Raw genomic sequence first — 284,782 nt, forward strand, 5'->3', positions numbered from 1 at the left:
ACTTGCATCTGAAGAAGTGAGGTTCTTACCCACGAAAGCTTATGCTCCCAGTACTTCTGATAGTCTCAAAGGTGCCACAGGACCCTCTGTTGCTTTACCCAGAGAAGCTTAAACATAGGCCAGGGACTATGTGTTTATACAACATCTAGAAAAATGAGACCCATAAGTGCTACTGCAACATAATTGTTCAGTATTAAATAATACACAGCCTACTTTTATATGAAAGAATAGTTCAGTGACACAAAACCTCAGGGAAATAAAAATGAAGGTGGGGACAAAATGGTGAGTCAAAGTTTGTAAAGAATACAGAAAAAACAAACTTAAAAAAATATGATGAACGAAATTTAAAGGAAAGGAAACATACAAGTGAGGGAAATCAAGCTTGCCTCAGTTTACTACAATACTTACTTAGCGCATGATACATAGGTTTATGCTTCCCCTGAAGTCTGATTACACTCACGGCTGCAAGTTTTCCGGGTGGTTGCATCTTCCCATCTATGAGATACCAGGCTCTGGCAAAAGTAGCCCATTGCTAAAGGAGATTGACAAAGTTGTAGTTAATGTAGTAAAATAAATACACTCAGCCTAAATAACTCCACAATACCACAATCATGTTAGGTATTTACAAGAAAATACATTAGGTATTTTAGAGATTAACTATCATGATTTTAACCAATATATAAATTATATTTTAGGAAAAAAAACTTTAATCACTTTTTCTAAATCCCGTACAAACATTAATGTTCAATTATATTTCCTTAAGATTTTAAGAAAGGGTGGGGGAAACTGTAAAGTGCTGTATAAATTATCTTCAATCGTGATAATGCTATGAGGAAATAACTAGAGGTCTTTTCCACTTTCTGGTATTGTTTTCAAAATCTAGCTGTCCTTTTATAAATTATTGCTAACTAACAAGATAAGAAGAGTTATAGGCCATTGTAATTCTGACTGCTTTATTTTCATCGGGGGGGGACACATTTCTAAATGGAAGAATTACAGCTCTGACCCTGCAAGCGCTTCATTAGTGAAGCACAGGATTAGCAGGAATAGTACTGTTGACTTCCATAGGTAACACCCTAAACCTGCAAACATTTACACACTTATTTAACTTTACTTAATCCTGCAGCCACTTAGGCACCATCTACTACAAACATTTATGCAGAAGCTTAATTTTACTACTGCCCCAAGAGAGGTGCCGATCGTTGGCAGAATCCCGGCCTATGCGTTTGCAAGATTAAAGCCTATGTTTGTTCCTTCCTTTCTGTACCTGCCATGTTACTTGCTGCCCCACCTGGGCACGATGAGCTCTACTCGTCTCTCCAGGGAGGGTAAATACAGCCACGCGTGGAAGCTTTACCCGCAGGGAAAACGGCTAGGGAAATGCGGCCCTTCCTTTCCGTTCTCTGCAGCCGCCTGCCTGCCACTCTCCACAGGGAGAAGGGGGCAAACTCCTCCCCGGGAAGCGGGGCACTTACACCAGGAAACGCCCCGGCCTGGAGGACGCAGCCGGCTCTCGCACCGTAGGCCAGGGACAACACATCTCCAGGGGAGAGGGCCCCAGACCCCGCTGTGGAGAGGGGGCGCCAGGCCGAGGACACACAGCCAGTGAGGGGTAGAGCCCGCCCGCGCCCCCCGAGAGAGGAGCCGCCTCGGCGGCCTGCCCGTGGGGCTCCCGCGTCCCCTCAGCCGGCGAGGAGCTCTGCCCGGGGGCGCGGAGGGGCCACTCACCTGGGCCGCTTTGGTGTAGCTGGCCATGGCGGACTGGCGGCGCGCCGGGAGAGCGGGTTCCCTGCCGGACTCGGTCCCGGCTCCCGGCGGCAGGAAGCGGAAGCGGGGGCGGTGGAGGCGGGAGAAACCGGCGGCTGCTGAGCATCCCCGGGAGGAGGCGCCCGGCCGCGGCCATGGACCGGTACCTGCTGTTCGTGAGCTGGGAGGAGCGGAGAGCCCCGCGGCCCGGCGGCGCTGAGCGCGTAGCAGGTGCGGGCGAGCGGGGATCGGGGGTGGCCGGAGAGCCCTGGGGCGAGGAGCTCGCGTACCGCGGGGTCATGCGCCGCCCGGAGCGGCTCCTCCAGACACAGCCCGAGCGGCGTCTCTCGCCGAGGGGCCCCGAGTGGGTGAGCCGGCTGGGGGCCGCAGGAGTGGGGGGAGATCTGGGTACAACCAGCTGTAATTGTGGCGGGTGCCTAGGACCCCAGGCTCTGTGCTGGGTGACGCGTCCCTGAGAGGGGCCGTGTTAGTCTGTATCCGCAAAAAGAACAGGAGTACTTGTGGCACCTTAGAGACTAACAAATTTATTTGAGCATAAGCTTTCGTGGACTACAGCCCACTTCTTCTGATGCATAGAATGGAACATATATTGAGGAGATATATATACACACACATACAGAGTGTGAGAACAGGTGGGAGTTGTCTTACCAACTCTGAGAGACAACGCCCATCTGTTCATGCTCTCTGTACATATATATCTCCTCAATATATGTTCCATTCTATGCATCCGAAGAAGTGGGATGTAGCTCACGAAAGCTTATGCTCAAATAAATTTGTTAGTCTCTAAGGTGCCACATCTACTTCCAGTGTTGTTCGCAGTTCACTGTGGTGGGCAAGACTTGTAGTTGTGGATCTAGAGTTTTGTGTGTTTTCCCTGCAGTGCACATTGTGGTGGGACTAGTCCCAGGTTTCAGGCCGGCTGAGCGGAGCAGTGGGCCCACAAGTGCATTCTCCACGCTGCCTTACGCTCCAGGCCACTCAGGGAGCTCTGAACAGATTGGTTTGAGCCATCATCATTCCTTCCTCACTCTGCTATCTGCCAGGAGAGGTTAGGAACAATCCCAGCGTGCAGCCGGCCGGCAAGGGAGAGGAGAATGTTTCGTAGAGGATAAAAGAGACCTGCAAAATTGTGGTGTGAGATGTTTACATCGTGTGGTCATGTTTGCAGTGCACCATCACACCAGTGTATAGGGACACAGTTGTGATGGTGATATGCCACACCACATCTCAGAAGATGGCCCTTTATTACTTTTAAAAGAACGACAAGTACTTGTGGCACCTTAGAGACTAACAAATTTATCTGAGCATAAGCTTGCATGGGCTAAAACCCACTTCATCAGATGCATACAGTGGAAAATACAGCAGGAAGATATATATACACAGAGGACATGAAAAAATGGGTGTTGCCATACCAACTATAGCAAGAGTAATCAGTTAGGGTGGGCTATTATCAGCAGGAAAAAAAATCTTTTGTAGTGATAATCAGGATGGCCCATTTCCAACAGTTGACAAGAAGGTGTGAGTAACAGTAGGGGGGAAAATTAGCATGGGGAAATAGGTTTTACTTTGTGTAATGACCCATCCACTCCCAGTCTTTATTCAAGCCTAATTTAATGGTGTCCAGTTTGTAAATTAATTCCAATTCTGCAGTTTCTCGTTGGAGTCTGTTTTTGAAAGTTTTTTGTTGGATTATTGTGACTTGGAGGTCTGTAATTGAGTGACCAGGGAGGTTGAAGTGTTCTCCGACTGGTTTTTGAATGTTATAATTCTTGACATCTGATTTGTGTCCATTTATTCTTTTGCATAGAGACTGTCCGTTTTGGCTAATGTACATGGCAGAGGGGTATTGCTGGCACATGATGGCATATATCACATTGGTAGATGTGCAGGTGAACAAGCCTCTGATAGTGTCCACTATCCACTATAGTGTCCATTTTTTTTCATGTCCTCTGTGTATATATATCTTCCTACTGTATTTTCTACTGCATGCATCCGAATAAATTTGTTAGTCTCTAAGGTGCCATGACTACTCCTCGTTTTTTGCTGATACAGACTAACATGGCTACCACTCTGAAACCTTTATTACTTTGTAGCTTTTTGTGGTTTTGTTTTTTCATTTGTAGATTAATTCATAGATTCTAAGGCCAGAAGGGAGCATTGTAATCATCTAGTCCAGGGCTGGGCAAACTTTTTGGGCCACATTGGGGTTCCGAAACTGTGTGGAGGGCTGCGTAGGGAAGGCTGTACCTCCCCAAATAGCTTGGTCCCCGCTCCCTATATGCCCCCTCCCACTTCCTGTCCCCTGACTGCCCCCCTCAGAACCCTTGACCCATCCGACCCCCCTTGCTCCTTGTCCCCTGACCGCCCCCTCCTGGGACCCTCCACTCCTAACCGCCGCCCCCCCTGGGAGCCCCTCCCATCCAAACCCCCGGCCCTGACCACCACCCCCCTCCCGAATCTCCGCCCCATCCAACTGCTCCCTGTCCCCTGACTGCCCCCCTGGACTCTCTGCCCCTTATCCACCCCCAGCTTCCCGCCCCCTTACCATGCCACTCAGAGCAGCAGGACTGACAGCCGCACTGCCCGGCTGGAGCCAGCCACGCCGCTGCACTGCCTGGCAGGAGCTCACAGCCCCGCCGCCCAGAGCGCTGGCTACGTGAGGCTGCGGGGGAAAGGAGACAGCATGGGAGGGGTTGGGGGCTAGCCTCCCCAGCTGGAGCTCAAGAGTCAGGCAGGATGATCCCGCGGGCCACATCATAGATTGCCCACCTCTGATCTAGTCTGACCTCCTGTATAACACAGTCCATAGAACTTCTCCAAAATAATTTTTAGAGCAGATCTTTTAGAAAAACATCCAGTCTTGATTTAAAAATTGTCAGTAAGGGAGAATCCACCCAGACTCTGGGTAAATTGTGGCAAATAGAACTTTCTTATAGGTAGGGAAGTGCAAGCTCCTGTGATATTGCTCTTGTGAGTTCTCTTCCTGGCTGGATGTGTCACAACATCTGTCAGGCCTCAAAACAGGCTCTTCTTTGCATATCCTTTACAGGCACCCTCTGCTAAACAGACACTTGAGACTAACTGGATCTGCTGGCCTAACTAGCAAGTTTTCTGGCATTTGCAAGAAAGGAAGGAATTGTTTTTGTGTTTTCTATTAATAGAAACATGTTTTTTGCAGGTATAACTGCTGCAAATGTTTATAACTTTCTGAAAGAAAATTGTAGAACCTTTATAAATGAGGATGTAAGCACGTTCCCAGGTAAATATAGTGGCAAATAGCAATATAAGGCAAATGTAATTGTGGTTATTGTTGTTTAACCAGGGCTTGAAAAATCATGTGCCCAGGGCAAATAGGAAAGTTTGATGAATGAATGTCATCGCTCTCTGCAGAATCTGTGCTTTCATTTTTTAAAAAATCCACAATTAAAGCCATTATATATGTGAAGAAAATCTTCCAAATGTGAAACAAGTATAACCAATGCAGATTTAGCCAGAAAAAGCTCCTGACAGCCACAAGGTCTGCTATAGCTTGTGGCTTTCCCAAGCGACAACAGGTGTTTTCATTGCTCTTCAGAACAGGGCAGTAGTGAAACTGTCAAAAATTGAGTCACTTTCAATTTGCTGTTGCTTGGGAAACTGGTGAAGTCTTCCCTCGACTCCCCTTGTGCAGGAAGTAGCCAGGTGATTGGGGGTAATGTAAAATAGTAGACCCCTCCACCAATCTTTGCAGCCAGGAGGAGGAATTGTTTCAGGTATGAGGTGGAACAGCACGAATGCTTTTTCTCTCTTCTAGCAGTTGATTTAGGGGATTTCATGTGTTTTAGAAACCTGTGGGCAGGAAGCTGGAATGAAAGATAGGACCTTTAAACAATGTGCTGGGATAGCTCTCTGTCAGGAACCCCAGCATTTTTCCCGCCTTGCCCAGCAGCTTAGTGGAGGGAAGGGGGAGGGGGCTGCTTCAAATTTGAGCATTGCCAAGACAATCACATTTCCTTCTCCTACCTTTTTTCCATATTTTTCTCTGGCTAATAGGCTTAGTTCTCTAGATATTAAGTGTTTGTAGAATTTCCAACCCTTATGGATGAGTGTGGGCAGGAGAAAGAGAGTGGAAGGACTGATGGGATAAGTTGAAAAGGAGAAGTAAGGTACGTAGTGAGATTTTTGTAGTGAGACACTATGTAGGGAAAATGAGAGAGACAGACACAAAAAGTGGGTGGATGGAGAAAAGAGGAAATGGATACAGAGGACAACTCAAGAAAAGATCATGATTTATCATAGGAAAGAAAGAAGAAAGCAACTGGAGTGAAGTTAGGAAGGGAAAGAGGGGATAACACATGCAAGAGAGATGTAGTAAGTTCCAAAGAGCTTGTCAAACTGTCTAGCTGTCAATATTTTTGCTAAATAGTATTCAAGCAAATTCCAGTGAAACATGTTGAATAATATAGTCAGATTATTTTTCTGCTTTTTCAGTAAAACCTAGCAGTAAGTTGCATCATAAAGTATTAAATAGAACATTGACAATATTATAATTAAATACAGTACACACTATGTGTTTTATTCCTTCATTTGTAAAGGTAAGTCTTGTCTGTGTGTGAAACAGTACTTTCTTGGAAGTCAGAGACTGTGGAATCAACTTCCACATGAAATAAGGACCATTGCAAACCTCACACCTTCTGCTTTAAGGCAAGGCTCATCTCTTTGATTTTGTTGTCTTTAACATAAATACATACACGTACACTTAAAAAATAGCAAGCCCTACCACAACAAGGCATTCCACTAAACACGCTTTTCCCACAGGGAAATGATAGAGAAGAAACAAAATGTGACAGATTTTATTCACATTTCTTAATCTACTACTGGAAGATGCTCGAATACTATATTGATGAGCGAGTTATAAGAATCTATATAGAATCCAAGGTATGTGGTTTTGGGTAGTAGGCAATGTGGTCTCTCAGGTATTTTTTATTTTGACTCATAAGTGTCAGGTAAAAAATGGTTGTCCAAAAACTATATTAATCTACAGGGTTGTGGCTTGTTCCCAGCAGCCAGGGTGCTGTGGTTTAGTGGCAGTAAAGTCAAATAGCAAGAATAGCAGACTGAGTTTTCTCCAGGTTTGCCACTCACTCATGGCAACACCTTGTTCAGGTCAGACCCATTGTACCTTAGCTAAGGACTGACCCTCTGAGGTGATGAGCTCCTTATCTCCCATGATCGGGCCCTTCATTATTATACTTGTGGTCTCAGGTTTATTATTATAAATAATATTCTCTGTGCTGTAGTTCATTTTAATGGATGTAATACCTGTAAAGCTTGCAGAGATATTCAGACCCTCTAGTAATGAACGTTTGTAAAGTGCTTTGAAATCCTCTGACGAACATATACAAATTTCTAAAGTGCCTGTTCTGGTATTTTTTGATAATACCTGAAATTCACTATTTAGTTTCAGAGTATTATATTACTGATTTACTTAATCAATAATCAACCTATTAATCTCTGATAGCTGTTGTATTTATGTGTGACTTACATAGCACAATTGTGACCTTACTGAGTACCATGGCTATAGCTTTATGTGTAGGTCAGGAATGACTGGATTTCAAAACAACTAAACAAAGTAATTTGTGAATTTTCAGGCAAAAAAGTGAATTAATTACTTTACAAAATATAATTAACTGATCTGGATATGCTCTGTTTGTTTATGGCCAGCCCATTACCTCCAGTGGGCAGCTGATTATGAGGAGGGACCCAGCTTTTAAGTTAAGCAGTTTGAGAGAGTTATCAAACCACTGAGCTGGCAATGTTTACAGCTTTAGGGAAGTCACTGCAATGCACTGTATTGCTGATTTAGAGAAAACATTAATCTCTCATTCTATCAACCATCTGAGCAGGCTGATGAGTGTTGTGATTCAGCTGAGGTATGTGCATAAATTGTGGGAGGGAATAATTGTGAAGAATCAAACCTGAGAAATTTTCTTACGTTATCCTTGGTACAGTTAGAGGCTCACAAATGACTTAATGCCTGTGGCTTTAGTTGTGATGCTAAAAGAAAACTAATGCTTAAGCAACAGTGGCATATTAAAATGTACATGTTAAGCATGTTTTGCTACAAAACTAAGATGCAAATATGACATTCCAATGCTGGTAACTTTTACCATCTGCAGATTCACCACCATTCAGTTTAGTCTGGCATGATTTGCAATTTTTATGCATGCCTTACCTATGCTACAATACAGCCATATCGGGGGAACTGATTACAAGGCAGTTGCCCTTGTTATTACTGGTAATTGGTTTCAACCAGTCTGAAATGGAATCAATTTGTAGTGCAGACTGGACCTTCAACATAGCTGTAGGCTAAAGCCCCAGTATTCTGCACATATACTACAAATTAGGACAATGTTTGTTAGCTTATTGGGGGTAACCATGTTATAATCAGGTTACCTGATATGGTTGTATTTGTAACATAGACAGATCCTCAGATGACCAAAATAGAACCTGCAGTGATAGAGGGCAAATTATAGCCAAAAGAAAGCATCTTCATTTAAAAAAAAAAAAAGCTATATTTGCCTGAAAAGTTATATACGATTGGGTTACTTACTTTACTGCTTGAGTTAGCAATTTAAGGTCACAAGTAAAAAATCTTAATTCAGAATCTTTGTAAGAAGGAAATGAAATTGAAATAGGAAGAATGGACTGTGTGGATTGCTTCTGATGTTTAAAAAAATGTTTTATTCCTCTTTAGCATGTTCTGTGGCTGGCGTTCCAGGTATGAGGAAATGGTATTTTGCAAATCAAGTTATATATGATTTCTATCAGGTAAGAAGAAAAACAGTTCTGTAACTCTTCTGCTGACTGCAAATTTTGATTAACATAAATCAGCACTTTGACTAATAAATTCCTTTTGGTTTATTAGTTTTGTAGTTCTGACTGGGAGGAGATCAACTTTGACCTGAAGAAAGATGAAAATGAAAACTCTCTCCAAACCAGTATAGAAGAATGCCTGGGTGCTATTCAGACTTTTGAGGAGGAAGATAGCAGCAGCAGAGAGTCACTGTCACTGATTGAGTATGCTTATTACATTTTTATTGAAACATGTAGTGATACAGAACAAGGGAACCAAGAGAACTAATTAGTTCTTTTGATGATAGTTTGTGTCCATTTTAATTAATCAGTAACCCCCCCAAAACCTTTAAATCCAAAATTCAGTGTGGTTTTACATGACTCTTTACTTTAAAATATCTTAGTTATTTTGTTATTCCATAAAAGTTAAGAGTCATGTAAAGCCACACTGAATTTTTTATTTAAAGGTTTTTCATTAGTTCTAACTGCTGATGTAATTAAGATGCCAAGACAGGCATGAAACATGTCCCCTTTTTGTTCTACATCAAGATGTTTGAACCCGTCAGTTAAATATAAATATAAGGGATTGATTTTTGTTCTGTGCTTTATAAGAACTTTGACATAATTTCAAAGTATCACAAAGATGTTTATTTATGCTTGCTAATCTATCATTTTACTTCAAGCTGTTCAGTGACTAGAATACCTAATACTCTGCCCGTCTTGAATGATGTTTGTATGCACAGTTAAAATTTATATTATATTCTTATATTTTATTTCCTTGAAAGGGTCCATTGTAGTGACATGCTCCAGGATTTTCAAAGGAGCCTGAGGCAGTTGGGTGCTCAAAACTCAGTGAAATGAGTGTCTAATATAGCTGGTCAAAAAAAATTTAGAAACGTTTTCCACTGGAGAATGCAGATTGGTCAGAATCAAAACCATTTCATGGGAATGTGCTGATTTTGACAATTTTGTTTGTTTTGACTTTATTGTTTTGATTAATTTTGGTTTTTATAATAATTATAACATATTACATTTAATACTAGATATTGGTTTGATGTTATTGAATCATTTTGTTGATTCCAAATTGAAATTTTTGGAAATTTTGTTCCAAGGGAAATTTTGAATTTTGTCTTTTTGTTCCAATTCTGAACAAAAACAAATATTGAAATGTCAGAATTTCTGACAGAACAGAAATTCCTGCTTCCAGTTAGTGCTCATGTCTAACTATCTTAGGTCCCTTTGATAATCCCAGGTGTAGCATATAAACTGTTAGAATTCTGTTCAGTCTTTATCTTAAAATGATAGAGTGAAAAGAGGTTAAAGTAAGTTTATGGAGAGAAAGGAGAGCAAACAAATAAGTAAAACAAGTTTAAATGCATGTTGAAAACTGAAAAACCTATAAGAACAGCCATACTGGGTCAGACCAAAGGTCCATCTAGTCCAGCATCCTGTCTTCTGATAGTGGCCAATGTCAGGTGCCCCAGAGGGAATGAACAGAACAGAATCATCAAGTGATCCATCCCCTGTCGCCCATTCCCAGCTTCTGGCAAACAGAGGCTAGGGACACCATCCCTGCCTATCCTGGCTAATAGCGATTGATGGACCTATCCTCCATGAATTTATCTAGTTCTTTTTTGAACCCGGTTATAGTCTTGGCCTTCACAACATCCTCTGGATAGGAGTTCCACAGGTTGACTGTGCGTTGTGTGAAAAAAGTACTTCCTTTTGCTTGTTTTAAACCTGCTGCCTAGTAATTTCATTTGGTGACCCCTAGCTCTTGTGTTATGAGAAGGAGTAAATAACACTTCCTTATTTACTTTCTCCACATCAGTCCCAGTCTTATTAATCTCTTCTCAAACGGCAGCAGTTCCAGACCCCTTATCATTTTTGTTGCCCTTTTCTGAACCTTTTCCAATTCCAATATATTTTTTTGAGATGGGGTGACCACATTTGCATTCAGTATTCAAGATGTGGGCGTACCATGGATTTATACAGAGGCAATATGATATTTTCTGTCTTATGATCTATCCCTTTCTTAATGATTCTTAACATTCTGTTCACTTTTTTGACTGCCACAGCTCATTGAGTGGATGTTTTCAGAGAACTATCCACAATGACTGCAAGATCTTTCTTGAATGGTATCAGCTAATTTAGATTGCATCATTTTATATGTATAGTTGGGATTATGTTTTCCAATGTGCATTACTTTGCATTTATCAACATTAAATTTCATATGCCATTTTGTTGCCCAGTCACCCAGTTTTGAGAGGTCCTTTTGTAGCTCTTCGCTGTCTGCCTGGGACTTAACTATCTTGAGTAGTTTTGTATCATCTGCAAATTTTGTCACCTCACTGTTTACCCCTTTTCACAGGTCGTTTATGAATATGTTAAATAGGACTGGGCCCAGTACAGACTCCTGGAGGACACCACTATTTACTTCTCTCCATTCTGCAAACTGACCATTTATTCCTGCCTTTTGTTTCCTATCTTTTAACCAGTTACCAATCCATGAGACAACCTTCCCTCTTATCACATGACAGGTTACTTTGCTTAAGAGCCTTTGGTGAGGGACCTTGTCAAAGGCTTTCTGAAAATCTAAGTACACTATATCCACTGGATCCCCCTTGTCCACATGCTTGTTGACCTCCTCAAAGAATTCTAGTAGACTGGTGAGGCATGATTTCCCTTTACAAAAACCACGTTGACTATTCCCCAACAACTTATGTTCATCTATGTATCTGACAATTTTGTTTTTTTACTGTAGTTTCAACCAGTTTGCCTGGTAATGAAGTCAGACTTACTGGCCTGTAATTTCTGGGGTCACCTCTGGAGCCCTCTTTAAAAAGTGGTGTCACATTAGCTATCTTCCAGTCATTTGGTACAGACCCTGATTTAAGTGATAGGTCACAGACTACAGTTAGTTGTCCTGCAATTTCACATTTGAGTTCCTTCAGAACTCTTGGGTGAATACCATCAGGTCCTGGTGACTTATTACTGTTTAGTTTATTAATTTGTTCCAAAACCTCCTCTAATGACACCTCAATCTGGGACAGTTCCTCAAATTTGTCACCTAAAAAGAGTGGCTCAGGTTTGGGAATCTCCATGTCTCGTGGGGAGCCAAGCAGGATCTCTTCCATGACAACAAGGGTTACACCGTTCCCCTCACAACATCTTAGTGGAGATACAAAAGAGAAGGAGATGGTTAATCCAACAATAATAACTAGGGCCCTACCAAATTCACGGTATATTTGGGTCAATTTCACGGTCATAGGATTTTAAAAATTGTAAAATTTCATGATTTCAGCTATTTAAATCTGAAATTTCATGGTGTTGTAATTGTAGGGGTCCTGATCCAAAACAGAGTTGTCGGGGGGTCGTGGTACTGCTACCCTTACTTCTGCATTGCTGCTTGTGGTAGTGCTGCCTTCAGAGCTGGACAGGTGGAGTGAGGTTGCTGCTGTCTGGGAGCCCAGTTTTGAAGGCAGAGCTGCCGCCAGCAGTAGCGCAGAAGTGGTATGGTACTGTCACCCTTACTTCTGCGCTGCTGCCAGCAGAGCTGGGTCCTCAGTCAGCAGCCGCCACTCTCTGGCCACCCAGCTCTGAAGGAAGCAGTTCAGAAGTAAGGGTGGCATGGTATGGTATTGCCTCCATTATTTCTGGGCTGCTGCTGGCAGGGCGCTGCCTTTAGAGCTGGGCATCTGGCCAACAGCTGCTGCTCTCCGGCTGCCCAGCTCTGAAGGCAGCACAGAAGTAAGTGTGGCAATACTGCGACCCCCACCCCCCAAAATAACCTTGTGACCCCACTGGAACTCCTTTTTGGGTCAGGACCCCCAATTTGAGAAACGCTGGTCTCCCCCGTGAAATCTGGTCTTTTCTGTATTTTTACCCTATCCTATACAGATTTCACGGTCCATGACGCATTTTTCATGGCCATGAGTTTGGTAGGGCCCTAATAATAACTAAAAATCCAAAGAGCAAAACAGCTATTTAACAAAATATGAACTCATGAAAGTAATCACAAGAAAAACAGTAATAGGAACACAAGCTTCTTGCCTCCTCTAGGATAATCCCTCCAAACAGAGATGCTCACTCTTGCAAAAATCAGGACGGTTGGTCTAAAGTTGATTAATTGTAACACAACATTTGCTCAGGCGACTTGAATTCAGAGAAGAGCTTATGAAAAAATTCCCAAACACTTCTATTCTAAAGAACAAATAACAAATCTTGATAGTGAGGAAATGGCAGTATAGAGCCCAGGTTGTAAACATATAGAGTAGTTGGTGTTCTAGAGATATTAGGGTTTTTTTTTAACCTTAGAGGGAATCAGTTGATTACACTTTTCTTCTGGCTGTTTGAAATCTTAGATACTTAAATTCCTAGAGTTTTTAAGTTTAAAATCTAGGCTTTTATGTAGTAGGTATAAATGGTGTATGTTCTTATGCTGTCCCTTTTACCAAGATAAGGCACGCCTTGCATGTTTCTTCTGGAAAATAAGATTATACATGTAAATATAGTAGATGCTATTGTAATAGATAAATGTGCTGAGAATGAAACTACTCGTATTAAATGTAAGTAGTAAAATACATAGAATGGATAGTTATCCATTACTGTTAATATGTTGATAGCTATAGTACTACACAGCAGAAGATTGTAAAGAGCTGTAAATGAAGCTGAAGATTTTACCTTTGGTTACTCGCTTTGAGAGGCATCATAGACTAGTGGACAGATCACAGAGCTGGGAGCCAGATATTCTTGAATTCTAAACTCAGTTCTACCACTGACTCTGTGGCCTTAGGTTAAGTGATTTCTCCATCTGCCTTTGTTTCCCTGCAAGTAAAATGGAAATGTCAGTGATTCCTTGCCGGGTTTATATGGTTGCTTAGTGCTTTGAAGATGTAGTGTACTTTCATAAAATGCTAAATATCATTACTGGTAATTTAGTTCTGGATAATTTTGTATATAAACTTTTTCAATCTGGTAACCCTCTTTAATTTCAGTGTCTATGAAGAATCTGCAGAGAGTCTACATCAGTTATCGGACAAGCTCCCTGCTCCTGGTAACTTCACAGGCTTGTGTTTATCTTGAAGGTCCCTGTTCTGAGGAGCTTGCAGTCTAAGGACAGACAGTTAGAAGTTAAGGGAAGGGGAGCAACAACTCAGGAATTTTGAAATGTCAGCTAGTTTCAGTCTAGGTGGCATTGCAGAAGTGGGTACTTGAGTGACTTAAACATGGACAGGGTATTTGCTTTGTGAATAAGCTCAGAGAGGCTGGACCATGCATGTGGTGTAGAAGAAGTGATGGAGGTAACTGACTGTGAGAAAGCAGATGGAGTTGAGAACATTGACAGAGAGGGGGTGGAGGGTAGGTAACATGAAACCCACTGTGCAAGTGTGAGTAGGGAGGGGGTATTATAGAGAGTTTTGAAGCTTAAATTTGATTCACTAGCTGATGGGTGGTTTGGGATGTCAGTGGAGAGATCCAAAGGAGAGTGATGTTCAGATTGACAGTGATGTTCAGATTGACAGTCAAGGAAAATGACTGGACTGAAGTGAGCAATGTGTGTTTTTTGGGAGGCAAGAGTAGAAGATGTTGCAGTGGTTAAAGCAGAATATAGAGGGCCTGAATGGTGGATTTCACTGTGGGGGATGGAAAGAAAATACACACCTTGGAGATGTTGAGGAGGCTGAAACAAGACACGTCTGGTTGCGTGGGGCAAGGAGAAGGAGTCAAAACTAACCTGTATATCATTGACTCGAGTCACAGGGCTGGAGTTGTTGATGGTGATAGAGAAGGGAGGGAAGTAGAGAACATTTGGGAGAGAAGATAATGCATTTTGGTTTTTCTGTGGCGCATAAGCTGATGACGACATCCAAGAGGGGATGCTAAAGAGACAGGCTGAAATTCCAATAGCAGTGTTTCAAATCTTGTTCCTACATTTCTTGATTCTGCCCCTTTAACATACCCGATCACAATCAACAGTAAAGCATATTTTCTTAGAATGTTTTATAAATTTGGCTTACTCTTTAAAGTGAGATGAATGCTTGGCTCTACAATGTCATAGTATCACATTAATTTACATCATATGTGTTTTATTTACAGGAAGAGCCATGGTTGATGTAATACTACAGTCTGCTGAAAGAGATGCCCCCAAGTTAAAAGACTGCTTACCTGCTATTGGTGCCCTGAAACATCTGAGAGAATGGCATTCTGCAAAAATCACTATAGCAACAAATGACAATAAAGGGTAAGATTTTTTTTTTTTAATTGTTCAAGCAGTTGCATTATTTGTTTTGCATCAACATATACTACTGTTTTTAAATAAAGCTCATGAAATGTCTTAGTTCTTGACAGGTATTCTTTAGGAAAGTATGGATTTCTCTCTTAGAGAAGAGGAGGAGCTATCCAGACAATTCTATTGTTGTAAATACATGCTTTCAAAAAAGGGGCCGACAGAAATACAGCATTTAAAATGCCTCTAATTTCTAGGGCACAGTATATAAATATATTTGATCTCATTTTACTTAACTTTGCCTCATATATCTAGTTTTCCCTGATATTCTGGCTTCATTTTACATAACATTGTATAAAGTTAATATATTAGAACACACCATTATTATTGATTAACTTTGAATCTGGGTTTGTATTTTTTATAAAATGGGTATCAAGATGCTGTTTTTGTCTTTTGAAGTAAAGACTATTGACTTGAATATTTTTAATTACACACAAGTTTGCTGATTGCTTATTACCCTCTCACCTAGTCAGCTCAGTGTAAAATATAGAATGACTTTGGATATGTTTTATTTTTAACCACAAGTCATTCAGCTGTTTTTTTCCCCATGAAAAGAATTGGGAACTAGAGTAGGGGTGCCTAAGCTTTGTGTCCAATAAGTAGGCTGTCCTCCATTGTCTTGCTGTCATTTGCCTTAACCATGTGCTTTCTTTCAAATCCAAGCCTGGAATTTGGGACAGAGGGTTAATCCCATAATATGTTACAGTGCTCGAGACCTGGTCAACAAAATTGTGATAAAACAAGGAAACTAAATGCGTAGTCCTGAAATAAACGCCTATAGCTAGAGAAAATATTTACTTGTCATAAGACACCTGCTAATACCCACAGAGGGAGATGAAAAACTATTATGATCAATTTATCATGATGGAAAATTCCTTCCTGATTTCAAGTATGGCAATCAACACTTCCCTGTGCAACCTGCTTCGGATCAAGTAGGCTTAGCTCCATGCTGTGCTGCATATCCCTTATGCATAATGAGGCAACCTAGTCCTGCTTTTACAAGATGTAAACCCACAAACAATGAACAAGGGTAGGGAGATCCTCTAGTTGGCAAGAGAAGCCAATGTCTTCCCTTTCTATCCATGCCTCCTTATTCCCCTTAGTACACAGAGATGGCCAATAGTAGGACGTGCAGACCACAAGACTGTTAATTACAAGCCGACTCATTTTGCCAAGCCAGCCATTGCTCGATACATGTCAATGCACCCTACTGTCATCTTTGTGGAGCATGGAAACACCTTCCCTTGCAGAAGGGGGAGCCAGCATTTCTGTAAGAATTTGTACTTTTCAGAGTACAAAGTTATACATATTTGTCTGCGTTTACATATTTTCAGAAGTCTGTTTAGTGCTAAGATTTAGTAGATACATTGGATTAAACCACATAGCATGTTAATCTGTAAAACTAGGTGAAATGAGATTCGTTATTTTTTCTTTACATTTACAGTAGCTGGCAAAAAATTGCAGACTACCTATCAGCAGATGTTGTGGCTTCAGATAATCTAATAAATATTATTGATTCAAAAGAGCTGTGGAGAGGAGAGATTCAGATATGGGAAAGAAAGGTAAATTAATTTTTTTCTAGTTTTGGTTAACTTTGTTTAGGTTCACTGTGTACACATGGTACATGAAATTGTTATGGGATACGTACTGTATTATAAATGCTTAAACTTCATGCTGTCATCTGAATTTTTTAACAATCTAATTATATAGGAACAAGTTTTAATAATTAACACACTTTTTTTCTAAACAGAGACAGTACAGGCTGATTTCCCCCCGCCCCTAACTGTGGAGTTTCATGGTTTAGGGGCCTAACTTTTTACCCTCTTTACCTTGGGGGTGTGTGTGTGTGTGTTTAAGCCAAATCTTTTGTTGTTCATGACCAACCATTATCCTCTTTTTCTGTGCTATTTTGTAGTACTCAGATGAAAACCCACATCTAGCACTTGTGCAAAAACAGCAACCATTCAACTGTAGAAGACCCTGCTTTTGTTTGCAATGTCTTAATCTTGAGTACATTATCTGGTTACCCAACCCTAATATTATTCCTACTTAGTTGTTTGTTGAAATCTGTTGGGCCGTATCCTTTTAAAGTAATTGTATATCTAATTGACTGAAGAAAAATGGGTTTATTAAAATAATGCTTTGCTTTATGTAAACGTTATTTCATTCTTCATCTGCCAGTTGCACCAAATGCTTGATATGCAAGAACATGAGAATTTTTCTAACCTAATTCATCTCATTAACATCAGGCTTTATATCTGCCTTTTTTTTAATATTCTGTCTATTTTCTTTAGTTTGGATTTGAAGTTAGGTTTCCAAAATTTTGTATAAAGAGTGTCTCGGCCAAGCCATTCAGCACATCGCATTTAAATACTTGCTTCGCTGCCAAGAAAACAGCACAGTCAAAGACTACTAATATTTTGCCAGAGGTAAGGCCTGTGTTTGATCTTTCTTTGAACTACAATAGTTCACTTTTTTTACTTTCCTGAGAAAATTTAATAATGAGGGAAGTGGTAGTCAGGATTCAAAAACAAATATAAAAGTACTGACTCTGTAACGTACAGCTCTTACGGCCTATCTTGTTCATATTTTATCTGGATAGTATCAGTGATATTTGATCTAATTACATGTCTAAAATGTGATACTACGTTCTCAAAGTAGAAATGAAAAATGGTTCTGATTTCTTAGCTTTAAAAAAATGTAATGTTAAATACTGCTGTAGCATGTTGAAGCATATATTCATTTATTTAGTACAAATACACTTTATTATTAAACACTTTTTTTCTGAAAATTGCTTGTACCATTTTTACCCAGTGGAAATTGGTCATCTTTTAAAGTTTAAAAATCAAAATCCATAGTTATTGGTGGAAAATACTTAATATAAAAACCCCTTTAATGTAACTATATATATGAATGTTAATAGTTTTTTACAGTTAAAGCTTCTAATATATTTTGTCATTAATTGTACGGTCTTGAATGATTTTTATTTGTAGTATCTGAGGGAAGATGGGGTCAGAAGCATCCCTGCACATATTATTTCATATGCATATGTGTATTCTAAGGAATCTATTGGAAGAATCGTTTTAGGCACCTTCCATAAGTTTGCCCTTTTAAGATGTTTAATTATATTTTAATTTGACTATATTGCAAAACCTTCCTCTCTTTCTCACTCCCATTTCCCTGCTTCAAATGTGTTCCTAAATAAGGACCCAGTACAGCAAAACACTTAAAGCAAGTGATTGTCCCATTGAAATAATATCCAAAATATAAAAGTTACAAATTCTGAATTTAATTTCTTTTCAGGTTTTTCATTATTATGGTCCTGTGTTAGAATTCATGCGGCTGGTGGTGCTCTCAGATCTGCCATCCTATTTTGTATCCGGTCTTGAATTTGAGCTGTATCCTTTTGTTTCAAAGCTCATCATCTCCCCCCCCGGCCTCCTCCCAGTGTTTGCAAATGGGTGGAAGAGAACGGGGGCTGTGGTGGGTTACCTTAATTTGCTAAACTTATGATGTATATTTAGTTATGTCAAAGGTGCCTAGATTATATAGACAGGCACCTTTTTAGCGCTTCTGTAAAACTAACTAAATAAAATAAAGATGCATATTAATATTATTAAACTATTTTTCTGATTATACCACCAATTACATCAAGTACTGCCTAGTATATAGGCTGATGTGAGACTATGGTAATGTTTATCTTTCTGTAGCATAGTGACACTTCTCTTGTTATAGAAATCTGTGATTTAAAAAAAAAAAAAACTTTTAAAATATATCTCTGGGTGCATGAAGGTTTTAACATATTTGCAATTTCCTGAGAATGTTTAATAAGATCTAATTATGAATAGGTGATATTAGAACTGGAATGTCTAATGAAAATTTTTCCCCATCTGGAGGATTTCAGATAAAATAAACTATATTCAAGTGATTCAGAGTTAAAATTGAAGCTAAAGCAGATGCAGAATATCTTCATATTTGAAACGCTTTCCTTAAAGACAAAATTTTCATCTAATTTAACACATTTTTTTGCAAGCAGCATAAAATGTATATAAACTTTTCCTGATCAAGTGTATATTTTAGAGCATGAGTTTGAACTACTTATTGAACCTTGCAGCCCCCATGGTGTGCACCTAATGTTTGTAATTCAATAACTAGGAGGAGGAAAGGAATCTTAAATACTAAATGCATTCTCATGTGCTAACAAGAATTTTGTTTAAGGAGATCATGGACTAAATTTACTGTAGTTATAAAGAGAGGGCTTAAAATAACACCAGCGTAGTCAGAGATTAAATGTATACATCTTTGGAAGTGTTTTACTTATTATTAAGACACTATTGATGCAATATATTTAATGCAATGACTAGATGAGGCATGTAAACCAATATATTCTCCATCTTATGCTGCACAGTATTTAAATTCACCTTGTACTGGCAGCTGGTCATTTAAGGGGAGACCCTTCAGGGTAGAAGAGCTTCTTATCGTGCTTCGTTTTATTTTCGCAATTGTCAAACCACATATTGTCCAGTGTCTCTATTCAGCAATTAAATTTAAGAAAGATCACTTTAAAAGAAAATGCTCTGGTGTTAAATTTAATATACTGAATTCCTCTTATCTTTAATTCTAAATCTGGACCGTTTTTCTTAAACCATCTTTTAAAAATAAGCACGTTTCTTGGCTGGTTGCAAGAGGGACTTCCCTACACTTATTAGAGTTATATGGCCAATCAGGAAAAAAAAGGCACTGATGTATGAATGTAGTTCCCCCATCAGCAAGACTTGAATAGTGCTAATTAGTCTGAGCACTTGTGACAATTTTTTTAAACTTAGTTCTCCAAAGCTTGGTAATTCTCTGTCTAATATTCTCTCAGGAAGTTTTAATACTCAGTCCATTAAAGTACTTCTCAATGCATTTACTGATCATACCAGTCTATTAAAGTAGTCCCACATCCATTTAGATCAGTGGTTCTCAAACTAGGGTCGCCGCTTGTTCAGGGAAAGCCCTTGGCGGGCCGGGCCAGTTTGTTTACCTGCCGCGTCCGCAGGTTCGGCCGATCGCGGCTCCCACTGGCCACGGTTCGCTGCTCCAGGCCAATGGGGGCTGCAGGAAGCAGCGCGGGCTGAGGGATGTGCTGGCAGCCCTTCCTGCAGCCCCCATTGACCTGGAGCGGCAAACCGCTGCCAGTGGGAGCCGTGATCGGCCGAACCTGCGGACGCGGCAGGTAAACAAACCGGTCCGGCCCGCCAGGGGTTTTCCCTGAAGAAGCAGCAACCCTCATTTGAGAACCACTGATTTAGACTGTACTATATATAAAAAAAGAGTGTGAGATTCCTCCCATTCCCAAGCTTTTCAGAATACAGAATTACAAGTATATTAATTTAAAGAGATTTGTCTGTTACATTGGAACTGACATTTGTAGCAGTTCTGCTGTGAACTGGAGGCAGTATTGTAGCTCTAAGGGTATGTCTGCACTGCAAAAAAACAAAATAAAACCCCAAACAAAAAGTAACTATGGCAATGAGTCTCAGAGCCCAAGTCAACTGACTTAGGTTTGCACTGTGAGGCTAAAAATAGCAGTGTAGACATTTGGACTCGGGCTGGAACCTGGTGAGAGGGAGTGGATCCTAGAATCTGCGCTGTAGCCCAAGTACAAAGCTCTGTAGCACGAGCCCGAATCAGTTGATCCAGGCTCTGAGACTTACTGCCACGGGTCTTTTTTTGCAGTGTAGGCATACCCTTTAGTGTGCTGGGTTAATAGACCATAATACTTTATATAGATTGTGCATAGGAATATTTACATAATTTAAAAGACATTTACCTAACAGAGAAGCAAGCCTCCATCCATAGTAGTAATTATCCCTACATGTAAAAAGGAAAAAGATCATGGATTAGTTTGTGATGCAAATAGCATGGTCAGAGGTAAGCAAAAAGCCCTGTCTTTACAGCCTGATAAAATAAAGTAGGCTCACAGCCTTATGAAGTTTGTCATGCTTAGTTTTGTAAGTGGAGGTATAAAGTGCACTTGAAGAAACACACTGTCTTTGATCTAATGCCATGATAAAATTAAACAAATAATCTTAGCACTCATAGTTGGGCTGACAGGTTGAAACAAAGAGGGCCATGCTGCTATTTGTAGGATGAAGAGGAGAAGTGGGTATTTTGCTAGGCACTCCTATTTTGTTATACTGACACTCCACTAATGTTGAGCTTTCTGTGTGAAGAAAAGCCTTAAGTGGTTTTAGTGTATAAAACTTATTTCAGTGTGTAGAGACACTTTTTTACACAAAATGTGTATAAGTTAAAGGGAATGGATAGCTAAGGAGCCCTTTATCTTTTAGCACACAAGTTAAAATATCATTCAGACCAGCACTTTCTTCAGTTGATACCGTCAGTCTGATTCTTATGCTGCCAATCAAATGCCTTTCAGAACTAAGAGGTGATGGTTTTTATTGTACAGAAGGATATTCCATGTTCCGTTAAATCAATACACTTAAAAACCGAGAAATTGAGGAAGAGGAAGAGAATGTGGTATTTGAAGAAATATAATTGGGCTTCTCATTAAAGCCCCCAATAAAGTACAAATATCACTGTAGTCAGAACACAAATACCCATCTTAAACTGAACCCATTCATTATAATGAACAGCTTTCTGTAAAGGACCCACCAGGAATCATTCACTCACATACTTTGAGCATACCAGAAAGGAAGAACATAAAAATACAAATCTAATCTGTTATCAAGGTCTGCAGGATATATCATTATACAGTTTAACCACTTTTCTTTAAGACCTCATGAGTAGAGGCCTGTCGATACCTCAAAGGATTAGATCCTAAATGATTATCTCAAAACTATCACCTGCTATTTTGGTGGTTGAGTGCAGAGTGAAAGATGGATCTCGGATTTTGTTCCAAAGAGCAACAACAAAAAAGTAAAGAGAGAAACACAAGAAGGCAACTCACCACCAGGTGGTATGAGTGCTGCTGGTGCCTGGAGTGCCTCAGTTATGACAGTGTATCTGTTGCTTTGTAGAAGTTATCAATCAAATCTACATTCAGTGGGAAGTTATAAGAAATTCAGGCTTCAGCAGTAGCATCTGATACCAGCTGATTAAAATCTTACTATATATTCCTGAAATAAGTCATTAACTATCATAATAGTAAGAGATTCAATAAAGTATATAAAATTTTTTCTCCTACATGGTTACCTAAAAGCTTTCAATAAATATGCTGTATATCATAACATATATTTACAAAATGCCTGGGTTAGTGTATTACCCCATCTGATACAGAGAATTTTATTCATTATAATGCTTTGACAATAATGAGGGCTGGTGGTTTAGTTTGTATTTAGGTGGATTGAAATGTTTCTTTATGCAAAATATGATCATACCATGATTTATAAAATAGCAACAGGTAAAACTATTTGAAGATGTGGCTCCTTAAACCTTTCTATACAGGAACTTGGCAAGAAACAATATCAATGAAAAGTCTACACTGTTTTTGGACCAGATTTCTTCTCTCTGTGAAAAGGTATAATTTTTATCAACTTTGCAGCAATTTTTTTTCAAAATTATTTGTGCATAATCTATTTCAGTGTACTTTTAATTTAACACCTAATCTCTGTAGAGCCTCCTCCAAAATTTTCTTCTAGGGCCTTTAGATATGTGTGTTTTATAGTTTCCAAGAACAGAACTCAAATGCCCAGGGCCGGCTCCAGGCACCAGGCAACCAAGCACATGCTTGGGGCGGCACCTGGTAAGGGGCGGCGGGGGGAGCGCGGCGCTCGGCGGGGGGAGCGCGGCGCGGCGCTCAGCGGGGGGGGCGGGCTCCGGCGGCGCGGCGCTCGGTGGGGGGGCGGCGCTGTGGGGGCGGCGGGGGCTCGGGGGGCGGCACTTTTTTTTGCTGCTTGGGGCAGCAAAAAAGTTAGAGCCGGCCCTGCAAATGCCTGTTAAAGTGTGAACTTCAGCTAAGTTTTGACCTTGGCATATCTTGATACTCTGAATCCCACTCATCCTCACTCCAATAGTTCTTGTCTGCTCATTTTCATAATTCAGTTTAACCCTTTAACAAAAATTACTGACCCCACCCTCTTCTGTTCCCACAAATCTTTTTTTAAGTCCCTTTACAACAAGAGTCCCCCCTTTTTCCCCCTGCCTACCTTCATAAACGCAAACAGCAGAGTACTCTGAGTAATTTTTTATGTTCTGCAGGACAGTACATTGCACAGATGCTATACTGTTGGGCCAGCCATATCTTCAGTGTATTTGCTGTATTCATAGATTTTTAAGACCAGAAGGGACCATTAGATCATCTATTCTGACCTCCTTTACGTCACAGGCCATTACATTTCACTAGTTACCTATATGTGGAGCACAGTTCATACAAGCTGATGTAGTGCTTCTAGTGTAGACCTGCCCAAAGTCACTGATTTCCTCGCAGTGTTGGACATTCTTGCCTCCTAGGGAAATAGGAATAAAAACTGGTGATAGCCTTATCCCTCCATTTCTCATGCTGAATGTTGAGGAAATTTCTAACCATCAGCAGTGCATTCTAAATGCTGTTGGACAAGCCACTGTATTATCTTACCACTTATTTCTCTAAATGCAGAAAACGAGATGGCATAGTGCATCATTTATTTTGCAGTCCTAGGCTGACGGAGATGTTTTTATTTTTTTGCAGATCGTGATTGCAAGAAAAGCCGATATATTTCTATATTATCATTTTTGAAAAATTGAGAACATTCTATAATTTTCATAGGACAGGACTTTTTAACTCTTTGCTCAGATATAATAGTTCTTGCTTTTTCTTGGTACCATAGCTCTGAATAATTATGCAGTAATGTTCATTTGAAAATGCTGTTTGCCTGAATTTTTAAGGCAATATAGGTATGTTTACACAGTGTTTCTGATGTTTATAACTCATCTACAGTAATCAGAACATTGGCTGCAGTGAGCAAATTGATATGATTATAGAAAGTTACTCATGTTATAGTATAGAGTTGTGATTCCATTATAAAACCATATTTTTAAGGGTGTACAGTATAGGTGTTGAAAACTGGCTCTGGTTGTTCAGCTTGATATTTAGGATTTCTGCTAAGGAATGTATTTTCCTTAAACCTCTTCTTCATTTCCTACGAATAAACAGCTTAGTTATTTTAAAAATATTCCTGTTCCAAAAAACAAACAAACCACAAGGTTTTTGTGCATTGGTATAACTCAGACAATTATGATGTGTAAAAATGGTATTTAGCAGACATGTCAATTATGTATAGTAACTTTTTTTACTCCTAATTAAAAAATAAAAAAGCTTTTAGAACATTTTATGCATACTTATTATGATAAACTAGAGATGCTCTGACAATTGTGTGTATCTGTACTAGTAGATTGAAACTCTTCTATAAGTTTTGTATTCAGTCTACTAGATACAGTACAATGCATATTTGAAAGTACATCAGAAACTTGCTGAAAAATGTATTTTTCCTGATACCACAGCCTGAATGCTCAAGTAAATAAGTATAGTTACTTCTTTTGTTCTCCTTATTACTAATATTTATTGTCCTGAGAGATAAATATTGGCAGAAGCAACAACCAATGTCTGAATTTATTTGGGAAACAGAAAATATAAAAAAAGATATGTCTTCTCTTGAGAGTGCAGAGTAGCCTACTGTGGCTCTTTATTGGAGTACACAGTTAATTTCAGATTTTATTATTATATGAAGATATTGTTAGCCTTACCGGATTTAGGTTGAATTGTGATTTGCAATTATATTGTGAATTAAATCTCTGTATCGGCATGAAACAGAAAATACAATATATGTGAATCCAGCAATACTTCATCTCTTAACTTTCCCTTGATTTTAAAAAGCAAACTTTTCACTGTTGGGAATGCTGCTTCTGCTTAACTCAACTCAGCATGATACCAATAGAGACAAGTCCTGTTTGACAGTGAACAAAAAAAGGAAGGAGTGTCTTTAATAGAAATGTACTTTAATCAGCCTCTAATCAACAGCTAAAGAAGAGGAAACCTCTAGTAGGTATAATCTAGTCAGATCATGCTACAGGGTTTCAGCCAGTCACCAACATAGATTAGGAGGGAATCCACCCCATCCTCCCACCCACCCTGTATTCTGGGAGAGTTTTTTAAATCTCCTTCCTCTGAAGCATCAGGGATGACCCCAGCTGGAGATGGTACACTGGGTGGGATGGGCCAGGGCTCTGAGGTGTTGCTGAGTATTTGAGCATTCCCCCTCTCAGGTGCTAGGCTGGCCAGTTCTTGCTCAGGGTCTAACTGATTGATTGCCAGAACTGGGTTCGGGAAGGAATTTTTCCCCACGTCAGATTGGTTGTGAACTTGGGTTTTTTTTGCCTTCCTCTGTAGCATGTGGGTGCAAGTCACTTGCCAGGATTATCTAGGTATATCTCACATAATCATATCCCTGCCATTGTGGGGGCATCAGGATTGGTTTACCTTAGTGCCCTCTATTCTCTGCCTGTGGCACATAATAGCCTGGTCTCATTTATTTTGGTCTCATTTCCATTGTTGGGCTTATTGTGTGAGTGGTGGTGGCCTGTGATGTACAGAGAAGTCAGACTAGATGTTCTAGAGGTCCTTCCTGGCTTTGAACTCTATGACTATAGGAGTAATATTGAGTGCACTGTTTTTGATCTTTCTATAGGTAGGCGCCTTATTTGTTTTGCCTTGCAATGTAAACAACATGTTGATTCCCTCTCCTGGCCAGCTGAGTACAAAAAAATGGAAGGAACATATGGCCAAAAAACCGAAGGTCATAACCAGTAAGTAATTTATGTGTAGGGTGTTGTGTTTATGTGTGCATCGGGAGTATATAATATAAGTAGGCTTGGCAGAATTTGATTTTTATTTTATTTCAACAGATAATATCAATGTTTATTTCTAAGCATTTTTTTTTTTCTGTTTTTTTTTTTTTTTTTTTTTAAATTTTCATAGTTGCAGGAAATTGGGGTGGGAGGGTCAGACAATAATTCTTATTGACAGTAGATATTGAGATTCAAAAAATTAAAGCTTTATAACCATTAAAACACAAATTGTCAACATTGCATATCAAAATATACAAAGTAAATATTCTTAAATTAAACTCTAGTAAGTCTCAAGCAGAATTTTTCTTTCTTTGCCTATCTAAATTTTGATATCGATTTGAAATAGTTTTTGTGTAGTATGGTGAAAATGACATTTACCAATAAAAATCTAATTCTTTCAAGCCTAAATATAAAGTTATTAGCACGAATATAGAATAGTTGCATTACTTCAAAATGGAGCTGCGCTGGGGCTAGCAACAGTGACAGAATCTCCATAATATACAAAAGGCCTTAGTTATTATAAGTTTAATTGTGCAATATGCAGAGCAGAGAAAAATTAAAAATAACCTGTGCAAGAAGTTATATGGTGGGTCCAGCCAGCTCTGGGATCAGGGGAATGTAAATGTGGCTTAAAGGTCCTGTTGTGTGCCAGTCTTCAGGTTCAGCTGAGGATCCAGCTCCTAATGTCTCTTTCCTTTTTATTTTAAAAAGATGAAAGCCTCATTTTACAAATTAATTCAAGGTAATCGGTTTATGTTAACAGTGATATGATACACTGTAGTTAGCTAACAATGATAATAGCTGCAGAAGTTGTCAGGAATCATTGGTCAGTATAACTGAACAAGTTACTTATGCCCCAAGATTTTGACTGTACTCTCTAGAAATTTGTAATTAGATTATCATGAACTCTTTCCAATCCACTCTCTCCATTGTGCTATACATTGTACAAACACATATGGAAACATGGTCTCTTTCCTGAAGAGTTTACAGCCTAAGAAGACAAGTGACATAGGTTTATAGGAAGAGGCATATGATCAGATAATTCAGTATGCACATATATTTGTAGTCCTCAAAATATATGATAAATGAAGTGTCAACTATGCTCATCTGGCCTCTGCCTGTTATGTCAGAGGTGTATCTTGAGGAAGAGATTGAAGGAGGAAAGGATAGTGACCTTACAGATCTGTTAATGGAAGACATCCATCTATATGGGGCAAGCATGGAATAGGCAAGGTGACATTTGCATGAGAAGCAGCCACATCTGCCTATTTGTCATCATTGGCAAAGAGGAGGATATATGGGGTTAAATGACAGGGGAGAGAGGAGCAGGGTTGTGAAGGGCCTTCAAAGCGAGGGCAGGAAGCTTAATGCTGTGAAACGTGGGTTGGACTGGGTGGGGGAAGGGAGGGGGAGAGGAAGGGCAGATGTGATGTGATTATAGAGAAGATTAGCCATTGGGTTTTCATTGATTGGAGTGACAGCACGGATGAAACCACGTGAGCACAGAAGAACATTCTCATATTGAAGGCTGGTATACCTAGTCTCCCAGGTCTAGTGGAAGTACATTGTATACCACTTTCTCCAAAGCCTAGCTAGCCTGTTTATAGTAAATTGAATAGGTGCTGGTCCACAATTTCTTAATTATGTGAGAGAGGTACAATGCTTCATCAGGATTAAAATATAAAAAGAAGTGAAAACACCCTTTCTTGACATCTCGAAATGAGAACGTGTCTTAGATGAAGAGAATACTGGAAGGGGGGGGACCTAAAGAGAATACATAGCAAGAATGGATGTCTTGAATTTAATCCTTGTACAGCTATAGATACCAATCTGATTTTTCTCCCTTTTTTAAATTAAAACTGTTATAGAAAACATTACAATATTTTATACAATATTAATACAGATTATTTGTTGAACTTTCAGTGCTTAAATCTGTCTAAAATATTATTTGTTGAGACAGTGTTATATATGCCTCAATCCAAGAGGGATAACAAAGCTTGAAGGTGATATTAAGTGTTTTGATCTTTGAAGCTTAATACAGTATTCTGAAGTGCTCAGTCTCTGAGCTTCTTGTGTTTGCAGACATCTGTCAATTTAATAGTTTGTATAAAACATGGAAAAAATAGTTTCTTCAAAGTTATTACTGTCAGGTTCAGTAATAGATTTTATTCTAGTACAATCCGTATGATCCATGCTTTTGTTAGGAAATAGAATGGAGTATTTTTCATATGCTTCACAGCAGACATTTCTTGCTATCCTTATACTTTTAATAGAGATTTTAAATTTTAAATCTATTTGGATAAATACCCCCTTTCTGAGTAGTATCTGCCTCATAATAAAAAGCATTTACAGAAATTTACATAGTTAATGAATAATTCTATTTTCTCTCTTTTTTGGGGAGGAAGAGAGTGGTGAGGGTGGCTAACACTTCATAACACATTTCTAAAAAATTAGGATTGTTTCAATCCAAATATTCCAAGAAGGGTTTCCCACTCGCAAAGATTCCATCCACCACCACCCTCTTTACAAATGTAGCAGACAGTGTACAGTTTTGCTCCTCTTTTAGGATAGAACTGTAACTTTTTTGCCTCATAAGGTAAGATTTAAGGTATTTATCTTCTCATTTAATAACTGAAATTGTAGGGAGCACTTCTCATCCAAAGATCTCAAATGTATTTTACCAACTACATGCAGACATTGCCTTCTACATATGGCAGCAGCATTTAAATAACACACAACTATATTATCCAGTAGTTCAAGACAGAAAGTAAAAAACAACAAAAAACTGCAACCTTATCCTGTTGAAATTAAAGTGATATGTCAGGCAGAATACGATAACCCAGTCAGATGTTGTCAAGGATACCAGAATTAACCTTGGTAATATTGTAAAAAGTGCCTAGGAATACCTCATATTTATCTCTTGTCCATAAGCATTGTACTAGGATACAGGTTGAAAATTAATGTGAAAGAATCAGTGGCACATCTGGATTTGGTATTTGCACCTGATGCATTTAGAATATTTTAGAGGTCTCCCATCAAAATACCGAGCACGTTTGATGCTGCTGGCTAATGTGATCTGATTCAGTCTCAGCTGGCAAGGCTAGAGGCTATGCAAGTAACACCGTGTTAGAATCTAGAAAATATTATGCAAGAGTACTTGTGGCACCTTAGAGACTAACAAATTTCTTTGAGCATAAGCTTTCATGGGTTACGAAAGCTTATGCTCAAAGAAATTTGTTAGTCTCTAAGGTGCCACAAGTACTCCTGTTATTTTTGCAGCTACAGACTAACACGGTTGCTACTCTGAAACCTGAAAATATTTTGCTTATTTTAAAGACTTTTTTCCCCTCAGAATGGTTCATGATTATCTGTTGGTGTTTGCTTAGTTCCAGAAGTTGAGCTGAAAGGAGAGTCTTGCCAGTATTATTTCTTGGTACAAAGCAATGGCTTTGGAGGATGTAAAGCAACTTTGATTCATTCAGCCAATCAGATCAATGGCACAGCCACTCTTGCTTTAATAAATGGAAAGCTACAGACAAGCACAGAAGAAACACAGTCAAGTAAGGCTTAAACTCTGTTTTTTAAGCGTGTCTGAGGGGTTGGTGGTGGTGACTGACAATATGTGCAATTTATTTACAGTAATAAGGTGGGAAAAACTAAGGGGAATAGTTACATTTGATAACAAATATTTTTGTTTCAGCAATATACTTTTTATTCAGACTTGTAAAAAATTATTTAACATTGATGGAAAAGTGCAGAAGAACTAATAACTTTAAACTAAATCTTTAAGTTCAAGTTAAAATGCATGTGATTTCAAAATATTCTATATGAGATGCACAGCCCATCATTTTTGATACCTTCATTGCCACATGGAGCAAAGAGAGTGCTTTATTGTACAACTCCAGTTAAAATGAATACTTAAATCAGACTTGCAAAATTGTTATGAAAATTGACCAGCCTAGCCCAAATTCTAGTTGCCTACCCTTGAGGTGGTGATGATAAAAAACAACAAAAGTAACTATTTAATTCGCTTGTCTGAAATTTTTTTTATTTTCCCTAGGCAAATGGACAAGTCCAATTTTGCAAGGCTGACTTAGATGACATTCAGATAGAAGAAGTTTGTTCCCTTGTAATTGGAGGAAATCGAAGTAGAATAGAACTGACTGCCTGGTCATAATAGTTTATCCTAGTCAGATGAAAAAGCTGGTGGGAGAAAATCCTAAAGTCCTTCCCAATATATTATAGAAATTGGGAACAATGGGTTATTTTCAAACATCAAATGCAGTAGCCTGTTTACCTCCTATGCATGTTAATTATATTAACTGCAATAACATATCAACATATTAAAAGTCCGACTTTAATGCATAACAGCATGGAAATTCAAAGCTAAGGATTAGGCAGATATTTCATCCAGACAATGCTTATTTATTACAGCATGTAATATGGAAAAAGATTGCCAAGTATGTGGAGACCTCCTTGATAGTTATGCACAATAAAGTGACTTCTGGGTGGATTTTCAGCCTTTGATATTAATTTCCTTGCTTTAACAGGATTCAGCCAAATACTAAATTCTAGCTGTGGCTTTCTTAATATGAAATGTGTAGTAATGCGTGTAGATAGCTCCTTTAAGAAATAAACATGAGCTGGTGATTTCCTAAGTCATATGAGACATACCTAAGAATGGCTTTCTCATAATCCATACAGGCTTTTGTACTGGTGACTTCATCAGTTCTCTTCCACGTTTCTATGGAGAGCAGATACTACACAGAGAAAAGAAACTGGCTTATGTCCAAGCATTTGCCTTGAAGGAATGTCTCAGTAAGTAATGGAGAGAATATCGAATTAAATCACCACTGGATCTCAAATCGATATTCAACAAATATATCTTCATTTTGAATTGGATGTGACAGTGCTTACTTTATAAAGTCCAGGGAAGATAGTCTATGAAGAAAGAATAGAAACATTTAATATTGTTTGCAGTTAGGAAACAATTAGTAATATATCTGTGATGACTTGTTGCTATGTTTTTTTTTAAACCTTAGAGATGAAAGAGCTCTGATTTTTATTTTGGTGTGTTAGAGTCTATATTTCGTGAATATGTTGTGGAGAGCAACCAGGTTTTATTGTTGAAAAGATGATTTCAGAAAGAGACTATTGTGGTGATTCAGTACTCTGCTACTTTGTAGTTGTTTTTGTTAATCTCCAGCAGTGTATCTTTCTCTCTTCCTCTCTCTCTTTTATTTTTTAATGGTGGAGGCTGAATATCTATTAGAGATTCATGTTTATTGTAAGTGGGTGTATCATTGTAAACCGGACTGAAAGGTTTTTCTCTTTAAGTGACTCAAATTTGGGTGGGTAAGGAACATTTTGTTTGTCCCTTGATATTTAATCTAGTTAAATTGATCGAGCTGATTTAATTAAATGAAAATGTATCTTGGAGAGACTGCAGCTTTAATAGCCTGATCATAATGTAAATGGTTTGCAGTTAACAGGAAGTCACTAGATTGAAGGTAACGTTCGTCATAAAAAGCACTTGTGAAAATGGTCTCTAAACTTCAGCCTTCCCAATGTTCCACATGTGCTCATGGAATACATTAGTAACATGTCCCTAAAGTATACAATATTGCATGCCTTGTCAACTAAATTCTCTCCCAACCAGGGTTCAATCTTTCCTAAATGTTTAGCAACTTGAACAGTAATTTTTTCCCCCTTTTTCTTATTGTTTTGCAGAGAGGCGGGAATCAGGCGAGCAACCTTCAACTGTTTCTGCTGATGAGCTCAAAACCCTGTTCACACTTACTAGGGAACGTTTTTTAGAGTTGTATGACACCAGCCTTCCAAAAACTATTCTGCACAAAGCAATCAACAAAACTAGCCCCTACACAATAACTAGTGGTAGGCATCTGTATTAGAAAATTCACCACTGTTTTATTGTTTTGTTTTTTGAAAAAGCATCTGCAAACAAGACTTTTTATTCACTTATTGCAGTTACATTAAAATGAATGTTAAAGGAATTAATCCAGAGAGAGAGAAAAGTGGGAAATCCATAATATTTGCATTTGTGCATTCATATAGCAATTGTTCTCACCAATGGACTGTTGACATCTTTTTGGGTATTGCTGACAATGATATTATGATTTCTGTATGATACTGAAAGCTCTTCATTGAATGAATGTACATCTTATCATGTTCTTAAGATATTCTTGTCCAGCTTCACTACAAAACTGTTCATATGTGAGAAGTAGTACCTTTTTTTTTTAATATCACCTTTGTTGTTTTTTTCACACTTTCATTGAAGAACTATGGTGATATTCTATCCAAGTAGCCTTTTTTATATTTTTACCCCATTAATTCATCTGTTTAATTCCCACGGAAGAATAAGTGCATACATCTGGGATTCGTGGGCATAGCACTAGAATAGCAAGATTATTCTACGGAAGACCCAGCACCTACCATATCATATCACAATTTTAATAAAAAGCTTTCCCAGGTTCACAGCTGCTGTTTACCTGTGGCATACCTAACACATATCTCTTCAGTCAGAAAATTGTTTGCTAGAGGCAGTTATTTAGGCCCACAGCAGTATATGCTGAATACAGTACATCGTCTTCTTGAGTGATGATTTTAACACATGCCGATAGGGACTGTGAAATTTTTTTGTATGTGTGGAGACTTCTCTAGAAGCAACCACTAAACACACCACACACAAATGTGCAGGATTTCCTAGTCAGTATAAAACTGAACAAGATGTTTCCTTTTTGAATTATTTATCGAGTAATGTTGCCAGCATCATATATTTAGGTAATACCTTCTTTGTAGACATTATTTGTTCTGTCTTTGCTCGACATTAATTTTAATCTGATATAATTCATTGGAGTCACAGATAACTCCAGTATGATTGCCATGTGATAGCCAAACGCTATATTACCATGTCTGCACCACAACCTTTCCTCATTACAACTCAATGTGTATTGCTACAGCATGATTATAAAAATATCACAGTGTCAGGATATTGCACCAGGATTATTTTGGGACTGAATTTACTACTGTGTGCTCTCTTTCTTCCTTTCTTGACCACTGGGAAGAATCTTCATGACTGGTTCATTTCCTCAGTACTCTTCCTGCTGCCCCAGATGTGCCTGGCAATGTGGAGTGTGCTACTGTGAATGGCTCTGTATTTCCCTCCAAAAAGCAGAGCACATGAATATATATTCAGTTAGAGCCACGTATTCCATGAAAGCCTCTTTTGGTGCCTTAAAGACTTGCCATGAGGCTCTAGAGCCACAGTTTGAGTATCCTCCTATTAGTAGTAATAAACCTGGCTCTTTTGTTTGAAAATAAATGGCATCCCATTTATTTTCAATCAGCTGACAGTAATAGCTTCGTATTAATCTAACTCTGTTTTTTTTTTTCCCTCTCAGAATCTGAATTAATAGGACCCAATCCTTTGGAGTGGCCAGAAAGAAATGTTCTTCAGAACTTGGAAAATTTTGAAAAAATTAAACAAAAAATGAGGTAATGATAAATACTGTGTATTTTCTAAACAGATGACATTAAAGATCATTCTACAAGATCTGTGAATGTTCACAGGGGTTTTGTAAATCTCGTAAAATATGTTTAAAGGTCCTACAGAAATGAGGAGAGAAGGGAAATTTATGTAAGGTTGAAACTGGGTCCCTGGTCCTCTGCCATTTTGAAAAGGTATTGCAGAGGTGTTTCAGTATTTATGAGTGAGCATTGTTATGCAGCCTTTTGATAGAGCACAGTTCTAAGTTTGTGACGTTCCAGTAGGCACAATTGAGTGGGTAAAAGATAAAGGCCATAGCCACACTAAGAGCTGGTGCATAAAGGGGTCAAATTTGCGCAACCAGTGGCAAAAGCTGTAATGTAAACACAGCGGAGCAGTTTTTGCCACTATGTCCCAATATAGACGCACCATTAATCTTTTCGTGTTGCTTCATTTAAAGCCAGGGTCATAACATTTTAAAAGCATAAGACAATTAACAGAGGTTTGAAAAATTTTCATTATTTAGACTCGGGTTGAAATGCTGCTCCTTTGGGTCTTTTACAGCCTTATGTGATTAGGTATTTAACTTATCCTTATAATTTGTTTCATTTCACCCTAACTCCCAATTGCTTTTTCTCGGTCTTTGTTCTATTGTGGATCTTTAACATTTTACTGGATAAGCTTACAATCAATTTTCCAAATGAATTATCATGGGTTGCTTTTTTCTTTCAATTTACAAAGTCCCAGGGTGGCATGGCCTACATCAGAATGTTGGGAGGAATGTCTCACTTGCAGCCTCAGCGTAGATCTATGCTTTCTTGTGCCTTTTCAAAACACTGTCCTTGCCTCTCAAAACAGATAAGATTATCTTTCTGCTAACCATAGCTTTTGACAGGTATCTCAAGGACCCTTCTATCTCTTAGATTCAGTGAATGTCACACAAGTCCTAGGTGAAATAAATTTATTTTATCCTATTCCCCATTGGTGAGTTTTACTCTTCCTAAAGCAGCACGGCGAAGGTTCTCAGTATTAGAAGAGGAGACAGTTTGCTGTCCTTGAATTAGGTGCATTGAAAGAATTATGAGGGGAAGGTTGTACAATACTTTCCTTTTAGTTCTTACCTTTAACTATGCTATAAATCTCTCTTTCATGAGAATTAAATTAATTTTCAAATATATAAAATTTGCCCACAGGCTTGAGAATCTGAATGTCTGCTTTCCATCCCAGTATTAAAATGATCAGCTAAGCTGTAAAACCTTGATGATAATTTATATTGGGAAGACTGGTAGAGCCTTGACATTGAAACCATTTTATTATGAGCTTTTCAATAAATATTTTGAAATGCTAGTTCCAGTAGTATTACACTGGAGATAAACCATTTTTAATTGCTCTAAACTAACGACTCTTGGCAGGACAGATTTACTTTATTGTTTTTTTTCCCCAGAGTTTCTATGTTGGCGCATTCCTCTGAGCAATTACTGGGCCATAAAGATGGTCAGAGGGAATCACTGACATTGCTGGATGCTAAAGAGCTACTGAAATATTTCACTCCAGAAGGGTTACCTATTGGGGATCTTCAGCCATTACAAATTCAAAAGAGGTAAGGTCTCAGAATGCACAAAACCTCAGGGCCAAATTCAGTACTGATGTAAGCAGGCACAACTAACGACTCTATTGCTGGGAATGAATTTGGCCCTCAGAATCGCCTGCTCGGTTTTGCTGCTCACAGTTGTGTAAATGATCATTTATATTGTTGGTGATGTTGGAGAATAGGCTTTGAATATGTCAGAGCTGTCCCAAATAAGCACCAATGATTAACCTAAGTAGCTTTTCCATTGCAGTTGAAAGTATGAGGGGTTTTAAATCTTATCCCCTGCAGGTGGGTCAGAGCCACACGTTTTCTAGCATCTGACAGAGAGCACTTGGTGGATAGGAATAGGGAGATTGTACCATTTGTAGGGGACAGCATGATAGTGTGGGCGGAGGAGAGAAAAGGGGAAGCAAGGTGAAAAGCTTGTGGAGACTATAATGATGAGAACCATACAAGATAATACTTAGCTCTTATATAGCACCCTTCTTACATAGACTCCAAAACACTTTACGAAGGAAAAGGGAAAAATCCTGCCCAGTTTACAGATGGGGAAACAAAGGCAAGAGAGGTGAAGTGACCTGCCTACGGTCACACAGCAGGCCAGTGGCAAAGTCAGGATTATAACCCAAATCTCCTGAATCCTAGGCAGCCCCTGATCACTGGAGCCTGCTGCCTCATGGACAGAGATGGGGCAGGAGGCACATGAAGGGGGCACATGAAAGCAAAGATGTCATGGGGCAAGATTATAAAGGGTCTAGTATGGGTGGATCATCAAATTTGATGCAGAACAAATGACAAGACAAGGGTGGGAGGCAACTGGGTATTGGTGAAGAAGAGCCAAAGTGGTGATTGGAAATCAGTGTTTGATAAAAATCAAGTCCAGAGTGAGGGAGACAATGAGTGGAGAGGTCAGATCAAAATTGGAGCCTGATAATTAAACCTATTTTCTCCATGGAACATGTTGTTGTACATTAAATGGAGTTACTTTGTGTTCCCATCCCGCACTCCCCTTTAAACACAATTTTAAACACAATTCAGCTCACAAAAGGATACTGATGACCGTTTGCATCATTATCACTGCAGAATTGTCAGAAGAATGTACCAGCTCAAGTACAAAAATCTACGTGTCCTCTCTGTACCATAGTGATTGATGGTAAAGAAAAACATATTTACTCGTGTCCAAAAAAATTACTTTCCCCAAAAGAATGGGCAAGTAGAATTTTGCAAGACTGATTTAAATGGCACTTCACTTATTTCAAGTGCATTGCAAACATTAATTCTCTCTGAGAGAGTTCCACAGATCCTCAGTGTGAGTTGTCACCTGTCTGTAGCTATAGGGGGCAGAATCATTTTGAAATGCTGATTGGAGGGCTGATGAGGGAGTAGTCCCCACCTTCCGAAGACCCCATTAGTTTTATTCTGCTTCCTGTAGCTACTGGCAGAGCTGTAAAATCCAGCATCTAATGTGTGAGAGAGAACTTTTGTTAATTAGTCATTTGGACAGCATTTGGTCTGATTTGGACATATTGGATACCCTAAAAAAAGGGTGGGGGGCTTGAAGAGGCATTTTGTCTCCTCTCTGGAGGGTATGATAGCTATGCCATCTGGCAAATATATAGCACTGCTTGGCTCACTAAGGGATCCAGTGACAGGCCAAATCATGTTAGCAGCTTTTTAAATATTTCAGGTCAGTTATTTTGGGGAGCCATTTGATCAAATGGTGGTGCAGTCCTCAGATAAAGCAAAACCGTCCTTATAGAACATTTCTAATTCCAAATCTGGGAAAAGGAATAGCTATCTGTCTTACAGGCCTAAGTATCCTTTTTTAGCTACAGCAAAAGCAGATGGAACAAGTCTAAATCCAGAAAGTGAATCATAGAATCATAGAAGATTAGGGTTGGAAGAGGCCTCAGGAGGTCATCTAGTCCAACCCCCTGCTCAAAGCAGGACTAACCCCCAACTAAATCATCCCAGCCAGGGCTTTGTCAAGCCGGACCTTAAAAACCTCTAAGGAAGGAGATTCCACCACCTCCCTAGGTAACCCATTCCAGTGCTTCACCACCCTCCTAGTGAAAAAGATTTTCCTAATATCCAACTTAAACCTCCCCCACTGCAACTTGAGACCATTGCTCCTTGTTCTGTCATCTGGTACCACTGAGAACAGCCGAGCTCCATCCTCTTTGGAACCCCCTTTCAGGTAGTTGAAAGCAGCTATCAAATCCCCCCTCATTGAAGAGCCCAGTCTTCCCACAATGCAAATTCCAACACTAGAAAGCAGTGAGGAGCGGTCCAATGAGCAAAAACTGGGGGGAGACTATTAAAATGTGAGGACCAATAACCTTTCTCAACGTCAGACAGATGGTCCTGGAGGTAGTGCTACAAAGTACATTATAGAATTTTAAAAGTTTCCAAATCATCATTTTTTCCCTTCTCCACTATCCTCATATCTGCAAACGAGGTGGAATATGCAGAAGGTCATAGATCATGCTTTGCAAATCAGTGTGACCGAGAGTGTTCCTGAGGCAGAGGTGTTCTCTGGCCATTGTTCAGTCTTGTTTCTGATACACAAGAGATCCAGAGAGGACATTGGACTTAAAACACCTGAACAGGTTCATAAGGAGGACCAGATTCAAGATGGAGATCTTGAAGTTGATAGTGACCGTGATCTGCCCAGGGAGATCACCTAACATCAGTCGGATGGCCTGCCTTCATGTGCCAGTTCACCAGGTGCATAGAATTCTGTAATTTGCTTATGGGACCAGTTGTTTTCAATTCAAAGTGCTGTCTTTCAGACTGTCATCTGTTCCTCGAGTTTTCACAAAGTCCTTTTTTTTTTTTTTTTTTTTTGGTGACTGTTCTCAGCCAGAAGGGGATACATATGTACCTTTTTTGGATGACATTCTAGTCAGAGCCCATCCAAGAACAGATCTACTTGAGTAACTCAGACCACAATCCAAATGTTGCTGTAGCACAGATGTATAGTAAATTTTGTAAAATCATCTTCTCATCTCAACACCCTACTTCATCTTAAGGTGTTGATAGACACAGAGGCCCACAAAATTTTTCTGTCCACTGAAAGATAGGACAAGATCAGATCAGTGACTGCTCTTGAGGATATCCGTAAGCATTTGAGTGTGGAGAGGTTGCAGGGAGGGATTGACATAGCAGAGAGAGATCTGTCATAACAACAGACATGAATCTGGAAGGATTGGAAGCATTCTTAAAGAAGTCAGTGACTCAAGGGACATGATGTTTCTTGCAGCAAAAGAAAAAGCATAACATTTTGAGTATTGATGGCAATAAAGCATGCTCTTCAACAGGTGGGCCCTGCATTGCTGAAAAGTCATAACCTTATGATGATGGATAAATAAGTCAGTGGTGGCATCTGTAAACAATCAAGGGGATTGAGATGAAGGGATCTAGAGAAGGAAGCAGCATTATTAATACAGTGAACGGAGGCTCCCCTATTAATAGGGTCTTGCGTATCAAGGGCACTAGCAATACAAAGACGAAAGGCTGAATAGAAGGAAAATCTGTCAGGGAGAATGGAGTCTTCACAGTGAAGCCTTCTGATTGATTAATGACATTTTCCAAATTCTGATTCTGGATCTTTTTGCATACGAGGCAAACTAAAAAGCTCTCCAGTACTTTTCAAGGAGGAGAAAGCCAGAAGCCCTAAGCATAGATACCCGGCTGCTGAAGTGCTAAAGGAGATTACTTTATGCTTTTCCTCCAGTGCCCATCATCACCACAAGAAGGAAGAAGCAGAAGTGATCTTAGTGGCTCCTTATTGGCCCAGACGGCCTTTGTTTCGCAGCCTGATGAACATGTTAGTGCAGCCACCATTTTTCCTGAATCTGGGGCCAGGTTTGTTATCCCAGGGACCAGTTCTTCTTCATCAAGATCCAAGCAGATTACATCTAGCGGTTTGGCATTTGAAAATAAATTTCTGAAACAAAAGGGTTACTCTTATGGATCTTGTCTGAATTCTGTTGGCAAAGGATTTGGTCTAAAATCAAAGCTTGGTGCAGAGGGAAACACATTCAGTATCATGTAGCCAAAGTGTCTTATGTTGTGGAATTTTTACAAGATGGTTCTGATTTCAGGCTGATATCTTGAACGTGCATGTTTCTGCACTGTCAGCAATTTTGAGTGTATCCAGAAAGTCTTCCTGTTCCTATCATACCGACATTTGTCACTTAATTAGAGCGGTTCAGCTATTGCGTCCTCTAAGGTGCATACGGCTCTGAGTTGGAATTTGAAAATTGTGCTCAATGCCTTACCACAGGTGTTTGTTTGTTTTTTGTTTTTGTTTTTTTTAACCTATAAAATCAGTTTCATTGTACTATCTATCAAAACAACCTTTTGGGTCACTATCACCTCAGCAACAAGGGTATTCGAGTTGGGAGCTTTTTCAACTGATCCATTCTGCTGCATCTTCCACAGTGATAAAATGGTTTTGGAAATGGTTTGCACCTTTATTCCACAAGTGAATTTGATTGTTCATTGAGCACAAGAGATGATTTTCCTTTTTGTCCACCTCCTCCTTGCCCAAAGGAGAAAGTATTGCATTTGTTGGATGTAAGGCGAGCCTTAAAGATTTATCTGAAGAGAGTTGAGAGCTTAAGAAAAAACAGTATCCGAGGGGTAGCCGTGTTAGTCTGAATCTGTAAAAAGCAACAGAGGGTCCTGTGGCACCTTTAAGACTAACAGAAGTATTGGGAGCATAAGCTTTCGTGGGTAAGAACCTCACTTCTTCAGATGCAAGTAATGGAAATTTCCAGAGACAGGTATAAATCAGTATGGAGATAACGAGGTTAGTTCAATCAGGGAGGGTGAGGTGCTCTGCTAGCAGTTGAGGTGTGAACAGCAAGGGAGGGGAAACTGCTTCTGTAGTTGGATAGCCATTCACAGTCTTTGTTTAATCCTGATCTGATGGTGTCAAATTTGCAAATGAACTGGAGCTCAGCAGTTTCTCTTTGGAGTCTGGTCCTGAAGTTTTTTTGCTGTAAGATGGCTACCTTTACATCTGCTATTGTGTGGCCAGGGAGGTTGAAGTGTTCTCCTACAGGTTTTTGTATATTGCCATTCCTGATATTTGACTTGTGTCCATTTATCCTCTTGCGTAGTGACTGTCCAGTTTGGCCAATGTACATAGCAGAGGGGCATTGCTGGCGCATAATGTCATATATAACATTGGTGGACGTGCAGGTGAATGAGCCGGTGATGTTGTAGCTGATCTGGTTAGGTCCTGTGATGGTGTTGCTGGTGTAGATATGTGGGCAGAGTTGGCATCGAGGTTTGTTGCATGGGTTGGTTCCTGAGTTAGAGTTGTTATGGTGCGGTGCATGGTTGCTGGTGAGAATATGCAACTGCTAGCAGAGCACCTCACCCTCCCTGATTGAACTAACCTCGTTATCTCCATACTGATTTATACCTGCCTCTGGAAATTTCCATTACTTGCATCTGAAGAAGTGAGGTTCTTACCCACAAAAGCTTATGCTCCCAATACTTCTGTTAGTCTTAAAGGTGCCACAGGACCCTCTGTTGCTTTTTAAGAAAAACAGGTTTGCTGATCTTGTTTCATCCAAGGAAAAGAGCTGCTAAGACCTATAAATCATCAGTCTCATGGTGGATACAGTGGTGCATTGCTGAGGAATATAGAGCAAAAAGCCGCAATCTTCCAGTGAGCACAAGAATTCACACAGTACAAACGGTGTGGGTGGCGTCACAATCTGAGAAAGGGCAGGCTATCCTTGCATACATTTACCAAGTTTTACAAGATAAATACTTGGTCTTAAGCCGATTTAGCCTTTGGCAGTTGGGTCCTGCATGCTGTAGTGATTCCTTAGAGTAAGGAAATACTTTTTCTCAGTGATGGTATTTTGTTGCCTCCCTATGAATTTTGTCACTGCTGAGAAAATCCCGCCCTGAGGATCTATTGACCTCACCTTGAGAGAGATGGGGAGAATTGTGGCTGCTTGTCTGAAATTTTTCCCTTCTTTGGATGGATAGTCCACAGATCCAGTCCTCCCTGAAAATTCATTAAGGGAGATCTGCTATCTTTATGGCTAATTTTAACTACTGCAGAGAACTTTTTCTTGTTTTGTTTCTTGTCAAGTTTTTTTGTTTGTTTGTTTTTGTTTTTGGCAAGGTGCTGATGTAAGATGAGAAATTTGTTCTTTGATAGTCCAGAGTCGAGAGGGGCTAACTTTGAAAGCATCTAGAAACTGAGAGGGTCTTCAGAAGCTGTCCAGTGAGCTTTAATTCTTTCCCTTACAGCTACAGACAAATGATGACCCCCTCTGAGGGTTATCAGGTACATAGAAGAACTCAATATGATGGGGAAGAGTCACCACAGCTTTAGTAAAGGGCAATCATGCTTTACCGATCTATTAGAACTCTGACAGCATGATCAAGTATGGAAAAGGGTGATCCACTGGATATAGTGTACAGGGACTTTCAAAAAACATTTCACAAGGTTCCTTACCAAAGGCTCTTAAGTAAAATAAGCAATCATGGGACAAGAGGGAAGGTTCTCTCATAGATCAGTAACTGGTTAAAAGACAGGAAACAAAGGGTGGGAATAAATGGTGAATTTTCACAACGGATGGGTCCCCCAAGGATCTGAACTGGGACCTGTGTTGTTCAATATATTCATAAATGAACTGGAAAAAGTGATGAATAGTAGGGTAGCAAAATTTACAGATGATACAAAATTACTCAAGATAGCTAAGTCCACCGCTGACTGTGAAGAGTTACAAAGGGATCTCACTAAACTGGGCGACTGGATGACAAGATTGCAGATGAAATTTGATGCTGACAAGTGCAAAGTAATGCACATTGGAAAAAAGAATCCCAACTTACATACAGAATGGTGGGGTCTAAATTAGCTGTTACCACTCAGGAAAGATCTTGGAGTCATCATGGATAGTTCTCTGAAAACTTCTGCTTAATGTGCAGCAATAGTCAAAAAAGCTAACAGTATGTTAGGAATCATTAGGAAAGCGATAAATAATAAGACAGAAAATATCATAATGCCACTCTATAAATGCATGATGTGCCCACACCTTGAATACTGCATGCAGTTCTGCTCTCCCCAGCACAAAAAAGATGTATTGGAATGGGAAAAGGTGCAAAGATGGCAACGAAAATGATTAGGATGAGGAGAGATTAAAAAGACTGGGACTGTTCAGTTTAGAAAATGGATGACTAAGGGGATGGGGGGATAGGATGGAGGTCTAAAAATCATGAATTGTGTGGAGAAAGTGAATATGGAAGTCTCATTTAGCCTTTCATGTAACACAAGAACTAGAGGGTCACTCAAAGAAATTAATAGTCTTTTCCTTTATATAGCTTGGGCCTTTGATCTTGTCCTCATGTAACAGGTGACCAGCAGACAATGGCTCACTCCTCAGGGCATAGCTTCCAAAGGCTGGGTTTTTGCATAATCGGAGGTAGGGAATTTGCATTTGCTTCTCACTAGATATTTCTCAGGAAAACCACCTAACACATTTTTATTCCAGGAGTCTATTCTTGTCTTGCACATTGTTCAGTATAGTCTTTTGAATCCCCATCTGTCACATCTTCCCCCCCGCCACCCCCTTGAGAGGTTACATTCAATCCTGGCCCATAATAATATGTAACTCATTTATTTAACACAATGGACCCCAAATGGGGGGGGGGGGTCAGTAAGGTCTCCCAAGGATATGGCAGGAAATTGTCATAGCTGTTGCCATGTATAACATAGTAAAATTATTTATGAAAGCAGTGTGTTCTGTAGCATTGGGTAAACTGCTGGAAAAGCAGTTTTAGAACTGCTATATTCAGGAAACTAATTTAAAGATGTGCTGATTGCACACAAGTGGTAGACCATTTAAAACGAAGCCTAGCCATAACAATAAGAGACTTTTACAAAGTTTTTAGTTAATCAATGCAGATGTCTCCAGGATCTTGGCTAAATTACAAATAAAACTGCGTCATTCCAATTAAGTGTGTGAGAGAGAAGTGAATAATTTGTTCATTACAAGAGTTCTTTTAATCGCCAATTTTGAAAAACCTCCAGAGTTGCTTTATAGCCATGGAATATTTTGATTCGCTTGAATGGCTTGCTTTGAATCACAGTTCAATAAACCCTGAATTTGAAGGCATTTTGCTCCAACTCACTCGTGATATAATAAGTTGTAGAATCCAAGGGTTGTGATGAAACTTTACGTCTTGAAGTGCTTTTACTGTAACTAGAAAATCTTAGACCATTACAAGATAATTTGTGTAACTGGGAAGTGCAAAACAAATGCAAGAGGTCTAAGATACTAGAGCAGGACTGGCAAAGCTTTCTGCCCAGTGGGATGAAAGATCTGATAATGGCATATACTGAATATCCCCATCCCATTCAGTCTCAAAGAGAGAGAGAGAGAGAGTGGAGGCACAGCAGTGAAGATTTTCCAAAACACCCTCCCACCTCATCCCCAATTTGTTTAAAATGTGAAACATGCAAGATTGACTGAGAACCTCTGTCCACACATGCCAGTGTGCTTGAGTCTTGATCTGGGTGAGCAGTGACATGGGCTTTTCTGCTGAGATGATCAACAAAGGTGGCAATTGTAAATGTTGTTTGAAGTTTTGGGTACTGGGGGCTGAATTGATCCACTGAAGTGAATAGAAGTCTGGTGACTCTGAGGAGTTGGATCAGGCTATTGCCTGCTAAGAGCTGCACTGAATGGCTTTGTTTCTCATTCACTGATGACCAGCCATATGATGGTAATGAGTTTTTGCCACTACCAATAAGGACTGAATTTGACTAGCTGACCAGGCAGTTCTGTGCTCTTGCTTTACCAAGACTATCAAGTCTCCACCATGCAGCACATTCTAGCTTTTTTTAAAAAAAAAAAAAAACTAATAGGTTAATAAGTACATATTTAACATGGGGGTATTTTTAGCTTAGATTTTTCTTCCTCTTTAGTTTTCTCATGTCTTCTTTTTCTCTTGTTCTTCCCTTTTTCCCCCTCCTTCTTTTCTTTCTCCTCTATTTTGTCATCAATACCTTATTTGTAAAATGGAGATAAAGGAACAACGAAAACAACTTTTCATTTTGAAAATGGCAAAACTTTTTTGACTCGTGACAACCATCACAACTGACCCTTTCCGTAAACTGTTTTGGTTTTGACAAATTGGTATTTTTCCAACAAAAGAACAGTTAATTGGAAAATTACTGACCAGTTCTAGCTCTAATCACTAAACTTCTCTCTCTCATGGAGCACAGTGCTGCAAAACCTTATGCAGGAAATGCAAGTGGCAGGAATGGTTTGAAATTTATCCAGTCCTCCTATTATAGCTAGCACTTACAAAATGCTGCTCATCCATAGGTCTGAGTGTATGCAAAGTAGGTAAGTGTCATCTCAGATGATGAATTGATTTAGGGAGAGGTTGTGAGTTGCTCACGGTCACCGAGAGCAGTTAGTGGATGAGCCAAGAATAGAACCCATATTTCCTGTCTCCCTGTCCTGTGCCCTGTCCACAGGGGCCTATTGCCTCCATGAACTTCTCCAGTATTTGCATTCTTTCCTGTATTAGGAGAAAATGAGACAGATGGGAGGTATGAAGTGGATTGGTGTGGGCAACCATAGGTGTGCAAATAGTAGAACTCAAAAAAAGAATGTAACTGGAATCTACTTATTAATCCTTTTGTGTGTGTGTGTGTGTGTGTGTGTGTGTATGTATGTATTAAAAAAAACAAGATCTTCTCCCATCTAGGTTTAAATTAAAAAATTATTTTCTGTGTTTCTTATTGAATTGCATTGCAGTATACACAGCATCAATCATGAAAGGCTTTTTTCCACCTATATGTATTTTGTGTGTTTATAGGGCTTGCTGACTTTCCAACTGAGGAAATCTTTTCCTCCTCAGATACCCTCTGGCTTTGGGACTCTGTGCTAGGCAGATGAACTGGCTCAAAAGTGGATTTATAGTGGTGTATGGTGCAAAAAACTGCAAAGTAATTCCTATCTTCTAAGCTTTGCTTCCTCTCAAGATTCCTGATTGATTATTGCAGTGGGATGTCCTTTGGGACATGAATATAGAATTCTGATGCCAGTTTGCAGTGAAAACGTATTCACAGGTTGTGTGTCCTTGTTGGATATTTTATTCCTGCTATGGGGCTAGATGATGAAGTTCAGGGCATAATTTAATATTGAAAGAATTTCTATTTACAAGCTTAAAAAAACCCCCAAACCTTGAACGTTTAATATGAAGGAAAGTAATGATAAACAACATACGCTTCTGTACAAACATGCAGGAAAGACTGTAAGGGCTACTGAGAGACAAGACAATGAAACTCAATGACAGATGAAGTTGGTGTTACTGAATACTTAATGCACTTCATTAAAATGTCACAGATTGGGGAGGAAGCAACTTCTTGCCTCTGGAATAAGTAACTTACGTAGTTCACTGTAAGGCCATCTATAAACTAAATAGTACTCTCAAGTTGAGAGCATAAAAACATAAAGCTCAGAAACATACTTGGGTGATACTGAATATAATCCATGGAGATGATCCAACTGCTATGAAGTGTATATGTCGAGATGAGAAGTAAAATCGTCAGACATTTGAACATAAGTTAAAGATTTAAGACCCAATTTGAACTATTTTATTCAACTCTATCACCTAATTACTGGAATTATTTGCTCGGATTGAAAGTAACCATGAAGAAGTGATAGTGAGTTCATAGAGGCATGGGAGATATTGAAAAGAAGAGACATTTATAGGAGCGTTTGCACTGACAAAAGAGAAGATCAGGAAGAAATTATTTATGTATAATGGCTAATTACCTTTACCACTTTTAAAAAAAGTAGATTCAGCATATGAAAGTAGGTGAAAGAACTACAGTATGGCCAGGGCAGCCTTTATTTCCAGTACATAACTTCCTTTTCTTTTAAGATAATGTAGGGATGAATCTTTGTCATAGCTGTCTGTTTCTTATTACAGACAAACTATGATCATTCTGAAGCATTATTGATTTCTATAGTGCATTTGCAATAGATATGATAAATTAACATATAAATGCAGTTTTCAAAAAATCACTAGCCTACAGGGGTAGGCAACCTATGGCATGCTTCCCGAAGGCGGCACGCGAGCTGATTTTCAGTGGCACTCACACTGCCCGGGTCCTGGCCACCGGTCCGGGGGGCTCTGCATTTTAATTTAATTTTAAATGAAGCTTCTTAAACATTTTAAAAACCTTATTTACTTTATGTACAACAATAGTTTAGTTCTATATTATAGACTTATAGACCTAAAAACGTTAAAATGTATTACTGGCACGTGAAACCTTAAATTAGAGTGAATAAATGAAGACTCAGCACACCACTTCTGAAAGGTTGCCGACTCCTGAACTAGTATATATCTGGCATTTAGCTTTTTAAAAATTACTTTGAAAGCCCATTTGCAGTCATTTAAGACTTGCAGACTATTTCAGTTAAACATTTTACCTGTTTTATACGTGGCAACTACAGGAATTGTTTACACAGCAAAATAATATTAGGATAGTATGCAGGACCACATTTTCAAAAAAAGCTCATTTAGGTACTTGACAGAAGTTGCCAAATTTTCAAAATTGTCCCGAAGACTTTCCATATTTGCTTTTCCATGTAATCAGTTGCTCTATTATTTTCCAGTTTAAATTTGGATTAATCTTGCTGTATGTATTGAAGAAGAAGTATGCAAGAACAGGAATGATGCACATATTTTACATTTTTGTTATGCAGTATATAACGCTTTGCCTTTTTATATGAATCATAATTGTCCTGGACAAGACCATCGAAACCTCCATTGAGTTCAGTGGGAGTCATGCCCCCATAAGGACAACAGGAGTCTACTTTTTATTTACATTTGGCACTCTTCAGTCTGTATATTTCCCCCACTGCTATTAAAATACAATTTAATTTGTTTGCTTTTGTTAATTTAAAAAAAAAGGGGGGGGGGGGAGGGAGTAGCAGATGTAACCATGTTAGTGCATCACTAGTCATCACTAAACATGATCATGGCACAGGAGCTCCAGCAATCCATGCTACTAGTAGGTAGAAAGAGTACCCCATGGAGCTGTTGCTGATTAAACTCTCATGAAATGCAAACACAAAGAAGCAGCAGAGGTCCTCTGTGGTAAACAGAGTATTTATTTTAACCACATTAGCATAAAAGAGCACTTTGAAACTCCCTTTAAAAATAAATAGGATTCTTGTTCTTTTAGGTTTTGCTTGCTCTTTTACTGATAGGTTTCCAAAAAAGAAATAGCCTGTAAAAACCACAAACTACTTCATTAAAATTTAACAGAGATGTTTTCCTATAAACTTTAATAATTCCATCATACTTTTTTATTTTAAACTCCCTGCTTTTGAATTTAAAGTGTAGCACTGTTTCCCTCTAGAAGATGTGGAGATGAAGGGTACCTGCACAGAACAGCACCATACAAAAGTAATGTCATACAGATATGTTGCCTCTACATCTGCTCTTCACTGGTCCATGGCTGCATCCTACTCTCTTCCTGTTCACTAGCCTGCTCTATTTCTCCCAGTCACCTCCCCGGTAAACCTCTTCCCCTTGTTCCCTGATGGTCTTCCCCTCCTAATTCTCTTTGCTATCTTGGCACATTACAGGAGAGTACTGTGCATGCATAGAGTCGGCTCTGTGATACCTGGGCATTGTGATTCTAGTCACTTGCTGTTAGAATATACAAATAGTTTAGATCTAAACATCTACCAAAACTCTCATATTAATGTAGATTTATGTACCTCTCTTAGGAGGAATAAACATTTGTTCAGTCTGTTGAATTTAATAACTACATCCCTCTATATTGTGTGAATAAAACTATAAATAGTTATAGAAAATTGTGTTGCCTGTAAAGCAGCTCTTAAGATTAAAAGTAATTAATCTCACGAGGCGTGTGCAGGTTTCATGTCATCTAGAAAGCTCTCTCCACTGTGATGACTTGATGATCTGTATCCTGATTATATATACAGAATCAGGTGTTTCTACAATGTTTAAAGCCTTCACTGTTTTAATATTTATTTTACCATAGCACTCAAAGGATCCAATCAGGAATGGGATCATTGTGCTGAACAGTGTACAAATACATAGGAACAAGTGGGCTGTGCCTTAAAGAGCTTACAATCTAAAATTTCCATGCAGTTTTGTTATATTAAATTGTGAAACAGTTTGTAATGTAGAGGTTAGCTATTGGTTAAAATATTCTCTGAACTATTTTTCTTCTCAAAAAAAAAAAAAAAAATTACTAAGCTATCTTGGATATAAACTTGGTATCTTAACATTCATGTATAGTCCTGTTTATTTTATAATGACCTCTGTTATGACAGTAGCATGCTCTACTTGGAATACTAATTCACTGAAACATATTACAAATGTTTGTCATATAGCATTATAACTGACTGCATAGAAAAGATTGTACTATAGTAAACATACACTAATTGGGTATCTAATTATGTTCTTGTGTACACAAGTATCAGATCCTAGAATGTTCATAGGGTTGATAGTTTGTACCATGAACTAAATTTTTCAGATCATGTAAATGTTTGACATTCCCACTTGTGTGTTCTGCTGTGCAGAACAGATACATAAAAAGCTAGACAGTGCTTCTTGGAAAGTGATTTAAAATTTCACATTGATTATGGTTATCAGGCTTTCTTCCAGTCTGCCTCAGCTTGCAAGGATTTAATTTTAATGTTTTGAGAGATGGGCTATCCCACCGTACTCTTGCATACTAGAGGAGAGGGATTTAAACACACAGGAGCAGAGTAGAGTAAATATTAGAGGAACCCATATTTTAAGTATCACATCCATTTCCTCCAGAATAGGCTCCCTTTCCCCCATTCATTATCCTGCCTGCCCCAGGTTTATGCTCTTTTACTGTCCTCACAACCCCATTTCCTCTGTGGTTCGGGGGAAATCCTGGGGTTTATTGAGAGTAGATGCCAAGTCTCACAGACAGAAGACTATCTCCTAACTGGGATCCACTGGACAAAGAACTCACTGTAACCCAGTCACTTCTCCCAATGCTAACCATATTCAACGGGGCTAGGGAGAAAGAGAGGGAACCATGGCTCTGGTTTGCATTCCACCTCATTCTTACCTGCTGCCTTCGCCTACCAGGAGTCTGACCTCTTGATAAGGACTTCTAGTAGCTGTCCAGCTGCTCACACAAGCTAGAAGGTTTTGTATCTGGTCTCTCCAGAACAATCAGTAACTTCATGCTGCTCTCTGGAATGTTCCATGTATGTCAGCTATGGCATCTCTGATGTACACTGTGGTTTCTTTGTTGCGTGCTTTTAGCTCATGGATTCTTTCAGCTTGTGCTTCCAGCCGATGCCCTAATTCAGCTTCATCTGTTCTTCTCATTATTCCTTTGGCAAGGAAGAGGGACTTAGGCACATGCCCTATGGGAGTCTAAGGCTAGGTCTACACTACGGGGGTGGGGGGAGGGTCGATCTAAGATACGCAACTTCAGCTACGTGAATAGTGTAGCTGAAGTTGCGTATTTTAGGTCGACTTACCTGGCTGTGAGGACGGCGACGAGCTGACTCAGCTACCGCCTCTCGCTGCGGTGGAGTTCCTGAGTCAACGGCAGAGCGATCGGGGATCGATTTTATCATGTCTACACTAGAAGCGATAAATCGATCGATCGCTACCCACCGATCCGGTGGGTAGTGAAGACGTACCCTTAGAACAGTTGCCGTTGAAACATCATCTCTGGATCTTGCTAAGGACAGGGCTCTGTGGAAAACAATTGCTGGACTGATAGCTGTGATTGTCCCTCCCTTGCTAGATTTATATTTTTGGCCATGTCAGCAAATATTTTGATTCCAATTGTCTTGACTGGGCTGAAGAAGTTACGTGTCCCATCAGAATCAATTGCACCACTCAGAAATCTCTGCTTGTTCTTCACCAACGTCTACTGTTTTCAGTAGAGACTCTTGTACCCCTGAGGTTACCTGCAGTCCAGTAGATATATGGATAAGCACCTCTGGATGTGATTCAGAGTCAAATGGGTTTGTCATATTGTTGATGACATGATTGGTAAGAACTGTAACATTCATCCCTCTTCATTGCAGAGGCAAGGATTTGCTTGTGGATTTTGTCTTCAGTACTTGTTGTTAGTCCACTTCTTTCTTTCATAGCTTTGGATATTCACTCAGGAGATGTTTTATGAGGGTCCTCTGAAAAGGGTAATCTGAAGAAGGAACTTAAGTCATCCATATGATTTGTGGATGTTGCTCCAGTGAGTGAGCCTGATGAACAGCTTTCGAATGAACAAGTGGTTTTGTATCATGCCACTTCAGTCCTTCGGTCAGAAATAGCCATAACGAAAGCCTCAGAATATTATCCAAAGCCGGGTGATTGTAGTATCCAGAGGTCAGCTACTTCTGTGCTCCAGTTGGTGCACGAGTTTGTCCTTTGGTTAACAAGTAAAAAGAAATATAATTCAGACAGCAATAGTGTCATCCTGCAGAAGACATTCAAAGAAGGTGCCTCTCAATTGCAGAATGCGTAGTATTTAACAGTTCCAAAATTATCACACCGTTGCACATAAGCCTTGCTGCAGATCTACACCATGAGTTTGGGGCTCACAGTTAAGTTAATAATAGTACACCATTATGGATTCTACATCAGTTATGATGAGCTGAAACATGACTGACTAGTTTTTACCATTTGCGTTAATTTCAGCACAGTTAATATGGTGGTGATTGGTCAAAGCTACAAAATGACAACATATTAAAAGATATTTTATTTATGGTTTTGCGTGGTCAAAAATTTTTTCAGAAATGCTGAAGCTATTTAGTGTGAGGCAAAAATGGGGAATATCAACTATATTGCTATATATATTCACGTTGCTATATACGAACGTGAAATGTTTTCACATTGCATATTCTTAATTGATGAAGTATCTCACAAGTCATTATAATAGTTTTCTGGATTTTCAATTTAAATTTGCAGATCAGCAGATCAGTTTCATACTTGAAGGGTGTGTATTGGTAGAAGTAGATTGCCTGTCCATAGTACTGCATTAGAAGATAGATATAAATGTACATGAATTCCTAATGTTATATATGCCATCATGTGCCAGCAATACCCCTCTGCCATGTACATTGGCCAAACCGGACAGTCCCTCCGCAAAAGAATAAATGGACACAAATCGGACATCAAGAATGGTAACATACATAAGCCAGTAAGTGAACACCTCAATCTCCCGGGTCATTCTATTACAGATTTAAAAGTCACTATCATTGAACAAAAAAACTTCAGAAACAGACTTCAGAGAGAAACAGCAGAACTAACATTCATTTGCAAATTTAACACCATTAATCTGGGCTTGAATAAGGGACTGGGAATGGCTGGCTCATTACAGAAGCAGCTTTTCCTCTCCTGGAATTGACACCTCCTCATCTATTATTGGGAGTGGACCTCATCCACCCTGATTGAATTGGCCCTGTCAACACTGGTTCTCCACTTGCGAAGTAACTCCCTGCTCTCCATGTGTCAGTATATAATGCCTGCATCTGTAACTTTCACTCTATGCATCTGAAGAAGGGAGGTTTTTACCCACGAAAGCTTATGCCCAAATAAATCTGTTAGTCTTTAAGGTGCCACCAGACTCCTTGTTGTTTTTATGAATTCCTAATGTAATTCTTTTCCACTTGTAAGCTTTTGTACGTACAACGTAGCATCTAGTCTTCTCGGAAGGTTTTAATTTGTAGTTGTCTGTGCATGCAGTACTAACTTTTGAAATAGGTTTTTAATTTAGTGACTCTTACGCACAGGTCAGTTACCATGTTAGAGATCGCAATACACAGCTTCATATTGGGCTTCATTCAAAGTGCTCACTAAACCAAATGGCAAGTTTGATACTAACATATAGATCTAATTTAAAATACATACTCTTTTCTTTTAGTGAAAATGCTTTTCTTCTGACGCCAGAGCTTACTCCACGGAAGCTGGGAGGTCTGTCTTTTGAAAAAGCAGCTGGGTGCCATTATCATGGGCTTGAGTAAGTTTCCTTGCATTGCTTGATGTAATTATTTTCTCAACATTGTCAACTAGCATAAAACCCAAGTTATAGGTGGGACCCACTTTATGCAACCTGGAAACTATTTATAAAGAAGTAGATCTACAAATATGTTTGGGATGTTTACTAAATGGTTTTAGTCCTGAGCATAACATGTTTTTTGTTTCCTCTCAAGCCCACCCCAAAAAAACCAAAAACCCACAACCTTTTCTGTTTTCTTTACCCTCCCTTTCTGGACTGGTATCAACTGTTATACTCCTGTCTCCTTGATGGTAATGAAGAATGTGACTTTGGCCTTGTCTATATACACACAAGTTGTACTGCTTTAACTTTGCTGCATCTATATTCAGGCCTGTAGCTTCTGAGAGAGATGCTTCATTTACATAATTAAATGTCTAAATTAAAATATGGTTTTACTTCAAATCAAATTATAAACATTTTCAGCTGAATAGTCATGAGATATGTTTATAACAGTATTTTTAATGTAAATGAAAATTGTGGTGAAGATTGCTGTGCGTATCTATAGAATATTCCAGGAATGTCAGTGTGTGTGTGTCACTCCAAAGTCTAGCATGTCCTTTGAATCAGTATGAAATGATAGGAACAGCTGCAAGCATGGTAGAATGCTCTTCTTGTTCAGAACATCACCAGGTTGAATTATCACGGTCTGTTACTGTCCAGTTTTAAGTTCTCAGCCATGTTGACTTTACAGATTACACCCGTGTGGTGTACATCTACAGTAAGGATCTATGCCATGCCAAGCGTTCTAGGCAGTTTGGTTGAATTAGCTATGATAACACATCACCCTTCCTCTACAGATTATTTGCATGCAAAAATTTCACCCACAAGTCAACACAACCACCCACACAACAAAAGAAACCGCACACACAATAACTCCAAACACACACAGCCCTGCACCTCAGCACAAAACCACATTTTTATTTATTTATTTATTTATTACACGTGACTTTATACGTCTCTTAGGAGGAATAAACATTCTAAAATACAGAAAAGGACCGAACAATAAACCATCAGTTTTGCATCCTAATCTGATGACCAAATTTCAGTGTTTTAGCACTACAGATTTATGTAGTATAATTTTATCACCCCTGATGGCGCTTTATGGATCCTCAAGTGCTCTTCCTGAAGGTGTGGGTGAGGGGAAGAGAAGGAATAACATGGACCTAGTCAATAGAGTGATGGACTCCCTAGAAATACCTGACATAGAGTAGATAGAAATACTCTTTCATAAGAGTCTGAAAGCTCACTTAAAATACTGTGGTTTGGAGGAGATGAGTAAAAAGGGTTGGAGGAAAGGGACTGAAGTATATTGCTCAGGTTGTGTTGCCAGTTTTGCTTGAATGTGATTTTTCTTGCCCTTAATCTTAATCCTTGCACTCTGAAAAAGAGTACCTGATGTGGGTGAACACCACTGGGTTTTGGGTTCTCAAAAAAGATCTGATGTCTTGGGGCTGTTGAAACCACACAGATGGTTTCTCTGAGATCTATACTATATAGATTCGTATACAATCCTTGTATCTGAAAGTCACATAGCTTAATGCATTACTAGAATGCAAATGTCTTTCATGTAGCAGAAAGCTTTCAATAAAATATAAAGCAAAGAAATTGATAACTTTCAATATTTAACAAGAGCCTGATTATATTTCTAAGAGAAACACAATCTATTGTCAGCATCCCAGTATGTGCTAAAGGGAGAAACAAGACTTCCATAAAGCCAAATCCTGCATTCAATAATTCAAGTAAACTTTCTGTTGCCTTCAATGGAAATTTTACTCGAGAGAGAACCGAGTAAGGATAGTGGGATTTGGCCCATATTAAATATGTAACCCAACTTCATCTTGTTGACTTGAATGTAGCAGAATCCACGAGAGAGTCTATCATGCAATCTAGTTTATTAGGTCATTCACAGAAGTTGTCAAGGGCAACCTAGCGATTCAAGTAAAGAGGCACTGCAGACATTTCTATAGTTGAAGTTAAGCATGGTTATTCAGTTTTTTTAATGGGAAAAAATTCCCCAACTCTGTTACAGTGGTCACTGGTTTTGTGGTTCTGTTATGTTTTTTATTTCAATTTTAGATACTGTCTGGATAACAGAAAAGCTTTAGAGAGAGATGTGAAATTTGCTGAACTTCAGACTCGTCTTATTCGCTATGAAACACAGACTACCTGTACTAAAGAGTGCTGTCCTGTACCATGTGTCTTGAGCCCTCTTCCGTCTCCTGCAGTTTTGTCAGAGCCTGGAAGTGTCCCCGATGGGGAATCTTTACAAAGTGAACTCAGAACAGAATCATCGAGGCTAAAACGCAGATCAAAAGACTTGGATTGCTTTTATCCCAACAAGAGGTAATGCACTAAATAAAATTTAAAAAATTAAGATTTTTTTAAAGGATCTATCTATTTAAATGTTTACTCCCTCTTCTGTCAGTTTGATATTTCTCAAGTATGATCTATGATCGACTGCATTAGATGCATCAAAACCACAAACCTAAGGCATTTTAATTTAAGAAATTGAGGGCTGTATCCTGCAAGGTGCTGAGTGTCTCTTGAGAGGTGCCAAAATGTGCTTAGTAGCACTCAAATCGTTATTTGTTTTGCAATAGCGCTGTGAGGCCTCAGCGCATTGTGCTGGGGACTGTACAAACCTAGAATAATACAGTCCACAGCCCATATCGCTCACAGTTTAAGTAAAGAAGACCCACTGAAGTTCCAGTTCACTCAGCCCTGACCCTCTCCTTATTCAAATCCTTTTAAAAACCCAGTTTTTCAGAATCCCCCACAAGAAGCATTTTTATATCAGTTGCATCAATGTAAAACCATTTCAGCGAGTGCATATGCCACAGCTGAGCAATTGTGATCTTATTACTGTAATTCTTCCCATCCTGTCCCCCCAATTGTTAGTTACGCTCTTGTTGCTGCACACCTGCTCTTCAAACAGGGATTGCGTCAAGTGGGGATTTTAATATACTTCCTCAGCAAAGACCCTGCTAGATTCTGGTGTTCTGTATAAATAGTAAGAAGGGGAATTGTGGTTGTTCTCCATTTCACTGGCTTGAGCCCTTACCTTAGGAGTTTCAAGCATTCTCTTCTTGACCCTGTCTTGGTCTAGATTCATGAGACTAAAGCACTGGACTTGGTGACTTGGCAAGCCTATTCTTCTTCATTTTTACTGGGGTAACTGGGAGAGGATCCACATGGGAGAATATGTCAAACAAGGACATTTTTTCAATTGGGATGGGGGCAGAGGGAAGAAATTCCGGCAGTTTTCATGTCCACCTTTAATTTGATTGCATCTCCTCTGTCCCTTCAGTTAACCACTGTGATTTGTTCCAAACTATGGTTTTTCTGTAGCATCTGCTATACAAAAGACCCCTTCACTCTGTTCTGGTTTAACTGTCGGAGAACAAATCATTAGTAGGTAAGGGAAGAGAGTCTTCCTCACTTATTAGGAAGGAAATTCTATTAATAGTTTGTCACTGCTCACCATTTTCAGCCTCCAATTGTTTGAGAGTACTGTATGTCTTCAATATTTTAAGCAGTTATAGTAGTCTTTTATAGTTGAGACAAAACCAGCAAGACCATAAACATTTATCTTATTTTTTTTTCTTTTTTTTTTTTTCCTCCAGATTAATAAAAACTGAAAGCACAGATTCTCTCATGTCTCAGACAAGCGGAAGTAGTGTGGGTCACCATTCAGTAGGTGTCATAAGACAACAGCCAGGCAGATCAGCCAGGCAGATGTCTCTAACATCTGCATCTGTTAAGCAGCCTAGTGGTCAGGCCAACAAAGTAACTGCAGAGGCTGGCCCAGCAAGTCAGAGATGTATGCAAGAGTCAGAAACTTCAAAGCCAATTAAGGAATCAAGATCTCAGAAACATATACGGGTAAATATATATTTGTCTTCCCCCTCCAGATGCCTCCCCCCCTAAAAGATAAGATTCCCCATTTGTAGCCTCATTCAGCATTCTTTCAAAATGTGGGACAAATCCCCAAATCTTTAATACTTAGGTCTGCTCAAGGGAAATTTGTAGAAATCAAGAGAAGTTTTGTATAAGTAAGGAGTACAGGACTGTCGGAAAAGAACTTAGTGCACACAGTAGAGTGCCCAAGAAAAAAAAAAAGGACAAACAGCAATAGATAATGTGAAAAAGGGGAAATTGAAATGAATATAAATTAGAAGTTATGAAATATAGAAAATTGATAAGGGAAGCCAGATATCAGGGAAGGATCCGTGGTTGGCAGAGCTAAAAACAATAAGATAATTTTGGGGCAGGGGAATATCCGGAACAAAAATCCTAGCAGTGATATAGGCCAATTACTAGAAGGAGATGGTGTTATTGTTAAAGATGGAGAAAAGGAAGAAGTGTTCAGTAAATATTTCTCTTCTGTATTTGGAAAGAAGCAGGATGGTGTGCTTGTATCTAGAGCCATCTGGAAATGGAAATCCATTCCTGTGAAAAAATTGGACTCTTTGGGGGGGGGGGAAACATTTTTTTTTTCATCCCAAATGGCAATGAAAAGTTAAAAACATGGAATTTTTCATAGAAAGGGATTTCCAGGAAAATTCCATTTTGGAAAAACCAAAATGTAGCCTTTTGGCTTTCTGCCTGCAGAAAATGAAATTGACAAGCCTTCCCAGCTGACTGCCGAAATGTGAGCACCCCAGTTTTCCATCACTTCCTACACCCCCTAGTTGCCAGAGAGATAACTAGGCTGCCAAGGATGTGGGGCGCTCAGCCTCCTTGCCTCCCCCAAATCTGTTTGCCAGGAGGGCAGCTGGGCAGGCAAAGTACTGAGGTGCTGAAAGAGTGCTAATGTATCAGTATTCAAAATCAGCCATGGATGACCTGGATAACTATAGGCTGGTCATCAATCCAAGGCAAGTAAATGGAAAACCTGATATGGGATTCAATACATAAAAAATAAAGGATGGGGTTATTATTAATGCCAGACAGCATGGTTTTATGGAAAATAGGTCTTGCTGGACAAACCAGATTTCATTCTTTGATGAAATTGCAAGGTTAGTTGATAAAGGTAATAGTGGTATAGATGTAATATATAGTTGGATTTCTGTAAGGTGTTTGACTTACTACCGCTCAACATTCTAATTGAAAAATGAGACTATACAATATGAATAGAGTCCACATTAAATGCATTAAGAACAGGCTAACTGACAGAGCTCACAGTAGTCGTCAGTGGGGAACCCTCATCAAATGGGGGTGTCTGTCTCCAGTGGGTTTCACAGGGATTGGTCTAAGTCTCAACATTACTCAGCTTTTGCATTAATGACTTGAAACTATATATAAAATCAATGCTGTTAAAATTTGCTTAGTAAACTGGGCCCATTCAATCAAAATGTGTTTTAATGGGGGGAGGGATAGCTCAGTGGTTTGAGCATTGGCCTGCTAAGCCGAGGGTTGTGAGTTCAATCCTTGAGGGGGCCATTTAGGGATCTGGGGCAAAAATCTGTCTGGATATTGGTCCTGCTTTGAGCAGGGGGTTGGACTAGATGACCTCCTGAGGTCCCTTCCAACCCTGATACTCTGTGATTCTATGAATACAACCAAATGTCCAGTTCTGCATCTACAAACAAGGAATGCAGGCCTGTGGAGTGGGGGACCATATCCTATAAATCAATGACTCTGAAAAGGATCGAAGTGTCCTAGTGGACAGGCAACTCATCATTGAACTCCCAGTGTGATGTGTGATGTTGTGGCAAAAGAGCTAATGCTGTCCTTGGATGTACGAACAGGGGAGTAGCAAGTAGGAGCAGGAAGGGGATTTGATCTCGGCATTGGTGAGATAGATACTAGAATACTGCGTAGAGGTCTGGTGTCCCCCATTTTAAAAAGTGTGTTGAAAAATTGGGGAAGAAGCCAAAAAGAGCCAAGAAAAAAATTATTTGAGAGCTGGAGAAAATGACTTACAATGAGAAACTTAGGTCAATCTGTTTAGCTTGTCAAAAAGCAGACTGAAAGGCGACCTGATTACAACATGTAAGTATTGTCATGGAGAGAAAATACTGGCTACTAAAGGGCTTTTTAATCTGGTAGAGAAAGGCAGAACCAGAACCAGTGGATGGATTCAATGGAACCAGTCCGATTCAAATTAGAAATAAGGCACAAATGTTCAACAGTGAGGGTGATCAGTTATTGGAACAAACTAACAGGGGAAGTGGTGGATTCTCCGTATCTTGTTGTCAAGACTGGATGCCTTTCTCAAAGATATGCTTAGCCAAACACAAGTTATTGAGCTCCATACGGGGGGTAACTGTGTGAAATTAAATGGCCTGTGATGTACAGGAGGTGAGACTAGAAGATTTAATAGTGTCTTTGGGCCTTAAACCCTATGAATCTGTGAAAAATATGAAAATGAGGATTTTCCATTACCCTCATGGATATGTGAAGCAGGAAAATACAATATATATCACTTTATTTTAAATAATGCCTAGCAGCTATACAGAGTGTTCCATCTTAAAGCACTATGTAAATGTTAACTAATCCTCAGCACTCCGGTGAAGTAGGTATTCTCTTCATTTTCCAGATGAAGGAAATGGAAACTCTGTTAAATAACTTTGCCCTAAGCTGCAAAATGGGAGAGTCAAGGCTAGAACTGAGGATTTCCTGTCTTCCAGTCCCATACTCAGTTCAAGTCACAAAGCTGCCTCTCTAAAATTAATCTTTGGGGCAGAAGGGGAAGAAGTTCTGTATGGGTTTATTCTTTAAAAGTGGGCTATTGGAAAGCTTGTCATGGTGATAATTGATCCTAATTCCTAAGTGTGCCTGTGTTGTCTCCAAGATGCTGACGGAAGTGGTTGCTAAAACACTTAAGAAACACGGCATTGCAGAGAACCACAAATGCTTTGCATCATGCAGCCAGCGTCTGTTTGAGATATCCAAGTTCTATTTAAAGGTACTTTTTCCCACCTCTTGCTCTCACAATTGTACGTAGTTACTCCACCAAAACTATATCCAGGATTAACACATTTAAAGGGATATGATGTTCGAGATTGACAGCGCCAAATATATTATACCTTTAAAAAATGTATTTTTCGCTCTATTTGCATACTGTTTGCTGAAAGCTTATAAAAGGGAAATTGCTCTGCACAGCCATGTGATGGAGGATCCAGAGCTAAGTTTGTCTGCTGTTGGACACATGAACCCATGTTTTGTGCTTCCAAGATGCAGGGCAAACAAAATTATAAAACTGAACAAGAATCCGATCACCCCGAATGTAACTGGTAAATCTGAGTCCATGAGGTCCAGTCTTGACAGTGTCACTATTTCCTAGTGACTGTGTTAAGAAAATAAAATGCTAGCAGTCAACAAGTGTAAATAAACAGAGTGTAGGGAAAAGCTTTGCACTCTTAGATCTGGCCAAAGTTTCATTACTGATACAGTCTGCTATTTTGCTATTAGATAAAATAGCAGAATTCAGAACTAAGGGGCCATTTTCATATTTAGTTGGTGTCTACTTTTCAGGCATATGGTTTACTGGGAAGCTGTTGTGGAAGAAATTGTGAATTTCAGTAGCAAACTTAGAGCATAGGTTCACTTCACTGCAAGGATATTTCTAAGGTCTGTTTTTCAAACACTTTTAATCTTTTAGTTTGTTAAATTGAATTGCATGTGAGGTGCTTATTTAAATGTGTTACTTCACAACCCCTGGAGCTACTGACCATCTGTGACCACCTGTTTCTATTCTACACAAGAAATGTTAGCAAGGCTTGCTCTTCATAATTCATCTTCCCTCTCCAACAAGACAAGTGTATTGGGCCAAACGTTGACCTGTTCTAAGATATGGAAATTGCAGTGATGTAAGTTAGGCCCAGTTTCCCAGTGTGTAATTGGGTGCATGTGGTAAAGTAGAATAACTTGCACTCAGATTACGTTGTATAGGAGTAACGTATCCTGAGGAGTCAGAACAATGAGATAGAGCAAGAAAAACAACCAAGAAGATGATGATGGAGAGATTGGGGGGCAGAGGAGCAACTGCTTTATCTTACATTCTTCTGTTAGTTTTGTTGCTATATGGCCCCTCAACCCCTTCTGTCACCTCTATGTATACATTGCACATGCTTTGAACACCTGTTTGGGCATTTAGTGGATGCAGATTACCCTACTTTACTGTTTGTACCCACTTGCATCTATTTTCTGACCAATTTACACCAATCTGATGTGTAAATGCACTGCTATTTATATCTGTTGAACATGCCCTTACCTTCAAAAGTAGTCTTATCAATGTCTTATATTGTGCTGCAGTTATTTTGTACTTTATATTTGGATTCCCTCAATGTATAACAGAGCCAATCATCAGTCTGGAGACAAGTAAAGATGCTACTTTATCATCAGAAGCCCTCTCCTGACTTGCCTTGCAGTAATCTCTCTCTAACTCTTTATGTATTTTTCTTTCCCTTTTTAGAATCCAATCTAAACACTGATTGCAGAGGTTTCAAAAACTTTCCCTCACTTATATAAAGCTTTAGGAGACCATTATGTTTCTCTTGTGACAATGAAGAGCACATTCATTGTTCTGGACAAAGCCCATTGATTACAAGGTGAAGAGGGAGATGTCAATAAACTTCATGCTGAGTCTGTAATCTTCACTTCTTGCTGTAATGTCCTTCCTTTCTCAACTGTTCCAAAGCTACTGGCTGAAAAGGAGGAGAATTTGTGCAAGTGGTTGGAACTATAGACTCCATGACATTGCTCAGCAAAGTGCCTGAACTTTCTACAGCTTTCTGTAGAACTTCACGGCAATCCAACACTTTTCACCAGGCAGTCTTGTGTTTTCAGTTACCCTCAGTTTTCAGAAGTGATTGGGGTAAAATTTTTAAAAGTGCCTAAGTGACTTTGAAAGTCTGTGTGGTTTAGGCTCCTAGGTTACATAGGCACTTCTGAAAATGTTACCCTAGAGGTTTAGGGAACTAAGTAGTAAGAGGCAAATTCTCTCTTTAGCCAACAGCCTGCATGAGTGGGCTGTAGACGATGGATGAAGGGGGTATAGGATGCTCTCCTTCCCAAACAGGACACTGAAGGGAGGAGTAACTGCTGGACCTATGTAGTTGCAAATCTGGTGGCCTTACCCCTTAAAAAACCTATTTGAATGCAGAGAGCTCTCTGCATTCAAATAGGTTTTTTAAGGGGTAAGGAACTAAATGGTGCAGCCCCACACCTCAAATGTGCTTGGGTCTGCTGAATTCTTCCCCACACTGTGCAATAGAACCACACTAGTACTATGGTATTATGTTTTCCACTGGGGGTGAGGCAATATTTTCCCCTTAAAGGTTGCAGGAAATATACATGCTTAGTTCTCTTTTCCCCTTCTACTACATTCCTACCTGCTTGCTCTACATGCCATTAGCAGTGGGAGGGGCCAGACTCCAAAATAGAAAATCTGTTTCCCGATGTGGTGGTTTTCCTTTTTGGGACTGATCTCTCTCTCAGTTTCACCTACCCTGGTCACATATATTTTGGAACGCTGCCCTTTGTTACAAGAGTGCAGTAAATGTCCATGGTTATACACCTCTACCCCGATACAACGCTGTCCTTGGGAGCAAAAAAATCTTACCGTGTTATAGGTGAAACCGTGTTATATCGAACTTGCTTTGATCCGCTGGAGTGCGCAGCCCCGCCCCCCTGGAGCACTGCTTTACCGCATTATATCCGAATTCATGTTATATCGGGCCGCATTATATCGGGGTAAATGTTCAGTCAGGAGCTATAAAATTTTTGAACAGCATTTCTGTAGCTTTGAAAGTGTTCAGGGGGCAGGAAGGGCATGGCTAAACCCCAAAACTTGAGTTACAAATTTGGATGGCCCCTGGTAACTACAGGGAGAGGCACAACCCATTGTTAATGGATTAGGAGAGAGGGTAGTCTCAGAAAAGAAATAAGTAATTAATGTTTCCAATTAGGGAGCTCTATGAGATCCTGAATCAGGGAAAGTCCCTACAGGTAACTTTAATGTTAGCATCAGCTCCAGAGGAGGTATGTATATGTATGTTCAAGTCTGTCTGGCAGTAATTCTATAAAATGATGTGTTCTCTGTTTAGGATCTGAAAACTTCCAGAGGACTGTTTGATGAAATGAAGAAAACAGCAAACAACAATGCTAAACAGGTAACCTATTCCTGGATGTTCTGGAAATGTGTTCCTCATACGCTGCTGTGTGAAATCTACTGCTGTTGCTTCTTGGAATGTGGGTTGGTACATGGCTTTAATGGGTGAACAGAGGAGACCATCTGTTGTGTTCTCTATGTTCTCCAGTTTGTATTGTGAGAGTTTATTGAGGTTAGTTTCCCTCAGTGCAAAATTCCAGTTGCAGATGTTGACTTGCTATCGAAATTGTTCTAATAAGGGTGGCCCTTGTCAGAGAGAGAGATTTGAAATAAGGAAAAAGACTCAAAACTTTTTCACATTAGTGAGAAAAATGTGTACATGATCTTCTGTTTCACAGAGGAGTCTCTGCACTAATGGATCATTAGGGAGACCATTATGTTGTAAAAGGAAATACAATTGTTCTAAAGGAAGAATTATAGAAATGGTAGATCCAAGCTCTGGGAATACCTATAAATAGAAACTTGAGGCAATGCTGACTGGGCTCATTTGGGTGTCAGGAAGATTAATGTGAATTTTAATATGGGGAACATACTGGGAGAAAATACTCCTGTCCAGAAATTTATCAGTGCATTGAGTCTTATCCTGGATACCTCATTAGAGAAACTTGGTTATGGTGATGAGCACTGTGGAATTTTGCCATTTTTGTTCTCTATACTGTAAAATAAAATGTAAGGATTTGCTTGGTTCATTCCCATAGCAAACCCTTGGTGGAAGAGGGGCTAACTGAACAGAAAACTGCAAGAACTCACCATGGAGTTTCTCCATGATTATTCTACGAGCGCAGTGTTTGCCCCATCCTATCCTCCTGTAGAATAAATCCACCCCTAAACACACAGATTGTAAAGGATAGGTGGTAAGCCAGGGATATTCATTCATAGTACCCCTGCACCTCCATACCAGCTCTAACCTCTAGCAGTAGTCTACACACTAATGCTCCCAAACTCATCTGTGAGGAAAGGAGGAGGTATTCTCTTCATTTTCCCAAACTGGGAAATAGACCTCATTGTAAGTCAATGATGGAACCAAGCATTAGAGTTCAGGATTTTCTGTCTGCTAGACCATGCTGCCTCTCCTGCTCTGCAACAACAACTTATAGGGCCTTTTAGTGTGCCAGAATCTCTCTGATGGAAAAGCATTGACTTATGCTTGGCCACCCAGTTTGCGGAATAGCAACCGTTATAGATGTAGGTCCAGCAGTGAAACAAAACATTTGTTCTTCAGTTTATAAAGCAGGAAATTGTTCAAAAGGAAAACACTGGGTATTAGAATTGAGGCTGTACTTTGTTACCAGTGCATGGAGAGATTGAACTACAGTATGTCAACTTTTGAGGCTAAAAAAGTGGCCTTTTTAAATGCAAGAAATTATTTAGGAGTGAAAAATCCAAACAGTTGTATGTTAATGACTTCTCCTTGGTGAAAACATTGCCTATTAAAACTTCTGTCACCGTAAACTTTTTGGTTATACTTGCTCAATCAATAATATTGCAGAAGTTTGGTTTTTGTTCTTGAAATTAAACCAACTTTGAAAATCTGATTTCTCCTTTATTTGTATAGGTGATTGAATGGGTTTTGGAAAAGACTAACAAGTAGTGATGATGAATCATTACATATGAATGGAGTTTACACCCTCATCTCCAACTTCATAGAGAAAGCAAAGTGCATTACAACAAAAGTATAAAGCCAGGTAACAGGAACAAAACAGAACTTAAAAAACTTGGTTCATATACTTAATTCCCAAATCCAATACTGTGTTGTGGCCTTTAGATATTTTATATTGAGTTTTTATTAAAAAAATCTGTAATGAACATTGCATTTTATACTATATGCCTATTTATAGATTTAATTATCTAAAAGACTATGACTTAGATTTTCAGAAACATTTTTATATGTGTTGTACAGATTTTATTTTAGATGTAATAAAAAAATACAAATTTGATTGTAGTAACAAGACTATTTTATTTCTTCTCTTTTCCCAGTCTTTAAGAAAAGACAGTTGTTCCATACACAACTACTTTTTTGTTCTTCAAATAAGTTAACTGGAAAGGTTTACAAGGCAATAAAACTCCTCTCACATTTGATAACTTAACTAGCCATAATTCCTTACTGTTCTGCAGATTAATATAATTACGGTTAGGGTTGAAGGCACAGTAACCTCTCCAATCTTAGCGTAAAACATAAAGGATGTTGGTTTTGAATGAACGCAAAATCAAACGTGCCATTTACAGTTTTTTATGGTTTTGATCTTTTTTTTTTTTTTTTTTTGAAAGCTGACAAAGCTTTCCATAAAATTTACCCTGCAAAGCCAGCAATAAAAAAAAACAAAGAACCTTCAGTAAAATGGCTTGTAAAAACTTAATCCAAAACAAGGGTGCTTGTACTATGTCTTTTCATCTCATGGGTTTCCAATATCAATTCTCATTTCATATGTTTCTCTTGTAACAATTTGATATTTTAAACATATTCCTAGAATCCCTTTGAGGAGATGCATTTTCACGTTGTGAAAAAACGAATCCTACAGTACCATTGATCTAAAGAGAGCTGTGAAATTGAGAGCAGTGGCTTCCAAAACAGAACAAGAACCATTTGATCTGAAAATGAAGGAGACTGACCAGTGCTGCTTTAAAGGGGCACTGTCCGATTTACAAATAATGTAAAAGAAAAGAAAATCTTTACCTATGTTACGAACACCTTAAATTAAAAGTGTGTCATATCAGTATAGTTATTCCTGTAGGGAAGGGGAATCAGTGATACCAGTCCTAGGTATCTTTACACTGATATAACTGCATCCACAGTAGGGGGTGTGTCACTTTGAACTATTTAGGAATTAAAAACACTCCCCTAATGGAAATAGTTGTATTGGTACAAAACCTGTAGAGCAGGTTTTCCGGCAAAAAGCTATACTGGTATAGGCACGTCCAAACCGTATAGTATACCCACAGTAGGGTGTTTGTACTGCCTTAACTATATTGGTATAAAAGCAGCACAATTTCTCAGGCTACATCTACACTACGGGGGGGGGTCGATTTAAGATACGCAAATTCAGCTACGCGAATAGCGTAGCTGAATTCGACGTATCGCAGCCGACTTACCCCGCTGTAGGGACGGCGGCAAAATTGACCTCTGCGGCTTCCTGTCGACGGCGCTTACTCCCACCTCCGCTGGTGGAGTAAGAGCGTTGATTCGGGGATCGATTTGTCGCGTCCCAACGGGACGCGATAAATCGATCCCCGAGAGATCGATTTCTACCCGCCGATTCAGGCGGGTAGTGTAGACCCAGCCTCTGTGTAGACAAGCTCTAAGGAGTTGGTATCCAACTGGCATTTAGGTGTTTAATTCCCATAGGCTCCTTTTTGAAAACCCAGGCCTAAATCATTTAAAGTAGATGGCAAACTCTGAGCTGGGGGTGAGGGGGAGTGCCTGCTACAATGGGTCTTTAGGTGCCTGCTACAATGGGTCTTTAGGTGCTACCATGATGTACACAGTAATAATAATGGTAATTCTACTTTTCAGTATAGACAACAGAAATAAACTAGTCAATTTCACCTTTGTTACATCTTCAGTTAATTTCACTGTCTGATGTTAGCACAATGCTACAATGTTGAGTTTCAAACACTGTTTTAAAAAATTTCATTTTTTTTTTTTTTAAACATTACATGGAAATATTTCTACTGTTTCCAACTTTTATAAAATTTCTATTGTTAGCTGAAACGAAATCGTAGGCCAAATTTAACCTGACATTCTCTCTTCATATACCCATTAGTTTTTTAGCAAAGATTTTGGTGGAAACAGGATGTTAACCTACCATACAAAGGTAGGCCCTAACTTATACTTGTATAGAATCATAGAATGTCAGGGTTGGAAGGGACCTCAGGGGGTCATCTAGTCCAACCCCCTGCTCAAAGCAGGACCAATCCCCAGGCAGATTTTTGCCCCAGCTCCCTAAATGGCCCCCTCAAGGATTGAACTCACAACCCTAGGTTTAGCAGGCCAATGCTCAAACCACTGAGCTAGTAGTGTTGTAATGAAATAAAACTATAAAAATAACATTTGGGTTAGTGGCCTGAAAGGTTTTAGTGATTCTTAGTCTGAACTGGGAATGCTAAAGTCTTAAAATTTATCAGTGTGTCTGTTCATTTAAATTAAAAAATGCAGGTACGAAACTGCTCAGTTATATTTGTTACCATATGGCTTATTTATTCAACTACCCTATTCACATTTGTTATTTTTCTGTTTTTACTCTGTTATGATGTCAACTAAAGACAGAAATTAAGTTTCTATATATAATTTAATGAGACATGCTTAAATTAATATTCCAATTTTAAGAGTATAAGTGCTTTGTGCTACTGTGATCTATCAAGCTAGTTATTTCTTTATATTTTAAAGAACCCTTGAATGCATATATGCATGTTTTTTAATGTTTGATGAATGTATAAAGATTTTGCATCTGGAAGTTTTATTATGTTAAATTTAAATTCGTAACCTGAATTTGAAAACTTAACACTGCACTTACTCTTGAACAAACCTTAATTTTATAATGTAGCTTTTGGAAGCTGCATTTCCTACTTAATACTGGTAGTTTTCTTGCCTATGTTGTTTATAGATGAAAATGTAAATCCATTTTGTACGCAGTAAATTAGAAAATTGGATTAATGATGCAGAAGGTAACCTGCAGGTAGTGGGGCCAAATTTCTACACTTTGTAAAATGGCTGAGGCTTGCTAACATGAGCAAGCAAAACCTTATTCATGAAACTGATTCCTAACCTTATTCTGAATGAAACAAATGCAGTACTTGGCTACAGGAGGGCTTGTATAAATTAGGTGAAATTGTCACTGTTCGCTCTGCATGTGGTGTGTCCGTAGTCAGTACAGTACTGGAACTGGCCACTCATTTATAACTCTCAGCAAGTGAAACTCATTGGTTAGAGACATACTGTGCTAACAATCACCACGGTATCCAAGCAGTCTGAAATGAAGGGGTGGTGGGCCAGAGAGTATACTCGTCCCATTTAGCCGCACCATTAAACTATTACTCCGGCTGTAACAACATTACGCATTTATATACAGTAGTGCCTTCCATACTTTAAAAACTCACATGCATATGGCCTCAAAATGCATCTGTGCAACAAATTAGGATATCCCCAGTTTTTGACTTTGGAAGCTAAGACCGCTAGATCATCCTTTTTCTAAACAGACCTGATCCTGTCCCATTTAAGCCAATGGGAGGAGTGGTTCATATTTAACTAGGGGTCTTATGCCTACCTTGGAGCAGTGTATTTATAACTTTCATTGCTTGCTTCCCTATTTGTGTAAGTCAGGATGTGGTACACCTCTTATTCTACCAATGTGCAGTTACTTCCCATCCTATCTCTTCATGCTGCACGGCTATGAGGGGGGAACAATGGTGTGAGTGTGACTGCACAGAGTGAAGAGTTTACTTCCTACAGTGCTTGAGTACCTGGAACACAGTTTTCCCACTTAAATATGATTTAACCCCATGCAAAAATTGCCACAGAGGCAGGAAGTATTCAGTTCTGACCTGGCAGTCATTTTTCAGTTACCGTAATTATATTTATTGTACCTAAACACAGGATTTGTAACTGTACTAAACCAGTTATGGCTTTTCAGTTTTTGATGTGGAAAAACGGCGTAATCCTTGTTATTTTATAAGTCTCTATCATGCCACACGGTTCAATTTTGTTATCTTAAGATTTTGCACTGGGTAATCACTTGGTGCACTGTAAAAAGTCAGTCTTGCTGATATTTTTTAGCAGTTAACTTAGACATTATCATGGATAATGCTGTTGACCATAAATTTCCCTCTGAATTCAAGAACTTCCATATTGAATACAATTTTCCAGTTACCTTTTATGTGACTATTTTTCCCCCCCCCTGGCAAAATACTGCCTCATAGCTAGTTCATCACTCTGGCATTTATATGAAAGCACAGCTTATCTGTTCATTATTTTTCTGACTTGTAAGCAAAAAGATGGTAATATTGTGGGGCATGTACATCTTTAAAGGCTGATTCTTCTTTCAGTGAAGTCAATGGCAAAGTTTCAATTGATTTTTTTTTTCTTTAAAGGTAGCAAGATTGAGCCATTGAAATGCCATCAGAATGGATATCATTTTAAAATACAGCACAAGGGGTCTGATCCTGTAGTCCGAATCAGGCAAAACTTTATTTAAAGCCAACTGGGCCCAGAAAAATGACAAGTCAAGTCATGTGAAAACAAACAACTCCATGTCCTCCAAGAAATAGGAATACTTGCTTTCATATGGAGAGGCCGAGCAGTAGTTTAATTATTTAGCAAAGATTTTAACTAATGTTGTGTGGTAGTGATTTACCTGGCAATGCATAAAAAGGCTTTTTATTATTTTACAGTGAACGCTTAAGAAAAATACTAGTTACTTTTAAGTACAAAGAATCCATCTACGTTCAAAAGGCCTTTTGAAGTGAGCAGCTTCTGCTGATTCATCCTGTTACAGTGGAATTGACTTTCATTTCTTTCTGTGGGATTGCAGGGAGGGAACTATTAGCTATTGGCATGATCTTGACATTCTTCCTTTATATACATACTGTATTTTCCAAGGATCAGAAAGTCTCATAAAAGAATGAGATGTTTCCTTAACAGATCAGATCAGTTTTATTTTCTGTGATTGTAGGGAGCCAGGGTGACTGCCCTCTGAACCTGAGGGTAAAAGGCCGCTCTCTCAGCCTGAGTGGGCGGGGCCAGGCCAAGCTTGCTCCACCCCCCCGGAAGGGGAGGGGTGGAACAGGAAGTCTAAAGGGCGGGGCCCTTAGCTCAGTCAGGGCAGCACCAGGGAGGGAGGCAGATGCAGTCCGCGGGCTGCTCTCTTCAGACCCTGCTGCCACGCCAGGGGAGGCCCTGGACCAGTGGGAACCTCACCTGGAGGAAGGACTGGGGCTGCCAGGACTGCCCGCTGCCAAGTACCCAGAGGGACTAGAGGAGCCGGAGGGGGAGCTGGAGCTGCCAGCAGCCGAGGACCGGGAGGAGCTGGAGGAGCCTGAGCCTGAGGGGGAGCTGGAGCTGCCAACAGCGGACTACCCCGACGCACTGGCGGAACCAGAGGGATTCGGACGAGCAATCGGGTAGGAAGTAGCCCAGGGACAGAGTCTATGTAGCGGGACGACCCCGCTGACCCAGTGGCGGGACCCTTGTTCTGCCACTGTCCAGGGCCCTGGGCTGGAACGCAGTGGTGTAGGGTGGGCCTGCGTTCCCCTACCCGGCCGACCCATGCCGGGACCTTTGCCAGCGCTCCCCTGCCTGAGGGGCGCGCTACTGACCTTTGCCGGCGCTCCCCTGCCTGGGGGACGCGCTATTGACGTTTGCTGGCGCTCCCCTGCCTGAGGGGCGCGCTACTGACCTTTGCCGGCGCTCCCCTGCCTGGGGGGCGCGCTATTGACGTTTGCTGGCACTCCCCTGTCTGAGGGGCGCGCTACTGACCTTTGCCGGCGCTCCCCGGCCTGAGGGGCGCGCTACTGACCTTTGCCGGCGCTCCCCTGCCTGAGGGGCGCGCTACAGACACTGGCTGGTGTCCTTCCTGCCGCTAATTCCCCAGTGGCAGAGGCATGACCCAGGCTGGCCAGTGATGTCGTAGCTCCCCACCGCCCCCTAGCGGGTAGGTGGACCGACACCAATCACAGTGATATACAATATAGATGGTAGTACTTTTCTGATCTCTTCTGTATAGATGCTCTGTTCTTGCTAATATTAGTGATATTTCTATACAGGTTTTACAATTACAAGAATGTTCTATTTAGAGTTAAAATATTATTTGTGAATAATGAACTTTAATAACAGTCCCCTCCTTCTCCATAAGTGTCTGCCTGGGAAGCCTGTTCTAAACTAGACTGAACACTTCCTCTCTGAAACCGCAATATAGTTAGTTAAATGACCAGGGTATATAGACAAGCTACATTGTTTTTCTATTTAAGGCATTATTTACACATTTGAATGGTGAGAGGAAACCAAATCCTCTTTCCCCAGCTACTTGTTTTGATGAAGTGTTCAAATGCAGTGATTTGTGCACTCTCACTACACTACTGCTACCACCAGACAGACAACACACTTCGGAAACTGTGTTGGGGAAAACTAAATGAATTTAGTGCTTGTGAAATGTGCTGGAAAGATCTCTCAGACACAGTAGGTTTCCCCTCCCAGTTGCATACCTGCCTTCATGACCCCCAGCTAGTAGAGTTGCCTTTTCCTTTTTGTCCTTGGTGATGAGACAGACTGCCAACAGACGTGCACATTAGGATGTGGTTATTTGTCCACTAGGAACTGGACTGAGACACTTCACAGGCCACCAAACACACTGCTGACACTATTAATAATGGTGCATTTTCTTTCCCATTTAAAAATCATTCCTAAAGAACATTGGCCTCACTATAAATATAATACACTTTTAAATCAGCTGAAGATGTGTTTTTCCATATATTTGTTTTAGTAATTATTTATGAATTAAGTGTAGTGTTCCCTGAAACCAGAAATGGTGTAAATACAGAATTCTCAATAGCCTATTGTACAAATTAAGCTCACCTCACAAAAATCGAATAAATGACTTTTATTAAATATATTCTTTTCCTCTAAAATATAAACTATACTCTTATAAATGTGGAGTAGGCCCATATTTTGTCAATCCCATCCAAATATGAATCACTCCAAAATCTGTAAATGATGAAGATATAACATTTGTAATTACCATAATTTTTAATTTGTCTATAAATATATAATATGAACTTTCTTTGCAAACTATTTAGTTATTCACTTATACTTCATATAGAACTGAGCACCTTAGATTACGTACTGTGTAATTTAATTATTGATACTAATATGATTTCTGATTATTTACATTGAACATACATGTTTATATAACATTCCAGTGACTTTACGTGTTAAAGGAATAAGGACATAGTGCAGTATAAGTTACATATGTATTGACTCTTATCCACAGTACACAAGCTGCAGCTTGACTTTCTGAAATTTCTATAGGAACAGGGGTCCAAATGCATAAACATTTAGTACTTGAAGAAAAAACACTTTGCATTATGTGATCTAGAAGGTTTCAGGGGCGATGCCGCCTCTGTTAAATTCACAAACCTTGGCATTTACTTTTTGATACATTTTTGCATAGGCTTTTACTGAAATAGATTCTATGATCAAAGGCCCAACCCTATACTAGCCTCCCTGAAAGAGGTAACCCTAAAATCATGCATACCTAAACCAGAAGAGATCAAAGATCTGCCACAGATAACTGCATGAAAGGAAAATACTGGCAAATTATTTAACATTTATTTGGGGGGGGGGATAAAATAAGTTTTAATTCCTTATTGTAAGTGCCATTAAGGTAGAAATGAAAGTTACTAGATAGGCAAATCACTTTCACCATTTTTGTGAAGATAACTATATTTGTGTATTGTTCAAAAATTACCCTCTTGGGTATAACGTTTTGCAAGTACAATACAGTGTTTGTGAATTCAGCCCAGCATCTCTTTAAAATTTTAAAATGAGTATTTTTCTATTACTAATTAACATATGTATGAAAACCACCATAAATTAAAGCTTTATGTATGTGGAAACAGATTTGACTTATTTACTGTGCTCAAGACCTCAACTGAAAAACAATTACAATGGAATCACTGTTTTATTATTTAGTATGTGTGATTTGTTTTCTTTGCCAGTTGAGGGACATTTAAATTAAAACTTACTTTACTTGTAAAGTTTAAAAAGAAATTCAAATCATTGTAATGCTACAGCTGAACTTCTGCAAGCAATCACATTCATGACTTCTGCTTCTTTCTAAGAGCCTGGAGTTCAAAATGTGGCTTTAGTGTCAACATATTATGAATATCTATTTCAAAGAGTTAGTTCTGTTTGCAGCTTAAAAGTGATATAAATTCAACTTGATCAACAGTTTTTCATTCCACTCCTACTAAATTCTCAGGCCACTTTTTGAATCTCAAATACATTTTTAAACGAATTATTACAGAGCCACGCATGTTTCTTAATGAAATCTATTTCAATTTAACTGATTTAGCAGCAGGACACACTACTAGGTCACAATGTTAAGTGAGGCACTGTAACTTGTCTTGCGGGTAAAATTTTCAAAAGCAACTAGGTGCCCCTGACCTTCAGTGGGACTTAGGCTCTTAAAGTTAGGTTAGTTCTTTTAAAAAGTTTACCCTGTGTGCTCATAAGTTAAGGACACTTGAAGAGGCCCCTTTGTGCTCTCTTGTTGAATAGCCTGTTAACCACAAAAGTCCTATAATTACTTTGGTGCCCCCTACAGGAATGTGCACATATGCTCATTACATATGGACCATTTGAAAATGCCCCTCAATGCTCTGATTTGGGTGCTGGGCTGTTCACTAAGGACCTCTTCGCTGCTTTAGAGCAGAGGTTCTCAAGTGGGGGTATGCCAAAATGAACCAGAGAGCAGGGCTGACATCAGACTCGTTGGAGCCCAGGGCAGAAAGCTGAAGCCCCAGCAACTTCGCTTCATGGGACCCCTTGTGGCGTGGGGCGCCAGGCAATTGCCCTGTTTGCTACGCCCTAATGCCAGCCCAGGCTTTTAATCTACTGGATATGAGAAAAATAGTTTGGGGGGCACAGGTGGGCTGGGGAGTTGTTATAGCATGGTGGGGGGGATGGTGTCGGACAGAAAAAGGTTGAGAACCCCTGCTTTAGAGCACCCTGCCAGAGTATATGCACATACACACAACCTACCCGCTGGGGTATTAAAGCGGGTGCCTCTCATGGCTCCTTATGGAACAGCAAGTCATTTAAATAGCACAAACTGGGATGAAAGTCATATTTTACTGATTTTTTTTTTTTTTAAATCTTCGTAAAGCCGCCACTTCATATAGTATTAAAGAGAAAAAAATCAAGCCTTATTCTGAATCACAACTGATAAGTGCCCAGTCTTGCGTCCGCTTAGCCCTTACTTACTCTATATAAACAAATACTTTGAAATAGGCACGATTTATGATTTCGAAATGTCTACCCATACAGTACAATACTCATTTCCACTGCACAGTATGTGGCTTTAAATTAACATTGTAAAATTCCATTTTTGCCATTAACAACATAACTCATTGTAAATGTCTCCTGCAACTGACAGTGATTTAAAGGACTATTCTGAGTCTGAAATCTGTTGGTCTTTTTCTGTGTGTGCCTCCTTTGTAGCTGATCAAAATGAAGGCTGGGCCTTGGAGAATCACCCGAGCTGAAGTCCCTGCATTGAACTCCAATCTTTTGTAGATTGCTAGCAGCTACAGGTGTCTTCTATTGATTGTACTTCAGATTACCATGGCAGCTTCATTTTTCTTTTAGGAAACAGATGTAATTTACGCCACCAAACCAAGTCTTGTAATCTTAGCTGAAAGGAATGAATGAATGATGAACACAATTGGCTTTGGACAAGAATGAAGGTCCAGTTGCTGAAATTGGAAACGAGATGGAGTTAGTGGTTGTTCAGGTCACAAAGCACTGATAAAACTAGCAGTCATTTGTAGATTATTTATTTGATTTATTACCTGCTAATATTTTTAAATCAATCAGATAAAAGAAACAGCACTTTATCATATCCATCACACTGCATCTTATTTTTCTACAGCTTGTCTTGTTGCAAGTACTTGGGTCATTAAGAGTAATCAATGACCCTGGCACTATGCAAAAAAATCCTACAGCTTCAGAGTTTGCTTTCTGATGGGTCTAGAAACTGAACATTATAGGTTCCTGTAGGGCTGGCTTAGCTGATGTGAGCAGGCCCAACTTAAGATAAGACATGCCTGAACAAGTAATTGCTGAAACTACTAACTATTGTGAATACATTTATAGTAAATAAGGGAAACAAAAACTAACTATTGTGGATATGTTTAGAATAAATAAGGTATACAGAAAAACCTTGACCTGATAAGCTTGCTTTAGAGAGACTAGATGGGTGAGGTAATACCTTTTATTGGACCAACTCCTGTTGGAGAGAGACAAGTTTTCCAGCTTACACAGAGTTCTTCTTCAGGTTCTGGGAATCACCTGAAGAAGAGGTCTGTAAGTTTGAAATCTTCTCTCTCTCACCAACAGAAGTTGGTCCAATAAAGGTATTACCTCACCCACCTTCTCTCTCTAATATCCTGGGCCCAACACTGCATACAAGCTTGCCTTACACAATCTGCAAAGCAATTAGTCTTTACATGCAAGAAGTATAGATGTTAGGGGTTAGGAAAGATGTGTGACGTGGTTTGTGGTGTGTGACATGAATTGGAATTGTGGTTGCCACCAGTTGTTGGGCCAGGCCAGCACAGTCAAAGAGCTGTTACATATCTAACACAATAATCTGAGTGACATGCTGGAGTCGAACTGAGTTTTTTGGATCCCAGAGAACTGGATGAAGTGTCCTCCCAGAACTGGATATGGAGTTCTGGATAAGCCGTGTAGAAAGCTCTCACAGGGAATCCCAATAGTTCTGTTCAAAGGATGGAAGTAGTTTAACCCCTGAAGTTTTCCAACAGGTTCAAGTTTCAGCTGTTAAAGGGAGCCTCACCCAGGAGAGGGGAAGGTTAGGGGGCACAGTTTGGATTGTGAAAGAGAGGCTGAGTGCCTGAGGTTTGCAGGCTGTAACAATTCAAGCAGTCAGTCTGTGTTCAGAGAACAATGAGGAGTCATTGTGGCACCTTAGAGACTAACCAATTTATTTGGGCATAAGCTTTTGTGGGCTAGAACCCACTTCATCAGAACACTGTCTGAGATTGGTTAATGCACTGACCCATGGCCTCCCAGACTCCGTTTGAGGTAGCAGTTGGAAAGGGCATACTTTTGCATAGCTTTAGCAAACTGAGTAAAATTGACTCCCCACGGCCCATCCAAAAACGCCTTTCAACATTAAGATGACGACATAGCCTGAAATTTTTTTTTGAATAATTGCCTTAATTCTACTTTCTTTTGTTTAATGTGTTCTGCTTTGCAAGTGCAAAAAATAAAATCTGTATGCGTCTGAGCCTGACAGCAGAGCAACAGCAGAAACGGTGCAAGGTGTTTACAGGCTTTTCTGAGTGAAGTACCTGACTACATTTGCAGAACATTTCAACTGTCTCCCCCATGCTTCTGTCTGAACTTCCTGATGTAGGCGGGCACACAAAACCTATTCTGAGTGATAGAGCAATACAAAATTCTGAACTGAGTTTAGAAGCCATAAGAATGGTGGGATCGAGTGAATAATTTAGCTCAGAGATTAGGATGCATCAGCATCTCAGTGAAAATTAAACAAGAAGCTGCCTGTCGTAGACAAGCTGTCTTAAGAATAATTTCCAAATATTTAGTGTACAATTTGACTTCAGTTTTATACTAACACCAACATGCTCTAGGCAGCTGCCTTTTCAGGTCCAAAAGTAGGTGGCTACAATGGATTTCACTATATACCTCTACCCCGATATAATGCTGTTCTCAGGAGCCAAAAAATCTTTCTGCGTTATATCGAACTTGCGCAGCTGCCCCTCCCCCCCCCCGAGCACTGCTTTACCACGTTATATCCAAATTTGTGTTATATCGGGTCGCGTTATATCGGGGTAGAGGTGTATATAGAATATAATTTCTAAATGTCACATGGATCTATGTCACTTTCCATTAAGGGTCTGTTCTTACTCTTTTTGATGCTAATAGGAGAACTCTCAACTGCAATATGAGTAGGCTGGGTCTCTGAAATACTTGTTCACTGTACGTTGTCGTCATTGTTATCCTAGCAGCTATAGATGGACCAGTCAGGCTGCACCATCTTTTAACTAGCCAACGGGGTAAATAAAGATGGCAACTGGCTGTTCTGGAGGGCCAGTGCCTCAACAACTGCTAGTCAAGCCAGTTTCCAGAAGGAAAATAGATTCTTCACTTTACTTCCTGCAACAGCAGATGGAATGTTTTGTATCCCATTGATCACACTATAGCAACTATTGCTGTTCTGTTTTTGACATTAGACCTCATTCTACATAGAATAAACCTGTAAACTCATGAACAGTACAATGCAAGGTGTCATCACTATGTAGTAGGCAATAGCAGGACAGTCGATTCTTCCATTATAGAATCCTGCCATTAATAGCGGCCTAGCTCCACACAAGGATTTAGGCACCTAACTGCCACTCTAGGTGCTGAAGTCCAAAATTTAGATCCTCAAACCCCTCACTTAGCTGTTCCCTAACACTGTAGGTGCCTAAACTCTCTAGGCACCTACATTTCCACCAATAAAGTCTCCTAAGCCCCTAAATATTTGCCGTTGAGCATGTACACAATCACCTCAGTCCTGATGCCCAGGCACCTAGCTCATGCCTACGACCCCGCAGGATCTTCAAATGAGGTCTTCCCCCAACTAACTCACTGCGGGACGTGCTCCAGTAGGCAGGCTCAGAGGCTAACTAACTGATCGGCCCCAGACAAAGCAATGGTGGTGGGGATACTGCTGTCTATATGAAACCTTTAGCCCAGTGGTTAGGCTGCTCCCCCAGGAGTCCTGGGATCATTTGTTCCCTCTATCTGATTTGGAGAAAGAATATGAACTTGGATTGCCCAGCTCTCAGCAGAGTGCCCTAACCACTGGGCTATGGGATATTTGAGGTAGGATTGTCTCAGTCTCTCCTGTTGAAACTGTCCCAATTTGTATATGGAACAGGGATTGAAACTTGGGTCTTCTCCATCCTGGGGATTGTTCTAACAACTGGGCTCCTGGCAGGGGTGGGGATAGAGGGGGGGTTCTCTTGCGGGTTTTTTTGTGAGAAAGAGCTGACCTGGCTTAGGTTCCCAATGTCAGAAGAGAGTTCATGAACCCTGCCTAAGTCCTTTTAAGGGGTGGGGTTTAGGCTTAGGTCCCACCCCTCTCCAGTATTTCCTGGTGGCTTGCTGAGGTGACTCCCTGCTCAGCCTGCTGACTTTTGTGAATCCCATTCCTAGGCACCTAACTCTCCACATGCCTTACATATAGAGCCTGGGTACCTAACTCAGGGTTGTGGATTCCATAGGCAGAAGGGTGGCTAAGGGTTAGGTGCTACAGTGCTGAGACGAAGTTCTTTTTGTGGATCTAGCCCCCAGCCTCTACCCTTGAAACAAGTCTATGTTTTGTTCTGCACTTGAAGCGGATATGGTTCTTTGCTTCTGATGTTAGGATTTCATAAAGCCAGGAATAGTGGTACTATATTTTAAATGGCCATTTATTTCCACTCTTTGTTCTACATTAAAATAATGGGAACAGTGTGTTTCCACAGAAAATGACTTTCTAAGCCATTCTCTCCCACTGTTGCAGGTCGATGGCATTAAAGTGCAACATTATGGCCTGATCCTATTACGTGCTGAGTACCTTCAACGTACAGTAACTTAACTGGGAGTAGCAAGCACTTAGCATTTTGCAGGACTGGACACATAGGACAGAATTTTCAAAAGATCTTAGCACCCGCAATTGTGGCAGATCTTCAGAAGTGCTTAAAGCCCATTTGTGCACCAAAAGAAATGGCCAGGTTTTCAAAAGTGCACAACAGATTGGTGTCTGAGTTCTTTTGAAAATCTGGCCCTAAGTGTCACTGTAGGTGCGAGCATGTTTGAAAATCAGTCCTTTGGTTAACAAGTGTTTGCATTTTTCATAAGTGTTTACAGATTGATGCATACAAATGCAAAAACTCTGGAGTGTCTGACCACCATGGAACTCCATTTGTCCCTAAATACAGGAAATCATTCTTCCTTCCTTGCATGGTTTTACCATTTTATCCCTACCCCATTTTTATTTTATTGACTCTTTCTAAGGACCGATCATACCCATGTAATCTTGATAAAAGGCCTTGCCAATTTCCTTATAAATTTTAGTAGATATCAGTCATTATTATTTTAGGAGTTCAACAGTGCATGGAACAATTTACGTTTTGATTACCAGAAATTATGGCACCCAAGAATTGTTTCTACGTGTATATTTAATCTATGTTAGCTAGGTTTGTAAGTGCCTGCCCCAAACCATGAACTCAAGGACAGTCAGCTCCATTGAGCACACTGTCATGCTAATCATGCAAAGAATAATTGCTTGAAATAGTTGCATGCACAAATGGTAACCTGCATTCCCATAGCTAAATGCAGTACTTACAAATTCTCCATCTTTGCCTCCGAAGTCTAAATAAAGCATCCTAATGCCATCATCTGAAGACATTTTTAGTTTTTCATAGGGACACTGTGCAATTGTTTTGGACAAGGCACCATCTTGTGGTTCAATTGTGAGAGAGAATCCATGTTCATAATGGATGGTCAAACGGCACTCCTGGTTTTTGTAGGTGCAAGCTGAACACGAAAAACAAAATTTAGATTATGAGACCTCTGCCCTTAAAAAGCTTGTATTTGTAAAATACCATTCACGTCTTTGGCGACTTATTATCCACTTTACTTACAACATTAACAAGGAAAATATCTTTTAAAGGAAACAGAGTCACCCTGTCTACTTCCACATTTTGACCTGCTTTAAACCTCTTCCAAATTCTATTTAAAATAAAAAGAAACCAACATTCTTTTATAGACAGAAACTCAAGCCACTTTTCTGAAACAAATAGAGTTAAAGTAGTGTGGGTATGAGATTGGAGAGGAGTAGCTAAAGAACTAGACGGTGTGGATTTGAATGTCAGGGTGAGAAAAGTGTACTTTATGTGGCTTTATTCTGTATTTCAGAGTCACTAGTCCTTAGCCATCTTCACTGGCTTTCACTGAGTTTCCTTGAACATATATAGTGGTGTGTGTGTTATGCATAATAGACATATACACACACACACACACACACACACACACACACATATATTCTGTACCAACTCCCATGGAAATTCTAGTAGGTTTCACTAGAGTCCTTTCACAGGATTCTCTTGGTTTCTGCTGGTCTGTGATTTCTACAAGAGGGTGAGTTGCCCTTGCTCTGTTCCAGATTTTGATTGAAAGTTAGCTGGTTCCAGTTGGCAAACAGAATTTCCATTAGGCATATGTAAAGCCCTTCCTCATCCTTTGCTCTTGCTCAGGGATAGAGAGCAGGTGAAATTAGTTGTTCCTTCTGGGCTGTTTACTGCTGTTCCTGTGCTCAGCAGGGCAAGTTACCTCCACAATGCAACTCATTGACTGCTTACAGGTATACTTACCTGAATGATTGATTCCTTGCTCAAGAGGAGTGGACATCTGCATAGTGCAGTCTGTACCTTCATCTGCCTGAAGTTCTACCTGGAAATAAGCCCCTCATGGACCTGAAGGATACTATACCTTCCCCTTACCTCCAATATGAGATCAGTTGCTCCATACTTTGTACCTAACTATTCAAAGATATCTACATGTTCTAGTTTGAAGCTCTCTCTTCAATCCTCTCCATAAGTGTTTCAAATGTTTGTTTTATGCAGTGCAGATAGAACCCCCAATTGTGTCTGGGCTTGGTGGGAAGAGGTGGTGTGGCCATGGTTTGGGCACTGACGGTCCCCTCACTTTTAGGAAGCTTTTGCTTCTCCTGGTCTGAGTAACTAATTTGGTTCATCCTCCTTTCTCCCAGGAGGCTCCCTCTCTGCACTAGGACACTTCCGAATGCATTGCCCCCTGAGCAGCTGATCTGGCTTCATGGGCACCTCCTCAGGACACTACTCCTTACAGAGGCACAGTGGATCAACTGACATGAATGTTCTTGTCAGGACGGAGCTAGGCAGATAAGCGTTGGGTGTGGATGGAAGAAAGCCAGCTGAGTGGATGATGTAAACTGAGCGGTGTTACTTGTAAGCAGTTAAGATAACTGCCTGTCATTGGCCACAAAATCAGAGCTGTGTGGACATGCCCTAAAATTAGAACAGTTGTTTACACCACTTAGCATTAAAAAGGGTTATTTTTAAAGGCTGGCCTGAAGAGCTGTGAAGAAGGACTATGAAAAGCAGCACTCTGAGAACTGACTGATACCTGGTGAAACTTCACATTTGATATAGACCATCAGTAAATTAATCAACTCCCTGTTCTGCACCTCCAGCCTGTGAAAGACTACTGAAATTCTTTCTGCCTTACAACACCCAAACAGGATTCAAATATATAGAGTTAAATTAATTTGTTGGGTGTTATAGGGAGTAAAAAAAAAAAAGTAATTCCCCTGGACCTAATTTGCCTCACCCTTCAGTGTTTGTGTGCATCTCTGAATGCCAATGTACAAAAGAAAATCTCATTAACCTTAAGATTCAGGTAGCACCTCTGCTTCCAAAACAGACATTCAAAGAGCCAGCCTCGCTTTTCAAGCACAAAATGAGCATCAAAAGTTAAAAGCTGCAAAGGGAATCACTGAAGAATTTCAACAAAGATGAAGACTCTTTTGAGTACTAATTAGTTCCCTGGTAATTGAAAAAAGCCCCTGATAATTGTAACCAGCATCTATTGCGGCAGGAATTCTGCAGCATGGCTGACTTAACCTTTACGTTAGCTCGGGGACTGAGTACCAGATGAGACTTAGACCTTCAGGTAGAATTGATGGAGCACCCAATTTTAACAGCATTGATGAAAGGAAAGAGTGGGTGGCAAAGAGATCACAAAACAAGGATTTTACAGGTTTTGGGGATGGGTCTTGAACAGCAAGAACTGCACCCCTTTGAACAAGTAAGAAGGCAAACCAACAAATAGGAGCGACAGGGTGAAGGGGGCTCAGCCAGGCATTCGAGATCAGTAGGCCAAAATATGGGCTTGTCCACATGGGGAAGTTAATCTGAAATAAGGTACGATGTGAATTTGAAGCCCTGTTGCTATTCTGGAATAACTCCACTTGTGGACACACTTATTCCAGAATGAGAGCATCGAGACAGGGAGATAATCCAGAATAGCTATGCCATTTTCCCCATGGAGACAAGCCTTAAGAAGAGAGACTGCCGTGCTCAGTCACTCAATCTTGACTGCATCTTAGAAGGAAGGTAGATTGTCTGAAAGGGGGAGGTGGTTTGCACCCATTGTTATTAGACTGGCCCCCATTTATTATTTAAAAAAACGCAGGTCAAGGTGGGTAAATGGCCTATATCTATTTGTGATTTTTGGACCTGTATGGCTCTGACCTTACCCACTCTTCTTTGCAGACAGGTCCCCCAACCAGATCACCAGTAACCTTTACTCCTTCCCCCCGATGTCTCCTCTTACTCCAGGAGGATGTTCTTTCCAGGGGTCACAGAGCTGAGGCCTTTGAAATACAAGCATAGCAGGAGCCCCTCCTTTCTCATCATGACAATCACTTCCCAAAGGCTTGAGGTCCCCATCTCTGACTCTAGCACTTCATGCATTATTGGCTGCTAGACTCGTATCAGAATGAGGAAGAAAAGAGCAAAATGGAAGTCAGAATGACAAGACAAGGGGCCTGAAAACACACAATTTGCCACAGTTACTATAGAAGTTAAGAGCTGGCTGCAAAAGCAGCAATGAACTTTTCATAGAAACATTTTGTCTACGTTCTGAAGTTTCAATCAGCTCCAGTGGAAATAACTTGGAGAGACCAATAAACTTCTCCAAGCATTGATCCCAGACTAATGATCACAGATCCAGCGTTTTGATTCTCGTACTGAGAAATAGCCTAAGGACAAATGCCAAAGTGACTCAACATAAAGAAGAACTTCCAAGTGTTACTCACAGGTTGTGATTTCCGTGATGAGCTCAGCTGAATTGTGGCAGCCCTGCACTATGTTCCTTGTCCACAGTGAGAGGTCTCGGCTAGTCTCTGTCCTGAAGAGATGGGTTTCAATCCCTTGCCTTGTACCAGTGCGTGTTGCAAAAGATAAATCCACCCCAGATTGTGGGGATCCTTTACCTGGACCTGAATGGACCAACCTGAAATTGGATTTAAAAACAAAATAAAATGTTTGCATTGCTTGACGCTGCTCAAACTTTCACGTTGCACAGCTCTACGCAATGGAGTGAATTTAGTGCTGGTGAAAGGTTCGAGAGTAACAGCCTTGCAGACTGAAGGCTTCTGTTTATCCACACAACAGGTACAGAATGGGCAGAAGCAGGGCAAGAGGCCTTAACACTGACCTGCATATGGGAGAGAGTGTGACTTAGTTTCCAAGCCCACTCAGAGCTTGACGTCCCTATTGAGGCTGCCAACAAGAGTGGCAAATAGTGCTAGTGAGGGTGGCTTTTGTGATGTGGACACATCTTCCAGGAACTGGACACAACACAACCAAGCAGCCCCAAAATCTTGGGACTGGGGTTATATATGATCCTAGTTCTCTCTCATTTGGGCTAGGAATGATACTTGCTGAGCCTGATTTTCAAAACATTGAAAGCACAGGGCAGCGAGCACCAAATCTGCCTCACAATTAAAGCAACTGCACATACAAAGGAGCAACAGGATGTCTAAACGGATGACAAGGTGTCTAAATATTCATCTGGGTGTACAAAACATTCAATTTGCATCAGGGATTGTGGCAATTGTGCGTAAAAATTAGCTACACAATTATGCACCTGACTCTGGCCTTAATGCTTAAGCCCTAAACTGTATGCTTTGCTTCAGAGATATGAGTGCTAATTCAGATAACATTATATAGAGAGAAACCTCTTCTTTCCAGTGGCAAAATGTATTTCTGATAAAACCTACAAATCTGCAACCAGGGCCGGCTCCAGGCACCAGCCCACCAAGCATGTGCTTGGGGCGGTACGGCGGGGCCACGGCCGGGCTCGCCGCCCTCCCCCCGGCACTCCGGCCAGTCGGGGAGAGCAGAGAGCCACGGCGGGCTCGCCGCCCTCCCCCCGGCGCTCTGGCCACCGGGGAGAGCCCTGGCTGGGCGCCCTCCCCCCAGCGCTCCGGCCAGTCGGGGATTTCGGGCCCACGGCTGGGCTCAGCGCCCTCCACTGCCACGTGGGGGGGCGGGGGGGGTTGCCTAGGGCGGCAAAAAAGCCAGAGCCGGCCCTGTCTGCAGCCTACCTTCACAATAAATGATGTTAGCTAACAAGGTAACAGGCTCCTATAAAATATCTAAGGGCAGACACCAAGTACTATTTTGTATATATTTTTCCTTAAACAACTAAAGCACAGATAATTTCAAATGCACCAGCTAACTGTAACCTTGAACTTTTCTCTTATATTTTGTGGAACATAAAGAAAATTGAAGCTACTTTTACTCCAGTATGACCAGCTGATTTTCAGAGTGGCAAAGAAAGGTTTGTTCACCTAGCCCGGAAGCTACATTTTAGAAAAAGTCATTTTAAGATAAAATGTACATCCAAATATCTCTTTTCTCCTTGAGATGATCCATATTTTAAGGGGCGTGCAGGAAGTTAGGGAAGTAATTCAAGGACATTGCAACAATTCAATTGTAATGATGAATGCAGAGAAACATTTCACCATGTAAAGGTTAAACACTAAATCTTGGAGAGACTGAGAAAGTGAAACCACAAGAAAACAAGACTATAAATGTCTTTTTTTTTTTAATCTCACCATATGTAAATGATCAATGTTGTACACAGAGACAATATATAACAAACGGCCACTGCTCCAATATTTGCAATGTAAGATAATCCCTAAATTTAAATATTAATTCCCAACTAACAATTTCTTTTGCACACCTTAAAGAAAGTTTCCTTGTGCCTGACATCACAGAACGGTACTGTTTAATGAAGAAAGTGTATTATAAAATAAAAAGGAAGTAAAGCAACAGGAGTTTGGCATTTGAGAATCAGATGCCTCCATTCTGAAACACTGTACCTTGGAGAGTACTGTACACAAAAGCTCATCTGAATAGATAAAATCACAAAGGCAAAGACATTATGCCTAGAGCAGGGAGATTTTTGAAAGACATAATGGGCCGAATCCTCAGTTGGTATAAATAATGGAGGTAGGCCAATTTATACTAGCTGAAGATCTGGCCCACTCCTCCCTAAGTGCGATTTCTTTGCTGCTGGGATATAAAGTTTTCTAGGTTTGTCCATCTTTGACTTGATGGAAACTTTCCACACATTCGTAGCTTCTGATCAATTTCCTTGATTTAAAAAAAAGACAAAACAAGACAAACCATGAGAAATTAAAGCAGGGCCAGGTTACTGTGTGCAGATCTGCCTCTGACCATGTGGCTGGGGAAATGTGCCTCTTCCACAGAGCTGTATGTCATCACAGTACCCCACTTTCATCCTGCAAGGCAGGCCTGGCTTGAGACATTAACTTCCACAGCCCCCTTCTAGCTTTAGCACCCTCCCATCTTTTGCGGGGGATCCTGAGGACAGCTGCTAGCACACCTCCCTTGCAGCCATGCGACTCGATGGAGGAAGAGGCAGAATCAGAGTTTGAGTGGAGGCCTTCTGAGTCCCCTGTTTGTTCTGCAGGGCTCTCTTCCCCACTCCTAGTGGGACAATATGGTGAAAACTGCAAGGGCCATCTGGCCCTTGACTATCAGCGTGGAGGACTGGGAGTCAGTACTGCTGGGTATATTCCTGGCTCTGCTTCTAACTTTCTTGGGCAAATGACAGCATGCCTGGGTGACAACATGGGTGAGGTAATATCTTTAGTGGGACCAACTTCTGTTGGTGAGAGAGACAAGCTTACACAGAGCTCTTCACAACAACACTGGATACAGCATGCCTGGGCCTCAGTTCCCCAATCTGAACAATGGGTATAATAATCACTTTCACACTGCCCCGATGACCAGCCATTTTTGGGGTTTGAGAGTCATAGATAGAGGGTGTTTTGCAATATCAAACTGTTGTTATAAAACAATAAGTCACAGAGCACAGACTTAACATTATTTCCCATGAGAAATTGTACCCTAGGAAACTATTTCAAAGTTCTCTGTCACATCCTTTCTGCTGTGGACAGAGTTCATTAACTGCTCTAATAAGTACTTCCCAGCACTTGTCACACACTGTGCCATTCAATTTGGAAACCACATACTCCGAGATAGTAAGTGCCTAAAACTAGTTCACTTCTACAGGAAAATGGCATCATATGTTATTGATAACATCAATAATACAGCAGGACTAACATTACTGGTTCTACAGTATATTGACGACACGAGCAGCATGTTGGACCTACATAGTACCATAACGTCACATCCAGTATTAACCGTATTTATTCCCTGCTTTCTCATCCACACCACTATCTTCTGACTTACTCTGAATACTAGAATTTCAGGTACATTATTTAAAATTCTACTCATCATGGCATCAACTGTACATCCAGTTAGAGATCAGGCTTTGCAAAGTCCTGCAGCGAGACATGAACTAGACAGGTACTGAGCAGGGAGTTAATATTATGGGATATCATTACTTTGGTCTTTAAGTCTGAGACAAAGGACTCCCTAGTCTCCTTTTGGCCAATACTATTGCTGTTTATATGAAATATTGGAAACATCAGGCTACTGAAAAACCCGACAGCCATTGAAGAAAGCAAGCTAAACCAGTTCTTTTTGCTAAACCAAAGAGCATGTTATTTAGCTGCTCAAACTGGCTGATTGACACAAAAATCAGTTCTTGGTTTGAGGAGATATCCAAAACCACTTCGAGAGCTTGCCAACAGTCCTAATAACATTACAGAACCTCAGAATATTTACTAGCATGCATCTTTCGCTATTCAGATTAAAAAGAGGTCACCTGAAGGTTATTCAATGGTGGACACTGTACAAAGAACTCCAGAGATAGACTGGAAGCTGGTCATTAGTATAACTTTCAACTTTCAGCCAATGCAGTCATCGGAAGGACAGACTTTCCAAGGTATGAGATCCACACAGTGGTTCTCAACCAAGGGTCCAAGGCCCCCCTGGGGAGCCACAAGCAGGTTTCAGGGGGTCTGCCAAGCAGGGCAGCATTAGACTCGCTGGGGCCCAGGGCAGAAAGCCAAAGCCCCGCTGCATGGGAGTCAAAGCCTAAGCAATGTAGCTTTGAGGGGGGTCCTGTGGTGTGGGGCCTGGGCAACTGCCCTGCTTGCTATCCCTTAATGCTGGCCTTGGCTTTAATATGCAGAAAAACAGTTACTGTGGCTCAGGTGGGCCAGGGAGTTTTTATAGCATGTTGGGGGGTCTCAGAAAAAATACGGTTGAGAACCCCTGCGATACAGTATATGTCTAAGAAGCACGGAGAGCTTCTAGCAAAAATAACATGCATCAGATGAAGTGAATTTTAGCCCACGAAAGCTTATGCCCAAATAAATTTGTTAGTCTCTAAGGTGCCACAAGGACTCTTCCTTATTTTTGCTGATACAGACTAACACAGCTACCACTCTGAAACCTGAGAGCTTCTAGAGCTTTTTCACCAGAACTCAGAGCAGCCACCAGAGGGCATACGAATGTTGGTAACTGTAAACCAGTCTGCTCAGGATTAAGTTGATATGGGGTGTATTAGGAATAGATAGTTACTGTAAAATGCCCCTCTTTACATTCCGTAGAGAGCTGTAAACACAGATTAGTTTTTCAGTTTATCTGATTGCTCCCTCTTCTATTTTTAGTCTGTCTACCTTCTCCATTTTTCAATGCTTTACGTATGCACAGTATCATGAGATGAGGAGTACAAACCAAGGTGTTGGTGCTGGGTGGGACTCTGTGGTCTGCATTTTACTTTAATGATATGAAAAGAATCCCAGGCATGTGTTGCAGCACAGAAAAATCTTCACAAATGACAGTGAAATTCTCATTGACACCCTGGGGAGAATTTTCAAAGCAGATATTCAATGCTCAGCTTAGATTTATGTCAGTAGGCATCGATGTAAGTTCTTCATCAAGTGCAGTCATCAAGCAGCTCAGTGGAGCAGAAAGCTTTGAAAACATTACTCCTTTTCTATACAGGATACTCCCCAGTCTGACTTCCCCCATGAGACCTGCTCTTGAACAGTATCCCCTTTGGAAATCTGTCCCTCCCGGCTCAGTTACTCATCCTAGCTTTGTCCCTAATGTAACCTCACTGGAAGACTCAAGATAAGACCGTACTAAACTTTCAGACCCTCCTAAAGGGAGATAGCAATACAAGTTTGAAAGTGTCCTCCACCTTTGGGGTTGGTTGAATGTTTTTCTAGTCATGTTGCAGAAATAGTGTTTGTGGACCTGGGGAGTACTCACAACAGCTTGCTGCTCAGATAATAGCGAGGGGAATGTTAGAAATACCTAGATAAATTAAACATATCACATAGTAATTGTGACAAAGAGTCCTGTGGCACCTTATAGACTAACAGAAGTATTGGAGCATAAGCTTTTCGCATGTGTTTGACGAAGTGGGTATTCACCCACGAAAGCGTATGCTCCAATAATCTGTTAGTCTATAAGGTGCCACAGGACTCTTAATCGCTTTTTACAGATCCGGACTAACCCGGCTACCCCCCTGATACTTGACACAGTAATTGTGATTATCAAATGTCTAAGCTTTGCTTTGACATTAATTAACAACAGAAGCTATTTGTTGATTTGTGTTCCGAAGCATCAAGAATGTTTCCAGACAAAGGCATTAACTATTAACCGAGTTAACATCATTTCGGCCACAGGATGTAGCTTTGCATTAGCTTTTTGGCATCATAATGTGTAGATATTCAATATTACATCAGAATTTGGAACTTAGCATTTTTTTCATGTCTACTATGATATATGATGCAGTTTTATTGTAGGGTGGTGGTGTTTTTTTTTAACTTCTACAGCACTTTACACACATTTAACATTGAATTTTTTAAGCTGCGCACACACTCCTGTGATGTGGGTAAGTATTGTTATCCCTGTTGGACAAATGAGAGCACACTGAAAGACACATATGGCAAAAATGTCTCAGACTCAGCACCAAAATGCAGGAGCCCTAACTCCCAATCGCCTCTTGTAGTCCTAGAGTACAGCGCCTCCCAGTGTATCATTTAAACTTATCTCTATTATATATGAACCATATTCCACACAAAGCTGGAAGTACAGACTGATCTTTAGGTCTTATATGGATGCCTAACATTTATATGTTGAAATATTGGGGGGGAATCAAACATAAAAAAAAAAAAGACAGATCCATGTAAACCTCTGATGACAAACTGACAAGCAAACAAGGACAGGTTGAAATTCTGCTACTACAGTGCAGTAGAAATACTGCACCCCTTATCCTACCTCCAACTTCCTCTGCTCATTGCCTAAGGTAGATTGACCAGGACTCTATACAATAATAGTATCTGTTACTGAACTTTTTCAGTGTTCAGCAGCATTTCAAATATGCTTTAGCTTAGCAAAAATGTTTTCCCAAGGACTCATAAAAAAGCTGAAAGATGGGAACAGCCAAGATTACAACATGCTGTCTGCAAACTTTCCAGGTGAAAAGTTATAAATTGCACCAGTCAGTGCACAGAAGGGTATTAGAGAATGTGCCAGTGGGCAAGTTAATCACTAACAAATGTCTGAAAGTAGCAGTCAACATCAATAGTAAACTGCAGGCTTTAAAAAAAACAACAACAAAAAATTAGGAGCCCCACTGGGCTTTGAACAAAATACAAAAATAACAGGATGTTTAAAAAAAGACACCACAGGTAGTAGTAGACAGGATTAATTGGTTCAAAAAGACATAGGGACATCCAAACAGTGAGAACCCACCTACCCACAAACAGATCAGCAAAATGTGTGCTTCCAGGTATAATTGGCTCACATTCAGGGCTTCAGAAAGTGAAATCGCATGGGCTCTGAAGGATTTTTTGCCCAGTTTCATTATGTGTCATTGCACAAGTGTCTAGGTGCATTGTGTCATTGATTTTCCCAGTGTTCATTTTCTTAAGCATCAGAAATAGGACACTACTGTAGGCAGGATACTGAAGATGGACTACAATGGTCTCATCAGGAATGTCAGTCCCGGTATTCCTCTTTAAATACCCATTTGCACCTCCTTACTACCAGCTTACATAGAGTTTATGTACTAAAGGTTTCTCATAAGCCTAAAACAGGGGTCCCCAACGCAGTGCCCACAGGTGCCATGGCGCCCACCGGGGCATGCACGTGCGCCCGCCTACTGGCCGCCGGAAAAGCAGCCACCGAAATGCCACAGAGAAGCGGCAACATCAAGAAGCACTACCGCTGAAATGCCACCGAATTTTGATGACGCTACTTCCTGGCGGCATTTAGGTGGCGACGCCTCTTGGCATTGCTGCTTCACGAATTTCGGCGGCATTTCGGCAGCGACGCCTCTTGACATTGCCACTTCACGGCGGCATTTTGGCGGCTGCTTGTCCGGCGGCCACTGTCCTCGGCAGGTAGTCGTCTGGTGCCTGCCCCATGGAAAAAGTTGGGGACCACTGGCCTAGAAGCTGCTGCTTCTGTACTGAGAATTCCCCACTATCCCTGTGTCAACATCACCACGTTAAGTCGACCTAAGTTACGCTACTCCAGCTACATGAATAACGTAGCTGGAGTCGACGTAGCTTAGATTAATTTACTGTGGTGTCTACACCAGACTAGGTCGACAGGAAATGCTCTCCCGTCAACTTACTTACTCCTCTCATTCCTGGTGGAGTACCAGAGTCGACCGAAGAGCACTCTGCCATCGATTTAGCAGATCTTCATTAGACCCACTAATTTGACCCTGGTGCATCGATCGCAGCAGCGTGGATCCCACGGTGAATGTGGACATAGCCTATGTCCCAGCACAGTCAGGAGTCACTTTCATTTGTCACTGGCAGACAGGCAATATTGTATCCAATGTAAACGGGGAGAGGGATAGAATTACAACACATACACACACTCTTTAAAAGACCTGAGCTAATGTTTTCCAAAGTGCCCATGTGACTTAGGGCCCTAAATCCCATTTTCAATAGAGACTTAGTGCATGTCTACACATACAGCGGTGCAGCTGCAGTGCATCTGGTGAAGACGCTCTGTGTCGACAGGACAGAGCTCTTCCATCAGCATAATAAAGCCACCCCTGCGAGAAGTGGTAGCTATGTAGGCCGGAGAAGCTGTACACACCAGCATTTACGTTGGTGTAACTGATGTTGCTCAGGGGAGTGGTTTATCCACACCCTTGAGTGACATAAGTTATACCAACATAGGCTATAGTGTAGACGTAGCAAGAGGCTCCAGGCTACCTCTCCCATTAATATAAGTGGGATGTAGGTGCCTAAATACCTTTGAAGATCTGGGCCCTTGGAGCCTACCGGTTTGTGTACTTTGACCACAGCAAGGTGGGGTGGGAATCTACCCCACACTAGCCCGCTGTGGTCTGCATGCATCCTGCTAACATTCCTTAATGCAGTGGCTCTCAAACTTTTGTACTAGTGACCCCTTGGCTCCTTACAGTAGCCGTATCTAGTCCTCTTTGAAGTGGCACTAGATCAAAATGTGTTAATGAACTGTTAACATGTGTCAGTAGAGTGCACATAAACAGTTAACCCCAGCAGACTAGGGCAGGGTAGATTCACACCCCAACTTGCTGCAGTCTAATAGTTCACGCTGACAAGCCCTAAGTCTCAGTGAAAGTGTTTGGAACCAAAGCTCCTATGGGCCTAAGTCAATACTGAAAATGGGACTTCGGTTCATTTGAAAATTTTACCCAGTCCAAGTTGTTTAAAAAAGGCTTAAAACATTATTCCAAGTGCACTTACTGTTCAAGCATTTAGGACATGGGTTCTCAAACTGGGGGTCGGGACCCCCTCAGAGGGTCACGAGGTTATTACATGGGGGGTCTCGAGCTGTCAGCTTCCACCCCAAGTCCCGCTTTGCCTTCAGCATTTATAATGGTGTTAAATATATTAAAAAGTGTTTTTAATTTATAAGGAGGGTCGCACTCAGAGGCTTGCTATGTGAAAGGGGTCAGCAGTACAAAACTTTGAGAACCACTGGCTTAGGGTCCAATCCAACTCCCCACTTAAATCAGTGGAAAGATTCCCGTCGACTTCACTAGGGGATGGATGTAGCCACTGAAGAGCTTTAGTTTGTTTGTTTTGGGGCCAAAGAGGGTGCAAAAAAGGCCAACTTCTCCCTCAAAAGCCTGAAGGTTAGAAGAAAAATAAGAGATGGGTGGGGAAGTACTAAAGAAATATGGCAAATACCATCTTGTCATTTAATCTGTCTTTAGGGGTGAAATCAGTGTTGTGTGTGAGGTACTGATTTGAGGGTCCAGGAGACTAACGTGCTCCTTTTATTCCCTGAGCAGGCATGGCATGGGCAGCAGCAGCGAATGTGTCCCTTCGCTGTCCTGCCAACATGCCTCCACACGCCTGTGGTTAATCTTACTCCCTAGCTAGGGGGACTGTTCTCGCTGCCTCTCTTGATTTAGCTGAACAATGTGGTCTGTGTAACAACTCACAGCACATAACGTTGCAAAGCAGCAATACTTATACAACCGTGTCTCCAGTCTCTGATCCCGGGACAAGGATTTCTCATTCTGTGTATCCTGCACAACGTGCTACAGTAATACCTACATGCTGGTACAATATGTATCCCCCAGACAAAGGAGAGGGAGAGAGAGAGAGAGAGAGAGACTTTCTATCTACTATGTGTCTTGTATTGCTTCAGTTTTTTAAAACCCATCTGGGGCACAAGTCATTATTAGTGTTATTTCACTTAATGCAAGCACCTTTATCCCCCATTGTTTATGTTTTCCGAAAGTTCTATCAAGGAACATGGGCACAGATTAATTTCCTCTCCCGCCCCCATTTAAAGCTTCCTCGGGTTAGCATTTGCCCCTTCCAGGACTCAGCCCCCACCGGATCACAACATTCTGCTACTTCCTCAGCACAGAAGGATATTGCAATGGGACGAGATGATAAATCATCCTGGCATTGGCCCAGCTACCCCGATACAATGTTACAGCCTTGGGATGCACTACCACCTGCTGCTGCAATGTCGCGGAGTATACACGGTATCAGAGCCTGGTGACAGAATGTCAGCAAGTCCTGCAGTTCTGACACACCCTTCTGCTGCAACATCCTACCTAGGTTTAAATAGGGATTCTTGAATGTGAGCCGTTGTCCTCTTATTGGGTTTGCTGGAGGCACACTGTAAGCTTGTCAGCGTGTTGTAAAGCACAGTGTGATCACCTTACTTTATACCAACACTGTGTGAACAGGAATGAATAAGTTACTTCTCTTTGATTATGTTTGAAAATTCCCAAGAGTCTAGATACTTTGGGGTGAAATAACTTCTAGTATCCTTGGCCTTTTGATAAAGTTTTGATTTATTTTTCATTGAATTATTCAACAACAAAATCTTAGATCATTAGGCAACAAAACTCAGTTGAGTAAACCAAACGAGTGAGAGGTAAAAGGAACTAGTGAGCTTGCCGCGAGTGATACCACTTGTGGCTACTTGGCACCAGTCCCACTGAATGAAATGGCACTGAGAAATCATCTGACTCGGAGTCAGACCAGGGAAATGAGAGCAGCAACTCCTTCTCAAGCCCCGAGACTGTTCTAGCAGACAAATATGATTAGAATTAGTGTCAAAAGCCATAGATGACTCTCAGTGGAAGGAACAAATGTGGGCAGATCTCTCCATAGTGCAGGATCCTGCACACATGCTGGTAAATAAAAATGAAGTCAGTGTGTCTGACAGCTGTACGTCTGACGGTGTCAGCTCAGGATTTAACTGCACTATACTAACCCTAGCCAGTATTTCTCTCTGGGGTCTATTGGGAGTCAGATCCATGAGAGAAGCAGGAAGTCCATCACACAGTTGGAAAATACTTTAACTGGACTCTGTAGGAAAAACATGATGGTATGATGTGTGCACTTCCTGTGCTCTACCCGCTTGCGTGGCAATGATTTCTCATATGATGCCCATGAGTGAAAATGTTTTTGGGGTGGCACTGCACTTTAGTTTTGTCTAAAGTAAATATACTGTAGATCACTTGAAGGACACTAGTTTGGTTAAGAAATATGCTGTTGTCAGGGGTGAAAGTAAAATTGAGCTCTTATCGGTACTGGGCTAGCTTTCCTCCCCCCCCCCACCCCCGGAAGGGGCGGGGCCTCAGGGGAAGGGGCGGGGCTATGATCAGCATCCCCCCCAGTCAACCCATCTGCACTGCCTGGCCTGCACTGCGGTAGTAGCAGCGGCAGCTGGAGCCCCGGGCCCTTTTAAATCGTGACCCCAGGGCAGCTACTTCTTTTGCGGTCCCCCTTCCCCCGCCCAGCCGCCGACGCTGCCACGGCTGCGCTTTAACGTCGCTGCCCCTTTTGCGCCCCCCCAACTGTGACCCTGCCAGGTCGTCACTGCCCCTTTTGCGCCCCCCATTGCCCGACGTTAAAGCGCTGCCGCAGCAGCACTTTAAAATCAGCGGTACAGGCCGGTCCTGGCAGCTACTTTTTACCGGTGCGCCGTACCAGCCCATACCGGGTCCTTTACAGCCAGAGGTGAAAGTGTCTTTGTTTTTCCATTGGCTTTCTTTCTCCATGTTACGGACACAGACACACAGAGAATGGGTGAGGAGACCACACGCCTCTCTGGGTCTAAGCGTCAGTTTCTCTGGGCAAAACACATCTGACTCACATTATTTTTGATCTGTCAGGTGAGTTCCTTGATTCATTATTAAAAAAGAATGGAAAATGGTACTACAGCATTATTTGCAAAGCATTTTCACTCGAACAGGTGAGTCTGGAAACATTTCAATACATTCCAATGGATTATCTTGATGTACGTACTCATGGGACAAAAAATTAGTGATTTTGGGTGACTCAACTTGACACATATCAAAGGGGCTTGATTTTCAGAGGACGGATGCTCAGCAGTTTCAGAAAATCAGGTCCTGTTAAACTGCCTCACATTGGGCACCCAAAATCACTAGTCACCATAGTAAAGTCTTGCCCAGTATGTCTATCTCAGTAATGGCCATATACAAGCATTTTGTTAAATCAATATTTAAGCATGTCATCCAATCAGTGTTATTCATTTGTTTGACTTTAGTAGCTACGGGGAGCATTTTGGCACTTCAACACACTCCACCAGTTAAAGAATTTCAGTATCTATCCATCTCTTTTGGATAGAGCTTGGGCATTACTAGAGATGGACAGGTATGGTCTCTGGTGTTGAAATACTATGGTGATGGGAACCCTAGACATACCTTAGATAGAAAGATAGATTAGATAATGAGAACAAAGAGTTCGCTGAATTAGGAAAAGCTGTAAATAAGCCACTTAGAACAGGAACGCAAACAATGCTGGAAGTAAAACATTCCAAAAATGTGCATGACTCCTGGTGATAGGTGAGCTTCCAAAAAGCTCAGCTGTGGAAACATTACTGGGTGTCATAGTTCCAACCCTGAGTAGTAATGGACTACATTGACTTCCTGGTAGGTTTAGCATGGATAAGCATTCAGAAGTGCAGATGCTTATTTCAAGCCCTTGGGTCTGCAAATTTGATTGGAAATCTCATGGGAACAGGCTCTGTCATGAGATTTCCAGAATTTCTGTTTCAAATCTTGGCCCACAGTATTGTGGGAATAATCTTTCTTGTGATATTTTGGAAATTCCAGTCTTGGACAGAATTTGGAAGTGGGGCAGAGGAGGACACATAAACTGAGTATTTCAAGACCTCAACAAAAAGTTTGGTTCTAAAAACATGACATTTCAAGCATGATGTACATGACAATCTCTTTTCTTACCACTCCTAATAACTACTAGATGGCCTGCAATAAAATATAAAGCTACCTGGTGGCTAGCAGAGGGTAAGTATGGAGAGGGCTGAACCAAGCTTCTTTCATTCGTGGCATGCTGTCATATATTAAAAGGTCTTTCTCGGTCAGTACAACCAGTGCTGGCTTCCAGTGCTTCTCATTCTCTCCTGGCACCTGGAACAGAACACAGTTTCAATGAAACAATGAGTGAGGAAAAGAAGAGGGACAGGCTAGCAGCCTGCAACTACAGAGCCTGCCAATGTGAGCAAGTAGGATTTGGGCTGAAAAGATTAATGAAGAAACAAGTTTTACTACTACAGGTCTCTGGAACGATTCTGCCTCCTGAATAATATCCTAAATTTATGACTAGAAGCAGCAAAAATGGATTAAAGCATAAGGAGATCGATGAACATCTGTCATTATCATTAGTACTAAAACTTCCAAACCTGCTGTATCCTTTGCTCACTATGGGCTGTTACATATGTGAAATAAGCAGAGGAAAACATAGACAGAGCTGGCTCTGTTATTTATATTTGATCTTTAAGAACTCAAGAGGTCTGTTGTCCTTGAATAGGCAACTAGAATGAATACAAAGTATCCTGTGAGAAACAACTCTAAAATAGTGACATGGGGTGGTGGGGGAGAGGGAAAACCTGATGATCTCTTTCTAATTTCTATGATTAATGATTGTTGGCATGATCCTGCACTCAACTTATCACTGGGCAGAAATCATGGCTCTGTTGAAATCAATGGCAAAAAACCCATTGACTTCAATGGAGCTAGAATTTCACCTCTGGTGTTTTACTTACTGCCATGCACTCATTGTACTAGTATGTTACTTCTCAGATTATACTCCTGGGAGAATTCTGCGCCACTGGAATGGGTTACCTAAGGAGGCTGCAGAATCAGCGTCATTAGAGGTTTTTAAGAACAGGTTAGACAAACACCTGTCATGGATGGTCTAGGTCAGGGGTCGGCAACCTTTCAGAAGTGGTATGCCAAGTCTTCATTTATTCACTCTGATTTAAGGGTTCGCGTGCCAGGTTTCACCTTCTAACATTTTTAGAAGGTCTCTTTCTATAAGTCTATAGTATATAACTAAACTATTGTTGTATGTAAAGTAAATTAGGTTTTTAAAATGTTTAAGAAGCTTCATTTAAAATTAAATTAAAATGCAGAGCCCCCCGGACCAGTGGCCAGGACCTGGGCAGCATGAGTGCCACTGAAAATCAGCTTGCATGCTGCCTTTGGCACGTGTGCCATAGGTTGCCTACCCCTGGTCTAGGTTTACTTCATCCTGCCTCAGTGCAGGGGGTCAAGACTAGATGACCTCTTAAAGGTCCCTTCTAGCCCTACATATCTATCATTCTTCCTGAAGCAACATGAACAAAAACATGTTTTGGTTTTACATTGAGAAAAAGATCTCTCAAAAACAGTGAATTTGATTTCATGTTATGTTCAAACTGGACAAAAAGAGTGACTATCACTAAGGCTGCAAGTTTGTCACCTCTGCAGCAGGCAGCCGGTGCGCCTGGCCTGGGGGCAGCTCAGGCAGCCCCTGCACGAGTCGCACCAGCCACCGTGCCCCTCGTGCAGCAGGAGTTTGGGGGTGGGAGGCGGTTGGGTTATGGGATGGGGTGAGGCGGGCTCTGGGTGGCTCTTACCTCAGGGGCTCCCCGGAAGCAGCAACATCCCCCTCACTCAGTGAAGGCAGCGTGCAAAGCTGCCTAGCCATGCCTCTGCCTAGGAGCTGAGCGAGGGGGATGTTGTCACTCCCAGGGAGACGTGGCGCCAGGCAGGGAGCCTGCCGGTCATGCCAACTCCTCCCCTCCCCCCACCAGCACCATGGGGGGTCTTGGGCTGTACACTGCTGCACGCTCCACCACCCTCCCAGCACCAGGGAGGGTCCTGGGCCATACGCCCCAGGCCCCCTCTACCCTCTGCAGCACCTGCGGTGCTCCCACCTGAGCACCTGCGGTGCCCCCGGCTGCCCCTCCCCCCAAGATTTAGTCAGGGGTATATAGTAGAAGTCCTAGTCAGGTCATGGGCCATGAAATTTTGTTTAGTGCCTGTGACCTGTCCATAACTTTTACTAAAAATACCTGTGACTAAAACGTAGCCTTTACTACCCACCCAAAAGTGGCACTAAATCCATCTCCTTCCTTCCTAAAAAGATGTCATGCTCCAACTTTCCACTTAATATTTTCCCTCTTTTCTGCTGCCAACAGCGAGGACAATTATGGCATAGCTACCTGTTGCCAATTCTCTTCAAAACACAGCTACATGTCTTAAAAGATCTCCCCCTGAAATTCACAGCTTGTAATGTAGGGTCACGTATGTGTACCTCTCCTTGATGGTGTCTGATGTGGTGTTAGTAATTGTTGTCCTTTGTGGCTCCCACTCCCACAAAAAGCCACTAAAAAGAACCAATATTACTATTGCTAATGGAAATTCTCCTTTAGCCCAAGTGGTAGTGATCTGTGATTTTGGAGCAGGTTTTGAGTTTTACTTCAGCAGCCAATGAGTTCTGTGTCCCCTGATGACTGTTCTCTCTCTATTTGTGCAGTCCTGGCTTCAAAACATTTTCACAAGCATCAGTTTAAACTAACAGAATCAGAACCAGGTATGGGCTTGAACCAGAACATTGATCTGAAACACCTCAAAATGAGAGGAAGTTCAGATGTGGTTCTACAGTTTGTATATGATGGATATGAATTGAAACATCTGAAACCAAACCACTTGAATGGTAGAAAAATCCAGAGCTGAAACCAAATTTTGAAACTTGGGAACATCTCTATAGCCCCATTAAAGAACCATGTTTTATTGTACTAGGTTACATAATTAAATCTACTAGCGTTAAAATATGGGGGTGAGTCTCATTTCCACTATTATTCTTTATTATTTGTATTACCTTAGTGCGTAGGACTTGTAGTCATGGACCAGGACCCCACTTGCCAGGCACTGTACAAACACATGGGCTGTAACAATGGAGAGGACATGCAAAGACCAGCCCAGGATAGGGATGGTGGAGCCATGTTTGTGCCCTCACTGACATTTGACAGAATGGGAAGGGGAATCAGATTCAGAACCAAGTTTAAACCTGGGTATTCTTATAGACTAAACAGGACCCAATTAAACAACCTCAAGCTTTAGGGAAGTTCAGGTCTACTTCTAAGATGGTTTCCAACCAGAACACCAGGCCCCAAATCTCTTGAACTCTGCATAAGTTTGTATCTCCAACTCAAGTGTGGCTTAGTCCCACTCTAAAATACCAGAGGTATTTCCCATGCGAATTAAGTCTTTCAATAATCACACTCCTTTGTAAGTAGGTAGCTGGTTTCTCCATAGTTATTAATGCCTTTATTTTAATTACAAGGAAAAAAAACAGCCTAAACCGATTAAAGGTTCATCAATTTGTTTTGATGAGCATCCATATATTTATTTACAATTTTTCTTACTGCAACATCTCATTTTCATGTGGTTCCCGGGGGAGAGCAGCACACAATTAATCCATCAAACAGTCAAGCAAGAACACAAAACCCAAAGTATTAATAGACAAGTGCTAATCACAAATATGCCAGTCACCAAAAAGATATCAAGCAACTAATAACACAGATACCACAGTTATCAAGGAAAAATTAAGGGGGACCTTAATCTTGTCATTTCCTAACTTTTGAGTGCTGGACTTACCATGGGAGTGTTCTTTAAATGTCGGTTTTTGGATTTATATTTTCTAGGTTTAAAAAAGGAAAACTAGAAAATATAAATTCCATCATGTGGTCATCAGCAGTTTGAAGGTAGGTCCTTCAGATCCATAGCACAGATTGCTACTACTTGAGTTAAGACGCAAGAGCAGTAATAGTCTGTTATTTTCTGTATGGACCAGCCACTAGAGCAGGACATGAAACACTTGACAGCAATGCAATGTTGGGAGTAAGCATTCCTGGCTGGGAATGAGTCTTGTTGTTAGAGAGACAGCCACACACAGATTTGGCTCATTCATTCTAACAGGCAAATTGGCTATGGAGGATTTGGGGCTCAACCACAATGGAGAAAGGGTTGTATTCCCCCAGCTCTGCCCGAAGTGAATCTGTGCAATCTCTCTCTTACCCAATCAGTAAAATGGGGGATTATACTTGCCAGGCCTCTGAGTTGATCATTAATAAGGGTTGTGAAGTGCACGTAAGTATTTAAGACCTGAGTCTAGAACTCGTAGTCTCTTCCTGGCTCCCAGCTCAGCACTTCTTTCCATACACCAAAGTGGTGGCTTCTGATGCTTTTTATGAGGAGAGGCTGAGGGAACTGGGATTGTTTAGTCTCCAGAAGAGAAGAATGAGGGGGGATTTGATAGCAGCCTTCAACTACCTGAAGGGGGGTTCCAAAGAGGATGGAGCTCGGCTGTTCTCAGTGGTGGCAGATGACAGAACAAGGAGCAATGGTCTCAAGTTGCAGTGGGGGAGGTCCAGGTTGGATATTAGGAAAAACTATTTCACTAGGAGGGTGGTGAAACACTGGAATGCGTTACCTAGGGAGGTGGTGGAGTCTCCTTCCTTGGAGGTTTTTAAGACCCGGCTTGACAAAGCCCTGGCTGGGATGATTTAGTTGGGAATGGGTCCTGCTTTGAGCAGGGGGGTGGACTAGATGACCTCTTGAGGTCCCTTCCAACCCTGATATTCTATGATTCTATGATTTTCTCTTCCTGGAGCTGAAGTTCTGTGGGGCCAGGAAGCATGTTAAGTGAAGATGGAATCTTCAGAGCTTTTAGCAGCAAGTCTCTAAAAAGCGATCAGTATTTGCAAATGGCAACTTTTAGCCAAAATTTGGATGGATTTTTATGGGGTTAGCAAAAGATGCTCTCCAATTCCAAAGTGACGCCCCCACACACACCTTGCCAAACATCAAATTCCTGCTCCCAATCATGGACGTGCTAGAATTCCTAAAAAACAAAAGAAGGTTGTGAAACGTTTTTAATATTGACAAAGTCACCTATTCTCCCCTAGCCTTGCTCCTGGAAGTGACTGAGTTGTTTTTGCTGCAATTTAAAAACACAAAAAAAAACAGGACAAGCATGGAAAATTTCAGCTCAAATGGTTAAAGTTTGGCAAAGTTGGGGTTTATAATGGAAGTGTTACACAACTTTAACTGCAGGCTTTGCTACCAACTCCATCTACAATTATTATTTGTTGGATATTAATATGTAAACACCAAAGAACAATTAAATCTAAAAAAAGAAATTGACTTCTTGAGTTGGCAAAATAACAGACAGCAATATAGTGAGTTGTAGTGTACTGTCTCCATTTTACAGATGATGAAATAGAGTCACGGAAAGGTTATGCAACTTGCCCATGGTTACATAGGAAGCCAGTGACAGAGGCAGGAATAGCACCAATGTCTCCTGACTCTCGGTCCCCATTGAACCTGCTGGTCAAAAAATGGGAAAAGAGAGGAAAAAAAGAAAAATCTGTACAAATGTCCGTTTTTGCAATTTTCTTTCCCTCCATCAAAACACTGACAAATTATTTAATTGAAAAAAAATCAAACCTTTGAAAATTTCAACCAGCTCTATTGTTTCATTGGTACAGAATGCTGGCATGTTTGCTGATATGTTCCTATACTATTCAAATTACTTATGATTGAAAAAGGTTAACTCAAAGTTGTTCCAATAGAAGATATTACTTCACCCACCTTGTCTTTCTAATATGCTGGGACCAGCTGGGACTACAGCTGCAACAATATTATGACAATTATATGTGCATAAACTGATGTGTGTTTTGGTTATTACTATTGTTAGGTATTGTACTTTGTACAGTCCAGCCTCCCCTAAACTATAGGATATAATAATGATTCTGCCTGTAAACAGAGAACAGGCTGTGGAGTTTTCCTGGGGGAGCGACTTCCAAAAGCAGAACATGTTGATAGGACTCGGCCCTGCTTGGTCCAGGTTAATTTCCCATATCCAGTTGCTCAAAATGTGCCCTTTAGCCCAGTGTTGTCTGTTAGCTTAGTAAAAGATCTGATCAACTTCAAAATTACTGTAAATATCTGACATGCCTTAAAGATAGCATTAAAGACACCCCCAAGTATAAATTTCAGTATTATTTTAGATATGTAAAGTGATGTTTTGTGATAATATTTTGGGTGCTGGTTCTTAGTCAGTGGCCTTTTAAAAATTCAGGCACTCACAGTGTAATCCCTTCTCTCCCATTACTATTAACAGGCATCATATTCACATATAATCCAAAGTGCCTTCATCTTTCAAACACGTAAAACCACCATCCGATCAAGCATTTAAGCTGGAGACCTTCTTCAAAGCCAAAACATTGTATTAGATTAAAGATGAATGTTTCTAGATAAGAGCTATATAAATACTTTTCAAATTACATTTGGGTTCAAAAATCTTCATCCCATGTCAATAATATGGAGTGCAGTTCTTCCAAACCAGTTAACATGGTTCCCTTCTGCACGTGGCTATTAAAGTAGCCCCCAAAGTAAGTTAGTACCTAGTTGCTCAGCCTCCTGAATATGACGCCTGTTAATAGTAATGGGAGTGAAGGGATTACCTTCTTTGAGTGCCTGAATTTTTAAAAGGCCACTAAGAACCAGCACCCAAAATATTATCACAAAACATCACTTTACATATCTAAAATAATACTGAAATCTATACTTGGAAGTGTCTTTAATGCTGTCTTTAATGCCGCCTACCTAAATTCACCACTTGCATAAGCAGCTATAATTCCATTGAAGTCAATGGAGTTGTACCTGTTTGTACCTGTAGTAAATATGGCCCCTGAAATTAGAAAGACAATGATGTGGTCTACCAAGTAAAGGGTCTTTGACCACTCTAGACAATCTGCACTATTTCTAGGTTTAATGTACAAGCAAACTTGAAAAAGAAGAGAATACTCTAACAAGAAGAAATGCCCAGAACAAGTATTCTTTGTGCTGTTAGCAACCCAGCTTATTGACCTACCTCATCCAGCAGTGCAGTTAAAATCCTGGTTTTACAGAGACTGCCTGTAAACACTTTTCAGTTTTGTCTTTACAAAACTAGGTAACAATTCCATGGTACGTGGAGCACTTTCTAATTTTCCTGTGTCTAGTACAGGGAATTCCTCGGCCCAGGACTGGAACACAGGAAATCAGTGTTCAAGTCTCACTCTGCCACAAACTTCCTGGGTAATCTCTTTGTGCCTCATTTCTCTATCCGTAAAATAGGGATAACAAGATTTCTTCCCCTCCCCCCCACCCCTTTTCTTTGGCCTGTCAATTTAGACTGTAAATTCTTTGGGGCAGGGGCTGTCACTTACTCTGTGTGTGTATAATGCCTAGTACAATGTCTCCCTGATCTCACTTGGGGCCCCTAGGTGCTGCTGTGCTGTTTTACAAATAATGCTGCATTTAGTGATGGCAGCTGAAATACTTGTATGGGTGACCACTGTGCATCGTCAACAATCTACAGCCAATCCATGATTACAGTGTCATAGAGTTAGCATTCTGACTTCACCAGGGCAGGCACTTGGAGAGGAAATGTGAGGTGAACATGGGAGAAAAACCTTGTTTAAACTTAGAGAGCATCCTATTAATTTATCATTGAGAATAGCACATGAAAATAAAACAGATTTAGGATACAGCAGAACAAGTTTGAGCCTTCCCTACCCTTGGATGCATTTGCAATGGCTGGCCACAATGTCAGTTCTTCTACCACCCTGAACATCAGGACATTGCCTGGCTAGCACCATTGCCAGTGCTAGTCTCCTCAGAGAGGTGCAGAGGCATTGGCCACCCACTACCAACTCGCAACATCTAGCAGAATTGGCTCCATGCAGCAAGAAGAGCAAGTGCCTGCTGTGGTGATGCCTCCACACCATCCCTCCCCTTTTTGAGGGCTGTGGTTTAATGCCATGACTTAGCCCTGCAAACACTTAAGCACACGTGCAATTTTATTGACCTTAATAATCCAATTAATCCAGTCTTCCCAAAGGCTACTCACATGCATAGGCACCATTCTTTGAAAGATCAGGGCCTAAAAGTGCAATCCCTCTGATACACGACAAACATAAACCAATTTATATTTCAAAGGAAAGCCGGGTCTTTTTTCCCCCTTCTTGGGGGAAAAAAAAATCTCCCTTGAAAGACATCCTAGTTTTATGACAGCTTGTATATTTTTACTTATATCCTTTGAGCCATAGAGTCAGCTGGTATAAATGGACGTAGCTCCACTGAGTTCAACAGACCCATTTATTCCAGCTGAGGATCTGGCCCCTGGTTCTTTCATCTGCCTTAGGTTTCTTTTTTATAAGTTTTTATTGTAAACTTCAGGTATTTGTCCATTTCAGACTTTCAGGAATGGAGGAAAGAGTACTTTCAATTTGTGAGTCCCACAGATAATTAAATTAGAGTCCTGGGTCTATTTTGGAGAGCTAGTTTATATTTTCATTAACTCAAAAGAGCCATTTCAATTACATTCCCTGTTTAGTAAACAAATTATCTAGCAGACTTCATTTCAGGAAGCATCTAAATATGGCCTTTAAGAGAACTGTTCTGTTATGGTGGTTTATGCTTCGCAAAAAGTGGTTAAAAACCTCAGATACTGTGGTGTTGCATTATCAGGAACCCAAAGTACAACAACAACAAAAGAACTTTTGAAAACTAGATCCTTACTATGTTTCCTCCCCCCCCCGTCCCCAAATGCTCTTCTGTGTTAAAGAAAAAATAAATAGCTTTGACACACGCTGGGGTACGTTTGCCTGTGTATTTTTCCCCCTTTTCTTTGTCTTTGATGAATTGGTTATGTCCACATTCATAATAAATTTGATTCATTTACAGAAAGCTGCTTGTTAATTTCTGAAAACAATGACTGACTGAACAGTATTTCACTGGCCGAAGCAAAACAGTCTCAACACAGAAATATATCAAGCAAGGTTTATGATGCCAAGTGATGTTCGTATTCATAGGAGCTCATTTGATTCAAGATAATTTTCAGTGCAAGGGTGGGTGGAACAGACAGCCACAGGCAAGGGATGTCAACACCTCCCACGCAACATGAAGATGCAATGTGTTTTACTTCTGAACTTTGTAGTTTTAAACAGGAAATAATATGAAGATTGTTTAAAGAGAAAACGTGTCTGTTTTCATTCCTCTCTCTCTGATCCCAATGAACAACATAATAAAGGCTTGCACCTTTATCAGATTTGGATTTTAGTCAATGTATACAAAATTCCCCAAAGGACATAATATTTCATCCTGCGACTATCTAACAATAACAAGTAGGACTGTCAATTAATCGCAGTTAACTCACGCGATTAACTCAAAAAATTAATCACGATTAATCGCACTGTTAAACAATAGAATAGCAATTGAAATTTATTAAATATTTTGGATGTTTTTCTACCTTTTCATATACACCTCTACCTTGATATAACTCTGTCCTCAGGCGCCAAAAAATCTTACCGTATTATAGGTGAAACTGCGTTATATCGAACTTGCTTCGATCCACCGGAGTGCGCAGCCCTGCCCCCCCAGAGCACTGCTTTACCGCGTTCTATCCAAATTCGCGTTATATTGGGGTAGAGGTGTATATTGTATTCTGTGTTGTAATTGAAATAATATATATATTATTTTTATCACAAATATTTGCACTGTAAAAATGATAAACAAAAGAAAGTATTTTTCAATTCACCTCATACAAGTACTGCAGTGCAATCTCTTTGTCGTGAAAGTACAATTTACAAATGTAGATTTTTTTTTGTTACATATCTGCACTCAAAAACAAAACAATGTAAAACTTCAGACCTACAAATCCACTCAGTCTTACTTCTCATTTAGCCAATTGCTAAGACAAATAAGTTTGTTTACATTTACAGGAGATAATGCTGCCCGCTTCTTATTTACAATGTCCAAGAAAACATCTTTTTTTTTTTTTTTTTAAATAAATGGTATTCTATTATTGTTTAATAGTGCAATTAATTGCACTATTAATCACGATTATTTTTTTAACCGATTGACAGCCCCAGATCAAATATGTTGAAATGAAATGTTTTGACCTTTCTGAATCATAATTTTTTGAACTTTCCATCTCTCAAAAAATATTGACATTAACAAATTTTGGTTTATTGTGATTTTCCATGGGGCAGAAATTCTAATATTTGAACAGCTCTAGGAATTTAACACAAAACAGGAACTGATGATGGATTATCACACATATGCCCTCCCTCTCTTTAAGCAATCTTTCCTCTGTTCCAGTGAGTCACGCAATAAATATTGCACTCTGGATTTTATAGTCAAAAAGTGATGCAAAGAAAAGGTGATTACATATGCTCAGCTGTGGTTCTGAGAGTGTGAACTGTGAGATGAAGACAGCAGGGATGGGAGCCTATGCAAATGTTCCAAGTGTCACAAATATCAGCAGTGTTTGCATCCAGGCAGATACCTCAGATTTGGTTCCTTATAAGAGGGCATGGAGTACATGCAGGACTGGAGCACAGGAAAAGTGGTACGAGGCAACTGTCATTGCCACAGGTGACTATAGATGGGACGGGTATCACAGGCGGCAAGTTATATGGGCCCATGGTGCCCGTGCTCCACCAGTATTTAGGAACATGGGCCTGGCTCTCCAATGTTTGGACTTAGGAGGACACGGGGTCCAGGGCAGCCTGGGAGGCTAGCGGGGGGCCTGGTGCCAGCAGCAGCAGCGAGCGACCCAGACCCGGCCACAGCCCGCCCCGCTCTGCCTGGCAGGCTCCCGGCGTCACTCGGGGGAGGGGGCGGAAGCCAGAAAGAGGCGGGGAGGGGTCTTGGGGGAAGGGGTGGTATGGGGACGAGGATGGGGCGGAGCAGGGGTGGAAAGAGGCGGAGTGGGGGCAGGACATCTGCCATCCACAAGAGCTAGTACCTCTACTGCCGCTGTTACTCAAACCTGGGACTGGCTGTGGATTAGTTCAAACTCCCAGTTCAATTTTCAGCAGCCTCAAGGATGCTTAAATCAGTGGTGTGCAAACTTTTCCAGACATGCCCCCGATTACCATTCACAGGATTTGTCGCCCCCCTCCCCGCCATTACTTGTAATTTGAAACTGGGGTTTTTTTTGGCATTACTTGTAATCCGAAACTGTTTTTTATGCCGGAAGGTGGAGGGGAAACACAAAGATGAGACTGTTCATTCGGTTTAGTGTTAGTGCGTCTGACTCACTCAAAAGGTCCTGAGCTCTCAACTAGTATTATATGTATTGCCGGTTTATGTCTTTTAATATAAATTATGAATCATTAAATGAGTTTTAAAATTCATGAGAATCAAAATTAATTTTAAAGGGATAGTAGGTGTACTATGGTTATGAAACTTACTAAATTGTTGAAAATAAGGCAGGCTGTGCTTTTATTTGTATGTTTGTTTTTAAAACGGGTGAAAGACTGAAGTTTCTTGAACCTCTTGAAACCTCCTCCCTGCCCCACCGGGGGAGTGCACCCCCCGAGTTTGCACACCACTGCTCTAAATTGCCCCTGGCTGCCCAGGCCACCTCAGGGGACCATTCCAGCAGCTGGAGATGTGTTCCAGCCACAACCCTTATCCCAGTGGCCAGGAAAGGGGTAGTGCAGAGCTGCTATGTGGCTGGCCCTAAGCAACTCAGGGATTCCTCCTATGCTAAGGAAATCATCAGGAGCACCAATAAGCTGGCTTTATAGTCCCTTTGTGCCTGCCAGAGCAGCATAAAGAGGCTGTAGTTGGGCTGAGGCTCGTTAATGTACGATTTGTTCCTGATAGCAATTGTTTCTTCATATTAGAGCAATTAAAAGGACATCTACTGTGCTTTAAAAAAATAAGGAAGTCTCTGATGCTTTCTGGTTAACAAGATCTCTTTCTTTAACGCAGCTTTTCCAAACCACAAGACTAATGTCTGAAGTTTAAAAGTGGTAAGACTACAAGATGCTGTAAGTAGCTATCGTCCAACCTCAAACAAATGCCCTGCAGTGCTGGATATCTTCTGTAGTGCTTCTGCTTTTCATTTTCTCTCTTCCTTAGAAACTGGGGGGGGGGAGAAAACCCCAACCATCAACAGCAGTGGCAGAGAGGAGTGGCCTGACTATTAAAGTACAAAAGAAGAGACAAAGGGTGAGAAATGGGCTCACTCATGAAGGCCAGAAGATGACCAGCCAACCCTGGAAACAGAAGGCTGATCCAGGGACAGTGAAAAGGCCAGTTGCATTTCAATTCTGACCTTCAAGGCCAGTGTGTCTGTAAACAATTCTGTGCTGGCAGAGGGCACAAACTACAGTAGTGTTTACATTTCTAATATAATATATTTATTCATTAACATCAGGCTTGCTTAGGCTAGCAAAATTTGCACTCAATCTGTTACACTGGCGCAACCTTTTAAGGCATATTCAGACCAGGGTATATCACACCAGTGGAAGCCCTTTCTCACAGTAGTGCAATACATCACCACTGGGGTTTGTACCAGTGTAGCTACATCGATGAAAAAGAATCCCAGTATAAACAGGGCCTTATAGTATGTCTACACTGCAGCTGAAGCTGTAATTGCAGCTCGCAGATGCTGCTGCATCTTCACTGCTATTTTTAACCAGACTAGCTAGATTAAAGCTAGCGTTAAGTGTGCCTATCCAAGCTGCGATCACATCTCCGACTGTGATGTAGACCTACCCTCAGAGCTGCTTAGCTGCATAGTCCATCATCATCTACATTCCACTCTGTCAGCTCCCCTCCTCAACTACCTCTTCCCAAAAATTCTAACATACACACACGGGGGGAGGGATAGCTCAGTGGTTTGAGCATTGGCCTGCTAAACCGAGGGTTGAGAGTTCAATTCTTGAGGGGGCCATCTGGGGCAAAATTGGTACTTGGTCCTGCTAGTGAAGGCAGGGGGTTGGACTTGATGACCTTTCAAGGTCCCTTCCAGTTCTAGGAGATAAGATATCTCCATTAATTAACTTAATTAATTAATATTAATTAACAGAGCTGGGACATCTCCACCCTCATCTTGCACATCGGGGACCTTGACCCACGACCATGTTTATCCATTGCATGTTCATGGCTTTTGATGATTACACTGGTCTACAATTTTCGAGAAGTCGTCTGCTTCAGAGATAAATTGTGCTATTTATTATGTATTTTGATGTGCTGAATTCAAATATGACAATTAAAACAACTGATTGGCTACTGTTTCTAAGATATTTAAGTTTTTACATTTTATGTCTATGTATATTGTGTAGGTAGTAGAGTTTTAATCATAAATTGTAAACCTAGGTCTTTTCATGTGTTAATGGTTGCTTTACATGATAATATTTCACCTGTCCTGTTTATGTAACACTTTAAAAATCAGCAAAAGGGTTATATAAATAAAATTTATTATGAAACAAAAGGCAAAAAACTATTATGTACATAGTTTAGTCCTATTCAGTGTCTACTCGGCGCTTCTTGTATTCATTAAATGGAGCATCTCTTGTCACTGTCCAGCAATAGTCTGCAAGCACTGATGGGCTCCATTTGCCCTGATAGCGTTTCTCCATTGTTGCAATGTCCTGGTGAAATCGCTCGCCGTGCTCGTCGCTCACTGCTCCGCAGTTCGGTGGAAAAAAATCTAGATGAGAGTGCAAAAAATGTATCTTTAGTGACATGTTGCAACCAAAGCTTTTGTATGCCTTGAGGAGGTTTTCCACCAACAACCTGTAGTTGTCTGCCTTGTTATTTCCGAGAAAATTTATTGCCACTAACTGGAAGGCTTTCCATGCCGTCTTTTCCTTGCCACGCAGTGCACGGTCAAATGCATCATCTCGAAGAAGTTCACGAATCTGAGGACCAACAAAGACACCTTCCTTTATCTTAGCTTCACTTAACCTTGAAAATTTTCCACAGAGGTACTTGAAAGCTGCTTGTGTTTTGTCAATGGCCTTGACAAAGTTCTTCATCAGATCCAGTTTGATGTGTAAGGGTGGCAACAAAATCTTCCTTGATTCAATAAGTGGTGGATGCTGAACACTTTTCCTCCCAGGCTCCAATGACTGTCGGAGTGGCCAATCTTTCTTGATGTAGTGGGAATCTTTTGCACGACTATCCCATTCGCAGAGAAAACAGCAGTACTTTGTGTATCCAGTCTGCAGACCAAGCAAGAGAGCAACAACCTTCAAATCGCCACAAAGCTGCCACTGATGTTGGTCATAGTTTATGCACCTCAAAAGTTGTTTCATGTCGTCATAGGTTTCCTTCATGTGGACTGCATGACCAACTGGAATTGATGGCAAAACATTGCCATTAAGCAGTAAAACAGCTTTAAGACTTGTCTTCGATGAATCAATGAACAGTCTCCACTCATCTGGATCGTGAACGATGTTGAGGGCTGCCATCACACCATCGATGTTGTTGCAGGCTATAAGATCACCTTCCATGAAGAAGAATGGGACAAGATCCTTTTGACAGTCACGGAATATGGAAACCCTAACATCACCTGCCAGGAGATTCCACTGCTGTAGTCTGGAGCCCAACAGCTCTGCCTTACTCTTGGGTAGTTCCAAATCCCTGACAAGGTCATTCAGTTCACCTTGTGTTATGAGGTGTGGTTCAGAGGAAGAGGATGGGAGAAAATGTGGGTCCTGTAACATTGATGGTTCAGGACCAGAAGTTTCATCCTCTTCCTCCTCTGACTCAAGTGAGAATGATTCTGGTGCATCAGGAACCAGCAGTCCTTCTCTGTGGGGTACTGGGCATATAGCTGATGGAATGTTTGGATAATGCACAGTCCACTTTTTCTTCTTTGACACACCTTTCCCAACTGGAGGCACTGTGCAGAAGTAACAATTGCTGATATGATCTGTTGGCTCTCTCCAAATCCTTGGCACTGCAAAAGGCATAGATTTCCTTTTCCTGTTCAACCACTGGCAAAGATTTGTTGCACAAGTGTTGCAGCATATGTGTGGGGACCACCTCTTGTCCTGATCTCCAATTTTGCAGCCAAAATAAAGGTGATAGGCTTTCTTAACCATAGTGGTTATACTGCGCTTTTGTGATGTAAAAGTCACTTCACCACAAACATAGCAGAAGTTATCTGCACTGTTCACACAAGTACGAAGCATCTCTGCTCACTTTGGCTAAACAGAAATGTGTCCCTTTGCGAAATCAAACACTGACAAATAAGAGAGCACGACACTGTGTGATTTCTAGAGCTGATATAGGGCAATTTGTTCAGCAGAGTGATGTAAGCTTCGTTATGATTGCTTCATCCATGACTTCTAGGAATAACATGATGCAATTCATATCATGTATGACGCAATACCAGCTTCAGATTGCACCATTCATTGTTTTGCCTAAAAAGCAAGTACTGTCCAAACCCAGTCATAGATTTATTCATAGATCCAGTCAAAGATGTATTTTAGTCATTTCTGGTTTAAATTGAGATCCCTTCCCTTTATAACTCACTTATCCTCCGCCATTCCCAAGTCAAGGGTCGTATATACTGACCCAATAGCATATCTTGAAAACCAGAGCCAATCAACAATTTTAAGCATCATTTTCGTTCTCAGTGATCCAGAATTAGTAAAGTTTGAGTACATTTATTTCAGAAGCATTTTGGCTGTAGAGCAGTGTTACTACAGGGTTGGGATGGGTTTTGTAAATGATGTCGTATAGAGTTCTGTATGGACGTTTTATCTGTGTAAGTGAACAAGTTATGGTATCAGATTGCACATGATGCCTGCAAGATACGGTTTTCTGCAATGTTTAGGAAAACTCTTGTGAATAGGTGACATATTGTTAGGAATTGTTGTAAATTTGCTATTCATTTTTATGTCGCTATTAGAGAATTAAAATCTGCAATGGTATACTTCTTTTAGGGCAAATGTAAGGCTGAATGTTGGTTACCCAGCAGAAAGCTAGATCCATTTCAGCTCCATCTCTCTCCCCCAATCCCACCACCAAACCCTGCACTATCTAGCCTATCTCCTGGGATCACCAGGTGTATGCGCAGAGTACAGCTCACAAATCCAGGGATGCGCTCCAGCATACTAAACACTATCCTCTGAAGTTTTATTGTGCCAAATTTGGAGACTAAATGCAATCACAAAATGTGAAACAAGGGGATTTGAGATCTGCTTTAACTGCAAATCTCAATGCAACTTTGACCTAAGGAGTTGTTTCCTAAACCTGCAGAATTACAGCAACTGATAGAGCTCATGCTGTGCTTTTTATCCACAGGTCTCAAAGTGCCTTTGAAAGAAAGCCAAGTATCATTAGCCCCATTTTGCAGATAGGGATACCAAGGCATATAGAAGTTCACATAGCAAGTCAGTGACAAGTGAGCAAGAGAACTCAAATTTCCTGGCTTCCAGTCCGGTGCCTTATTACTTGCACCACATTGCCCCAGGAGCGCTCAAAATCTGCTAGATACTAGGCATATTTACAGGAAGGCAAAGTGCTTCTCTTGAAGCACTTACAAATTGACCCAGTTAAACTTTTTTTTTTTTTTTTTACCTAGAATTAGTATGGTGCTGTGACATACGTTTATAGCGTAAAAGTGAAGAGCCAAATATCCCTCAGGAAAAACTGCTTTACTTTACAGTGAGAAGGGCAAAACTGTCTCCAGTAATAAGTGAAAGTTTCATTCCAAGTATGACATTTTTCACAAAGCCATCATTGATACTTTTTTTTTTTTTTTTAAGAGCAATTTCTTTGCGTAAAAGAAAAGCCATATTTGGGCAAACGGACAAAATCGTTTTGACACACATACTTTTCATGAGAGCTTGCCAAAGGTCATCTGTATAAATAGCACACTGAAGACTTTACTGTAAAGGATGATTGAAGAACAAAGCATATGACACAAATACATATGCCTATGGAATAGATGATGATTTTGCAAGGCACACATCAATGGTTTCACACCACAAGAAGCAAGAACCCTCACCTTTGTGTAATTAAGCACTGCAAAAAGAACATGCACTACTTTTTTTAAAATATATTGTTTTGTTATTTTGCATGAGTACATGTTGTGAAAGGTGCTGGGGTGACAGCCCTAGAAACTGAAGCTTTTTCTACAAAAAAACAACACCTTTGTTAACTTATAGCTAAGGTTTCTCTAGTGATTAATAAAACTCTTATACAACTACACAAAAGCAAATTCCAATTAAAAGCCTTAAATAGTAAAAAATACAGAAACAACAGTTAAGATACTTTATGTAAACACTGCTTTACCCCTAGAGTTCATACATTTCGTTAATTTATCTCTTTTAGGGGATTTTATTGCCACCTATCACTGCAGTATCTGAGCACCTTCCATGTACAATTAATATCAATTGTGAAGTCCCTAGTGGACTTTATGTAGTCTGCCACTACTGCCTTTTTGAAGTAAATATTCTTCTTGGGGTAGGGTTTTTGTTTATGATTTTTTTTTGATTGTTTAGGTTGATTTGTTTGGTGGTAATTTATTTTTCTTAAGGTAGGTTGAGGATTTGGGGTAGAAAGAGGTGTGCATGTTGTGAGTATTATTCCTATGGTAGAAAGGTCTTTTAGAAGAGGAAGATTTTGCAGCATTTCCCAAAGATGGACAGACTCTGGATTTGTCTTCCGGAAGTTCATTCCATAGCCTGATCCCCTCGACCACAAATGCTTTGTCCCCAACTCTCAAGTGCCTCCTCTTGGGCTCTGTGATCTGCATTGTCCACTCCGTTGCAGTAGATTGAACTTTGATCTTTAATGTAGCTGGGGCTTAATCCTTTAATTGTTCAAACATTATGATCGAAGCCTTAAACTGGCACTGGAAGTTGGCTGGGAGCTGGTGACAGGAGGTCTAAGCCATGGAATAGGTAAGGCAGCCACAGTCTGTACAAACTGGAGCCTGAGCATCATCCTCACATCCAGCTTCAGATACAGTGAGTTACAATAATCCAGCCTGGAGGTGACCAGCGTATGGATCACTGTGGGCAGGTCCTAATTTGAGAGAAAGGCATCATGTTTTCTAGCCAGCCGTTGGTTTTCAACCCCATGCTACAGAGGAAGACAAAACCAAAGGTCACTGCCAGTATGACCTGAAGAAAAATTCCTTCTCGACCCCGCATATGGCAATCAGTTGGACACTAAGTATGAAAGTAAGACCCACCAGCCATGCACCTGAGAAAAAGAATTCTTAATACCACCTCAGAGCTCCATCCCCTCCTGTCCTGTGTCCCATTTCCAGTTATGGCCCTCTCTGATACTTCAGAGGAAGGAGACAAAAAAGAATATGTTGAGGAGAAACATCCCTTTCCTGACATCTACAGGTAGTTCTCCCTTTCCAACCAGCATCATGTCAGTCTTGCCACAGTTCTCTGTAGGCCAGCTGCTCTTCACCCAGGAGCTAATAGCCTATAGGCATTCTGGTGTTTTAGTAGTGATGGTGGTTGGTTCAGCGGAGAATGAGATATATAGTCCTGATACGTAAAATTTCACCTTACTCATTTCATTAACAACCTTAACTCTGACCTACAACGCACAAACTCTTTCAGTATATACATAATTCATTGTACACAATGGATGCCATATGTTATTAGGTAAGTGTGTGTTGCATGTCAGAGATAAGGCCATTGCTGATATAAGTAAGAGGCAGAGTGGAGCCACAGTAACCCTAAGGGGAGCTGAAGAAGGGATTGTGCTTCAAACTCTCCAGTGCCTAAGGGGGCTGCAGAAACTGGTTGCTTCCTCTCCCTGTGCACACACTTTTCTGGAGCATGGTGTAGTGGGATGGGTGGTGGGGTCATAGCCTTTGGGGACACATGGAATGAACAGGGATTGCAATCATTTGTGGCTCTTATGTAGGGAGTACAAAGGGTGGGGATGGAGGGAGGGCTCGGTCTCATTAAACTCAATATTAAAATTCCCAGTGACTGAAATGGGAATAGAATTAGAAATCATTACATTACAAATCACAACCACTGGAAGAAACACAGTAGGAACGGGTTGTTTCTTTGCCATTGTTATTACAATGTCTCAAAGACTGCAGTCTGGAACACACTGATTTGAGTAATTTCAGCTTAGCATCCAATGAACAGTAATCCAATTAAAAACACCAAACAACCCACAGTGAATTCACGATAATTCTGGTGTACACAAATTAATTACTTGCAGAGTGCTAATAAAATCTTTGCACCTGTGATGGGACATATCAGGGCTTTGTGGCCACTGCTAGAGGCCCCACTGCTCTGCTACGCTCCACTCCAGGAAGCAGCAAGATGGGAGAACAAGAGCAGCAAAGGTAGGTCCTCCAGTCCAGCATAGAGAGGCCTCACTAAAGCAGCCACCTTGGAAGCTCAAGAGACCCATTGGCATGGGTTAGAGGGGCTTGTCACAGCCAATAGAGCCCAGCAGGCTCAGATGGAAAGGAGCTGCAGGACCATAGAGTTCAGTTTCTGGCTGGGACCAGAGGGGCTAGGAAGGGTTTGCCTCTCTGGCCAAAGGAACTTGAGGGAGAATCAGAGTTTATTTTCTGGCTGTATTTTGCTAAGCTGGGTTTGCACTGAGGGAGAGGACCTAAGAACTGTAACCCTGAGATAAGGGTGAAACTAAAGGGGCCAGGTAGGAATAGGCGCAGGGAAGAAACAGCAACATATTGCATTGAGCAGTACGGGGCTGCCATTTAAAGAGTCCATAGGTTGGAACCCCGAGTAGTAGATGGCCTTGGGGTCCCTACCAGCGACAGGTAAAGTAGCATAAACCACAAAAGGGGATATACCTTATTTGGGATCCCAAGAAAGGGCTGAATTTAAAGGAGCCAGAGCTGGAGCCAAAGACCGTAGGCAAGGGCAAATAGACGGTTTAGTTATTGGACTTTTTAAAACCCCGGAAGGGGTTCATTTGGCCTTTGTGACTTGGCTGGATGCCCAAACCATTTAAGATCTACCCAGGTCAATCATTAGCCCGCAGAGGGCACCAGGGGTGAGAAAAGGACTGTGATACCACACACAGCTGTTTGGAAGCACTCAAGAGGTGAGTCCCCCTCATAATACCATACTACACCAACAGGTCTTTTGAGTAGGACACACACTTCACAGAAACATAGAAACATTCTAGAGCTAAGATTTTTTTAAAATCGGAGTCTAAAGTTATACTCCTAAATAAGTGGCCTAATTCTGAAAAATCCTGAGCACCCAATGATTCCCATCAACTTCAATGAAAGCTGTTAGGTGCCCAGCACATTGGAAACTAAAACCATTTATTTTGATGGCCACATCTAGAATTTAGGATTTAGAAGCTTAACTTTAGTCTCCTAGTCTCACATCATTGCTACGTGTATAGAGTCCTTGGTTACCTGGTTGCAGTTAATGAGCTCTTCTCCACACAATTAAACTGGCAAAGCTAAGTCCCTAGAGGACTTCATAGAGACTCCTGTGTCTTTTCCTTCCCCGGTGACAGGAGCTCTTGTTGGGATAGGTTTTATTTTGATTTTTTTTTCCTGGAGGGTGAGGACGGCCTTTTGGGGCTAGAAATAAGTGTGTCTGTCCACACTTAGAAATAAGTGTGTCTGGCAATCTCCTCTTTCCTGTGGTATAAAATTCCCATTTCTAGGCATGCAGGGTCATACAATATCAGATCTTAAACCTGTCAGTTGTTCAGAACTGAGTACTGCCGATGCTGGGCCTGGGGCCACTGTAATTTTGGGGAGCTACGAGGGTGAGGATTCCACATTTGATGAGAAAGAAGGAAACATCCTTGTAGCAAGATTTTTTTTTTAAAAGATGCAGCTGTTATAAGCAGCTCAGAGGTTTGGAATGTTAGAAGAATTATGTCCCACAGGGAAATGGGTTAGGGGCTAGAGTGCAGAAGGTGCATGATAAATGCCTGTTATCACCGAGTTCTGTAATTTATGATGTGGAGATCATCACCATACATATGGTATATCCACACACAACCATCCTCTTGTAAAAAATGCTACAGGATCTTTAATGACTAATCAGTACTGCCAACCTTAAGCAGTCAAAAATCACAAGCCAGTCCCAGAAACCCATGAGACTGGCTATGAATGTATGATTTTTCTGAAAAAAAATCCCAATAATATTAGGGTTCTTTTTTGTTAGTCTTTTGAGCCTTTAGGCTGCATTTGCTTTACATTTTCAACCTTTTTTCTGCAACCACAAAAGCGAGAATTTTACCTTATTTTTCCCTTTTACTTTTTTTTTTTTAAATGCAAGCAGAGATTTTCACGCACTCTTGATTTCCAGAACAGTGGCAATTAGAAGTACACCAAAAATCATGAGACTTGTGATAAACTCACCAGAGTTGGCAAAACTGGACTATAAATTAGGGTCTCCATTTTTACACCTCATTCAAATGAGATAATATATCTAACATCATTGTTGGGCACCTGTTGAGTATGCATTCAGTTAGAAGTATACCATCTACTGAATTAACATTGCTCCTTTCTGGAGAACCTTGGCTCTTTGTGGGGCATCACTGACCAGGCCTGATGCTGCTTAGCTTATTAGATATGACAAGTTCACAGCCCAAAGGGCTATGGCACCAATCTTTTAACTAATCAATTATCTGTGATAAAACATCCCACCTCAAGAGCTTGCTACATTTAACAGGAACTATGAATATTCAACATAGGTGAATTAGCAGTATGATTATAACGAATCTTCTACTTGGTAGTTATCTATGCTGAGTTTTAAATTAGCCACACATGGTACTAATGGATTTAGTGCAATGCTATGTTATTTCATAAAGATTATTAAACTATAGACCATTAGGAATGTCAATCTTCAGACTTAAGTTCTATGAATATCAACAAATTACATAGTAAGAGCAATGCAATTTTGAAAGTTGATGCTTTTAAGCTATATTTTTAACACTTTCACTATGTGACCATAGCATTTAATTTCCAGAAAGGACATTCCTACTGAGCACCAATCATCTCTCTGGAAGAAATGTTTTAGAGGAATAAAATAAAGAACTTGTCTAAGCAGATGACATGGAGCTAAGGTTTCACACATATTTTTAAGAGTCACCACTGATGTATATAATTTAGTAACCTTAACAGTTTCCTGGTAATGATATCATCTCTTCTGTTTCTCTTTGCAAATTCACCACATCTCTAAACAAAAATGTGTGAGATACATATCTTTTAATCAAGTTGGTTTCATCAATAGAGGAAACTTTCCTATTGTGAGTTAATAAATCATAGTACATAGCAAATGCCAGGTACATTCAGAAAGAATCAGCTTCAGTATTCACAGGATTCCCTAACAGTTAAAACAAACATAGATCAAAGGTCACCTTTCAAGCCACATAAAAGTGAAAGACAACGTAGAGCTATGTGTAGAGAATCATCATAAATTCTGAATTCTTTATTCAAATAAAGCTCCTATTGAAGTAAAAGGAAACTCTGAGTAAAGACTGCAGGAATTGGTCTGTAGATAATAAAACCATAAAAGGCCATTTGTGCTATCCAGTGTGATCATCCCCATTGAATACAGTGCATGGTCTCGGAAAATGTAGTTCCAATGATGTCTTATTTAGCCTGTTCTTGGCTGTTCGTTGTGATGGTACCACAACTACCTCTCTTGATTAGTTTGTGTCACTGTTTTCAATTGCTCAGATCTTTCTCCTAATACATAACAAACTTTCTTTCCTTCACACAGAACCATTGCTCTATATCCTCCTATCTTCCGAGACTAAGAATTATTCCTTTCATCCGATTATACTCTTACTATGAAGGTAAATAGGAGTTCCCTCTTTTATAGACTTTATGGGACTGAGTCTCTTCTCACATAAAATGCTGTAAATCAAGAAGAACTCCACTGAATTACACCATTGTAGAACTATGTGAAAAGAGAATCAGAAACTACACGTACCACTTCCTCATATATCTTGTTCTCCAATTATGTGTTAATTTGTTGTCCTCAGTGTAGTCTCCAGTTTTTTTATATAGTCCTTTTTAAACTTTAAACCGACTGCATGCCACATTCCCAGCGTAGTCACAAAGCAGTTTTTTTAAATGTGATTTCTCCTATTGGCTTTTAGTTTTCCTAACCATGTGGAAAGTATTAAGTATTTGACAAAAAAAAGAAGCTATCGGTGTTCTTTTTGCAATTAATTAACACAATTCTATTACTAATTGTGTGAATGAGCTGAAAATCAGGTTCCCGGTCTGGCATACATGTATTCAAAACTAAACATAACTACAGATAAGTTGCCTGAGACAAGTGACCAAGGAAAAGAGAACAGCTGTGTAGAGACTTTAAGTACAGTACAACCTCAGAGTTACGAACACCTCAGAAATGGAGGTTGTTTATAACTCTGAACAAAATGTTATAATTACTCTTTCAAATGGTTCCAAATGAGGAGTGTGGTTGACTGATCAGTTCGTAACTCTGGTGTTCGTAACTCTGAGGTTCTACTGTAGTAGCAGCCAATGGAAAGATGGATGGTCCATAGGACCAGAGGGGCCTCACCCTCTCATCTCACAAGCAGACCTTATCAATTGATCTTTGATTGAACTTGGATGAAAGTGGATTTAACCCTAACTCAAAGGTCTGTACCAAGGGGAGTCAGAAATGGGAGTGAGGGGAAGAATCAAAGTGTATAGCGTTTTACACTGGCTTAATTCCACTGACCTCAGAGGAGTTACTCCTGATTGAAGTTAAAATCAAGCCAGACATCCCTAGTTATCTGCTACACCAGTTTAGGATAGAACAGCAGCCTGACTGTCACCTCTGAGACAGGTAGGCACTTTCTTGCCTTTTCTTTTTTGTAACTATCTGTACAGTAACCGGGGCTAAAATCAATCCATCAGCCCACTTTTCAGATCCACCTTGCGTGTCCAAGTTATTCAGGTTTACAGGTGCATAACAATTATCAGATAGTGCTTGGTTCCTTGCAAATATTTTTCAGAATTGTTCATTCTTTTGGATATTATCCTAAAGCCACATCCTATTTCTGCTGCCTATTCTGGTACATGTTCAGGCAGTTGTCAAAAGCCATTTGAACAGAGTAAGGAATAATTTTTATTCAATGCTTTTCTTGACTAATGGAAAGAGATGTACATGACCTCAGAGTGCAAACAGCCCTTGTTTCCTATCCTAAATAAAAAAAAAAAATGCAGAAAAACTAAGACTCCTTTCTTGGAGATCTCCTTGTAAAAGCGAAAAATTAACCTCAAAGTTATAGAAGGTTCAGTTGGGGCTGGTTTGGGTCTTTCAAACGAGGGACTTTATAAGAACTATCCATGCACCTGTTTTGACTCAACATTCTCATCTCTGTGCTGACTGAGGAACCAGGTTGGAGCAAACAGCCTCTTCACCTCAGCTTCACTTCACACATGACCATCATAAGCTCTTTCCTCCACTGCCCTCTCCTCCACCCTCCTCTCTTCGATGCTCCCTCTTCTTTCCCTTTTCATTCCATTTAGCTTATCTCCTCCTGAGTTCCACTTAAACCTCACCCCTCCAAAAATTCCCCATAGAACTAACATGACATTTGCCACCATCACATTAATCTCCCTGCTTTTGTGTTATACTCCTTTCCCCTTCCTTTTATCTATGTAGATTGTAAGCTCTTTGGAGCAAACATTGTCTACTACTCTGTATTTATACAGCACCTAGCACGATGGGGCCCTGTTCTCGGTTGGTTCCTAGGCACTGCCATAATAAGCATGATTATTAAATAATCATGGTTTAGTTGGATTTTTATACCCCAAATAGTAAAACACCACAGAAGAAAACAAACTCTTACTCAGCTACTCAGGCAGCTTCTCTTGCCCCCACCCCATCTAACCAGAAAGGCCGACTATCTCAAGAGAAGCAGTCCTCTGAGAAGATTTCCCACTTCATCCATCCAGCTGCATATGTCCCGTCCCTCTCAAAGCTGATCTTCCTTTGTGACATTTCTGCCACCCAGGTACTAACTGCTCCAGTCTTCTCCTGTTGCCTGTGCCTTGAGCTCCTGCCCTACACCCACACGTAGAGGATGGATCATTTGATGATTGCCTGTTCTGTTCATTCCCTCTGAAGCACCTGGCATTGGCCACTGTTGGAAGACAGGATACTGGACTCAATGGACGTTTGTTCTGACCCAGTGTGGCCATTCTTACGTTCTAAAAATGCTTCCCTTACTGAAAGCAGTCCAAAATGCCTTTTACATGTGGTGGGGGAAAGAAGCACAAAGGGTGGGTGAAGTGAAGTGAGATCACAGGATATATATTTATTTACATAAATAAGTGCACAAGCTTTTCCTTCCATAAGCTTTCTGCTCAACATTTCATTTTTTTTAATTAGATTCCCCCCCACAAATGTCATTGATGTTACTAATATAAACCAAACAAGAAGGTATATCAAAAATGTACATCAGCATTCTAAAATGTACAATTATTTTTAGTAAGAGATCAGTAAACAGACACTTGCTTGGTACAACTTGTTCAGCAGGAACCTATAAATAAGGGAAAAAACCCACAATACGCAATATGTTCACACAGCTTCAGGAATGTTCAAGTGTGGCCAAAGTGCATAGCTGTTGGAGCCTGGTGATTAAAAAAAACAGGTGTTTCCTGCCAGTAGCCTAGGTTACCATATGAGAACCCAAGATATACAGTCATCTAAATAGCATCTGAGAAAAGATTTGGAAATGTCTATTTGCTTTCAGAGGTAATGCCATAGACACTGGGAGCAGCAGGCCCCAGCACTTAATGGAAGGAACGTTTTAAAAAAGTGTATGCACACATATGAATATTTATTCATCCTCCTATTAAAAACTTCTTGTTCTCTGGCTGTACATACTTAATTGTGAGGTCAAAGAATATACAATGCTTTCCTGACCAAATTCTCAAAAGCAAAATGTAAATTTGTGTTGCATGCGAACTCAATTTTTTCAATTTTCCCTCAGAGGTCATGTTTTCTAGACCTTTAATCATTTTTGTTGCTCTTCTCTGGACTTTTTCCCAGTTTGTCCACATCTTTCCCGAAATGTGGTGCTCAGAATTGGACACAGTACTCCAATTGAGGCCTAATCAGCACTGAGTAGAGCAGAAGAATTACTTCTTGTGTCTTGCTTACAACACTCCTGCTAATACATCCCAGAATGATGTTTGCTTTTTTTGCAATAGTGTTACACTGTTGACTCATATTTAGCTTGTGATCCACTATGACCCCCAGATCCCTTTCCGCAGTACTCCTTCCTAGGCAGTCATTTCCCATTTTGTATGTGTGCAACTGATTGTTCCTTCCTTTGCATTTGTCCTTATTGAATTTCATCCTATTTACTTCAGACCATTTCTCCAGTTTGTCCAGATCATTTTGAATTTTAATTCTTTCCTTCAAAGCACTTGCAATCCCTCCCAGCTTGGTATCGTCCGCAAACTTTATAAGTATACTCTCTATGCCATTATCTAAATCACTGATGAAGATATTGAACAGAACCGGACCCAGAACTGATCCCTGCGGGACCCCACTCGATATGCCTTTCCAGACTATGAAGCACTGATAACTACTCCCTGGGAATGGTTTTCCAACTAGTTATGCACCCACCTTATAGTAGCACAATATAAGTTGTAGTCCCCTAGTTTGTTTATGGGACGGTCATGCGAGACATTGTCAAAAGCCTTACTAAAGTACAGATATACCACATCTACCACTTCCCCACTATCCACAAGGCTTGTTACCCTATCAAGCTATCAGATTGGTTTGACAAATCCATGCTGACTATTACTTACTTTATTATCTTTTAGGTGTCTGCAAATTAATTGTTTAATTATTTGTTCCATCTGAGCAGCTTTATCTCGAGTTCACATGCAGCAAGCCACAGAAAACTACTAACCCTAGCAGTGACCAAACCATTCACGTTCTGTGAACATTATAGAATATAAAGGCTGATTGCTTTTTGGGCTGATCCTTTTCTGTGGTAGTGGGACCATACATTAGCATAAATGGTTTCCTATATAATGCATTGCCAAAAAACACTCAATAAGCAGTTCAGGGATGTGATATTCAACAACAATGCTCATACTCTTCTTTTTGGCACTATCCAGTGTACGCATTATTACAAAGACCAAGTAGATCTTCTATAATTAAGGTTGGATTCAGTTTTTCACTTAAATCAGGTATTCAGCCTCTGTTTTGAATGAATAATACCATATAGTTTCCCCAAATTTATGCACATGATCTGCGAGTAGATTTAAAGTAAAGTAGAGTAAAAATTTACAGGATTTTTAACTACATTTATTTGGTTTGAGTTAGAACGAATTTAAAATGGAACCTTTATGAAAAAACTTCCTGCCATGTCTCATCTGTTTTTGGACTCTTTTCACTAACCAATTCATAGATTTTTAAAACTACAAGGGACCATTATGATCATCTAGTCTGACCTCACAAATAACACAAGGCATAGAATTTTACCCAGTAATTCCTGCATCAAACCCTAACTTCTGGCTGGGCTCCGGCAAATATTTCAGGAAAATATCCAATCTTGATGTAAAGACTTCAAGTGGCTGAGAATCCACTGTCCATTTTGGTAAGTTGATCATCTTTTTCCAATGCAAATGTTGAGTAGGGCTGAGGGTTAGGAGCATATTCCAACCTCATCTGTTTTGAGCTGTCATTTGAGCTATTTGGTATAAGTTGTTCTAATATTTAATTACCCTCACTGTTAACAATTTAAACCTTCTACCTCGTCTGACACTGGATCTCATTATGCCTTTATCAGATTAAAAAGGCCACTATTCTATCAGAAATCTTCTCTCCATGAAGGTGCTCACAGGCTGTAATCAAGTCACCTTTGAATCTTATCTTGGATAAGCTGAGTACTTAGTTTTTGGAGAAATTATGTTGTGATTAAGCAAAGTTATTAATTAATGTAGTGAATCTTTACAGTTATTTTCACAATTTGCCTTTGCACAAAATGTCTGTCATTTCATAAAAATCAAGGCTGCCCCTAACAAGGATGGCCAACATCCCCTATGGTTTCCAATGACACTGAAGCCAGAAGATGCCCTCAGGGAGAATGGCCACAATTTTACTAAAGGCTTGGTATGTGAAAGTGAGGTTTCCCCTAATAAAGATGGGAAGCCATCTCCCATTATTTTCAATGGAGATGAAGCCCTGGTGAGCTCAACAAGAAAGCATTCCTATGCTGTATGTTTAGAAAACTAGACAGGAAACTGTAAGGAGATTCTATGCAAAAACCTGGCTCAGCCAGGTGGAACAGCAGCCGGGGCTCCTGGGAGAGGGAGAGCTGTATGTCAAGGGCAAGAAGAAATTGTGATCCAGTAAGGCTATTTGCCCCGAGTCTTATCGTTGGAATCTAAGATTTAATCTAAGATTTAAGTAATATCATCTAAAACTTGCCCATTTTATGGTTTTATGCTGGGCAGCATTGATAACTATGCTATTTTTCCCACATTCCCTCTGGGCAGGACTGTATGATAGCTTGTGACTTTGTAAGGTACTTTGCTATATCTGGTTAGGAAGAGAAATGCTGGAGAGCAGCAGTTCCCAAACTGTGGTCCAGGGTCCACAAACAGCAGATAGGTCATAGGATGCTGGCTCCTCCTTGTTCCCAATTGGTAATCTGCTCATCAAAGATGTCACTAATACTAATTCTCCAGGTAAGCGATTGCTGTAGTTGCCATATGTAACCTTGATTTATGTGTTCCCAATAGTTTAAAAATAAGAAATAGAACCAAACTGAGCTCCTCAACGGTCAAGCTTCTGGGGCAGTTAAAAATAATTTAACTTAGTGGAGGACTGTGAGTGACATAATGAGTGATAGAATTAAGACTTTATTAAAGAAAATTAGTTAAAGCAAACAGGCTTTCCAATATAACCATATACTGCATGCGTCTGACAAAGTGGGTATTCACCCATGAAAGCTTATGCTCCAATACGTCTGTTCGTCTATAAGGTGCCACAGGACTCTTTGTTGCTTTTTGCATTGATACTCACATTCTAGGATGAAATGGTGTATGTTGGGGTGATTAGTCCCCGGATGAGTAGAATGAGTATATAACTTTCTCTAATGGTACCTTGGTGGTGGATGAGCATGCTAAAATTAGCATACTGCCCTTGGTATAATCATAATACCCCTTAGTTAATTAGCATTAAGCCTACCATTTACCATATCTGTATTTTCACTACCACAATTAAATATTTTCTACTTTCTCACTGGCTATTTCACATTAAACGTCTTAATTAACATCTGCATAAATATCATTCTAATAACTATCGATACAGATCCCATTCTTCTAAAATATTCACATTTTGTCTAAAACACTCGTTAAAACCAAAACACATTTATAACATGACCTGGGATTATGTCCTAACTTTTCTCTCACTTGCTTCTGAATTGTCTCATTTCACTTCACTCATGTTTTACTAGGTCTTGTTATCAAACCCAAATTTGGGCCCAAAAACCTACTCTCTACTTACATTTCAACACACTTCTACTTAACATAAGCAAGCATCACCTCTACAGGGCTACACACAGGGATGCTATCTGATCACGGAAGGGAGGGAGAGAGCCCACAAGACATTCTCTTTAGTAAGACGTGGGTAAAAACTGCTCTCAAAATCGTTTCAGGAGCCCTACTAGAGAGCTGTTTGTTGTTCAATGCTTCATGATTTTCTATCTGACTTCCTATTTCAAGCACTAACATTCTTTCAGCCTTATTGATAAGTTTTTGTTGTATTAAAGTGATGGCTTGGAACGGTCTGGGAATCTGTGGTCGTATTTATTCCACCTTTGCATGTCTAATATATTCCTGCAGCTGGATGTTTAAGGCTTATACTCATCCCAGCATTCTTTGCTTCATATTCATGTGGTTAACATGCAATGTTTGTTTTCTTTCCTAATCCTTAAACTGGGGTAAATGGCCGGGAGTAACAGATTGTGCATGTTGGGATTTTTGCCCATGGCTCTATGTGGATGGTTAACCAGCTGCCTGCTAACAAGGCCATGTGGGTAACAATCTGTTACTAACTTGGGGCCAAATCCTAGCGCCCTTACCCAAGTGAAATTCCTGTGGACTCGGAGACTGAATATGGAGTGCAGGATTCGGCCTCTGTTTCTCAGTGAACTAGTGTCTTCAGAATTAGTTGCTAACAGTTTGAATGCAATGGGTCAGATATGAGGTAACTCTATTGACTTCAATGGAAGTACTTTGGATTTACACTAGTGTAAACTGAGATCTGGCCTGTTCAATCCAGCACCATTTCTCACAATTGAGCAAAAGCACTTCCATATAAACTAGCTGATAATGTTCTAGTACCTCAACCACTGATCAAAGTGGCTTTTTCCTATGAAGATGGAAGGCCCCTCCTTGGTAAAATATTGATACATGTGTGATCACGTTTGTCAAATGGAAATCATAGCCCTGCTCTAAAATGCCTTCAAATCCAAGGAGAATCATTGTGTGGTAATCAGACAGCCTTTAAATGTATTATTCAATGGCTGTTTCCCAAAGCAGCTTCCCCTTTGGTAGTAAAATCATTACCTTACTGTTTAAACGTTCAGGCTTTAATCTCTATTTTACAGTTCATAAAGCACCTTTATGATGCAGAGATTTTTTTTAAACAGACAGAAGATGGCTTGTTTACATTCTACTCCCTTGATTACATTCTACTCCCACAAGCAGTGAACCAGTGACATGTACTACTGTTTTTAATTGCACGCTTCTATTAAGATGCCAGCACAGTGCGTCTCTTTGAAGCCCCGGTGTGATTTTGCTACGTGCTTGGCATCCGCACAGTCAGGTCTGAGGTTAATGTGTACACCATACAACTCATTAGCTGCATGTAACTATCAGAGCCAAAAATCAACATGATTGATCCAACAATATGTTTGGTCTTGGGACTGAGCCTCAAATGAGGTCTTATCAAAAGCAAAGGTCAGCAGCTTGGCACAAATTATGCTGCACATATTAAAAGCTTTTCTTTCAAACTATTCATTAGGGAAGGTAAGAATGACAACTAATATGGGCCTCATTAAAAACTGAGAAGAGGAAACCCCTTGGAGAAGACAAGGAGGCTCCATCACTATCAATTTGTTTTTCAGTCTTTCGCTAAAGCTTTTATTTATGTTACAGTAAAGACAGTGGAGTGCTTAAGCAGGAGGGGAGAAAAAAATAACACTTCAGGGGAATTAATATAACTCATTACCTTTCCAAATGAGCAGACAGGATAACTTTGCAGCAAGAAATCAGCCTATAGGGTTGAAGAATTTGGGGGGAGAAGGGGAAATGGGGTTAAAGCACTTCTGTCTATCTTTCCTATCATAAAACAAATAACTAAAATAAGCACACACTAGTATTGGCTGTGGGGAGTGGAGGATATAAGTGAACTTTTCAACTAATGACAGGTTTCAGAGTAGCAGCCCTGTTCTTTTTTCAACTAATGGATTCCTTTCAACTGCAGTCCTTTATGAGAATTTCACACAGAACTAAACTGTTCTTGCTGCAGAAGGTCCCTGTGACCAGTATGCCACAGTATACTATTTTGCATATGGCACTGCCATGTTCTCACCTTCCATTGTGACCGGGAGCATTGAAAATGCTGGCAGTGGAACAATTAGGTTAAGAAAGAAATACTGCCACACTGTCTCCAAAGTTTTCTTGCAGTATAATTGTCTAATGGCTCATTTTTGTTAGGGCTGTCATGGTATTAGGGTATTTTCTTTTTATAGGATGCAATAACAGGGTAAAAGCCTGGAGTTAATAGCTTTAGGGGAATATTATATAAGCAGAGGTTGATGGCTAAAATTAGACTGATTTTGTAGTCTGCATTGAATTAATGTCTTGCCATGTTGTAAATTATAGTGCATGTAACTTTTCCCTCACCATTATATTTTTTACTCTCATATTTTCCTAAAGGTCAATCCAATCATTCCAGCAAGCAAACTTTGAGTCAGAATTTAGTTTCTTTTCAGGGTATTTTCAGAAAAAATTGTTATTTTCCATGTCAACTCGTTTGGCAAAACAGACCCTTTGGACTCAACGGTCTCTCCGAGAGCCAATGCAGTGCTAGGAGATGGGCTCTAGCAACTGTAGCCCCCGACCCAAGCAGAGGCGGAGGGAAGCACTATGCATGTGAAGGACAAAGCATGCATAGTGCTTTGGGACCATGCTTGGCACACCCACCTGTTTACACCTACGTGACAGGTGCTGTCAGCCAGAGACGGCATCTGAGCAATATAACTGGTGTGTGCACTGGCAGGGATGGCCAGGGCCCTAATCCAATGCCCACTGAAGTTGTATGGTCAGAGTCCCATTTACATCAATAGAAGCTGGATTAGGCCTATACCCCCAACAGGCCCAGGCGCACGCTTCTGGTGTTAAGGACATAGTTTTTAAAAGCAACCTCTTTTTACATCAATTTTTAGGTGCCTATAGAAATATAATTGCCAAACAGGATCAGAACTGTGGTATGGAGGGAACTTGCCTTCCCCCAAGATTACAGTGAAACTTTGCTGCTTGCTCTGCAAGTGGTTGCAATAGGGGTTCCATGCCTGGGGGAGGCTTTGAAGAACTTACCACTGGCTCTATGCCACTGGTCTCAGCGAAGGGAACTTCCATGCAGCCTTCTTAACCATCTTGGCATGGCCCTCACTGACACACAAGCTGGCAGCCTGCTCAGTTATCTCAGCATGGACACTGTTCGCATGCAAGCTGGGTGCCTGGTTTCTCTGTCTTGGCATGTACTTCACCCAGACACCAGTTGGGAGCTTTGCCTTTGGTGCAAGTTTTGCCCTGGTGACTGTGTGTGTGTGTGGTGGGGGGAGGGGACTACTCTCTGTCCAATATTTCCAAAGTTGGGGGATTGGGACAGGGATGCTTCTCCTCAGAAAGCCAAAGGGATTTTTTTAAGTTTAGCAGTTTGGCTTTAAGACTTTTCTCCCTCAAATCAAGAAACGGAGAGACGTTTAGCTAAAAATGTCTCTACAACCCAGTGAAAACTCTGCTCCAAAGGGAGCCATCGTGTGCGCCATCTGGAGGCGGAGAATTACGGAGAGTTCTCCTGTGAGGTGGTCCTAAACCCGGGCTCAGAGTAAAGATCTGCTCTGCCCCTTACTGCCACTGGAAGACTGTCTGACACAGAGGGGACCAAGAATAGCATAAGCAAGTACACTCAGGCAAAAATAGCTCAGCCAAGCAGCAGTTGAGGGTCTTTGCTACATAAGGCAAGAGAGTTAAGTAAGCTATATAAGGCAGCAAACTGGGAGAGCCATGCTTTGATCTAGACGCGTGTTCGTCAGTCAACAAGCGTGCCCCATCTCTAACACACTTTAAAATGTTTTAGGGAAGCAACACAGGCAGTGTGGTTAACAGTTTACATCACACTTTTAAAACATGAGTCTGCATTATGTGATGAATTAGTGACTGTACATTTGGTAACACTTATTGATAGGAACTCAGCAAAGGGATGGCTCTGCTGAAAACAACTTAGTTAAAGTGGCTCTCTCTTTTAGCGAGGACAGGGCTTAAGCCATTTGTGAAAACTATTCTGATCTGTGCTTCATGTGGGTGGAGTACACGAGACTGGGCACCACAGAGCTATCTGTGGGATGAAGCACAGACCTTGCTTCAGCCAGGTGATATTATTGAACATTTATATTTCAGTAATGCCTAGAAGCATCAGTCAGATTGCACTAGGCCGGCGTTTCTCAAATCCGTCCACCCTGGCCACATGCGGCCACCAGGGACTTTGCTTGCGGCCACAGGCTCCTTGGCGGTGATTGGGGAAGAGAGGTGGGGAGGGGAGGGAAGCAGCGGCCCTTCCCCCAAAGCCAACATCAGGGGTTGGGCCATGCCCCCCTCTGCAGCCAGAAACACTGGAGGAGCAGGCAGCTGGTGTGAGTTTCCCACCTTCCTGGGACCAGTGGAGGGATGGTTTAGTTGGGAATTGGTCCTGCTTTGAGCAGGGGGTTGGACTAGATGACCTCTTGAGGTCCCTTCCAACCCTGATATTCTATGATTCTGGCTTCAACCCTGGGGTGGCAGGCTCCCATGGGGCGGCGGGATCTGGTCCCTGGCCACAGGACTTCGGCCCGGACCCGCTGGCCCCCACTGCCTCCCCTAGCCCATTGCCCCTGGCCGCACTGCTTCCTCCAGCCCCCCCAGCCATTGCCCTGGCTCCCGCTGTCTCACTACCCACCTCCTCATCCAGGGCTTAATTTGTCCCCCAGCTTGCCAGGGTTTGGTAAGTTTGCTGTGAAAAGTGATATTTATATGTTTTGTTAATATCTCCCAGCTAGCTGGCAAGTCTGCTGCTGTGAAAAATGATATTAACAAACATACAAATCTCACTTTTCATAGCAGCAGACTTACTAGCTAGCAAGTCTTTAAAAAAGCAAGCAAAAAAGCAAAAGAAACAATGACAACAAAAGCCAAGAATATGCAAAGCACCCTACTTTGGTTTCTATTCTGTTTAGGTTCAGTAGAGAATAGAGACAACTGTACATTGTTTGTATTATTGAGTTTTCAAAAAAATCCCAAACCCTTACATAAATAAATTAAAATGATTTGGAGATGTACATGTGCATATTTATTTGTTTTTCCAAAAGTTAATGAAGTATTTTAGGAAAAATTGTCAGAGAGGCCACCAGCAAGAGTTGGTGGCCGCACTGTGAGGCCACCAAAAGAATTGTTGTGAGAACCCCTGCACTAGGCACTGTGATATGCACAGAAGCTGTTAGCAGTAGTTTAATAAAGGGAGCTATATGCTACAGCTCCAGAGGATGAGACTGAAGGTGGAATTAGAAGGAACACTTCTCCTAAGATCTCTGCAGAGGCAGATAGATACCCAGTTTCCTTCTGCAGTTCTCTGCACCCGTTTCCACTGCGGTGCTCTCTCCAAGCAATGGGTCACAATTTCCTCTTTCAAAATAAATACTTGATTTGTTCACAACTTTAAGTATATCTTCAGCAGGCCAGACTGGCTTCTAATTTTTACTACATGTCCCTGCAAATTCTGTGGGCACCCACGGGAATTCATACAAGACAGATATTCTCCTGGTCTGGAAATTGTAAAAGTAAGCAAAATATCACAAACAACATAACCCTGGAATAATTTTGCCCACCAATGAAATGCAACTTCTTCTGGGTCTGAAGCAACGGTAGTTACAGACCCAATATGCAATATTTTAGGACAGGAATGAAAACTATTGCTGTAAATTAAGCCATAGGGAGAACTCAGAGCATACATAATGTAATTACCTGTACTGGAATTTCGCTAGGGCATTGGGGCTAATTATGCAACCCTTGTGAAAAGTGCTGTGGGTGATACGTAGGGTCTGATTTTTAAACTCAGACTGCAGTTTTGCACTTGCAAGGCACAGTAGGCACAAAAACTAGCATTTAACTACTCAACTGTGCCCAAAAAAATCTGTTGTAAGCCTAGATGTGCCCAGAATTAACTGCAGGAACAAATCTATCACTGCAATTAGCTGTGAGAACAAAACTCTACTTGCAAAAATGGAGGCCAACTTTAAAAATCAGGCCTATGAATTTCTATTCCTTTTTTCCCCCCTCATCTCTTCTGATCACTCACCTCCCTGTCCATTTTTTAAAAATATTAATCATACCATTCATATCCATCTTCCCCCATTATCCTTCTATTCACATCCTGCCACTCATCACTTCACTATTTGGTTTAGCTTTTATCATCATTTAGCTAAATAAATGATAGGCACAAGCATGGTAAGGCTAGCATAAGGGGGAGGGATAGCTCAGTGGTTTGAGCATTTGCCTGCTAAGCCCAGGGTTTTGAGGTCAATCCTTGAGGGGGCCACTTAGGGATCTGGGGCAAAATCAGTCCTGGTCCTGCTAGTGAAGGCAGGGGGCTGGACTCTATAACCTTTCATTCAAGCTCCCTTCCAGTTCTAGGAGATGGGACATCTCCATTAATTTATTTAATTTATGTGTGTTGCCCAAATGAAGGAGAGAGGGAGTCCTGACAGTGTGGTTAATGGCTGCTCATTCTGTAGTCAGTTTCTCTAAATATATCCATCAATCAGGTGCACCAAAAACTACCAAAGTCTGATCTTCTCAACACTGCTTCATCAGGGTGGATAAATCTGACCTAGGAAGGAACGCCATTGAACCTAGAAGAGGCAATTACTCTTCATTTTACTTCAGGTTTATGTGTTTCCTAAGCAGAGGCTGGTCATTCTCCCAGATAATGCAGTCTGTTTATGTAATTGAGCACTATGCTGTGCTGTTTTACGAAGCAAACAACCAAGTTCTGGAGTTAATAAGCTACAAAGTCAAGCAAAATGGGGCAACAGTAGAGCTCTCCCTGTTCTTATACAAGTGTTCAAAACTAAGTGATCTAGCCAGGATTTAAAAATCAGTTTCTTGTTGGGGAAATGTATAGGATTTTTCCATTTTTGTGAGATAAGTAGCAGGAGTTTTATCACTGAGGTGAATGGGAGAGTGTATAATGCTGCAATGAGGTAATTATAGATGGGGTTTATCCACTAACCATCTTCAAGGGCATATGGCATGGCCTTCCTCATTGATAACATTTTCACCAGATGTGTGGAAGAGAATAAATGAATGCAAATTATAATTAAAACAAATTCAGCAATATACCCAAGTCTCCTATGACAGTGAAGGAAGAAAAGCAGATGTGATAAAGTGCACTGTGCATGTTCTGCAAACTTTTTTGGGAAGCACTTAGATGTTATAGTGATGGGATCTATAGAAAACCTTAAAATAGTCAGCATTTCATTCATCCAGGCAGAAAGCATGTTGATTGGTTAGAGGAATTATGGCATATTAGAAGTCAAAGGTCATTTTGGCTTAAATGAAAAACACCACAGTGCTCTCTCATGACTTTCTAGCAATGTACCACTGGCTCCTAGTGTGACTTTGCTTAAGTCCCTTCACCTCCGTGTACCATCTATAAAATGGGGCTGCTTAAAGAACTGATTAGTCAAAATTTGTGGGGGTACAACCGCAATACCATATTTTAAATTTCTATTCTAATAGTAGCGTTAGCTTATACCCTCTGGCATTAAAAGACTGAATACATGAAGGTGGTTAAACCAAAGTACCTAAATAGATTATTTTAGGTTAGATAAAAACGTTTTAACTACATTAAAGGTTTTTTTTTTCCAAACACATTTTATTATCATGGTTATTCTAAGATCCCCATAATGGTATCACATTTTCACTGAGGCTCCCCTTTAGTTCTTTAAAATGTACCAAGTCAGTACTGAAAATCCATGACCGCAATCCAGGAGTAGAGTAGCAATACGACTCTGCTGCTGCCTGCTTGTTTCACTAACCAGAGTGTAAATGAATGCAAAGCAAATGGGAACATGGACATGTTTTCATTTGAAGTCCAAAAATGGGCTCAAGGGAACTTTTGTGCCATTTGACTAAATCTTGTTTGGACAGCTTGCACGTTTCACAACCGGAGTGTTATGCTCCATTCCAAAGGATAAGAGAAAACAGGAAAACAGATAACACAGCAATATCCAGTCCAGTACTGAAGGAGACAGCTGTGATAAAGGATATCTCACATATCTTAATTCCAGTACAATGATATGGTTATCTGACTGCAGAGGAGTCTGAACATTCTAGAATATATTAGCACACTTTTCATTTTAGAGATATCATACACTGAAAAATAATTCCAATTTACTTTGCCAGTTAGGTGATTTCTTCTCCTTTTCCTCATTTGGGTATGTTCTCCTCTCACATCCAACTACTGGATTTTGACAACAATAATCTGCCTGCCTTCTGTTAACATGTGCCAAATACTGGAGTTAAGATCCAGTGGGCAAACCCAAAAGAAGAATCATCTCCTTTTTTTAGTTTCAAACATTATTAGTATTATCGTGGACCTTATAGCAACTCTTACATTTAAGTTGCCTAATACATGCTATGATAAAGGATTCTTCAGACCTCTTCTTTGAGAAGCATTAAACACTTCTATAGTTTGCAAGAAGCTTTTGAAGTTCGATGCCCCCAGGCTACAGAAATGCATTTTCTAGGTCTGCATTTATAAGTTTTGCCAGCATAGCTATGTCAATTAGAGGTGTGATTTTTTTTTAAGATATTACTGTGCAAACCTAGCAACAGGGACACATGCAAGACTGGATTATTGCAACTAGTTCCACCAGGGCTGAACCAAGAGGCCTTCCAAAAGCTGCAACTATTGGCTGTATGCAAAGGCCACTACCCTAAGCAGACCTGGCTGGCATGAGCACATTTAGTATGTGTGTAAAGGTCCCTTCCCCTTCCCCACCAGGTAGGAATTTCTTTTATGTATTATTCTGCCACTAAAAGGCTCTCAAAAAGGGGCATGAAAAAGGAGCGGGACTGTAAGGGAGAGGGACATCACCGTACCCTCCTGACCACTGTGCTTGCTAATCCCATGGGTCTGATTGATTAAAGAAAGAAATGAGAGGGTAGAAGAGAAATCAATTGCCCACCAGTCAAATGCAGCCCCCACTTTAGGGTGGCATAGGGAAGCTATTTTGTGCCAGTATCACTGCATAAAATGTCAGTGTATTTTCAGAATGGATGCGCATCTCTTCTTTATTTAAATGCTAGCACGTCCACAGCGTGCGGTACTGCATACCTGCTGTGCTGCTAAGGAACTGTCTGCAATTTCACAACTCTCCTTTATTCTAATCCTACTATGTGGTGATGTTGATCACAAATGCTTGAATAGGGAAAGGCACTCTGCAATGTATTCTGAGAACATGCAAAATATGATGCTTTAAAGTGACCTTTTAACCTGCTCATCTTTAACATGGATATTTACTTTAAACATATCGATATACCATTGCAAGTTGTGTAAATGTTCTAATGCAGAACAGCTACATTCACCTAGAATTGGGAGACAATCTCCTGTTCTGAAGAATACAGGCCTGGCATATAGAGGTGTATGCCTTCAAAATGGGGTTACAGACTCACAGATGATAATAAAACTTTTCATGCACAATAACTATTGGTGTTTTGCCTCTTATTCGGGGAGATGATTCGGAAACAATAAGTAGCCAAACATATTCTGTGTTCAAAGAGTTTTTAAAATGAGTGGAGAAAAGGGCGGCTGCCCTGATGAGCCCAAAGCTGCCAACTGTAAATTTCAAAGTTAAAATTCATTAATGAGGTTCAACAGTTCTAACAAAGAGCCCTATTATGGTGAAATTCAACCCAGAATTTTATGTGGTATATAGGCCTCAGGCTGGCTCTCTACAGGGTGAGCTTCACCTTAAAATAAACAGCAGGGTTAACGATCATGGACTTTTACTGGCTTTTCTAAGCTTGGATGGAGCTGGGAAAGGTATCTGAAAAAGTTTGCCTCCTTTGCCTCCTTATGAAGCACTAATACACCACATGTGCTGCTGAGGAAATCAGGTGTCTTTTTAAGAACACTGTAAATCTATAGCCCAGCACTGCTAGTGGAACCATCAGAGCACACAAACTGTTAGAGCGTAAAGTAGATTTCTGGAGCTCTGGCACTGAAATAATGTTGGACCTGTTCCCTGTGCATGCCTGGATTTTTTTCTCACTACATCAATGGTTCTCAAACTGCAGCCCATGGACCACCAAAGGTCTTCCTAGTGTATGCAGATTTTAACATTTGAGAGCCAAGCAGTGGGAGACAGAAGGGTAGGGATGAGAGGCAGGCCCCTCAGAGGATCTGGTTACTAAATGGTCTGCAGAAGCAGAGAGTCTGGGAACCACTGAGTTAGATAAGATACAACAGATCACAGCAGGCACAATCAGAAGCCTTCGTAAAAGCGAAATAAAAACAAATATCTGATTCAGCCTCTACTTCCAGACACACAGAGAGCTTAGAAATGAAAAAGAAAATATGTCCATTACCTTTTCTGCAAGCCAGCCTAGATGCCTAATCTCTCGACTTCCAGCGATCCCGGTTTTACCCAGCTGGTCTTTCACCTCTGAAATCACTCTGGGAATAAGGTCACTCACACTGGAGTGGATAGCATTGAACCAGGCCTGGGCTGTGGCTGAATCCTTACTCCTTAGAACCACAGTGTGCTTGGCATCAGGAGAATGGATTTCAAGAAGCCTAGAAAAACAGGAGGGAAAATGTTACTTTCGCTCCCAAAAACTTGGGGTAATTAATTGACTAAATATACTAAGCTGATTTACAATAAAGCCATTGAGTTAACAGAACATGAGCAAGGTCTTAAACTAAACTTACCTTGACCGTTGTTGAATTTAATAGTATTCAGCCTTAAGGCTTTCAGCTCTGGTGAGGTTATAGTTGTTGCTCCTTTGAAATACTGATCCTTAAAGGTGACTTGCAGGGCTAGACCCTGCCTCATACTTCGAACTTCAGTGGCAGTTCCAAGCGCAGAGTGGCTAGGTTAGAAGGGGCATTCATTTGTTACTTAAAACATATATTGTTGTTTTTCAGGTCCCATGAATTTCCAGCCTGCTGTGGATCATAACCTCCTGCCTGATGCGATGCCCCAGCAAGCATTATGCTGGTGACATGATACCCTCCATGAAACCCTGATGGAGACTAGAGTGTATCGATAAGGGTTAGGCAACTCTCTTCTTTTTCCAGTATTACAGATTTTCCTGCAATGATCAATACACCTGTTATAAACCCTACAGAAGAGTGCAACAAAGAAATAAAAAACCTACTACCTGATCCTATATAAGGGGACTTAAATGGCGTTCCATTGTGAGCTTGATGTCACCATCAAGCAGGAGCCAGGAGCCCACACTGATTCAGATTTCATGGGAAGTAAAGTAACAAATGTTCTGAATGCTCCCTTTAGACCCTGTTCACACAGAACGGGAATGTGTTAGCTATAACCATATCAAACAATGGTTCTTGCTAGCATGGAGATGGGTACTTTTTCCTGAGAACCATGCCCCGCAAACCATAATGTGGGTTGCCACCTGTAGTTTCAAAGTACAGTTTAAGACAGTTTTCTGTCAAAAGAGACATTTCCTCTCCACACTGGTCATGGGAACTGTGCCAAAAACTTTACTAGCAACAACTGCTTTTAATGTGGGCTGTCTCATACAGCCAGGGCCGACTCTAGGCACCAGCAAAACAAGCTGGTGCTTGGGGCGGCACATTTTTAGGGGCGGCATTCTGGCGCGGGCCATGCCGCCCCTAAACATGTGCCCCGGCCGCCCTAGCTCACCTCTGCTGCTGCTGCCATGGCGCGCGAAACAGCTGATTCGCGCGCCACTACTCACCCTCCCTCCCAGGCTCTCAAACCTGGGAGGGAGGGGGAGATCCCGAGCGGCCAAGGCGTGCGAAACAGCTGTTTCGCGCGCCGCTGCTCCCCCTCCCTCCCATACTTGAGAGCCTGGGAGGGAGGGGGAGAAGCGGCGCCCGCGCTGCGGCCACGCGGCGTCCCCCCCCCCCCCCCCGGCTCTCAAACCGGGGGGGGGGGGGGAGGAGAGACTCTGAGTGGCCGCATTGCGGGCGCTGCTTCTCCCCCTCCCTCCCTCCTAGGCTTGAGAGCCTGGGGGGAGGAGGCAGGGCTGGGGATTTGGGGAAGAGGCGGAGTTGAGGCGGGGCCGGGGGTGGGGTAATTAAAGAACTGGGGGGGGAGGGGGCAGCCAAAATTGTTTTTGCTTTGGGCGGCAAAAATCCTAGAGCCAGCCCTGCATACAGCTCTGCTCCCAGGGTGGACAGGGCCTTAGATACGGATTGGTGGGGTACTGTGTGCATGCACATGCTTTTTTCAGTTAACTTTATGGGCCACTTTTAATGCCTCCCATCAGAGCCCGAATAAGTTAAAGCGTGGCCCAGCTATGAAAAGAGAGTGTGAAAACAGCACTGTGGGCATCCATATTTATTGCCTCTGTGATGTGCCTCCATATTGCATTTGCTGTTTATAATACAAATAATAAGACTTCCTCACCTAAATTCCATCTTTGTAAATGCATGACCTGAGATCAGAGAGTCAAGCTGTATACTTCCTAGTTTGAACCTCACAGCTGTAAGCTCTTTCGTGAAAGGCCAGTCTATTTCCATTTCTGTGTGTACAGTGCCTAGTACAGTGGAGCCCTGCTCCTTGTTTGGGGCTGCCAGGCAATACTGCAATACTCATATATACATCATTATCAAGATCCTGAAATTTGGAGCTTAGTTAACAATTCTGCTGATATACAAGTGAGAGTAGAATCCAACTTACTCTCCCACTGCTGTCAACCCTAGCACTCTAGGGTTGACAGCAATCATTACACATTACATAGGGGGGGTGACCCTAAAAGCCCCTCAATGCCAACTGGCAGAGAGCCCACCATACTGTAACTCATGTCAGGCCTGACACACTCATTACCTCCAACACATGGTCATAAAATGTATCTAAAAGGTGTCATGTAAGGTATATGTAAATTGATGACATGCTGGTCTTGAAAAAAATCATTGCATGATGTATGTGTGAGTTGTGTATAAAGAGTGCTGGAAATATATTCTTAAATATGTTTGGGAGGCAGTGCATAAATCCAGCCTGCCCTAGACAAAGGAATATTGTTGTACCTGCCTGACTGGCTTGGTCACATGCAAAGGACAATGAAAATACATTTACATATAAGGTAAACAAAGCCATCAAGCTAACAAGCAATGGAGAAGATAGCTTAGTGATCATGCCAGGGGACAGAATCGGCACCCCAGGAATCCTTCCTGGCTCTTGAGGCATAGACAGTGGACTTTGGGAAATATAAGAGGAGCAAAAACTTCTGAAAGTTGGATCCCCTAGCATGGAGAGCTAGAGACGGTAACTTGATATAAGAACGAAAACTACTTAGGCAAAGATTGTAACTTGCTAAAATTAAGATTTAGTCACTAGAAACCATGTTTTGTTTGTAACCATACCGGTCTCTTTTTCTCTTCCTTGGTATCACTTAAATCTCTGTTCTTTATTTAATAAACTTATTCTTAGTTTTACTATAAACCATCTCAGTGCTGTTTTATACTGAAGTAAGTGTGAGACTTCAGCTAACCTAATCAACTGGAGCGTACACTATCTTTGGAGGCAATGAACTTAATTTCTGTGAGTGTCACAGTGAGAAGGAATGGACACTGCAGAGAAACATCTCTGGGGAACTCAGGTTCACCGATTCTTACCTGCAAGGCAAAGTTTAAACTGGAAGAGTCTTGAGGAGTTTGCTGGTGAGGAAAACAGACCCATGTGGCGGGGGAGGGGCGGGGGTGAGAATCTACCCTCCAGCGAAGCACACCCCTCTGCCTCAGCAAGAATGAAACACAATGGCTTACAGTTCTGGGTGGCCTGAGCAGAGTGTCACAGGATGTCACTAAAGTCAGCAGATCCCATTCTAAATGCCAAGATTTTCAAAAACTGGAGACTAAAGTTAGGTTCCCAAATCAGTATTTTAGGTACCTAAATACTTTTCTTTTCAACAGGGCTGAGCACACAGTTGCTCCTACTTTTCTCAACAAGAGCTGTTGGGTGCTCAGCACTTTTGAAAAAAAAATCAAGCCACTTATTTAAAATTCCTAATTATATATATATTTCAAACCCTAACATTAGGTTCCTATTTTAATAATCTTGGCCAAAGCGTGCAGATCTGTTAAGAAAAATGACACTTTTACAAATTCACTCATCTGATCATGAGAAAGACAGACAGACAGAGACTTTGGTTATCACTTCATCCATTCATGCCTGGTGGGGTTATAATTATTGTAAACTGTTTTCTTCTTTTAATCCAAATTTCCTGATATCCATATGCTATATCCCACTGAGGTCAATCGGAGCAAAATCTGGCTCTATTGAGGCTTAGATTTTAAATAATAATATCTAGTTCTTGTATAGTGTTTTTCATCAGTAGATTTCAAAGCACTTTATAAAGTATTATTATCCCCATTTCACAGATAGGCAAAGGAACTGTGGCACAGAAAGCTGATGTGATTTGACCAACATCACCCATCAGGCCACTGACAGAGCTGGGAACAGAATCCAGTGCTCTCGCCACTAGGCCACACTGCCCTCCGTTTTAATAATTTTTCTAAGGAGAAGTATTATGTGGGAAAAAGACTTGTATTGCGCTACTTATAACAAAAGTTAATGTTCAGCTTGATCTTGTGAAACAATCTCTTTGCAAAAGTGTTATATGACAATATCTTTAAAAGAACCCCCAAATGTACTGTGTTATAAACAAAACATTGTACAAGCACTGTAATGAGAGACTGTTTTCAGTTACAATGAAATTTACGGCAAGTTTGGTGTTTGGTTCTTTTTAAGTTAATTTGAAGCAATGTTTGGTTTAAAAATAAATTCTCCATGGCTAAATAACTTCCAAATGACAACATGAATCCTTGCCATTTTGACTTAGCAGCCTGAATGATGTGTGTCACTTTAATGAATAGATATTTTAAACACACACACATATAACTTGCTACGTTTGCCCCCCAGAGTGTATTTTCCTTGGCTGCATCTATTTAAAGTGTATGTCTAAAATAGCTATATTCCTTTTCCCTCACATCAGCTGTGTCAAGATGCAAATACAACAATATATAAATCGAGTCCTTCAGTTTCTTGGCAAAAGACATCAATTTAGTTCTTCTTATCCTAACCATCATGAGCATTTAGAGGGTTTATCCCCAATAAATTCCTTTAATTGAATCAAAATAATCAAATGCTGTTACAATTTGGAATCATGCAATACATTTAATAGAAAAATGTGCAAAGTATCATTTGTATATGATTTTTTGATAGGGATTATTTTTAGGAAAGGTGATTACACCCGGTTTCTTGTAAATTGCCTGTCAGACACCAAAGCTTGATAGTGATGTACTAACAACTGCAAATGGCTACATTACTGTTCACCACATGACAGGAAGATGGAACAATATATAATGTATTTTTAAAGTGATTTTAGAACTGAGGAAAGATGATGTGTTGACAGTAATGACAACTGAGCCCTTCTATCCACGGAATACATTCAGCATGGGAAGTAACAATCTAAGTGTAGCGCCCATCCCCTCCCCCTTGTGGCCAGTCCACATAAGAAGATGAGAGTCTACTATAGCTACCAACTATTTACTCCTTTTGCTCAGGGACTCATGATTTTCTGCTGAAAGTCCAGAGATCAAATCTTGCAGCTAGCCTGAATGAGGGTCATTATCGGAGCTGTATAAATAACTGATTTTTTTGGTTTGCTGGCAGTTCCAAAAAAATAAAATAAAATAAACTGGTTGGGCTGAACCAAAACTGATATTTTTTCTGAATTTTCAGCAAGTCAGAAAAATTTCATTTAGTTTTTGTGCATTTTTAACCTTTTTTTTTTTTTTTTAAAGCAAAGAAAATGAGAGGTTACATTCTTAGAGGAGGGGGAGGTTTACAACCCTATACCCTCTCCTGCCACTAGGCACCTACGCCCTTTCTCACAAAAGACAACACCAAGGAGGTGCCCCTCTCCCCCAATAACTTTTAGCCCAGTGGTTAGGGCACTCCCCTGGAAAGTGACTAGTGTCGTTCTCACTCTGACCCCCTGTCTGTTCAAGTATTATCCAATACATAAAAAGGGAAATAAGGACAACCTGGGGAATTACCGACCAGTCAGCTTAACTTCTGTACTCAGAAAGATAATGGAGTAAATAATTAACAAATCAATTTGCAAACATTTAGAAGATAATAAGGTGATAAGCAACAGTCAGCATGGATTTGTCAAGAACAAATCATGTCAAACCAACCTGATAGCTTTCTTTGATAGGGTAACAAGCCTTGTGGATAACAGGTAAGCGGTACATGTGGTATATCTTGACATTAGTAAAGCTTTTGATACTGTCTCACATGACTTGCTCATAAACAAACTAGGAAAATGCAAAGGTGGATGGAAAACTGGTTGGAAAACCATTCCGAGAGAGTAGTTATCAGTGGTTCACAGTCATGCTGCAAAGGCATAACAAGTGGGGTCCCGCAGAGATCAGTTCTGGATACGGTTTTGTGCAATATCTTCATCAATGACAGAGAGGACACTTATAAAGTTTGCGGACGATACCAAGCTGGGAGGGGTTGCAAGTGCTTTGGAGGATAGGATTAAAATTCAAAATGATCTGGACAAACTGGAGAAATGGTCTGAAGTAAATAGGATGAAATTCAATAAGGACAAATGCAAAGTACTCCACTTAGGAAGGAACAATCAGTTGCACACATACAAAATGGGAAATGACTGCCTAGGACGGAGTACTGCAGAAAAGGATCTGGGGGTCATAGTGGATCACAGCTAAATATGAGTCAACAGTGTAACACTATTGCAAAAAAAAGCAAACATCATTCTGGGATGTATTAGCAGGAGTGTTGTAAGCAAGACACAAGAAGTAATTCTTCCGCTCTACTCCGCGCTGATTAGGCGTCAACTGGAGTACTGTGTCCAGTTCTGGGTGACACATTTCAGGAAAGATATGGACAAATTGGAGATAGTCCAGAGAAGAGCAACAAAAATGATTAAAGGTCTAGAAAATATGACCTCTGAGGGAAGACTGAAAAATATTGGGTTTGTTTAGTCTGGAAAAATCAAGACAGAGGGGACATGATAAGTTTTCAAGTACATGAAAGGTTGTTACAAGGAGAAAAATTCCTCTTCTTAACCTCTGAGGATTGGACAAGACACAATGGGCTTAAATTGCAGCAAGGGAGGTTTAGGTTTGAACATTAGGAAAAACTCCCTGTCAGGGTGGTTAAGCACTGGAATAAACTACCTAGGGAGGTTGTGGAATCTCCATCATTGGAGATTTTTAAGAGCAGGTTAGACGAACACCTCTCAGGAATGGTCTAGATAATACTTAGTCCTGCCATGAGTGCAGGGGACTGGACAACCTCTCAAGGTCCCTTCCAATCTTTTGATTCTATGATTATGCAAAATGGAACCACTTCAGCAGGAGACACTGAGACCCATCCCAGAGCAGCCAAGAGCAGTGAGGTTAGGGCACTCACCTGGATTCAAGTCCTTGTTCCAGAATGGGAATTCAAGCCTGGGTCTCCCATATCCCAGGTGAGTGCTTTAACCACTGGGTTAGATTTTATAAGGTCACACCCCCCCCCACCCGACTGCCTCCTCCTCTTTTCTGAACGGTGCCTAAATCCCCTTGTGAACCTAGCCTGAAAAATCAAAACAATTCATTTCGATATTTCTGAAGTCATTTTTTCATTTTGACCAAAAACAAGGAGCCAAAACAGACATGAAGTTGCAAGATGTTTCAGTCAACTCAGATGTGCTTTTTTCAGTGAAAAAAATGTTGAGCTGGGTGGAATTTTCAGACTAGTCATTATGCAAGTTTCCCTCATAGAGCGTTACCAAGTCATTTCTCCTGCGCTCAGAGGTCAAAGGCATTATAACTTCACTGCCTATCCCTCCTTGTCTCTTACAGTGTGTACTCGATACATTCAAAAATCCTACTGGGAAATGGTCTGTGTTAGCAGCTATTTGCTGACTCATGGTATTTCCATATTTTCTGAAAAGAAATATTGATGACCTTAGTGTAAACAAACTCTAAAGTGCTTAAATGTTTCCAGCAATCCAGTCTTTGTAGCTTTAATTGGCTCCCTGGCTGAACTGACCAACTCCTGCTGAATTATGTTTATCTGCAGTTTGGTGATAAAGTTCTCTTTTAATTCCCCATTGAATAGAAATATTTAGGGCAATGCCACAGCTGTGTTTACTCTCACACTCCACCACAGTTATGTAAATACTGCATATGGAACTATTTCTGATAAAGCCCATACCAACCCAAAGGAATTATATGTTAGCTCTAGATGGCTGCCAAGATGTGCGGTCTCTCTCCAGATTGGCAATGCATATGAATGATATCACATTTTCTCAGAGATCATTTGGCAAACCTTATAATAAAAGAGTAATTTTCTCTCTCTTGCAGAGTTCCAGTGAGCCAAGGAATATCTCCCAGCATGCCTTTTCCTACTTACAAAACATGGGTTCGACATAAAACCCGAAACCTCTAAATGCTGCAACCTTGCAATAAAAAGAACATTCACTCCCACCTGAATTCCAGAGTTTTTATTTTATAGAGGGGCAGATATCTAAGACAAACACCCAGTATACTATATTAATCACTTATCTGATAAGATCTCACTGGAAAAGAGTGTTTGTTTTCTAAGAACCACCTTTTGTCAAATCACTTGAGGATTTTCCCCTCCTACATCATCTTAGGGCCAAATTTTGTACAGATTTACATCCTGTACACACACTCATGGATCAGATTCAGGAGTCTGGTACTCAAATTAAAGGGAATGATAACTTCATTGCAATTAACCATGAGTGGAATCAGAGTTCCTGAAGTCAGCAGAACTACTCTGGATTTACACCACTGCAGCTGAGAACCAAATTACTCCCACTAATTCCAGATTTCTGTGGGGTATACAGTCAGCACAGCATTTGATCATTAGGGCCCATTTCTTTTCTCAGTTACCCTTGTGCAGCCTGCTTGGATCAGTGGGAATATTTTGGTGCATTTCTCCAATGTAAAGAAGGCCATTGTGTCCCAAGATCTCAGTCCCCATCCCACTCCAACATATAATGTTTCCCTCTGACTTCCCAGGTGGCTCCAATGGCAACAAGTGCTGTTCGGGTTGTGCCAGTTCAATTCCAGCTCTGGTATCAGGGGACTTAACCAGGAATAAGTTGTTGAAATTAAGAAATGGAAAATTTAGGTTTCATTTCAAGGAAAAAGTCCCAAAAGTCCAACCTATTAGACAGTGGAATAAATTCCTAGGGAAGGTCGTGGAAGCCTCATTACCTGACATAATTAACTGTGGACCAGAACAATGTTATAGGTTGAGATAATCTAGGCCTTTTCCATCTGAACACTCTGTGGTTCCATGATTGTCACAAGAATGCCAACTGTGCTCAGTATTTAACAGTTTCTTGCTGACTTGCAACTAATGCCAGTTAAGTTGAGGATTTGTATGATGTAAGATACCTGTTAATTGGGAACTGGAACTGGACTGAGATGCTCGGCTACGGTAGAATTTTGCCCTGCAATAAAAACGTGTACTGATACCGACTGATCTACAAATCCAAACTAACCATTTACTTTATCTAGAGCGGGTAATGAAAGACATCAATTTAAAAAAAAATATCTACAGACATTAAGCAATTTTTTCCCCCTTTGCACAAAACTCTTATCTTCTTCCCTTCTCATGCTCTAGTCGTAGTAGTGCTGAATGCTGAGAGTGATATCCAGTCCAACCCTCATTACTATGGGTAACTGGTTTAAGTACAGAACCAATGAACCGAACTGTTTCAGGTATTGGTGAGGTCAGTTATTTGAAAAACCAAGGAACAGTGGAATGAATTTGTCACAGTGAGTTTAGTGTCACATCACAGAACAAAATCAGAGACACTGAAGGATCTTGCCTGTACTCTGGACTGAAGCACCTTTAAAGCTTCCTGATATACAAAGCCAGTTCACGTTGCCTTCCATGTGTGTTTGGGGTGAGAACCTAGAGCATAGCTCCTTGAAGCAACTAGCTGTCAATGGAGGGGGAAAATATATGTGTTTTGATAAAAACAATACTTTAAAAATCTTTCATAGAAGTTACAGCTATCCTAAAACCATTGCCAAGTTCACAGAATATAGTGTGTGCAGTTTGTGGTGAATCTCACACTAAGTGAAGCGTGTGCAGTTTGTGGTGAATCTCCACTATACTACGGTACAGTACATAGTACGATCACTTTATTCAAGGAAAATCTTAGAGAATATGGGACAGAATCTCATGCCAAAGCAAGCATATAACTTCCACTGGCTTTGGTGGGAGTTAGATGATTCTGTGGTGGGAAAGTAGGGCCTCAATTAAGATAAATCAGGCAGCAAAGTCACAAGACACTGGGGTGAAGAGCGGGACTCCAGAAGCATCCATAAAACAGCTGAGGAAAGCAGAAGAATGAGGATAGTCTCCAAGAAGACTGTCTTATTAGTCGACTGCCTGCCATAAAGAGATTACTAGAAGAGCACACTCCAATTCTTTTAATTTTACACTCTTTTAAGATAAAAGGACAAGTGCCTCCACAAAGAGATCACTAATGAGCTGTGCAGAAAGATTAAATAAAAGAAGCAAGAAGAAGAAAGGAACATCTGAAAGAAAAAAAAAAGAAAAAAATCACAAAATTCCTAGGGTTCAATTCCTCGCAGCACGGTTCAGTAGAAAGAGCAGTAGCCTGGGAGTCAGCTCTGCCACTGACATGCTGTGACTTGGGACAAGTAATTTCACTTTTCTGTGCCTCAGTTCCAACATCTATAAAATGGGGCTAATGATACTGTCACATCACACCCACATTCTTCATAGAAATATGCTTATGATATTAATATGGCATAACTAAGGTATGTTTTATGCAAGATGGGTCATGTAAAGTACCATTGAAAAGGTTATGATTTACTGAATATGATTATCCTATTTGTATGCATATATCATTTCTGTACCTGAAGTTAGAAATATTGACTATGTAACAATTACAACTGTGTGTGTACTTGGGGGAAGGCCAGCCAAACAGCAGGCAATCAGCCTCAATGGGCTATTTAAGGAGGACAATAGAACCTTGAAGATACTAATCTCCCACCTTCCTGAGCAGTTTCCTGGGATGCTGCTTTGACACTGCAAGGCCATATGTTGATGTCACCTGGTACAGAGTACCACCTTGGACACTGCTGGTATTTTTCCACTGGAAACAAAGCAATCCCACCTCATGTAAATCTTATTTAAGGCTGGGAAGGGAGTCAATCAAAGCTCTTCTCCATTGCTTCCCCGCCCAAGAAGGAAGACTGCTGAAAGCACCCGAAGAGACAAAGGAACTAAGCTGGGGAAAGGCAAGGGCTTAGTCCAGGCCGAGGCAGGGGTCTAGCCTGTGAAGAGAAATAACTGGAACTCTAAACTGCGGAAACTCTGTAACCCACCTAAAACAACGTTTAGGGTGAGAAATTATTATTTGTAACCTGTTTCTTTAGTGAATCAAGCTAGGGTTGGGTGTTTTGTTTTATTTTCTCAGTAATCTGCTTTATTCTGTTTGCTATCACTTATAATCACTTAAAATTTACCTTTTATAGTTAAACTTATTTCTTCTTTATTCCAAAACCCAGCTTGTGCAATTCATATTGGGGGTGAGGAGGGGCAAAAAGCTGTGCATATCTCCCTCCACATTGAGGGAGGGGGCGATTTTTATGAGCTTGCGTTGTACAGATCTCTCTATACAGCGCAAGACAATATTGTTTTGGGCTTTATACCCCAAAGGAGGTATGCACGTGAGTGCTGGGTAAATCCCCTAGCTGAGTCCTTCCACAGAGAGCTGATCACAGACTCTGTGTGATTCTACAACTGGGTGTGTCCCTACCTGCGTGTATGCTGGAAAAGGGCATAAGAGCCTTTCACAGCAGCATCAGTATAAGTGCAACACATCTGGTGGCACGCCAAAAGGGGGGTCCAACCCATCACAGATACTTATCCTCCTTTGTAAATACACTACAAAAAAAACCCTAGGTAAGTGCTAAGTATTCCTATCCTCGTGTGGGCAGATATAACAATGTCAGTCTAACTCCCTCATACTGTGATCGCAATCAAAGAAAAAGGGACTTAGTATGAAAACTGTGTGTGTGTGAAAACATGAGTGCAGTTAAGTGGCCATAAGGCGTTAAGAATAGCTGGGGTTGTATGTGTAGATTCCAGTAAAACAATTCCAGCAATACGAGCCCCCACCATTAGCTGTAACCAAGTCTGTAGTTCACACATGCTTTCCTTTTATGGACACGGTGGGTCATTTATTCTGATGTAACGTTTATCTAGTGCCATAGAAAAGCACAATGCTTTACAGAGACTCGGAGGGCCAGTTCATTGCCCTGCACCTGTAGTTATTTACTCTAGTACAAAATGAGTGTAAAGTGGATGCAAAAATGCAACAAAATCAGAACATTAGCATTTTGCATTGGTGCGAATCAGCAGTTCTCAAGCAGGGGTCCCGGGCCCTCTGGGGGGCCCACGAGCAGGTTTCAGGGGGTCTGCCAAAATAAACCAGAGAACAGGGCCAGTGTTAGACTCTCTGGTGCCCAGGGCAGAAAGCTGAAGCCCGAGCCTGCCTCCTGGGGTTCAAGCCAAAGCCTCAGCAACTTAACCTTACAGGGCCCCCTCCTGTGTGGGGCTGAGGGCAATTGCCCTGCTTGCTACCCCCTAACACTGGCCCTGGTTTTTAATCTACTGGATATGCAGAAAAACAGTTGTTGTGTCACAGGTGGGCTGGGGAGTTTTTCTAGCGTGTTGGGGGGAAGAGGGGGCTCAGAAAGAAAAAGGTTGAGAACCCCTGGTGTAAATGACTACACAAATGGCAGGGTAATGGCAAACCAGGCCCACAGCAGGCTCCGCGTCCTGAAGATCTTACACTTCACAGTACAGAAAGGCTCCCATTGTCTTCAGTGAGCAGTGGATCGGGCTAGATGTTAGTTACAGAACTGGATTTAAGGATTAGGGGTCCAGTGGGTAAATGAACTGATGGAAGCAGAGTGCTCAGGTTAACTGGGCTGCAGAGTGGGAGGGGGAGCAGTGAGGGGCTGGAAATCAGAAACAGCAAAGGTTGACGCTGGAGAGGCAACACAGAGGGACTCTAGTGAGTTTGGAGTAGCTAGTGTAATTGATCATCCTTCCATTTGGCAGCATTGTGTGTGTGAAGAACATAAACATAGTTTATGTGTAGCTTGGCATCAGACTTCCTATATACAGACACACACTAAAAATACCATCCACTTACTCTGTCTCATTCGTCTGTATTTTTCTTTTCCTTCACTCCACTCTTCCTCTTGGCTGTATCTTTCCTTCCTTTTTCGCGTTTTCTCTTTAGACCATCTTTTAGAGTTGTATTACTACAGATCAGATCCCCTAACTTCCTTTCACACTTTCCATCCCCCTCTCCCTGGCTTGGATTGTCACCCTTCCTCCTTATATTTTGGTTGTTCTCCTCGTTTCCTGTTCTTAACCTTTCTCTCTCCTTCCACTATATTCTCTCCATGTCTTCTTCCTACATTTTTGTTCCCTTTCCCCATCTCCCCACCCAATTTCTCTCTTCTCATTCCCCGACTCACTCCTCTACCCAGTGCCTCTAGCACTAGTCTTACCCCTAGAGATGGTTGAAAAATGGGAGCCCTCCCCCAATAGAAAATGGACTTTTCATCAAAAAGCCCATATCTTAATGTTTTGGGCCAGAAGCCAAAACCTTTTGAGGGTGGTTTTTCTGTTTGTTTGTTTGTTTGTTTTTTTTTTGGGGGGGGGGGGAAGGTTGGACAAAACGTCAAAATTTTCCATGGAGACCAAACACTTTTCACAAAAAGGTTTCCATTAATCAAAAGTCCAATATAAACTGCAAAACAATTTTGGCAGAAAATTTTCAATGAATCCTAGAGTCTGCTGTCTCACCATCACAGTCCACCGCCAGACATTCAGCCCTGCTCACACCCAAAACCACAATTTATTCCACCTGCCTCTCTCTCTCTCACACACACACACACACACACACACACACACACNCTCTCTCGCAGTTTTCTGCTCTTCTCCCTCTCAATAAGGAGAGGGAAGTATGGGAGAACATGGCTCTCTTTCCCTTTAAGATGAGGAAGGAGTAAGGGGATGTGCCCAGGTTTATAATAATCCTAATTTGCCTCAAGACATGTTAGATTTCATTAAATGTACAACCAGCACAGCACCCTTTGGCAGTCGGTATGAGCTGTATTCCTCAGTCAGAATCATTTCTCTTTCTCAAGGTCCTACTTCGCACACAATGTTAAACCATTAAAAAGAAAATACTGTGGATAATAAATAACTGCATTAAAGTCTGATGATTAAATAATACTGAAGGTTAGAGCTGCGAGCAAGCTGGAGCCATTATTTTAATATGACTTTGTGTCACTTTTATTCAGGACCCAACACTGTAGGTTTTGGAAACTTCCTTCCCTTACCGAGAGGCGTGTGTCACTTGCTGTGTTTGATAGCTTAGGAGAGTGTCCTCACTTCACAGCTGGGCTTTCCCTTGGATCTGCAATGGCCTTTCTCACCCTACTCCCCCTACTTCTTCTAACTCCCCCTCAAAGTGTTCTGGGGCTTGGTCCTCCAGCCAAGCCACATAAAAGCATAAACCCCTTCCGTAGTAGTCCAAATAAAAGTCCAAACAAATCTTCAAACTAACAGCCTTCCTGCCCTTCTTCAGCTTCACTGTAGTTTCCTTGTCGGCTCTACCTCAGGGCTTCCCCTGCAGAAGCCTGGCCCACTTCTGTAGAGTTCTCTCTTTATTGTCTCCTGTCTATTAAATCCTGTCCCAGGGGTTCTCTCTACCAGAGAGACCTGTCTCCTCCATTGTCTCTCCCCAACTGAGCTTCTCAATCTACTTACAAGGTTTATCTCCTCTGGCTAGAAGGCAACAAATTAATTATCCCTCAGGTGTAGAGCAGAAATAATTGGAGTTCATCCCCTTGCCTCGCAGCTAGTGGGGTTAAGCCCCATCATAGACAGATTATGCCTTTCCATTGTGCTTGGTGGTCTCCAAACGCTCAGAGAATTGTTTCTCAAAGCACAGGTTGAACAGGCCTAATATGGTGAGTTTAATACAGCAAGACAATTCAGAATTAAGGCTAAAACTGCAGCCTGACCTTGTTCTTAACTTACCTTCATTTGTGTGCAGGTATTATAAAGCCTCCTAATAGTGGGTTATCTTACATAACACATGTTAGCCTAGCACAACTGGGTGATTTAAGGATGATGGGATGGCAGACTGGAGTTTCAACTGTAATGCTGTCAATTTCACCCTTTTATAGATTTAAATTAGACCCTTTTAAGTTGTTTAATTTTAATGTAGGGCGGGTTGGGTATGTCCGTCGTCCCCCCACCCCCGCAGTTTGTTATCTGGTTAGATTAACATAAAACACAATCCACCAGAAAAACAGTAACCAAGATTCCAAATGTAAATCAGGAGTTTGACTCTAGTACGTTCACTAGCTTCTTCAAAGGACTTCTTAATAAAATAGCAAAACATGTCTGTGCCATTAATCTTACTTATATTATAATTAAGTTCTTGAGGCCTTTCATTCCAGGATATCCAAGTGTTTAACAACCATTAGGTAAGGCTCACTATAGCTCTTTGAAGTAGGTAAGGCATCCCCATTTCAGAGACGACTTGGCCAAGGTCAGATAGCAGCTTTGTGACAGAACCAGGAACAAGACCTAGGTCTCCTGATTTCCAGGCTTCTACATTCATTCTTAGACCATACTAATAACATAACTATCTCACACACACAAGTCACAAGCTAACAGCAACAGGAGTATGAAGAGAAGGTGAATAAAGCAGACTGTTAATATTTATGATTTGTATTACCACAGCACCAAGGAGCCCTGGGAATGGACCAGGACACCTCTGTGCTAGGTGTTGTACAAACAGAAAAAAAAGACGGTCCCTGCCCTAAAGAGCTTACAAGTATAAGACAAGAAACCACAGATAGGGGAGTACAAGGAAGCAATGAGACCTGGTCTACTCTTAATAATTAGATCAACCTAGCTACGTTGTTCAGGGCTGTGAAAAGTTTTGTGCCCTGAGCTCTGTAATTAAGTTGATCAACCTCCCCCCGATGTAGACGAGGCTAGGTCTATAGAAGAATACTTCAAAAAGAATTTGTCCTACCTACTGCCCCTTAGAGAGATGGATTGACAACATAGCTGGAAAAAAACCTTCTACACTGTAGTGCCATAGCTGTAGCGGCTGTAACGTTGACCTGCCCTAAGACAATATTAGTTTGCATGTTAGGCAGCGGTCTCAAGTTGTTTGTGTGCATCATGACAAAGGAGATATTTAGGGAGGGGTTTGAAAGAGGATAATGAAGTAGCTTTGCAGATATTCATGGGAAACTCCTTGTAAGCGTGCTGGGAGTAAGCAAGAAGCTGCCTGTTGGAACATTTAACAAGTGGACAATGGAAGCCAGCATTGGAGGTGGGAGTCAACAGCTTGATAGCAACTGACAGTTGATAGGTAGCGTGGGGATAGGCTATGAAGAACCTTGAAAGAGAAAACAACTAGCTTATGTTTGATGTGATAGAGAAGGGGGAGGCACTGGAGAGGTGCAGTGAGAAATGTGACATATTCAAAGTGATGGGCTAGGAAAATAATATCTGCAGCAGCATTCTGAACACACGTGATCAGGGCAAGACTGCATTTGTGACAGGCAAAAAAGAGATGTTGCTATAATCAATATATGAGATGATGAGAGCCTAGATAAAAGTTTTAGCTATGTGGATGGACAGGGAAGGCCAGATCTCAGAGATATTATCCAGAAAGCATTGGCAAGATTTAGACATAACTTGGATGTTTCTCAAGGAGCTGGCAGTTTCTCAAGACAACAATATTAACAGCACAACAGCAAACTATCCTGATGCAAACAGTAAGAACAGTAAGAGGCCAATATGGCTCCATAGGGAGCTGTTTAATGAGCTGAAAATGAAAAAGGAATCCTACAGAAAGTGAAAACATGGTGTTGGGAGCGATTGGGGATTGTTATCTGCCCCCAGCAGTACTGCCTAGTGATGGTACTCTGGGCTGTGTCACCCGGCGGCTGGAGTCCACAGCTACGTCTCTCTGCAGTGGGAGTCTACAGCCACATCACCTGGGGGGTAAGGGAACCCGGGCCTCCCTGCTCCATCAGTTTCCAGCCCAGGGCCCAATGAAACAATTATTTGAAATGTTCAGCCTAAGGGATGGCTCCCCTATGCCCGAGCCACTTCCTACTCTGGCTTCTCTTCCTTTGTTAGAGTTTCTGGTTCGCTTTTCAGTCCCTTGCAGTCGTATCTCGACGTCATCAACCTCAATGACTTAAAGGCCTGGGGCTGGTTGGCAGCGAAGCCTGGTCCCTGCCACATGGGGCTTCAGTGGCTTTTCAGCAGGAGCCTGCAACACACAACCGCTCCGACCACCCTGACTGAGCTAAGCTATTCCCTTCTGAGCTCAGCCTTCACTGTGAGCATGCCTAGGAGGGGCGGTTGAATGGGGTTTTCTGGGCTCAGAGTTGCTCCTCAACCCTTTTCTCACCAGTGTGGAGTTGTACTCCCCATCACACATGGACAAATTGCTGAGACAGAGTACAAAAGACTAGCACAAACATATAGGAACAAAATCAGAAAAAGCAAGGCACAAAATAAGTTACACCTAACAAGGGACACAAAAGGCTTTAAGAAAAGGTTCTTTACTTACAAGCAAGAGAAAGATGAAGGAAAGTGTAAGGCCTCTATTTAGAGGGAAAGAAGAGCTAATAGCTGATGATATCAAGAAAGCTGTGGTGTTTAATGCCTATTTTGCTTCAATCTTTGCTAAAAAGGTTAATGGTGATCAGATACACAATTAATATTAACAACAAGGGGGAAGGAACACAAGCCAAAATAGGGAAATAACCGGTTAAAGAATATTTAGATAATTTAGACATATTTAAGTCAGCAGAGCCAGATGAAATTTATTTTATGGTACTTAAGGAACGACATGGAGCAATCTTGGAACAGTTAGCAATTATCTTTGACAACTCCTGAAGCAGTGGTTTTCAAACTTTTTTTCTGGCGACCTAATTAAAGAAAATTGTTGATGTTCATGACTCAACAGACCTGGGGATGAGGGGCTTGGGGTGTAGGAAGGGGCTCCAGGTTGGGGGGGGCTCAGGGCTGGGGCAGGAGATTGGTGCGCAGGGTTACCTCGGGCAGCTCCTGGTCAGCAGTGCAGCAGGGGTGCTAAGACAGGCTTCCTTCCTGACCTGGCACCACAGACTGTGCTGCACCCCAGAAGTGGCCAGCAGCAGGGCCGGCTCCTATGCGGAGGCGCATAAGCAGCTCCGCGCAGCTCTCGCCCACAGGCACCACCCCTCCCCAGCTCCCACTAGTCAGTTCCCAGCTAATGGGAGTGTGGAGCCGGTGCTCGGGGTGGGGACAGCTCCTGGAGCCCCGTGGCCCCCCCACCTAGAAGCTGGACTTGCTGCTGGCCACTTCTGGGGCACAGTGCGGTGTCAGAACAGGTAGGGACTAGCCTGCCAGAGCCAGGCAGCACCGTCGATGGGACTTTTAATGCCCCAGTCGGCGGTGCTGACCAGAGCCGCCATGACCCAGTGCCTTACATTCTGCGACCCAGTACCAGGTCGTGACCTGCAGTTTGAAAACCACTGTCCGGGAGGATGGGTGAGGTCCCAGAAAATTGAAGAAGGGCAAACACAGTACCTATCTTTAAAAAGGGGAACAAAGAGGACCCAGGGAATTATAGAGCAGTGAGCCTAACTTCGATACCTGGAAAGATTCTGGAACAAATGATTAAACAATCAATTTGTAAGCACCTGAAGGATAACAGGGTTATAAGCGATAGCCACCATGAATTTGTCAAGAACAAATCATGCCAATCCAACCGAATTTCCTTCTTTGACAAGGTTATTGTCCTAATGGATGGGAGAGGGGGGGGGGGGGACAGAAGACGAGATATATCTTGATTTTAGTAAAGCTTTTGACACAGTCCTACATGACAGTCTGATAAGCAAACTGTGGAAACGTGGTCTAAAGTAAATTACTATAAAGGTGGGTGCACAACTGGATGAAAGACCATACTCAAAGAGTAGTTATCGATGGTTCACTGTCACACTGGGAGGACACATCTAGTGGGGTCCCATGGGGTCAGTTCTGGGTCTGAAACTATTCAATATTTTCATTAATGACTTTGATAACACAGTGGAGAGTATGCTTATAAAATCTGCAGGTGACAGTAATCTGGGAGGGGTTGTAAGCACTTTGAAGGAGAGGATTAGAATTCAAAACAACCTTGACAAATTGAAGAATTGGTCTTCATTCAACAAGATGAAATTCAATAAACATGAGTGCAAAGTACTAATCTTAGCAAGGAAAAATCAAATGCACAACTACAATATGGGGAGTAACTAGCTAGGTGGTAGTACTGCTGAAAAGGATGTGGGGTTACAGTGAATCACAATTTGAGTATGAGTCAACAATGTGATACAGTTTCAAAAAGGCTAATATCATTCTGGGGTTTATTAACAGGAGTGTCACATGTAAGACATGGGAGGTAACTGTCCTACTCTACTTGGCAGTGGTGAGACCTCAGCTGGGGTACTGCGTCCAATTCTGAGCGCCACACTTTAAAAAAAGATGTGGGCAAACTGGAAAGAGTCCAGAGGAGAGCAACAAAAATGATAAAAGGTTTAGAAAACTTGACCTATGAGGAAAGGTTAAAAAAATTGGGCGTGTTCAGTCTTGAGAAAAGAAGTGTGACTGGAGACCTAACAGTCTTCAAATAAGGTAAGGGCTGTTACATTATATATTTATAAATATATAAAGAGGATGGTGACTAATTGTTCTCCATGTCCACTGAAGGTAGGACAAGAAGTAATGGGCTTCATCTGCAGCAAGAGAGATTTAAGTTGGCTATTAGGAAAAAATTTTCTAACTATAAGGGAGTTAAGATCTGGAATAGATTTCCAAGGGAGATTGTGGAATCCCTGTCATTGGAAGTTTTAAAAAACAGGTTAGACAAACACCTGTCAGAGATGATCTGGGAGGTTTACTTGGCCCTGATCAGCAAAGGGGGCTGGATTTGATGACTTCTTGAGGTTCCTTCCAGCCCTACATTTTTATGATTCTGTGTCAGGACTTGAGAGGCCCAAATTGAAGATAATGCCCAGATTATGGGCCTGAATGAAAGGCAGAAAGGTGGTGCTGTCCACAGTGACTGAGAAAGTAAGCAGCTGGGGAAGGATTTGGTGGGTAGGGAGAAGCTTAAGAGCTCTGTTTTAGTCATGTTGCGCTGATGGCTAGACATCTACGAGTTGTGTCAGAGAGGGGGGCTATTTTAAGTTGGACAGGAGTAGTCTGGAGTAGAGAGGTTGATCTGTGAGTCATCAGTATATAGAACTGTGGTTGCAGATGCTATTACTCAGAGATATGGTTTAGAGGGAGAAAAGAAAGGGACTCAGATCAGAGCACTATGGAACCCCCACAGAAAGGGTGAGGAGGATTCTCCAAAGGACATGCTGATGGAGCAATTAGAGAGGTAGCAGGAGAACGAGGAGAGGATAGGGTTACAGAAGCAAAGGGAGAAATGACAAGATTTCAACAAGCAAAGCATGGTCGACAGCTTCAAAGGCAGATGACAGGTCAAGGAGGATGAGGATGGAGTACTGGTTCTGAACATTTTAAATTGAATCTATCTATTAATAAGAAAAAAACAAGCACTTTTAGAAAGCATGGCAGTACACCTGATATCCAAACAAGATTGTAGGAATTCTAGGCAAGCTGTAATTGTGCCCAACTGAAATGATTTAGGGCTAGATCATCTCTTCTTTTCACGCTCAGAGATTGGTATATGCTGTATCTCACCAAACTTTTATTGATTTTGTTAGAAATTCTGTTAGTAACCAGCAAACTGCGTGCCACTGGCTGATGTGGAGATTACACCCACGCAAAGTAAAATTGTTTCTCTCTCAATTAAATGATGATCCACAGAGAGACAAAGCAAAGTAAGACTGATTAAAGTGCTTCTTCACGATAAAAGCCATTACTCACTTGCTGCAAGTTGGTCATTCTTAACTTGCACTGTATGCAGAATACACTGCCACAGAGGGCCGGATTCCCTTCCCACTTACACTAAAGCAAATCCACTGGCTGTAATGGAGTTACACGGATATAAATCAGGAGTACAAGGAGAATCCAGCTCCTATTTTGTAACACCAACTATGCATTTTTTTGGATACATGGAAAATAGGGCTGTGAGCATGTTTCATAAGAGTAAGGTTTTCAAATCTTGGTGAGTGTCCTGGCCAGCTTCCCATTCAGGTAATTACATCTGTGTGATTTGGCTTCTTAAATCTGCCCTAAACCTCAAAGTTACAGAGACAGACACATTCCACCTCCCCACCAAAGCAGGGAGGATGGGACACTCACCTAGGTCACCCCTACCCCCCAAATTTGAAAGAACAAGACATGCACCCACCTTCACACCAACACAAGAAGCAGGAATGAAACATGAACCAGCCTTTCCCCTGTTCTAATGATCAGCTGCATGGATATGGACCTGCAAAGCTTCAGGGATAAAGAAGGCCGCGTTTGAATCCCCCCACCAAAAATATTAAATTCTCATGAGCTAGTGCAACTAGTGAAACTGAGAATCCAGGACCGATGGTAGGTGCCAAGCTACATGCTCTCCTCTCTTGTGGGTTTTATTAAAAGTACAGCACTCCCACTGTGAAAACACATTTATAAAATGACTAGACAACACTTATAATGAAAGCTGACCTAATAAAACAGTTCATTGTTTTCTAAAAGAGCTTTATTCAATATCACGTTACTGTGCCCTGCCCTCTGCTAAAACATGATCATATTTTTATTCTGTCCTCCTCCCTTCACTGCTTGTTTATTTCACTCACCCATTCTGCCTTGTCATTAAGACTGTGAGCTCTCTGGGGCATGGGCTGTATTTTACTATCATAGAATCATAGAATATTAGGGTTGGAAGAGACCTCAGGAGGTCATCTAGTCCAACCCCCTGCTCAAAGCAGGACAAACCCCAACTAAACCATCTCAGCCAGGGCTTTACCAAGCCTGGCTTTAAAAAACTTCTAAGGATAGAGATTCCACCACCTCCCTAGGTAACCCATTCCAGTGCTTTACCACCCTCCTAGTGAAATAGTTTTTCCTAATATCCAACCTAGAACTCCCGCACTGCAACTTGAGACCATTGCTTCTTGTTCTGTCATCTGCCACCACTGACAACAGCCGAGCTCCATCCTCTTTGGAACCCCCCTTCAGGTAGTTGAAGGCTGCTATCAAATCTCCCCTCACTCTTCTCTTCTGCAGACTAAATAAGCCCAGTTCCCTCAGCCTCTCCTAGTAAGTCATGTGCCCCAGCCCCCTAATCATTTTCGTTGCCCTCCACTGGACTCTCTCCAATTTGTCCATGTCCTTTCTGTAGTGGGGGGCCCAAAACTGGACACAATACTGCATATGTGGTCTCACCAGTGCCAAATAGAGGGGAATAATCACTTCCCTTGATTTGCTGGCAACACTCCTACTAATGCAGCCCAATATGCCGTTAGCCTTCTTGGCAACAAGGGCACACTGTTGACTCATATCCAGCCACATCCTCTGTCACTAGGTTGCCTCCCCCGTTCAGTAAGGGTCCCACACTTTCCCTGACCACCTTCTTGTTGCTAACATATTTGTAGAAACCCTTCTTGTTACCCTTCACATCCCTTGCTATATGTCTGTACAGTTGTCTGTTATATGTCTTCACTGTACAGTTTCTAGCACAACTGGGACTCAACCTGGCTGACACGTCTAAAAATAATTAATAGCAGCAGCATGACTGGATATTTCCTCTTATAGAAATGTCCTATGGAATTTACCAGAGAATAAACTTTCTAAAGCAATTTTTAAACTTACCGACGGAATTCTACATTAGGGTTCTAATTCTCTATTCAATCACAAAGATGGTTTAAAAATTCTATAACAAAAATGTTATTCTATACTCTATTCAATGAGCATTTTCAGTAATTTCTGTAGGACCCAACTGGCTTTACTATTATCTGCCTAAATACTATCACTCTGTGCAGGTTGCCTAGCTAGCTATGTGTCATTCAGCTGCTTGGCTGGATAGTTTTACTCACATGCGCAGGGTCTAACTGATCGCCATATGTAGGGTTGGGAAAAACTTTTCCCCAGGATCAGATTGACAGTGACCATGGGGGTTTTCCACCTTCCTCTGCAGCATGTGGCATGGGTCACTTGTCAGGATCACCTGGGTATATCTCACTTAATTCCCTGCCATTGCAGGGGCCCCGGCATTGGTGCTCCTCAGTCCCTGCTATTCTCTACCATGTGACATAATAGTAATACTGTGGTCTAAGTTTGGTTGTTGGGGGGTGGGGGCGTGTCCTGGAAGATGACAGTGGCCTGTGATATAAAGGAGATGCTCTGGTAGCCCATGTATGCTTCAACTCTATGACTCTCTGTCACTGTGAAATTGTCCTTAACTCCCCTTTCCCAAAGGGCCCAGTGTTACAAATACTATGCTCATAAGTAACTTTATCCTTGAGAGCCAACCCACTGAATTTACTCTTTAGGATCACACTGCTTAGTCCAGCTGAACTGCTGCCAATGGGTAAAGTTACTCATGTGCACCAGTGTTTGAAGGATTAGGTTGAACACATTTTGTTTAGTTGGATAAATGGCAAGCGGGGGTTTGAGTCAATGCAAAACAGCAGAAACCTGAATTGATTCAGCTTGCCTCATCAGTCATTTTATCTAGCATGTGTCACGTCTTTTGCATACTGAGCCCATAAGTGTTTTTGCATCAGGCGCAAAAGAGGCTTTAAAAGCAGAAGAAAACAAATCTCACCTAAGGGAACTCATCAGAAATTGACGAGGTTTGTTGTGCTGCGGAAACATTTACTGCTTAGCGATATTAATAACTTTTCCCAGTCTTGAGTTACTGGGGTGGGAGGGGGAACTTTTCCCTTTGAGGCCTGACAATCTCTAGTACTGCTATTGTATATGACACTTGTCAATAAAAATGAAGGCAAACAGGCTGCAGTGGTAATTACCTCAACCTAGCTTCTTCCACCCTAAAATATAACACAGGCTCCTGTGTCTGGACCAGCATGAGTTAGATAAATAGTGCTAAAATGTTCTTTATGTTTCCTCCTTTCACCATATTTGTGTTTATTAAAAATACTGTCCTACTCCCTCAGACCTTGGATTGATTTGTATTGTATAGGACATATTTTTCCTTGGGCTGATGTCTTTCAAGTAGCAAAGAAAATCATACACCATCATGCTAACACTAAACTAATGCACAGAAACGTTAGGAGAGAGAGAGAGAGAGAGAGAGAGATGGGCCTGTAACAATGCTCTGGGTCTGTTTTTTTGCAGGGACTGAACCCAAGATCTGTGGATCTAAAAGCATGCAGCTTTACTGCTGAGCTAACAGGAACAGGTACATTAGACTGTTTAAAGGCAGTCACAGACTCATGAACCTCTTTACATGGTCCAGTCTCTAGAAGGAAAGAAAGACCCTATACAGGCCCAAACTGGAAAACCAGACCTCGTATCTCCTCCATGTCTGGGTAAATCTGGTTCTAAAAATCAAACTTCAATTTTTTTAAAAAAGAGGTATTTCCTTCTCAGTCTCTTTCAACACAGGGGAACAACTGTGCTAAGTAAAACCAGTTCAGCAGAAATCATTCTATAATCTAGCCCCTCTAGCTGATCTACAAAATGGTTCTACTGCACAGCTGTGACCATGTTGTATGCAGACCTCTTCACAACCATGTTTGGGCTTAGCCACATTTGAAAGTGATTTCAAATACAGTTTCAAGTCCTAGTATGGAGAGGGCCTTAGTGCAGGCTTTGGCAGCCAGCTGATTCTGCTATTATAAACACTACAGTAAAGTTACATCATCAGTTATAGGATCCATGTGTGTTAGGGAACTGTGTTATAAAACAGTAGTGCACTGAACATGCTGTAACATAGTGTGGTCTTGCCTGTGCTTTAAGAATGTTTTGGAATCCAGCTACTGTCCTGGTCTAAGTTACAAAGGGTACATCTTCTAACTTGCATTATTATGTCATTCCACTACGGAAAACTTCAGTTCTGATATTCAGATATCTAAAAAAAGAAATTATGCTCATGTGACCCACAATATTCTGCGATTTCACTGCTCTTGTCAAGTGGCAGAGAGACCGTTTGCTTGTATGGAAAAATCCAGCATAGGGTAGTGTGAAATTTTGTATGCTGGCCTACAGTAAAAATCAGAAGTCACTCTTTCCACAGGAAACAAAAGCAACCGGAACAGAAAACCATGCTAATGAGTGACATGGCTCTCCCACGCATTATTTCTTAGTAACACCAAAAACTGCACGTTATTACCATATTTTGTCATGGATAAAACTTGTATACTATTTACAAAGTATTGTGTACAATGTGATGTTGGTTCCGCAAAATGGTTTTTAAGCAAATTTTAGGGTCAGGGTTGTGGTAGAGGCCCAGAATTACAACATAGCAAAAGAAGATTAGGCCTCAACTGGAGTATTGTGTCCAGTTCTGGGTGACATTTCAGGAAAGATGTGGACAAATTGGGAAAAAGTCCAGAGAAGAGCAACAAAAAATGGATAAAAGTCTAGAATACATGATTTATGAGGGAAGACTGAAAAATCTGGGTTTGTTTAGTTTGGAAAAGAGAAGACTGAGAGGGGATACGATAAAAGTTTTCAAGTACATAAAAGGTTGTTACAAGGAGGAGGGAGAAAAATTCCTCCTCTTAACCTCTGAGGATTGGACAAGAAACAATGGGCTTAAATTGCAGCAAGGAAGATTTAGGTTGGATAGTAGGAAAAACTTCCTAACTGTCAGGGTGGTTAAGCACCGGAATAAATTGCCTAGGGAGGCTGGGGAATCTCCATCATTGGAGATTTTTAAGAGCAGATTAGACAAACACCTGTCAGGAATGATCTAGATAATACTTAGTCCTGCCATGAGTGCAGGGGACTGGGCTAGACCTTGAGGTCCCTTCCAGTCCTATGATTCTAAGGAGGAGAAAACTCAAAGAATCTAAAACTAACATGCGGAAAATATTGTTATTCTCATAGTGGTCCATACAATGGGAATGGAGAGGATTTTTTCCCCAGGCAGCCTGTGATTAGGAGAACTGCAGGCTGGAAGGCTAGTGATGCAGCTGCCAATCTCCATTTAAAAAAAAAAACAAAAACCCAGCATTCTAGAGTGATGGGTCCAAACCACTGCCCACTGTAGCAATGACAGCTTGCAATAGTGCTTTGGGTTGTTACTGCAGAAAACTGGACTACTCTTTTATAAGGGTTGACTACCACTAACCTTGCCAACAGCCCTTTGATGAGTTGGGGACCAGGAAAGGAAAAATGAAAATAGAATATCAGGGTTGAAAAGGACCTCAGGGAGGTCATCGAGTCCTACCCGCTTCTCAAAGCAGGACCAATCCCCAGACACATTTTTGCCCCAGATCCCTAAATGGCCCCCTCAAGGATTGAACTAACAACCCTGAGTTTAGCAGGCCAATGCTCAAACCACTGAGCTTTCCTTCCCCCCATAAGTGAACCATAAGAGCAATATGTACAAAAAAAGGAAGAAAAAAGTGAAAGAAAAAAACCCTAAAAGAACAGCAGAGCTAGAAGTGGACAGAAGAGAAAATTAAAAGAAAACAGCCAAAATATAGGAGCCCTTCCAAGATGCAATACAAGGGAGCCGGAAGCATGAATCCTTCAAACCATCATGAGGGATGGGAGTGTCTCCAGCAAAAGCCAAAAGCATGGGGAATCACTGCTTTACGCAAACACCACCTCCTCATTCGACATGAAATGCTAACTCTGAAAATGTAATTTTCAGTCCCTCCGATATGTAAGTGCGGAGAATCAAAAGAGTTCCAAGCAGCTTCTTTAAAAATGTGTGCGCTAGAGAAGAACAAAAAGCCCATTGTTTGGATGGAAGAATTGGTCTTTATTTCCACCCCCTCACTGACTCTATTGGTTCTCTTTGTTAGCAGCTGTTAAAATAGATGATCATTGAGCGTGCTGGTGTGATGCAGCTGTTCCACACATGTTATAAATAAAGGCCAGTAAGCTTATCTTATTTTTAGCATCGTGAAAAAAATTAAAAAAGCCACAGAAAATCCCCATTTATTTTCTCAAATGTAACCTCTCTCCCTCATTCTCCCCTTCAATAGTCAGAGTTGCATTTAACTGACAAGACAATTAGGCCACCCTTAAAAAAAAAAAAAAGGGCAACTTTTTTCCTTCTTGGCTGATCTTATTTATCTGATGCTGCTATTAGTGAGTGGGGATTCTTCTTCTTGAAGAAAATCATACAACTGTGCTAACAGCAAAGTGTTAATTTGTGTATTTCTTATGAAAAATATTTGGACTGTGCCACCAGAGCTTTTTTCCAGTACATACCCCAAAGCTGATGAATGTGTTTTTACCACAGCAATCTCATCGGTGTTATGAAATGCTTTGTTGTGAAGTGTTTGCAAAAACACTTTGAGATCCTCACTTGGAAGGAGCTTTGTAAAAGCCAAGGGCTAGATTATTATCTCAGTTCAATGGAGTTAGACGTAACAAAGAATCTGATCCTCAGTGTTATCGTTCACAGTATTCAAGCTTTATAGTTAACAGCTCTAAGATGAATAATAGAATAGCACGTTCTAATGCAAAAAATTAGGTCAAGACAAAGCCATAACTTACCTGTTTTCAGGATCCGACACAGTCATGTTGCGCGTCACGTAGCACATTTTGAGTGGAATTGTTTTTTTGTCTCTGTGGATGACGAGAGAAAGCTGCGACAGTGGGTCAGAGGATACACCTCCCAATCGTGGTGATTCAGGTGGAGGCGTTTCCCACCCAATTTCTGAAACTGGAGAACCTTTCTTCACATATGGGGTTGCTTCTCGCATGTACTTCACTATTAAAAAAAAAAAGCAAATAAACAAACACTCAATAGATGCTTAGATCCAATGTGAATTCTAACAATTATTACTATTTATTGTTTCTATTGGGCTAGCATCATTATGCTAGATGCTGTACAACCCCATAGGAAGATACAGACCCCACCCTGAAGAATTTACAGTCTTCTTCAAAATGACACAATAAGTTGGTGTAACAAACAAAAGAGGGACTGACAGAAGGAGAACAGAGGTAACTGCAAGAAGACTAGGTAGATTCACAGAAGGGACCATTATGATCATATAGTCAGATCTGCATAACACCAGTCATAGAACCTCACCCCATAATTTCCATATCAAGCCCATAACTTCTTTTTGCACTATAGCATATCTTTTAAAAATATAATCTGGCCTTGATTTAAAGGCATCCAGTCTGTCTTGACTTAACGACTTCAACCCCCCACACTCCTAGGTAAATTGTTGCAATGGTTAACTACCCTCACTATTGAAAATTTGCACCTTATTTCTGGTTTGAATGTGCAGTGTGGTTATAGCCATGTCAGTTCCAGGATATTAAAGAGACAAGATGGGTGAAGTAGACCTGAAGAGGAGCTCTATGTAAGCTCGAAAGCTTGTCTCTCTCACCAACAGCAGTTGGTTCAATACAAGACACTACCTCGCCCACCTAATCTGAATTTGTCTAGTTTCAGTTTCCAACCACTAGATCTCATCACACCTTTTTCACACTAGATAAAAGAGCTGCCTATCAGCCCTCTCTTCCCAGCGTAGGTACTTGTAGACCACGATCAAGTCACCTTTTCACCTTTTTGATGATTTGGAGATATGTCCATATAACCTATGAATTCTGGGTGATACTATGAAGTAGCATCATGAAATTCCTGTCTTTTTGAATGTGAAATTCCACCCTGGTTGGCATGGGCTGTATCACATCCTCCTAGAACAGATACAATGGGGTGGCACTCAGAACTCAATGATCCTATTCAGTTGCAAACACCTTGGAACAATGGGTGAGCTCGAGCCTAGGAAAATCAGACCTATGGCTATGTCTATACTATCACTTATGTCAATATAACTTAGGTCGTTCAGGGGTGCGAATAAGCCACCTCCCTGAGCGACATAAGTTATCCTGACCTAAGCACCGGTGTGGACAGCGCTACCTCAGCAGGAGAACGATGCAGCTGCGCCACTGTAAGCTCTCTAGTGTAGCCATAGCCATAGTTTACACTACAAATTATTTTGTGAATAATCCACACCCCGGAACGACGTAAGTTATACCGACCTAAACACCGGTGTGAATAGCACTATGTCTCCTGCTGACACAGTTACTGCCTCTCACGGAGGCAGGAGTTATTAAGCCGACAGAAGAACTCTCTCTCATCGGCTTTAAGCGGCTTCACCAGAAGCGCTCCAGCAGTGCAGCTGAGTCACTGTAGCGTAGACATAAGGTATGTCTATACTGCCACTTTTGTCAGTATAAATTCAGTCGTTCAAGGGTGTGAAAAAAACAATTTTTCAACTGTAGATGTGGCCTAAATTTTTTTTTTAATGGATTATTTTCAAACTAGAGTTTTTCAAACTACTTATTGAAAATAAGTTCCAATAGGTTACTAAACTGTGTGCTGGTGATGTACCAGCACTTGGCAGCCAAAAGAAACTTTGGGCCCAATACTGTAGCTACTGCATGCATGCAATTCCCACGCTCTTCATCGGGAGCTATGTGCATAGAGAAGCAAAAGGACTGGGCCCTCTAAAATTAAGAAAAGAAGAGAGGGGAAAAAACTGAAGTTGGAGTCAAACCTTTGGAGCAAAATCTAAACATTAAGCAGAAACATTGAAATGTGAATTTCATTCCCAAGATACTGGGAACTGAAGCAAAGACTGTTCCCTTCCCAGTGCCAAGTGAGTTTCCATGCAATGTAATGGTGACATCATGACAAGCTGCTGCACTATTTCAGAAGCCTCTGTGAAAAGACTGAGGGGAAATTTATTACCAGGAGAAGGGGGTAGAAAAACAACATGCTTTCCAGGGATTCGAGAACCAAATGCAGTGCAGTCTAAGAAAATTCCCAGGAGGGAAAAATCCTGTAGAATCTGGCTGGGAATGTCAAACTCTCTTAGACACTCAGCTCCCTTCAATTTTTAAGGGAGAATGATATCTAACTTCCACAGGAAGTTTTGAAAACCTCAGACTAATACAAAAAGAAAAAAAATCCACTTATAGAATTTGATGAAGAATTACTTCCCTGCTATAGAATTCTATAGGATGGTTTAAAAGTAAGAAAGAAAAAAAAAAACTGTAGAAGTAACAGTGAGAAACTAAAGTTTACTGATTTTTAGAGTAATTTCTACTAAACCCTATTTCTACAGAACTCTCTTGGTTTTGTACCTATTCAGTTCAACAGAGTTTTTCCAGAAGGGCTTGTGTGTTCAAATATTTTTTAAAAAGAAATATATAGAGAGCGAGCCTATAAAATGATGTCTTGTTGTAGCCATGTTGGTCCCAGGATGTTAGAAAGACAATGGGGGTGAGACAATTTATTGGACTTCTGTTGGTGAAACAAGCTTTCAAGCTTCAGAAACCTGAAGAAAAGCTCTGTGTAGCTCAAAAGCTTGGCTCTCTTACTATCAGAAGTTGGTCCTATAAAAGATATTACCTCATGCACCCTATCTCTCTCTAACAATGATGGCATATAAACATAGCAGGGTTCATGGATGTATTGGGTGGCAGAATTTGACCCTATGTATACTACAATAATATTTTTGTATTATGTATATTTCCAATTCATATGCCATCACTGAGTCAATGGGGTTACATGGGCAAAACTACGAGCAGGATTATGGTAATAGACATTATAGGCCCAACCATTTCTATTCCATACTCTGGTATCAAAAGGGCCTTACACCCACTGACTTCAATGGGAGTTTTATCATTCACTTCAACAGGTTAGGCCCTAACACTGAAAAACTGCAATACAGCATCAAAATACAGAATATTAATGGGAAAAGAGAAGGTAATGAGTTGTATGTTAGGATCAGAAATTCCAGAGCTGGTGTTCCCTCTCAGATACAGTGACACACAAGTCCTAACAGTGATTGAAAGTAAGGTTGCCAACTTTCTACTTGCAGAAAATCAAACACCCTTACCCTGCACCCAGCCCCACCCCTTCTCCGAGGCCCTGCCCCCCTCACTCCATCCCTCCTCACTCTCCTCCACCCTTGCTCATTTTCACCGGGCTGGGGCAGAGGGTTGGGGTGCGGGAGGGGGTGAGGGCTCTGGGCTAGGGGTGCAGGCTCCATGGAGGGGCCAGAAATGAGAGGGTGTGGGAGGGGGATCCGGGCTGGGGCACAGGGTTGGAGGGTGAGGATTCTGGCTGGGGGTGCAGGCTATGAGGTGGGTCCAGGGGTTTGGGGTGCAGGAGGGGGCTCCAGGCTTGGGCCAAGGAGTTCAGAGTGCAGGAGGGGGCTCAGGGCTGGGACAGGGGGTTAGGGCATGGGAGATGGTTTGGGGTGCAGGCTCCCAGGAAGCAGCGACATCTCCCTGCGGCTCCGAGGCGGAGACGTGACCACATGGCTCTTCGCACTGCCTGCGCCTGCAGGCACTGCCCCCTCAGCTCCCATTGGCCACAGGTCCTGGCCAATGAGAGCTGCTGAGTTGGCGCTGTGGGCAGGGGCAGCACGCAGAGCCCCAGTGGCTGTCCCTCCACCTAGGAACCAGAGGGAGATGAAGGCAGCTTCTCGAGAGCCGTGCGGAGCCGGATAGGGAGCCTGCCTACGCTGCTAACCGGACTTTTAACAGCCCGATTAGCAGTGCTGACCAGAGCCGCCAGGGTCCCTTTTTGACCAGGAGTTCCGGTAAAAAAAACAGACTCCTGGCAACCCTGAAGCAGCTCCAGAAAGCACTAAGTTTTGGTTGTTTTTCTTTTAAGCACGTGATAAAAAGGAATAGGAAAAACCATTGAATGGTACACAAGATCTGCTGTTATCCTGAAGTATTAAAATCTCATTCATTTTATATTTTTTTCTTTAAAACACCAGTGTATTCATCATACAAGGTTTAATCTGCAGGGACTGAAAATCTAGTGATTACATAATTGTAGCTTGGTGTATTGGTAGACAATAATTTCAGTCTAAAACTGTCTAAACTCATTCACTTGATGCTATAACCCAGCTCCAGAGAGCCTTTTAGCCTGTACTAATTAATAATCATGCCCTTTTGCTGCACTGCAAATTAATAATTGTGGTCAAGCAATTAAAATTCCAATCTGCAGAACCAACACCTCCCCTCTCCTTCCGTGCATTTCCCCCCCCCCCCCCCAAAAAGAAAGGTAGAAATGGCAATCAAATGAATTAATCCACTGACATATGTTCAAATACTTTTTTTTTTTTGGAAGGCAGGCAATGAAGCTTCCAAAAAAAGCACTTCATTAATGCACAATTCTGCCAAGTCCAAGGTCCCCACAATTAAGTCTTTGTAGCTTTCCACAGATGACAAAAGAAAGCATGCCTCTTATATCTTATGAGAGAAATACTACAGGCAAATCTTGTCAAGTCTTCTACCAGACACGATACTGAAGAATCTGGATACATTCAGATTGTTTTGCTTAAAAACCAAAAGAAAAGCCTTCAGTAAATCTCCTTCGTTACTACGGAGGCATGGTCAGGAAGTGGAGGTTGACAATATGAAACTGAAAGCAACAGCGTGCCCTTATCGGCTCAAAGACAGAGGATCAAGACTTTTACCTTGCAGAGAAAGACAGAGGGCATGCAATCTGTGTGCATTCTCTTAAAGAAGTGTTTGTTGATTGCCTACTGCATTGGCTGCTTGGTAAAATAAAAATAAAACTTAAAAGACTGTTTTCAAAGTTGTGCAAATGCTAATGGAAAAATTCATCCAGACAAGAAACTTCATTGAAAACAGTCATTCAAATTCCCCTACACCCTGTTTCCAGATGGAAACTTTTTTCTTATTTTATCCTCTCTCAGGATGAAAGTTAGCCCTGTGCAGAAGACCTATGCAAGCCCCTCATACCAATTAAGACCCACGTCAGCCTTGCATTCAGGGCCAAACCTTGATACAATGGAAGCCCTTGACGGCTGAATCCAATGAGACCAGTCTTTGGCCTTCTGAGGTTAAGTGGTGTGAAGGGCATTATTTGGACTCTCTGCACTGGAATGACTTTCTCCCTTTCTGACACAGATCTGACCACAGGCGATATAGCACACAAAGAAGGGGGTACGGGAAGGGGGGAGATATTATCACACAATCCTGATGAAGTAGCTATGCTGGATGCTCCTGATAACCATGGAAAAGACCTAGTACAAGAGAACCATATGAACAGTCTTCATAGCGCCTGTCAGTAGGAAAGGAAAGAGGCGAATGCAAACTCACACCACCGAAGTAGCAGAATGGAGAAGAGACAACGGCCATCTAATCTAATGCTACTACAGGCAGTGCTAACCATCCACAGTGACACAAACGTTGGCAAAGAGACGCTGTAGAAACACTTGGGAAGAAGCAGCTGAGCAATTTGATTATTCAACAGGGACGTGGCCTTTGCTTTACAGAAATGTCATATACTAAGATTTCAAATGCAGCAGGTTCAGTATGTTACCAAGACAGTTTCAGAGCAACCCAGAATTAAATATCTTAAGTTATTTTCGGTGACATTTCTCCCTGTAACACACACAGGACCAAATTCAGTTCATAGCTACCCCAGCGTAACTCCAGCATTAGCTTAGGTTGTAGTCAATGGAGTTACTTTGGAATGACACTGGTGTAACTGTGAGAAGGATCAGGACCATAGGGTCAATTTCTGCTCTCATTTACATCAGAACAGCATAGTTTGTCTCAGATTTCAAAGCTCAGACCAAAGGTCAAATTCTCAGTTAAATCCATGCCACTGCCCAGATGTAAAATGAGGAGAGAATCTGGTCCTAAACAGCTATAGGTGCTGTTATCAAAACTAATAGTGAGGAAAATGCATGCTCATCATTTATTCTAGGAAAAAAAGTAAAATTATGGTTTCTATGATAGGGCCACAGGAAATAGTTTTAATCACTTCTATACTGAAATGGAGAAATCAGAGCAAGTATTACTGTACATTTGTGGGTGTTAAGTTTCCATCCACTTTCCTACAGACACAACACCTGTTCTCATGATCAAAGAAAGCCACCTCAAGTATTTATTATGGTTGCTGAATGCCAAAAGGTTCCGAAATATACTAAACCTCTTGATCTGTCAACAGCCTTAGGTCTCTGTTAACAGACATTTTATAAATTAGAAAAGTTTAACATGTTGAGAGAATACAAATGCCCTCTACACTCTCTTGCACACAAAAAAGTTAGAACTGAGCAAAGGGTTCCGTTTAATGTTTTCTGTCTTTCTTAAATGAATTCAGCTGAACTCTGCATGCCCTGCTTTAGCTCTTAAAGAGACAAGGTTTGTAGGCCCAAATTGTGACTAACCATTTTTTTAAAATCTGTGTAATTCCTTCTATGTATGCTTGTATTCTATTTTATTTGAAACAGAAGAGTCAGTGCTCTTTAAGGAAAAAATAATCAGTGTCTTCAACTAAGCACTCATGAACAACCATACAGTACACCTGAGCTATGATATATAGGTGATGGGGCAAAAAGTTCAGATAGATTCTGGAAACAGACAGCTAGATATAATTTTATTTACATGGGGTGGGGGAGGAAACTGAGGCTAGAAACTTCTTGGTAAGGAACCAGATTTCAGCTTCAAACTTCCAATGTTTCATTATAAATGGGGAGAGTGAACAATTTTTTAAAATTAAAGGGTATGTCTACAGTACAAAATTATTCTATTCGAATTTTCGGAAGTGATTTTATACATTTGGTGTTGTGCATTCCCACTAAAGTGCGTGAATTCGGTGGAATGCGTCCACAGTACCGAGGCTAGCATCGAATGTCGGAGTGGTGCACTGTGGATAGCTATCCCGCAGTCCCCGCCGTCCCCGCCGCCCATTGGAATTCTGGGTTAAGCTCCCAGTGCATGATGGGGCAAAATATTCTCGCGGCTGTTTCTGGGTGTGTGTCGTCACTCACTCCTGCCTCCATGAACGCTACGGCAGACACCATACTGCCAGCAGACGGTGCAGTACAGTATACTGCCTGTCTCCTGGTACTATGAATCCACCTCGCATGTCCTCTCGTCTTTCTATCTACTCTTTTATCTAACCATTTCCTGCCTTTTTTCGGCCACCATGAACCGAGCAGCACACCTTCCATCACAAACTCTGCTCTCCCGCTCTTGCAGCGCTAGAATATTTCTCCATGTTGTCGGTCCTAGGCCCACGTGGAAGGTACACAAGGCAACCATTTCCTGCCATTTTTCAGCCATCGTGAACTGAGCCGCTCAGCTTCCGCCGCAAACTCTGCTCTCCTGCTCTTGCAGCACTAGCGAGCTTCCCGCCTCCGTGAAAGCTACAGAAGACAACCATTTCCTGACTTTTATCGGCCATCTTCAACCGAACAACTCTCCTACGTTTCATGCCCTTTTTCCAGGATTACCCATGCAGGTGCCATAGCGCCGCAAGCATGCAGCCCACTCAGATCTCTGCTGCAGTTTTTACCATTGTAAATACCTCAGGCATTATCCAGCAGTATGTGCAGTACCTGCAAAACCAGGTGAGGAAGCGACGACAGCGCAATTACTATACTAATGAGGACATGGACACAGACGTTCCTAGAAGCACGGCATGTGGCGATTGGGAGATCATGGTGGCGTTGTATCCTCTTTTGACTGTATTCTTTTAAATAAACCTTTATAACAAACTCTGGTGGTGGCAGCTGGCTGTGATGCTTCATAACATAGTCACACCCAGAACTGAACATTGGTCTATTCACAACCTGGATGCAATCAGTGATTTTTCAATGGCTCAGAGAACCTCCTTGCAAATTTCATATCTTCTTACAGATAGCTACCTACCTATTAAAAATGTTAACACATCCAAAGGGACTTTCCCTCCTGATCCTTCAATTTACTGTATTTATTTTCACCCTCAAAGTTTCTTCTTCAAACAATCATTGCTGCACAGTCAGTTTTACATTCTATCATGAGCTGTGAATTCTAGTTTCAAGTTTCCATATGTAGTTGATTCGTATCTCTTTTTTAGTAGGGTTGTGCTTTCCCTAAATAAAGTAACAAAACAATACATCTCCATATATTTTTCATTAAAAAATGTAAGTGTTTTTGGTAAATATCCCACAAAACCTAAAAGTATAATGTTAAGTTTAAAAAGTGAACACTCATTGTTGCATAGAGCCTGATATAAAAGACAACATGGGCTCTGCCCTGAAAAGCTTACAGTCTAATACACAGCAAATCAACAGTGAGCAATGGAAAGGTACAACATACAAGCTAAGAAAACAGGTGGTCACTGGCCACATCCTGAACATTTAAAAATAAAGATATATTGACTATAGCCAAAGTATTGCAGAGCCTTGTCATGAATCACCCAGTTAATTTCTGTTAAGTGTCCATTCTAAGGGCTGGTCTACACTGGGGGGAGGAGGGGAGAAATCGATCTAAGATACGCAACTTCAGCTATGTGAATAGCATAGCTGAAGTCGAAGCATCTTAGATCAATTTACCTTGGGTTCTCACGGCATGGGATCGACAGCCGCAGCTCCCCCATCGACTCCGCTACCGCCTCTCGCTCTGTTGGAGTTCCAGAGTCGACAGGGAGCGCGTTCGGGGAGCGATTACTACCCGCCAATCCAGCGGGTAGTGAAGACGTACCCTAAGAAAAACAATGTTTGCATACACAGCGCACATCTCTTACTATATGTGTATATGACGGTGTAAGCTTTGTAACTGGAACTGTGTGAATCTTTCATACTGAAAGATTGTTATCATGGATAGCACATGGCTGCACTTTGATTTTCTCCAAAGAGGCCTACATTTTTTTAAGGTGGATTTTCATGGTCACATGGTAAGCCATCTATGCCAAACCCTTTCAGATCCACAAACAATATGACATGAGACACCATCATGGCACATGAAACAAACTACAAATTTTCTTCAGTAGCCTACTACAGTACCTACATTTGCCTGGGCTTTCTCCTCTTCACAATGCCAAGCATTGTTCACCAATACTCTTAAAAGTAAGGTTGGTATTTAAAACAGTTTCTCTAAACTTCAGAAATGAAGCCAAAGCTTCTTATGTGCCTTACAAGTGTGTTGATTTTTCTTCTGTTAGTTTGCAAAGCTCCCTCTCTAATCATTCATACTCTCAGATGAAATTCAAGGTGTCTGGTGTTGCCTGTACACTATAATTTTTCTATTTACCTGACTAAGCTCAAGTGTCAGAACAAGATACATAAGGGCATTATGTTTTTGGAACATGCTATTATTTCAGCAGTCACACAAATCATGAAATAACGCATGACCGGAATTGGCACACATCAAGGGAAGTTATTACACTGGGTATGATTATACCTGTTTTACAGCTGGCTAAACTGACACAGACAAATTAAATGACTTCCTCAAAGTCACACAGTAAGTCAATGGCCAAGTTTGGAACAAAACACATATCAGTGCCAACTCTCAGTCCCCTGCTCCACCCATGATTCCATTTTCAGTCAGTCTGTCCCTCTGCTCCCTATTGTCTGGGGCAACTGGGGCTTGCCCAGCCCTTGGTGTGAGTTAGAGCAGTCACAAGGCTGCTCCAACTTATGCTCTGCCTCTAAAGGCTCCCCCTCCTCCAATGGACCCTGGGAAGTAGAGAATACAAGTAGCATTATGTCCTCTCAACTCACCTCCTCCCTTCCCTCGCCTTCCCCTCCTATCATCATACATTCCATATGGTTGGCAAAAGGGCTTCAAAAAGCTCCTATATCAGCTCTATGCTGCCTGGGAAGGCCGTATGCAGGAGTTATTCTCAGGAGACAGTTTCTTGCCCCTTTATAGATTTTTGCTGCCAGAACAGCATCAAGGGACCACAGGGAAATGAGAACTGGACCCATAATATATAATGACGTTTATCTAAAAAGATCCAGATGTATTTTAAGGACACTCCATACTACTTGCTAGTAACAACACACAGGAATCACTTCTCCCATCAGTGAGTTGTAACCATCTCAGAGTTATCATGCTGCAGCTGTTTAACAGAGCACCCACAACAACAGGATAATGGTTAGGGCAGGAAGAGCATAATGGCTTATTCAACTGGAAGTATGGGGAAATTTGCACAGAAATGTTGGGATTTTTGATGCAGATAGGAGAATAGGAAATACCAAAAACTGTGAGGAACTACACCTGATATCTAGGCCCATTGTCCTGGGGCTACATTCATTGTGTAATTATGGGATAGCATGGCACCCACAATTTGACTTATCTTGGCTTGGGATGAATGGGCATGCAGTCCTTTGCTGTGCGGTGGAAGAGGACAAATCTATGTGCAGATTAAGAACCCTCTGCTTGATATTACAGATCCTGCTCAAAGTGGCTACATGCCAGGAGGACTGGGAAGGGAGGAGCTGAACCCAGTTCTAACCTTGCTTAGCTCGACCACTGAAGCTCAAGGCTTGGCGTGGGGAGACCTACAACAAAGCCTGGGAGAAGGAGACAGCTCCTGAAAACAGACCTCAATTCAGTTTCCTCCCCTAGCACTTCTGTCAATGAGGCCAGTTGCTGAGCCTCTGGAAGGAGGGATGGGCCTTATTCCACATCATCCCTCAATGGCAAGAAGGAATCACAGACCCACAAAGTGGAGAGAGGAAGAGAAGAAGCGACATCACAAGGAGGAGATGGAGACCCCACGACAACCCCAGGACTGGAAAAAAAGGAGAGAGGGAAGAAACAGAAAAAAAATGGCTTTTGTTTTTAAGGCTGGGATTCTATTTGAATCACTTTCCTCCCTCCCTGGGATTACTGTTTCCAATAGACACAAACAGCAAAGCTCCAATAACAAACTAGAAGAATTAACTTAAAACATCGACCAGAGAGTCACAATAAGCACAGGACTTTTTTGAACAGGGGAATTTCTCAGAAACGCAACGGCTGAACAAACTGCTACTGAAACCCAACTCTGCATTCACAGAACCATGACATCGCCCGCTAGTCACTGCAAACCACACCAAGCAGCTGAAAAATCTCTTTTTAACAGCAATATAACTTTCCCATCCATATCCCTGATGAGTCACAAGCTATAGGACCTTAAACATGTCACTGATCCAGGACTGAAGATTGCCCTCCTGGTACACCAGGCACCATAACTTTAAGGAATAAACATCACAGCTGAGGGGAAAAAGGAACTATTGTTATAGCAGGTTTATCACTTTTAAATAGTATTGGGAAGTTTCTCTTAGGTATGGGATGCTACAATAGGCCTGATCCTGTTAGATACTGAGTATTTCCTACAATGGACTAAGCCCTTTAGTCAATGGGATCTGGCCTTAAATCCTATTCAGGAAGAAGGCAAATCTACCCTTTTGGGTTTAACATGTAGCTTTAAAGATAACTAGTAGACAACACTTATTTCACAGATGGCCCTGCACTTATCCTGTAAATATAATCGGGTTTCAGTGGACACTTAATCCTCCCAGAAAATGGACAATGGTTTCCTGTCCTTACACAATCTCATTAATCCTCAATTTACTGACAAGAAAATTCTTCCATCCACCCAGGCTTTTACTCAGAATTGTCTGGCACTGTTCAGTTGTTAATGCCAGCATGTTCACGCAGCTTCTCCATAGGACAAGGCAGATATAGGTTGCCCATAGCAGCTGCTGAGCAGTGAGTGCAGTTGACTTGGCATATCAAGACAGATTCTTTCCACTGACCACAAATGCCAATTCAGAGTGCCCCAGGTCAGGTCAGAATCAGGTTAAAACAGTAAAATGTATAGTTTTTCACAGGCAGCTAAATGCTTGTCAAACATGTTTTTGGTCAACTTCAGCACAGGAGGTTGATCCTATTGGGATCCAGGAAGTGTGTGGGCAAAGCCCGCCCACTGCTAAAGGATCCCCCCCAGCCTAAAGGGGGGTCCACAGGACCTGGAGACCAAAAAATTACAGGGGACAACTAATAAAAGAACAGGGACAGGAGTGCGGTCAAAGGATCAAATGAAGTGAACCAGACGGGGACACCGAGGAGAGAACAGAGGTTGATAATAGGCAGGGATTCTCAAACTGGGGTTCGTGATCTCTCAGGGGGTCGCAAGGTTATTACGGGGGGGCTGTGAGCTCTCAGACTCCACCCCTAAACCCCCACTTTGCCTCCAATATTTATAATAGTGTAAAATATAAAAAAATGTTTTTAACTTATTAGGGGGATCGCACTGAGAAGCTTACTGTGTGAAAGGGGTCACCAATACAAAAGTTTGAGAACCACTGAGTTAGAGGCTGCAAGTGATCCAAGAAAACAGACCACATTTTCTTGGCTGAATCACTAAGGCCTGGTCTACACCTAAAAATTAGATCATTCTAGTTACATCACTCAGGGTGCATAATTTTTCATAGCCCTGTGCAATGTAGTTAGGTCAACCTAATCCTGCAAACATTTTGGAATGGAATTCTTCCATCCATTTAGCTACACCTCTTGGAGAGGTGGATTAACTACATCAACAGAAAAACCCCTCCCATCAATGGAGAGAGCATCTTCCTCTACAGTAGAGCTCCAGGGTTGCAGCTGTGCTGTTGTAGTGCAGACATATCCTGAGTGTTGTAAGGAAAAGCACCCTTATCTATTTCAACACCTCACCAGCGTACAGCAGAGAAAAAAAGCTGAATATTTTTAACCAGAAGCAGCTTCACAGTAGAAGGATATTAAACTCATTTGTATGTCTGTTTACTTTTTGACTTAGTAATTGTAATGTACGCTATATTGGAGATGTGGCATTACAGACCTGGAGAAGCGTTCATGGTACTTAACACAGTCTAATGGACCAAAATAAATATCTCCTTAAGTGAATCTTCTTTCATCTTTAAAGCAAACCATTTCCCAAGCTCCATAACAAGAATCAAACTCAGTTTGTTGAATTCGTGGTAGTGATATTGTTTGGATGCATGTTAGGGGCTAGACTCTGACTTTAAAGATGCAGCCCTATGCTAGTAGGGGATGCAGCATGTAGTGCTTGCATTCTATACCCATTTTATAGCTGGATCCTGCAGGAGTGAAAGGGGGTGGGAGAAAGAAGCTCATGGCATCTCCCTGTTGTTTATCTGCACAGGTCTAGCCACAGTCTGACCATAGACATCTAAAGGACAATATAAGCACCTCTTTGTAGAACTTAACCCCTTTCGTTCTCTAAGGAAAAAAGTGAAGGTCATGCTCAAGTATTGCACAAACACTGGCCAAAGCAACCCCCTCTAAGAGCAGCACTGCTCAGAAAATCATATGTTTGCTGGCTGATCAAGATTAACAGCCTGCACGAGTCTAAAACTATTCACGGTCATCACAAAATTCCTTTATTGAGTGTATAGCTGCAGAGCATTCTCCAGATAAGTTTCCTTTACAGTTCTGTGTCCAGTTTCATTATCTTTACTAACCTCCTGAAATGTTAACAACTATGAAGCCAAGGTTGTAACGGGGCACTGTATTACTTACCTGTAAACCTAAAGAAAAGGAGAATGATCCAGTTCAGAACACATGGAAATAGTACAAGGATTACCCTGAACCATGATACTCTACTAGACCTCTGTATTCTGGATGGAACCCAGACATAAACCCAACCTCGACTGCAAACAATAACAAACTGCTATGGGCAGGGCTGACGGGGAGTGGGGGGGGGGCGGAAGCCAGTACAAATTAGTGGGACCCGGCGGTCCGGAAGGGGGCCCGGCTTCCCCCCACCTCTCGTTGACCCTGTTTAGCCGGTCCGGGGCCCGGTGGTCTGGAAGGGGGCCCGGGGCCCAGCTTCCTCCCCCCTCTTGTCGGCCCTGTTTAGCCAGTCCGCCCTTGCTGGGGGGCCCGAAAAAAATTTTTCACCTGGGCCCGAACTCGCTCTCGGTAGCCCTGGGTATGGGAAATAGTGGCTGCTGGTGAAAACAAAAAAAAAAAGCACGGTTGGATAATACAATGGCAAAATGTGTCTTGCATCCAGGGCCGGCTCCAGACACCAGCATAGCAAGCAGGTGCCTGGGGCAGCCAATGAAGAGGAGGGCGGCACGTCCGGCGGCGGGGTCGTCACTCCTTCTGGGAGCGAAGGACCTGCTGCCGATCGCGATCACGGCTTTTTGTGTGTGCGCGCTTGGGGCGGCAAAAACACTAGAGCCGGCCCTGGTTGCATCCCCCTCAAATGATTGGTCCACAGAGGGGATAAAAGCCTGCTATGTCACCATCTAATGGAGGTACTCTTTAGCTCAAGTGATTGAGGTCTATGCTGCAGCGCTAAAGGTCTTAGGTTCAAAACCCTACTGACCACCCATGTGGAGAATTGTTGCAGTTGCAATGTATTTCCTTGTAACAAAGACAGATGTAGTAGGTAGCTTTTGTGAAAACATAAGGAAGTAAAGGAAATCAGAGAAGAGTTATGCAGTTGCTAGGATGCATTTATATGTAACTTGTATGAGCGATTTTTACCGTTTGCACTTTCACACTCTATTCAGGGACCAATCAAGTTCTAAGGCATTTCGGTGCCACTGCAGGGTTGGGAGATTTTAGCACTGGGGACCCTGTATCAATACTATTTAAGCCTACTTGTCCCAAGCTTTGTTTTTCAGTTTATTAATCTTCATGTATACCAACCTTCTTCGGTATAAATAGCTCTAACAAAAAAGGAAAAGAGCTTCAAAGAAAGGCCTGCATATATTTGTGTCTCACAAGTCTTGAAAGAAAGAAAGAAAAACTTGTAACACAAAAGAAGAGTGAAAAAAATACTCTATTTGTGCTTTTTTGTTGTTATACTAATAGAGATTCTCTATGCTCCAGTGCAGGAGGGGGCTTTTACAGAGGGGGCTGAAAGCACATCTTTACCAGCCACATACAGACTTTGTGACAGAAAACAGTGACAGCTATGTGCTTGGGGCTTATCTGCTTTATTTAGTTCAAGAGCAAATCTGTTGCCACATTGCACAGAGCGCAATCAGGTGATATCACTTGTTGTTAATTTCTTATAGAAGACAATAGATTCATAAATTACAAAGCCAAAGGGGACCACTGTGATCATCTAATCTAATTATTTTTTGTCAAGGTCCAAATTTCTTAGACAAGGTGTAGTCAAGGTCCAGACTCCAGAGAAAATAATACAAAAAATTGATTTAAAAATTTCAGCAATGAAGAATCTACTGCACCCCTTGGTAAGTTGTTCCAATGGTTAATTACCCTCATGGTATCGTCTAATTCTAATTTATTAATCAAGATGTACCAAGTCAAATGCCTTACAGAAGTCTAAATATATTACATCAACAGTATTACCTTATCAACCAAGCTTGTAATCTTGTTTACACATACACATTAATTATATTGTATCATATTAATTATATATAAAGTTAGTTTGACAAAATCTGTTATCCATAAACCCATGTGCTTGGCATTAATTCTTTACGGATCAAGTCCCATATCAGCCATCACACTATTTTGCCTGGGATCAATGTCAGGCTGACAGGACTATAAATACCTAGGTCATCCCATTAACTCTTTTAAAATATTGGCACATCATTAGCTTTCTTCCATTTCACGGAACTTCCCCAGTGTTCCAAGACTTATTGAAAATCAAGATTAATGGTCCAGAGCTTCTCAGTCAACTCTTTTAAAACTCTTGAATGTAAGAAATCCAGACCTGCTGATTTAAAAACGTCTGAGTTAGTGTTCGAATGGAAAGTATTTCATCATCATATGATATGTCATTATCCACTTTTTCCCTAAATAAAGAACATTTATTGAACACTTCTGCCTTTTTTGCATCATTATTAATAATTCTACCATTTCCATCTGGTAATGGAACAATACCATTGCTAGGATGCTTTTTGTTCCTGATATATTTTTTAAAAACTTCTTATTGTCCTTAACTCTGCTGGACACAGATTTGATCTTGTATCCTTTCACTTTCCTTATCAATTTTCTACAATTCCTAGCTTTTAATTTATAGTCATAACCATCAACTTCCCCTTACTTCCATTTGTTACATACAGGGTTGTGACACTTCCCAAGGGAACTCAGAGTTGTGAGGCACCTCACCACCACCTGCCCTTAGCATGAAGAAATCTTTTCTGTGTTTGCTGTGAATCAGCTCCCTGAAACCACCAGCCTCTGGCAACACAAGCACAGCCTTCCAGGCCTTGCTACCATGCACAGAGAGTAATACACACACACCATCCCCCCCGAGTGTCTCTCTGGAGTGCTCAGTCCCTGTACCAATAAACACTCAAAGAACTCTCTGATTTGCTATTCCCAGAGGAAGAGTAGACACCAACTTAAGAGATTCTTAGGACCACCACTTTACTTACCAAACAGCATGTGAGAGAGAACAAACAAAAACAAGTTTATCATCTAAGAACATAGATTCAAGCGACAGACAGTGAAAATATTGGAAACAAATGGTTACATATATAACAAAATCATAACATGCTTTCTAGAGCATAAACTTAACTAAAAAGGCATTCCCCTATCTCCTACAAGATTGCTTCCCCCAAATCCTTTCCCCAGCATTTTCAATCAGTTTGGCCAAGATCTCTTCTCACAAGATCAAGCCCGCTGGCACATTGTCCTCACAGACTGAAGAAACACCCCTGAGCGACATAGTTATGCCGACCTTAACCCCCCCATGAAAACTGCACTATATCGGTGATGGGACATAGCTACCGCCTCTTGCTGAGGTGGAGTTATTAAGCTCTCTCCCATTGACTTAGTGCAGTGGTTTTCAAACTTTTTTTCTGGCAACCCAGTTGAAGAAAATTGTTGATGCCTACAACACAACGGACCTGGGGATGAGGGGTTTGGGGTGCAGGAAGGGGATCTGGGTTTGGGGGGGGGGGCTCAGGGCTGGGGCAGAGGATTGGGGCCTGGGCTTACCTCGGGTGGCTCCCAATCAGTGGTGCAGCAGGGGTGCTAAGACAGGCTTTCTGTAGTATATATACACAGAGCTCTTCACATATTTTCCATATATACAACTCAATGATTATGACGACAAGCGTGACACAGGCTTTTATTAGAGACCTTACATGACATTTTTGAAGGACTAGTAGATAGATGCCAGACGCAGGGGCAGGAGCAGTGGAAGCTCCCTAAAAGTGGGGGGCCCACGGGCACCCAAACTGTAGCCTCATCACCCCACGCCACCCCTTCTCTGAGGAATCGCCCCCCTTCTCCCCAAATCCCCACCCTTACACCATCCCTTCCCACAAGGCCCTGCCACCACTCGCGCCTTTCCATCCCCCTCCCCCCATCGCTCGCCCTTATGGCTGGTAAAAAGTAGAGGGCATAGTCCTCCCACTTTTAAAAGCGATGGGGCTATTCCCGCCCTGTTCCAGCCCCCTGAGCAGGGGATCTCTGTAACCCCTGTGCCCTCTGCCAGTTGGCATCAAGATCTCCTTGGGTCACAGGGTTTTAGTACTATTATTTATAGCTGCATGGCACGCTAAGTAAATCAAAGCAGGATTTCTGCCCAAAATCTTAAAGACCAGCTCCAATTCCTAATAAAGTCAGTTGAAAGATTTAACTTCAGCAGGAGTTGGCTCAGCTCCAATATTTAGATAAGAATAACAGGAGACAATAACCTGGAGCACTGGGATGGAATTGGGAAAAAATATTAAGGTCAAGCAATCACTTGGGTGATTAGCTGATGAACCCCAGCTCAAATGACTATTATTATTTGTGTTACCATAGCACTGGGGAGGGCGCTAATCAAAAACCAGGAGCCCACGATGCTTGATGCTGTGCAAACACAGTGCCTGCACCCAGGGGCTTACAATCTATGCACATACTATGGCTTTGAAGCCAATGGCAGAGCTCCCATTGACTTGCATGGTGCAGTCAGGCCCCTGTGGAGAACATCAAGAGCAATAATGTAGTTAAATGTTTGCCGAGGTCCACCAGCCCAGGATGTTGTTCCTATGACTTTCCTCTCTACTCCCCACACCAGAAAGGCCATCAGAGTGAAGTAAACACTGCTTCGAAGAGATCAGTCACATGAAACAAGTTGACCTTTGGGCTCCTTGCCAAAGCAAGTGTGCGCTCCAATTTTTAATGGACAACTTTGAAACCCTAGATTTCAGCAAATGTCACAAACCAATAAACAATTTAACATTTATAATATGCTCTGGATGCCCTCATTGCAGACCTTTCAAAACCCACCTCCCTAGTTCCTCCCTCTCCCAGAGGCAACAAAAGGCTGCAACAGAGAACTAGTGGCAGACAGATGGGCTTGCATTCTTCAGAAATGTTATTCTGTAACACCAGTCTGCTTGGTTTGTTCTCACATTTAAAAAGAAAACGTCATGAGCTAAGCTAAACGATGATCTCAGCTATCTTATTCCTATTTATGATTGATATAGTATCACAGGTAAATTAGTGCATCACCGACAAAACCAAAAACAAAAAGACAGGCCTCTGTCCTGAGGAGCTTATAGTCAAAGAGCTAAAATAATCTCTGGTGTAACCCCACAGAATTCAAGTGTCCAATCCTGCTGCCTTAGAGATCAAAGTCAAAACCTCTATTGACTTCAATGGGAACAGGATCAGAGCCTAACCAATCTATTCTCTTCGATGTACTCTGTACAGACCCCATATACTGCACCTTCTGTATTAATCTATCAGTATCAGTGCTGTTAGGGGATTACCGAGTTGCTAAATTACCCAGGTAGGATTCTGATTTGCTCAGTCAACAAGACAAAGTTGGGGGAGGAGGGTCAGGTTTGGTTGTTTGTATGCTTTTTTTTTTTAAAAAGAGTTATTTTCACTCTGCTTATGTAATGGTCAGAGGCCACAAGAGAGCATCCAGTTACTTAAAATTAGGTACTGAGAGGACTGAACAGTTGTATATGCTCTCTGTTACACTAAGGGCTAGATTAGGGTTACCATACGTCCTCTTTTTCCCGGACATGTCCGGCTTTTCGGCAGTCAAACCCCCGTCCAGGGGGAATTGCCAAAAGGCCGAACATGTCCGGGAAAATGGCGGCTCTGCTCCTCCCCGACTCTTCGGCTCTGTTTAAGAGCCGGGCTGCCCGAGCACTACTGGCTTCGGGCAGCCCGGCTCTTCCCCTCCCGGGCTCCAGCGGCGCAGGGTCCGGAGGCACGGGGGCTGCCCGAAGCCGGTAGCGCTCGGGCAGCTGGGCTCTGTTTAAGGGCCCGTGGAGGGTCCTCTTTTTTTATTTATTAGATATGGTAACCCTAGGCTAGATTACACCAACGCAGGTCAGGGAGAGCACAAAACACTTTTCACAGCTCATATAACTGGAAGGAGTGCAGACCACACAGTGCAACTCTGTGGGACTTGATCAGCGCAAAGGTGACCTAAAACTACTTTTGATTTTCTCCAGACTAATTCCTTTGTACAATTTACTTTGGCCTGTACTAAGCTGTACTGCTACATAGAGTCCCAAAGGGCCATTCAAGCATCTTACCTGGATATACCTCCTTTTTCCTATTCATGATCCCTGTGCAAGCCACAGGGAGAGAGCTTGGCTATCACAGTTACCAGGCTAACTGCATCTCTGACCCCTAGTATCTTCAAGTTCACATCACTCAGGTTTCAGGCCTTGGGCCCTCATCATTCTTGGGGGAGGAATGAGGAAGGAGAGAGACTCTTGGGGGAGGCAGGAAGGGAAAAATCACATCATTCTCCCATTCTCAGACCAGGCCCCGGGCTGCAGACCCCAGGGCTGACAGTGATTACCTCAGCAGGCCTGGCTTATGTTCAGTACCTGCAGTTCTCTTCCCTCCAGGAGCAATGACATTGGTAACCAGTGACCAAACAACCTTCTTAAAGCAATGTATTTATTTTAACTGGGGTTCTCAAACTTCATTGCACTGCGACCCCCTTCTGACAACAAAAATTATTACACGACTCCCCCGGAGAAGGGACCGAAACCTGAGCCTGCCTGAGTCCCACTGCCGGGACAGGGGGGCCAAAGCCGAAGCCCCGCCACCTCGTGCAGGGTGGCCAAAACCAAGGACCAAGGGCTTAGGCCCTGGATGGTGGGGCTCAGGCTTCTGCTTCAGCCCCAGACCCCAGCAAGTCTAACACCAGCCCTGGAGACCCTTTAAAATGGGGTCACAACCCACTTTGGGGTCCCGACCCACAGTCTGAGAACCACTGAGAGCCAAAGCACTTCAGACAAAACAGATCTTAAAACAAATGAGCAGTCTGCATCGGTGCCTGCCTCCCTCTAAAGCTTACCATTCCCCGGAACTGGGGAAAGCCAAGCTTCTTCAGACTCCCTCCACCAAGCCTTCCTCTGTGACAGCCTCCCTTGAGAGCGTTTTTTAACCGCTTAGTGTACTCTTGATAGCTAGGCTCTCAGCACTGGCAAAACAAGACTTGGCACTTCTCTGCAGGCACAATAGAACAGCTTTCTCCATTGTCTTTCAGTTGTCTGCCACTGTGCTAGCTCCCTGCTTGTATTTCCAACAGCCCTCTAATTACGTTAGATCGATACACTCAAATATAGGAAATAACCCCCAGCTTTCTACAGTAATTTTACCTCACTGACCAGGTCACATATAATATTCATCCCATTGCATACCATGTTGGCGTTCTTAGATTATTACATAGCAGCTCTACATCTGCCACAGCAGCACGAAGTCACTAGAGGAGATCTGTACCACTCAAAGATCCCCTTATGTAGGAGAGATCCTTCTGGCACCTGGTAAGATGACTTTAGAACACTGATGCGTAGGCACAAAGCTGCCCTAACCCAGCTGATGATCTAACCTGTAACATTCATAAGGACTGATAAAGGAGATGGAAGCCAAAAGCCTTTAACAACATACAGTAAAATTAAACTTTGAGGAAAGGATTAATGCTTGAACTGGAAAAGAAAATGTTATCAAATTAAAAGAGTAAATATAGGAAAAGAGTATCTTTTATAACAGGAAAATTAGATCCACTGTTAGGGCTATTACTGATATAGGCATATAATAGGATGAGCATAGCAATTACCAACTGTCTACTCTTTTAACACACTCTACTTTGTTATCATCTACAGGACACTTAGAGTTATTTGTAATGGTAAATCTTGGCTATATTTAATACAGGCAGTAATTAAATGGTTATAAAACGTGACACTGGAACGCTGACAAGGTCCGCGAGTAGCATTATCAGCACTAATGGTCTGATAGTCAATCTGCTGCAGTCCTACAGTTTAAATAACATTTGCCAGAATCCTCCAGTCAACACTCCCTCCCCTTCTCCCCTCCACCTTTTTCTTTTTGCATCAGGCTGCAGTAATCTTACAGGATCCCGCTGTGTTCAAATGATGAAAAGCTCAAGAGGTTCTTCAGTGAAAAACCACATAACTAAGCACTGTTTCAGCATCCAGAGAGACTGGCCAAAGGGATTACAAATGCCTCCTCACACACACCCCAGAAACACTGGCGATCCTATTATTCCCCTCGTTGTAAAGCATATATAATAATGTGTGTTAAAAAAAAATCCAAACCATAATGATATGACTGACAGCCATCCATTAAACTGAGCCCAAGCACAACTGAGTCAATTTAAAGAAACGTGGAGCTAAGGTCTCAGCTATGGACGAGAGACACTAGCACAGCTGAGGGGCAGGGGATGCACAGTGGTGCCCGCTTTGCATTCCACTGATCCTGGGGCTGGCTAAGAGACAGTCCAGTCCCCAGCATTACTAACAACCACCTCAGCAGCTGCAGGCTGCTGCAATAGCAAGAAATTCATTGGCACGGCAATACCCAGGGCACACCCATTTTTGCCTGGAAGTACCTCCAAGGTTGGGGGCTAGGAGGGGGGGGTTGCATAGAGCTGCCAGGCTGGATCTATGCCCCTTTCACATGGGGAATTCTCAAGAAGCCAGTGAAGCCAGACTAGAAAATGTGCACATAACGGTCTTCACTTTCCCTCATCACCCCCTTTTTTGTTTATCATCATCATCATCACTGGCTATATCTATGTCCAAACCTGATGGCCCATCCTGCCTACATTTCTAATATCAGTGGGACTACTCAGGGTAGCAAACAGTTCATCTCGTCGTAAATATTTGGAGGATCAGGTCCTTCCATTATAAGTTTTTCAGGGCATGGACCATATATTTTATTGTTCTGTAAAACATCATGCGCATGTAAGGTACTGTCAAAATAATAACCACTTTTCTGCCTTTTTTTCTGTCTACTTCCCCTTCCCCCCCCAGGCCAGATTCATCATTTTACTGATTATATCCCATTGTAGGAAGCAATAAAATGCATAGCACAGACAAAATCCATTTTGCTGTTTCTCTCACAAAGCAAATCTTGTACAGACTTTGTCTGTTACAGTTCATTTATAGCCAGACACGTAGAAAGCTCGATCTGTGGGAGTGTGACTTGTGTTCTACAAAATAAAGGATGTGGGTTTTTTTTCTTTTTAAAATAAACTTCAGCTGTAATCCCAACTATCTGAGTTAAAACTTGTGCATTTTTAGTCTGAGTAGAAGCACGTTCCAGAGACAGAGATTATGTAGAGCTTCATTGTTTTCCTTTAGGCTTTTAATATTTACCATTTATAGAAAAGGAAACAGTGGGCATACATACACACGCACACTTTACTGGTTCCACGTTACGGGTACAACCAGTTCTTGGTATGTACCACTTTGCTCTATTGTCAGAAAAAGAAATCAGTCACCAGAAAAATAATGTGGTCATAGGTACTGTATGCTGAAGCTATTTAACCTCATCACAGATAATGAAAGAAACTCAACAATACTCAAACTTTACCCTTCCCCGTTTATCCCTCTATCTTATTTGGGTTGTTCCTCAATACCTTCAACTTCCAGAACAAGGAGTAATGGTCTCAAGTTGCAGTGGGAGAGGTTTAGGTTGGATATTAGGAAAAACTTTTTCACTAGGAGGGTGGTGAAGCACTAGAATGGGTTACCTAGGGAGGTGGTGGAATCTTCTTCCTTAGAGGTTTTTAAGGTCAAGCTTGACAAAGCCCTGGCTGGGATTATTTAGTTGGGAATTGGTCCTGCTTTGAGCAGGGGATTGGACTAGATGACCTCTTGAGGTCCCTTCCAACCCTGATATTCTATGATTCTACTCCGCCAGTGATGCCAACCTCAATTAACCATGTGTCCACCTCTCCCACAAGCACTTCTTCCCAAGTGTCCCCTGCGCATAGGACACCCTGACCATATTAATGCATAAAGCTACTCCTCTGACCATCCTCAAGGTCCACTTTCTACCATGAAGCCTGTGGGAGGTTTCCAATGAACAATGTCTAGGCGGGTGGACAACAGGGATTACCACTATCTGTTTTATTGTCTGTTTACTTGTTTCCTAGAATTAACAAATCACTTTAAATGTGTCAAGATCATGTAATAAACTTATGTGCACTATGTAACTACACTTTCCTTTCACTATTACCCTCATCCTCCCTCCCACTTGACACATTGTGTCTTTAGATCCTAATCTCTTTGGGGAAGGGCCTATCTCCTGTTAAGTGTTGTACAATGGAGCTCTAATCCTGATGTTTGCTGGACTAGAGAATGAGATGCTTATTTTGGTATTATATTCACTGAGGGCCAAATCATGGAACTAGCACCAAGCCCAATGGTCAGGCTGCCTGCAGGGGACCTCTTTAGAGTGTTAGAGAGGCAGTGGGAATGACTGACCCTGCCTCACAAACAGTAGCATAGTCCCATAGCCAGTACATTCCTCCTCCATTTGAGAGGATGGCCGGTGGATCTTGGCTTAACTCAAATCCCCTTATATGTAGGTGCAAAGGGAACCCCAATAGAGAAGAACTTGATACTGCACAGGATTTTCAAATCCTCCCTCTCTTTTCCTCAGCAAAACCTCTGTAAAGTCAACCCCTCGAGGCATCCCCCTGGAGAATGGGGAAGTATTTGGCCTCCAGATCAAGGCAGATTAAGACCAGCACTGTTATTCCTGTCCGGCTTTCTTCAGTTCCCTTCTTGACTGTAATTCCATGTGTACCCAGTATCGCATGAATAGTAAAAAATAATGTGAAGAGTAGCAGCACGAATAGGAAGATATTAAAATTCAATGGTCTACACCACAAACTAACTGGTGTTACAAAATTACATTACAAAATTCAGTTTATAAAATTTAAGCAGTTTATCCTATCTTCCGGTAATATATATTACAGGCCAAATTCTGCTTTTAGTCACATGAGTCCAATTCCCACTGCAGTCAATAAAAGCTGCACACGTGTAACAGAGCAGAATTTGGCTCTACATCTTATGAAACAAAATTCAGATTTTGTTTCCAGTTAGAAGCTTAGCAATGAAGCACATACTAGTATACGTAACCCTTTATTGCACTGGAAGGTTAAGGGTCTTTGCAGGACTAAGAAATGCTTACTGTATTTCTCGTTGTAGATCACTTGTCAAATACAATTCAATGTTTTATATTCTTCTTCTGTTAGTCTCAAAGGTGCCACAGGACCCTCTGTTGATGTTTTATATACTTTGTTACACCCAGACTCTGGACCTGGTTCTCCGATTCCTTGAACCTTAGAGTCATTTATATCTATTCAAAGTGAATGTAAAAAGCAACTCACAAGTGTGAGTTTTGAATTTCTGGATATGTGTTATGAAATGATCTCTTGGTAATCTTTCTGGATCTTCCTAGCAGAAATGGTCACACAACAGAAAATGAAGAATTAATCTCTCACCTGCTAGTAGCCAATCAGCTATTTATAGCCTATCATTGAAAAAAAAAATAATCCAACTGTAGAGGAATAGTTCAAAAAATAAGGGAGGTTGTGGTTATGGAAATGTAACCCACCAACTACATACACAGCAAAACAGATAGAGGGCAAGTAGATACTTAGGTATTTAATAACCTCTTATTCGCTACTCGGACAAAGTACATTCACCGGCAAAAAAATCCAGCACTCCATCCATTTTAATATAACCATTTGATAGACATGCCTCATCCATTAAATATGTATAATCAGAGATTTCACTCAATTGAATAAAATCACTAGAAATGACGTGTGTTACATATATAATGATGATCACACTATAATGGGGTTGAACCTTGTTAAATAGTTCTGACGACTATATTCCCATTTAATGGCTCTATAAACAAATGTTCACTGTTACCACGTAAATATCAGAACAAAACAGTAATCGTTACAAGGATGTTTGTAAACCTGTTAATACTTCCCAAATAAATAAATAAATACATAGTTAAAGAAAATAGTGAATTCTGATTCAGAGGGCACTCTCTCTGCACAGGCGTAAATGACTACCCTAGGGTCAAGGCAATGTCTATCTTATTCAGGATACTTGGTTGAGGAACACACATGTAGCTAATGTGGATTGTTCTGCCATATTGTGGACAGGGCTTTGGATTTCCCAAGACTCATTCAGGATTTGCTCTTAAATTGCACTTGCATTTCTCCTACGTACATGAAGGCAAAGCAAAATTGTGTTACGTTTAAAACACGTAGTTATGAGATTAAAATAAAATGTTACTGGGCTTGTGGTTTTATATATAAAATATTTCGGTTACCCAAAGTTTGATTTGTCATAGAGAACAAGGGAGTTGTGGGACAAAATGTTAAATCAAGTCAGAAAACTGAGCAAAGGCTAATGTTTAAGTCAAGTCTGGAAAGAAGTAGTAAGAAATAAGTATTCTGCTCACAGCTACATCCATGCCATCCGATTGACTTTAATAACCAAAGGCAGAACTTGGTCCTATATTTCACTAGCACTCTGATTTAAGAACTGGAGTCATACTTTTCCAAACGTTGCTACTCATCCACCATGCATAACCTGAGTCTACTCAGTCTTGGATTCAGAGGTACGGTGCATCCTCACCTCCCACAGAAGTCAAATTGAGTTTTAGGGGCTCAGCACCTCTGAAAATCAGACCCAAAGTGTCACAAATTATGCAACCAAAACTTGAGGCACTTGAAATCAGTAGCTGCTTTTTAAAAATTCTAGGCTTAGGCCTTCATACTGAAAAGTCCTGAGAGAAAATTAGAAAAATGAACAACCCAGAGTGAAAGTGTTATTGAGAAAAAATTCTGGGAGGAAAGGCTATGGAACAACCGAGACACATTTCTTGGATTGGAGAGTGTACCCACCACCAGGAAAAGCCATGAGGTCCCCTATAATCATCCATGCTCACAGAGAACACTGACCTTGTCGAGAGACAGCATGAATAGAGATGCGCATCACACTCTAAAAAATGATGAAAAAGAGTTCATTGAGATGTGACAGTTTGTTTGCAAGAGAGAATCCTGTTAGCCCCAGCAGACTAAATCATGTAAACCTCCACCACACTAAGCAGCTCTACAAGTGGCTAAATCAAGTGACATTAATTGACGTGTCCTTTTCTTTGCCCTTCAGCTTCCTTTTTCCCCTGCAGACATGTGGAATCTCCTGTCTAAATAACATTTTAGAAAGCTGTATAATCTAGGGTTTTAGATTTTATAAAGAGACTAGGAGATGTGCTGTAGGTTTTCCTTTTTGGGGAGGGCGGGAGACGAGACTCTGGCTCAGTGTCTTCAAGCAAACTACTAGAAAGTATCTTGAGGGGAATCATTTGGGGAATCATGGTTACAATGTACAGCAAATGAAGGGGGAAAACAAAGAAAGCCTGAGGAAGAGTAAACAGCAGGTTTATTTTAAATCAGGGAGAAGCAAACCTAAAACACCCAACCAGAGCACAGAGCTGAGCCTGACCATTCTCATTCACCCATAGACCCAGAAAGTCTAGTTCAGTGGTTTTCAACCTGTGGTCCATGGACACCTGGGGGGGTCCACAGACTACGGCTAAGATTTCCAAAGGGGTCTGCGCCTCCATTTGAAATTTCTTCTGGGTCCGCAAATGAAAAAAGGTTGAAAACCACTGGTTCAGGTTGACCACAGCATAAAAGAACATACTGCAGCTTGGGTAAGGAATTCATAAGGCAATATTTTTTTTTCTTTTTTTTACTTTCCTAGTAATAAAACAACAGGAGGCCCTGACATTTCTGCCATAATTATAGTCTAGTATCAGCAGTAAGGGTCAAGCTGAAATTTAAAACTCTCAGGAATTTGTCATTTTGTTTAGTTGCTGCAGGGGACTGATACAAAGGCCGAAAGTTATCCTAGCAATGTAGCAAATCCATTCTGTGTGTCCAGAAAGCCTTTCTATTGAGACGGTCTCCTGGTTACAATAGAAACAAGATCAGAGTTAATCTCCAGCAGAGAGCTATGTGCCCTGGCTAAACAAAATGTATACCCCTTAATATTCTGCATCAAAAAGCCATGCTGACAACAGCAGAACCTATGAACTGTTAGTTATGAGGACACAGTAGGACTGCTGAGGTTGAACTGAAATTACTTCATCATTTCTGTTTTGGTTAGCTTTTCTTCCTCACTGAAACTCTGATGTTTTCATACAGTGCTGTTTATTTTAGCAAGGAGCATTAGGTGTTGGAATACTAAAGTACTATGTTTGCTATTGGACTTCTGAGCTATAGTCCACCCTAATCAATGTAATTACACCACAGATTAATCTGGCCCTTACTGTATTTTCCAGTTTCTTCAGTTAACCCACCTCCTGTCCTTCTCCCTCCCTCCCCTCCGCCCCCCTCTCCCCCCAAAGACATACACATATATACCCCCAAAGGATTCAAGACAAGATTACACAAATTCAGCCCTGGGGCAAACAGATGCAACTCCATTTGCTTCAGTTGAGTCACACCTGCTTATGCCAGGGCTATTTTGGCTCAAAGTATTGGTAACTACGAAACTTGTAAGAAATAAATGCTATCCCCTTTTGTGTGGTGAGCTGCAATTTTGATTAGCACCATGATTAGCAGAGGTCCAATAAGCCTGAGTCCATACAAGCCAGACACTAGGAAAAGAAGTTTAGAGATGCTGTTAACTGAGGGGAAATAATTATTCCCAGAGAATACCACCTAATATCCATGTACGTCCCTAACATGGGGGTCTAGTACACTCTCTGTTATTTGCATAGAGATTAGTTCCTGATGAACTTTTGCCATTCTATCCAGCAAGTCTTGCATATACATGCATTAACTGCTTCTTTATATTGTTAATGTCTAATCATCATCTTGACACAGACTATAATTAGCACAGTAACTGGACAGGTTTCTGTGAGGTATAGGTTTACTCCCAAGTATTAGAATAAAGTCTTATTCAGATAACTGAATCCTGAATAAGTTGGACATAATTGCATCCTTCCTTTTCACTATGGAGGAAGAAATTGAGAAATCATGCTATGCAGAAGCATTTTGGAAGACTGATTAATGTTGGTTTAACAGAGTTCGTCCTATTCTCTTCCCTTTGTTGATCTGGTTTTCATCAGCTGTAACATTCTGTGTCTGTATGAGTTACCATAAAAAAGGTCCTCTGTCAGGCACAGACTTTTCTTCCAAGCTATTTTCTCTGCATGTTATTAGGGTAAACCATATCATGCCCTGCTCAGGCTTTTAGGGCTAGTAGATTCATAGATTCTAGGACTGGAAGGGACCTCGAGAGGTCATCGAGTCCAGTCCCCTGCCCGCATGGCAGGACCAAATACTGTCTAGACCATCCCTGATAGACATTTATCTAACCTACTCTTAAATATCTCCAGAGATGGAGATTCCACAACCTCCCTAGGCAATTTATTCCAGTGTTTATTAGTAGTGTTAATTGAATCTGTAGGACCTACATTTATCTTGCTTGTCACCCTTCTAAAAGTTGTATTCAGATTTAAAAATTTAAGCCTTGTCTACACTTGGGTTTTAAGCACCAATTGGCAGTAACTAGTGTAGCTGCACAGTTGCAAATCCCAAGCACAAAGAAGGAAAACCGTGATTTGAATAGGTTGCACTTACACCAACTTGAAAACAGGATAAGCTCAACGAATGCAACTCATGCCTTTTCTTGTCTACAACTTGGAGTCTGAACCACGACAGCTCAGTTTGGTCAGACCACCTATTTCGTGAAAACTTCAGCCCTCATTTTAAAATCTGCATGCCCAAAGTTCAGCTCCTCAATCTATATTTAGGCACCTAAACCAGGTACCTACCAAAAATACAGATTTAGGAGCCTAACTTTAGACACCCAGGTTTAAAACGTCTGACCAAACTCTTTGCAGAAACAAACCCAAGAATAAAAGGAAAGTTGTCCAATTGTAACAGGAAAAATGAACTGAAAATAACATTTTCAAACAGCATATCACTCTATTATAGAACTGTCTGAATAATTCACAATGAATAACTTAATTAATGAATTTAGCTTCTTTTTCTGTTTGTGAAAGATTGTGATTTCCACAAATGCATTCATCATCATTTGCATTTCTTCAACAAAAATCTTTCTGAATTTTACACTCAATGGCTTATGAATGTTAATGCTTCAAACTGTGTAATTTAGTTGCCATTGGTTAGATAAATCAAATAATATTGTTTCTGTTCCCAGATTATTTCCCATGTGCACGCTTGGGTATGGAAGTTAAAAATGTGAATGAATATTTGTGAAAGTGGTTGTTTTTGTTTGTTTGCTTTGTTGTTTTTATTTATTTATTTATTTATTTTGCATTACTTGTCCAACGGTACAAGTTTTTCACTGATGTTTCCCTTTTAATTTATGGAATTATTTTATTAAAGGAAATGTCACATTTAAAACACAGAGCTAATAAGTGTCTGGCCAACAGCCAGGGCCAGATTACGACATTCTGAGGCCCTAAACCAGCGGTGGGCAACCTGTGGCCTGCACGCGGCCCATCACGGTAATCCGCTGGCAGGCCGCAAGACAGTTTGTTTACATTGACCATCCACAGGCACAGCTGCCCGCAGCTCCGTGGCCGCGGTTCGCCATTCCCAGCCAATGGGAGCTGCAGGAAGTGGCGGACAGCACGTCCCTGCAGCCTGCAGCTTCCTGCAACTCCCATTGGCCGGGAACAGCGAACCGCGGCCACTGGGAGCTGCGGGTAGCCAGGCCTGTGGATGGTCAATGTAAACGAACTGTCTCGCGGCCTGCCAGCGGATTACCCTGATGGGCCAGGTGCGGGATGCAGGTTGTCCACCACTGCCCTAAGCTACATTAAGTGTAAGAGGCCCCATACCATAAAAAAATGAATTTATTATTTTCACAGAAAGGACAGTGAATATATAAACACAAAAGCTTTATATTTGCATATATACAAAGGCGAATCTTCATTTTCAGCAGCCCTCTCTGTTACGATGACATCATGACAAATAAATTTTAGGCAAATTCTTTGAACTAACTGCATAAGTAGAAGTAAACAATACAATAGAAAAAATCCATAATAAAAAAAATACTGTAAATAGTACAATTTACTAGAAGAGTTCTCGTGAAATTTTTCTTCTCTGTTGGGGCATCTAGATTGTGGAATTCCTTGTCTGAATACACAATGAGACTCAGAGGATATAAGATGGCAATAGAGGATATAAGAGACAAAGGAGATAGAATGCAGATAACCCACAAGCTTAAAGCTCAACTATTAGTTATATTGATATGAATTACACCTAGGTAATAAGCAAACAATCAGAAAATTGTATGTGGGTTGTATTTTTCCAATAAATTGATCTGTTTTGTTTTTATTCTGAATTACCCAATATTGGTACTAAAATTAGTAGCAGAAAGCTTTTATTGAAACCAGTAAAAAATGTATTTCTATTATAAATATTGAAATTTATATATCTATACAACAAATAATAATATTTTTATTAATATATCAATCGAAATCTGTGTTATTTTACCAGGATATTTCTGTGAAAGTTAGTGCTATTTTGTCTAAGTTCCCACAGGAAAACAACAGGATATATAATTTTTTTTACACCATGAATAAGGAAAATTATCCTTTTTTTCATATGAATAAATGAAAAAATGTTTGATTAATTTTGTTAGGGAAATACAAAGTTTATCCAGACTATATATAAAATATATTTATAAATGTTTATTATTTAATTTTTGCTACGAAACAATGAAATGTTGCGATTTTTCTTTTGCCATATTATAAAAATACAATGTATTATGCATATGACATGATTTATTAGTCTATATAAGAATTTTTACATAATATTTTATTATAGGTAGTATGCTATCTTGTGCGCTCCAAACCCACCGAGCAGAAAATCCCAGTCTTTTTCCTAGGCAGATATCTCTCTTAGCGTTCGTTTCTCTATCCTCTGTCTCCCCCCCAGGACCACTAATTAATCTCAAGTAAACACTTTGGACACACAGTGACAACAAGCTATATGTGCAAAAGAGAAAGAAAGAATTTACCAGAAAAAGACTGGTCATCTCTAGACAGGCACTGAGAAAGTGAGAAAAACTAGCCTATATTCAAGCAAATATAATGAATATTATAGGCTTTAAATCATATATGCACATAGTTTGAAATAATTTGTTCACCAAGTACTCAAAATATTTTGATGTATATCTTCCTTAACTTCTCTCAAAACCCTCTCTTTATCCTTTCATCAGAACTCTCTGATATTTACTGTGAAGATTCCTGAAACGGACAGAGGGAAGCCAACACAAATTTTCCTCCTCGAGATTCACTCGACCAAAGTCCATAAGACGATCACCTGCAAATCCAATCACGTGAAGCATGGATAGCATGTGAAGCAGAAAGAGACGTGTGCATTAAAATACACAATTGTGTGTATGTACAGAGCAAAAGAAGAACACACTAACATATGAGTTTGGCAGGATTGCTTCATGACACTGCTGTCTCCGACCTCACATTTTTCCCATTTTTAATCGGCAGTGAGATTTATTTAAATAAGTTATGAAGGTCCAGTCAGAATTTTACCAGTAGCAGCTGGCCAACAAAACACTGCCTTAGGAGACTGATAGCAGACTTACTCATAGAAATACTAATTTTACAAGTGCAATTATCGTTTTTTCCCTCACCCCTGGCCTCCTGCCTGTCAATAATGAACAATTAATGAAGGATAAGGGTATTTGTGTAGCCAGATGTGTATCTTTTTGTCATGTGTGAATGAAAATGTCTATATTTAAGAGAGAATCTTCTTTTTCCCATATCTCCTTTATCAACCAATTTTGATAAAATTTGAAATGGAGTCAGTTTTCTTTTTTTTATTATTATTATTATTATTATTAGAGGCCCCTCATATTGCGAGGCCATAAACTGAAGCTTAGTTAGCTTATATCTTAATCTGGCACTGCCAACTGCAGCGGCAAAAATGTTAGAAATGGTCAGAACATTTTCAACTAAATGAAATTTCATCAAAATGGGCTGTTTTGTCAAAGCTGAATCAGTTTTCAGTGGGAAGATTTTTGAGGTCCAGGGCTTTCTTGTCACCTCTGATGAGAGCGCGGCAAAATTGAAAACCTGAGCTATTCGATCTGAAAACAGCTGTTTTGACAATTCTATTGCGTGAAAATGTTTGAAAGTTTTTGGTCTTGTTCCAATGTAGAAAAAAAAACCAACAACTTTGAAACCTTGAAAGTTGTCACAAAATGGAATTGTCTTCCAGACAGCTCTAAAATAAGAGTGATACTTCCTCATTCTCAGTGGATGGCTTAATGCAAGTCTGTACACATAGCATTCAAGCCATGGAGTGTAAAAAAAAAAAAAAAAAAACCAAAGGTTGTCTCTTTATTAGTTTATGGCTAGACAACAGAGTCATTTTAAGAACTAGCTTAAAGAGATCAACAAGCTCTGTTACTCAAACCATTTACTAAATTGAAAATTACAAGTAAGCTTGCATGAAGGGAAAAAACAGGTTTGCTACACTAATTTCTTCTGAATCAGATGCATGGTTCCTGAATCATCTCTGGCAGCCACAAAATCCTTTTTCATAAGGATGTTTTCTTTTCCCAGGTAAAGTCACATGTTTGTTTGCACAAGTCCTGCCATTGACTTTGTCATGGAACCAAGAATACTGACAAAGTATCAACAATGCTATCAAGTTGAGTCTGGCCTACCAAAGTAATATTGCCTAAATGTATATTCCTTATCCTGCTGAAGGGAGGTTTGTAAACAAGATGACGGTATAATTAGTGACAAACAGAGGTCATATTTAAGATGGAGAGAAAGAAGAATGTGTTTATGAAAAGGTTGAAACGGTGTAATAAACAGGCACTTTGCTCCTTTTAAAGATCTTCTTTGAAACTCTTGCTTCCAAGACCAAATACCTGAAAGATCTTCACTTCATTTCTATGGCATGCTGCCAGGACATAATGCAAAGAGGGTGGGGTGGATGAGCCATAAGATGGATTTCTGGTGTATTAATTCCCTAACTCTCTTAGATCTTACTTCCTGACGTCAAACTTTGTTTATAAATCAACTCTCACTCTTTGCTCAATTCAGATGGGGGTACAGAGAGGTTAAATGAGTCACCCAGTGTCACATGGTAGGGCAGTGATAGAGCCTTACCAGGTGTCCTAACTCCCAGCTTTATCCCGTATCCACACTCCCTTCAGGTTATCAGGTAACTGATTTCACCACCAATAAGTTGGAATCAATAGAGTACCCAGGACTATCGGCAGATCAAAATTAAGCAGAAGACTCCACAGACTTTAGAGAACAGAGTTTCTGCTGTATAACAGTTTCCATGTGTACAGAAGATGTTTAGTCCCCAAGCTTCACAGATATCCTGAAATCAGTGGGGATATATTGTGGCATGTTAGTCAGGATCGTCCTTGTTTTTTCTGACAGCAGAACTCTCGCCAGGGCTCTTGCATCCCTGGACATTTGAAAGCATGGTACAGGAAAGAATAGGTAATAATGAGATACGTCAGCATACTATGGAAAGCATCTCTCCCTTGGCTATGTCCCCAGTTAGTCACCCCAAAGCTAGCAGGGCCCTGATCCTCTGACATTCACACACAATTTCTTCCACTGATTGAAAGAGGGTGTGAGGGAAATGATGCTGCTTCGGCACAATGCCCCACACGCAGACAGAGTTTTAGTCATGAGAGAGAGTCATCCACCCTTCCTTTCTCACCTCTAGAGCTAAAATCAGAGGCAATAACCTGGCCCCAAATTCAGATCAATTTCTAGGCAAAGCCACCCTAGCAAGAAAACAGCTTGTTTAGATAAGAGTTTAAGAATACTGTGCAGTCATTTGATTCCTCTTATTTCCTACTTAGCTCAAGCAGTTGTAAAAACCAGTGCTTTTGGAATTTACTACACACTGTGGTTTAGAGACATACTTTTGCCTTGGTCTAGCTAGTTTCCATTCCCATTCCATTCCATTCAGAACTCTGAACACAAAAATTCAACCCTTCCTTCTAATGAAAATGGGCTGTGACGTATCCTAACAAACAATTTTGGATGACCATATGTGCAAGACTAACACAAATGAAACCTGACCTCCATATGAGACAGGAGTCTTGAATCTTTTGTCCTTAAATCATATTAGAGTTTCATTTTATAATCAAATGGAGTCTAAAAATTCTGCATGACACAGCTGTAATTATAGAAATCTGTAGCCAACACAGACTCTTTGACTTCCTGATCAATGTTCATCAGGCCCATCCAGCCTCATCTGGCTGACAAATTGATGCTTGCAATGCAGAGGGCTGTACTCAGACCACTTTGACAGACAGCCTGCTGTTCTACTGCTAGCCCATACAAAAACATCTGAAGTGCATATGCCACAGCAACAGAAGTCCCAAAATCCAATGCAGTTTAATTTGCAGCAAAGGCGTGAGCAGAATTCCCTACTACTCGAAGAAGGAAAGCCATGCGTGAGATATGAATAAAACATTAAATGCACAGCAGGTAATCAAATGACTGAAGATGTTTTGAAGGGTTTTTCTTTTTTTTTTATTATTATTTTTGGCAGGGGGTACTGAAGTAGTCTGTCTGTTCCTAAACTTACGTCTCTCAGTTGGAAGCACAACATGCTGCTGTTGTGCTGCAAGGCTGAATTAAACTACTTTTTATATTTTACACCAGATAACTCCTACTAAATTTAATGGGCTAAAGAAAAGTTATATCTTATTAATTTTCATATTTCGAGCTCTCTTCGACTGAAGGAAGGCTAAGAGGCTGCATTCTGCCAATCCAAGTTCAGCTCTATGTCTGACTGGCTAATAGTATCAATAGCCAAGTCCCCAATGTGCTACTGCTCTGTTACATTGGTGTAAATCCAGAGTAACTCCACTGACCTCTGCAATTACACCAGTGAAAGAAGAATTTGGCCCATGTGCCTTTCAGAAGATGAGAGTGTCATGTTACCACTGATTTCACTGCGGAGTAAACCCACCCGATTTGCTAGTCATTCCTAACAATAGGGTTTTCTTGTAAACACACAGCAGACTTCAAATGCTAGAGGGTGTATGTCTCACACCAGGGAGCAGAATGCACCTAGTAAATCAATAGGCAAACAGGCAAAAGTTCTGGGTTTACACATATTCATAAAATCATGGATAAATGTTAGGAACTGGGCTGGGAATCTGAAATGGAGAGGCAAAGGGCAACAGGAGAACGCTCTTCTTCTCATCCTGTCACTTTAAAAAATGCCCTTCCCCCTTCCCTACTGCTCTCTTTTCAAGATATCTTCCTGAGCTGCCTTTAAGCCGGAGTGGCATATTCGAGTAACTTTAATTAAACTCTCCTTATGCTCATGAACTTGCTCAGACATCTTTTGTTTTTGGTGTTTTGTTCCCTCCAGGGCTCACCAGGAGGTTCCTCCCTCCCCACCCACCCACACACCCCCCAAAGCTGTCACAGCTTTAATAAACACCTGCTCCTCACTACAAATTTACCACAGCCCAAGCCAAGCTCTCCCTCTACCTCAGCGTGGACAAGGATGCTGTTCCTGAACACAGATCAAATGCTTGTCTCTCTGTAAGCACAACGGGGCACGGGGGAGGGGAATCCTTGAAACAAATCAGGAAAAGAAAAAAATATCACAAGCCAGCCACTCCTAGGATGGAGCCATGTGTCCACTGGCAACTAGTTTGAACTCAATGGCCATACTGGATCAGACCCAGGGTCCATCTAGCCCTGTGTCTTGTCCTCCAACTGTGTCTGGTGCCAGGTGCTTCAGAGGCTGTCAAGGCTGCTTCCCCACTCTGAACTTTAGGGTACAAATGTGGGGGCCTGCATGAAAACTTCTAAGCTTAACTACCAGCTTAGATCTGGTCCGCTGCCACCATTCCCAAAAGCTAATTCCCTTCCCTGGGAAGCCTTGAGAAACCTTTCACCAATTCCCTGGTGAATACAGATCCAACCCCCTTGGATCTTAAAACAAGGAGAAATTAACCATCCCCCCTCCTTCCTTTCACCAACTCCTGTTGAATACAGACCCAATCCCCTTGGATCTAAAAACAAGGAAAAATCAATCAGGTTCTTTAGCCCCCCGACTAAAATCACCAAAGAACCCAGGTGCCTAGAAGAGAAAAATAAGATATTTAACCCCCCACAGCAGCATCTGCTTCTTTGGCAAACTCCCAGGTACTCTAAAAGCAGAGATGTGCTGAATTGATCAGCCAAAAAATAAGCAGGAGGAAGATCAGAGGGAGTGATTCTATCTGCTGGTTTACAGGCATCACACCACCTGTGGCCCTTCCTACCTCTATAGAAACTGCAGCTGGAATACTGGCTGCCATGAGGATTCCTGTAATCTTGTTACTGGGAATACAATAATAGGGGCAATAGGCAAGAGAGCATAAAATAAGACCTTAAAAAAAAAAAAAAAAAAAAAAAAGTAACATGTCTGCAGAGCATCGCATTGTTCACTCTATTCATATGATGTATTTCTTTTTTGCCCCATCTGTCTTGTTGATTTAGAATGTAAACCCTTAACAGCAGGGACTGCCTCTCCCTCTATGTTTGTACATTGGGACTCCACTCTTGGTTTGTCTCCGGTGCTACTATAGCACAAAATAATACAAGACTTTGTGCATAACCGTGCCAGAATTTAGGCAACAGATACGTACGTTAGTCAACCTGAGCTCCCTTCACCCTCTACTGAACTACAAAGGCAACTCAGGATAATCAAGGAGAGGGAAATTAAGGCCTCTCTAAACCTTCAGAGGGGTAGCCGTGTTAGTCTGAATCTGTAAAAAGCAACAGAGGGTCCTGTGGCACCTTTAAGACTAACAGAAGTATTGGAGCATAAGCTTTCGTGGGTGAATGCCCACTTCATCAGATGCAAGACATCCCTTGCGTCTGATGAAGTGGGCATTCACCCACGAAAGCTTATGCTCCAATACTTCTGTTAGTCTTAAAGGTGCCACAGGACCCTCTGTTGCTTTCTCTAAACCTTAAGAGCTTTACAAAAATGTATAATTCAAAAACTTATCAAGGTGGCTGCTTCTGGATGGCTCAAAAGAATGATAACGAGCCCTTCCCGCATTTGCATCTATCCCAAAATGGTAGTGACCCACGATCTTCACCATTATATGATTAGCAACGACAAGAGCATATGAAACGCGTTGCAAGTCCAGATTTTAACAGACAAGTGTGCCAATTTCCAAAAGACACCAACGCATATCATATAGTTTTGCACCCTTCTTAGCAGCATTATGAGAGACAGGAGACCAGCATCCAAAAAGTGAGCTATCTTTTCACTCCTATAGAAGGCCCCTTCATATGTTTGAGTGGAGGTACTAGTGAGGCAGCACAGAGGAAGCTTTCACTTCTCCTGCTTGCAACATCAAGTATTTCAGGCTCAAATACTGCTGAATTCACTTTTTTAAAGCAGTTTTGAACCTTTGGATTGGGTTGCCTTTTAGGTTTGCTTTGTGTCTGCTTTTAAATTGGTTCACCAATTACTACTACTACTACTACTACTAAATACAGTTACACATGCTGTCCTAGAGATGCAAAGTATCTCATTAGGAATGTCGTCTCAAACATTACCATCTCAGATGCAAGGGGTGTATATTCAGAGTAGCTCCCGTAACTTTATTCCAAGTTTATCTTCTCCAAATAGGTATTTACACCCTGCTTATCACCATCGTATCAAGGTACCTTACTAAATCTGGAGTTCCCAAGCTTTTTCCACAGTTTGGACTACAACGTAATAGAGAAATTGTCTTTCAGACACCTCCTACTCTATTCATGCATACACTATCTCCTGTGGCAACTACGGCTAATGCTTGCATGGAAGAGTAATACTCAAAAAATATTTAATGTGTTTTTAGCTGCTTTCTAATGTGATTAAGCAGCTGGAAACAAGAAACAGCAGCATGGGACCAGCCAGCAGTCCACAGACCACCACCAGGGGCAGCTCCAGGCACCAGCACACCAACCGCGTGCCTGGGGCGGCAAGCCACGGGGGGTGGCCTGCCGGTCGCCATGAGGGCGGCAGTCAGGCTGCCTTCGGCGGCATGACTGCGGGAGGTCCGCCGGTCCCACGGTTTCAGCAGCAATTCTGCAGCAGGCATGCGTTACCAGCAGACCTCCTGCAGGCATGCTGCCAAAGGCTGCCTGACTGCCCTGTTTGGGGTGGCAAAATACATAGAGCCGCCCCTGACCACCACTCACCACAGTTTGGAAACCAGTGACATATCATATAGGCCATGAAGCAAAACCCATTGAACTTAATGGAAAAAACTTCATCCGACTCCAGTGGTCTTTGGATTGTGCCCATGACAGATAGTTTGAATACACACTCTGAAATTCTCTCCCCCATTTCCCTGCAACTTAAATTACTCATGTGGGTGGACTCTGCTTTTGAAGTAAAAAATGAGTTACTTTGTAGGGGTCCATCCATGTGAGTAACTTATAGGATACCATGGTTCTTTGGAGAATTGTTAGGCTCCCTCAGGTGCTAGTCTTGTCTAATCCCCCCCCCAGCTGTTTTTTGATCCACTCTAGCATTTTAGCTCTTCCTAAGGACAGCATCTGCCTCCCAAGTCTATGACTGGCAGAGCAAGCAGGACAGAAAGTCTACCCAGTTTATTATAATGTGGATGGCAAGAAACATGTTCCAATACAGAATTACTGGTGATATTACCATGTGTGGATTCACAGTAGCTCACAGAGCTATACATGTGCCAGTATTTGAGTTTATTTCTCACCTGATGGAAGTGGTATGGTTATCAATCCTTTGGGTGCTAAGCCTACCTAGAGGCAGCTTTAGGTAAAAGTGTATTTCATGGGATCATTATGACTTTGGGAGGAATAGTCAAGTGCAGGAAGAGGCTATCTGGTCAGAAGACCCCCTACTTACGCCCCACTCCCAGAGCAGAGCTTGCAAGAAAACAGCATCAGGCTGAATGACTCTGTGCCCAGGACCCCATCACTGTTTCATTAACCAGACCAGGTGCCACAGTTCACGCTGCTAGTTGCCATTTTCCAGAAATGCTTACAGACAAATTGCTGCCACTGCGTTTCGTGAGCAATAAGTGATGCAATGCAAAAAGCAGGCAGAGTTGCATGCATATGGACCATTGTTGTATGCCAAGAGACCTGCGTTTTCTGGGGCCAGCTGATGTTCTCCGAGCCCTTGGCGTCACACCAAACCAGGTCCCTCCTGAAACCTGACCTCCTTTCTCCAATTCCACTCATCATACTACAAAAACGACCTGGCATAAGTCTCCATCGTTGTGAAGAAGATGGGAAGAAAAGAGTTAAAGGGGGAGAGGAATAGGGGAGTGGAACAACTCAGGAAATGAAGACTGGAAAGAGATAGACTCACTTTGAGGACTTGGAGAAACATATTTTTGTAAACAGGCAGAATGCCCACGCCGTTCCCACACTCAATACGATATTGTCGAGACTCATATTCCCTCTTGGGGTTTGCCTTTATTTTTAGAGGAAGTAACAAATCCCCAAGGCTGCACTGCACTTACAAACTTAAAAGCCTTAGCCTCAGATAACTAGTTTCAGGGTTTTACTTGGCCAAACTTTCAGTCCTCCCTCTAGCTCTCCCCTTCCTCAGAGGGACACTCAGTCTTTTACAATGATGAGATGGAGCCAAGACACACACCTGGTCTGGATGCTAGGGTGAGTCTAGATAATAGCTCTGTATCTCTCAATTGTGTCTTAAAGTCTGAAACTGTTCACAGAGGCAAAACAAACATTTTTGCCTAGGGCCCCAACATTTGTCATTTGTCGTCGTACTAAGCTTTTGTTACTTCCTAAGCCCATGGTGAGATCACTCTCTTCCAACTGAAAATAACTTAGTCTACATATAATTAGTATTTATGAAATGTAATAAAGAAGATGACCATGACCATCATTTGATTACATTAAAATGGATTAGATTCCAAACAGAGCTTTTCCTGGCTACATACAGGAAGTTTATAAAAACAGGGCCATTCAAAAATGCATCTGCTTTTAGTTTAACTGTTGCACAAATCAAAGTAAAAGGATAATGCAGAATATCACACTTTAATATTTTGTGTTACAAGTGTGCAATATTTATAGGCAATAGATTGTTTCATTGGTTTCTCCACCTAAAAGTGCATTTCGGAAGCCCTTCAAAGAAACCAGTTTCAGCATAATTGTCTTCACCACTGGAGGTCTTCAGTGACTGAAGTAAGCTCAAGCTGGTTTTTGTTTGAAATGAAATTGAAATTAATGGAGATATCCCATCTCCTAGAACTGGAAGGGACCTTGAAAGGTCATTGAGTCCAGCCCCCTGCCTTCACTAACAGGACCAAGTACTGATTTTGCCCCAGATCCCCAAGTGGCCCCCTCAAGGACTGAACTCACAACCCTGGGTTTAGCAGGCCAATGCTCAAACCACTGAGCTATCCCTCCCCCACAACATGTTTACTGAATTAAACACATTGTATACTTCAATTAACCAAACTATTTACCAGGGGGTTCAGTGGAGGCCGATATCTTTCAGCACAATTTAAACACAGATGGCCAAATTCAGAGGGGTGCATGCAAATTTCAACAATTCTGCATGGATTTAACTGAGAATTTAGCCCAATTATTTGCTGTCTATGGGCCTGCTCCAAAGATCATTGAAGTCAAGAGAAAGACTCCCTTTGACTTCTGTGGGCTTTCGATCAGGTACTGGATGTCAGAATCATTAAGATCTGCATCAGTCATTGAAACTTCTAAAATACTTTCTTGTTACATTGAGAAGGAATCTTCTGATTTGATTAGCTACTAAAGATATTCTAGAAATTAGACTTTTTCTTCAAATGATGTATTTTTAGTTCTTTTAATACACATGCTGTTTGGAAAATGCATTCAATTATAACTATCCTTTCCCTTAAAATTAAACTTTATATTTATAAATGAAATGTTCTGTCATTACTATTTTTAAATGGATGGATCCATGGCTTGGCTAGAGTAAAGTGGCCCTGATTTTCAGAAGTGCTGAACACACAATACCTACTGGGAGCTGCAGCTGCTTGGCACATCTGAAAATCAAGCCCGTTAGGTTACATATCAGACCCTAGCACTCTCAGATGAAAGGTTTCCATCGTTCTATCATCATAATACTACTATTCATTTCAACAGCATTTTCCATTGGAGGATCTCAATGTGCTTTACAAACATTAAGTCGAATATTTTCAAAAGAATCACCGATTTGGAGTGCCTCAATTTTCTGTTGCCCATTGTGAGAGATCCTAAGTGTTCTGCTAATAACCCTGTGCTCACTCATGTTGAACAACCAAAAATTGATGTAATGGACAAGTTGACAGACTTTGGGCCTCAACTAATTTCACCCTCACACTGTTCTGCTGTGAGGTAGGTATTATCATTATCCCCATTTCATAAATGAAACAACTGAGGTACTGAAACAGGTCATCCTCTTCACCCCCCCCCCCCCCATACACACACTTAGGCTGGCAGAGCTCTCACTGAATTGACCCTATGGGTGTATCTGCACAGCCCATGCATGGCAGGCAGCAAGCCTCCAGCCCCTGGTTGGCTCACAGGGCTTGCACTAAAAATAGCCGTGTAGGCATACTCCAACTAACCTGTTCTAGATCACACAACAGAGGGCCTGATTTTCCCTTGCCTTGCACATTGTCGTTTTACCTGTACAAACTGAGTGTGTACTGTGTGCAAAAGGGAAGGGATATGAATTCTCACAAACTGAAATTAAGGGGAAAAATATTTGCATGAGTTCTGAGCAGTTCTACTTACAAGGGAGCCTAGAGAGCTCATTCCATTGATAAGAAAAGCTCCAGTGCACCTGGCAAATGACATGTCAAAGTTCATCTCACTCATTAATCATTCCTACGTCTGACTATTCACAAAGTGGCACAGACCATTGTCACAAGGACACTACATGAGCAATCATGTAAGAGGGAACATGAGAAAAACAGGGATCAAACAGCAACACAGAATGGGGGCGGGGGAAATCAATGGACCCGTTCCCGTTCTGCCTTTGGATGAAGGTTAGACACAATATGAAGAAGCCTCGCTTCCCAGAATATTTGATAGACCCAGGCAGAGCAAATGAATGAAATTACATATTATTCTGATTGCAGGCCCTTTCTACCAAATTCTCCAGACATCAAACTCATGCATTTTGCAAAGAACATACCCTACTGAGTCTTTCTGTACAGTGTTTCCTGTTCAGTCTCACTTCTTGCTTCATCTTGTGAAGCCAAACCTCTGATCAACTACTAGAGATTAACAAAACACACACTGAAAAGTATAGTTTATTCTTACACTTGAACAATGGTGACATTTCACGTGTTTGTAATTCTGATCAGCTCAAAAGGTTAACAGAGCAGATATATTCCCCCAGGCTATTCATATCCTTAATGGATTCTTTACTAAATCTATAAGCCAATGCAGGATGGGTTGCAGATATTTAAACAGTAAAAACTAATTAAACTAACTGCAACTACTGCCTTTGAAGTTTTAGTAGTTGGTAGCAATTTCCATTCATCTATTTTTATGTGCGAATTGGAAACATTTGTGAAACTCAGTGTTCTTCTGTCATGGAAATTAAGGACAGTATCCTACAACAAGTAAATGCCACTAGTTTAATCATTGTGCTTTGATAATTCTGCCCTGGCAGCTTTTTTCCCCCATTTCTAAATACGATTGTTTGTTGAAAGAATTCTTTCTCTGAGAAGTTTCAGAGTAGCAGCCTCGTTAGTCTGTATCCACAAAAGGAACAGGAGTACTTGTGGCACCTTAGAGACTAACAAATTTATTTGAGCATAAGCTTTCGTGGGCTACAGCCCACTTCTTCGGATGCATAGAATGGCAATTCTCTGAGAAGTTTCTCTGTAAAACAGAGGTATGTTTATTGTCTCTCTGGCTGTGGTTACACTCAGGGCTTGGGGCAAATGTTTGCTAACACCAATGCAGCTCTACCAGCAGTAGCAACTGTGGAAGCTCTAGTGTTAACATAGTTCCTCCCAAAGCCTGCTGACGTTGTGTCCTCTAACCTTGATCACAACAGGTCTATGACTAGGGGTTAAAAGTGCTAGTGGGTTTAAATCCTTATTTATATTAGGGCCTTAGCCTTGTTAGCCTTGTTACCATTGGCGGAATAGCACTGGTGTTGAAGACAGTCTAAAATTTTTTGCCAAAATAACCTAGTAGAGGAAGGTCTCAATGGATTTCCAGATCCAGTTTGCCCAGTCTCCAAGTGAAAAAATGTTGCAATCTGGAAGTCATGCTGTACTACCACCTTCACTATCACAAGCAATTAAGATTCTGCAGGCCAAATTCTCCCCCCTACCCTCCCCTCTCCTTACACTTCCCCTACTCATTTTAGTGCAGACACTTACAGAGTTAGGTTGAAGTAAGCTGCCTTGTGTCAACCTAACTCTGCATTGTAGACCAGGCGACAGTAACTTGGGGAGGGCATTCCAGTGCGGCTGTTCACACCTGGGCGAGGCTAACCTGGGTGCACAGACATAGATACTGATCACCAGGGCTAACTCTATGGTGAAGACATACCCTAAGATACGAATTCAAAGAGCATAAGGGCCAGTGTTTTGCACCAAACATCAGGTGCTTTAAATGTAAGGTGATCAAAGGAAGGTAAAAAACTGGCAAAAGAGGTGTCTAAATTTATAACATTACAGTATTATTGCCCTAGGAACTCTGGTGAAAGGTCAACAATGGGAACAAACGCTTTGCTACTGAAATTTTTGCTACCCATCTTTCCCCATGGTAAATGAACACTCCTTCCTGACATAAATACGGGCTTTCCTCTGCCATCTAGCATCTTGAGTATAAAACTCAGGGAGATTCTCTTTTCCAGCTATTGATGGGTAGTCCTAGAGACAGAACTCAATTGTACATCTGGAGGAGAGTGAAGCAAAACCTCAGCTCCTGCTTTCAAACACCAAGTAGAATTCTCCACATGGCGACAATAAAATAATGTTCCCAGATCCTAAGGTGGATAAAAAGTTTCCCCTTTAGTTAAACATAAAGGAATCTATTTCTTTATTCAGCAAGAAGCAGAGAGATTTAGCATCCTGAAGTGAATTTTAAGGGAAAAAAGGCAGGGTACCCTCATCACCCACCCACTAAAACATCTTACCCAAAAGGAATCAGCAAGACTTCTTTGTTACAAAACTATCACAGCTCTTCCAATGTGAAGAGCTTTTTTTTTTTTTTTTTTTTAATTGATATTTGTTAGATCCAGAGGCACTAGATCAGGGATCAGCAACCTTTGGCACACAGTTCACCAGGGTAAACACCCTGGCAGGCCGGGCCGGTTTGTTTACATGCTGCATCCGCAGGTTCAGCCAATGGTGGCTCCCACTTGCCACAGTTCGCCACTCCAGGACAATGGGGGCTGCGGGAGGCGGCGGTCAGCACATCCCTCGTCCCGTGCCGCTTCCCGCAGCCCCCATTGGCCTGGAGTGACAAACCATGGCCAGTGGGAACCACGATCAGCCGAACATGCGGGCTGCGTGCCAAAAGTTGCCTATCCCTGCACTAGAGTCTGGAATCAGACAAGAGAGCTGCAGAAAAGGAAGAAGAATAGCTATAGAAGCATGAAAGAGATTTGCTGGCTAGATCAGAAAGGAAAAGAAACAAACAAACTCTTCCAGGTACAGCAAGTACAATTTCCCATTTACATTTACTTCTCTTCATTTTCCCTCCCCCCCTCCCCACAACCCAACTTTGTGGCATCCATCCCACAACAGGGCAGTCTAATTAGAAAGGGGATACTTCATCCTTTCCGTAACCTCATCAGACAAAAGCCATGGAAAAATATGGGGATTTGACTATAACAAGAGTTAAGATAAGCTTAAGTAGAGTGCATGAATGCTGGCACTGTGTCCAATGCTCTTGAAGGGTTTTCAGAATGCCAGCACAATGTGCTTTCCAGCTGGCACTAGGCCTAACACTCTTCAGGGACATTTAGAAGGTAGCCTGTAGCCCAGGACCTGCTTATTGGACTGTTTGTATTTGTCTGACGTGTCTTAACTAAAGACCGTGAAGAAAACAAATTCCATTCTAAGATCCCAACACTGAAAAGGGTCTCATGCAGGACAACCCTTATGCCCACAAGTCTTCTGTAGGATCGGGGCCCAAGATGCATTCTGGAAAGTTCTAGGAAGGACGCACAAGGGTTCTTCAACTGTTTCCTGACAATGTCACAGCAATAAAACACAACTAAATAAAGGAGCATTTGGACTACTTTTTATTATATTCTAATAGTTTGTATAGTCGTAACATGCATTATCTAGCCATTTGCTAATATCAGATATCAAGATTCTGGGTATGGCATCATGCTTATACTTGACTGAGACTTAAAGCTTCAAATATCTTAATAGCATGCAAAAGCAACAGAGGGGGAAAAAATCAACTGCTGGAATAAAATAAAACTAAGTACAGCATCCTGTTGCCCCATTGAAATCAAGTTTGTGGTCTTACTAGAACACTCTTACAAACTGAAGGGAGAAGCTCTGATGAGTACTTGTTAGTCAGATAACGTATTCTACGCTTACACAGCATCTGCTTTCTGATGATCCCTAAGCGCTTAGCAAACATTAAGGACCCAATCATGAGCCACATAACATTCTTGCACAGGAAAGTAATGGGATATTAGGCACCTCCTTGTTCCCCTGCACTGGCTAAGAGAGAGAGAGCAAGAGAGAGACACTGTGTGTGTGTAAAGCATACTCACCCTCTTGTGCAGGTGGGCACAACAACCCTCCCTTGTCCTCCCCCAACATGAAACCAAGGTGAAGAGGGGGAAGTGAGCTGTGCCAGAAAAAGAACTGGCTCAGATCACTTCCCCTGCTTTGGAGCAGGGACCAAACTGTAATTGAGGTCTTGTCTATACATGGAGTTATTCCTGATTATCTCCATAAGTGAATACACTCAATCCGAAATAAAAGAGTGTCCATACATGGGGTTATTCTGGAACACCTAGTGTGCTTTAAATTCACACCCTATCTTAATCTATATTAACTTTCAAGTGTAGACAAGCCTTAGATCTCAAGTCAGTCTCTGCTGGGCTCCTGGAGCAGCACAAATACGGGCCTACGTCACACAGCTAGGTGCCAATCCAGCCCTAGTAAATCAAGCCTCAACACCCCAAAGAGATAGTTGCTAGTATCCTCACTTAACTTATGGGGAAACTGAGGCACAGCAGGATGTCTGTAGTAACCGAATTGAGAATAGACACTCTGATTTCCTGACTCCCCAGTCATGCACGTTAACAGGAAAGCTGGGTCTTGTGGTTATCACAATAAACCTATGTTATGTCCAGGCTAGGGTGACCAGATATCCCGACTTTATAGGGACAGTCCCGATTTTTGGGTCTTTTTCTTATATAGGTTCCTATTACCCCCCAACCCATCCCGATTTTTCACATTTGCTGTCTGGTCACCCTAGTCCAGGCTGGGCACTTTCTGAAGAATTGTATGAAAAATGTATGTTACGGTTTTATGCAGTAACACAGTTATATGAAAGCTGGGTTACGTGTGCACTGAATCAGATTACAGGTGAGGAGCATCCTTTAACTGACAGCTGACAATGCACAGTAGAAATTCAGGCTTCTCACCATGGCATGGGCTTTACATCAGACCTTTCAAACTCTTAAAGACCTAAGGGGGATATGGATAGAAAGGAAGTGGCCCCAGGAATGAGTGGTGTGTGGGAGAAAGTTCTGTTACTGTTTCTTTAAAGGCCCAGGCACTGCCTTGCTGAGGGGGCGGGGTCAGGCTCTCCTCTCCCCCAACCAATCAGGAATGAGCTGAGAAGGGGAACAAGCATAAATTCTGGTTCCTCCCTCAGAGGAGAGTAGACAGGAGCAGAAGCAGGTTGCCAAACCCTCTGAGCCTGAGGATTAAGTGGGCCAACAGAGGTAGTAGCTTGCTAAGGCCGTACAGCAAGCTAAATTACAATCCTGCTCCCGGAGGAGGGCTGGGGCTCCTGCTGATTTAAAGGGAAGGATAATAATTACCTGAATTACCCAGCTCCAGGAGCAGGCTTGGGCTCTTGTAAACAGAGACAGAGTGACAGAGAGGATACTGGAAACAAAGCCCAGAGGACAGGCCTTTAGAGGAACCCAGAAAACCAGAAGAATCTTTTGTTTATCTGAGATTTTTGTTATGGACTATTTTGGACAAGATTTTATAATAAACCAGCCCCAAGGAGGATACTGTTGAGTCAGGAGGACCTGAAATGGAGTTATTGGGTTCCTGAGAGGGGAAAATGAGGCAGAGAGTGCCTGGAATGCCACACTTAGCCAGTAGAGGGCACTGCAGGGCAGTCGCATCCTGTGACACAGCATAAATAGTTATTTTAATATTCCTTTACGCTAAGCTAAGTATTGCCATCTCTCCCAATTTTATCATGAGCCTTGCAATATTTGGTGTTTTTCTTTAAACCCCAGCTCCTGAGGTCATGTGATTTTGTGAGAATTTCAGTTTTTGTTAAAAAAAAGTTTCTAGCCCTCGCGGTTGCAGAAAACAGCTTGAAAGCATGAACCCTCAAGGCTCAAAAACCAGAAGGCAATAAAAAGAACTCACAATTTTTGTTTAAAAAAAAAATCATGGGTTTTTCTTTGGGGGGGGGGGGGAGAGGAAGAGAATCTAATGATGTTTGAACATTTGAGGTTGGCAATACTGTAAAAGTGAGAGGAAACTTTCAAAGAAATGAACACCTAAATGTATAAAACAAAAGGGAGGGAGTTAGCCTCTCTTTCAATAAAATGCACAAAAGACTGTTTTTGACATTATCCTTTTAAGAACATGCCCTACTTCTCAAACTCCCCTAAGAAATAGGTCTAAATGCTTTTTATGAATGGGGCCCAAAACCTAGATTAGTGTTTAATTTCACGTGGAATCCAGTTCACACCTATGTTAAACATTGTGCCTATATGCATGTGTCACAGTTACTCAAGAGGTCAGAAAAGTCAGAATATTAATAGATCTCTCTTGCTGCATGTTCTTCTGGGTGTTAAAGTACAGATATCCTAGTAATGGTTCTGTTAAAAAGCTGTATGCTTGTTCTTATTAGATCAAATTTTATACTTTCTTTGGTTGAATTTTTGGTGTCTCTGACAAAATGGAATATTTGATCATTAAGAAATGATACCACACTCTCTTTTAGTGGACAATCCGGCTACAAGATACACTTGCATGGACCTATGAGGAGTCCCATTGATTGACTTCAACCGATTAACTATGAACAGTGGAAACTCCTCAAGCTAAAAAGCCTGGCGCTTCCCTGCAATCTTTGGTGTGGGGAAATTATTTGCTGGCCATTTTTTCCTCCTTGTAAGACTCCATCATTGAACAAACTATCAGAAAACCAAATAAGCTGCTATACATGAAAACAGCTATAAAATTCTTACAGCACATGGGATGTATGCTGGAGACCCAGTAACAGGACACAGCCATGCCACACTGTGAAGGCTCGGAATGTCATCCACACCCTGAATACCAAAAGATCTTGAGTGCTTTCTTCCACCACCTCTCCCTCATAAGCACGAATATCAAAAATATCACAATTGGGATTTGTTACAAAGCTAACAAAATTTAAAGGCTATGAATCACATAACTTCACTTAACTTGGTTTACTGGAGTCTAGCTCAATCTACAATGACAGGCCAGTGGAAGAAGGTAGTCTTTGGAACAAACCCCTGAATTGGAGGTGGGGGGGAGTGAAAATAATGGGCTTTGGCTCTAGCACAAAGCCTCTTAAGCATTAGCTTTCTAATTAGTGTCAGTAGACACTTGATAATGCTCTCTATTTTACTGGGCAACAATTGTTAGGTTCCCCTCACATCTGACTGATGCAATTAAAAAAAAAAAAAAGCCCTTGAGGCTAGATCCTGCTATAAGTGTGCATGTCTACACCAACTCTGATTACTCTATCGTCCATGTGCTGTTTTCTTAGGATGGAAGGTCCATGGAATAATCAAGAAACATTTAGTCAGACGGTGGTACCCCCTTAGTACACAGAGCAATAAAAGCATTGTCCCCAGTGCAAACATTCCACACTTTATTGCAGACTGCTTAAATTGCTTACTGTCCCCAATTTGCTACATGCCAACTAAAATCCTAAAGATATAAAGCGCTAGGGGAGGATTCCAGGAATTCCACCTGATGCAAAGGCGCTGAAGAATGTTTCTCAGTATCAGCAAGTTGTAGGCGGTTTCCTCCTGCTTCTCCCAAGTGCAGCTGAGATATGCTGTAATTCAGAGGTGGCCAGAGTGTGATGCACAGATGAAATGTTGCCAGAGAACCTGGCAACTCCCTATCATTAAAGATATGAGTGGCTGCAATCTGTGTCATTTTATTCAAATTATGTGCCACTCTTGGGTTCCTGGCAAGTGGTTTATGTGGCTCTTAATGGGGCCAAATCTGGGCACCCCTGAATAATATGAATAAAAATACTGAGCACTTTACATTTTCAAAGCACTGTAAAAAAAATAGGTCCAATCCTGCTCCTATTGACATCAATAGCAGATTTGACATTGAATTCAATGGGAGGATGACTCGGCTTTCTACTTCTGAGCTACGTTCTCTGCTCCATATTCTTCTCTTGTGTTGCTTCTAAATTTATTTCTCTTTCAGAACATCCAGCAATGAACACAATCTGCCTGATTCTCTTCTCTTACATTGACATAACTCAATAGTATCTTGTGTGGAACAAGAATCAGGCCGGAGTTCAAAGTCCAGCTACTCAGAATTAGGTGCAAAACAGGGAGCAAACAACTCAGATTTCTTTGTTTACTTTCAGTATATGAGGGAGGTTGAATTACCCCTTTGCCTGTCATATGGAAGCATTGGTGTGTACCTTCCTGCATCCCCTCCCCAATAGCTGGGATTCATTAAGGAGGTTTTCCCACCAAATCATTGCAAAAGAGCAAAACTGTCCAAGGAAAAAGACTGGAACAAACAAAACATAAGAATGGCCATACTAGGTCAGACCAAAGGTCCATCCAGCCCAGTATCCTGTTTACCGACAGTGACCAATGCCAGGTGTCCCAGAGGGAGTGAACCTAACAGGTAATGATCAAGTGATCTCTCCCCTGCAATCCATCTCCAGCCTCTGAGAAACAGAGGTTAGGGACACCATTCCTTACCCATCCTGGCTAATAGCCATTAATGGACTTAACTAGATAAATTCATGGAGGTTCTCTTTTAAATACTGTTATAGTCCTAGCCTTCTCAACCTCCTCAGGCAAGGAGTTCCACAGGTTGACTGTGCGCTGTGTTAAGAAGAACTTCCCTTTATTTTTAAACCTGCTGCCCATTAATTTCATTTGGTGGTCCCTTGGTTCTTATATTATGGGAACAAGTAAATAACTTTTCCTTATTCACTTTCTCCACACCACTCATGATTTTATATACCTCTATCATATTCCCCCTTAGTTTCCTCTTTTCCAAGCTGAAAAGTCCTAGCCTCTTTAGTCTCTCCTCATATGGGACCCGTTCTAAACAGGGCCAGCTCTACCATTTTTGCCGCCCCAAGCAAAAGGGGGGGGGGGGGGGAAGACGCTCAGACTGTGCCGCCCCAAGAATGGACGGAATGCTGCCCCTTAGCATGTGCCGCCCCAGGCACGTGCTTCCTCCACTGGTGCCAGCCCTAGTTCCAACCCCCTAATCATTTTAGTTGCCCTTCTCTGAACCTTTTCTAATTTTGCTTTTTCAAAAGCAGCTTTGCAAGGCAACACAGTGCTGCTCTATAACCCAGTCTTCCATAAAACAGCAACCAAATTCAGGGAACCAATTCTGAGTCTCTAATCAGAGAACAAAATCTTAGTAATTAAAGTGCCCTGTACAGTCTTGTGACACAACTGAGGTATTTTATGGCTTACGTTAAACTTTGGCTAATATACATTTACTCAGATTAATTACTTGGTGGATAGTTCACTCAAGAGCATTTTTAAGCTGACTGAGGAAAAATACACTTGTATCCCATTTTATGATGGGCAAACCACAAACATGTTACTGCTTTGGTTTAGAATCCATTTTTCCCCATTTCCCATGAAAGAAGGCCAATAGCATAAAGCTGTTTGGGTGCTGTACAAACAAAGCCATTTTGTTTCAGACCTGGGTATTGTTCTTCTGGGCAGCTCTGGATCACAAATTTTATACTGACAGAGTTAAAATATAGTTGATCTCACATTTTTCTAAATAACTGAAACAATGTAAAAGATTTTTTAACCATTAGACTCCCTTCATCAAACATAAGTAATCAAATCGGATACTGTGGGGAAACTCATATGCATAAGTTTGTAGGATCTGAGTTTAAATTCGTACATTCTGCACATACTGCTCTGGTTTTGAAACAATATTTAAGTTTCTACATTTTGTTTTCTGATGTTACTTTTCCACTGGCACATATTACCTTTTATTTGCTTGTTTGTTTTTGGTATGTTTGGATGGGAAGGGGAAGAAGGGAACAGGAATGTTAATGAAAAAGCTTAACACTTTTTGTTCTCACCTTTGGCTTGTGAGAGTATTATTCACCATCAGTTTCTCCAAAAGTGAGACATTTTAGACAGTTGAGTGAACTCTTGTGGACACAGAGGAAAAACAAAATCTGGGCCTGCTCCCGCAAACATTTTCCCATATGAGTAACTCTACACACTTAGGTGCCACAAGTACTCCTGTTCTTCTACACACTTAATAAATTCCACTGAAATAAGAGAATCTACTCAGAGTGTGTAAAGTTACTCAAGTGTGTAAGTGTTTTACAAGACCAGGGCCTAGACAAAGAAACAGCCTTCAGCTGTACTAGCAGTACAGGGGTTTATGATAAACAGTAATAATATATATGTTTAATTTTAACATATCGTGATTCTCTACTTTATGGTTAAATCCCTCTTAATTGTAGGTGGCAGCATTGCAACTCTAAAAGAAACAAGATGAAGAAGCATGTCAACTCTGGCATTTAGCCAAAAGGACATCACCAACGGATGAGAGCTCTCCCTGTCTTAGGATACCACTCAACCCCAGTGAATGTCTGTGCAGTTCCAGGAAGGTGTACAAAGCATTTAACAAGAGGAAATCATCAAGTTTAACACTTCACTCACGCAAATTGTTTATTTAGCTGTAAATGCAGTTTCCTGTATAAGACTATTTTGATAATCAGCCTGAGAAGCATCTGGCTGTTTTTAACATTACCTAATATTATAATCAATGCACAGAAAGGCAGACTGACTTATGTTTGTGACAGTCACGTAGCAGCAAGTTTGCAGTTCACTGGAAACCAGAGATGAGTCAAATGCAATCTCCACAGTGAAGGGGTTTCTAGAATAGGGTGACTAGATGTCCCTATTTTATAGGGACAGTCCCAATTTTTGGGTCTTATATAGACTCCTATTACCCCCCCCCCAATCCCGATTTTTCACATTTGCTGTCTGGTCACCCTATTCTAGAATGGTGTGTATTCTGTCTGGCCAGTAATCACAGAACTACATCTTGAACTACAACCCTCCAAAAGACACTACAATTGGGCTGATCGGAAAACCAGAATTTTTCTTGCAGAACTGTCCACAATTTTTCCTAATTGTATCCCAGGGAGAGCACATGGGTATCGAGTGTATCTACTGCTATATAGAGAGCATGAATGTCTGCTAGCCATGACTATGCCCACACACAGCCTCTAGCTACTCCTCTCTCTGCACCCTGAGCTACCCCTCTGCCAGCATACAACCCCTAGCTACCGCCCTCCCTGCACTGAGCTACCCCCCGCCAGCACACAGCCCTTACCTACCCTTCTCCCTGCCCCCTGAGCTGTTTTCAAACTTTTTGAGCTGAGCCCCCGCAACTTTGAGTTATAACATTTGGTTGATGCCCTTTCCCTCCAACCCCCACAACCCAGACTGGCTGGTGGCCTGTTGAGGTGAGTCAGAGGGTACTCCCTCCCCAGACCCCACGGTGCTGAGCTGGCTTGAGCCCCGCTGGCCCGTCCACCCACAACAGAAATCAAACTACACCTATGCCTGAATCCCCACCCTTCGGCCCAGAACTCCGCATCACCCCTTCCCCTGCTGGGCCCTGGAGTTTTTATAACATGTTGTGGGGTGCCTCAGAAAGAAACAGGTTGAGAACCTCTGACCAAGTGGATGGAAAAGGACCATTGGGGCAAGCTAAGAGATAGTTGTGGATGGTGCCTCGCCTCCCTGTCCCATATCAAGAGAATATAATGACAGATCCAACTGCCTGGTCATTGACACACAGCAAACTGTGACCATAGATTGTTCCTGAGACGGGAGGGGTGGGGCAAAGAACTGGAGAGATGGGGGTTGAGTGTGGGCTGCAGGAAGCAGGCAGGCACACCTGGGAGTCTGACAAAGAAGGTCAGATGGAGGGAGAGAGATGGAGCTTCAACTAGGGGGGTTCACTGCAGCTTGGCTCTGAGCAAACCACAGTGGACTACTCTTTAAGCTTCATTCCTCTATGCTAACCTAAAGACTTCTTTTGCTGTGTTCCAGATGACTAATAAACCCTACTGTTTTGACAACACAGTGTGAGTGTCACTGCAAATGCTTGGAGAGGTGCATTGATCTCTAAAAAGGATACAAATCTCCATCAGGGGTCTGTCTCAGCTGGACTTGCTGAATGGAGCTTCACAGTTTGAAGCAGCAGCAGCGCTGCAGGCCCAGAAGTCCAGTCTAAGGAGGCGGTGAAGCCGTGTGGCTGAGCCTGGAGGAACAGTGAAACCCCTAAAAGGGTCTAGTACACTGTAGGAGTCCCTCTTAGAGACCGTTCCAAAAGTTGGGGCCATAGCCCTGACTCTGTGGTGCCTGTCACGGATCCAGTATCCAACCCATAACTGACGGTCTGAATAATTCACTCTCTTTGGTTAACACTGAACTTTAGGTAAAAAATAATTGGTGTTTAAAGACCTATCAATGACCAGCACAGAAATGAGCTCAGAGGCTGAGCTGGTGTCATATCTATTCTATTATCTATTTTTTTGTTTAAAAATAATTCTGGAAAGCAGAAACTCTCTTCAATAGGAGGCAGAATAGCTTTACTACCAGAGGATACAGAAACTGGAAGGCAGCTTGCTCCCATAGGACACAATCCTGCAATAAGCTTTGTGCAAGTAGATCCCTGTGCTCATACAGAGCCCTGAGGAAGTCAGTCAAGCTCCATCAGAGAGTGGGGTTTACCCTCATACAGTTCATCACAGAATCAGGGCCACAAACAATAGACTAATACAGTCAGGATATAAGCACATCAAATCTTCCTTCACCTCTGTAAACTCCACTGAACACACACACACACACACACACACACACACACACAGGGTTTTTTCACCCTACTAAATTTGTGCATTGATGAACAGGGGAAGTGGGGGGGAAATGAAGTACTATTACCTCAAGTCCCTCCACAAGAAGCTCATCTTCTATGACTTTGTGAACCCTTCTCCCTAATTAGCTAGAATAGATACCTCTACATGTAAGTTTTTAATAAAGCAAACGTTAAAGGTGTTATGACTCCAGGTGCAGCAGAACTGAAGTTCCAGCTGTAACAACGAGTAGTTAAAAAGTTGTGCGTAGAAAAGGTACTTGGCAATTTTTAGAGGCTTCAGAAATTTATTTAAAATGTCTCTCTTTCTTCAGGTCTTTACTGTGAATATCCTGGTACTAAGGAAACTTACCACCTTACAGGTAGGAGTATCTGAAAAATACCAATTAAAAAAATTAAAATTTTATCATAGCTTTGTAAAACAGTTTTCTGTAAGACAGGCAACACATGAGGGACACACTGTGGCATAGTATAAAGATTTTAGGAAAACTCACATTTCGTAGTATGTCACTCACAGCTTCACTGCTCATTAGTAATGCAGCCATCTCAGCTCATGGCAATGCAACCCCAATACCACACCCCAGCACCATGAAATGCATGAAGGTATATGTAATAGGGAACAGAACAGAAACCAGTTAAGAAGGATAACATGTCCAAAAGCTTTGTTGGAAAGTTATAAAAATACAGATGCTTGGGTATATAATGAACTACAGAATTATGATACTTGATATTTCAGAACTACTGTGTAGAGATGTCCAATGTTTTCTGGCCAAATAGTTTTCCCATTTGAAAATGTCACTTTATCAACATTTCCACAGGGAAAATGCCAATTAAGAATTTGTTTTGATTTTCTGATCAGAAAATTCAAAATAAAATTTTTCATTTTGAATTGACATTTTGAAACTAATCCACTTTAAATTTTTTTTTAGAAATGTCATTTCAAATCAAAATGAAAAAAAATCCCATGGAAAACCTGGAATTTTTCCCAGTCAAAAAATTGCAAAGTAGTATTTATTTTTTCCAGAAACCTCTTTACTAGAAAAATATGGGGTATCTGACAAGTCCTATTAGTATGTAAAGCTATATTCTCATGAAAATATGATCTTCTAGGTTTTAAATGGCAAAACCAGATATTTCAATTAACCTACAATGGCCCTGATCCAGTGTTCCTCACACAAGCAAATCTCAGCAGGAGTTTGCTATGTTTTGTTGGGATAAGGATTACCATATGGGTTCAGGCCCCATATTTATTTCATCTAGGCTTTACGGATTAATTCTGCTATTTTAACAGTCCATTCTACACCTTTTTTAAACAACAAGTATAACAGGTGGTAAAAGGGAAATGTAACTGGCTTGAGACCATTTTTGAGTTTTAGGAATATTTTGTAAATGATCTGTTTAGGATCTGTATTTATAGCCTTTCCTTAATGGGGTCTTTAAAGGTTGATTTTATTGTATGTGAAGTGGAAACATCAATAATTTGTTCCTTATATGTTTCCTTTATGGCCTGCTCTCATGAAACATATGGGCACAATTTATTTACCTAAACAGCTATTTGTGAACGGATTGTGAACAGTTTTTAACATGCTAGTGAAAGCAATTATTTTTACCGAATGAGGATCCTGTGTTTTTCCAAAGCTTTTTTGACTGTATACCTCTCTCTAGAGCTAGAAGACTGAAGTTCTTGGTGACCTTCAGTTCTTGCCATTCAGTTTCTAACACAGGAAACTGGACTTGCAATGCAGGCTCTTCTCTAGCCAAGATGAGGAAGTGTCCCTGTAGTGGCTAGGGACTGCATGGCAGAAACAATGGATTAGCAGCAGCCTCTGCAATACCAGCAGAAGTTTTGCTTAAAGCTTTAAGAAGGCTTTATCTTGTTTTGCTCTCTCTCCTGACGGCATGCTAAAGACTACTTCAGTTGTTTAAAGAACTGGAGTTGTGTTAACATTATGTCAGGCCATTTACTTGGGCAATATCCAGACTCTACTGTTTGGAAATGTGCTACATGAACTTTACTGCAGTTTGTGAAAGTTATCACATCTGGATGCTTCGTGAGGAGTATACAATTAACCAGTTCATTCTGGTTTTCAGTCTATACCCTTTCTACTTCTACTCAGGAAGACTTGTTTCTTTTCAGAGAGTTAAAGTCAGCTGAATTCTGCTGCTGTAGACCCTGGACAGGCCTCTAGTGGCAGAATGCACAGAAGTCACTACTCTGCTGGGGTGGGAGGGAAAAATGGGCCAGCACTGCCCACAACATTGAAATAAGTTTTACATTGCCTATTATATATATCCTCCAGGAATGTGTTCTTCTGCTACTGGTTCTCAGGAGGACCCCACCACCACCACTATGCATCATAGATAGATGTCAAACATACCAGGCAAATCAGTAATTGTGTAAGATTAGCTGGTATGAGAGTGGACATTTAGAGAGGATAAAATGTTCTTTGGAAAGGTACAGCAAGTTAAAAATTTGTATACACAACCTCCCTCAAATTAGGGCGGGGAGGCTGAGGAAATAAAACTCAATTAGCTCAAACAGCAGCAGTGTTGAAGACAAAGCTTGCTCACCTTATTCATGCAAAATATTCATTAAGTCCAGTTGTTAAATCCCCCCCGGAGTTTCAAGCCAATGGGAGTTTTGCATGAATAAAGCAAACAGGATGTAGCCCACTATGAGGATCAAGTCTGCAACAGCATTTTCCATTATCTACTTGTTATTCCCTTTAAGGCCTCAATCCTGCTCCCATGGAAGTCAATGAGACTTTTGCTCTGTAAAGCTATATTCTTTACAGCTTGCTGAACTATTGGAGTTAACTATATTGGCAGAACTAATAAAGCCAGATCCAAAATAGGGCTTTGAATACATTTTTTATTTCCTCCCACTGAAGTCAATGAGACCTTTGCTATTGACTCCAGTGGAAGAAGATAGACACCACCCAGGCTGGGGAGGGGGACTATTTGCAGTGACTAAACCTGGGACCTCTCTCTGGATGTAAAACATGAGCCCCTATTACTCACGCTAAAACCAATCACTGAGAGGCAGTAGCAAACTTAAACTTCTCTATATGGCCTAGCCACTAGGAAGGCAAAGTACCACATGGTTAGAGTGGGTTATGCTAAATCCCTCCTGAATACCTTGAATACCAAATTCACTTTACTGTTACTCCAATGAAAAGAAGAAACAATTGCACCAGCAATGAATTTGACCCCTCAACTTCAGAACCTTGCAGAATCAAACCCAATGTCAGTTCGTAGATAAAACAATTTTGGTTATTTTAATTAACCAAACCTCATCAAATATCTCTCTCACTTACTGATCAATATTCATTAATGGTATAAAGTGAAAATTGCTTTTGTACCATTGAACACACTAACAATGATAGCGCAATAAACTTATTTAAATGGCCACATTACTCTTAAAAGAGACATAGGTCTGACTGAAATATCCGCCTCATGAGTCATGAGTAAGACCCACAAACTGTAGGGTCAATTTTTTTGCTGGTGTAAACAATCAAAACTCCATTGAAGTCAACAGAACCCTTTTACACCAGCAGAAAGACACTTTCCTTTTTTTCCTGAAGGTTTTATATTCTGATGTTCAAACACTCAATATGCTTTAAAATGGAGAATTAAAACAACAAGTGGCAGGTGGAAGGGAAGAAATACTGCTCTCCTAGGACCCAATCTTACAGATATTTATTCAATAAGCAACTTTACTTACACTAGATGGGGCCTTTGATGTGAACAAAACCTACTAACAAGAACAAAAGTTACTCGTGTATTAGAGTTTCCAGGAGTAGACTCTGACTTTAGCTGAAAGTATTATTAGTGTGGTTAACTTTAATAAAAACACATAAAATGTCCCTAAACCTTGAGGAAATAAAAAATGTATTCAAAGCCCTATTTTGGATCTGGCTTTATTAGTTCTGCCAATATAGTTACCTCCAGTAGTTCAGCAAAAGGCTACATAACATTTTAATCAGGAGTGCACTGTATGTTAATCATTTCAAATGAGAGACAGTCTCTCCCATCTACTGTTCTGGCTCATTTCCTTACAATTAAGAACTACATCTTACTCAAGTGCTACAATACAGATATATTACTTCAGATGACATACGGTTACAGTGCCCTAAGTACAGATTTAGAGAATGCTTAACCCTTTCAGTACTTGGAATTGTAGACAGAATAATTAAACAGACCAAAATGAAAATATACAGCAGCAGCAGCTAGTAAATCTAGCTTGCCAGACAGTTAGCCAAAAATTATGCTTTTTGATGTCATTAACATTAAAAAGAATGCAGCAATGTAGCAAACAGTACATCAATCCGAATTCTGTGTGTAAAGCAAACCTGAGAGACCTGTTCACAAAGTATATGCTTAATTGCATTCTGTGAGATAAGGGAGAATAGACTTCACAGCTAAAATTCCATAGCAAAACACACCTCATAAAATACATATAGTTACTCATATAGACAATCCCAGATGACTGATGAGTTCATGCCATCCTTGGTATTTTTATGCCGATATTTCTGGTAGTTTAGTTGTTCCATTTGATGCACTGCATTATAGGTGATATGTATTAATGTTTAAATGAAAAAAGTTATACCTCCCTGTAGGCAAGCTTGCTAACACTGCTGTTTTGGCCAGATTTAAACCTGAGTAATTACTGAGTTGAAGTTGGTCAACTGCATTCTGATTACTTCAATTTCCCCTGCAGGTGCTGTTGGATCAGTTACTTTGTGTCACAATTTATTACATTGTGTTGCTATGCTCCCTGAGCCTGCAAGATGCTGGACACCCTCATTTCAGTAAACTCCCCCTCTTCACAGGCACACAAGGCACAAAATGCAAGGGAAATATCACCTTTCTGCTAGTCACAGAGGCCAAGCCACAAAGACCCATGCAGAGGCACTCTGAATTGCCAGCGAAGGGTGTTCTGCAGAGGGCATCTACACAAGACTGTGAAGTGGATGGGGAGCAGTAGGTGTATGACTCAGGGCCCAACACACAGCGTGATCCGCAGCCCCAAATGCTGGGTGAGGGGCAGGGAGGAGCTATGCAAAGGGAAGCAGCCATTAATCCTGCCAACAGGTTCTTGCAGCTGACATGACCTGGCTGCATGTTCCTTCTGAGTTACTCGCAAGCCTCTCTAGCCCCGAATAATAGTGTCTCTGGAATTTTTTCATACTCACTGTTCATCCCATTTCCTGCTCTCTGGTAAACAGATTAGATACCGGCCCTAGGACAGAACTGTAGACCACTTCCCCACTCAATACAGTACTTTGGGACACTGCTGAGAACTGACTATTGATCCCTCACTCTTTGTTGTGTGTCTCTTAGCCAGTTTCCAATCCATGACAACACCTTCTCTCTCCCTCCATGACTACAGAGTTTCCTTAATACCCTCTGGTGAAAAGTTTTTTAAATGTCCAAATAAATTACATCTACTAAATCTTCTTTATCTACTTGTGACACTTTCTCAGGGCATCCAGAGCCATAGACCACCATGTTACCTCCCGGCTCAGCACGAGAGACATGATGGTGCTAAACTGTGTATCAGTTCCCTGCCCCTACAGCAAACTTCTCAAGATCCTTTATTTTGCCTTGCAAGTTAATACTTTGTGTACCCCAGTCCCCGAACTCCCCAGAAGCATCTCCCTGTAGTGTCCAGCGCGTCACTCAACATTCACACTAATTAGCAGGTAAGCAGTCCCCAAAGAGACAGTGTACACACAGCTGGAAGGTTACTCCACAGAATCAGGTCCTTTATAACATAAGAATGGCCACACTGGGCCAGACCAAAGGTCCATCCAGCCCAGCATCCTGTCCTCCGATAGCGGCCAGTGCCAGGTGCCCCAGAGGGAATGAACAGAACAGGTAATCATCAAGTGATTCATCCCGTCACACAGCACTGTAATCTATGGTGAAAACAAATATAAGTCCATTAACGAAGAGCAAAGATTCACAGATTCTAGTGAGGGTTGAGTAAGAATAATGGAAACAGAAACGGTTATAAATAAACCAAAAGTATATCACGCTTTCCAGAGACTAAAGCTTAACAGGTTACAGCCCTAGTTTCTCACCCTCAATATCTTTCTGCTTGCTGGTGTTTAGTCTATCCAGGACCCATTTCTTCAGAATCAACCCCCTCTGCCAAGGGTGTTCCTCAGCAAAATGGATTAACAAAGGGATTCTTTTTCCTCCCTCTTATAGTGCTGTAAATCTTTGAAATGTAACCTTTCGAAGTGCACCCACAGATAAGACTCTTCTCCTCTGTTGCTTGTTTTCCAGTGTGTTGGCGCCACGCTGAGTTCTCATCTCCCCCATCAACCTGTTTTTCCTATTGACAATATGCAAATAGGTCTTCCTTTCTGCTGATTCCACAATGCTTAATTTACAATAGAGACAGGAAGATAACTACCTTTCCTCCTGTCTGGAAGAAACCAGTTTCCCCTTCTGTTTGGTTACAGACTTTAAAGCATCATACTAGTATCTATAATGCCTCATATAGTGTTAATACATAAATTTCACAATACTAATGCCCATTGTGTCGCCAGCTTTCATTGATACCTCACACAACATTCCTTATAGATAAATACTATGACAGCAATGTGTTAGGTGTAGTGAGTTTGTCAGGCCTGACAGGAGCTGCTGCACAGAGTTGTGAGCCATCAAGGGGCCTCTGTGTCACATTACTATTTTACTGACATGCTCAAAGAATTCTTTCAGATGAGAAAGGCACAGGTTTCCTTTGAAACAGCCAGGTAGGCTTGTCCCTAGCATATTTTGTTCATGACGGTATTTTACGACTCTTTATTTACCATTTCAACCAATTTCCCTTTGTACTGACATCGTTGTAATACTTATAACAAATCCATGGCTACATAATCAAACAGATAAAGACATAAAAAGATCCAATGGCTAGAAGTTAAAATCAGAAAAAAATTCAAACTGGAAATTTTTCACAGTGAGGTTAACTGATCATTGGAATAGATTACCGATGGAGGTGGTGAGTTCTCCAGCACATAGGAGCCTTGAAATCAAGACCAAATGCCTTCCTAAAAGATATGTTCTAGTTCAGCCACAGGCTATTGAAATAAAGAGAGAAAATCTATGCCTTGTGTTATGAAAGAGGTCAGCCTAGGTGATCATAATGGCCATTCTGGCCTTAATAGCTATGAACAGCAAATCTACTTGTGAATCTTCACAGTTATTACTGTGCTGAAAAACATGGCCACTGAGAACTTCATGGCAACAGAACTTAAATCCTTTTGTTCCAAATTCAGTCTCCTATTTGAGCTAAAGGAGAATATCCATCACCTGTTATAGGACCAATGACATACAGCTGAGCAGTTCTGAGTCAATCCAGAAGAGGGCAGTGGTCTATATTAGCTAGTTTATTACATAATTAATGGAATTAAAACCATCTTCCTATATGTTTAGAATGGTTATTGAAAAAAAAATGACAAAATTAAGATACAGTTCTATTTCAATAATGGCAGCAAATCCTTAGCCTTTTAATTTGATATTATTTATCTTAGAGGAATTATCTATTTCTTTTAAAATGTACACCAAACAAAGTAACTAAGAATTCATTTTTACAGTTCAGTCTTTCATTATGGAACTACTGCCAAGAGTTGTGGTTTGCTTTCCAGGTATTCTTTAACTTGAATGCGAGACTAAATTCATTTCAGGAAGTTTAAGTGACAAAGTGTGTTACTGGGCCAAATCATGTTCCACTTACATGAGCTGGTCCTAGTAAACCTATAAGATTTAGCCCATGGTATCCTTGTTTTCTTTATAGCAATTGAAAAGGAGAACTTTCACCAGATTTACTGGGAAGAGGTACTGATACCTATCTTGGCAAGGGAATACAGACTGCCTACAGACTATATTAGCCTTTATAGATCATCCGTTGATTAGATTAAAGTGTTCCCTCTCAATTCAAAACTAAGCTTCAAAACCTTTACCATAATTTTCAGTCAAACATAATTATCAGGACTCAGATTATTGCACAGTTCTTGGAACTGGTGTAACTGAGACTAAGATTATGTAACTTTCTTCTTCACCTTGTGATTTGATATTCAAATAAAGGTGTTTAAAAGATATCTAGGAAACCCATTAAGCACGATCCAGCTTCTAGATGATAACAGTAGCATTTGTTCAATTAGATATTTGCTGGCATAAAGGAAGTGATTAGACTATTTTATATATTTGCTGTAGGTATAAGGAGTACCTTTATAAGTGAGGAACAATACATGTGACTGGCAATCTCAATTTTAGCTCTACATTCCCGGGGCCAAAGCATACATAGATTTCATTAGTGGCTATAATGTAATATATAGGTCAGCAAGGACATATTTTGTGCTCTCTCTCTCTCTCTCGCTCACTATTTTCACATTCTTGCAGGAGATGGGCATTGTTTGACAAGTAATGTCTTTTGCGATCCCCTAAAAGTAACTTGTTGCCAGGTCATTGCTATAGGAAACACATGACAACATAGGTAAGTGAGAGCAGTTTTTCAGTAGTCAACAAGTACTCTTTGGCCATTTTGCTTTAAGTGAAGTAGACTTCTGTTTTATAAGGGTGAATTCTTTTGCTTTTTCAAGAGAAGATTAAGAAAAGGGAAATTTATTATAGTAGTTTTTCACACGTTGCTTTAGTTCACACTTTAAATGTGCATGATGCCAGTATTTTCAACTCCTAGAAATACTGTATATAAATTCCACTGGGGAAATATTACACCATATAATAGTACAGAGCAACAATATGCTTCCATTCACTCTCATGATCAGAAAATTGCTCCGATATGACTATTATTCTAGCCTAATTGAGAAACACAAAAAATGCTGAGTGAAATACATACAAACATTTAAAACCCCTGCGAAGATCCATTCTGCGTTTAATGCTTTGCTGCTTGCCCACCTCCATCATGTCTACCTCCATATTAGCATGTTAGAAAGTGATATGGTTCAGAGGTGTATCCGAATCCCTCTGACGTAAACACATACATTGGTTAGGTAATTTTCCTCTACCCCAGTCCAAAGAATTAGCAGGCAGAGGCAATCCTGCCTGAAACCAGCACAGATTATGTTTTGGTTTTTAACTTTATTGTAGGAACATAGAAAGGAAATCTGTACAATACAATCTGTTTGGCCCCTTAGTACTTACAGAAAGTGCCATGATTTAGCGATCATTCTTAGATGCTTTTTAATACTCTTGTGATTCAAAAAACAAGGCATCTATCTACTTGAATGTAAGTACCTCTCATTGCGCAATCTCAGAGATCACTAGGTTTTCTGTGGTATCTACTGTAAGGGGGCCAAATTTAACAAAACCGGAGGGAAAATATAAATTATACACACACACTTTTTAAGCAGTAGCTATTACTATAATTTGGGCAGCATTCCAAGCCCATAGGTAAACAGTTCACATTTTATAAAGAGATATTCTAGTTTCCCATCTAAAGAGCATCTAAGTGCATAAACACAAATTTGAGGATGACAATCCAACCTCAGCTCCAGTGCTATCCCCACTCCCTCTGCTCACCAGCCTGCCTCTTTCCCCCATCACATGTATATCCTGTTGTAGGTCTAAGCAGGGAATAAAGTAAGGGGGCTCAGAAGGAAGCACATCTCCCCTTCCTCAGGGAAGATCACAGGGGAACTGTCCCTCTTTGCCCTGGCAGCATTTCCTACAGTTCTCCCCCTTCCTTGGCTAGTCAGGGAGAGCTCCCCTGCCTTTTTCCAAGCTTCTTTAAAACCACTGGGTGTGAGCACCTTCCACCTAACGCTCCCAAAACAGCATCCTCTCTGCCTCAATTACTTTCTATTTTCAAATTTTTGTAACAGACTCCTCCTCTGGGGATCGGGCACTGAGGGGGACACAGCACACGCTGACCAGCAAGTTACACAAACATCTTTCTCTAAACATACACTCTAAATTGGTCTTGCCTTGCTTTCATGTTAGATGGGTTAGAGATTGAGGATGTGCCACAAGCCCTGAGCAAGGCGCAGCGCATCGTTTTGCTGCCCTTGCACCAGCTCTGATATGTTGGCTGATGCAGTTGGGGAGAAGGGGTTACAGCTAAGGTTCATTCCTATTGCATGCACCCCCATTCCCCACGGCCAGCCATGCAGGAGGGGAAGCAGCAGCGCGCCCCATATACGCATCTCTCTCTCTCACATTAGTACCCACAATGCAGGTGGCAAGCTCGGGATAAGGGGGTGCCTTCCATCACCTTAATCCTCTGTGCTGGCATGTGGAATGCACCACAATTTGACTCCCACTTTGTAAATACATCATTTAGCTGGTCAAGCATTTTTGCATACTGTTTCCTTAGAGGACACCATATAAAATGAGGGCCTCACTGCTGTGAGCCTTCAAGCCTCACCCACTTCAAATTGGGAACAGAAAGAGTCAGCATCTTTCAGGATCAGGCCCTTTGAACTCCATTGCACTGAACTCGCCCCTTCAGATTTTGTTGCCCAGCAGGCGTAAGTAAATTCCATTATTTCCCCAACAATAACGTATCATGACACAAGAACTAATCTGTTAGCACAGCAGCTGGCAATGTTCCTCTGCCCTGCCAATTGTTTTTAATGGGGGAGAATTCCTGGAGGTTTGTCTCTTGCACACCAGTGTGTTATTTCCTGCAAAGCACACTGTTTTTAATACTGAGCTCTCTAGGACGGTGGTCTCCAAAGTGGGGTGCATGCACCCCAGGGGATGCGCGGCAGGATGAGCGCTTTTTTTGCGCTTCATCAGGTGGGAGTCTGAGTGGCTTTTTTTTTTTTTTTTTTTTTTTTTTTTTTGCTTCAGTGCAGCAGGGGGTGCGTGCTCAAAAAATTTTTACTGATGGGGGCACGATCAAAAAAGTTTGGAGACCACTGCTCTAGGAGGCTAGTATTAGGGAACTACAAGTAAATAATATAGGGCATAATCGTGTCCCCACTGCAGGCGACAGCAAAACCCCCATCAACTGCAATAGGCAATCAGTCCAGCTGTGTCAGCCTCTTTAAAAAACAAAGTTTAAAACACCTTTGATTTTCCTTTCTTTAGTCATAAAAGGACTGTTTTAAATGGCATCACTGAAGAGTGATCTGCAAAGTGGGAAACTGGCTCTCAAATTGGCTCTCTTGTTTTAAGCTGCCTGTCCTTCATAGAGTCACTGTCAACTGAATAGCAGGATCTGGGAGACACTATGGCAGATTCTGATTTCAGCTTCTCCAGTGGACCTGGCCCAATGTAAATATTTCAGCATCAGTCATCCGTTGGGGTGACTATTAAAACACACCATTGAGTGATGAGCACTACTACTCTATTGCAGAAATAAGGCATCAGCATTCATTTCAATGGAGGGACGAGCCGAAGGCAGCAGCTGCAATAGGGTTTAAAAAGGGAGATGGACAGGAGCAGATTGAATCCCTGGTCAAACTGCCTGGTCTTTGCTCCTATAGGGAACAACACTGACTCTATTATAAGTGTCACACAGCTTCTGCATGTCCAATTTTATGTATTATGCATAGGGGGAAAGAGTTACGAAAATTATACAGTATTTGCTATGTTAATCATTAGACAACACCAAAGGTCAAATTCTGTCCATACGTCGGTAACCTCTTAGCAAAGATGGAATTTGGCCACAGTAGCCTCTCCCTTTCTGCTCTCTGACCTAGTAGACCTTCATGAACTATTTCACTGCTGGGTGAAGAAAGGGGGCAATTAGATAAGAACACCCTGACAAACAAGTACCCAATTTCTTCTGGGTGCTGAGGTCCTGTTGTTATAAAATGCAAAGCTGATCAGTTCCTCACTTTCACAGCCACAGAGTAAGCTGAAATTTTCTTCCTTGTCTTTTACCCCACAGACTCTATAAGGTTTTAAACCAAGGATTCTCATCCCCTTTCCATACCATAAACTTATAGTCAGCTATTTACAACTGATCCTCAAATGCACCCCATTCCAAGAGGTGTTACGGTTCTTCAGTGACACATCAGAAATTGTATTGTTGTTTAGTAGAACCAGAGGGAGGACAGGTTGCAAATGACTGAGCAAATGGCAGCAGGTTCACCACATCACTCCACAAATGCTAATGACTCTAAGGTCAAGAACCGCTGGTTAAATGAACTTATGTACAAACAAACAAGCACTTTATCAAAACACACACATACACACCAAGGGCATTTTCTTTTTAACATGCACTAGGCATGCTTCTTTCTGCTTTTCTCGGGTCTAGCATCTAAATTAACCCTCAAGGAAAAGACACTTATAAAAGCTTTTTTTAAAAAAAATAGCTTTCAACTCCCCTCTCACAATAAGTCTTGAGATCTATGGAACTTTTTATCTGGTCTTTCACTTATCCTCTCTCTTGTTTTTGTCTCTCCTCCCTAAACACTTTGCCTTCTTTTTTGGTCTTTAATACAGTCTGTGCTAAAACTAACTCATTTAGAGTGAGACTCGCTTCTTTTGCATTCAGTTTTTAAGGTGGCTTCTAAAAGATCATCTCACTGCTGCTTGGGAATCAATGTCTGTTTTTTTCCCCCCTGCAAATGTTTCAATGAGATATTTGCCAATTTCGATCAGATTTGTTCCCTTTCCCCCTTGCTATGAACTAGGAAGGGGAGGGTAAATTTCAGTCTTTTTAAGTCACACAGGTTGGCATAGCCCCGTGTGATCTGATCTGCTTGTTTCTCTCCTCTTTTGCAGAGCAAAAGTAGTAGTCAAACTCTCCGCCTATTGGATATGAGGTCTGCTTCCCCCCCCCCCTGTCATGTGTTATCTCAGCTGTTTAGGAAGGCTTTCCTAACCACTTCTCCTTGCCGAAAGAAGGGCTGCAAAGCCGCAGGCTGGGGATCCTGGAGATAATTTTCACTTAACCCACGTCAATGTGTGTGATCTCTGTGGCTCATGGACTTTTGTCACACTTCTTTCCTCCCAGTTACAGAGAGTTTCAAATCCCTCAGCTGTGTAGCCAGAGACATGCAGTCGCTTTATACCCTGCTCAGGTTTGCACTGTATTGAAGTTTGTGTTCTGATCTGGCTGGCGAGGCTTTCCTCCTCCTCCTCTTTTTTTTTTTTTTTTTTTTTTTTAAACATACACCCAGAGAAACTTGCAAAGCCGGCAGCTTTGCAGCTGGGGTTCCTGGAGTTCCTTTAGTCAAATTAACTCCTAACGTTCCCTAGCCATAGGCTGGAACCTCTCTGCTAACGTACGATCCGCTCTGCTTTCCTTATAGAGTTGCAAAGTCCTGAGCTGTGCGCCTGGGGATCTTAGCGCTGCTTTTTTTAAAAAATTAACTCTTTACTTTCCAGTCACACAGACTAGCACAGCCCTGGAGTTTGTGATCTGAGCGCTCCGCTGCGGATATGTCCCTCCGCCGCGCCCTAAACACGCCAGAGAACAGGTAACAAGAGTGCCCAGCTTTGCAGTGTCTGTCACCCCTTACCTACCGCTGTCCCATAGGCACCAGCAAAACCCTGATCCGTGAGTCTCTCACGGGAGCAGGGAAAGTGGCTGGGACATACCTGCTTCACGGTGTCTTTCCCCCCTACCTACCCCCCGCCTGCCCCGCTGGGCGACCCCGGCCTGCCCGTGCGCGGACGGGGAAGGGGGGGGAGCCGTCGGGCCCATTTTAACCCCTTACCTTCCAGCAGCACCTCCTTGCCCGCCCGCTTGAGCGCTTGCACCGCCTCGTCGTGGGTGGCGTCCCGCAGGTCCGTCCCGTTCACGGCCAGGATGGCATCGCCCACGTAGAGGGCCTGGGTCTGGTCGGCCGCCAGCCCCTTGAAGATCTTGCTGATGAGGATGGGCATCTTGTTCTCCTTGCCGCCCTTGATGCTGATGCCCAGCCCGCCCAGCTCCTGCTTCTGCACCTTCACGCACCGCTTCTTGTTGGAGATGGCGTCGGGCACTTGCTCGGGGAGCTCGGTGAAGGCGGTGCGCACCCCGGGGCCACCCCCCGGCTTGGGGCTGCTGCTGCCGCCGCCGCCCGGGGACTCGGCCGCCCCGCCGGGGTTGCCCGCGGCGCCCGGCTGGCTCCCGCGGCCAGCGGCAGCCCCTCGGCAAGGCGCCCCGTTGCCGCTGGCCCCGACGCCGTTGTGGGCTGCGCCGTCGGCGCGCTCCTCGCAGCTCAGCACCAGGGCATCCTCGCCCAAGTTGGCCAGGACTTTGTGCCAGCGGTCCCGCACCAGGACTTCCAGCCAGCCGCTCCGCTGCTGCGCCCGGCCGCCGCCACCGGCTCCGACCGCCGCTGCCGCCACCGCTACCGCCATCTTTGGAGCATTCTTAGCGCACCATGTGATTGCACAGCCCGACCGACAGCCAGCCCGCCCGCTCGCCGCGCACAGGACAGGACAGGGCTGCGCCCCGGGAGCGCCCCGAGCGCCGCCAGCTGCGCCGGGGGGCGGAGCAAAGCCCGCGGTTAGCCTAGCGCCCCGGCCGGCGGCAGCCTGTCAGCCGCTCACCTGATCCCAGGCGCCACCTCCGCTCACCTGCTGCGGGCTGCACGTGGAGGGGAGGCAGGGGCAGCCCCGCTCCCAGCCCGCTGCGCGCCCCGGCAAGGCACTAGCAGCAGCCCACCTGCTGCAGGCACCCGTCAGCTCCTGCGGCTCCCTGGCCACCTCCAGCCCACAGGAGTGTCCGCAGCAGGAGGCACCTGGAGGGCAGCTCACCTGCCCCGCGCACCACTTAATCCCTCTCCACCCCCACCTCCCAGCAACAAGCACAGATGCGTCAGTAGACGGGCCCTCCCCAGACCAAGCGCTAGCTGAAATCTACCCAAATTCGCTCTCAACCCCATTCCTCCCAGCCTTTTAACCTCCCATTTCTTCCTGGGAGCAGTCTCTCTACTTTCCTCCCCTGATTTTGGAAGACAGCGGCTAGTTCCCTTCCCCTACCTGATCTCTCCACTTTGCCTATCTTTCTCTGTATAGTCTGGATTAGGAGGGACTCCCACTCCAGCTGAGCCAGTGTCACTAACCGCAAATGCCTCGACAATGGTACAGACTCAGAAGGGTGGTTCTGGTTTTGGGACAGAACATGAACATAAGAACGTCCCTACTGGATCAGACCAATGGTCCATCTGGCCCAGTAGCCTGTCTGCTGCCAGATGCTTCAGAGGAAATGAGCAGAACAGGGCAATTATTGAGTGATCCATCCCCTGTTGTTCAGTCCCAGCTTCTAACAGCGAAGGTTTAGGGACACCCAGAACCTGGGGTTGCATCCCAGACATGGGCGGCACGTATCGTAGGCTGAGGGAGGCTGTGCCTCCCCAAACAGCAAAGTGTGGCTCTGCCCGAAAGGCCCCCTCCTGCTTTCCTTTCCCTCTTGGCCCCAGTCCAGACAGGCTAGCTGCTCCTCTTCAGGGAAGTCGGTTGGGGCTGGAGCGGGAACTGGGGCTAGGGCTAGGGGGCTGTGGCTGGCCTGCAGCTGGGACTTGGGGTGGCTGGGGCCACTGGGGCTGCTCAGTGCTGGGGGGGGCCCTGGGCACTGGGGTTGCACCACGTAGTGCTCGGAGGGCGGACTGCCAGCGCTGGGGCTGCCTGCCTGCCTGCCTCGGGGGAGCTTGGGGGCGCTGGGGCTGGGAACCACGTGCCGCTCGACACTTGGGGGCTGGGGGGGTCGCCCACATGCCCAAGGCTCGGGGATCTATGGCCCGCCTGCCCACCTGGCACATGGAGGGTCGCCCGCCCACCCAGCGCTCAGGGGCTGGCGGCCATGGGGACTGGGGGCTCTGGGCTCCCGTGAGAGAAGGGGGATGGGAGGGGTAGGCCCATGGGTGGGAGGGAGGGGCGGGGGTAGTCTCCCCGAGCCAGCAGGTCACCTGCCACCCATGATCCCTGACCATCCTGGCTAATAGTCATCAATGGACCTATCCTCCATGAACTTCTCTAATTCTTTTTTGAGTTGACCTTTTGGGCAACGAGTCCCACAGGTTGATTGTGCATTGTGTGAAGAAATACTTCCTTTTGTCTATTTTAAACCTGTTGCCTATTAATTTCATTGGGTGACCCCGGTTCTTGTATTATGAGAAGGAGTAAATAACACTTCCTTATTCACTTTCTCCACACCAATCATGATTTTATAGTCCTCTATCATATCTCCCTGTAGTTGTCTCTTTTATAAACTGAACAGTCCGAGTCTTTTTAATCTCTCGTCATATGGAAGCTGTTCCATCCCCCTAATCATTTTTGTTGCCCTTCTCTGTACGTTTTCCAATTCTAATATATCTTTTTTGAAATGGGGCAACCAGAGCTGCACTTAGTATTCAAGGTGTGGGCGTACCCTGGATTTATATAGTGGCAAGTGAACCGAGTGCTGACTCAGGCTTTCATACCTAGCACTCTGTAACACAAAAGTCTCTGAGTAGCCTGTCAACTGAGACAGAAGCAGGACCAAGGATGCCCTGTTACACAGCATTATGTACATTCTGTCTTATTATCTATCCTTTTCCTCATGGTTCCTAACATTCTGTTTGCTTTTTTTAACTGCTGCTGCATATTGAGCAGATGTTTTCAGAGAACTACCCACGACTCCAACATCTCTTTTTTGAGTGGTAACATTCATAGATGACTCGTGCCTCCTGATACTGGGGGAGGCGGGGGCACAATGTAAAGGGGGGCACATGTGACCATCCCACATGTCACCTCTGAGAGGAACTTCCAGCCACACCTCCCTGGATCAGGGCAGCCAACCCCACCGGCTCCTGGGGGGGCTGGGGCCACAGGAGCGGGTAACACACCCCTTTGGGCCTGGCTGGGGCGAGCCCTGGCTCAGGGAAACTGACAGCACCAGTGTCTCCCCGAAGCTCTTGGACACCTCAGCAGGGGAAGGCAGAGCATGGGCAATGCCCCTACATCTGGCTGAGCCGAGGCCAGGGAACCTGTTCCCAGTGACGACCCTGCACCAGTCCGGGGCTGCCACGCTCTCCCTGCCCCACCAGTTACCTGCTGGGGAGCGGGGGGCTCTGTCCTTCTCTTGCTGCACCCCTGTCCCGGTATGTTCTGCCCCTCTCTCTTGCACCGGGCCTGGGCGGGAAGCAGGATGGAGCCACTTCTCATGCCCGCTGAGGATTGCTGCTCCAGGTTGCTGCCTCTGTGCAGCATGGCAGTTGCCTGAGAGAGAGCCCAGCTGGGGAGGGATTGGCAGCTGGCCCCCTCCATTCCCCATCCTGGACCGGCTGCCAGGGACAGGGGCTGAGCAAGCTGGAAACGTGCTCCGTGTGAGGCACTAGGGCTCAGGGCTTCAGCTCCACAGGACGCGCTAGGGCTTGGGGTTTCATCCCTGCAGGAGGCGTTTGGCCTCGGGGCTTCTTCCCTGCAAGGCATGCCAGAGCTCAGGGCTTTAGCCCCACAGGGTGCGCCAGGGTTCGGGGCTTCATCCCTGTGGGGTGCGCCGGGACTCAAGGCTTCAGCCCTGCCGGAGGTGCCAGGGCTAAGGGCTTCAGCCCTGTGGGTTTGAAAGTATTTACCAGAGCTCCACTCTGGACAGCTCCAGCTGAATTTAAGTCCAGGCTTTAGGACCCTTTGGAGTGGGAGCTGCAGCCTGAGCCCAAAAGTCTACACAGCAGTGAAACAGCCCCACAGCCCAAGCCCGCAAGCCCAAGTTGGCTGGTCCAGGACAGCTGCAGGTTTTCCTTTGCTGTGTAGACATACTTGTAAGCAGAGTCTGAATGAATGCTTCCCTGACAGCTAGCTGGGAGGGGGACAGACTTTGGGTGTGTTTATGTAAATACAATTTGCTTCTACTCTGCTTAGATATTCAGCAGACTTGGCTGGTGTTAGGTTACAAATCACCTTAGTATTGAATGCAGGGGTAGTGAAATACAGTTACCAATGTTGTAATTATTGTAGGAATACAGGAAAGCAGGACTGTGCTTAACCTAGCTCAAATAGGGGGGTCACCCTCTGTTGAAAGAACCTTGTTAAGTCAGGGGCTTGAATGCCAGCACCCTATAAGAATAAAATGGGTGGGGAAAGATATTCTAGTCAGGAGGTAGTAAACCCTCACTAAGGGTTCTTCCCTACTGTTCAAAGAATAGCATTAAATAGGATTTATTAGGTGTTTTTGTTATTTTAATTGTTCAATCAGAACTGAAACCATTTGTGGTAGAAACTATGTTTCTGCCCTACCTGCTAAAAATCACTGAGAGCTGAAATCACTTGAGAGGGGGCTGTGTTACTGCCCAGCCTGCAAATAGCTGAAAATTACTAAGAGACTGATGTACAGAGGTCACAGTAGGGAGGCAGGTGGCATCAGAAGGTGACTGATAAGTGGCTGGTGAGGTGGAAAGGCGCAGTGTGCAACCAGCAGGGCTCTGCGGGGGTCAAGCGAGTAAGCAGCCTCTTTACCTCCTTCACCCAGGGTGGGAGGTGAACTACGTAGATGTACCTCTGAGCTCTGTTTCTGCACTGACCAAGGACAGCAACTGTGAGTGGGGTGCAGAGAAGGGTTGGGCACATGAAAGGGACTTTTGGGTTGCTGGACTTAAGAACCTGAGGGGGGAAAGGGAACTGCCCAACTTACTTGGGGGTGGGTCTTTTGCTCATGCTTTATGTTTATGAACCCTGTTTGTGCTGTTTTCTCAAATTAATGCTGAGTTACTTCCCTCCTTTTATTAAAATGTTTCTTTTCTATACTCAGACTCTGTGCTTGTGAGTGGGTAAGTATTGCTTCTAGAGGTGCCCAGGGGTGGTGTGTAATTTTCCCAGGTTACTAGGTGGGGGCTCGAGCCGGTTCTGTGGTGTATTAATGGAAAGAAACCCTTAGATATTGAACCCAGCCCTGGTTGCTGCTGGCTCCACCTGGCAGAAGAGTTACTTACTCATAGTGAGACAGCCCCTGCCCCAAAGAGCTTTCAGTCTAGTTTTACAAGGTGTAATAAGGGGCTGAAACAAATAACTGGTAGGGAAGTAGGTTGGGCAATGTTGGTGACAGCTGAAATACAAGCTTATTTTTTCATAGACTGAGCTGTATAGACACAATTAAACAACACAATGGAAATGATTCTTTTGAAGGGATGAGTGGATTTAAATAAATACAGTAGCACTAATGTATAGTGAATACAGTGAAACTTCACTTATCACAAAGAAGAAGAAATGTTCCAGGCTGTTTCCATGCAGTCCAAGGTGCACATGGAAAGTGATTCCTGTTAGGAAATCTTTGCTCTAAGCACAGTAGTGTCCTAGGCCAGTGGCTCTCAACTGGACTAGGCCTAGAGTGCACAGCACCTTGTGGGACAGAACCAGTTGCCTCTGCCTCTTACTACATGAGCCTATTCATGTTCGCCTTCCAGTTCAAATATTGCTAGATCAGTGGCTCTCAGCCTCCCTAGACTACTGTATTCTTTTTAGGAGTCTGATTTGTCTTGCCTACCCCAAGTTTCACCTCACTTAAAAACTACCTGTTACTAAATCAGACATAAAAATACAAAAGTGTCACAACACACTATTACTGGAAAATTGCTTACTTTCTCATTTTTACCATATAATTATAAGATAAATCAATTGGAATATAAATATTGTACTTACATTTCAGTCTATAGAATATAGAGCAGTACAAATGAGTCATTGACTGTATAAAATTTTAGTTTGTACTGACTTTGCTAATGCTTTTTATATAACCTGTTGTAAAACTAGGCAAATATCTAGATGAGTTGATGTACCCCCTGGAAGACCTCTGTGTACCCCTTGGGGTACGAGTACCCTGGGTTGAGTACCACTGTCCTAGGCTGTGCAAGCTTCTCCTCTGGGCCCTGCCAGTATGCCCCAATGCTGTGTTAACAGGGACACTTCCAAGTGAAAGTAGTCTCTGTGTTTATTCTGTTTTTGAAATATCTGCTGAGATTGCCATCTGATGGCAGTTATGCCATGTGACTAAACAACAGGCAGTCTTGCCATACCCAGTGCTCAAAAGTCATGAGGCTGTCTTAAAAATCATGACATGCAAAAATAATACATTTTCGTGTTTGTTTATTTGCCCTGTGGCTTTTAAGCCTTTTGGGTGCACTCATGTGACATTTACAAGCTTTCTTTGCAGCTATGACAGCGAGAAACTTACCTTGTTAGTGAAAGCTGAAATTCTCCTGCAATCACCTAACTGTGGAAGCTGGGGCTTTAAGAAAAATATCAAAAATTGCAAGAGTTGGCAACACTGACAGTGGGCTGAGGCTATTTGGGTTATTTATTTCACAGAGGCCTCTGCACAGCCATTACCCAATCTATATTCAAGAGGTAGAAAGGACCATTGTCTTAATAACAAGCCCACAAACCATCACTCCTTTCTACTATTTGTCTTTCAAGTTATGTGGTGATTCAGGGTCTTTCACTTACGACTGAGCAAGCATTGTATGCAAGGGACTAACATTAACAAGGAGTTTGGAAACTCTAAATTTCTATGATTAGGAAAGATGAATAATACTTTTCTCTTTTCTAGTTTCCTCTTTCCAAGGATCTCAAAGTGCTGTACAAGCATTAATTAATTAAGCCTCACAAGGAGGTAAGTATTGTTATAGCCATTTTATAGATGGGAAGAAGCATGGAATGCTAAAGCCCTGGATCCACAAAAAGAACTCTGGTATTGTGATGGTGAGTCTCACAACACCTAACTTTTAAGTGCCTATAAAATTATAAGTGAACAACAGTGCAATGCACAAAGCTTGAGTTAGGTGCCTAGGCTCCGATACAATGAATGGGGAGAGATACGTGCCTGAGAATGCAATCCACAAAACCAGCATATCAGGGAGCCACCAAGGGTAGCCAACGGGAGATGCTGAGGAGAGGGGTATATGCTAAGCCCCTCCCCTCTTTCATAATTCGGTGCCAAAATCTGGGTTCAGGGAGGCGTCTATTTCTGCTTGTGATTCACAAATGGGGGGAAGATGGTCATTTAGCTGCCTAAGGTGTATGTGGGGCCTGATCAGAAGCCCCCTAACTCCACAGGAAGCAGCCAGGATGAGGGGCAGCAGATAGGATGTTGGCCTAGAACCTAGTGGTTGGGCAAGGGTACCAGTCCAGGCGGGAGGAAGGGGGAAGCCCTAGTTCAAGTTCCCCTTCTGCCTCTGAGGGGGACTTTGAACAGGGATCTGCCACCTCTCAGGTGAATGGCCCAGCCATTAGGCTTCGGAATAGTCTGATGTGGGGCTTCTTCAATCCCTCCTATTGAAGTTGTTCCACTTGAAGTAGTAATTAAACATCTGGGCCAGAGAAAGCATTATAGCCTAGTGGTTAGGACACTCATCTGAGAGATGGCAGATCTCTATCCAAAACCCTTCTGTTCAGACAGTGGGGGGACTTGACCCAGAAGTCTCTCACATCCCAGAGGAGTACCCTAACCATTGGCCTAAACATTATAAGGGTGGTGGTTGTTCTGCTCCTCCTCTCCCTACGCCCCTCCCCCCGCACCCTCATCCTTAGCTCTTTTGCGTGGGGTTAGGCAGTCTCTGAGCACACCAACTGGATCAGGCCCTGCATGTGACTAAGAGCTGATCTACACTGGGGGGATCGATCTAAGATACGCAACTTCAGCTATGAGAATAGCGTAGCTGAAGTCGATGTATTTTAGATCGACTTACCTCGTGTCCTCACGGCGTGGGATCGATGGCCGCGGCTCCTCCATCGACTCCACTTCCGTCTCTCGCTCTGGTGGAGTTCCGGAGTTGATGGGGAGTGCATTCAGGGATCGATTTATCGCGTCTAGACGAGACGCGATAAATCGATCCCCGATAGATCGATTACTACCCGCCGATCTGGCGGGTAGTGAAGACGTACCCTTAGATAGCTGAATACCTATCTTTCCCCTGGTTCATGAATTGCTCAGGGCTTAGGTGGGAGATAGGCACCTAGAGAGATGCAGCAGTGCACTTGCCCAGAGGCAGAACTATAGGCACCTAAGGATCTGTTACTGCAAAAACTTAAGCAACAAAGGACAGAAATTTGATGTTACGTATTTTTCAAACTTCAGAAACTTTATAAGCAAACAAACAAACAAAACCCCACCACCAATAGTTTAATGATTTTTGTCCTTTTTATAGAAAAGCCAAGATTTAAATTTTACAAAAAATAAAATGAATGTTATTTAATTAGTCCATCACATTGAGGTTACTATATGCGTGGCACATATTTGTGCCATTTCAGAACTCCTGCGTGGTTCCCACTGAAATACCGATAGTATATTGGCAATTGCATTGTATGTAATTGAGACTTGTCCTTGTTCCCAACTTATTTAAAGTCTCCTCCCTTTCCCTTCCCCATTCCAGCAGAGGTAAATAATAAGGGTGTGCAGGGCCAGCATCACAGGTACTGGTGTCCTAAGTGAGGGGCTCATGACAGCCATCACTCCCCTCTTATCCTAGAGTTGGGAGAAACCAGGGATGATATTTTTCTCATTAAAAAAGTAAAAAGAAGGAGATGTAAGGGCTAGAGTGGAGCTTTAGGGGCCAGTCCAATGGCAAATAGCTGGAAGTGCCGAGGCACATCACCCCCGCAGAAGCACCCCAAGGAATCATACCTGAAGCAGGCACAGTGCAGCATGCCTTCCATCCTGTGAGGGGCCAGTCCTGGTACCTGCTGTGGAGATGGAGGTGTTCTTGTTCTGCTGTATTTGTGCCCTTTCTTTCTATTTTGGGAATCTGAGATCATAGTTGGAGTTAGTTTCTAACTCTCCTCATGTTCTCTGAGAACAAAGGCTGGGATGGTATCTGGCCTCCAAGCCAAGGGGCAGGAGCAGACGGTTCCTTGTGTCCTCTCCCCTCCTTGTGTGCTCCACAGAGCCAGACACAGTCTGGTCTTTAAGTCAGTAAATCACACTCTTGAGAACGGTCCCTGAAATGCCGGTGAGAGTGTACACTAGGAACAAGAATAGATTAAAGGGTATTTAAGGCAATATTGTGGGGCTTTTCTGGCTATTTTTTCTTTCCATTTCCTTTCTCTCCTTCAGGCTCTCAGTTCCTTTCTTTATAAAAAGCAAATGATAAACACTGGTTGCAGTATAATGGACTCTGTTTCTTGTGCATTAGAATGAAGGCTCTCGGTTGTTTCCAGAACATTGCAGTGTGCAAACTCTCATTCCAGTGAAGCCGTTCTGTGAAATAATATAATCGTCACACTATACTGGTAGGGTTCAATGCTCCCTTGATGGCTTCAGTGGGAGTCCAAGGTGCTCGGCGCCTCACCAGAGTGCTTAGCACCGTGCAAGGCCAAGTCCATGGTCACTAAAAAGGGATCCACTATAGACATAGCTCATAAAAAGCTGCACCAGATGACTGGCCTGTTTGGAAAAGCCCCATATAGAATTTAATAGGGATTCAAGCAATAGGGTTCTATTGTAATTTAACATTTCTATTGTAGTAGTGCTGAAGTCCTCAACCTGCTCAGGGCCATGTTGTGCTAGGCACTGTATAAACATATGATTATACTGGAAAGGGTTAATGAGTGCCATCAAGTGGATCTTTGCTCTAGAGATAATCATGAGACTGGTCAACACTGATGAGTGTGCTAAGCACCCTTCTTTCAGGCTCTGTGGAAGGAACAACTAATTCCCTTTACGCAGTGAGATAGCTGGAAACTATAAAAGGCACTGCCCAAGGCAGTGGGCCACATGGCAAACCCTGAGCAGAAGCTGACTGTGCGGGCTGAGGCTAAGGTCTGGTCTACACTGTAGAGTGAGGTAGACACAAAGCAGCGTATGTCGACCTAACTATGGAAGTGTCTACACTTAAATTTTGCTCCCACTGATCTAACTGCCCGGCTATGCTGACTTAATAACTCCACCTCCACGACTGGTGTAGAATCAAGATTGATGTAATTAGGTTGACACAGAGTTAGTATAGATGCTGCGTTGCTTACGTGAACTGTTACTGGCTCTCAGGAGCCGTCCCACAGTGCCCTACACTGAAAGTACAATCAATATAAGACTTCCTGGTGAGGACGCTCATCGCTGACACAAGATGCAAAGTGGAGACACTCACAAGTGATGTAATTACTGTGGCAGCTGTATGCTGACATAAATAAGATTGACTTAATTTTGTAGTGTAGACATGGCCTAAGGGAGCATTTCGCAAAATGTGTGTGTGCAAGAAGGAGAAAGCCAGGAAAAAGCAAGCAGAGAGGGAGAGCAGCATTCATGAATGTGGCCCTGAGAGGTAGGAGGGAGAGTTTGTTGGGTGCAGAACTGACTTGCGGGGGCCTACTTGGAATAGTGAGCCAGGAAATTTCCAGCTGCTGTTTGTTCCTACCATGTGCAGGGAACTAGGACCTACTGTACATAATTTGTAAATCAACAGGATTGTACCAAGGAATATATCTGAGTCCACCATCAATCTCTCCTCCTAACAGAAACAAGGGGCCGAATATTGTCTAACCCTTGGAGCCACATTGGCAATAATATAATGAATGCAGCAAAGAGTCCTGTGGCACCTTATGGACTAACAGACGTATTGGAGCATGAGCTTTCGTGGGTGAGTACCCACTTCGTCGGATGCATGTATTCACCCACGAAAGCTCATGCTCCAATACGTCTGTTAGTCTATGAGGTGCCACAGGACTCTTTGCTGCTTTTACAGATCCAGACTAACACGGCTACCCCTCTGATACTTAATATAGTGAATGACACTCCCTGCCTCAAAGAGCTTTCTATCTAAAATACAAATGGCACCCAAAAGCCACAGAACATAGTGGTGAATGATGTCCTGGTTATAGGTTTTGCTTTTCTATTAACATCTATGGGATATCTCAAAGCTATTAGAATATTTCCTATTCAGTGTGGTAGGGGGCTTCCAGCATAGCATCAAGCTTATTTTTAATCAGAAACAGGGTTATGATCCTTAAACATGTTTCAGACAATGGAGGTTAGAAAAAATCCAGTGCACATAATAAAGTTGCCACTTTGTTACCCTGAGCCAGACCAACTCAACAGGGGGAACCCAGGTAGGATGCCAGCCTAGAGATGGAAGCTCGAAAACAGAGAGGAATAGTGTCCGACTCCTGCAGTTCTAGCAAACAGTGCAGGAGCCAAGCTTAAACGAATCCTGCTTAGAGGCAGTGTCAGGAACCAGAACTATTTTCCCCTTGCCCCTCCCACCGGCAGCCCACTGTGCTACAGCACTGGGGGAGACAGTCAGCTTTGAAGTCTCCATGCAAGTGCTCCCTTAGCTCTTCTGGTTAGCTGAAGGCTACAGATGCCATTTGAGGCCGTTGTATACTTGAGGTTGCATTGTGATTTGCCTCCAAAACTAGTAGAGCATTCTGATTTTTGTTACTCTCTAGCTTCAAGATGGCCAGAAGTTTCCACATAAATCATTGTAATTAAAAAATTAATAAAAATGTGCTCATTAGCTAGCACGTTAGGGACTAAACTTTTTAAAGTCAACGCCCACTTGCATGTGCAAGAAGTTCCCATACGTGCACTTGTGTGTGTCACAAATGGGTGTGCAAATTGGGCAAGTGTTCCCGCCACTGGCAACTTAGAAGCCAAGAAGCCCTCAACACATATGAAAGCATTTCTACTCTGCATGCACAATGCTGGGGGCAGGTGGGCATGCACATGATTTATGCACAAAGAGGAGGGGGGCACATCCATTTAAAAACATGAGCTGGATCTTGCTCCCATTGAAGTGAATGACAAAATTCCCATTGCTGCCTTGTCAGGATCAGGCCCATAGCTTTGCAATCTAAGCCTCAGCCAGTTTGTGGTAGAGGTAAAAACAACAAACCCTTAAAATAAAGGCTCATAACTAAAGTGTTGGCACATCCTTAACTACAATAATGAGTTTTTTCCCCCCTGTCTTGGCATCCTGTACTACTTCTGCTGGTCTATTTCAGTGCAGTTAGTTTTCCCAGGCACGAAACCTCATAATGTTTTCTTTCCAAATGGCTCTGATTTTGTCACATTATGGTTTCTTGAATCAGTTTTATCTGTTGCATAAAAAAGCAGGTTGTTTTAAATGCCTAGATCAAAGATTTAGGCTGCAGTCAGTTACTGAACAAATACAAATATGAATGAGAAGAAGATCAAAGAGAAACAGGTTCATCTGGTTAGGTGTCAAAGATACCCAACTGCTTTTTATTTCCTGTGTTCCAGCCCCGTTCTTTCAATGTTACAGAGGCAGAGCAACAGACACCCACACATTCCAATCACGGAATTGAAAGGCCTGGTCCTGCAATTCTGATGTAGACAAGGTTCCCGTTGAAGCAAATGGAATGGCCAGGATGCTGCTGATGTCAGAATATGACTTCATTGACCCGACTACAAGTTTTGCCCCCATAAGGACTGAAGGATTGATACAGGTCCAAGATACAGAAACTGCATCACTGAGGAGTGAGACCCAATCTGATGACTCAGTCTGCATGCTTGGGTTGGGGAAAGGAATTCTCACCAACCAATCCATAGCAATCACTGAGCCTCTCAGCAGCTGCTATTCCCAGTTCAAGGCTGGAGAAACGTCCCAGCCCCAAATCTCCACTGCACGCTGGTTCATGCAGAACCCCACTGGGCTCTGCAGCATACCAGTGAGCACACTTTCTGAACAAGCAGTTGGAATCCTGTTCCCACCCTCTGCACAGCAGAATCACACTGGTTCCCACTGCAAGATGGAGGAGAGGGACAGGATTTCCCCCATATAACACAAACACATGATTTTTGTCATATGTATAGTGCATAGACTGCACCAGGAAGGCCTGCTTCTCTGAGGGATGGGAGAATATAATGCTAACAGTATAGGAACATTAGGCATAATGCTATTTACTCTCAGTGCTCCCATACATATAGCACTGTCAACTTCTTTCTGCTTTTACTTCCATACTCTATGAATGTTCACTCCAATACTCCATTCATCCCCCTTGTTACAGTAAATGTATGGGCCTGGTTGCCCTCTCACTTACACTGATGTAAATTGCAAGTGACTCCATTTAAGTCAATGTAAATCCGCATAAGAGAAAAGAGAATCAGCCCCTGTGTATTTTTGCTGACTGACTCCTGTTTGTGTATTCCAGAAATCAGAAACCAAGCTACAGGATCTATAGTTAATTCACTGGGGAAATTACTCTTTTGTGTCATGTTGGCAGTCATGGGGAGCTCAGACCGTGTGTGTCTTTCTCCAAACCAGCCAGTAGGCCTTACCAGTCCAAAGAGAAAACCACTGAAAATGTATCTGTGTGCGAGTGCTATTATTCCGAGAACAGCACTTTCAAGTGTCAAGAGTAACTTGAAGGAAAGTGAGAGCCAGCTCCAAGCCAGCCACGGGAGCTGGGAGAGTCAGTGGAAGAACAGACCCCCTACACAAAGCAAACCCATGGATTGCTAATATTTTAAAATTGATCCTATATTTCTTTGCTAAATCAGGGACTTTTATTAGAAATAATAAAGGCACAGCCTAGAGAGTGTTGGGAGAGGTACCATGCAGCTCCAACATCTGGGCTGCAGCTTCCCTTCCTGCAATTTCCCTGCCCTCAGCCCCTTACCTCCTGTGAGTCTTTGGAGAGGCTAACAGAGAATAGCTGACCATGAAGGGTAAAGGTGTGTGGGGAGCAAGGGAGCAAGATTTCCTTTGCGTTAGACTCTAATAATATTTTCAACACTTTGCAACATCCCCCCTCCACACACACACACCCTGATGGCCTTTCATGACCCTCCTGGGGATTGCAACCCACTGGTGGACAGATGTTGCCTACAGGATTCCTACTACAAGGGAATCGCCACCACTTGCTGCCCTTGGTATCCTTCCTAGATGATTTCACAGTGCAGAAAGAGATGGGGCACAGTCAGCATTAACGTGCAAACATGCTGTAGCTAGAGCTGGTGCTAGGCATAAGCAGACTAAGCAATTGCTTAGGGCTCCAAGCAGCTCAAGGGGGCAACCTGTTCCAGGGATGGCAGAGCCTTCCCAAAAGTGAGGGGGTCAGGGGTTCCCACTCCCCCTGAGGCTCCACCCCTCTGCTTCCCCCCAAGGCCCTGCCCCTTCCCTATCTCTTCCCCGGAGGCCCCTCCTCTTCTGCAGAGGCCACGCCCCTCCTCTTCCCCCAGAGGCTCCGACCGGTGTGAGATGGGGCAAATCAGCCCCCTGCCCCTGCCAGTGTCCTCACCTGCTGGGCCCCCCACCCAAGGTAGGTGGAGGGACCCATGCTCCCCGCGCAGCTCTTACTCTAACCTGGCTCCGGCCGAGGGACAGGGTGGGGCCTTGGAACCACAGCTTGGTCATGGTAAGAGCTATGCAGGCAGTTGTGGGGAGCCAGCATGGACCCTCCACCTGCTCTTGGTCGGGTGGGGAGCGCGGGGGGCGGGGACATAGACTGGGGGCTGTTCTCAGGCCCCCTGCACTGCGAGTAGGCGGAGGGGCCACGCAGCTCCCACAACTGCCCAGGCTCCCCTGCTGGGCTCCACTGGCTGCTGGCCTGGCCCGGGGGTGGGGCTTCAGGGGGAAGAGGAGGAGAAGGGGACAGGGTCCACTGTGGTGAAAAGTGGACAGGCCAGGGCGGGTCTAATCCAATTCCCTTGAAAGGCCCTAGTAAGACTTCTGTCCACTTCAACAACAGTTGGATCAGGTCCCATATAAATCAGAAGATTTATAAATGCTGTTTTATTAGAAGTGGGAATCATGTTAGCCTGATAGAGAGAGTAAAAACACCACCACAAAGTTGTACCTTTTATGATGTTTCCTAGGCAGTGGCATCACCTACAAATCCTGCAGCACTAAAATTAATTAAGAGGGTGACGCATGTTTATTCTCAACAAGAGAATGATACCCTGTTCATTATAAATAAAACTGCTTTATGCCTTTAAAGATGCCCTGGGAAAGCAGAGCAGGTTGTGGGCATAAAAGAAATGAAGAGATCAAAGAATTCTGGTTACAGCAAATCATGTTCGTGCATGATACTCGTAATTCAAGATGCTGGGTAGCTAGTCAAGTGTAATTAACTTCTTCTGGGATCTAACATCTTATTTCTTTTTTGGTAGCAAGAACTTCAGTACATAATGTTTGTGGTAGAAAGCTGATCAATGGAAACGTGCCATTACCTGGAATACTATGTTCTTTTGATTCTCTTTCTGGATTCTGTAACACGGAAAGCTCCTTTTGTTCCCTGAGCAGAACTATAAAAGGACTCTGCACAGAATAAAGTAAAGAAGAAATGTGCTTGCCATCACATCCACACCAAGAACATTATAATATGAGTATGGGATGTGATTTAACCAGAAAACTTTTAGTACCTTATTGGGGAGGAGTGGGGAGACTGGTCTATAGAAACAATTCTGCATTTCTTAGGTGACCATATTAGGTTTACAAGTACATAAGACACTCCACTTCAATTCAAACAACCCAGCAAAATAAACAGAGTGTGACAGTGAAAGATCAATAAGAAATTAGTCCCATTAGCATTTAATTTTTTTCAGTGGCAATATTTTCCCAACAATGGCCCCTATTGATGCTGTGAGTGCCTGCATTGTGCCTTCTACTCATCGAACAGACATCACTTTATTCTTAGCAGCTGTGTTCTCTAATTGGGAAAGGGAATGTTCCAAAAATGATAAAAAGGGAATCTCATCACAGTGTTGAAAATCAGTTTGGAGCATAACTGATTCTGTTGCCCTGGTCTTTTCTTTCTTTTTTTTTCTTTGTCAGCATCTCTGTGAAGAATTTGTTCTCAGAAGTGGCAAGGTAACTAGAGGCCAAACCTAAATACAGTAGCTTCATTTTTTTAACTTCTGGAGTCCTTTGTATTTTATTATGGGTTAGTGCTTATCAGCCTAAAAAGATAAACAGAGGCTTTGTCTACACTAGAAAGCATTTGCTGCTGTAGCTATATGGCAAACTTTCCTAATGGAGATGCAACTTATACTCACAAAAGAGTGTTTCAAGACCTTCCACGCCCACCAATTGTTTACAGGTGTTCCCTCAGAGCTCTGCTGAGATTGTGGGTGCTTCTATTTAACCCCTTCAAGGACAATGTGGCAGGAAAGCAAGGAACCAGGGCTTAGCAAAGGAATTTCTTACCCACAGAAACTTCACTCTTGAAAGCATTTGTGAGTTATGGATCTTTGAAAAGAACCAAAGGTCCTGAGATGCACCCACCCCATGTTTGATCTTGATCCTTCTGTGAGTCCAAGGTTTGTCAGCATTTCAGGCTGGGGAGATTTCCTTCTGCCCTCTTCTCTTCAGAAAGTCTTCCTTACATGTGCTGATGGTTAGACCCCTTGCTCAGAGCAGTATCCAGCTCTTAAATAGAGTCTGCCTCCTTCCTTGCTATCAGGGCTGGAGTTAGGGGCAGGTGACCCAGACGACTGCTTGGGGTGCTGGGCTTGGAGGGAGGTGCTGGGATCAGGATGCTGTTTTTGTTCTTAATGACAAAAGGGAAAATAGAAGGTGTGAAGTAAAATGTTTCAGGTTTTCCATATGTGGATTCATTTTTCACTAACCTCCAGCAATGTTACGATGTTGACTTTTGTAGAATCTTGTGGAACCTTCAAGACTTTCTGAGAACTAAATTTTCCTTGAGCCTCCTAGAATGTTGTCAGCCATGCCATTACGGGTATATGAGGGGCATAACATCGCAGTCAGTCAGTGAGATATAAGTACGAAGTGAAGTGAGGGCCCAGTTGCAATATTGTGAACCTTGTTTATTGTGTAATTGTGAAAGTGTCCTTGTGTTTTAAGACTTGAAGAGTGTAAGTAGCACTAATAAAGGACATATTTAATGAGACGCCAGAGATATCTATCAAACCCTTGTCTAGGCAACAATCCAAAAGGAATACTGTTACTTCTTTTGCCATGCTTCACATGTAACATTTGATGACTTTCTAAGACTGCACAACATAGACTTTTCTTCTCCCTAATACTGTCTGTTTTCCCCTGTAGAAAATAAAAGATGCCCCCAAAGAAGCTTTCATGAGCTCAGTATAGGAAGCAAAAAGCTCAATTGCAATCTAGTTTGCAGAAAGGGCAAATTTGATGGGAAAATATCTGAAACAGAACAACATACACCATGCTTTAGCAGTAGTGATTGTCCCAGTGCAGAAGAAATTGAGGTGCGAAGCGTAAATGATGGAAGTCCTATTACTAAGGAATTAGCATCTTCTTTAGATTCAGTATCTCTCTTTGGAGTACTATAAAGTATATATGTCCTGTTTAAAGCATCAAATATCAGGTGGAAGATCCTCATGGACAATGTTACAAATCTGATCATGAAGCTGCTAAGTAACACTCACTGTGAGAGGCGCTTTGACAGCGAGGTACCAATGAGGTACCAAGTGATTGAGATTTATGACACCCTGATGGAACTGGTGAAGTCAAGTAAAGCCAAGGCTGGAACCTGATACGAGGCACAAAGCCTGGCAAACTAGATCACTGACTTTAAATTTCTGGTCTCAGTTGTGGTTTGGCACCATATTCTGTTCCAAGTAAACGTTGTAAGCAAAGCATTACAAACTCAGTCAGTGGACATTGCGACTGCTACTACTTTGATGAGAAGCTGCCTTGATTTAATTGTGGCCTACAGAGACAACAGATTTGAAAAATACCACCAGTGCTGCCAAAGAAATGGTGGAAAACTTAGGAGTTGAACCTGTTTTCAAGGAAACTTGTATTCATCAGAAGAAGAGAGAGTTTGGTTACGACGGCAGAGATGAGGTGCTGGGAAGCTTGGAAGAAAAATTCAAGAGGAAGTTTTTTTGCTCACTCATTGACACTGCTCGAGTGTCCATCGAAGAAAGGTTTGGACAAATAAAGCAGCACGAAAAGACCTGTTTTTTTTGGTATAATCTTAGTAAGCTGTTGGCGGACAGGAAAACACTCTTGAACAATTGTACAGACCTTCATCGGATGCTGACACATGGGGAATGTTTGGACGTTAATGATAAAGACCTCTATGTCGAATTGGATAACATCCAGCACATTTTGCAGCTGAAGAACACTTTTCCTAATGTGTGGATAGCGTTGAGGATTCTGCTCAAGTTGGTGGTCAGAGTTGCGAGTGGTGAGTGCAGTTTTTTGAAGCTCAGGCTCATTAAAACGTGTATTCCATCAATGATGGCCAACAAGAGACTGACATTGCATGCTATTTTATCACTTGAAAATGCCATTGGCTACTCTTTGGATCTCTCTTATGCTGTGAGGTTTCAGAGTGGTAGCCGTGTTAGTCTATATCAGCAAAAAGAACGAGGAGTACTTGTGGCATCTTAGAGACTAACAAATTTATTTGTTTATAAGCTTTATGCCCAAATAAATTTGTTTGTCTCTAAGGTGCCACAAGTACTCCTCATTCTTTTTTCTTATGCTGTGCTTCAGTTCGAGAGGGCAAAAGTGCGGAAATCGACCTTTTGAACTAAAGGACGAGGGTTAACATTCCATGGCTGTCTCTACTGTAACACTATTTAATGCTGGTCCACCCAATCTTGGTGCACAGTTCCGTTTCTTGATGTTAGGACATTTCAGTTATTCTTAAAATTAATAAGTTTCTATCAGCCTAGAGGAAACTAATTAATTTTTATTTGCTTGTATATGGCATGAAACTATACAGATTTACAGATCCTTGTGTGCAAATTTATCATCTTATATGACAGGGAGAAATCATGCATGCAAATCATGCATCAAAGTCATGAAATGGGCTACAAATGCAATAAAAATAAAGCATTCAAAAGTAATAAAGGGGTGGCACTGAAGACGCTCCTTACCTGGGGCACCATTTGGTCTAGGGCAGGCCCTGCTTGCCATGTCTCCACTGGAAAACGCCAGTTCCCTTCCCTAGTCATGCTTGCCTCCCACCCACCCTCCCTCATGGTCCCCTGTGTAGGAAAAAAACATTGTCTCTCAACTGTTGGCCAAACCCCAATCAAACCCAATGACTCCAGATTTCTGTATGGATGACTTCTTGGTGATAGTCCTTCAGTGAGATGTCAAGTACCTTTTCTGGCCTGGGCCACTGTCTGGACTGCAACCTATAGGCTTGCCTGGGGCAAATTTAAACATATGTTCAACACAGAATACAAAATAAAGTTAATAATTTGATACAAACATAGCCCATTCTGTCACATATCTCTATATATTAGCCTATGTGTTCATTCTAATAGATCTGTGATGGGGTATGTACCCCACAGGTAATGAAAAAATTAACTGGAGCCAGAGACCCATTAGTGCACTTGGTCGCAGCTGGAAGGTGGGCCAGGCCCAACTGAAGATGAAGCCGAGCTGGGTGGGGGGAGTGGGGTGGTCAGCATAAAGCCCACATAAAAAGGGGGCTGCAGGGAGAGAGGGGAAGAACACTGCAATCCCTCTCTGGTTGCTAGAGAGTGGAGGAAAGCTTGGAGATGTACAGTAAGTCCAAGCAAAGGGTGTGGGAAAGGGCCTGAAGGAAGGCCAAGGTAGGAAGAAGTCCAGGAAGGTGGTGAGGAGTCTGAGGGAGCAGCCACAGGGTCTGTGTAGTGAAGCCTAACAGAGAGAGAGGGTCTGGATTCCTCTACTGACCACCAGGAAAGATAGTATGGAAACACCCTGGTCCCTGACCCAACGGGGAGAAGGACTATTGAGTCTGGAGCCAGGCCTCCAGGGAGGAAGCCCTGGGAGGTGTTGCTCTGCACAAGAGTGGGAGGATGACCCTGCGGAGCCTGGGAAGAGGTGAAGAGTCTGTAGAGGCGTGAGCCTGGGTAGGGTGAAGAGTTATGTTTATTTGAGTTTAGTATTGGACTCTTTATTTATCCCAAAAGGGGTGGGCCTAAATGTGACCTGGCTGGGTGGCTGACTCATGAGAAGAGGCGCCCCCTTGCAGGGCTAGAGCGACTGCCAGCAGGGGTCCCTAGAGGGGGACAGCCTGCTACACCAAACTAGCCATGAGGGCATAGGTGCTGGAACTGGGGGTGCTGCTGCACGCCCTGGCTTGAAGTGGATTCCATTATATACAAGGTTTACAGTTTGGTTCAATGGCTCTCAGCACCCCCACTATACAAATTGTCCCAGCACCCTTGCATGAGGGGGAATGCGAGCAGTGAGTCCATTCCTCTACAACAGGTTTTCAACCTTTTTTCATTTGCGAACCCCTAAAAAATTTTGAATGGTGGTGCTTGGAAATCTTAGACATAATCTGCGGGCGCCCTGGGTCCGCAGACCACAGATTGAAAACCACTGCTCTACAGCATTGTTTATAATAGCACCCAACACGTGCTCAGCACTGGACCAACATATGGCAGACACAGTCCCTGCTCTGAACGGGTTTACAATCAAAAGAGATCCTCCTTCCCCGCCCAAAAAGAGACACACAAGAGTCCTGCTCCTGCAAACACTAATGCCCGTGTTTAACTTTATGCACATGAATAATCCCGTTGAAGTTAATGAGATTATTCATATGAGAAATTGTCAAAAGTCATTGTGGCTCTTGGGGGTGGTTGTGGGAAGAGACCAGAAAGGATCTGGGGATGGGGCTCATGGCAAGAAGCCATAGAAATGATGTCCAGGGTGAAAACCTTAAGGAGTAATAATTCTCTTCTTTGACCTGCCCTGGGGATTGTTAATTATTCTTAATAATGAGGAAACATATTTGATAATAATTAATGAAACTTACTTGTATATCACTTTAGACTTTCAAAACAATGAACACGCCCATATTAAAAAATTAATTCTTACAACAGCCCTCGGAGTTAGGTAAGAAAAAATTGTTTTCCCTAGGCTGCATAGAGGGAAATGATCTTGTGTCTAAAGCACTGGTTTAGAAGCCAAAGGATATTACTTATATTCCCAGCTCTGCCACAAACTTCCTTTGTGACCTTGGGCAAGTAATTTAACTGCTCTGTGCCTCAGTTTCCCCATCTTTTTAAAACGGGGATGATAATACTTAGCTTTCTTACAGGGGCATTCAGAGGAGGGCGAGTAAGGCAATGGTTGTGAAGTATTTTAAGATTGTAAGACTGGAAGCGTTACAAAACTGCACAGTAAAATAAAAAGATGAAGACACATACCCTAGACAGAGAGGTTAAGTAACTTGCCAAAGGCTGGGCACTCAGTCAAGACAAGATCAGAACTCAAGAGCTTCTAGCTCTCAACCATATAAATAGACAATCAACAATCTCTGGCTGAAGCTGTTGGGTCTAAATAGCCAACTTATGTACAAACAGGATGTAAGATAATATATTTGCCACAGTTCCCCATCTCCACTGCATAGTTACTAATACAGATTCCATGCTACCCAGCAGTACAACATATCCAGCCAGATGTACTGTGGCATTCAGCAGTAATGAATGCCACGGTTTGTGAAATGCCTGTCAGTGAAATTAAAAGCATATCACATAGGCTGACCTTTTGAGTCTTGCTTGGCGCCTAGACTGCTGCATGTCTCAGTTGAGACAGTCACTTGCTTTTCCCTTCGCCGAGGGTCTATATGTCAAAAAATGCTACAGCCCCTTTTTTTCATTTTCCAGCAGTTTCCATCCTGCTGTTTCTCTGGCATTCATGGGGTTCTCAAAGAGGTAATTCAAATGAAGACTAGTGTTCCATGTACTTGCCTTTTGCTGTTTATTCATCCAGTGTGGCAGATTTGTGATTACCCAAAGGTCTCTGGGGAGACTTAATTGGAATTCTGGTTGAGAGGGGAGCTATTTCTGTGCCTTGAAGTTGCAGTCAATAAGGCCCCAATTCAGCAAAGCACTTAAGTACGTGATTGAATTTAAACCTGCTGAATGCCCGTACAGTGGGATTTAAACACGAGCTGAAGTCCTTTGGTGAACAGGGACAGACTAAAGCACTTAAATTTAATGATGGACTAAAACACTTTCCTGGATTGGGGTCACAGGGCCAAAGCCTGGTCCCAATGAAGCCAGTGGGAAAACTCCTTTTGACTTCAATGCACTCACAATTAGATTAATAAACGTAGAGAGTTTAAGGCCAGAAGGAGCTATTAGATCATCTAGTCTGACCTCCTACATATCATTACATTTCACCCAAATACTCCTACACGGTGTCCAATGACTTCAGTTAAACTACAGCATTTTAGTCCTTGGGAGACAAAACTGTTGTGTGCCACAGGCAGATAACAGGAGAAACCAAGGTGATACCAATGCCTGAAGCCCCTGTGATGGCAGGGAATTGAGATCATAGAATCATAGAATCATAGAATATCAGAGTTGGAAGGGACCTCAAGAGGTCATCTAGTCCAACCCCCTGCTCAAAGCAGGACCAATTCCCAGCTAAATCATCCCAGCCAGGGCTTTGTCAAGCCGGGCCTTAAAAACCTCCAAGGAAGGAGACTCCACCACCTCCCTAGGTAACGCATTCCAGTGTTTCACCACCCTCCTAGTGAAATAGTTTTTCCTGATATCCAACCTGGACCTCCCCCACTGCAACTTGAGACCATTGCTCCTTGTTCTGTCATCTGCCACCACTGAGAACAGCCGAGCTCCATCCTCTTTGGAACCCCCCTTCTGGTAGTTGAAGGCTGCTATCAAATCCCCCCTCATTCTTCTCTTCTGAAGACTAAACAATCCCAGTTCCCTCAGCCTCTCCTCATAAGTCATGTGCTCCAGACCCCTAATCATTTTTGTTGCCCTCCGCTGGACTCTTTCCAATTTTTCCACATCCTTCTTGTAGTGTGGGGCCCAAAACTGGACACAGTATTCCAGATGAGGCCTCACCAATGTCGAATAAAGGGGAACGATCACATTCCTCGATCTGCTGGCAATGCCCCTACTTATACAGCCCAAAATGCCGTTAGCCTTCTTGGCAACAAGAGCACACTGTTGACTCATATACAGCTTCTCGTCCACTGTGACCCCTAGGTCCTTTTCTGCAGAACTGCTACCTAGCCATTCGGTCCCTAGTCTATAGCAGTGCATGGGATTCTTCCATCCTAAGTGCAGGACTCTGCACTTGTCCTTGTTGAACCTCATCAGGTTTTTTTTGGCCCAATCCTCTAATTTGTCTAGGTCCCTCTGTATCTGATCCCTACCCTCTAGTGTATCTACCACGCCTCCTAGTTTAGTGTCATCTGCAAACTTGCTGAGAGTGCAGTCCACACCATCCTCCAGATCATTAATAAAGATATTAAACAAAACCGGTCCCAGGACTGACCCTTGGGGCACTCTGCTTGAAACTGGCTGCCAACTAGACATGGAGCCATTGATCACTACCTGTTGAGCCCGACGATCTAGCCATCTTTCTATCCACCTTAGAGTCCATTCATCCAGCCCATACTTCTTTAACTTGGCAGCAAGAATACTGTGGGAGACCGTATCAAAAGCTTTGCTAAAGTCAAGGAATAACACATCCACTACTTTCCCCGCATCCACCGAGCCAGTTATCTCCTCATAGAAGGCAATTAGGTTAGTCAGGCACGACTTCCCCTTGGTGAATCCATGCTGACTGTTACTGATCAGCAGGGCTGGTTCTGACCCTGAACTCTGTTCCCTGATCTGGATGCTTGCTCTGCCCACTAGACCTGACTCTTGCTCTGGCCACTAGACCAGACTGCCCACATCCTTGTCCCTAACATCCCCAGCCAGTCTGAACTGGTGGAAAATTCTTTCCTGGTCCCCAATATGGGGATCAGTTAGACCCTGAGCAAGCCCCACCAGCCAGACATCTAAGACAGAGGATTTGTATGTAGCACCTAAGAGCACCTGTCCACCCCAAATGGTATCTTGTCTCTAGCTGAGGCTATTCTCTGGTAATTAGGAGGAAGGTGAAAAAACAGAACAAAACCTAGATTACAAATATGCACTGGGAGAAAAAAATTCCTTCCTGACCACTGCAGTGATTGGCTGAAGCCCTGAAGCATTGGATTGGACTATTATCATCATAATACAGAACTACAAGTGAGGGCATGTAGGCAATCCCATGTTCCCTGTTGAGGCCAATGGCAGGGGATCTCACTCTTCCCAAGGCCCAGGAAGGAAGGCGACCCATAGATTCACAGGCTCCAAGACCAGGTGGGACCATCACAACCATCCAGCCCAATTCTCTGCACACGCAGACCACAAAACCTCTCCTAGAAAGTGTATTAAAGCCTTGCAGAAATCTATCTACTCTTGTGAAAGACTTCAAGTGATGGAGAGTCCACCCTCTCCCCAGGGAAACTGTTCCCCCAATGTTTAATTTGGCCCCTAAAGACTTCAGTTCATCTGGGGCACAATTCTTATATAGGCACTGAAGTCAATGGGAGCAGAGGATACCCAGCACCTTGTAGGACCAAGTTCCCAGCCGTTATACACTGAAGTCAAAGCTTGGTAAGAAGGGATATACTTAACCTCTGGGTAACCAAAAGTTCTGGGTGAACTGAGGGTTGAGTCTATGTGTGGTTTCTTTTTTTTTATGTGATAAAACAGGGAAACTATTTGTAGGTCACTGTATATAAAGTGATGTGAATGCAGTTGTACCTGGGTTATTCATTAAATGGCAACAGTAACTTATGATATATGAAGTATCAGAGGGGTAGCCGTGTTAGTCTGAATCTGTAAAAAGCAACAGAGGGTCCTGTGGCACCTTTGAGACTAACAGAAGTACTGGGAGCATAAGCTTTCGTGGGTAAGAACCTCACTTCTTCAGATGCAAGAGATATATGAGTTACTTATGAGAAAATACTAACTGAATCCTACTTCACTGTAGATAATAGGATCTTTGCTGCAAAGAAAGCAGGATCGGGTCTAGGTGGTCAGGGTGCTGTGAAGATTAGGGGCTGATGCTGCAGTTCTCACACCTTGGCTTCCTCACGAGTTTTTTTTCTCAAGGTTGGGCCCTTAATAGATTAATGCTTGTAAAACATTCTGAGAATGAAAGGCTAAATTCTGCCTTCATTACACAACTCCCTCCATTGAAATCGATGGGTTGCACAATGCAAATAAGGGCAGAAAGATCTGTGTGTGCTAAGGGACGTAGTTACAAAAGTGTCTAAGCACCATTAAAATCAATGGGAGTTTGGCACCTAACCTGCTTAGGTGGTTTTGAAAATCCCACTGAATACCCACCTGCATCTTTAGGCACTTAAATACCTTTGAAAGTGTGTTCTGAGGAACCAAAAGGGACCCAGCCACAACCACTGTGTGGAGCAGAAGGACTGCGTGAGTCCCAGCATTGGTACTAAATTTCCTGAAGGAGGCAGAATGGAGCTGAACGGATGTGAGGGGATTTGTATACAAGCACTTACTAAATCTGTTAATTTTTAGTTGTCTGCCTTCATGTGGTATAACTGAATGGGACTCTTTTTCATGTGACTGTTTCCCTGCCATTCCTGCCTGTACTTTTGTGGACAGGGAACAGGACTAAATTCACCTATTAAACTGTTCACAGCAAATTGTTCGCCCAAAAGTAAGGAATGTACTCCTTGCTCCACTCCTCTATGTGTATCCTTTGGCCAAAATCACCTTCTATGTGGACACTACACAGGGTAACCAGCTATCAGCATTTTAAAATCACATTCATTATAAAGATACAATAATGCCTTTAAGAAAGATCAGATTATTGTGAAGCATGAACAAAAAAACGAATGATTTTTTAAAAAGGCCTATAGCCAGGTGACACTGACTTTTCCAAGCTTTGTTTTGGACTTGTCTAAACATTTTTCTGAGATTGATAGGAAGAGATTGAAAAGGGGCACGTAATCAATTCCCTGCCATTGGCAAAGGCCTTCGGCATTGGCATAGGTGCTGGAACTAGGGGAGCTGGGGGTGCTGCCCTGGCTTGAAGTGGTTTCCATCATATACAGGGTTTACAGTTTGGTTCATTGGCTCTCAGCACCCCTACTATACAAGTTGTTTCAGCGCCTCTGGGAATTGATAGCACCTTGGTCGCTCCTGTTTTCTGCCTGTGGCATACAATGGTTTTGTTTCCTGAGGACTCAAATGCAAGTTACTGGGCTCAACACAGGAGTCATCTGGGTGGAATTTAATGGCCTGTGTTATACAGGAGGTCAGACTAGATGATCTCATAATCCTTTCTGGCCTTAAATGCTATGAATTAGTAGAAATGGAGTGACTTGAAAATAATAATAATGGCCATACTTTACCTGGAACATTGTCTCACCCAAATCAAGTATTCTAATTGAGGGGGTATGTTCCACCTTGGAGGAAAGAATGTGGCACTGGGGGACGGAAAGTGATGATGGCCAGGGGACATGCTGGAATATTGACAATGGACATGCACTTGCTGAATTGTTTCATGCTTCACAGTTTTCATTTTCAAAGCACAGAAAAATGGATTTACTGCAACATATACTACATGCCCCTAGCACAGAGGTAAATAGCAGTGAAGATGGTGAGGCACGGCTTTGGTAAGTAGAGTAAAAACACACCTGAACCCTGTATGTACCCAAGTAGATACCCTACTCTATTCACCCAATCAGTGCTTCCCCTGTCTACAATGCTATTTTTAGCTGTGTAGTGTCCTGCTGCTGGAGCCTTTCCCTGCTGCAGAGAAAGACTCCGACAGCGGGGAAAGGCTCTGGCAGGGGGAGGCAGGACAGAAAGGCCCCAGCAGCTGTCCACTGCCAAGCCTATCCCCGCTGCCTCCCCCTGGTAGAGCCTTTCCGTGACACACACAGCTACGCCCTGCTGTTTGGACGCAGCCTGCTTTTCACTGTGGCTTGTGGCTACACATATCGCACGTGCCACTACAAGTTTTAGATAGTTCAACTGATCCTATTGATGAAAGGCTATGCAAATTAAACTCACACTAAAGCAGTGATTAGCTGTACCACGTAGAACTCCTTAATTATGGGGATTGAGCACAGCAATCAACAATAGAGTTTAATCATTTAAAACGGCTTGTAATTCATTTTTCAGTGTTTGGGAACTAAAATTCGTCGTGTGAAAACCTGCCTTCTTTATTTGGGCAAAACTCTGACTGATGACAATGGGGTTTTTGCCTCAGTAAGGAATAAAGATGGTTTGATTTGGCTCAAATCCTCCACCCCTGTAACCGCTGCACAACATCCAAACAGTCAGACTTGGTGCAAAGAGTTTGCTATGGGGAAAGGAGCTGCCCACCCCTTTAGGCTGCAGAGTGGCAGTGAGCCTAGTTTGTGGCCACTACTAAAGCCTGGGGCTACAGCAGCCCTCACCATTCCATGATGGGGGATATGCTGAGGGACAGATCCACCAGTTCTGCCATCACTGGTCTGCCCCTACTCATGCTCCATAGTGTGGGGACCAATATGGATCCCCCATAGGGCTCAGCTCCTGTAATGCTCCATAAACCTTGCCCCCTTTGCAGAGTGGAACCTTTAGCATCCACTGTGCCTGGAACCACCACAGCTATGGAGGAGAATTTGACCTTCACAGAATAAAATCCACGGTACAAACTATGGAAGTCACCTACCATACCGAAAAAAGATGTTCATAATATTTGACTGCACCTAGTTCTTTTGAATGGAATCATTTGCTGCATCACTGCTTTGTTATTAAATGTATGAGAATGTAGTATAAATGAATGTTAAGAACTAGTTATTTGCTTATGATACAGCTAGTCAGGGTTCAAGCCAGTGCCATGCAGGCTTCCCCACACAGTCCTGGCTGTACATCTAATTCCTGACCTGTGACATCTCTATTATTGCAGTCTTGCTAACCTTGTCAGATTGTGTGAGATCTTTGTGATATGGCCAAAGAATGACTAAAAACAGGATTGACGCAACTGAAAACATTGGTACCAGTTACCTAAGCTCATATTTGAATCCACATTTACAGGGAGTAAAAAGGCTAATGCAATCAAAGGAAAAATGAATATATAATCTGAAAGCGGGATGAAACTAGAGGATTAAAAAAAATATTCTACAGTATTTATAAACCTACAAAAATCCCTTTATGCTTGGAGAGCTGCATTAACTTTACGCATTGGTGCTTTATTCATTGCTGGCATTGCTTTTGTTTTTATTCTTTACTGAGAGCAGATTAAACTTCTTTTGCAAGAAACAGTTTGGTGCCTTTCTTTTCATCTCTCATATTGTGAAATGAAGGAAACTCGAAAAGAGGTAAGTAGGGAGTTGAAATTAAAAACAAAATGGTGCATTTATAATCAGTTAATTTTAAAGCTCCTGCAAGGTGCTGAGAGCTCTGGCCCTGATCCAGGAAAACAATTAAGCGTGTGCTTATCTATAAGCGCCCGAGCAATCCCACTGAAATCAATAGGACTACTCCTGTCCTTAAGGTTAAGCATATGTTTAAGTGCTTTGCTGGGCTGGGCCTAGAGTGCACAGCATCTTGTGGGACAGAACGAGTTATGCCTCTTTGCACCTTACTACATGGCCTGTTAGTTCTCGTTAGACTTCCAGTTCAAATACTGCTAGATGATACAGGATATTGAAACTAATGGGAGTGTTTCCATTGACTCAAAGGGCTTGGCTACACTTGCGAGTTACAGCGCATTAAAGGAGCCCCAGGCGCACTAGCTCACTACCCGTCCACACTGGCAAGGCATGTAGAGCGCTCTGACTCCATGGCTAGAGCGCTCCTGGTACTCCACCTCGGCGAGTAGAATAATATTTGATGAGCCCCCGCTGGAGCACCCCGCGTCAGTGTGAAGGAGGTGTTGCATTACTGCATTCTGATCGGCCTCCGGAAATATCCCATAATCCCCTTAAGTCAAGTGGCCACTCTTGTTATTGTTTTGAATATGCCCTTTGAAAGCTCCGTTTGACAGCTGGCATGCTTATCTGCTCCGAGACAAAGCAACCATTACGGTGGAATGCTGTGTGTGAGAGAGAGAGGCCGTGGGGGGGTTGAGGGGGTGGTCTGCTGCTGTCTGAACTTACAAGACAGCATGCTGACATGCTCTCTGCCCCCCCAAAACCCACTTTCTCTCCCCCCACATACACACAACGCACTCCCTGTCACACTCCACCCCACCCACCCCCATTTGAAAAGCACGTTGCAGCCACTTGCATACTGGGATAGTTACCACAATGCACTGCTCTCTGTGGCTGTTACAAGAGCTGCTAATGTGGCCACGCCCAGGCGCTGTCAGCTGTCAGTGTGGACAGACTACAGCGCTTTCCCTACTGTGCTCTATGAAGGCTGGTTTAACTCAAAGTGCTCTACATCTGCAAGTGTAGCCATGCCCTAATAGAGCTTGGATGAGGCCCATAATTTATTTTCTAAGACCCTCAGAATATGGGAATGCTGCTGAAAATTAAGATCCTATGTAAAGACATTCAATAGCATCACTAATAGATAAGCATTGTGGGGTTACTTGTTCCAGGAGTCAGGATTTTGACATAACTATCTAGTTTAACACAAACACAGTAGCTGCCATGCTCATCACTGCGATAGCTTGTTTGGTTGTTTAGTGCAGTTGTGCCTGTAAGATCAGACAACCAATTGCTAGATGCAATACACACACATAGTGAGGAGCAGGGACTCCTAACTCCAATAGGTTTCAATGGGAGTTAGGTGCCGAAATACCTTTGAGGATCTGTACTTTACAATCTGCATAGCCAAGACAGACAAAGGAAGTATTATTTTACCATATCAAGACACAGAGAGATTCAGTGACATGCCCAAGATCACATAGGAAGTCTGTGGCACAGCTGGGAATTAAACCCACATTTCCTGAGTCCCAGTCCAATGCTTTAATCATGAGACCATCCTTCCTCTCTGGTTAGAGGAAGTATTGGAGAAAATTCAACTCTTCAGATTGCAAAGGAGTTATACCAGGGATGAATGTACCCCAGTAGATTTTAAGTTTAAAAACAGGGTTTTAAAGGAGGCTAATCAATGGGACAGTCAAGGCAGCATCGCCAGCGATTTAGCAAACAAAATTGGCAGGTTGTTTTCCTGTGTATGAGTCTTCATACATAAATAGACTTTAAAGGCCATTGCACTCAATGAATACAGCTGGAACAGTGTATAGTATATTTGGTGATGAAAAAGTTAAGAAACCATTTTGATCAGGAAACCTTAGGCATTTCTGTACATTTCTCTCATAATGATCCCTTTAATTTTTTACTGTAAATCCTCTGGAATGAAAACATCATCTTTTTCATTTGAGGAAGGAAAAGGTTAGTAATTTTTTTTCTGTATGTAATATATATATACGTTTAGAGCTATACGGATTAAAATCCACAATTTCAGGCTTGCAACTTTAGTAATCCTCATTTGCCTTCAAGAAAAAAAGAAATCCCAAAGAGTCAGGGAAACTAAAGTCCTGGGGACTGCAGGGGAATTCCACACATGCCTATCTTTTGTAACTCCTGTCTTGTGAAAAAAATGTTATCATGGGTTTTGCAATAGTTACAATCGGGCCAAAAGAACTCTGAGACAGGAAAACCAAGGTTATTTTTTTTCTAGTTTTTACATATAACTTTTCTTTCTGAGATTATTTTGTTTACATTTCTTTTCTTCAAGTTTCCTGTCCGATTTAAAGTTATATTCTTTACATTTAATCCTATTCTCCTGTTATATCTTCATTCAGTCTGTTTTGTACTATGTTTCATGGCATACACACAGAGAAGTTAGATAAAAACATAAATTACTCTTGCTGTAAGGTTGCAACATAACACTACTTTATTTCTTAAAATTCAGAACAATAACACACATGAATTCAAAAACAGAGAGAGATGAAGCAGGCTGCTCTCTAAAACAGAGATGCTCAACACACCCCACCTTTCTTTAGGCTGTGAGACTTAGATCCCATGCTTCCCTATGCAGCCACCTAGCCTGCAAGCAGGACTAGGAAAACATCTTGAAATTTTAAGTGACAGTCTACAATTTTAACAGAGTTTTAAATATACCACATTTTGAAGAACAGTCCAGAGAATATTTTTCTATGCACTTTTAATTTTCCTTCCCCTGATATTACCTGTAGTCTTTTTCAGACTTTATATCAGTATTATTATGCAGTGCTCATGCAACCAAACACCTAATAAAAACCTATGGGCTAAATCAGGGGGTCGGCAACCTTTCAGAAGTGGTGTGCCGAGTCTTCATTTATTCATCTAATTTAAGGTTTTGCGTGCCAGTAATAAATTTTAACGTTTTTAGAAGGTCTCTTTTTATAAGTCTATAATATATAACTAAACTATTGTTGTATGTAAAGTAAATAAGGTTTTAAAAGTGTTTAAGAAGCTTCATTTAAAATTAAATTAAAATGCAGAGCCCCCTGGACCTGTGGCCAGGACCCAGGCAGTGTGAGTGCCACTGAAAATCAGCTTGTGTGCCGCCTTTGGCATGCGTGCCATAGGTTGCCTACCCCTGGGCTAAATCCTGAAGACATGATTCAGGCAAAACTCCTGTTGAAACTTATTATTTTTGTTGTGATGGTGGTCTTTTTCATTGAAATGAATACTGGAATAGTTATAATAGGTGTGATAAGTAAACATTATTATAATCTGAGAGTAGGTAAGTACCATTTTACTGGTTAGGAAATGAGTCACATTTTGTGACTTTCACAAGGTTAGTGCAGAGCCAGGAAGAGAAGAACCCCAGGCGTCCTGACTGCAAATCTCCTACTCCAAACCCTAGACCACACTCTTAGTTTTGTAACTACATAATTTGTTATTAGATATTATTTAATATTTCCTTATGTAGCTCTATTATCAAATCTCTGACATTTTGTGATTCACATGTATTGAAATGGCTCTGTTAAATGATGTTTAGTTTGTTAGGTTTCGTGTTCCCCAGTTCTCAGAGACACCAAAATCAGAGCTGTACTAGTCTTCCAATTTTTTCACTCCTTTCCCATTTCCATCTCCCACATTCCACTTGGTATTCCCTACTAAGGGATTTGGTGTCGCCGTGTGGCAAAACACTGACAAGTGAGACCAAGAAGATTATTCTAGATTTATGGAAGACTGCAACTGTAATTGATGTTGCACATAGGCGCCAACTTTCCGCAGCACCGGTGGGTGACGGCGCAGTCCCGTCCCTGGCTCTGCCCTGACTCCACCCTTTCCCCGCCCCCATTCCAACCCCTTCCCCAAAGTCCCCGCCCCAACTCCTCCCCTCCCTGCCCCTATTGGATCCCTTCCCCAAATCCCCTCCCCGGCCCCGCCTCTTCCCAAAGCGCACCGCATCCCCCTCCTCCCCCTCCCTCCCAGCGTTTGCTGCGCGAAACAGGTGTTTCGCGGTGCAAGGGCTGGGAGCTAGGGGGGAAAAAGCGGGCATGCGGCGTTCTCAGGGGAGGAGGTGGAGGCGAGCTGGGGTGGGGAGCTGCCGGTGGGTGCAGAGCACCCACAGGGTCGGCACTTATGATGTTGCATATTTGCAGCCAAGATCCAGCTACTGAGCAAATGTTGCTTAGGGGCACTAGATGTTGGAATGTGCAAAGGTAACAACTCACTAACCTGTCGTGTGACGTCTTTGCTTTAATTGCAGATTATTTTTGAAAAAATAAATAAATCTCCCAGGGAGAGTTATTTGCGTAACATTATTCAGCAAGTTGAGACCTTGTTACGCTACTCATGCTTCCTGAAAAACAGCAGGCAGGACGTGCAACACAGCAAACAGGATTTTAATCTTGCTGAGCCTGTGCCTCGCCCCCTGTTCTGTCTTGTGGAACTTTTACATGAAACATTTCAACTTCCTTTGAAAACAAACCAACTTGAGTTGGGATCATTAGGCACAAGGAGTCCCATTTGTCAATGGAGGAGTCACCCTAAGCCTGGGGTTGGACCATCAAGATTAACTTGTTTGAAAATCACACTTAACTAGTAAAATAAGTAAAGTTAGACTGTTGTGTTGTGGGTGTTATTTGAAAAACAAGCCAAATGGAGAGTTCTGTTGGTGACAGGGCTATTAGGTAGCATAACAGCATGGGGGGGGGGGGAGGTTATACTGTGATACCTTTACTTATGGTGAGTAATACTTTACTCCACTAACAGTTCAATTAAAATCAATGGGATTTATTCAAGCAGCAGGGCCAGGGCCAGATGTAAGGGCAGGTGACCCAGGCAAATACCTGGGGTGCCAGGCCTGCGGAGTGCTGGGCTCAGGGAGCTGTTTTTGTTGTTAGTGACAAAAGTTTAACAAATGAAGCAGGGGTGGCACCGAAGAAGCTCCTGGTCTGGGGTGCCATTTGGTCTAGGCCAGCTCCCAGCAGGGCCTTGTCTCTATGAAGGAAATTGACCAGCAAAGCTATTCTGAAGTAACTCCCCAATATGCATCCGAAGAAGTGGGCTGTAGCCCACGAAAGCTTATGCTCAAATAAATTTGTTAGTCTCTAAGGTGCCACAAGTTCTTTTTGCGGATACAGACTAACACGGCTGCTACTCTAATCCCAAACATGGACTCTCTATTCCAGAATAAGAGGAATTTTATTCCGGAATAAATTCCTTTTTATTGCGGAATAAAGTATCCACCTTGGGGAATTATTCCCGTTAAACTATAGCAGAATACTTAGAATAGAATAGCTATGCTGGCCAATTTCCCCATGTAGACAATCCCTAAGGTACTATTCAACTTGAGTAAGGGTTTCAGAATTTGGCCCTATATGATCTATTGAGTATTATTAATTATTTATGCCATAAACTAATTATGCATGTGTGTGTTAAAATTGCTTTACATTTATGATGAAAAAAAATCGAGGAATATTACACTGTTATTTAAAAAGTTTGTGTAGCTTTTCACATGTAACAATGTTTTGAAAAGAAATGTCATGATCATGCTATGTGACAATCATCACTCAGACCACATCATTGTACATCAGACCCCCTTCTTCTGCTTTTCATCTGTCTGATTGTAGTTATAGACTAATCTCTTCAGCACAAGGACTATGCCTTCTAATGGACTTGTACCTTTTCACCTAGCACATTTTGAGTGCTGCTGTGATATAAATAAACATATCATAGCATAAGACTCCAGCATTGTATACAAAGTCAGATTGGAACTTGTACCAAAATTCTTCCATTTATGACTTCATGGAGTATATTTGTATTCCCAGACGTGTAGGGCCCAGTCCTGCTAGGTGATGAACTCCTCCTGCATTGTTTTAAGTGCTCTCAACTTCTTTTAAACTAAGTGAAATTGAGGAGGGTTGGAACTTTGTAGGATTGGGACCTTGCGGCCTCATCCAATGCCCATGGACCTCAGCAAGAATTTTTCCATTGAGTCAAATGGTCATTGGATAACATTGCAGGGAATTAACTCATCTTTCACTTGGGGAAGAGGGAAACCACTTGGTCCAGTAAAGTGCCATTTGCAGAAAAGTGGTTCTGAAAAAATGACATTGTGGGGTCTCATATTTAGGCTCCCTCTGTGACTCCACAGCCTCTGTTTACAAGTCAAAAGATAATTTTCTAAATGAATACTACATCTGGGATATGAAAGTCAAGCTGAGTGCACTCTCTTAGGGTATGTCTATACTGCCCACCGGATCGGCGGGTAGTCTTTGATGTACCGGGGATTGATTTATCTTGTCTTGTCTAGACGTGATAAATCGATCTCCGAATTAACGCCTGTACTCCACCTTGGCAGGAGGAGTACGCGGAGTCGACGGGGGAGCCGCGGCGGTCGACTCGCCGTCATGAGGCTGGACAGGTAAGTCGAACTAAGATACTTCGACTTCAGCTACGCGAATAGCGTAGCTGAAGTTGCGTATCTTAGTTCGAACCCCCACACTAGTGTAACCCAGGCCTAAGGCTACATTATTACTACAGTTTGAAAGATTCTGAAATTGGAATTTTAAGGTGATACAAGGAAATAAATCTTCACACAAACATAATTAAGCTGTGGCACTCTCTGCCACAAGGTATCATTGAGTCCAAGAGCATGGCAGGATTCACTAGAAGATTGGACGCTTGTGTGGGTAGTGAGAATGGTCACCATAAGAGGATTCAAAAACGTATAAAAGAGAGAAACTCTCATGCATAAGGACATAAACCAAACTCTAATTGCCTGGGTTTAAGAAGAAACTTTACATTATCAGGTTTTTGGTGTATTTTTTAAAATCTCCTTCTGAAGCAGCCAGTACTAGCCACAGTTGGAGACAGGATACTAGACTAGATGGGGGACTGGTCTGATCTGTTAGAGCTGTTCCTATATTCCTGTAACTCCTGAGTTCAAATCCTGCCTTGATTTACACCCTGAACAATCCCACTGAAACCAGTGAAAGGCCATGGGAAAATCAGTGCAGGATTTGACCCCTAGTGTGCAGTGGTGTTGTACGCACCACAGGGCTAACTGACTCTCTGAGATCCTGGGAAGGACTCACCACCTTGCAGGATTAAGCTGAGGACAACCCCAGATAAAGAGTCCCCAGTTGCTTCTTAAGTCCATGTTCCAGTGTGCCCAAATCTCCCAAACATGGTGTGACACAGCTCTAATAGCCCCTTGACCTAGGGCAAAATTGTCCCTTTCCAAGGCAAAACCCCCGGAAGGGGAAAAGAGAAATAACAAATGCACAGGGATGGCAGTGTAGAAAGTGCATTGCAGTTTGTTCTCGGATAGGGTATGGGATGAAGGGGCAGAACCATGGATATTCTTGGCTCCAGCCTTGCAGATCTTTTGGGTATTTGCATGGGATTTCTTGCATTCCCCTCTGGCAGTTATATGCTACTTTTCCCTCCGGAGCTGGAGGTGGGAGAGAGCAGAAGTTGCAGAACGGAATTAATGCTGCATTAAGTAACACATGGTAATTTGTTGTGTAATTAGCAGCTGCTTGCTGAGGGACCTGGCAATGCACTGGCCCACCCTCTCCATGCCCATTCTTTAATGGTGATCACCATATATGGAAACCTCCCAGTAAATGTCATTGGCAGCTCTTCCTCGGCCTCTTCTTTCCCCTCCAAACAGATAAACAACATATAGTGTGCCACAACCCAGCAATGACTACAGTTTCCTTTTTTTTTTGAGCAACAGGAACCAGTGCCAGCTGACAGGCTGAAATTTCACTCCACAGAGGTGAAAGGTTGCGCAGAGGTCGCTCTTTAAAAACGGAGTCAATCAACTTCAAAATCCAAGTGCCTGATTTTCCTCTTATTGTGTTTCTTCTACGCGGGTGTCATTCCAGTGACATCAGTGAAGTTATGCCCATTTTACCTCAGGCATAGAGGCCTGAGTCGGCAAAGCACTTACGCAGGTGTTTAAACATGTGGTTAAGTCCATCCTTATTCAGCATGTGAATAATTGAGACTTAAGAAGGTGCTTAAAGATAAGCTTTGCTGAATCGGGGCCCAAGTGAGTTCAGAATCAGGACTTGACAGAAATAAGGGGTCATGTACACATAGATCTCTCTGGCTCATATTAGCACGTATGAGGTTTGCAGACAAAGGGTGGTACAGTTTGCTGTGCCTAGTCCCAGAGGTGCAGCCCAGAGGAAGTGGCTTTAAGATACATTTGCCCCCTCCTGATTGTGGAGTGCCACCTGACCATAATTTAGACAACTGGAGGTCTGTCTCAGCGACCAGCAGTCTGTCCCTGGCTGCCTGAGGGCAGTTGGGCTGCCTGGAATCTCCACAACGCTAGGTGCTTTGGCCCCACCCTCAACAGGCCCTGCCATGCCCTTACACCAGGGCTTGCAAGGAGGTACTTGGAGGACAACCTATGGAGGTCTTCCTTGGTGCCTGTGGCAGGGCAGTTCTCCTTTGGCCAGAACCAGGACTTTTAGGGCCCTGTTACTTGACATAAAGAGGTTGGAGGGGGATGAAAATTTCATTCAAAGGGTCACCTCCAGCTTTCTAGTTGCAAGCATGGCCAACCCCACTGAATTCCCTGGCGCTGCAGCTTATTTCAGAACTAAATATCTGAATTTGTCCTAATATCGAGAACTCTTTTGAAGGGCTTTTATTTCAGTCAAAATTCACATGAAAGAAAAGCATCTGAAAGATATTCTGATTGCATGATTTTGATTCAAAGCTGCCAAGTTTTCACAGGGATCAAATGTGGCAATCAATAAATTACATGGGAGACCATAACCACAGACTCAACACAGACCCACCTATGAAAAGAACTTCCTAACAATAAAACCCAGAAGCCTGTTGATTCTTGAACACCTACGGCTTTAAAACGTAGGCCAATTGTGAGTTCTTATTTGGATTGTAAACTGTTTGGGGCAGGGACCGTCTTTTTGTTCTGGCACCTAGAACAATTGGGGTCCTGGTCCATGACCACATTACAAATTATTAATAATAATAATAGGCCAAAACTTTGAAACTTGTGTGTCTAAAGTTAGGCTTCTACATCCATATTTAGACACCTAAAGAAAAGTTTATATTTAGGTGCCTAATTATGGATTTAGTAGGTTAATGTTAGGCTCCAAGGTTTAGAAATTTACATAGATTAGATTTAGACAAGGGCTGCGTATTAAAGAGATATGCATCATTCTATCTCGTCAGATGGAAGCTGAGCCAATGTTAAATGCCTTTGTTGCAAATTAATCTGATTAGCAATAGCAGGACATAAGAGACATTTCACTCATATTTCTCTGGCAATTTTTTATTCAGTTTCTTATGGGAAGGAAACAGTTAATATCTTTTTTGCATAAAGCATAAAACATAAGGAGAAATCATTGTGAAATGTATTTGCAGTGTCAGTTTTCCTGGATGATTACAGGAAATGGTAATATTCATTGTTTAACTCTAAATAATACTTTGCCCTTTCTAAAACCTTTCATCTGGGATTCTCAAAGCACTTTATAACCACGAATTAATCCACATATCACTCCTGTCAGGAATTGAATTGTTATACCCAATTTACAGACAGGCAAACTGAGTCAGAGAACGTTTAATTGACTTACCAGAGGTCACAAATCAAATTGGTGGCAAAAATGGAACCATTAGATCAGATACCTTATTTCTAAAAATGAAATTCTTGATACTGAAGTGTGAATGTGGTTTCTATTTATGACAATGCATGAAATAAAATATAAATGACCATTAAAAAACATTTGATGAAAGAACCAGATTATTGTATTTGAAACTACAGGACAAATATTCAGATTTATGGTAAATGAGATTTTAAAAAATTGCTAATGCTGATTCTTTCTCAATTTAATTGGCAAATTCTTCCTTTTCATATCTTCAACTTTGCGAAGACAGATAGAGTTGATGAGAATGTGACTCGTCACTCTGGTGTCCTGGAATTCAGGTTAGTTAATCAGCATGCACAAACACATAGGCTTAAGGGAAAAGTCTTCTACTCCTTTTAGAGGGAAACATTGCTCGCAAATATCACTGCTGGGTGTAATCAGTGCCAGCTACAGAGTTGCTGAGAGATCCATGCTCACAGCATGTAAGGAATAGTGCACGTGTAGCTTATCTGTCTCCTGTTCTCTAGTCATTTAAACTGTGAAAGTTGCATATACGGTGCCATTTTCTTTTGGATGGACCTGAAGCACACAGAGAACAAATGGCATTGTTGGCTGTGCCAGATCAGTGATGAGGCCAGAAGTTGACTAATACAGACATTCTGAGTTAGGCTTTTTATGGCCAAAGTGAACCATAGGAATCTCTTACCTCAGTATTTATCAAACTGGTTGAGTCAATGGGAACAGTCAAAGAGTCAAGCTTGTTGAATTTATAGTTAAGAGCCTCATCAATGCAGCATAGCAAAGCCAACATTATGGGGTTTTGATTATGTTGGGGAAGTGTCTGCGCATGATCACACTGTGTAAATCAGGAGTAAATCCACTGCTGGAGTTACTGTGGATTTACACCAGTGTTAATGAGAGCAAAATTTGGACACTATTGCCTTTCCTTTGGTTTGATGTATAATACCATCCACACCCTTACCCCTTACTGACATCAACAAATACCTGTGATCTAATTTAGTTTGTTGAACCTTCTGTGGAACGGTGCTGCCTTTTTGTGTTTGAGATCACTGAGTTTCAAATGGTTGAGTGCTTCTAGCACTACAGTTTTCATCCAGATCATCTGTCCTTGCAAGAGATTTCATTTACCAGACTTAATTTCATACAGCTGCTAGAATATATCAAAGTGCTCAGCAAACTCGGCCCTCATACAATCTCTCAGTAGTGGAAGCTGCCATTTGTCTCTGGCGATCTTTATTAGGTCCCTTCTTCCAAGAATCCTGAGTATTTTGTTTTAGTCTCACATGGTGCTCTTTAAAGGTACGCTCTTACATCAGCTGATGTCCAAGTGACAATGGTCCCTAGTGTAATCAACACTGGTAAAGACAGAGCTGGGGCAGGAATGATTTAAAGCATACATCTGCTGTAATGCATACAGAAACCTTTCATCTGATAATGGTTGACAGGTGTCTAAGGCCTGCGCACACAACTAGTCTGGGTTAAAGGATCCTTGGCTCAGTTTTCCACTGCACCTTGTGTAGTCATTTACCCCTGTGAAAACTGGGTGTAAAACACTACCAGAACGGAGTGACGCCATTTCCTGCCCACTTTGCATCAGTGACAACAGATACTAAGGGTGCAAAGCAATGGATAATTACATGCCCTGTTCTTTTGGTTACCCCTTTCCCATTTGTGCCAAGATGCTTGTTGATTGCTGCTTTGTCTACACACAGAAATTGCACTGGTTTAGCTTAAATCAGTTTTCAAGCCAATTTAAATTGGTGAACAAGTAGATACTCTTAGGGTATGTCTACACTACCCGCTGGATCGGTGGGCAGTGATCGATCCAGCCGGGGTCGATTTATCGCATCTAGTCTAGATGTGATAAATCAACCCCCGACCGCTCTCCCGTTGACTCTTGTACTCCATCTCCGTGAGAGGCGCAGGCAGAGTCGACGGGGGAGTGGCAGCAGTCGACTCACCGCAGTGAAGACACCGTGGTGAGTAGGTCTAAGTACGTCGACTTCAGCTACGTTATTCATGTAGCTGAAGCTGCGTAACTTAGATCGATCCCCACCCCCCCAGCATAGACCAGGCCTTAGTTCAGTTAAAGAATGGCTTAGTTCAGTTTCACTGAAACCTGTAACGAATTGACTCAAACTACATTGACCACTACCAGGCACTGGCCCGGAACCAGAGAGGCCAGGCGGGGTCATAACTCTCCCACTTTTTGAAAGTGAACCCTGCCCCCTTCCCCTCCTCTTCCCCCCTAACCTCCCTGAGGCTCCACCCCCTGCCCAGGCCAGTGTGGAGCCTGGCCAGGAAGTTGTGGGAGCCACGCGGACCCTCCACCTGCCTGTGGTGCGGAGGGGCTGAGAGCAGCTCCCAGCTTGTGTCCCTGTCCCCCGGGCTCTCTACATGGCCCAGGGCCAGGGCAGGTGGAAGTGAAGGGTCTGTGACTCTGTGCTGGTTCACCACAGCTGTCCGCACGGCTCTCCCCGACCTGGGGGGAGTTGCTCCAGCTAGGGAGGGCTGCGAGTAGTCTGCTAAGGCTGGAAAGGTCCTGAGACACCAGGGGAGTTTGGGGCTGGGCCCAGCTTAAGGGCAAAATCTTTTGTGTTTAGTTTTTGAGCTTTAAGTTACTACAGTCCCTAAGGAAGGCTGTTATCACTGGACTCATGAAAACCTTTGCAGAGCCTATTTAAGAAGCCCCTTGAAGGAGGGAGGGGAGCTGAGGCAAGCCACCTGCAGAATAACCTTTTGCCACAAGGGGGCACTTGGGAGGCAGCTGGTTGGGTGACAGCCTTTAGCACCGGCTTCCCTAAACCAATTCCAAATCACACCTTTAGTGAGCTGGTGCAATGGTACAGGTAGACAAGAGTCGTAGAGTATATACTTCTTGGGGCAGGAACTGTCTTTTACTATACATTTGTACAATGCATAACATAGTAGGGCCCTGATCTGGTGGAGCCTTTAGGCACTACCATGATATAAATGTTTCATTATAATAATAAAATGTCCCACTGAGATTAATACTAATGGGGCAGAAAGAAAACCCTTTTAATATAATAATATGATAATAATACTTAAGACCCTTAGAGCTTTTACTCTTCACAGTAGCTAATTAACTAATATGCAGCCAGTCACACGACAGAAGCAACAGGGAGCAAAAAGGCAATCCTGCTAAGGTCGGGTTTTCAATCTGATAGCTTCAAAGCTATTGATTCCGGCATATATCTGTCTGTCTATCCCCCATCATGGCACTGTCCAAATGCCAGAATGTACCCTATGCTTCAGCCAGCGGAGGGTAGGGTCCAATGCATCCTAGCTTAGGGGTTGCCCTGCTCTGTGGCAGCATTCCTCTGCTTTCCTCTCCATGGTGGAGGCCCATCTGTGGGTGCTCTCTGCGGTATGGACCAGCACCTGAGGAGGGATCAGGAATGAGGAGGTGGGCGCATGCCAGCATCACTTCCTCACCAACCCAATATGGAATGTGTCAGTAAAAATGTACCCACCTCTCCCGCTCATTGCCGTGGAATTTCCCTTTAGGTTTTTTTTAGGTCCAGTGGGAGAGCACCTTCCAGCACAATTCCTTTGGCAGCCATTTTGATAGGGAGCTAGAATAGCTGGGAGCTAATGGGGTTCAGAGCACAGGGCTTGCATGCATATGGACTGTTGCTGGATACCTTAAAATGTGTACAGATCTCAGGGACTTACTAGTTTCGGGGGGCTGAATCCCCTGCTGCTTGTGTGGTGGTGGTTGTGGGGGAAAGTCTCCCCCTCCAGGAGAAGAACCTTGTGGAGGTCCCCCCATTGGGAGCACCCTACATAGCATATGAAGCAGACTTTCTCTCATATACAATACTTTCTAACTGAAGTTTGGGAGCTGTCTGAAGGAAGCCATTCTTCTGAAGTGTTCTGCCTGCCTGCCTGAGTCTGCATTCAATATGCAGACTTATTAAATGCTTATTTTTTGGGTGATGGGTTATTCCTGGATTCTGTGGTTTTCTGGTGTGCATAGATAAGATAACCACCAATGCCCTTGCAAGAGGAAAAAAATTGCTGTAAACCAGGGAGACTGGAACTCTACTGTCTATTCTTGGTCAGTTTTATTAGCACAGCTGAGCCACTTTCTCCTGGCTTCCTTACAGAGATGGCTCAAAACTGGAACCATTTTCCCAAATCTGTGAGAATTCTGGTAGAATTGGACCAAGTTCTGGAGCAAGACTTGACTTAGGGCTTTACGAAATCCAAAGCTCAATTGAGCAGGTTTTGGATAAGTAAAGCTATCCTTCTTTATGATCCTTTTGGGTTCTGTAGCCTTATTATTCCTCAGCAAGAAAATGGGTGGGGAACAACTTATTTGGCTTGCTGAAGACAGTGTTTCTTTGTAGAACATAAGTAAATTGAATCAGAGCAGCTAGGGTGCTTACTGGATTCTGCATTACAAAATGTAGTGACTGTTTTCCCATCACCACTGTTGGAATTTAGGCACCACATTTTCTAGTGTAGCAGTGTCCTTGAGTGCTCGATTGCAAATGCTGAAAGTGCAGCTGGCATTCCACAACACTGAAGACAGCAGTGTGGTCCCTCTGTTCTTGAGATTCCTCTGTCTTGAACAAGTCAGCTTCAAAAAAATCTCATATTTTGCACTTGTCTTTTGTTGCTGTAATTGTGTTCATGTCTGCAATGAGTCATGCTGACCGGTCAGTTGCCATACTGCACGGCTCTCATGTACAAAGTCCTTTTGTTCTTCATGCAGAGGCAAACTGATTTGCTCAGTCTAGGATTAGTGACTGCCCTCCTACATCATATGCTTTACACAGAGAGACAACTGCAGAAAGAAAGTAATGAAGACTCTGTGTGATCCTCAAGAATTTCTCTCTATAGCTGACTCCATCTGTATGCAGATTGTGTGCTACTCATCCACTGCACAAGAAGCATCTGGGCAAATTGCAGAAAATTGATTGGGGGAAAAAAGGCAGAAGCACCCGCCACTTATGCCTTAAGTGATGCACAGGGGACCTGGTGCACACAAGCTTTGTAGGCAAAATACAGGTCAAGTATCTTCGTACAAATCAGAAGGCTCAACAGCAAGCCAAATTTTGTTTTAATTCCACTCATATAACCTCACTGACATCAATGGGATTGCATCAGTGAGACTGTGAGCAGGATTCACCCCAGAGAAGAAGGAAAAGGGGTTAATGAAAAGGAGAGATTAAGGACCACATTTAAAAGGGGCCTCTAACTACTCTCCTTTGCTCCCACTTTTTTTGTTATCTGAATTCCTGCTGGGTTCAAATGCCACCACTTACTCAAATAAGCCCCCGATGCAGCTAAGTAGAGTACATGGATGCAATCAGTAATTTAGCCATTGGATTAGTATGATTTTTGGCCACAATTAATTTCAAGTGCAAAATATACGGCTGCACCTTTGGCAAGTGTGCACAGCCCCCACAAGAAGGGAGATGGCCCTTTGGAAATCTGGGCCTAATGGTGAACCAAAATGCTAGTTTAAATAAAGTTGAATATCCCAAGTCACTGACTAGATTGGGATGCAGGGACTAGGGTTCTATTCCAGGCTTTGCCACTGACTTTGGGCAAATTATCTCTGTTCTCTCTGCCCCTCTTTCCTCTCTGTCTTGTCTCTTTAGCTTGTAAGCTCTTCAAAGTAGGAACTGTTTATCATGATGTGTTTGCATCAGGGCTGCCCAGAGGAGGCTGGGGGGGGCAAGTGGGGCAATTTGCCCCAGGCCCCCGGCCCCGGAGGGGCCCCCACGAGCATATAGTATTCTATAGTATTGCAACTTTTTTTTTATGGATGGGGCCCCCGAAATTGCTTTGCCCCATGCCCCCTGAATCCTCTGGGCGGCCCTGGTTTGCATAGCCTAGCACAATGGGAACTCAGTCTCAGCTGAAGTCACTGTGCTCTACTGTAATGTAAATAAGACATAATAAATCAGACTCAGAAGTTTACAAACTATCACAAGAGCTGACTTTCAGGCCTCCCTCTTATTTGGATAAATGGGGTTGGACTGTACTTCTGAACACTTTTTCAAGGTGAACCAAAATACGCATTACCTGCCAAGAGCTAAGTCAGGCCCATCACTAATACTTAAGGCAGTGTAGGAGCAGAGCTGTGTTCCTAAGCCTGCTTCGGGTGTTAGTTACATCAGCCATTGAAACTGGGCCTGAGCCTGGGTCCTGCCAGGTAATAGAAGGAGGAAGTGATCTGAAACAAGTTTGTTTTCTCCATGCTGGTGATTGCTGGTGGTGACACTTTCTTGGGGAGCCCAGGATTGAGAGTCACCTTGTTACCCCCCTGCCTCCAGGAAGAGGGAAACAACATCCTCAGGGCTCTGCCAGCCCTTCCTTTGCCTTGCAGGTTAACAATAGGTGCATCCCACTCCCTGAGCCCCCTCGAAGTGTTCCCCTGTGATATTCGGCCCTTAACCACTGGACGCTCACAGAAACTATCAGTAATAGGGCACAAACCAGCTTGTTGGAGTCAGCTGAGGATCAATTCCTATATAACATCATAGCACTGAGCTACATTATAGTGAAAACAATCACACATTGATATAAAAGAGGAAGGTGTCAGAGAGAGTGAGTAAAGATAATGGAAACAGAAATGATTACATGTAAAACGAAAAGTGGGAACTAGAGAACAGGAGCGGCTAACAGGGGAGTTTTGAGAGGGAGTTGTCCAGGTGAAGGAGGAGTGATTACATGACCCTTGGTGTAAGTTTGTTGTCTGTAATGTGTGTTTGTGTTTGCGGTGTGCTTCTGCTTGACTGAAATATACCGCGTGGTCTGTTTGTTTGGGGGACCGTTTGCTAAGCCTAGCGGCCTGCTAGGTAAGGCTGAGAGCGTCTCAATGAGGCTTTGATCCCTAAGCCCATCAACCCTTAAGCAGGGGGTGGGGCTATGACCTAAGTGACAAGGAGCAGCTAACAGAGGAGTTTTGAGAGGGAGTGTGAGGGGGGCTAGATATATTTAACATTCTTTAAACTTAAAGCCCAAAACACCCCCTGATAAAAACAAAACAACAGAGGAACAAGTTTCAGGAGTAAAAAGATAATGCAGGCAGAAGTCCAACAACAGAGTGGGGGCTATCCAGTTTATTGCACCCAATGCAGCATGTATGATTACCTGTTGTATGGGCAGGTGGCGTATGTGTGCATTTGGTGCAAGGAGCTCCTGGCCCTCAGGGATCATGTATGGGCTTTGCAGGCCAGAGTGGTTGAACTATAGGAGCTAAGGGAGACAGAGAGGTACAGATGAGACTTTCCGAGACACAGTAGATTCATCCCACCCCCGGTCTGACAGCCTCTGTGCTGTTGAGGGGGATGAAAGTCTCAGTGAAGGAGAGCATCTAACTGGAGCAGAGGGAAACAATCCTATAGTTGGGACCCTCTAGATGATGTTGTGGTATCCTCTCGCACTGAGGATACCTCTCTGGGAGAGGGAACTCCAGTTATTAGAAAGAGACAGGTATTAGTTATGTGGGTTTTGATCATTAGAAACATAGATAGCTGGGTTTACGATGACCGGGAGAACCGCATGGTGACTTGCTTGCCTGGTGCGAAGGTTGCGGATCTCTTGAGACATCTAGATAGACTTATGTGTAGTGCGGGGGAGGAGTCGGTGGTCATGGTACATGTAGGTACCAATGGCATAGGGAAGGATAGGAGAGAGGTTCTGAATGCCAAATTTAGGCTGCTAGGTGAGAGATTGAAATCTAGGACCTCCATGTTCAGGGCCGGCTCTAGGCACCAGCAAAGCAAGCAGGTGCTTGGGGCGGCAAATTTACAGGGGCGCAAGAATCCAGCCTGGGAGCTGAGAACTAACAGGGAGCCCTCGGAGCTGTAGTTCCTTGGTTAGCTCCCTGCCTACAGAGCCAGCCCTGGAGCAGGGAAAGAACTACATTTCCCAGCATTCCCTTGGGCGCAATTAACAGGAAAGGGAGGGGGAAGGAGTGTGGAACTGAAACCTCATGCTACAGCTTGCTGTAAATGGTAAGAACAGAGCCAGCTCTAGGTTTTTTGCCGCCCCCCCCCTCAGCCCTGGGCTCCCCCCGGTCCCCTGTGTTGCCCCAACCCTGGACTCTCCCCTGCCCACACCCCCTGCTGCCCCATCTCTGGCCCCCACCTGCACCCCCCTGCTGCCCCAGCCCAGGGCTCTCCCCCCACCCACATCTCCTGCCGCCCCAGCCCTGGCCCCCACCTGCACCCCCCTGCTGCCCCAGCCCTGGGCTCTCCCCCCACCCACATCTCCTGCCGCCCCAGCCCTGGCCCCCACCCGCACCCGCTGCCGCCCCAGCCCTGGGCTCTCCCCCCACCCGCACCCCCTGCCACCCCAGCCCTGGGTTCTCCCCCCACTCACATCCCCTGCCACCCCAGCCCTGGGCTTTCCCCCAAAGAAAGAATTGGGTGGACTAAATGGACATTGCACCTCTCTATCTGAAGCCTAGCAAGGCAGGTACGTGGATCCCACTAGAATTTAAAATGAAAAGTAAGGGAGGGGAGGCTCTACTAGACTGGGCAGCTTTAGATACAGTACCAGGCACGTAGGAGGATTTACACTTCTGAGCCATGGAAGCAGAAATTGACTTTTCTTTTCCAGATTTAGCCAATATTCAGAAAGGGAATCTAGCACCTGCCTTCCAGATTTGAACCCTCAAAATTCAGGAGTGCTCAAGCTCAATTTGGGCAGCTGTTACTTCATTTCTCCCAAATCAAATATATTGATCCACTGTAACTTGCTGTAGAAAAAGTAGAATGAATTGAGCAAGAAATGCTTCCCAGTGGTTATTAGGACTGGAATTGCTATTTTCAACAGCCATTGCTTTTTATTATTATTTTATTTTAAGTTTTAGTTTTATTTGTTTAAAAGGAAGACAGTGATATTGCATTGGCAAATTCCCCATAGAAACAAAGAATGGAACAAAAGAATAATAAAGGCACCTCAAATTTTCCTCATTTATGTAGGACAGTCTTATAATATGCATCCAGATATCCTCCAATCACACAAGCTGAAAATTGTTCCACTTTACCGCAGTTCAGTAACCGTTTGGGAACCAATCCTGTCTGTGTTCTGTGCACATCTAAAATTCCTGCAGAATGACCCGCCCTGGGAACAAGTTACCAGTGACCCAGGGCTGGGGCGGCAGGAGGGTGCAGTGGTGGGGAGCAGCAAAAAACCTAGAGCCGGCCCTGTCTATGGTAGCATTCTCTAAAATGCTTCCAGTTCCACATGCAGGGCCAGTTAGGCAGAATTGCAGGGTCTCAGTGCGTGGATGAGACAATGGTGTAGGGAGGAGGGGGTTCGATTTATTAGGAACTGGGGAAACTTTTGGGAAAGGGGGAGCCTATACAGGAAGGATGGGCTCCACCTAAACCAAAATGGAACCAGATTGCTGGCACTTAAAATTAAAAAGACCGTAGAATAGTTTTTAAACTAAGGGCTGGGGGGAAAGCCAACAGGTGCGGAGGAGCATGTGGTTCAGACAGAGACATCCCTTAGGGGAGGATTCATAGATTCTAGGACTGGAAGGGACCTCAAGAGGTCATCGAGTCCAGTCCCCTGCCCGCATGGCAGGACCAAATACTGTCTAGACCTAGGATCTATGAATGGAGATTATCTATATCTTAATAAGGAGGAGAGGATGGATGATGATAAAGTTCAGGTAGAATCTGATGAGAAACAGTCAAATGAAAAAAGTCTCATTCAATTATATCATGTAATGGGAGACAGTTAAAAAGTTTTTTTCAAGTGCCTATAAACCAATGCTAGTAGTCTAAATAATAAGATGGGTGAATTAGAGTGCCTCAAATTAAATGAGGATATTGATATAATAGGCATCACAGAAACTTGGTGGAATGAGGATAATCAATGGGACACAGTAATATCAGGGTACAAAATATATCGGAAGGAAAGAACAGGTCGCATTGGTGGGGGAGTGACACTATATGTGAAAGAAAGCATGGAATCAAATGATTTAAAAATCTTAAATGAACCAAACTATACCATAGAATCTCTATCTATTATCTCTATCTATAATAATAATAAGAATATAGCAGTAAGGATATATTACCGACCACCTTACCAGGATGGTGATAGTGACTCTGAAATGCTCAGGGAGATTAGAGAGGCTATTAAAATAAAAAACTCAGTAATAATGGGGGATTTCAACTGTCCCCATCTTGACTAGGTACATATCACCTCAGGATAGGATGCAAAGATAAAGTTTCTTGACATCTTAAATGACTGCTTCTTGGAGCAGCTAGTCCTGTTTAACCAGTTACCAATCCATGAGAGGACCTTCCCTCCAACCCCCCAAAAATAACAGTTAAGATTAAAATATTGGGAAATCAAAAGTAAATGAATATTCATTTTGGAAAAAAATCATGTGTTGTTGTGTGTGTTTACTCATGGTTACTCAACATGAGTCCATATGAGCGTCTCCAGGAATGAATTATCTTAATGTAGCTAATAACCCTGTGTAGAAATAAAATAACTTTATTGATATTTCCCACCACTCTTAGTCACTTTAAATATTGTCAAGGCAATTATAGGAAAAAAACTTTATCTTAACACAGAGGCCTGGCTTCCAGAAATGCTGTTCAAATATACATGTCTAATTTTATCTCTTACATGTTCTTGTTTTTTTCCTTTCACTTAATATCATTCAGGGATTTAAAAAAAAAAAACACTTGCTAATGTCAAACATGAATGACAGTGCTTTAAAATGAACATATGGATTGTACTGCATATATGCAACCGACCCTCTCTGTAGTTTATTTTATCGGTACAATCATCATATCTAACATTTAGTAAACTTTTTTTAAATTTGTCAGTTGGACAACAGAACTCCCTCAGCCAGCACCCAGACAACAGTGTGAATGCTTATTCAGGACAATGGGCAAGGAACTAATTGAGGGTAATGCATAGATCAGTGACACTAAACAATGGACACATCTAGTCCATTTAAATGGCACACTTACTGCGGTCTGCAAAACTATACATGGTAATTTCAGACCTGAGTCTGGGATTTGGTAGCATAAACTCTCCACTCACTGCTGTAGCCTTTGTAGTCCTGTCTTTCCCACTGATTTGTTGTGTAACCTTGGCAAGTCACTTACCTTCCCAGGACCTCAACTTGCTCATCTGTAAAATGGGTCACACAGTATTCACTTATAGTTCACAGTGGTGTGGGAGCCTGAATAAATGTTTGCAAAATACTTTTGAGATCTGTGGTTTAAGGACCCTCCCTAGGGCATTGATCCTGCAATGAAATCCATGTGGCAGACCCCTATGCAGGCATGAAGGACTGTTTTTGGGCCTGGAGGACTGTATGCCTCTGCAGAGCTCATTGCAGAATTGGGGCCCATTTAAGAGCAAAATTCATCATCTGCTCCCCTGCTGTTATTGTCGCTGCTGAATACGTTGATTTCACCTTTCCATGTAGCTTTAAAATGATCTCTATAAAGGCTTGTTTTCAAAAGGGAATTTCTCTCAGCATAATGTATTCCAGTGAGGCTTCTGATAATCAGAACAAGAACTTAATAGGCACATTTCTGCTTCTAGCACGGTGTTCCAATTAAGAGGATTCTGCACTCAGAGCAGACACTGTTTTGATAGAGAAGAGTGACTACAGCTAACTCTACAATTGGAAGAAGAATTATCGTATTGCAAAGTTACATAACGTTTGGGGGCTGGAGGTGATGTTCCCCAGGTAGTAATTTGCCCAGTTAGTAGATCTGGCCTTAAAGTTAATACAGCTGAAGTGCAGTAGAATTCATTTTATGAACACTCATCTGACAAATGACCAGTTATATAAACCACTTTTCCTGTGGAGGGTGGGGAGAGGGAAACACATAACAAAAGTGATGTTGGTCCCTTCACATGCCGATGCCTTCAATGCACTGGAAATCACTTTGCAGTGGTTTGAAGGACAAGGAGAGAGCCATGCAGTGCATCGTAGTACAGATTATGCACCAGATGTACTGTCATTTTGAGATGTTCCAGTTAATAAACATTTCCATTTTATAAATTCCTTAATCCCCAGTGAGTTCATAAAATAGGGATTCTGCTGGCTAGTAATGAAAAAAGATCATGTCGCAAATATCTGGTGTTGTCTTTCCGATTCACACTGACTAGAAATGTTCTGCACATTGAGATGGATTATCACATTTAAAGTGTATTAGTGGATACCAGCTGTGTGCTGTAATTATTTGGCTAAATATTCCTACATTAGAGGAGCAAATCTGGGCTGCCAGTAGAGATAATGGGCCTGATCTCCCACTGCCTTGCATCCTTGTGCAGCATTTATACCTATGCAAAGTGGGGGGTAAAATGTTGGTAGACCAGAATGGTAGCATTTGGCACTCGTTGTGCTGGGGGAGATGACTAACTGTGCTGCAAGGCAGCGGATAAGGCGAGGGCCATGCTGTGATCGGAATACTAAATAATCCATAATAATATCCCCAGATATGGAGGGGAGAGGACTTTAAGTTGCACGGTTTTCTTTCTAGGTAATTGTAACTCCTGGCTGTGGTAGTCTAGCACTATAATCACTCTGGATCCTCTAGAACCCTGAAGTATGTGGTTAGTGTGTGTGTGGGTATTTGTATGCATTGCTTCCCTTCCAGGTGCCTGATCTGTCACCTCTGATGTGTATGTGTCTATGCACTACTCCCCACTGACTCCACTGGGGAGGAAGGTACTCAGCACCTTCCAGTTTCATAGCCAAAATCCTCTGATGAGTTGCTGCTAGTGAAGTGCCAGTGTAACTGCAAAGTCATCAGGTGACTGATTATGTCAAGGGGGGAAGGGAGAGAAATATTGCTGATTTCAGTACAGCTTTGTAGAGTTGTTAGCTAACTTTTGCAGCCTCTACTGGTCGAATGTGGAATGACAAAACATTGAGGCTTTTATAATAATTTCTCAGTGACAAGGTGGTAGATCGGTGCGGAGTGAAAGAGATATTTGGAATCTGGAGGATATTCCTGTGACACTCTGTACCTCAGGGGAACACACTGCACCCCCATATTCATCCTTATAATATGATTGTGTGGTATCCGATGCAAAGTTTGTTATGTCAGGTGTCTTCGGAAAGCTCATGATGCACTGAGCATTGTTGTTATAGTAATGTTATAGGTTTTAATTTCATGTATATAGTTATGAGGCTGAAAATGTGTCCTCTTGGCTTAAAACAAGCCCAGGCAAAAACTCTCCAGGAGCAGAGGGGCAGTTCACACCTCATCAGAGCCTGTATGGGACAATCCCAGCCCAGCCTCACAGGAACAAAGGACACTGGCCTAGGCAGCAACAAAGGATCTGTTGGACTCTCAAGTGAGTTACCCCCTTTCCCTTGGTCAGTTTGGGACTATGATGAGGTAATGCTCACCTGACTCTGAAGGGGGGGAGGGACAAAGCCAATTGGGAAGAAGTGACATAATAAAAGGGAGAGATGTTTGCCATGCTCTCTCTCTCCTCTCTTCCACCTCCACCTCCAGACACCACCACCAAGCGACTGAAGTGCTGATCAAAGGGGAGAGCCTGGCTGAAGGGCAACCAGCCAGCCTGTGGTAAGAAACATTTAAGTTTGTAAGGGCATTGAAAGTGTTAAGATCAGCTTAGAATTTGTTTTGCTTTTATTTCATTTGACCAAATCTGACTTGTTGTGCTTTGACTTATAATCACTTAACATTTATTTTTGTAGTTAATAAATTTGTTTGTTTATTCTACCTGAAGCAGTGCGTTTGGTGTGAAGTGTGTCAAAGACTCCCCTTGGGATAACAAGCCTGGTACATATCAATTTCTTTGTTAAATTGACGAACTCATATAAGTTTACAGCTTCCAGTGGGCATAACTGGACACTGCGAGACGGTGGTTCCAGGGTTGTGTCTGGGTCCGGAAATATTGGCTAGTGTCATTCGGTTGTACAATCCAAGCAGCGGCTGGCTAAAAGTGCTCACTCGTGCTGGGAGCAGCTTACCTGCTAGAGGCTGTGCGTGAATAGCCCAGGAGTGGGGGTTCTCATAGCATAGCAGGGTAAGGCTGGCTCTCAGAGTCGAGGATTGGAGTGACCTAGCAGATCACCAGTCCAGATAACACCAGGGGAATGTCACAATTCCCCACCAGTTTAAAGGAATTTAATGCAGTTCAAACCTGAGCATAAGTTGCAATATACTGTCCCTGTAAATTATAAAAAAGAATGTGAATTTTTTTCAGTCTTCTCATTGTGTGAAGAGTGCAGGAAGGAGACCACTGAAATGCACATTGGAGGCACACTTTCCATTTGACAGTACAGTGCTGAGCCTTGCTCAGAACAAATGTGGTCCCAATAGTGGTACGAAGTCCTGGGCACCTTGTGTCGCAATATGTATTGCCAATCACAAGGATCTAAAAATAATGAGATTACCGCCCCCCCACCCCCTCTTTTTTTAAATTTACTTTCTGGTTTCTAAGTATCTATGGTTTACCCATTTCATGTTTTCAAACTTTTCTCCACAACCCTCAGAGCTAGAAACTTGCTTTTTAAAAAAATGAAAGCTGAGATTCTCATACAATCTCTTGGTTTTAGAAGCTGGGGCTTTAATGAAAACGCAGAATATCGTGAGACTTGTGATAACGTCACAAAAGTTGACAACCCATCAACCATGAGTGTGTGTGTATGTGTTACAAGCATGCTAGGTGCTTCTCTAGTGTAGACAAAGTCAAAGTATAGGTACTGTTCATCATATAGCTCATGCCCTTAGACTGTAACACTTTAGGGCTAGGGAATTGGCTGCTTGATTAAGGTACAATATCACATATACATGCAGTGCTATGTAAAAAAGAATTCCCTTCTGGGGCTGGTCTGTCTTCCCCTCCATTATATTGGTGAATGAGACTTTCAGTTATAAAGATCAGATTAGCAATGATTTCCCTGATGTTCTCAAAAGTAAGGAAATATTTAGGAGTAATACTCAAGTCATGGATGGCATATGAAAGCTTGTGGGGGTGTTAATTGGAGCCAGTTATTCCCAGGCAAAAATATTTCTATGCTTAATGTTGTACATATCCACTGATTATATTAGGAGGGAAAAAATCCTTAGCAGATTGCTACAGCTTTCTAGCACAATCATGAGAGAGCCTGGAAATTCCATGTTAAGGTTACATATTAAGAAAACAAAACGAGACTTCATAAGTGTCCCATAGACTTTAACACGAGTGGGATCAGATTGACAGTGCACATCTAGGCTATTCAGAGTCCAATTCTCCATTTCATTGTGGCCTTTGTAGTCATTTATGTTTGTGCAAAGTGAGTATAAACTGCTACCATTAGTGTTAGCAAAAGGAGAATTCCTGTTAGTAGCACTTTACACCCACGTTGTGCAGGTGTAAGTGACTAGACAGGCTACAAGACAGTAGTGAGTTAGTCCTTCCACGTTACAAGACCAAATTATGGTTTCATTTATACCAGTATAAATTTAGAGTAATACCACTGAAGTTAGTGAAATTAGCCTGGGTTTACACTACTTTAAATACAATCAGAAGCCGACCCTTTGATCCATATTCATACGCGTTAACTCATGGATGAGTTTGGACCTTTGTGTCTAAAACCTTCCTTATGTGTATCTACACTCTCATTTAGACTCTAAGTACCTGAGCTGGCAATGTTAACTGTATTCGAAATAATGCGATATATCTGCAAGTGAATACTGTGTGGTGTTTAGATGCTGCTTGTGATTATGAGAACTGGGAGCACTAGCTGTTGGGAGTCTGAAAGGACAGGAAAAAGGAAGGACGGGGGAGGAGTTGAGGAAGCTGAGTGAGAGTTACAGAGGTTGCAGCTGCAGCTTGGTAAAGAGGTTTCCACTGTAAAAATAAAGTCCTGTTGAAGCTTGTTAGTACCTTGCCTGGTTGATACAACATACTGCCAACTTAATTTTAAAATACCCATTAGTTATTAAAAAAGAAAGTGATGTCAAGATGGAGGGCTTCTTATTCCATTAAGACTATCTCCTGCCCATGGAATTAAAATATTTTTTTTGTACTCAGTCGTCGCCTACCATAGTTATCATGAAAAAGTCTGGAAAAGTTCATGACAAAATATCTTGCAAACTGGAGTCACAAAATTAAAGACTTTCCAATATTCTTCAGTCTAGCTAGCCTATGAATTGGGAGAGAGACTGTTGTTTAATGTTTGGCAATAGCATTGAATGTTCAGACTCTTGGGTTCTATTCCAGATTCTTTCACTGATTTGTCATGTTACCCTGGGGACATCAGTGCTTCAGGTTAGCCATATGTAAAATTATGATGATAAAATGCTTTTTATTATGCTTTTTATTATGATAAAAAGCTTTTGATATGGTCTCCCACAGTATTTTTGCCAGCAAGTTAAAGAAGTATGGGTAGGGTGACCAGATCACCCAAGACAAATATCGGGACGCGGGGGGGGGGGGGGGGGGGCCAAAACCACCCACCACAAAAACAAA

The 284,782-nt window shown here is 42.1% G+C and overlaps 3 protein-coding genes across 5 annotated transcripts in view; 1 reads left to right on the forward strand and 2 right to left on the reverse strand.

The window, feature by feature from the left end:
- MRPL13 (mitochondrial ribosomal protein L13) overlaps nucleotides 1-1,868 on the reverse strand; it is a 53,385-nt gene extending 51,517 nt beyond the window's left edge. The window contains exons 1-2 of the mRNA XM_034763536.1: nucleotides 1,729-1,868; nucleotides 409-532 (exon numbers count right to left, since the gene is read on the reverse strand). Of these exons, the coding sequence (XP_034619427.1) occupies nucleotides 409-532; nucleotides 1,729-1,755 (151 nt within the window). The 5' untranslated portion in view covers nucleotides 1,756-1,868. The remainder of the gene's footprint in view (nucleotides 1-408; nucleotides 533-1,728) is intronic.
- MTBP (MDM2 binding protein) lies at nucleotides 1,823-63,948 on the forward strand. The gene is made up of 22 exons (XM_034763535.1): nucleotides 1,823-1,977; nucleotides 4,946-5,026; nucleotides 8,504-8,577; nucleotides 8,675-8,826; nucleotides 13,599-13,657; nucleotides 14,701-14,845; nucleotides 16,335-16,452; nucleotides 17,185-17,319; nucleotides 18,194-18,288; nucleotides 22,343-22,415; nucleotides 25,561-25,678; nucleotides 29,107-29,280; nucleotides 30,425-30,538; nucleotides 31,451-31,615; nucleotides 33,142-33,235; nucleotides 34,672-34,827; nucleotides 51,776-51,871; nucleotides 53,987-54,253; nucleotides 55,534-55,792; nucleotides 58,707-58,820; nucleotides 61,963-62,028; nucleotides 63,583-63,948. The coding sequence occupies exons 1-22, from the start codon at nucleotides 1,902-1,904 to the stop codon at nucleotides 63,616-63,618; spliced, it is 2,667 nt and encodes an 888-aa protein (XP_034619426.1). The 5' UTR covers nucleotides 1,823-1,901; the 3' UTR covers nucleotides 63,619-63,948.
- A 9,203-nt stretch (nucleotides 63,949-73,151) lies between these two features.
- SNTB1 (syntrophin beta 1) lies at nucleotides 73,152-231,687 on the reverse strand. Of its 3 annotated transcripts, XM_034763537.1 has the most exons (8): nucleotides 230,309-231,653; nucleotides 161,770-161,986; nucleotides 134,363-134,570; nucleotides 125,682-125,726; nucleotides 94,607-94,746; nucleotides 81,671-81,867; nucleotides 78,158-78,348; nucleotides 73,152-73,490 (listed from the first exon to the last, which is right to left on the reverse strand). In XM_034763537.1, exons 1-8 carry the CDS (start codon nucleotides 230,934-230,936, stop codon nucleotides 73,398-73,400), a joined length of 1,719 nt encoding a protein of 572 aa, XP_034619428.1. In that variant the 5' UTR covers nucleotides 230,937-231,653; the 3' UTR covers nucleotides 73,152-73,397. The 3 variants fall into 3 exon arrangements, with proteins under 3 accessions (XP_034619428.1, XP_034619430.1, XP_034619429.1); XM_034763539.1 differs by lacking the exon at nucleotides 78,158-78,348 and having other exon boundaries at nucleotides 230,309-231,687; XM_034763538.1 differs by lacking the exon at nucleotides 125,682-125,726 and having other exon boundaries at nucleotides 230,309-231,644.
- Nucleotides 231,688-284,782: the final 53,095 nt, after the last annotated feature.

Source organism: Trachemys scripta, chromosome 2 (genome assembly GCF_013100865.1).
Source record: "Trachemys scripta elegans isolate TJP31775 chromosome 2, CAS_Tse_1.0, whole genome shotgun sequence".
NCBI lineage: Eukaryota > Metazoa > Chordata > Testudines > Emydidae > Trachemys > Trachemys scripta.

Coding starts and splice junctions, on each gene's coding strand:
- MTBP (XM_034763535.1), top strand. CDS start 1,902: ATGGACCGGTACCTGCTGTTCGTGAGCTGGGAGGAGCGGAGAGCCCCG. Junction 8,827..13,598: donor GAGTCACTGTCACTGATTGA/GTATGCTTATTA, acceptor CTTTAATTTCAG/TGTCTATGAAGAATCTGCAG. Junction 62,029..63,582: donor CAAACAACAATGCTAAACAG/GTAACCTATTCC, acceptor TTATTTGTATAG/GTGATTGAATGGGTTTTGGA.
- SNTB1 (XM_034763537.1), bottom strand. CDS start 230,936: ATGGCGGTAGCGGTGGCGGCAGCGGCGGTCGGAGCCGGTGGCGGCGGC. Junction 134,571..161,769: donor GTGTCGGATCCTGAAAACAG/GTAAGTTATGGC, acceptor CTGTTTTTCTAG/GCTTCTTGAAATCCATTCTC. Junction 81,868..94,606: donor TACCCTCTGCTAGCCACCAG/GTAGCTTTATAT, acceptor ATCCAATTTCAG/GTTGGTCCATTCAGGTCCAG.